This window comes from Odontesthes bonariensis, chromosome 20, assembly GCF_027942865.1.
Source record: "Odontesthes bonariensis isolate fOdoBon6 chromosome 20, fOdoBon6.hap1, whole genome shotgun sequence".
In the NCBI taxonomy this organism is placed as follows: domain Eukaryota; kingdom Metazoa; phylum Chordata; class Actinopteri; order Atheriniformes; family Atherinopsidae; genus Odontesthes; species Odontesthes bonariensis.
The window spans coordinates 34,272,430-34,520,213 of NC_134525.1; the positions used below are offsets into that span (position 1 = coordinate 34,272,430).

A 247,784-nucleotide genomic window follows, 5' to 3' on the forward strand; every position below is an offset into this window, starting at 1 on the left:
GTAACCATCTGTCTGTTTAAGATATCTGAGGCTTGACAGGGATTCTTTGTTGAAACATAAAACACTGTGTCGTTGGCATACATCTGACATTCAGTGTCTGTGCAGATAGCAGGTAAATCGTTTATGTATAGGCAGAAAAGAATGGGGCCTAAAACTGATCCCTGTGGCAGACCAGTCTTACTGTTCAGAGGAGATGTTTTCACATTCTGTAAACAAACACTGTTGTCGATATTTCAAATATGAGCTAAGCCAACTAACAGCAAGAGCAGAAAATTTAAATTCATGTCTTAGTTTACTGATAAGTATCTCATGACTTACAGTGTCAAAGGCTTTCTTCAAGTCCAAAAACACTGCTCCAACCACATTCCCGTTGTCAAGGGAACATTTTATTCTCTCTGTGAAATGGCACAGTGCCATCTCGGTTGAACATTTTTTACGAAATCCAAACTGTTTAGAATGGTAAAACTGATTGTTTTCAAGATAGTTCATTAATTGATTAGCGATAACCTTCTCAAGTACTTTTGACATTGCTGGGAGAATTGATATTGGTCTATAATTACCGGCATCAGTTAATGCACCTGATTTATAAATTGGGGTAATAATAGCCTTTTTAAAACATTGTGGAAATTTCCCTTCTTTAATGGACAAGTTTATCAAATGGAGTAATGGATTTATCAAGATGGCACTATGTTTTTTCAAAAATAAAACATCGATCCCAAATGTATCTTTTGCCTTTGAGTTGTTTAATTGCATTATAATTTTTTTAATTTTGGTGCGGTCAGTTTCTTCAATGTTAAAGCAGGAAGCCCGACCATTAGCAACGTTGTTTAAGTTTTGTAATTGTTGAAAATTTAAATTAAGTTCATCTGTGTTGAGAGTTTTTTGGAAATTCGATGTAAATTCATCTACAGATTGTATGAAGTATGTATTTAATTCATTAGCTATTTCCTTGATGTTAGTGGAAATCGTTCCTTTAATACTAAGTTCCTTTATGTCTCTATGATGCTTTGGTTTATTATTTAGGAGTGTATTAATATGTCTCCAAAGATATGAGCTATTCCCACCCGAGTCATTTATTAATTGCATGAAATAATTTGTTTTTGCCTTTCTTAATTCAGTAACAACCCGGTTTCGTAACCCCTTATAGATAAGGGTATCTGTATCTAATTTTGTAGATAGTGATATTTTTAGTGCATGATCCCGCTTCTTCATCAACTGGAAGATGTCATTATTTATCCATGGCAGAGTTGGTTTATGCTTCAACTTAAGAGGGCAGGTGAACTTTTGGATTACATCTGCCTCAATATTTGTAAGAATATCGCAGCATATGTCTGTGTCACTAGTTTGCAAGACATTATCCCAGTTTAGATGTTTTAATTCATGTTCAAATTGATTGACTTTTTGTTTAGGAATTCCTGTTGGCACATAATTACGATTCTGTTTGAAGGAAAGTCTCTGTAGGCGTTTTTTTGTAAGTTTCTTAATTATCAGAATCATATTATGATCTGATAGACCTGTTAACAAATTATATGTTTTTGACATTCTGTCAGGTTTGTTTGTAAAGATGAGGTCTATAAGAGTTTTACTAGTTTTGGAGATTCTGGTTGGCTCTTTAATAATTTGGTGTAGTTTATGTTTGGACGTAACTGTTTTAAGTTTTTGCTTACAGTTTTTGTCCGCCCAGTTTATGTTAAAATCTCCAAGTACCATGTTTTCTGATCTATGGTTTAGTGCTTTAAGCAAATCATCAAAATTTTGATAGAATGTTACGTTGTGTTTCAGTGGATTGTACAATACAATTATATCAAAGTTCATTTTAGGTGACAAAACCACATTTAAAATTAAACATTCTAATCCATAAGTATCCAGGTTGACTTGAGTGCATTTAAAACTGTCCTTCATGTAAATTAACACTTCGCCTCCTTTTCCTGACAGTCTGTCTTTGCGGAAGCAGGTGTATCCAGGCACATCAATCATAGTTGTTGGGGTGTGACTCTGCAGCCAGGTTTCAGTCAAGGCCAAAAAATCCAAGTTGGAGTCTATTAACAGATGTTGAATTTCATCTCTCTTTGGTATAATACTTCGTATGTTCAAAAGACCACCTGTAAAGCCCTTTGGTTTTTTCTTTGAGTCCCAAATCACCTTTGCGTGGTTTACTGTTTGAAAATATTTCACACCTTTTTGCTGGAAAGCTGCTCTGCTGTAGGCCATTTTTTCTTTGAATCTGTCCTGCTGCGGGGAGAGGTATGATGGTACAGGTGCTTGAGTCTTGAGCAAAGGGGTTGGGCTTGAGTCCTTCCGTGGGGAGGAGCTCCTGCTCTGCTTGATTTCTTGGGGATAATCAAGTTCCCTGCAGTAATTGAGTCCAGCTGAGGAACTAGGTTGAAGCAGTCACTTGTACCTGCTGAGATCAGTGAAGGTTCCAGTGATCTAGCACTCATTGTGTTGAGCTGAGTGTCCACACCTTGGCAAGTGACAGTTCCTGTTGTTACTGTGTGGCCAATGTTGTTAATTGATGGGCCAGGGTTCAGCTGGATGTCGCCACTTAGTAACAGCATGAATAATAAAAAATACAAAATGTATCTCTTATTTTTCCCTTTGGTATGTTGTTGTTTGACCTTGCTTACTCCAAAAAGATAGTGATCTTTCTGCCAAAATAAGGATAGCCAAAAGTCCTATGGGGAGTTTCCATAGGGAATTTTAAAAACGCATGAGCATACCTTGGCAAATAATGGTCTACAGTACTCATATTTCATGCTATATTGATCTACTTTTGCACCCAGATTCACAAGACCTGGTGCTAGGGCTCAGTTGTGTTTCTAGGTCACTTGGTATGACTTAGAGGACTGATATGTGGTCAGATCAGGGATGCTTGCAATCCGCCAGGAGGCTATATTCTAGCCTCTGTAGCCCTGTGTCAGTAGATCACACAGTTATTCTGATTGTCTCTACTGAAGCTACTGAGTCTTAGCTTTCCAAAGAGGTCAAGCATTTCATTATAGGTCAAACTAGGTGGGAACAGTGGCCTCTAAAGCAGGCGCTGTGCAATTTTAGGCAAACCTTAAATTTGTATACTCCGAATGAACTGGCTAACCTTTAGAGGTGACGACTTTGGCTTAACTGCAAGTGGATGTTGCGTCTTCTTGACAGCTGGCGACTGTACAAGATGCTTTGCTTTCGCAAAAGCCTCAGCTGCAGCTGAAATGAATACATATTTATTTGAGCAACTGTGCCAAATTCAAGCAACACAACATCTCTCTCATATCATTGTGAATACACATAATATGGAGCTTGCTTACTCAAATAATCCTTGCTAGAACTGGAACCAGAGTCACTCCCTTCACTCTGCCCTACAATAGAAATGGCGATGGTATAACACAAGGCACACATAAGTACTCAGTGAAATCAAAGAATTACTCAAATCAAATTTCATATGCAATCTTCAAATGTTGGCTATTATATATGACATACTATGAACATCTGATGTTAATACTGAAAATATGCAGCAATACTGAAGCCTAGCCTACCAGTTTCCTTTGCCACAAGAAGCTGCCACAAGAAGATCTCCTAGAAAATAAATGTCAAAATATTTGCAAAACATTTGCAAAACATTAACAATTTGTCTGCCTTTCTAGGGGGATGGGTAAAAGTGACTGCGAACCAACACCAGACCTGCGTTGGTGGAATAGGGGTAGATAGATAGATAGACAGACAGGTAGACAGAGAGATACTTTATTGATCCACAAGGGGAAATTCAAGGTCCCAGCAGCTTAAGACACCACACACAACATAGACTACAATGTAAACAGGATGATACAAAGCAAATCAACATGACTAAAAAGAACAGTAAAATACACTAAAGATAAAGATGCGCATGAATGTGCTGAGGATTGGTACTGTGATCCAGTATGAGGGGTATGATATAGGCAATTGGGGGACCGGCCTTTATTTATCTGAATCAACAATGTAACTGAAAATGACACCCTAAAACTTACCATTTTCAAGTTGTTGATTCAAGTTATCGTACTCTCTAACTCTGTCCATTGTCTTAGGGTCACAGAGAATATAGGTGAACTAGAAAATTTCTGAAGAAATTTAGAAGGGGCCTGCCAAAGTGTGCGTATCGCTCAACCAATCACGGCTGCTCAGGAATGGTTCGCAAGGCCTAAAGAAGAAGCATTCAAGCCTAAACGGCATCAAAGCTGTTTAAATTTAAAAATTTAAAGCGGCGAACTGTCCCTTTAAAGCGGTTAATTGTGCTGTTGAAACTTCAAAGGACTGGCTGGGCCACTAATAGTCTTGTTTCTATGGTAATTAATCTCCCTCATTTAACTGACAGTTAAGCTGCCCCAGCTGCTGCTACACTAATTATATGAGACTCAGGCTTCTCAGAGCCAAAAAACCTCTACGAACAGATGCTTCCCATTCGGAAACCGTAAGAGCTACGGAAAAAATTCTTGCAGAATGAGCGAGGGACGCCTTTGGACTTCAATATTCGCACGTTTCAGATCTGTAACACATTCACAGTGAAAGCACGGATGAGAGAAAGAAGGGCTGCAGGAGCTGCTGAGATTCTGAGAATTGGATGAATTAAAATGGGGATTTGAGGTCTTTGAGCCCCGACATCACTTTGCTCTGAGGGGCTCTGAGAGCAAACGGTCAGCCCTAGATGAAATATGAAAACATTTTATGAATCCCAACATGCGTGCCTATATTATGACAGTACATAATGGCATTGGAGCGATATTTGTAGGCGTGAGGGTGATTCGAAAATGAATCTGAGGTCAGAACTCTTGCTCTTCCCACACTAATGAAATGGCAGTTGTGCTCTAAAAATTCAAATTTTGCAGATTTTGGCCAAAACTTTGGGTCGCTTGGAGGCATGCTGTGGGAAATCCGTAGCAGGTATATCGACATGGTGTCTTCACTTCTGAACACAGCACGGACGTATCTACAAACTGACATTTGGCGTTTCTAGGTTAATGCATGATGACACAGTAACTGCTCAAAATTTAGGGTTTTTTAGGATTTTTCCAGGTCATCCCCCTGTTTATTCCTAGGGGGGCTTTGGGGGGCTGTTTTTTGCTTATTACGTCGCCATGGTAACTCCAATCTTCAATAAAAGTAATAGCCTGCGAAAACTCACGGAGCCGGTCGTTTTGATATATATATTGATGGGATGTGCGGGCCCGCAGGGCGCGCATTAATGTGGACGGAAGAATAAATATAGCCTACCTATAAATAAATAAAGAGACACGTTTTCAATGTTAAATCCCATAGACTTTTGCCAACGGAATAGTAATAGGTGCCTTGCCATGCATTTGCATGGAGGCACTGCATAGCATTGCTCTCCTATGCAATGCTATGGCAGGCCCCAATTAAAGAAAACTCTAAATTAATTGGGGCCTGCCATAGCATTGCTCTCCTATGCAATGCTATGGCAGGCCCCAATTAAAGAAAACTCTAAATTAATTGGGGCCTGCCATAGCATTGCAAATGCATGGCATGGCACCTATTACTATTCCGTTGGCAAAAGTCTTAACATTGAAAACGTGTCTCTTTATTTATAGATTCCCAACAATATATATATCAAAACAACCGGCTCGATGAGTTTTCGCGGGCTATTACTTTTATTGAAGATTGGAGTTACCATGGCGACGTAATAAGCAAAAAACAGCCCCCCAAAGCCCCCCTAGGATTAAACGGGGATGACCTGGAAAAATCATAAAAACCCCTAAATTTTGAGCAGTTACTGTGTCATCATGCATTAACCTAGAAACGCCATTCAAATGTCAGTTTGTAGATACGTCCGTGCTGTGTTCAGAAGTGAAGACGCCATGTCAATACCTGCTACGGATTTCCCACAGCATGCCTCCAAGCGACCCAAAGTTTTGGCCAAAATCTGCAAAATTTGAATTTTTAGAGCACAACTGCCATTTCATTAGAGTGTGGGAAGAGGAAGAGTTCTGACCTCAGATTCATTTTCGAATCGCCCTCACACCTACAAATATCGCTCCAATGCCATTATGTACTGTCATAATATAGGCACGCATGTTGGGATTCATAAAATGTTTTCATATTTCATCAAGGGCTGACCGTTTGCTCTCAGAGCCCCTCAGAGCAAAGTGATGTCGGGGCTCAAAGACCTCAAATCCCCATTTTAATTCATCCAATTCTCAGAATCTCAGCAGCTCCTGCAGCCCTTCTTTCTCTCATCCGTGCTTTCACTGTGAATGTGTTACAGATCTGAAACGCGGGAATATTGAAGTCCAAAGGCGTCCCTCGCTCATTCTGTGAGAATTTTTTCCGTAGCTCTTACGGTTTCCGAATGGGAAGCATCCGTTTGTAGAGGTTTTTTGGCTCTGAGAAGCCTGAGTCTCATATAATTAGTGTAACGGCAGCTTAACTGTCAGTTAAATGAGGGAGATTAATTACCATAGAAACAAGGCTATTAGTGGCCCAGCCAGTCCTTTGCCGATTTAAAGGGACAGTTCGCCTCTTTAAAGGGACAGTTCGCCGCTTTTAAGGGACAGTTCGCCGCTTTTAAGGGACAGTTCGCCGCTTTAAAGGGACAGTTCGCCTCTTTAAAGGGCCAGTTCGCCGCTTTAAAGGGACAGTTCGCCTCTTTAAAGGGACAGTTCGCCGCTTTAAAGGGAAAGTTCGCCTCTTTAAAGGGACAGTTCGCCTCTTTAAAAGGGACAGTTCGCCGCTTTAAAGGGCCAGTTCGCCGCTTTAAAGGGCCAGTTCGCCTCTTTAAAGGGACAGTTCGACGCTTTAAAGAAACAGTTCGCCTCTTTAAAGGGACAGTTCGACGCTTTAAAGAAACAGTTCGCCTCTTTAAAGGGACAGTTCGCCGCTTTAAAGGGACAGTTCGCCTCTTTAAAGGGACAGTTCGCCTCTTTAAAAGGGACAGTTCGCCGTTTTAAAGGGCCAGTTCGCCTCTTTAAAGGGACAGTTCGCCGCTTTAAAGGGACAGTTCGCCTCTTTAAAAGGGACAGTTCGCCGCTTTAAAGGGACAGTTCGCTGCTTTTAAATTTTAAATTTAAACGGCTTTGATGCCGTTTAGGCTTGAATGCTTCTTATTTAGGCCTTGCGAACCATTCCTGAGCAGCCGTGATTGGTTGAGCGATACGCACACTTTGGCAGGCCCCTTCTAAATTTCTTCAGAAATTTTCTAGTTTACATTTATTATTCATTGCTCTAGCTAACATTACCAGTTGTCATTGTCATTGCACAACAATAATAAACAGACATAAATATAGACAGGTACTTGAAATGTAAACCCCAGGGGACAATAACTACAGCGTTGTTGAATTAATTTGATGAGATCTGTTATCTTAACTTATTTAGAGAAATGTGCCGTTACATGTTGTAACTACCTGCTATTTCATTAAATGGTATTATTATAATGGTATTATGGTATTACATCATGGCATAGCACATTTGTGTTATGGGTTGTGGGAATAATGGTAATATTCCCAGTGATGACTGCAGGTTTCTTACTGGTAGATAAGTGTACAACTGGGAAACTGATAGTAAAAGTAAGAAATCATGTTCCAGGTGACGTTCAGGACTTATGCGGTGCAAAAATGTTTTAACCACTTTTCCCTAGCTCCTTGAACGCTCTAGCCTATGAACGCACCATAGTCCAACGAAAAACGAATTATTTTACTGTATATAGCACCTAGCACACTATATGCCTTACAGTTGCTAATGTTACTTAGCGATGTGAAGTTAGCCAAGTTACATACATCGATTGTCTAAAATGTGTATAACATTGGATCATTTTCTACCTTTAGTTATAATTTCTACATCTAACCAAGTGCCAAATATAACATGCCACTGACAGAATAAACGTATTAAGCATAATATTAAACTCACCGTTCTGTATCACCGTCTTTCCCCCGCGCTCAGGCTACGTTGTGCAGCGGTCGCATTTTGATGACGCATGATATTGTTCAGTTTCTGATAACTTTTCATCTGAGACTTTTTTGTCCGACTCAATTTGTTCTGACACCTGAGTCCTTTTCATCTGATGTCTGAGAAATGAATGCGGAATTCCGTAAACTTGACATTAGTTTTCCTGAGACCTGATGCCTTTTCGTCTGATGTCTGACATCTGAGGATGTCCTAAAATGGACATCGTACCTCTGGGAAAGGAAGGGGTTGAGGATTCCAGATGGGTTCTTGGGTTCTCAGGTGGCAGCAGATCGTTCCTTCCAGGATCACGGAGGAGAGCAGACAGGGTTCGACCAGGCAGTGAGGCGGAAGCTTTGAGTTGAGATCCTGGCTTGGTCTGGACTGAAACTCTGGAGCTGAAGACGACTCTAGCAAACAGGCTTGGCACTTAAGGAGCTCAGGATACCTTGAAGAACAACAGCAAAGACACACACACCCCCACGTATTATAACTTCGTAAAATTAAGGACATTAACCTAGATAATTTATCTTCTTTTATCAATAGTCTTCCCAGTGTTGAATGGTCGTCCACTACAGATGAATTGCTAGCACACTACAACAAACATTTGCAGAACCTTCTAAATAATCTTGCTCCACTTAAAACCAAATCTGTTTCATTTACTCATACAGCACCTTGGTTTACTCTCACCCTCAGACAGTTAAAAAGCAAAAGGACGTCAACTTGAAAGACTCTACAGGAAAACTGGTCTAACTGTACACAAAGACATGTACTCAAACCACATTCTTCACTATAAGGATTCCATTTCTGCAGCCAAATCCATATATTTTTCCAGTTTAATTAGTTCAAATGAGGGTAATTCCAAGGCCCTCTTCTCTCTGCTTACAAATATCACAAAACCAGTAAATTCACTTCCTCCTTATTTATATTCCTCTGATTTTTGTAATACTTTGGTATCTTTTTTTTCTCCTCAAAAATATCACATATTCATCAACAACTGTTACCCTCTGCGGCTTTAATGTCATCAGTTCCAGTTGCCGTTACTAATTCACTTTCAGTCTTCACTCTGTTGCACATATTAATATTAATAGCCTCAGATATAAATTGTGTGAGATTGGAAATGTACTAGCTAAAAATCTTCATATTCTTGCCATTACTGAAACACATTTGGATGACACATTTGAGGACAGTGAGTTTTGTATACAGGGGTATAATATATACAGAAAAGACTGCAACAAATATGGTGGAGGTGTAGCCTTTTATGTACAAGACATCTTGCCTGTAAAGATCAGAACTGACCTGATGATGTCTGACATCGAGGCTTTATGGCTACAATTACAAATGCCTTATTCAAAACCTCTGTTTGTATGTTGCTATAGACCACCAAGTGCAGACAGTGCTTATCTTGACAAAATTTGTGACTTGTTTGATAAAAGCAGTATTTCTGGTTATGAAATTTATTTTCTCTGTGACATGAACATAGACTGGCTTCATGTAAATTGTCCTCTAAGAAAGAAACTTAATGATAAAGCGAGTAACTGTGGGCTGACACAGGTCATAAATAAGCCAACTCGCACTGTTTTAAAAGCAGATGGAAAACTGTCCTCTACTTGTATTGATCATATTTTTACAAATGTGCCTGAACTCTGCTCTGTTACACTATCTTTATCTGTTGAATGTAGTGATCATAATTTAATTATGATCAACAGAAAATTGAAAATGAAAAAAGCTGGTCCTAAAATAATTCAAAAAAGGTCATATAGGTTTTTCAAAAAACAGGATTTTATTAATGAAGTTAAGAATTGCAAATGGACTAATGGGTTTTCTAAAACTGACCCAAATGAAGCATTGCATGAATTTAATAATATATTTATAAAATTGGTTGACCAGCACGCACCACTGAAAAAGATTGTTGTCAGAGCAACAAGTACACCATGGCTGGATAAAGAAATTAAAGATCTGATGAAAAAAAGAAACGATGCCAAAGCAACTGCAAATATTACTAATAATCAGTCAGATTGGAAAATCTATAGACAACTAAGAAATTGTGTAACAAAGTTGAACAGAGAAAAAAGAAAATCATACTTTGAAAAGCAAATTGGTAACATGAATGATAATAAAAAAATATGGAAGACAATAAATGGCCTTTTAGGGAAAAACAGAAAAACTACTCCATCATTTTTAGATGTAGGTAATCATTTTCTAACGAAAGCAAAGGATATTGCTGATTATCTAAATAACTATTTTGTTAACAAAGTAGAAAATCTAAGACAAATATTCCAAAATAATATGATACAACTCGAGACATCACATCACTAGTGACCTAGAATGCGCTGCTGAGGGTGGCAGCACGTTGGAGTAGCTCTGTACCTCACATTGAGATTTTCTTTTTTTTCTAAATTTCATTCCTGTTTTTTCTTGGAAGAAATTGCATTTTTTGGACAACTGTTCCTTCCTGCCTTGGATGCTGTGCAGCTGGATTGATTTTTCCCAATACTTTTGTATATTTTGCTCTTTTGTTATGATGCATAACCATAGCAACAAGGTGGTTTACAACAGGGAGCAGCTGATTAACATTGGAAAAGCAGAAATAATTCGACAACTGAAGCCAGAAATCCCACTGGAATTGAAAAGGAGGCGTCATGGATGCAGAGCAGGAGCAAATAGGAGAGAAAGAAAGAAGAAGTGTAAACCATCTCTGCCATCCGTCATCATGGGAAATGTAAGATCGTTAGCTAACAAGTTGGATGAACTTCTAGCCTTGACAAGGACTCAGCAAGAATATCGGGAATGTAGCATAATGTGTTTTACTGAGACATGGCTGCAGGATCATATCCCCGACTCCAGCGTCTCTCTGCCGGGCTTCCTGACTGTACGAGCAGATCGAGATTTAAAGAGTAGCAGGAAAAGGAAAGGTGGTGGATTGGCAGTGCTTGTCAACAACAGATGGTGTCACCCAGGACATGTTACTGTGAAGAGTCGTCTCTGCAGTCCTGACATTGACCTATTGGCAGTAGGTTTTCATCCATATTATTTGCCAAGACAGTTCACCAGTGTTGTTTTGGTGGCTGTTTACATTCCACCCTCAGCTGTTGCCGACACTGCATGGGATGTCATCAGTTCCGTTGTTGCTAAGATACAGACACAACACCCCAATTCTTTTGTGGCAATATCTGGTGATTTTAATCATGCCTCACTCTCTGCTACACTGCCAACTTTTCAACAGTTTGTCAGCTGCTCTACCAGAGAAAACAAGACACTGGATTTGTTTTACACAAATGTCAAGGATTCATACATTTCCAAATCAAGACCTCCCCTGGGTAAATCCGATCACAACCTTGTTTTTCTCTGTTCAGCATATAAACCCCTTGTCCAGAGACTACCTGTCACAAAAAGGACTGTTAGAAAGTGGTCACAGGAAGCTGAAGAAGCCTTACAGGGTTGTTTTGATGCAACCGATTGGATTTCTCTTTGTAAGCCACATGGAGAGGACATTAATGCCATGACTGAGTGTGTGACTGACTATATAAACTTCTGTGTGGACAACACCATCCCCACCAGAACAGTGAGATGCTTCCCTAATAACAAACCCTGGATCACCAGTGAGCTAAAGGAACTATTGAACAAGAAAAAAAGAGCCTTTAGGGAGCGAGACAGGGAGTTACTGAGGAGTATACAGAAGCAGCTCAAAGTCAAGATCAGAGAGAGCAAGGAGGTGTATAGAAAGAAGCTTGAGCGTAAACTGCAGAGGAACAATATCAGAGATGTGTGGTCAGGAATGAAGAAGATCACAGGCCTCAAGCAGAGGGAGGATCGGATGGATGGAAGTCTGGACAGAGCAAATGAGCTGAACACATTCTTCAACAGGTTCAGTTCAGGAACAAGCTCACCATCCTCCCCTCCTGTTCCCAGCCAAAGAGACATCCCACCCTCCTCTGACCCACAGCTTTCCTGTAACATCTCCACCTCCACCTCAGTCATGGATTCTTCTGCTTCCACTAGTTTGTCTTCAACCAAATCAGGAGATGCTGCTGTCCCCTTTGCCTCCCCCTCCCACTTTTCTGTTTCTAGAAGTCAAGTGAAGAGGCAGTTGGAGAGACTGAACTGGAACAAGGCTGCAGGTCCAGATGGTGTCAGCCCCCGAGTCCTGAAGGCCTGTGCAGAGCAGCTCTGTGGGATTCTGCAACACCTTTTCAACCTTAGCTTGACCCAAGAGAAGGTACCACTGTTGTGGAAGACATCCTGTCTGGTTCCGGTACCAAAGAAAACTCACCCTTCAGTCATCAATGACTACAGACCTGTTGCCCTGACATCCCACATCATGAAGGTCCTGGAGAGACTCCTGTTGACCCACCTGTGTAAGCAAACCAGCACATATCAGGACCCCCTGCAGTTTGCTTATCGCCATGGAGTTGGAGTTGAAGACGCTATCATACACCTGCTTCAACAAACCCACTGTCATCTGGACAAAGCAGGCAGCACTGTGAGGATCATGTTCTTTGATTTCTCCAGTGCATTTAACACAATTCAGCCTGATCTGCTTCGTCTTAAACTCCAGAAGACTCAGGTGGAGGCCTCAACAATCACCTGGATTAATGACTACCTGACAAACAGACCACAGTTTGTCAGACTGAAGAATTGTGTGTCTAACCAGGTGATCAGCAGCACAGGAGCACCACAGGGAACTGTACTCTCACCATTCCTTTTCACTCTGTACACTTCAGACTTCCAGTACAAGTCAGACTCCTGTCATCTACAGAAATATTCAGATGACTCTGCAGTTGTTGGGTGTATCAGAGATGGACAAGAAGCTGAGTACAGAGAGCTGGTGGACCGCTTTGTGGCATGGTGTGGGAACAATCATCTCATCTTGAATGTTAACAAAACAAAGGAGATGATTGTAGATTTCAGGAGAAACAGGGTCAGATCAAACCCTGTTTCCATCATGGGAGAAGAAATGGAGGTGGTTGAGGAATATAAATACCTTGGTGTTCATCTGGACAACAGACTGGACTGGAGACACAACAGTGAAGCCATCTACAAGAAAGGAGAGCAGACTGTACTTCTTGAGGAAGCTAAGGTCCTTCAAGGTTTGCAGCAAGATGTTGCAGATATTCTACAAGTCTGTTGTTGAGAGCGTCATTTCCTCTTGCGTCATCTGTTGGGGCAGCAGCATCAGAACCAGGGACCTAAAAAGACTCAACAACCTGATAAGGAAGGCTGATTCTGTTCTGGGGATGACTGTGGAACCTCTGGAGACAATAATGCAAAGAAGGATTTTGCATAAAATCAAGAGAATTATGGACAACCCTGAACATCCTCTCCATGAGACTGTTATCGGAAAACAGAGTCTCTTCAGTCAAAGGCTTCTTCAGTTTGGATGCAAAACGGACCGCTACAGGAAATCTTTCCTGCCCACAGCCATCAGCATCTATAATAACTCCTTGATTTAATTGAGTTACATCAACATTTAATTTCCCTCTGGGATAAATAAAGTATTTTTGAATTTGAATTGAATTGAATTGAATTGAATTGAATTGAATTGAATTATCAAGAATAGAATTATAAAGGATAAAAATTGCACTTTCAAATTTCAAAAAGTAGAGCTAAGTGATGTGATAAATATTTTGAATGCACAGAAAGTTAAACCTGCTGGTGTTGATGACAATCTTCTGAAATTGGTAGCCGATGATATTGGACCGGTGATTTGTCATATTTTAAATCTAAGTTTATCTTGCTGCACCTTCCCCATTGAATGGAAAAAAGCCAAGATTATACCAATTCCTAAGAATAAAGCCTTACAATTTTCTCCAAATAATAGTCGCCCAATTAGTCTTTTACCATTACTTAGTAAATTAATGGAAAAGGTAGTTTCTGATCAAATTAAAAAATATTTTGTCTCAAATGGTCTACTGACTGACTCTCAAGCATGCTTACAGACAGGGTCACTCCACTGCCACAGCAATGACACAGATGACGGATGACTGGCACAGAAAAATAGACCAAAAAGTAATTGTTGGAGCAGTATTGTTGGATTTCTCTGCTGCTTTTGATATAATAAATCATCAAATTTTATTGGATAAACAAATATTATGGATTTGAAATGTCATCAAGACAATGGGTGCAGAGTTATTTAACAAACAGAACTCAATCAGTCTTTTTTAATGGTTGTCATTCTGATGTAGCAGAAGTGTGTTGTGGAGTGCCCCAGGGCAGTTGCCTGGGTCCGTTATTGTACAGTATTTTTACTAATGATCTGCCTTTTGTACTTGAAAAATCTACAGCTGTTTTATATGCTGATGACACAACTGTGTACACTGCTGCATCATCAGTTGAAGAGCTGAACACTGTGTTGAACAAGGAGCTCAAATCTGTGGTAAACTGGGTGCAACAGAATCAGTTGGTGTTGAATGTGGCAAAGACTAATTGTATTTTAATTGGTTCAAGACATTCTTTAAGTAAAAATCCTGAGTTAAATCTAATGATAAATGATGAGCATATTAAACAGCTGCAGGAGACCAAACTGCTGGGCATCACAATAGATAACAGACTGACATGGAAGCAACATATTAATAAGATCTGCCGCAAAATGGCTGGTGTGTTATCCTATGTAAATAGATGTGCTTATTTTTTTAACCAAAACTCACATAAAACGATCACTCAAGCACTGCTGTTATCTAACTGGGATTACTGTTCCACAGTTTGGTCAAATGCAAATGCAGATCTGATAGAAAAACTTCAGAAAATACAAAATAGAGCAGCACGTTTAGTCCTGAGACGAGGCTACAGAGCAAATGTTAAATAAATGCATTCAAACTTAAACTGGTTATTTGTGAAGGACCGACTGTTGTGTTCGTTACTAAATTTTATTAGACATGTTTCGGTAACACAGAGTCCACTCATGTTATACAAACATCTGGAATTTAGTAACAGCAAGCACATGTGTGACACTAGACATGCAGTGGTAAAGTATTTTACATTACCTAAAGTGAGGTCAAATGCTTTAAAAAGAACAGTGATTTATAGGGGCATGCAGGAATGGAATCAGCTTCCAAAACCCATTTCACAAATTTATGGTAAATCTTTGTTTAAAAAGACCTTAAAAAAGTACCTGTGTAATGGTAAGGGCCTTGTGGACTGATTTAGTATGTAAGGAACTATCATGACTGGATTAGATGGAAGGAAACAGAACATAAATGTTCTGGATTTCATGTAATTTGTAATGGAATTGTGAATTTTGATTAATGCATTATATAATGTACTCAATGCCATGAAATAATTTTTTGTAAAGTACTTTATTTGTAATGTATTTTGATGAGGTCCCCAGGAAGAATAGAGGCAGCTTGCTGCAGCTAATGGGGCTCCTAATAAATAAATAAACAAATAAACTCTCCCCTCAATTACTGACGTCTCCAAATTAATTCAACAATCAAAATCTTCAACTTGTCAACTAGATCCTCTTCCAGCTATTCTTGTCAAGGCTTCTCTTCCCTCCTTGTCCCCTTTGATTACAGACATTATACACTCCTGTCTCATCACTGGTGTTGTCCCTCTTACTCTCAAAACTGCTGCTTTAACCCCAATACTAAAAAAAACCTGGTTTAGATCCCAATAATCTCAATCATTTTCGTCCCATTTCAAATCTTCCATTCATTTCCAAAATACTTGAAAAAATTGTTTCTGCTCAACTTCATGCTCAGCTATCCTGCAATAATCTATATGAACAATTTCAATCTGGTTTTCGTCCACTCCATAGTACTGAAACAGCACTCCTAAAAATCACTAATGACCTTGCTGCTGATTCTGGTTCATTTTCCATACTTCTTCTGCTTGATCTGACGGCAGCGTTTGATACAATCTCACATAACATCCTTCTCGACAGACTTTCCTCTTTTGGCATTGTAAATATACCTCTCAATTGGTTTCATTCATACCTCTCAGGTCGCACTCAGTTTGTTCAGTTAAAATCATTCACATCACATTCTGTTTCCGTTACTTCAGGTGTTCCTCAGGGCTCTGTCCTGGGTCCCCTGTTGTTTATTGTCTACCTTCTCCCTCTTGGTTACATTTTTCACAAATATCATATTCAGTTTCATTGCTACGCGGATGACACCCAGCTCTACCTCTCAGCTAAGCCTAATTCTACACTTCCACCTTCGTCCCTTACTGATTGTCTCATTGAAATTAAACACTGGTTCACTTTGAACTTTCTTTAAATTAAACAGTAGTAAAACGGAACTTCTTCTAACTGGCACCAAATCAATGCTAACTAAACATAATAATAATTATATCTCATTTGATAACTCCACCATCTTTCCTTCCCCTCAGGTCAAGAGTCTGGGTGTCATCCTCGATAGCAGCCTTTCTTTCAATTCTCATGTCAATAATATTACTCGGTCTTTTTATTTCCATCTTCATAATATCCACCGTCTCCATCCTTTTCTCACTCACCACTCAACTGCTGTTCTAGTCCACAGTTTGGTCACCTCTCGTTTAGATTATTGTAATTCTCTTCTGTTTGGCCAACCTCAGAAAACTTAACATAAATTACAGTTGGTTCAAAACTCGGCTGCCCACATCATCACGTGGACCCCTTCAATCCATCACATCACACCTGTTTTGCAACAGCTTCATTGGCTTCCTATCCCATATTGTATTAACTACAAAATACTTCTTCTTACCTTTAAAGCTATTCACAGTCTTGCTCCTCCGTATCTTTCAGACCTTCTTCACATTACTATACCTGCTCGTACCCTCAGATCCTGATCCTCTATTCATCTCACTTTCCCCCCGTCCGTCTTGTTACTATGGGGAGTAGAGCATTTAGTCCATCTGCTCCCCAGCTCTGGAACTCTCTTCCACCTGATCTCCGTAACACACAAATATTGCCACATTTCAAATCCAAACTTAAAACTCACCTGTTTAAATAGCCTATGCATTGTGATTACTATTGCACTGTTTTAATTAACTTTATTTTTTATCTATTTGTCATGTATTTTAAATTGTGTTTGTTTTTAGGTAAGGTGACCTTGAGTGCCTATGAAAGGCGCCTATAAATAAAATTCAATTCAATTCAATTCAATTCAATTCATTTTTATTTATATAGCACCAAATACAACAAATGTCATCTCAAGGCACTTACTGTAAATAATAAAGTCCAATTCAAGCCAATTGGAATTCAATTCATTGTAATCATAATTATTTATAAAATAATCCAATTCATTCATATATAGCCAATTCAAAAACAATTTCCTAGCTAAGGAAACCAACAGATTGCACTGAAACTTGTCTTCAGTCCAATCTCCCGTCCTGAGCGTGCCTGAGGCGACTGTGGCCGAACCAGGGTTTGAATCCCATTCCCGCTTATCTTACCTCTTTTATTTCTCCCCCTACCCGAACCAGGGTTTGCATCCCCACCCCGGTGTGACTGGTGTGCAGTTGGTGAGAGGCTGAGGTACCTTGTGGCTGTAAAAAGATGGTTGTTGCGGTGTGAGGAGCAGATCTATATAGGGAGTATAGGGAATTACTTACTGAGTCTGGTCCTTTATTTATTTATTTATTTATTTTTTCCGTTAGCACAAGTTTCTTGTGTTTACCTTGAATAGGGATGGCTCAGGTAATCCTGAAACATCCCATAGTTAAGCTGCTATAGGCCTAGACTGCTGGGGGGCCTCATCTGTCACACCTTTCCTCACTTTACTCTCTTTATGTATATGTGATATTATTGTGGTCATTAACTCGTGTTTCCCTGTTCCAACAGATATCCTTTGAATGGTGTTACAGTGCCGCCGCCGCTGCGGCCCTCCCCCCTCCCCCCCTTTCTGTCTTCTCAAACCCCAGCTGGTGGAGGCACGCTCAGGACGGGAGATTGGACCGAAAAACAAAAAGTTTTCAGTGCAATCTGTTGGTTTCCTTAGCTAGGAAATTGTTTTTGAATTGGCTCTATATGAACGAATTGGATTATTTTATGAATTATGATTATTATTAATTAATTGAATTCCAATTGGCTTGAATTGGACTTACTATCTAAGTGCCTTGAGATGACATTTGTTGTATTTGGCGCTATATAAATAAAAATGAATTGAATTGAATTGAATTGTGGAGAGAAACGACTCCCTTTGAACAGGAAGAAACCTCTGGCAGAACCAGGAAGGGTGGCCATCCGTCTCCACCAGCTGGGGTTTGAGAAGACAGAACCCCATAATAAATGTATTATTATTATAATTATTATTATTATTATTATTATTTTTCTCATCAAACTCTTAACTTTAGAGTTAAAACATCCACTCCCTACACCCTAAATCTAAACCATAAAGTTGTCAGACACGGTATTGGGTCTGCCTTTGTGAGTAAAATCTTTGGAACCCTGCCAGAAAAAGGAGAAGAAATTGCAAGAAAATGAAGATTTAAGAATTTAAGAAGGTTTTTTTGTCTTGTTTTCGGCACTGTCTTTTGTTTCTCCTGTTATTTCTTTAGTTATCTGTCTTACCTACGCCACTGCAATTGATATCACCTAATAGATAAAATAAACTTGTTACATAGCACGTAATATTTCCTTCAAACAGGCGGTGCAGTATATTCAAATTAATTAGGTTTTCTTTATAAGTAAAGTTTGTTATTTGAAGAGGGGTTAACCTCGTAGTTGGGTTATTCGTCTAAACCAACAAACTTCAACACAAACCCCTAGGTGAACGCATCTCCAGTTTTATTTTCTTTATATTGACGCAACATTTTGTCAACATGCATCACCTGATTGTTGCATCCTTGCCCGCAACATGTGAAAGGAAGAACTCAGACAACTTGCAAGACGCACTGAGGGCCCCATGCCGCTAATTTAAAGGGGATAGAGAATCAAAATCGTCTTTTTCACGTTTTTGGTGTTAGTTCTGAGTCTCCCCGCTGTGGGGAGTACACACGAAGTGCCAGCAAGTGTCAGAACCTCTGTTTCAAGTCCTCCCCCTTTTTTGAATATCCCCCAGAAAAAGTGCCAATCCGTTTTTGTGAAAAAGGGATGTCACTTTTTCAGCAATCGCCCCCCCCACACCCAAATCCACAGCCACCCTGTTTCAGACACGCCCCTTCGGCGAGAAACAGGAACTGGTGCGCCTTCCAAGCGGACTACGATCGTTACATATTCTTCCCCCGGAAAGCAATGTTCGCGATCAATGGCTTTTATTTATTTTTAACAGCATCCCCAGTACATACAACCGCCGACTTTTCCTTTGCTCTGCGCATTTCACGGAGTACAGTTTCACAAACCTTGCACGATTCTGAGCAGGCTTCAGTCGGAATTTAATGCTCAGTAGAGGGTCAGTGCCGACAGGGACAGACACAGACTGCAGCGAGCTGTGCGCTCCGCTGAGAAGCTGATCGGCTGCAGCCTCCCATCTATCCATGACCTGCACGTCTCCAGGACTATGGGGCGAGCAGGTCGGATCACAGCTGACCCTTCTCTATTTGCACCACTCCCCTGGGCAGGAGGCTTCGGTCCATTCGGACCAGAACCTTCCGTCACAAAAACATTTTTTTCCCCCTTGCAGTTGGACTTATGAACACTTCATAATCACCTCATAACCTGCCCCAGTCACTTTACCATCATTAAAATTGCACTAATGAAGCTGCACTGTTGTTGCTCTGTATATTGGATACTGTGTATTGTTGTACACACCTTGTACATTTTATATTCATATATTTTTATTCTTTATTTTTTATTATTATATCCTATGTTACATGTTTGCACCTTACGCCGCAGCAAATTCCTAGTTAGTGAACACTGTTCACTAACAATGGCAATAAAACGGATTCTGATTCTGATGAGCTTTCTTTTCAGTCAGTGTATTACTCTATAGCTCTGTTTTCAGTGAGAGCAAGGGCAGCCAATCAAGCAACGGCAGCCGAATAGCGCCAACACCTACCTGCATTTCATAATGAGGTTGCCAGATAAGCTCTGAAACGACGCCAATAAGGGCAAATGACGCATTCTAAACCCAGCATAGTAACAGCTGTTTCAGAGAGCCTTTTAGGGAGGTTCTGAGCCATTACAGACCCAACCAATTTTTTTTGGGCAAAATATCACATCACAGAACAAGGATTAATGCCCCATTCAACCATTCTCTATCACCTTTAATAGTATGAACGTTACATTGCTTGTCCTGTGTTCAACTTCCACCAAGCTTTACACTTTTTCTATTAGAGCTGAAATGATCACGCCAGTCTGTCTGTCCTATGATATAACTGACTACCTATCTAACAAATCATCTGAAATAGAAAAATTCCCACTGTTTTTTAATAACGACATTGTAAACCTTATCTCTCAGTCTTTGCATCACCCATCTATCACTATAACTGGTCTTGCTGTCTTTACTCAGTTTGAGCCTGTGCTCTCATGTCAACTAAAGACACACATTATCCCTTCTTGTTTTCTGAAAGACACCATTGATGTTGTTGGCACTAATATTCAGTTGATTTTTAAGACAAGCCTTGCCTCAGGTGCTGTGCCATATGATTGTAAATATTCAGTAGTTATATCTTTGCTCAGAAAGCCTAACCTTGATTTGAATTCAAACCTTTCAAATTTTAGTTCCTCATAGCACTGACACTTAAAAGGTTTTAATGATCTCTTATTGACCATGGACACAGGAAGACATTCTTATGCTCTTAGATGTCACAGCAGCATTTGATACAGTTGACCACAACATCATTTTGCCTCACCTTGAACACTATTGTCATTAAAGGTTTTGCACTGGAATGGTTTAAGTCTCATTTGTCTGACATTGCCTGGGTGACTCTTGATCTTCTTCTGCCCCTCTTGTACAAATCCACAGGGTTTTATACTTGGGCCATTGTTATTTTCTTTCTAAATGTGACCCCTCAGCTTGATCCTTGGAAAACATGATATGTCATTCCATAGTTATGCTGATGACAATCAGATTTAGCTCGCTTTGAAATATGACAGATTCAATTCATTATAATGTGCAAAAAAATTCAAATTAGTCTATTTCATACAAAACCAAGAATAAATTTGTTTTAAAAAGGCACCAAACTATCAAAACCAATGGAGAGCATGAAAAGTATGAAAAGCATGGAAAGAAACGACTCCCTTTAAACAGGAAGAAACCTCCATCAGAACCAGAACCAGGAAGGGCGGCCATCGACCTCGACCAGCTGGGGGCTGAGAGGACAGGAAAGAGGGGACAACAAACACTGTAACACCAGGCCAGGGACACCTGCTGAGAGAGAGAAACACAAGTTAGTGACAACAATGATGTCACATGTACATGTAGAGGAAAGAGAGCAGAGGGAGGAGAGGTGCATCATGGGAGGTCCCCCAGCAGCCTAGGCCTATAGCAGCATACATAACATTTTTATGACATCTTACAACCATATTTGCTTATTAGATCACTTGGATCTACTGATCCTTTGCTTTTGATTGAGGTTTACTCTATGACTTTTAATTCTGTATGTGTCAGAGTTGTAGACAGTCCGTGTGTTTCAGGCGGGCGGGGCAGGTAATAGGAAGTATCAGATATCAGGTGGAGTCTGTGAAGCTCCTGCAGCACACCTGTTTCTCATCTGCCATCATCAGTTACAGGCTGGAGCCACAGATGACGTCAGGTTCTCTCACTACTTTCATGGCAAAGCAGGTCAACTTTAAGTCCTCGTGTCTAAAGTGTTTGTTACTACTCACATTTTGCCTTCTGTCACAGTTGAGATCCTCGTTCTTGGAACCCTGTTGGATCACTACACCATTAGTCGATTCACTATATTCAAAAACCGGTCCTGCTACCAGCTGCTTTCACATACCTGCCCGCCCTGCCTACGTCTCGGAACAGCTTCACAGTCGTCTACAACTTCTGGTACCGCTCCTTTGCCAAACCCCTCCTGGAAAACAGTAAGCCTCGGTCTAAACCACATTACGGATTCTCCTTGGACTCAACTGACAATAAACCTCATGCTAGTGACCCACCAGACCAGAATCTCCTGGGATCCTTCTTAAACTCATCATTATAAATAAACTATTCTCCGTCTTACCCTGTCTCTGTCTGCTCTTGGGTTCGACCTTGTGTTTGTGTGTGTGTGTGTGTGCATGTGCATGTGTGTGTGTGTGTGTGTACCAGTAGACATGACAGTATGAGAGTTTAATTTAATTACATTTTTTATTTCATTTATTTATTTATCAATTTCTTGTTAAAGCTGCAGTCGGCAGGTTTTCAAAATTGCGAGTCTAAAGTCGGAAAATTCGAACTGATACAACTTTCAGGTCCCTCCCCCAACCTCTAACAAGCTCCGAATCGCCCCCCAAACCCCTCCCCCTCTGTGGACGAGGTTGTGCACGTGAGTTCACACCAGTGTGAGCGCACACAAGCTGGGGCAGACTCACGCTCAGCAGCGTGTGCACAAGCTGTGATTGACAGGTAGGATTCCTCCACCCTAACGTGATTGGTTAAAAACAGCCGGGAGCGCTCGGTTTTTGCAAGCATGATTACAGGCTTCAGAGGGAGCTATAGATTTCGTTATTTTTCCTAAACAGTGTAGTGCTCTCAACACTGACGGCATAATTCACTTTCTTATATGTGTTCTGTTATCTGTTATGTTGTTGGTTCATCGTCTTTAATGTTATGATGCATTTAATAGTTGCGGTCTCTTTAAGAGATCCGGTGACGTTTCATGATAACAGCTGTTCTGTTGATGCGCGAGCTGTCAGTTGGAACTGTCAGTTTTTGTCAGTTGGAACTGTCAGTTTTTGTCAGTTGGAACTGTCAGTTTTTGTCAGTTGGAACTGTCAGTTTTTGTCAGTTAATAAACGCGACTCACAGAGTCTTAATGTGAGAAGTTTTCGGCTCATCTTTTCGCCTAAAGGTAACTTCCACACTGGTGACCCCGACGTTTGTTTACTGGACGTATCCAGATCGCCATGACCGCAAACGCTGTGTCTCTCAAGCTCCCCGAATTCTGGGAATCGTCTTCTTCTGCCTGGTTCGCTCAGACTGAGGCACAGTTTGCCTTGCGTCAGATAACGGCCGACGAAACGAAATACTACTATGTGGTATCTGCTCTCGGAAGTTCTACGGCATCGAGAGTAGTGAGCCTTCTTAAACGTCCTCCTCTGACGAGAAAGTATGAAACTCTGAAAGAATACTTACTGAAAACATTCGAACTATCTGACACAGAGAGGGCTAGCAAGCTTTTCTCTCTTCAAGGGCTCGGTGACAGCAAGCCCTCAGAGCTAATGGACCGAATGCTCGATCTGCTCGGTGACAACAAGCCAGATTTCCTTTTCCTCCACCTTTTCCTGCGCCAACTGCCTGCTCATGTGAGAGCTGCTTTGGCCAACACTGCCAGCACTGATTGTAGAGAACTGGCTGCTGAGGCTGACAAGTGTTTCCTGGCTAGTCAACAGCCCTGCGCAGCTGCCCTTCTTCCTGCTGGTGCTGTTGCTGTATCAGAAATATCCGATGATCACATGCTCATCGCAGCAGCAGCCCCGCGTCGGCAGCAGTCTTCAGGTGTGTGTTACTACCATGCCAGGTTTGGCCCCAAGGCCAAACGATGCCGCTCTCCATGCAGCTTCAGTGGAGCGGGAAACGCCAAGGCCGGCGCTCACTAGTGGCCGTGAGCGTCGGCCATGCCGGCGGGCTGCTCTTCATCCACGACTCCATCTCCAGCCGGCGATTCCTCTGCGACACAGGGGCACAGCGGAGTCTACTTCCTGCTTCACAGGTGGACGTGGTGGCTGACACCCACGGCCCCCCCATGGAAGCCGCCAATGGAAGCCCTATCCGTACATACGGCACAAGGCATGTTGAACTGTGTTTTGATGGCCAATGCTTCGGCTGGGACTTTGTGACTGCCAAAGTCGCTGTTCCCCTCTTAGGATCAGATTTTTTGTGTGCATTTGGACTGTTAGTGGACGTTAAAAATCAGCGCTTGATCGACGCCGTCACTTTCTGTTCTTATGCCTGCGCGCTCAGCGACTCTGGTGCAGAACACCTCTCCAGCCTGCTCTCTGTCACGGACAGTTTCCAACGGCTGCTCGCCGAGTTTCCAGCACTCACCCAGCCCACTTTCTCCTCTTCTACAGCCAAGCACGGTGTAGAGCACCACATCGACACCACTGGCCCACCTGTGTACGCCCGCGCTCGACGCCTCGAGCCGAACAAGCTTGCCGTAGCCAAGACAGAGTTCGAGTCCATGGAGCGCCTGGGGATTGTTCGACGCTCCAACAGTCCTTGGGCCTCTCCCCTACACCTCGTCCCCAAACCAGGGGGGGGCTGGCGTCCTTGCGGGGACTACCGACGGCTCAACGACGCGACAACGCCTGACCGCTACCCAGTGCCGCACATCCAGGATTTTTCAGCGCACCTGGCTGGTAAGGTCATGTTTTCGAAGGTGGACCTGATCAGAGGATACCATCAAGTGCCCGTACACCCTCGCGACATTCCAAAAACAGCTGTAATCACACCGTTTGGTTTGTTTGAGTTCCTGTGCACACCATTTGGGCTCAAAAATGCTGCTCAAACATTCCAGCGGCTCATGGACTCTGTGTTACGGGATCTGCCTTTTCTGTTTGTGTACCTTGACGACATCCTCGTGGCCAGTTCATCACCTCCAGAGCACCTTTCGCACCTTCGCACTCTGTTCGAGCGACTTACCGAGCACGGGCTCATCATCAATCCAGCCAAGTGCGAGTTCGGTCGGTCCACCATAGACTTTCTGGGGCACAGAGTCACGAAGGACGGGGTTGTTCCCCTTCCGTCAAAAGTGGAGGCCATCACCACTTTTCCACGCCCAGTCACTGTCAGAGCCTTACAGGAGTTCCTTGGCATGGTTAACTTTTACCACCGTTTTCTCCCCAGGGCTGCCCAAACCATGCATCCCCTGTACGAGGCTCTGAAAGGTGCCAAGCCTAAGCAGACTGTGGACTGGAACCCGGAAAGAGACAAGGCTTTTGTGGACGCTAAGACAGCCCTGGCTAAGGCTGCCATGTTGGCCCATCCCGCCTCCTCTGCCCCAATCGCACTTACCACGGACGCCTCGGACTACGCGGTCGGTGCGGTTTACGAGCAGTGGGTGGGTAATGCTTGGCAGCCTCTCGCCTTTTTCAGCAGGCAGTTACGTCCCAGTGAACGGAAGTATAGCACTTTCGACCGGGAGCTACTTGGAGTGTACCTCGCCATCCGACACTTTCGTTCACTGCTGGAAGGACGCCAGTTCACCGTTTTTGTGGACCACAAGCCTCTGACCTTCGCCATGTCCAAAGTCACTCAGCCATGGTCCGGCAGGCAACAGCGGCAGCTGACTTACATCTCAGAGTTCACGACGGACATTGCACACCTTTCTGGGAAGCACAACCAGGTTGCAGACTGCCTCTCCCGTGCTGTTGCGGGGGCGGTCCACCTCGGTTTGGACTACGGCAGCATGGCAACGGAGCAGGCCACAGACCCGGACGTGCAGGCTTGCCGTTCATCCGCTACTGGGCTGCAGCTTCAGGATGTGGCATTCGACGACGCTGGCACCACTCTGCTTTGCGACATCTCTATGGGCTCCCCTAGGCCTGTTGTGCCTGCGAAGTGGAGGCGGCCTGTTTTCGACGCCATCCATAGCCTCTCACACCCCGGAACCAAGGCCTCACAACGGCTGGTGGCAGCAAAGTTTGTGTGGCACGGACTTAAAAAGGACGTGAGGGACTGGGCGAACACCTGTGTAGAGTGCCAACGTGCCAAAGTACACCGCCACACCAAAGCGCCACTGGAACAATTTCAAGTGCCTGAACGACGTTTCGACCACGTCAACATCGACCTAGTTGGCCCACTTCCACCCTCGCAGGGTTACACTCATGTACTCACTATGGTCGACAGGACCACACGGTGGGCAGAGGCTGTTCCACTGTCATCCATAACATCAGCGGACGTGGCACGGGCATTTATTGGCACCTGGGTGTCCTGTTTTGGCGCCCCTTCAGACATCTCCTCAGACCGTGGCGCTCAGTTTACCTCCGAGCTTTGGAACGCTGTCGCAGGGAGCTTGGGAGTTAAACTCCACCGCACCACGGCCTACCACCCCCAGAGCAATGGCCTCTGTGAACGATTTCACAGGTCCATGAAAGCCTCCCTGCGTGCCAGCCTGAAGGACAGTTCCTGGGCTGACAAGCTCCCATGGGTCATGCTGGGCATCAGGACAGCGCCGAAGGAAGACCTCCAGGCCTCCTCCGCAGAGCTGGTCTACGGTCAGCCACTGCGGGTCCCCGGGGATTTCGTCCCCAGCACCACGACCCCTTGGTCAGCCACACTCCAGCGCTCCAGCCTGTTAGACAATGCCAAGCTGTTTGCTCCACTTGCTACCTCCTGCCATGGTCTACCAAACTCTCACGTCCCCAGTGGCCTACAGTCTGCTGGGTATGTTTTCATTCGTGTGGATGGGCACCGCGGACCTCTCCGTCCGCCTTACGAGGGCCCTTTCCGTGTTGTGGAAACTGGGGACAAGCACTTTGTGGTGGACATTGGGGGCAAACCGGAGTGTATTTCTGTGGACCGCCTTAAACCAGCTCACCTTGATCTGGCCAGGCCAGTTGAGTTGGTGCAGCCCCCAAAACGGGGACGGCCTCTGACTAGGCCCCCCCTTTCCGTTCCTCCTGCCCCTCGACCATGCCGCAGGGGAGCCCCACAGACAGCCACTGAGGGGGCGGTTCCGCACTCAAATTCGGCGGAGCCGCACTGGACGTTTGATTCGCCCCCCACGCCGTTGATATTTTTTTTATCAGGTTTTCTGTTAGAGTGAATTCTGGGGGGGCATGTGTAGTGCTCTCAACACTGACGGCATAATTCACTTTCTTATATGTGTTCTGTTATCTGTTATGTTGTTGGTTCATCGTCTTTAATGTTATGATGCATTTAATAGTTGCGGTCTCTTTAAGAGATCCGGTGACGTTTCATGATAACAGCTGTTCTGTTGATGCGCGAGCTGTCAGTTGGAACTGTCAGTTTTTGTCAGTTGGAACTGTCAGTTTTTGTCAGTTGGAACTGTCAGTTTTTGTCAGTTAATAAACGCGACTCACAGAGTCTTAATGTGAGAAGTTTTCGGCTCATCTTTTCGCCTAAAGGTAACTTCCACAACAGCCTATTTGATATTCTACTTCCAGAATCCCATGACAGTTGAAGCTAATATGACTAAAAAAAAGTTGCCGGCCGCAGCTTTAATGCTCCTGTTGTCACACCGCGGTGAGGTCAATTTGGGTTTTTGTCTCGTTTCATGTATTGTTTCGTCATTTCCTGTTTTATTTTGAAAGATTAACTTCCCTCTCATTTCAGGTCACTTGCCCTTCCTCCCGTGCTCCAGTCTGATTGTCGTATGAATGATTCCACCTGTTTCCCATTACCCCGGTGTGCTTAAGAGTTTGCGTCTCCCCCTGTCTTGTGCCAGTGTGTTGTGTATCTGTCCGACTGACGTACCTCACTCTTGCCTTTGTACCAAGCCTGATCTTTAGCCACGTTTTCCCAAGTTTACCAGTTGGTATTATCCTCTTAAGAGAGTTTTTTGTTTTCCTGTTAAAGTTTGATAAATTACTCCTGTAAGAGTTACAGAGATAGTTTTTGTTTATAGCCTTCTTGTTTTTTCCTCCCGGTTGGAGTGATTTTGATTTGTAAAATTCTTATAGATAGTTCCTCCGTTTTTAGGAGAGGTGTTTTGGTTTTTCCTCCGTTAGAGGAGTGATTTTGAGTTTGATAATTTATATAGATAGAATCTCTACCCTGCTTCTGAAGAGTGCAGACGTGTCTCTGCTTCCTCCTGCTGCTTATTGCTTCATTTGCTTTTAAACAATTTTATTTATTTCCACAAGTCTTGGATATAATTTTATTCTTTTTCTTTTAAGTGAACCAAGACTTTTTTAATCATTTTTTTTTTTTTTTTTTACATATATATCTTTATTAGGTTGTCAATATACAATCCAAGATCAATCTGAAAGGATACATTTCACCTATTTTTCCCCTTTTAGAACTCCCCCAACGTAGAGTCACATTTACTTGACTTAGTCACATAACAATGGGTAATAATGCTACTAAGCAAACACAACTCTATCCCTACCCCAAAGGAAAAAAAAAATAAATAAATAATAATAATAAAAAAAAATAATAATAATAATAAAAAAAGGGAACATTCAGAGGAGTACAAACAGCACAAATACACTATTACCACCACTACATTGAATCATAGACACACTGGCTTCTTACAGAACTCCGACAGGGTACACACCAATATCTTAATTAGCACCAACCATCCTAAACATTAATCATCTAGAGATGGAATGGAATCAGTCAAAGAAAGAACGGGATTCCAAGTTTTACAGAATTTGTCAGAGCACCCCCTAATACTGTACTTGATTTTTTCTAAGTATAGGAATGACATTAAGTCCTTTAGCCAAGAGTTAGGGGAGGGAGGATTCTTATCCTTCCAATGAAGTAAAATACGTCTACGAGCTACCAAAGATGTAAAAGCGATACAATTATTTTCCCTATTGGTGAAGAGTGTGAAATCTTCAGGCACACCAAAGATGGAGGTTAAAGGGCTCGAAAGCACTGGCTTGTTTAGAGCTTTTGAGAGAGTACTGTAAAAGGAGGACCAATAAGAGCTCAATCTCGGGCAAGAAAAAAACATATGTGTATGACTAGCTGGTGACAGAGAGCATCTGTCACATGTGTCACTTGTGTTGAAAATTTTTTTAAGCTTAGCTTTAGAAAAATGTATCCTATGTAAGACCTTAAACTGGATCAATGTCAGACTGGCACAAGAAGAGGTGGAGTTAACCCTGTCAAGGGCACTTTGCCACCATTCGTCTGACAAAGTACCACCTAGCTCCTTTTCCCATGAGTTCCTAGTCGCCAGAGGGGCTGATAGTGAAGACAAAATTAATTTTACCACGATTGCAATGAATCCACGAACTGCAGGAAGAGACAAAATTGTATCAAGGAGAGTACTAGGTGGTTTTTGCGGAAAGTTAGGAAAATTACAGCGAACAAAATCTCTGGTTTGAAAGTATCTAAATAAATGAGCTTTTGGAAGGGCAAATTTAGTTTGTAGGACAGCAAAGGAGAAAAAAAAGTCTTTATCAAAGAGTTGATCAAAATTCACCAGTCCTTTCTCTTTCCACAGAGTGTATGTTGAGTCAAGTGACGGGGGTGTAAATAAATGGTTTTCACAGATGGGCATTAATGTAGAGAGGGAGGTGATTTTGAAGTGCTGTTTAAACTGTTTCAGGATTCTAATAGTAGACAAAACAATTGGGTTGGAGGTGACTTTAGTTGGATGTACATTACTAGGAGCACATATTAAGGCTGATAAAGAGATGGAGTTGCATGAGTAAGCTTCCATCTGACACCAATCTGTACTGGGGGAGTTATACCAGGTATGAATATTTTGCAAATTGGCTGCCCAATAGTATGTCCTAAAATCCGGTAGGGCAAGGCCCCCCTCATCCTTGGTTCTTTGCAAAATTGAGTATCTTGCCCTTGGATTCTTTCCTGCCCAGATGAAATGTGAAATAATCTTATCCAATTCTTTGAAAAATGCTTTAGGCAGGAATATAGGTAAACACTGAAAAAGAAATAGGAATTTTGGTAGGACATTCATTTTAACAGAATTAATTCTACCTATGAGCGACAATGGGAGGACATTCCAGCGTTGAAAATCCGATTTAACCTTTTTAACCAGTTCCGTAATGTTATGTTCATACAACAAAGGGAGACTATCCAAGATATTAATACCTAAGTATTGAAAGCTAGTAGAGGCTAAGCGGAATGGTAGTGCTTGAGCCGCGATCTGTTTTGCTGCATTATTGAGAGGGAAGCATTCACTTTTATTAATATTCAATTTATAACCGGAGAAGGAGCCAAACGTGCGTAGAATGTCCAAGATCTTTCCGGTGCAGCCAGTGGGATTTGAGACATAGAATAAAAGGTCATCAGCATAAAGTGATACTCTGTGCTCAGTCCCATTCCTAAAGACACCGGTAAAAAGCGGTGAACTCCTAAGGGCAATGGAAAGCGGTTCAATCGCAATAGCAAACAACAATGGTGATAGCGGACATCCTTGACGGCAGCCGCGTGTTAAAGGAAAGAAGTTGGATTGTGATGAATTAGTTCTTACACTAGCAACTGGAGCACTATATAGCAGTTTAATCCACGTGATAAAATTTTGACCGAAACCGAACCGATATAAAACTGAGAATAAATAATGCCATTCTACTCTGTCGAAAGCCTTTTCCGCATCCATAGAAATTACCATTTCAGGGACTTGCAATTCAGGTTTTGACAGTATTATATTGAGCAGACGGCGTATGTTTGAGGATAGCTGCCTACCCCTTATAAAACCAGTCTGGTCTTTTGAAATGATGCTTAGTAGGCAGGGGTCAAGGCGGCTGGCGAGGGTCTTAGCCAACAGTTTGATGTCACTGTTAAGCAAACTGACAGGACGCCAGCTGCTACAATCTTCGAGGTCCTTATTTTTCTTTGGGATAAGTGATATCAATGCTTGAGTCAATGATGAGGGAAGGATGCCAAGTTCAAAGGAATTATTAAACATATCCAATAGCAGGGGAGCAAGTTGATCAGAAAACTTTTGGTAAAATTCGGGTGGAAAGCCGTCCGGGCCTGGTGCCCTGCCACTTTGCATTAATTTAAGATTGGCTTTCACCTCCTCCAAGCGAAGGGGAGCATCTAAAGTATTCTTGGAATTAATATCAACTGAAGGGAAAACCAAGTTGTCTAAAAATTTGTTCATTGAGGTAGTGTCTGATGAGGATTCTGATTTGTATAAATCAGAATAATATGATGCGAAAACATTATTTATCTCGGTTGGGTCTGTAATTAAAGTTTGGGAGTTTCTACGAATTTGTGTGATGAACTGGGAGGAAGATTGGTGTTTTAGTTGCCTCGCCAGTAACCGACTAGCCTTATTACCATGTTCATAGTAAGTGCCCTTTGTGCGTCTTAAGAGAAACTCTGCTTTGTTTGTGGAAATAAGGTCAAATTCAGTTTGTAATTTAAGTCTCTCCATCTGGAGAGTGGGATTGGCTAAAGTGGAGAGTTGTCTGTCAATTTGAAGAATTGCCTCCATCAGTTCAAGCTGTCTTTGTTTTTCCCTCCTTCGTACCCTGGCGCTATATGAAATAATTTCCCCACGTATTACTACCTTGAAGGTTTCCCACAGGAGGGAAGGTGATGTGGAATCAGATTTGTTAAACTCGAGAAATTGTGAAATCTTTTCAGAAATGAATTTGCAAAATTTTTCAGATGACAATAGTCCTACATTAAGTCTCCAGGTCGAATAGCTTTTAGTTTTAGGGACTAGTTCCAGGTCTAATAAGAGGGGGGCATGATCTGAAATAACTATCGATGAGTATACACATTGCTTCACTGAGGGTAGTAAAATCTTATCAAGGAAAAAATAATCAATTCGGGAGTAAGTTTGATGAACCTGGGAATAAAATGAAAACTCCTTTGCTGTTGGGTGATAAAAACGCCACACATCCACACTACCAATTTGCTCAGACAACACAGACAAACATTTAGCTGCTTTGGATTGAGTTAATTTTCTTGAACCCGATCTGTCAAGTACGGGATTGATGGATAAATTAAGATCTCCTCCAAAGATGAGGTGATGAGTATCTAGACATGGGATAGATGAGAATATGGAAGTCATAAAATTAGGACAGTCCCAGTTGGGGGCATAAACACAAGCCATAATAACAGGAGTTTGGAACAGCACACCAACAACAATAGTATAACGACCATTGGGGTCAGATATGACTTGTTCTAATGAGAACTGAACTCGCTTGTGCAATAGAATAGCTGTGCCTCTTGAGCGGCTGTTGAAGCTAGAGTGAAAAACTTGTCCAACCCAGGGTTTTCGTAGTCTGGTGTGGTCACATAGACGAAGGTGGGTTTCTTGGAGAAACGCAATGTCTGTTTTCAAACTCTTCAGGTGTGAAAGTACTTTTGTCCTTTTAATAGGTCCACCAAGTCCTCTGACATTCCAACTTATGAGTCTGATGGACCGTGACATGTCCCTTCCACTTAAGTCAGCCATGGAGTCAGTGAAAAAAACATCACTGTTAAGGCTCTGATGAGAGGGTGCCTTAACCGTGTTAACTTAGCATCAAAATGCAGGGTGGCAACAACATATACAGCGCTATGATGAAAGTCCAAGGAAAAAAAGAATACTCCTCTACCAAATACAAACGAAATAAAATAAAAATAAATCCCAAACACAACAAATGCGGATGTCCTTGACGACACCCGCTGACACACTCGTCCTAACCTCATCCTTAACATCGATGAGTATGCAGGAACTACTGCTATCTTACACAACCGATTGACTGATTAACTAAGCTTGCTTCTTTTTCAATTGTGAAAAAGTGTACACCTCTGAAATTTCCGATTTGGCAACACGGACACCTTGGTGTATCAATCTTTTAAGAAAAGTAAAACAAAATACCAACAACAATAATAATAGCAATAACAAAAATAATAATAATGATAATATCTAACAAGCTAGGAGCTTTGTTTAAAGTTTCAAATCTCAGCAGGGAAAGTCTGCCTATGCAATTTTAATAACCATTTGAATTCACAGACATCTCCTCAGCAACAACAACAATCAGTCTCGATCTCAACAGAGGTAAATTACAGTGAGATGCCTTTTTTAATCATTTTTATCAAAAAGTCATCTGGAAACTGTCGTGTGGAAATTCCGTTGCAGCTTCCTGCTTTTGGAGGAGCTCAGCTAACTGAAGCTAATTAGCAGCAAGATGCCTCCCTTTTCCACTGACGATTACCACAAGCTACTCCAGAAGATAGCAATACTGGAAACAAAAATGTATCGGCTTGAAGTGAACGTGGAGATAAATGGACAATATGGGAATGAAACTACTCTGCCAGTATCCCAAAACACTGAAAGGGAGCAGGCTAACAGGAAGCTAACTGGCACCACCGAGACACGGCAGGAGCCTGATGTAAATGGAAAATATTTAACCAGTCCTCCCTGGAACTCCCTTGGTGCTAAGCCAAAACACTACAAATCGCCTCTCTCAGATGTGGGAAGACGGTTATCAGGCAGAACCCAACACCTGGAGACCCACAATGACTCCGAGTGGCCTGCACTATCACACAGGAATGTCTCTACCCCGATACCAAAGAAAAAGCAACGATGGGCCGAGACCACCACCAAAACCAGGAGTAAATTGCCACAAGACACAGGAATTCTGCTAGAGAACACATTTGCTCCACTTTCTCAAAATCCTGACTCTCCAAAAGAACGCTCATCTCCCAAGACCGGAGAAAGGTATGAGGCTAAATTATATGCTAAAAGGCCACAGAAAGAGCTAACCACTGGGCCTCAAACTCTGATAGTGGGTGACGGAGCTGTGAATGAGATAAAACGTTTTTCAATTCAATTCAAATTCAAAAATACTTTATTTATCCCAGAGGGAAATTAAATGTTGATGTAGCTCAATTAAATCAAGGAGTTATTATAGATGCTGATGGCTGTGGGCAGGACAGATTTCCTGTAGCGGTCCGTTTTGCATCCAAACTGAAGAAGCCTTTGACTGAAGAGACTCTGTTTTCCGATAACAGTCTCATTGAGAGGATGTTCAGGGTTGTCCATAATTCTCTTGATTTTATGCAAAATCCTTCTTTGCATTATTGTCTCCAGAGGTTCCACAGCCGTCCCCAGAACAGAACCAGCCTTCTTTATCAGGTTGTTGAGTCTTTTTAGGTCCCTGGTTCTGATGCTGCTGCCCCAACAGATGACGCAAGAGGAAATGACGCTCTCAACAACAGACTTGTAGAATATCTGCAACATCTTGTTGCAAACCTTGAAGGACCTTAGCTTCCTCAAGAAGTACAGTCTGCTCTGTCCTTTCTTGTAGATGGCTTCACTGTTGTGTCTCCAGTCCAGTCTGTTGTCCAGATGAACACCAAGGTATTTATATTCCTCAACCACCTCCACTTCTTCTCCCATGATGGAAACAGGGTTTGATCTGACCCTGTTTCTCCTGAAATCTACAATCATCTCCTTTGTTTTGTTAACATTCAAGATGAGATGATTGTTCCCACACCATGCCACAAAGCGGTCCACCAGCTCTCTGTACTCAGCTTCTTGTCCATCTCTGATACACCCGACAACTGCAGAGTCATCTGAATATTTCTGTAGATGACAGGAGTCTGACTTGTACTGGAAGTCTGAAGTGTACAGAGTGAAAAGGAATGGTGAGAGTACAGTCCCCTGTGGTGCTCCTGTGCTGCTGATCACCTGGTTAGACACACAATTCTTCAGTCTGACAAACTGTGGTCTGTTTGTCAGGTAGTCATTAATCCAGGTGATTGTTGAGGCCTCCACCTGAGTCTTCTGGAGTTTCAGACGAAGCAGATCAGGCTGGATTGTGTTAAATGCACTGGAGAAATCAAAGAACATGATCCTCACAGTGCTGCCTGCTTTGTCCAGATGACAGTGGGTTTGTTGAAGCAGGTGTATGATAGCAACTCCAACTCCATGGCGATAAGCAAACTGCAGGGGGTCCTGATATGTGCTGGTTTGCTTACACAGGTGGGTCAACAGGAGTCTCTCCAGGACCTTCATGATGTGGGATGTCAGGGCAACAGGTCTGTAGTCATTGATGTCTGAAGGGTGAGTTTTCTTTGGTACCGGAACCAGACAGGATGTCTTCCACAACAGTGGTACCTTCTCTTGGGTCAAGCTAAGGTTGAAAAGGTGTTGCAGAATCCCACAGAGCTGCTCTGCACAGGCCTTCAGGACTCGGGGGCTGACACCATCTGGACCTGCAGCCTTGTTCCGGTTCAGTCTCTCCAACTGCCTCTTCACCTGACTTCTAGAAACAGAAAAGTGGGAGGGGGAGGCAAAGGGGACAGCAGCATCTCCTGATTGGGTTGAAGACAAACTAGTGGAAGCAGAAGAATCCATGACTGAGGTGGAGGTGGAGATGTTACAGGAAAGCTGTGGGTCAGAGGAGGGTGGGATGTCTCTTTGGCTGGGAACAGGAGGGGAGGATGGTGAGCTTGTTCCTGAACTGAACCTGTTGAAGAATGTGTTCAGCTCATTTGCTCTGTCCAGACTTCCATCCATCCGATCCTCCCTCTGCTTGAGGCCTGTGATCTTCTTCATTCCTGACCACACATCTCTGATATTGTTGCTCTGCAGTTTACTCTCAAGCTTCTTTCTATACACCTCCTTGCTCTCTCTGATCTTGACTTTGAGCTGCTTCTGTATACTCCTCAGTAACTCCCTGTCTCGCTCCCTAAAGGCTCTTTTTTTCTTGTTCAATAGTTCCTTTAGCTCACTGGTGATCCAGGGTTTGTTATTAGGGAAGCATCTCACTGTTCTGGTGGGGATGGTGTTGTCCACACAGAAGTTTATATAGTCAGTCACACACTCAGTCATGGCATTAATGTCCTCTCCATGTGGCTTACAAAGAGAAATCCAATCGGTTGCATCAAAACAACCCTGTAAGGCTTCTTCAGCATCATGTGACCACTTTCTAACAGTCCTTTTTGTGACAGGTAGTCTCTGGACAAGGGGTTTATATGCTGAACAGAGAAAAACAAGGTTGTGATCGGATTTACCCAGGGGAGGTCTTGATTTGGAAATGTATGAATCCTTGACATTTGTGTAAAACAAATCCAATGTCTTGTTTTCTCTGGTAGAGCAGCTGACAAACTGTTGAAAAGTTGGCAGTGTAGCAGAGAGTGAGGCATGATTAAAATCACCAGATATTGCCACAAAAGAATTGGGGTGTTGTGTCTGTATCTTAGCAACAACGGAACTGATGACATCACATGCAGTGTCGGACACAGCTGAGGGTGGAATGTAAACAGCCACCAAAACAACACTGGTGAACTCTCTTGGCAAATAATATGGACGAAAACCTACTGCCAATAGTTCAATGTCAGGACTGCAGAGACGACTCTTCACAGTTACATGTCCTGGGTGACACCATCTGTTGTTGACAAGCACTGCCAATCCACCCCCTTTCCTTTTCCTGCTACTCTTTAAATCTCGATCTGCTCGTACAGTCAGGAAGCCCGGCAGAGAGACGCTGGAGTCGGGGATATGATCCTGCAGCCATGTCTCAGTAAAACACATAATGCTACATTCCCGATATTCTTGCTGAGTCCTTGTCAATGCTAGAAGTTCATCCAACTTGTTAGCTAACGATCTTACATTTCCCATGATGACGGATGGCAGAGATGGTTTGAACTTCTTCTTTCTTTCTCTCCTCTTTGCTCCTGCTCTGCATCCACGACGCCTCCTTTTCAATTCCAGTGGGATTTCTGGCTTCAGTTGTCGAATTATTTCTGCTTTTCCAATGTTAATCAGCTGCTCCCTGTTGTAAACCACCTTGTTGCTATGGTTATGCATCATGACAAAAGAGTAAAATATACAAAAGTATTGGGAAAAATTAATCCAGCTGCACAGCATCCAAGGCAGGAAGGAACAGTTGTCCAAAAAATGCAATTTCTTCCAAGAAATAACAGGAATGAAATTTTGAAAAAAGAAAAATCTCAATGTGAGGTTCAGAGCTACTCCAACGTGCTGCCACCCTCAGCAGCGCATTCTTGCAGCAAGAAAAAGACCAAAATACTCTGTTTTAGTAACGACATGGTGTCTGATATCTCAAAGAAGATCCTGGACATTGTTGCTGAGCAACCGACACTGAAATCTCTCATCATACACACAGGAGCCCTTGATGTTGTGAAGCAACAATCGGAGGTATTAAAACAAGACTTTATGGACCTGGTAAACAAAGTTCGATGCACAAGTACAGAGGTACCCTCTAGACTCAAATCCAGCTGTAATCTCATTGCGTGGTTTGAATTCAAGAGGAATCCCTCTCGGCTGCCCTATTGCATCCAAGTAAACGTGCTTATCTCGTTTACCTTGTCATACACTAACACAACTGATCTCTTCCTCCTCACCAGTGCCCAAAGACCTATCCACCTGTTGGGTCACACATTTAACAAAACATCATCTCCACACATCCAGTAACTCTCAGCTACCGGGTGTGTCTGATCCCCAAAAAGATATAGAGTTAAAATGATAATTTCTATATTTTCACATTTTGATCCAAATAAATAAATTCTAATAAATATTGGTTTCATATTTGCGTGTGGAAACCAAGATAAAACCCATGCGACATTGCATTTAACAGTAGTATTACCTACGTGAGTTCCAAAAGCATTCAAACTCACCATCGTAATCTGCTCTATAATCAGTCGGAGGCCCATCCTGTGATGTATAATGATTAAATTCAGTACAAGAAGACTCCAATTTGTGGCCCTCCCTTATTCTGAAAACAATTATGTAACTTATTTGGCCCAAACATCAATCTGCACTTAATACCACACATAGGAAACAATAACCATTTATCCTCTTCCGATGTGAACCTACCTTCTCTGCATTCCCGTTGCTGGACCACTGCACAGTCCCTGAAGGTGTGTGGCTCTGGAACAACAACAGGCAATGCTCCTGGAGCGTCTGCACATACGAGACACTCCGTCGCTGTCAGTTCTCTCGTAGTGTACCATGCCCATCTATACCACATATCCTGTGCTGCCTTAACCCATCTTCCACAGTTACACTGTTTTCCTGACTCCACCTGTGCATGTACACTCCGTCTGTTCTTGGATTAACACAATTATTCTGTCCTGTAGTGCTAATGGTATCAAATCCCCCTAGACTTCCACGAGAAATCTTTCTATTCTTACAACCATTGTGAACAACTTCTTCTGACCCGATCTGACATGATCTTACCAGATAGCCCCTTTGTCGTGGCGTCCGGAGGCTGTGTCTTTAGTCCGAACCTTAGTGCAGTGATTCAAATGGTACCATGTGTTGCAGAAACTGAAGGAAATCCAAGGCACTCTCCTTTGGAGAAAGTTAAAAAGCCTTTATTGTGATGGCTTGGTCATACTAGACATTAAAAAGACCCCAACGCGTTTCGGCAGTCATGCCTTCTTCAGGGAGTCAAACAGTGGTCATTCTGAAACAGATGCTTTTAAAATAATAAACAACCAATAAGAAGCTCACACATCGCAAAGTTCCGGTGACAAGCTGTCATTACATTAAGTGTCCAGCAGGTGTCCTTATCCCATACTAAGACAACAAGACATGAGGAGTCAATTTCTCAGAGAAAACAATGGAATGTCAGAACATACCAGCACTTGCATAAAGTATCAACATTATAGTATTCATTTCTAGATTATAAATCCTAAAAAAGCAATAAGGTAAACAAAGTGGGTCAAAGAGAGCTTGAATCTTCTGCCAATAGTAGAGTAACAGACAGAAAAAACAAAAAAACAAACAAAACCAAGGATCAATCAAAGGAATACTCTGAAATCCATGTCCTCATTCAGACCTGGATATTTTGTAGCTTGCAATTTGTATATCCAAAACGTTTCTCTTTGATTTAGTTGCCTCTGTCGATCACCTTTTCTTAATGAGAGTGGGATGTGATCTATTCCACAGGCCTGTAGCGTGGATGGGTCATTATTATGGCACTCTGTGTAGTGTCTCGCCATTGGGTAATTGATGTTACCTGTGCGGATGGCATATTTGTGTTCGGCAAGTCTGTCTTGCAGGCGTCGTTTGGTTCTGCCCACATAGAACACTTTGCACACAGGACACTCCAATCTGTAGATGATGAAGGTGCTTTTACAATTGATGAAGTGGTTAATTGTGAAATGTCTTTGTTGGATCACATCTTGGAAAGTCTTAGTTTGCACTACATTGGTACAGTGGTTACAGTGATGACACTTGTAGCAACCTTTGGTCCTGTTGTTCAACCATGTTTGCTTGGTGTCTGGTTCGAGATAGCTATGCACCAATTTGTCTTGCAGCGTTGGGCATCTTCTGAAACTCACCAGGGGGGGCTCAGGGAAAATCTGGCTTAATTGATCATCACTTTCTATAATGCCCCAGTTCTTCTGAATGATTTTTTTAATTTGCTCAGCCTCTGTGCTGTACCTCGTGACAAAAACTGGTCTGTCTTTGGTCTCTTTATCAGTATTTCTTTTTAGCAGTGAGGTTCTGTCTGTGTGTCTTGCTCTACTGTATGCCTTTTGGAGGGTAGAGTCATTGTAACCTCGTTCTACAAATCTTGTACGCATTTCATCAGATTTGTTTTCAAAATCCTGGTCTTGATCACAGATCCTTCTAATCCGTTGGAACTGTTCATAAGGTACATTGTCTTTCAGCCAATTAGGATGAAAACTTCTGCCATGTAGAATGGTGTTTCTGTCGGTTGGCTTCCGGTACACTGAGGTGTGTAATGCACCTTCCTCATCTTTGGTGATGGTAAGGTCTAGAAAATTAATCGACTCATTACTGTACTCCAAAGATAACTTAATATTAGAGTTGATGTTGTTTAAAAATGCATGAAATTCTTTCAACTCATTCTCTGACCCTGACCAAAATAAACACAAATCATCGATATAACGCCCATACCAGACTATATACTTATGAAACATGTTAAAAATCCCCATTTAACACAAAGTCATCTTCCCATTTACCCAAGAACAACCCTGCATAGGAGGGACTGTAACATGCCCCCATGGCACACCCTTTTGTCTGTTTAAAAATCTTGTCCTGAAAGATGAAAATATTGTTGGTTAAAGTCCATTCTGTTAGTTTAAGTAAAAAGTCCGTGGGTGGCAAATCTGATGCTGGTCGTACTCTTAAGTAATGTGACAGAGCTGTAAGACCCTGTTGATGATCAATATTTGTGTATAATGCTTCCACATCCATTGTGACCAGGAATGTGTCAGGCCCAATATTCTGTAGTTCTTTGATTTTGTTTAAAACATCTGTAGTATCTTGTACATATGCTGGAAGTGAAGGTAAAAATGGTTTGATGAAATAGTCAATATACTTAGATTTGGATTCAGTGAGGCTTTCATTACCTGAGATCACCGGTCTTCCTGGGGGATTATCAACACATTTATGAATCTTGGGAAGCATGTAGAATGATGCCATTCTGGGATTTTCATTGAAAAGAAATTTAAATTCAGATTCAGAGATCCAGCCATTATCTTTTGCTTCAGAAAGTAAGTTTCTCAATTCCACTTTAAGTAATTCCGTAGGGTTGAAGGGAACCACACATAGGAAACAATAACCATTTATCCTCTTCCGATGTGAACCTACCTTCTCTGCATTCCCGTTGCTGGACCACTGCACAGTCCCTGAAGGTGTGTGGCTCTGGAACAACAACAGGCAATGCTCCTGGAGCGTCTGCACAGACGAGACACTCCGTCGCTGTCAGTTCTCTCGTAGTGTACCATGCCCATCTATACCACATATCCTGTGCTGCCTTAACCCATCTTCCACAGTTACACTATTTTCCTGACTCCACCTGTGCATGTACACTCCGTCTGTTCTTGGATTAACACAATTATTCTGTCCTGTAGTGCTAATGGTATCAAATCCCCCTAGACTTCCACGAGAAATCTTTCTATTCTTACAACCATTGTGAACAACTACTTCTGACCCGATCTGACATGATCTTACCAGATAGCCCCTTTGTCGTGGCGTCCGGAGGCTGTGTCTTTAGTCCGAACCTTAGTGCAGTGATTCAAATGGTACCATGTGTTGCTACCTTCCATTCGAACTGCTCTTGACGTTGCTCGCACCATTGTGTACGGTCCTTTCCGTCTTGGCTCAAGCCACTTCCTTCGGAACACTTCGATGTGCACCTGGACGCCTGGCACCACTGGCCTCTCAACCAACTGTTCGAGACCTGAGTCTCTGGTCTCCTCCTGTAGATAGATTGTTCTGTGGATTGCAGTTAATTGCTTCATGTAAGCTGTCCACTCTGTTTGCACCTGCTCAAGTGGGGGCCCTTTAAAGGGACCTCTCAACTGAGGTGCCGGCATGGGTCGACCCGTTAGCATTTTATGCGGTGTTAGTGCGTGACTCTATAAGTCTGCATACGATAGTTCATTAGTGCAAGCGGCAAAGCATCTGGTTTAGTTTAGTTGAAGCACAGATTCAATTCAATTTCACTTTCCAGGTTCCATTGATCCTCTCAACCATCCCTTGACTCTGTGGATGATAAACGGCCCCACAGCGCTGCTTGATTCGCAGCTGCTGCAGAATGCCTCTTGCACTTTTATAAACAAACACTTAACCATTATTTGAGTTAATCTCTGATGGACTGACAGACAGATGAATCAATTACCTTACCAAAAAAATTTTACGACTATTTATCCAATATGTATGACCAATATCCTTGTGGTGGCGTGACCTCTGGCTCCAGTGACACCATAGGTGCCAAAACAGCAAGCTGGCACTTTGATGCTACTTTTGCTGCTTCATCAGCCGTGTTATTACCTTTACCGACCACTTCGTTACCTTTACGATTATTTGACACTTTATCACTGCCAATTTTCAATTTTCATGACTGCAATCAGGTCCTTCATTTGGACCTCATGTCGCACTGGACTTCCGTCTGTCCTCCTGAACCCTCTCTGCTTCAAAACTGCTTCAAACAAATAGCAAATATCATGAGCATATGCAGAATCTGTGTACACATTCGTAACCTTACCTTTCACCAGTCGACATGCTTCCGTTAATGCCCTCAGTTCAGCCAACTGTGCCGAACATGGCCGTTCACACTTCTCAGCTTCCACCGTCACAAAGTTTTCCACCTTCCTGTTTCACAACTGCAAAACCTCATGATTACCCAAATGATCTCACAACATGATCCATACACAACATAAGTGACGCCAGCCTGCACAAGTGGAGTTGCTTCTAAGTCATGTCTCAGTTTAATGTATCTTCTGCCACACGCTCATGTGGTTCTCCTTCAAACTCACGTGGAATGCCATCTGCAGGATCCGATGTAGTACATTTCTGTATTCTCACATCTGGACGTGTCAAAAGATGCACAACCTGCAAACATCCTGTCCGAGTCACAACATACCTACTCTGATTTATTAGTTCTGAAATCTTATGGTTTTTATTGGAGACATATAAGAAAAATGGCTTCTCATAGTTTAGTGTTTCCTGTTTTGGATGACTTTTGCTAATTTTGTTTCAAACTTTCAAAGGCTAACTTAGCCTCGGTTGTCCTCTCCAGTTGTGCTTTCAACCTTTGATCTTTGGATTTTTCATGTTCCTTCCAGAGGAAGCAAATTTTATTGCAAAATCTTCCCAAGAAAAAATCATACTTGTTTTATTTTAATTTTATTAATTAATACATTTATTTATTTTGGACATGGTGCTTTATTTACTCCCTCCACATGGGATGGAGAGATATCAGTATTTCCCTATGGGCTAAATAGATACTCTAACTTAGGCTATTAATGCCAAAATTTAAATTCGAAACTTTGTTTTGTTTAAGTTTTAGAAATATTGTAATAGTGGCACATTTAAATTTTAAATTTAGAAAATTTGTTTTGTTTTGTTATAGTAATAGTGACATATTTGAATTGAAGTTTTAGAAACTTAGTAATAGTGACACATTTAACTTAAAAACTTTGTTTTGTTCTGTGATAATGACACGCCTGAGGGCGGTTTTTAAACCCTTGAGTACGTCTGATGTAAGTGTACTTCTTACCTCTATATGTCAATGCAAAGAAATACTGGGATTCCTCTGCCAGAGGAACGCCATGGACCTGCCGAGCCACTAGAGATACGCGGATGACGTATTTTCCCATCCGCAACCGCTGCAAAAAATATATATCCGCCCGCAATCCATTTGCACAAACATTTTTTCACCGATTTTCAAAACCGAACCCGCCCGCCATCCGCCGATAGGTATCTATTGAAGGTGCCTTGGCTATTTGTATCGGCTTTTTCAAACAGCGTAGTTCATTATATCTTGCCAATAAGTCCGCCTACTACGCATTCACAAGTTTTGCAAATCACATACTGGTGTCATCCGAATTGATCACCTCATGGAATTTTTCCCAAACGGCACGTTTCTTCTTTAGGTTTCGTTTTAAGATCACCCGTCTTAAGCCTCTCTCGCACTAACTTTGCTGCCGCTGCCATCTTTGATCTTTGTCATAATGTATGTTTTCGTTCGTTACCTTTGGAAAATTATGTGGTTTTTTTTTTTGGTTTTTTCAGTGCTTCAACCGCAACCCGCCCGAATTTAATTAAAATACGATTTTTCGGCGTGTCATCCGCCCGATCCGCGGTTAATCCGCGGGCTCCGCGGATTCAACCGCCAACCGCGCATCTCTACGAGCCACTTGCTCCGCCCCGCAGGGACTGGCCACGGTCCTACCGAACACTCGGGTTTCTCGGTGCACTCGGACAGCTGTAAACAAAGTGTCCCCTCTCGCCACAGGCCCAACATGCTCCCGAGGACCTTCTTGACCTTTGACAGGGTCGACGATGGACTTGCCCCTGTGATGGCTCTTCAGCGGCCCCCGCTGTCATGGCCTCATTTCGTACTTCTTGCTTCGCTTGCAGTTCTTCTAACTGCAATCGTGCAAGTTCCCTTTGCATATCCTCCTCCTGCTCCTTCCGTTTCAGTTCTTTTCTGTATTTGTTTACTGCATGCACCACGTGGTCTCGGAATTGCCCATGTGACATTGAATTCAACCCCACCACATCCTTCAGCCTCCCCTGAGCTGGGGCAGGCAGAGCCTCTTTGATGGAAACTCTGAACAATGTCACCCAAGCTGGGCTCTTCTCAAATTCTCCCTCAGACTCTTGTCTCCATTTCTTCAATTGTTGTGCAATGTACACAACCGGACTCTCTGTTCCTGACAGTGGCTCCCCCTTTAATGCTTCGAGGTCCACTCTTACTGGAAACTCAGCTCGCAACGCTCTCCAGAGTGCAGCTCGATATGCATTAAAACCAGTTCCATCAGCTCGGTGGCTTAACATCCAGTCATTCTCACTGTGTCTCAAAATGCCCTCCATGGTAGAAGTTCCAAAACACAGTGCCCACACTGCTTCAATGTGTCCCACAGACAACAGTTTATGCACAGTCTCTTGTTCAAAAGCTCTTATCCATTTGCTTGCACCTGTGTGAATGTCCGGCAATCGAGCAACCAGCCCCCCTAGGTCGAGCATCTGCCACGGCACATACTGTCCCTGCGTCATTTCTACCAAACTCGGTGCTGATGCTGTTGGACTCTTATGTTCTTCAGAAGATGCCTTTTGAACTGGAGGTGCCAGTTCTGGTGATTTTTGATATTGTGGGAGCTGTCCCCTTGCTTGATCTGAATTACAGACGGCATCTGGCTCAGGAGCTCCATGACTGCTTGATGTCGCTATTTGTGGTTCTGGACGTTCATGAGATATTTTGTTAGCCTGGGCGAAAGCCGACTGTTGACTCTGTCAAACAGTCTGGAAAAACCCAAGAGGAATCCGTTTCCATGGAGGGTGGGACCTTACCCAGCAACTTAAATTCATTGGAGTAACGGAGTTCCCTTAACCAATCATAATGTTTAGAAATGACGTTGGTTATGCGCCGAGGTTCATGCTTACTCTCGCGAGGCTCTAGCTCGCGAATCACGCTTCCCACATCCGCTTTCATTATACCGGTACCATTTGATAAATCAAACTTTTCCCAAAGCCAGTTGGAAGGAGAGCTTCGACATCCTTGCCACTAACAATATTGAAGAGGCATTCCTCTTGCTCTTGTTTTAATTGTGTAATAATGCTCTCCAGAGTTGAGACAACTTCATGGATAGCTTCTAGCGTTCTTCCGTCGCCATGTTTATTTCCGCTGCGGTTGAACTACAATTATATGGACTACAATGGACTCCGCGCGTGAGTTCTGCGTCACCACTCGCAACTGTTTGCTGATTGGCAAAACACTGAGCGAACCGAGGTAGGGGGATTTGACCAGACTATGTGCGGAGCCAAAATCTTTGGGCGGAAGTACGTAGGATGGCGTCGCCAGGCTAATATTTTGTGATCTTTTATTTCAGAATCTCCTTGTATGTTTACTGCTCCTGGCAGTGTTGGATATAGCTCTGCATTTTCAAAGAAATGTAAAACTTTTAATTCAAGCTCTCTCTTTTCCTGTCTCTTTTTGCTTTTGTCCTTTGGTTTGTAAGCTTTAATCCTTTGTTCCATAATCTTACAGGCAGCTCCATTGAAAGTGCCACCTTTTGGCCAGGGTGAGAAATTATTTTTTGCTCGTTTTTCCCATTTTTGAGATATCTTTTTAATATCTTTGGAATGTTCAGGATACTTGGCACTGATGGTTATTGTTGGTGTTACATCCATTGTTTCACCTATTTAGTTCCCTTCTTTTGACTTTCTATTTACTTATTTATTTTTCCCTAATTTTATTTTAATCTTATTATTATTACCCCCCCCTTTTTTTTTTTTTAAACAATTTTTGAAAGTCAATTTAAATTAAACTAACTCTACTCAATGCTAATTTAATGCTCGGCTAAATTTAGCTTAGATGCAGCTAATTATTGGATTGGATATTGTCAATGCTACTGTTAAGGTTAGCCCATGTTAGCTTTGAAAGCTTATGCTCTAGGTTGTTTTTTTAAAATTAAACCAATGTTAATTCAATGTTAGGCTAATTTAGCTTTTTGACTTCTAGTTTGGAGTTAGGTTACTATTATTGCTAATGTTAATGTTTGCTAACCAATGCCAATTGATGTTAGCTTCCTAGCTGTTGCTAATAAATGCTAACCTATTGCTAATTAAGATTTAAACCAATATTTGCCTTATTGCTATTGCTAATCAATGCTAATTGTATTTCTGATCAATGCTAATTATGGCTAACAAAATGCTAACAAATGCTAATAATGCTAACCAATGCTAACTATTGCTCATCAATGCTACTTATTGCTAATCAATACTAGCTTCCTTGTTGACCAATGCTAATTATGCTATTCAATGCTAATTATCGCTAATCAATGCTAGTGATTGCTAACCAATCCTAATCAATGCTAAACAATGCTAGTTATTGCTAATCAATACTAATTATTGCTAATCAATACTAGCTGTATTACTAATGCTACCCAATGTTAATTTATTGCTAATCAAAAGCTCAGTTAATGCTTACTCTGTTTGAAGTGACTCTAAAGGCGTTGCCCCCCCTGTTGCTCATATCCGGATGCTCAGATCCATACACAATGTCTCTCCACCAATCCAGATGATACAATGCACGTCACAGCTACGTCAATTCTGACCAATGACAAAAAAATTTTGACCAATGAAATCTGAACACACCTCTTAATCTACCTCCAATGAAACACGTCTGGGACACGTAACTTCTAACCAATAAAATATGAACACACCTCTAAGCCCGCCTCCAATGAACCACGTGAATTCTAACCAATCAAATAGGAACACACCACTAAGCCCGCTTCCCAGGCTGTTATTAACTCCTCCCAAACATAACAATTGAACCACACCCCAACTCAAAATGGCGCTTGTCACACTTTTGTAACAAGTTAAGAAAGAAGAAGAAATACAATCTGTCCAGCCGTGGACAGGGAGAAATACAAACCAAACAATACAGAAATAACAATTGCACTATTCTTCACCTCAAAATGGCGTTTGTTAAGAAAGAGACAGAAATACAATTTAACACGCTATGGACGGACCAAGTACAGACCAAAAGATACAGAAACAATGCATAAGCGAAAAACTTTCTTTATCAGGAATGTCACATTCACGTTGAACGACGTGATGAATCAATGGCCTAGGGACAGAACCTCTTCCCTAGAATTGCGAAACCAACTTTTACTCGACTGATACAACTCTGCAATTAGCACATTATCTAAAGAAAACTAATAATTATTACAGTTCAACCATAAAGTGTCCTGGAAGACACAAGGAAAGAAAATGTGATCACACACGAACATTTGCAGCAGTAGAAAAAATGCCAAGGACAAGCAGCGCGCCTCCACACAAGCAGCGTGAACGCGCAGCACTTCGCTCTCCCCCTGAAACCCAAACACCTCCACTAGCCTGTTGAAAATAGAACTTTAGAAACTTAACACCAATCACAGCAGTATTCAATAATTCAATAATAACAAGATGCACTCAACCAAAATACACAATATTAAAGAAATCAGCACACAGCGTTTAAAAATCACAGCTCATCACTGTAACAACACCTTATTCCAACAAACTATCAACGCGGCAACTATAACAATGAAGCAAATTATAACCATGAAGCAAATCTGAGTGTTTCTGCACTCATTTAATTTTCTATTTAGCCTAAGATTATAAGTAAGACGTTGTGTTAACTCTATGTGTTAACTCAAAATGACTAAAAATACTCAAAAGTCAAGGGATGAGATGAGTTAGGTTAGAACCTTGATTTATCACACAAAATAACTTTTTCTTTTCTTCTTTTTTAGATTCACATAAAACAGCAGGATTTCACACACATTGACAGACAAAGACCGGTCACACTCACACCAAGTCAGTCGATCAAAGTTTTGTGTCAGTCACCGTTCAAATCTTCACAGTTTTAAATGATCAATTTCTTTCATTTAGACTTTTAATTTTCAGGAGATATTGGTGTAGGCAATATATAGAATACAAAATGTGTTTTCTCTACAAGCCTTGTGATATGGTCTATGACCAAAGCAACAGACGCTGACGTGTACTTCATCAGCCTCGCTGTGACCTCTTATAATAATCTCCTGTGGCCAATTCCTGAACGAATTTGAATTTTCTTCTCAAAATGTCTTTATACTGAGGTCTCGGATAACTCCAAAGAGTTCTAAGCAGATATAAAATGATATAAACATATATATTTAAAATGTGCCCCTTCTAGAACTGGATTTTTTCATTTCAGAGTTTTCAAGAAAGTCTTATTGATCCAACCGTCAAACTAGTCAATCAATTATCAGTATTCGTCTACTCCTTGACTAGTGAAAATGATTTTCACATATATTTAATGAGTCAAATGTACCCCGTACTCCCGTCAGTATTCCTCCTCCCAATGCATTGAAGGATGGCTGATAGACGCAAGAAGTACCATTGGCGATTGCTCAACAACCTACCCGCTTCTTTAAAGCTTATTCAGTAATCCAGTTTGAATTCACCCGATTCATTACCTGCTGGAGCGCAGCAACTAGCCCTTCTTAATTACCACAAAAAAAATACAACAAAACAAACCAGACCAACTGCTCACAGCTGTCTGCTTTACAACTCACATAAGCTGCTGTTTACCCAATTTTATCTCAATTCAAACATTCGGCACCCCTTGGCCCACAATTTCCAAACAAATTTCAGCAGCCCCCTATGCGCAGAGGAAAACAATAAAATGCTTACCGAAGCAGACTCGTCCTCTCTCCTGTGCTCTTTTGATTTGGGGAAGCCGGACAAAGCCGTCAGCTGCGCTCCACTAACAGAAATCAGCTGCGTAATGGTAGGAAAAAGATCCAACCTGCCGGCTTTTTACAGCTGATGTCCGTTGTCGGGGCACAAAGGACACGCTCCGCCGGGATCCAGATGCAAAATCTCACGAATTCGGGGTCACCATATAATAATCACACCATTATGTTGTGGAGAAAATGAGTCGAATCACGCGTCGGTCAGCCGTCCATTGGGGAGTTTATTGAACAAACCGTCACAGCAAATATGCATACAGAATGTTCACAAAATGTCCGCAGAGTTCACTTCACGAACACCTTCTTATACCGTCTTATCATAACAAGCGTACGTGGCCCTCTGGAGGCGCCTAGCTTTCGCCGTAACCATAAACAATCTCATTCTAACTATCAACAATATTCATATGAACCAGTCAACAAGGCACACGATGTAATTAGGCCAGATGTCATGACATTTCTCTCCCACAAATTCAATACAGTTGACCAAAAAACCATAGAAGAAACAGTCCAGCATCTTAAACCATCGACATCCTGTCTTGACACAATGCCATCTGACTTCTTTAAAACTATTGTAAGCTCTGTCCAAACAGATTTGCAGCAAATAATAAACTGCTCACTTCAATCAGGCACGTTTCCTAAACCCTTAAAAGTAGCTGCCATCAAGCCACTCCTAAAAAAGACAACATTGGATGCTTCCATTTTAACCAACTACAGACCCATCTCAAATCTTCCTTTTATAACCAAGATTGTTGAGAAAGTGGTTTTTAATCAACTCAGTAACTTCTTGAACTCCAGTGGACTCCTTGACAAATTTCAGTCAGGCTTCCGACCTCACCACAGTACAGAAACGGCTCTTATTAAAGTGTTAAATGACATAAGGTTGAACACTGACTCAGGCAAGGTGTCAGTTCTGGTATTGTTGGATCTCAGTGCTGCATTTGACACTGTGGATCACAGTATACTGCTGAACAGGTTGGAAACCTGGGCAGGACTCAGCAGGACTGTCCTAGAATGGTTCAGGTCCTACTTGGAGGAGCGGAGTTATTTTGTGACTATTGGAAGTAATCAATCTGATCGAGTGGCTATGACATGTGGAGTTCCTCAGGGGTCAGTTCTTGGACCCCTTCTGTTCACTCTATACATGCTGCCTCTGGGTCAAATTCTGAAGAACTCTAAAGTCAACTACCACAGCTATGCAGATGACACACAGATATATCTCGCACTGTCTCCAGATGACTGCAGTCCTATAGAGTTATTGTGCGACTGCTTAGAGCAAGTCAAAAAGTGGATGAACCTAAATTTCCTTCAGTTAAATCAAGAAAAAAACTGAGGTCATTGTGTTTGGCAACAAAGAGAAGAGGTTTGCTGTCAGTAAACATCTTGAGTCACTGTCTCTAGAAACTAAACAACAAGTCCGGAACCTCGGCGTGCTGATAGACTCAGACCTGACCTTCAACAATCATATCAAATCAGTCACCAAATCAGCCTTTTATCAGCTTAAGAACAAATCCAGAATTAAGGGTTTCATGTCCCAAACAGATCAGGAGAAGCTGATTCATGCTTTCATCTCCAGCAGACTGGACTACTGTAACGGTCTTCTGACTGGACTCCCCCAAAAGAGTCTCAAACAGCTGCAGCCCGAGTTTTAACCAGAACAAAGAGATCACATCACATCACCCCAGTTCTCAAGTCTTTACATTGGCTCCCGGTCAGATACAGAATAGATTTTAAAGTTCTGCTGCTCGTCTACAAATCACGGAATGGTTTAGGTCCAGAATACATGAATGACATGCTAGCAGAGTATAAACCCAGCAGAGCTCTGAGATCTACTGACTCAGGTCAGATAGTGGAGCCCAGAGTTCAAACTAGACACGGTGAAGCAGCTTTTAGCTGTTATGCTGCACACAACTGGAACAAACTACCAGCAGAACTGAAATCAGCCCCAACTGTGAGCACTTTTAAATCCAGGTTAAAAACATTTCTCTTTCCGTGTGCTTATGGTTGAGTTTATATCTTACTTTTCCCCCTCTTCTTTGATTGCTTTAATTTTTATTCTATTTTTTTTTCTCTTTAAATTGCTTGTTTTTATGCTGCTTTATGCTGTTCTTTTAAATGCCTTGTCTTTATGTAAAGCACATTGAGTTGCCTGTGGTATGAAATGCGCTATATAAATAAAGATGCCTTGCCTTGCCTTGTCTAGATATACTTTTCCATTTTGGAAAAGTATATTATTAGAATAACATTTCATAGCCTGTTTAGTTTCTCTGAAGAGGAACTTGGTGTATCTGCTGCCCTCCATAATAAAGCTCTTGGAATTACATCTCCTGCATCTGCGTCCTCCGTTCTCTAAGTGTGACACCTGTCTTTTATTCTTTATTTAACTGTCTTAATTACTTTTTCAATTAACAGCTCTTTGGTTGACAGAAGTTACTGTTGATATTTGCATTACATATGCATTTACATAAGATTTTAAAATATAAATAAAAATGATCTACTTCTAATTGCACCATGGCACACACATCTCTATAGGATACCCTATGGGATCTGTTCTGATGTGCTGCTGATGACTCGCCACCACTTTCTGTTGTGCCACTGGAAGAACAATCACACAACAGTAGGAGACCCATGATAGGTTAAAAGCTTCTTTTCATGCAACGCTGACCCACATACATTCCAGGCATGCATTGTTGGCTCCAGCAGAGCTGGTAAGCAGCTGAGATTGGTGCCATCGAAGAAACTGCAAAGACTTGGTGTAACACCCGCTTTGGGAAAAAAAAAAAGAATTAGTTAAGGACATTTACAGAACTCGCAGCAACATTCTAAGTTTATACGAGACATTAATTTAGAAAAATGGATTTAGTGATACTGTGTCAATCAAGGGCTACATGAGGGCACAGACTAACAAATAAAACAAGGGAAATACACACTGGTAGATGAGATGTTTTTTTTCATTCTGCATCACAAGGCAGGAGCATTCATTAGAACACGTAACCATGTCAATCTTGATATTTTACATCTTTCTGAAAACAAACACCTATAAAGACCAATAATTACACTGAGGCATCCTGACAACAACAACTTTGTTCAGTTACTTCCCATTTGATAATCTTTGTGACAGAGAGGGATGAGAGCATACTGTAAATTCCTGATCCATATTTATAATTAGACTGTTCAAGTCATCAGCTGCACTGACCTGCTCTTGACTGGCACTCTGTCATTTAGCCACAAATAAAAAATAAAGCCTAAAATTATCCTAAATTTATCTTCTAAATTGAAATACTTGTATCACAAAGACAATTTTCTACCTGAAAAGACAGCACTGAGTCAAAACACACATCATTGTTGGATCGGACCGTTGTTTACTTTGTCACTATTGCTCCACATCAATGAAGGCATTAGTGTGTCCTGTGGCTGATCAGCTGGGACTTACACTTCCATCCATTATCTCCTATGTCGGGTAAGCAGGGGGAACAGGTCCAGGAGGGAAACCTAGAATTACAGTTCTGCTGCTCTAATCTCAAAACAACATCTAGGAGACAGCAGAAAAGAGTTATTTCATTGGAAAAATGGGCTTTGCCAAACTTATCAATATACTATCATCTTTAAAACTACTTTAGCCCTTGGCATATTCATGCTATGTAAGAGCATGATATATGAACCCTAATCACTACAGATCAAGTCTTGAATTCTCTATAAAAATGACTTAATGTTACAGAATTTATCAGCATGTTTATGACAGTCACAAAGACAGAAGCTTAGTTTCTGCAAAAGAGGGTGTCCAGTGTTTATTCAGCGAGTGGCAGGTGGCTTAAAAATTACATCTGACATTTTTTCCCTTTGAACCCTTACTGCTGTGATTGTGCATCTGTTCTCATTCCAGTTTATAAATGTAATCTGCACTTCATTCAGTCGGCCTATAAATCATTCGGTTCTGAGGTGATGGGTTTAGCTGCGGATGAGTGAAATAACACGGACATGGAAGATTACAAATGACCATATCAGCCCCCTTCTATTGTCTCTCACCCTGTGAGTGCTGCATACATCCTGCTCTATCCACTCTACAAAATCCCTTTCTGCTCATACATTCTAACATTTTATTTGCAAACTAAACTGACTTAAACAACTTGTATAAAGTCAACACAACCACTTCCCATCTTACCACTCCACCCCAACTCAAATGACCAGCCATTGCACATCCAACTGTTCTGCCAGCTGTCTATTTTAGTCCACATTACAGCCTTTGAGCAATTACTGTATGAGTGATCTCTGGAGTTCATCCAGAATATTCTCTTCTGAAGAGTTTTGAATAACGGAGAAGTAAATGACAGACTATCAGGCATGTTTTATGACTTCCTTTAATTAATAAAAGCTGCTTGATTGCTTTGTTTTTGTTTGTAGTGGTCATGAATCTCAAAAGTTTGTTTGTTGTTTCTATGTATTTTACCATAATTTTATGTCAGTTTATGGTTATTTTGTCTTCCTTTGGAGTGTTTTTTTTTAAACTATGTTTGGTTGTTTTAGATCAATTTCCCTTTACATATATGATTGGAATATTGAATGCATCTGTTGTCCAATGCGTTGATTTTCCTACAGGACATGTTACCAGTCACTTTATATCACAGTCGAGTTTCTCATGCCATTTCTGACATAAGTGTCATATCTTAAAGCCTTATTGGAAGGTTCTGCAGCCTAACAACATTTCATTGTGTCAACACATACCTTATTGAATAATCTGCTGATTTATCTCACTCTTCAAAACATCTTGAGTTTTTCTCTCAAAAGCATAAAACCATTTAACTTTCCATGGTACCATATCTTAGGCTGTATTACAGTAAGACAGTGACAAAAGGTCTTCAGCCTGACTTCATGACCAGAAATGTATGTTTCACAAACTATTTTTATAGTTTCTACCAAAGCTAGTGAAGATATCATCTCTATGACAGGTATATACATACATGTATATGAACCTCCAAAGAATTTGGTGAACAGATGGATCCCTTGCCCCCCCCTGTAAGTAAAAAAATGAGGGTTGGTGATTTAGGATAGTTTCTTTGATTTTTTTAATCAGAGACCTCTTTCAGCAGAGATAAGCCTCCAGGCTCGAAGTGGATATTACAGTCGAAAAAAAGAATAGAAAAATAAAAGTATATTGTCATTTATATATGTTATTATTTCTCATTTTGAATGTTTGGGACAAAGCCCCCTACATTCAAGTGTGTAAGACATTTTGTCCCAGAGAATTTTTAGATTTGCGCCTGGAGACTATGTGTTAAAACTGCCTGGAAATATGAGAGGTCATTCTATCCTGAGGCATTGGCAACCCATTTATTCTATGCGGGAACATACCAGAGTTATTAAGGTGGGGTGGGAGCAAATGACTAAAGCATAATAACTTTTAAAATTAGAATGATCTATTGAGATTCTGTGACAGGCCTTTTGATTGCAGAGGATATACAGAGTCAGTGTTAATGAGCCTACACAACCATTTGAGATCATTAAGGAAAGTTGTAATGAGTTCAGTGTGACATGCCAGTACATGTGTTCCACCGTGCAAAGATCTGTCTCACATGTTCTATTTTAAGGAGTCATTTGTTCAGCTGCATAGTTCTGCAACTTAGCTTTCCACAGTATTATAGAAAAACTTCGGATATGTAAATGTAAATATTGCTAGAACTCTGTTACAGTTTAAAAATGTTACTTTTTATGTTGGCTTGTTTTTAATATTACTGGCTAATGTTTGCATGTAAAAGCAGAGAAGTTAACCAGAAGAAAAAGGTAAAGTTCTAGCGAATATTTGAACTTGCTCATTTTTAATTAACACATTTAAACAACTCCGATTTGCTCGTGATGGCGATTGACAGCGCTCGTGCGCCCTTTCAACCAAGGAGCTGAAAGGGTGGGCGGGCCCTACTCAACTGTAATCAATCCTCTGATAAGCGCGTGAGCGTGCGTCTGCTACGCTGTCCTGTGCTTGTCCTTGGTCGTTCGGTTCGTTGGCCCGCGACCGTAAGTGCGACAAGCAGGAGAAGTGACATGGGTGAAAGGTTTGTGGTGGTCCCGGTTGACGGAAGAGGAGGGGAGCGCTCGGACACGGTGGTAGCAGACCCGGCACCGGACACCGGCGGGAGCAGCAGCAGCGCCGGTACAGGGGAGGAAAAAGAGGCGTTGGAGGACTCTGTGTTCGAAGCACAGGACTCCGACGCTGTGGTGCCGATCCTGGAGTACGACAGGGAGCCCAATAAGTACGGTAAGACGGCTGCCCCAGACAGACACCGTGTCCCACTTCTTATCTCGCCTGGGTCTCACCTCTCTGTCACCTTCGAGCGGATTAAACGTCTCCGTTCTCTCGCTGTATTCAGGGGGGCTGTAGTGGGGGGCCGGTACCCCAAAGTTGGAGCAGCGACAAGTAGACGAGCTACAAGTGGCAAAAAGCTGCGTTTAAAAAAAAAAAAATGTTTTAAACTTTTATAATAAGTTAGGACTTCGTTGGTTTGAAAGTAACTTGAGTTGTTATCAAATGTTCTCCCTTGAGAACATTACTACTTCCTTTTAACGATTTACACAGCGAGTCAAACCATTGATTCCGAAATATGAATTAGTATTGAATAAAAAGTTAGTAAAACTTCCTGTGGTCTTTGCTCAACGTCCTGTACATTTCTTCTCTTCTGACAGTTTTCTTGTGAAACATGAAAGTAGTGGTGTACGCGTTTGTTTTGTACCAGAAGTAAGAAGTAGTAGCGTTCCACGGTATGATCAGATGTATGCATCTTTGATTAATGGAAAAATTAACAATTTCTGCTGTCTATCTTAAACAATAGAGAGGTCTAAATAATCAAAAGGAACGTGACTTAGGATAACCAATCTTATTTGACCATTATCCTGTATTAAAAGTTGTTTTTAAACGATAATTCTGCAGATAAGTGAGGTGCTCCAGTGGTTCCTAATGGTGTCAGTAGTTGATGTATAAGCCACAATTTAATTGAGTAGACATGACATTTCTGTGGCTAGTTTTTCTGGTTTATCTTACACAGGGCCTTCAACTCTGAACTATAACTTGCCCGTAGTGTTTATGTTCAGGCCTAGTTTGATGGCTTACTGGCAAACAAAGTGCTTCCATAGCAACCGGTTGGTAGATAGGTGCACAAATAATTGCCAGGCACTCTGGTCATTCACGCATGCATGATGAATGTATGCAGATGACTTAATGTCTGCGTGGACAATCTGGCATGTGTGTTTATTGACGTGATCAGTTTAGCACATACAGGTCAACCCAACAAGTTTGAAGTTTGATGCTCCTGAGCTATTTCATAAGGAATATAGAAACAAAATTGTTAGGAAAACACCTTGCATGAATCAAATTGACTTCTTGATTTGCAAAAAGGGAAGTGGGGCAAATAAAAAAACATGGTAGTTATTGTTGGTGGTCATGAATCTTGGTGACAGAGCAGTGTTGCTACTCACACAGCATGTCAGTGTGTTATGTTTGCCCCCCTTAAAAATTGTGCCTCTATCCAGCCAAGTTAGTTTATGACCCCACTAAAGCCTCTGATAATTCTATAAACTTCTGAAAAATATTAGCATATATGAAGATCACTGTTCTGGGGCTTTTTATGCCATTAATGGACAGGATAATTGAAGAGAGAGACAGGAAGCAGGGGGCAGAGAGAGGGGGGATAACATGCAGTAAAGTAAACAGCTTTCAGTAGCTTGATGTGTTGAGTTCTTCTGATTGTATTAAGGGATGTGTTGATTTCTGACCTTTGTGGTTGACGATTATAGATTAACTCCCAAAGACAGAATTACACTTAAACTTAAAGCTATGGTAGGTAATCCTAGAGAGCTAGCAAGAGAGCTAGCAAGATTCGAAAGTGTCCCCTCCTCTAAGCTCCACCCCCCCCTCCCCATTCCGTCAGTGCTTCATCCAAAGCAGAACCGCATGCCCACATGGAGCAGGGAGCCGGCAGAGGGGGGCGTAGGCAGAAAGCAGAGGCATCTGATTGGTTTTTTGTAGGCGACCAATCCGAGATCAGCGTCCCGCTGATCTCGGATTGGTCAGCTTTTTCTCAGTCCTGCAGCTGCCACAGAGGTCTGATTATTTTCGTCCCTTTTTCTAAATACATCTTGTATAGATTTCTCTCAGGATAGATGGACCATTTGACCCAGTATTACAAAATGTGTTTCTGAACAGGATTACCAACCATGTCTTTAATGGAGAAATAGATAAATCAATCAATCTTTATTTCTAAAGCACTTTTCATACAAAAAAAAGATGCAACACAAAGTGCTTTACATAGAAAACAATGCCACTTTACCCATCCAGTTCACCAAACCATAAGTCCCACATAGACACACACACATGCACATAATAATAGACAGAATTATGTTCTCTAAAAGCGCTGCCTTAACCCTCATTAACAGTTGGGGAAACATGAACACTGGAAGTTTGAATAAAAAAAGAGTAAAAATGGATGAAAAACACTTTAAGAATGGAATGGAAAAGAGTGTTTAAACGACATTGGTTAAATATTCAAACAAATTCATTAATGGTACAGAAATATAAATGTTAGATAAGTAATTAATAGATAAATTGGTAAAACACAAACAGAAAATGATAAAACTAGTTTTAACATAAGAGACTAAGAAGGAAATTAATGTAAGTAAAATATCTTTTATATTGGGGCGGTCGGTGGCGTGGTGGGTTGAGCAGCCGCCCCATGTGCAGAGGCTTAAGGCTCTAGCATGGTTGCCGCGTCTGCTCGCGCGAGCGGTGTTGATGACGTCACGAGTTCGTGCCCGCCATAGGACCCTATATAGTGGCGCAAGTCGTTGCGCGCCAGTAGTTGCAATTTTCTCCGTCACAGAGGCGGCGCTGCTACGTGAATGTTACCTCTACTCTACAAGCACGAAAGTGGAGAAGAAAACAATGTCGCTGTCAAGAGCAAGAATACTGTAATTAATGATACTGCTGCAGTTTTCGGATCATTTTAATTTTTTAATTCAGTTAAAAGAGGTGAAGGTTTGAAGCCCCCGGCATCAACAGAGTCTCTGCCCTCTTCTTTGCCTTCACGTATCTGTCCCGTAGCTTCTTCCACACATTCTTACAGAACTCTCCCTCTTTCCCCAAAGTTCTGCCCATCTCTGTGCACCAGTTTGGGGAGTTTACGTGCTCCCTGTGCTGTTTCACTGCAGTTTCGTACAGCTGCCTGTACAAACGCACCTCCTCACTGAGCCTGGTCTCACATCGGTCCATCCGGTTCGTTGTGCTCGGCGCCGCCAAGTTACAAAAATCGACTGGTGCACGACAACGCGCTGCGCCGTCTGTTCAAGGGAAGCGCCAGGCCTGAAACGTCATTTTGACGTCACGGTCCACCACCGCCGTGACAGACGCGGCAACCATGCTACCGCCTTAAGTCCTCGATGCGGCGGGCCCCGGTTCGACTCCTGCACCGGGTAGCCCTTTGCTGCGTGTCTTCCCCATCTCTCTGCCCCCTGCTTCCTGTTTCTCTCACACTGTCCTGTCATTAAAGGCATAAAAAGCCCCCCCCCCCCCCCCCCCCCCCCCCAAAAAAAAATCTTTTATTAATACTAATAAAAAATATTTAGATCAAAGCTTTACTAAAAAGGTAGGTCTTAAGCTTTGATGTAGCTAACAAAGCCCTGTGAACAGAGCAGCAGAACCATGCAAATGTTTTCCACATGATATCCTCTTCTATAACTATTACAAGAAGTCTGGACCTGTCCATTCCATTTCAATGCATATGTTGAATTTCTTTCTAAATCAAATTGAGCTGCTAGGGAGACGGCTGTACACGCACATCTGCACTTGGAATGACGTGTGTTCAGTTGGCACCATAAATGTCTCAGTTAGGCAGTGCCAGTGACAGGAGATATTGTGTGTGGGCTTTCATCAGCAGACATGTGAATCTGAGTGTTTGTGATGATGGTTTCTCCTCTGTGGAAGTCGGCAGTTGAGTGATCAGAGAATGTGGTTGGCTGTCAGGTGATTACACTTCTGGCTCTTCTACCACATGTGTTTGTTTAGAGTTGAAATGTATATCCTTCCTATGAGGTGCCTCCAAGTTTTATTCTCTTATCACGACTTTACCAGTGGTGTAGTCTACGTTGAACGCAGGTATACGGCGTATACCCACCTCTTTTTTTGGTGGATTTCCGTATACCCACCTAAAATGCTCAGTATACCCACCTAAAATTCGTTTTTCAATATTTAGAATAGCACAGCCACGTTTCATCAACTACCACTTCTCATGGAAGCCTTGTTATAATTTAACAATACAACGACAACACTTCAGAATAGCATTCATTCGGAAATTGCGGCAGTCAGTCAATCTCCCAGCGATTCACTATCAGTTGTTTGACAATAACGTCCCATAGAAACTCTTCTTCTTTGTATTAGTTGAAAGCGGTGATTCTCTAACGCACAACAGCGCCCCCTATAGGAGTGGAAGGTGGAAAACTAAAATGGATGTGTGTGTATATATATTTTTTTATGTATATTACATATATAAACGAATGTAATACAAATATATATATATATTACAATTAATTAATTCTGACAGCCCTTGTGTGTATATATATATATATATATATATATATATATATATTCAATTCAATTAATTTTTATTTATATAGCGCCAAATACAACAAATGCCATCTCAAGGCACTTAGATAGTAAGTCCAATTCAAGCCAATTGGAATTCAATTAATTAATAATAAACATAATTCATAAAATAATCCAATTCGTTCATATAGAGACAATTCAAAAACAATTTCCTAGCTAAGAAAACCAACAGATTGCACTGAAAACTTTTTGTTTTTCGGTCCAATCTCCCGGCCTGAGCGTGCCTGAGGCGACTGTGGAGAGAAACGACTCCCTTTTAACAGGAAGAAACCTCTGGCAGAACCAGACTCAGGAAGGGTGGCCATCCGCCTCGACCAGCTGGGGTTTGAGAAGACATAAAGGGGGGGGGGGGCGCATATATAAAACAACCTGTCTCAAGATGTGATGGTGTTCTGCTGCTTTAAAACAATCACTCTGTTAGGCCTCGCTCTATGAGGGATGAGTACAAAGATTAAGTGTCACAGGGAGTCCCATTGGCACTGAGATACACAGCACACAGTCCACACAATCAAAGTGAGTTTATGCTGTCCCTCATGCATGCAAGGGGCAGGTAAGTGCAAAGCTGCGACCCCACAAACATGTTTGTCCCTTAACACGTTAAGACAGCATTATAAATGTGCTGTTACCAGAATGGCAATGACCAAGTCGTAGTGCATTATTAAAAGCCCTATGTTATGTCATAGTATTGTAGTACTATGGTACTTAACTTTTCAATGACTATTACAGCGCGCCACTGGAGGTACGGCGTGCATTAAGGGGCTACTATTGGTCCCGAGGGGTACCGAGTCCCGACCCCTAGTTTGGTACCACGGGCCTATGACTGGCCAACTATACAGTATACCCACCTCAAAAAGGTAGACTACACCACTGGACTTTACTCTTTGATTTGTTAATTTTTTTTACAAACATTTTTTTTATTAACAAAACAAAGACCCACACATTCTAAATGTATCTTCTTAATATTTGGAGGCTTTAGGGGACTTTACTACATTTAAATATTTATTAGCCACATGCAGTTATCCTATAATTTGATGGCATTTGAATTATTTTAACATGTTAAAGTGTTGGCTGGAAAGAGCAACATTCCCTGATATGGCAGGTGTGGTATGTAAAAACAAGGGAGTTTGTCACTTGCGAATGAAAATTGAATACCAGGAGTCATCCACAAATAAAGTATTTTATTATTGAATATTGCTTCTTGTTATTCTAATTTGTCTTGATTTTACTTTCCTCATCTAACGCTCCTTTATCTATGAAATTCACTGCATGCAATGAGTATGCGTTTGGTCAGAGAGGAAACCAGCTTGTTTTGCTGTATTCCATCAACAGATCTGCAGGTGCTTCAGATGAATTCAATTCTTGGATGATGAACTTGATAACCAGAGAAGATAATGAGTTTAGATAATGTTAGTGGGATGTATAGGCAGGCATTTTCCATTACAGTAAGACTTTTTTTTATTTTTGTAACAGAAAGTAGCTTGTACATACCAGTGAGCTCTTTAGAAAGGTTCTTCTTTCTTTTTTTTTTACTGTCGCAGAGAATGCATGGACGAATGCATTCGCAGATGGTTGTTCCAAGTTGTCTAAAAACGATGGAAAAACATTTCTTTACTAAATTTCTCAGTGCATGGAGGACGTAATTATCTAAATGTTTTCTTCTCGGTGTCCCGATTGATGATGTGGTGGAAAAGCTGTTCTTATTGCTAACCACCCCAAACTGTGTGAGTTTGCAGTCATTTAATAAAGGGTGCTTTATCGGGCCTTTAAAAAACTGTGTTACATGATCAGAGACATTAGAATGTAATGAAGTAAATGTTGAGCTGGAAAATCGTTTTCTTCCGCTCAAGGTTTCAAAACAGATGTTTAAAGAACAATTAAGGGACATGTATTGTAAAGAGGAAGAAATGGCAATGCTCATGGCGTTTTTGTGAATGGTGGCTGTTATACTAGCATGCCCTTTTCTTAAAGCCCTCAGGTGGTGTGAATACCTACTTTTTGTTTGATCTTTTGACAGTGTGAGGAAAAGCCAATCTGTAAATAAAGGTAATATACAAACATGATGATTCTAAGCAGTCATGCATTTTGTGTATTTTAATATTTAGAAAATGTATTGTATACTTTATGTAAAGCTCTGTAGACATTTAGGCTCTGTGTCTTAGGCAGAGATGCAATTAATGTTTAGATGATTGTTAATAAACTGACACAAAGCAGTTTTAGCATGCAAGATGATGCATCCCTTTGCTTGCCTTAAATGCAGAGGATGACTAAAATTCCATTTGGATTAATGAGAGCTTTGGCAGGCAGTGAAATATAAACACGGTTCTATGGGCAAAAGGGCCTGCAAAAAGTGTTGAATGAACAGCTAAACAACTAAGCAACACAGTGAAAAGGAAAATCTTAAAGGCAGATTTACAAGTGTCTTGAGTTGGGGCATGACAGATAACTAGAGGTAGAGAGTTCCAGAGGGTGGGGCCATGTTTACAAATGATCTGACTCAAGAGGAGCATGTAGAAAAGTAGGGGGGCCGAGCACGGAATACCTTGTTTGACTGTGGCAGGAGATGAAGAGGAACCAGTTATGCTGACAAACTGTGCTTGGTTTGAGAGGTAGGACTGAAACCAACAGAGGACTAGAGCAGTGATGCCAAGATGGTTGGATAGGCGTTTTAGTAGGATAGATTTGGAAACTGCGTCAAAAGCTGCAGAAAGGAGGATGAGTACGCTGACGTAACCGGAGTTTGCAACCATAAGGAGGTCATTGGTGGTCTTGATAAGAGCGGTCTCTATACTGTGATGTCCTCTGTAGACGGACTGTCGGGGTTCGTAGGTAGAGCTCATGGTGGGACAGATATTGATGGAGCTGAATGGACACTGCTCTTTCCAGGAGCTTGCTAATGAAAGGGTGTTTGGAAATCGGTCTAGGGTTGATTAGAAGGGTCCAAACCAGGCTTCTTGAGGATGGGAATGATGGGGGCAATTTTGAAGCTGGGGGGAACTGTACCAGATGCAAGGGAGGAGCTAATTATGTTTGTGATAAATGAAGGCCGCAACTGGCCTTCATAGTATGGAGCTCAGTGCTGAACCAGGGGTTAGGGTGGGTGAAAAAGACAGGCTGGGAGGTTCCCACCTGCCAACAACAAAGTGACACACTCATGTATTAAACTTTTTTTTCCCCATCTCTCTGTGACACCCTCCAACCAGTAAACTAAACTTGGTAACGAGCGCAGTGCATGTTGTGTTCAGAAGATCAAAGCATGTAGACCTATTGTTTTGCATCCCCTGAAATAACATTACTGAACTTGTAATGAATGAATGAAGTTGTATGTGCTCTGTAAATTTTTAACACCAGTACCAGTAAAAGTACTTACAGTAGTTGAAGTTTAGAATTTGTTGAATTCAATCAAAAGGAAAGGTATGTTTGCCCCTGAAGTTAGTGCATATTCTTTGTAAAGAATCTGAAAATGTGATTAATCCTACGTATCCTACATTTTTCTTGACCTGCTGTGGCCAATTGTGTTTTTGGACACTTTTAAGTGACGCTGTCAGTCAGACACTCGGGGTGTCAAACACATTTTAGGTAAAGGGCCACATACAACCATTTGTGATCTCAAGAGGCCTGGACCACTGTAATCATAATTACCCATAAATAAAAACTCCTGACAAATATACCATGTTCGTATTTATTGAACATTTATAGTATTGTGGAACTGAAAATCTCTGGTATTTTTACACATCTAAATTGAACAAGTAGACAGAGTTATTGTCATTTCCAGCTGGAGGTCCACAGGCAGATCAGATACCTTGACTGTGAATTGGGAGCTAACAATAGTCAATACTGTCTCAATTTCATCTAAAACTGAGACATGAAAGTATTGGGATGGTACTGAAACTCCTGCAGCAAGCCTGTAGTTTTGTCTGTAGCGATTCATGGCACCTGCCAGTTCCGTCACACATAGATCTCATAAACAGGGAAAATGAGCAGGATCGCCATTGGACAGCAGCATCTTCCACAAAGTCAGCTTCAGATGGAAAGCACATAAGCTGTCATAAAACTGTGTGACAACTTTGTTTCGGCCTTGCGTGGTTTTGTTCAGATATTTCAAGTGGTCTGTAATATCCACCATAACGCAAGGTCCTGCAGCCATTCTGCATTGTTAAATTCTGCAACCGTTTCCCCCCATTGCTTCATAGCATGTTCAATTTCCTCCCGCAAATGAACCCATTTAGGCCTAAAACGCCTGGAAAAGAATGCCTGTAAAACCTATGGGCGATTTCAGAAAGACCCCCTAAAACTTGAAGTTTTTCTGGAAATTCAGAAATTGTGTCAACGCCTACTAAATGATTGATTTCTCAGCCTTTGTAGCAGATAGAAACAAAATTCAAAAAGTATTTGAGAGCTTACACCTGTGGCTTTCTTTGGAAATTGAGTTTATTTACATACACCTTCACGAAAATAGAAAATGTAAAAAGTAAAGTGCAGGACAGCGCTATTTTCAATTAGAAAACAGTAATAAAATGAAATTTAATTTTATATTTATTTATCTATTTATTTTATCGCCAGTCTCTTCGTACTGGCAGCACAGGCAGTCCCATGCCCATACACATTCCAATAAACGTTTTCATCTCCGGCACAGTTACGTGTGACCACCTTGCCATCTTTGCTCGAGCTGGAGTCTGAAGTACCTGCTCACTGTATCTATTCTTCTCGGAAACGAGATGCGCCCAAAGCTCCTCAGTAAAACTATGATTAAATGCCTGCAACGGTGTGGCATCTGCAGGTAAATCGACTTTCACCGCTGGTGTGCGGTTGAAATCTCTCTGTCGATTACGGTGGTAATTGTCAGTCTTCCACTCACATTCAAACCCTTCAAAATCATCCTCGCCGTTATCGTCATCTTCAAACATATGTGCTAGCCATAAATCTCGATCAATTGGGTCAGCACGTTCATCAGCATCATCAAAGCCAAGAAACTCCTCACAATCGCTCCCGTCTGAAAAAGACGTGTATGCTTTCCCGGCCTTAAAGGTAGAATAACGCAACAGCGCCCCCGGCTTTAAAGGTAGAAATGCGGCAATGCTTTCCCGGCCTCAATGAGTTAAAGAAACGCATCAGCACAGCTATCATTAAAGAGGCTGTCAAACTGATGTTGATTCAGTCCTCTGGCTCTGAAGTTACCAGTCTTTAACTGAGTAGGTTATTATTCTCATGACGTTATCCATCCATAATGACTCTTCACAATACTTCCTGCTGCAGTATACAATGACAAATCCATAAACTATACCCTCCATTTGCACCATGAACTTTTTCTTTAAATTTGGCTGCGACACCTGCCCTTTTCCCGATCACGAATGGTGCATCATCGGTAACCAAGCTGATAGCACAGGCCAAGTCGACCTCGACCCTGACAAGCACAGTGAAAGTGTCTTTGGTTGCGGTGGTGTTTGTCATAGGCACTCCAGAAACTCCTCGGGGACAGTGACATTTTTATCAACACCACAAATTAATATGGCCAGTTGAGCAACATCTGTAATGTCTGTACTCTCATCAACTGCAACTGAAAATGCAACAAATGATTTGATTCTTTGTCTTATTTGACTGTCAAAATTTCCAGCAGGATATAAAATACTATCTGCCACAGAGTTTCTGGATAAGTTGATATCGGGGCACACGATCTCTGCAGGTCTTCACAAACTCACACTCAGAATACGTATTTTAGGTTGATGCTATTTCATTATCAATGAGGTAGCTAGCCTTACTCCTTACTCCTTGAGCACCAAAATATGCAGCAAACACACCAAGCACATCAGTTTCCCATTCACTTCTGTAAACGAATAGGAATCAGATCATTTTTCTTGGAAAACAAGACACTCTGTCTTTGTCAAAAGGAGAAAAGTGTACAATCTTCACTGCAGTCCAATTTTTATTCCTAGTTATCACTAATTGCTGATATGCAATTTAATTGTCATACTTTTCCAAGTTATTAAGTGGCCCAAATTGAAGACAGTGGCAGACTAGTTGTGGTCCTGGGTCCTTAACATCGACATACTTGGTCTATACAGATTCAGATTCAGAACACGTTATTAGAAGGATAATTCATTTAGAGCTTACCCACAGACACAAAAATATGTTTTCATATACTCATTCATACAGGCTATGCAGTTTTTTTTTTCCGTCACACACATTTATACACCATTGGATGCATAGGAATCATGAAAATTGAATTCAGTGTCATTTTCAGAACACTTTGACACGTTTTCCACACAAGTCGGGGATCGAACCACTGACCTTAAGATTGGCAGATAAACTTTATGATGCCATGAAGGTTATTTTACCCATATAATTTACATTTGTTTTAAAAAGGTGCCTTCCAAACAGAAAAAAATATTGACATCTCAAACACAGCGTGTAGCTTTGTGTATTATATTTCCACTACATTATATATGAAGAATTAACAAACATATTTGAAAATGTCATGCGTTGATAACTATTGGCAGGTACCATGTGCTTAACATTGCTCTTTTGTAGGGGCAACAGCCACTCTTGCTCATTAATTATTTGAATCTGTTTGTTTTTCTTCTTTTGAAATGCCTTTTTTTTTAATATTCACTGCTAAAAGGACACGCTTCCCTTGAGTCTGACCGTACTTTTGAAAAAGTTTTGAAAGTACGTTTCTTGCAAGTTGCCTAATTTTAGCGAAGTATACCATTGTGTCAGGTTCATGTGTTGTTAGACGCTTTGATAACAGTCTGCTCGGCAAACAAAAGCTCTTTTACAGATAGAGTTACACAGCGAGCAGGCAGTTACAGCTGAGTTTCTCCGCTCCATGAGGGTGGACATTGATAGGTGCCTCAGTATTGTGAGGATCACCATCCCTACAGGAAAATAACTACAGCTGAGAATATACTCACTTTTTAGTCACACATTCCCGTAAGCAAATTGCTTTGTCATGGGCATAATTGTTCACCTACTTGCCTGTGTACTACACCCTAACCCTAACACCACTGTACTGTCTCCACACCATTTCTCCAACATTTTCCTCTGTGCTGGGAAGTTTCCAAAATGGTACTGATCCCTCACTAGCAACTTTCTCAAGCATATTTGTCACTGCGCAGTGGAAAAGACTCATAGTAAAAATGCGGGTAATTACTGACTTTCTATACAAGCTTGTGTTTAAAACCTTCCTACATTTTTACCACTACCGTTTCTTTTACCACCCTATGACTCTACTTGGCCCTGCAGTGCCTTTACTGTTCACTGTGTGTTGCACAGAAAACAATGTGGTCCTTAACCTGGTCCTCCTGATTATTTACTACATGAGGGGAAAAAAAGACATTTAGGGAATGAGTTGGGACAGAGCAATTGTGGAGTTTTGTTTGTATCTGTGAAAGCTTCTCTCAAATTTATCCAGTTTTAAACCATTTCTTTTAAGTGATGGGTTCAAATCCTAATTATTATTATTTATTTTTAAATATTTTTTGGGGCTTTTTATGCCTTTTTTAATGGATAGAGCAGTTAGAGAGAGACAGGAAGCAGGGGGCAGAGAGAGGGGGAAGACATGCAGCAAAGGGCCGTCCGGTGCGGGACCGGGGCCAGCTGCAGCGAGGACTGTAGCCGCTTAACCCACTACGCCACCGACCGCCCCAAAGTCCTAATTATTTTGACTGATTTTAATAGAGAGAAAGATTAGACTTTGTCAGACACTTGGACTGACAGTTTAAGTCTCTCCGGTGCATAGAACCAGTACTAGCCACTGACCTACTGACCAGAAGATGACTGTCTATTTTACCTCATCATTTTAACTGAAATATATGTATATCTTTAAACTTTATGAATTTCTATAACATTTTTGAACAATGCCAATCAGGCTTCCGGACCAATTACAGTATTTATTGACCGCGTGGAGGGTCTCAAGCCTGGAGCACCAACACCAATGCACAGCAGAGACAGCAAAAGTCAAGATTGTGAATGGCCTCGGGCAGAATATGGACATAAATAAATCTTCTTTCCTGGCATTACTTGACTCAAGTTCAGCCCTTGACACAGTTGACCTCTCTATTCTTCTTGAGAGACTTCATATGTTGATTGGTATCTCCACTTGAAAATAAATCTTATCTCACAGATTGAAAGTTTTTGTTAGAAAAGCTCACCATTAATCTAAAAGCTATGGAATAAACTATGGAGTTCCACAAGACTCCACTGCCATATATTGTTATCAGGAAGCATAAATTTCCACAGCTATACTGATGACAAACAGCTATATATTTCCGCGGCTCTTAATGACCCAGGACCAGTTGATATCCTTTTAAACTGTGTTACCAGGTCTGTCTGGCAGCCCCACCAGGCAGGTACCTGGTACCTGGTACCAGGCCACTGATCTAATGCTCGAACATCGTGTTTGTAATGGACAATCCATTGCTAGCAGAGAAGTCCAAAAACAAGACACAGCTCGGATTCGCCACTTGGATTCGCCACTTGGATACGCCACTCGGATACGCCACTCGGATACGCCACTACGCCACTACATCACTCGGATACGCCACTCGGATACGCCACTACATCCCTACACCACTCGGATACGCCACTCGGATACGCCACTACATCCCTACACCACTCGGATACGCCACTCGGATACGCCACTACGCCACTACATCACTCGGATACGCCACTCGGATACGCCACTCGGATACGCCACTCGGATATGCCACTACATCCCTACACCACTCGGATACGCCACTACATCCCTACACCACTCGGATACGCCACTACATCCCTACACCTCTCGGATACGCCACTCGGATACGGCGATACGCCACTCGGATTCGCCACTCGGATACGCCACTACACCACTACACCACTCGGATACGCCACTCGGATTCGCCACTCGGATACGCCACTACACCACTACACCACTCGGATACGCCACTCGGATTCGCCACTCGATTACGACACTCGAATACGCCACTCGGATACGCCACTTCATCACTCGGATACGCCACTACACCACTCGGATTCGCCACTCGGATACGCCACTTCATCACTCGGATACACCACTACGCCACTCGGATACGCCACTCGGATACGCCACTATGCCACTACATCACTCGGATACGCCACTCGGATACGCCACTACATCACTCGGATACGCCACTACACCACTCGGATTCGCCACTCGGATACGCCACTTCATCACTCGGATACACCACTACGCCACTCGGATACGCCACTCGGATACGCCACTACGCCACTACATCACTCGGATACGCCACTCGGATACGCCACTACATCACTCGGATACGCCACTCGGATACGCCACTCGGATACGCCACTACATCCCTACACCACTCGGATACGCCACTCGGATACGCCACTACATCCCTACACCACTCGGATACGCCACTTGGATACGCCACTACGCCACTACATCACTCGGATACGCCACTCGGATACGCCACTACATCCCTACACCACTCGAATACGCCACTACATCCCTACACCACTCGGATACGCCACTACATCCCTACACCTCTCGGATACGCCACTCGGATACGGCGATACGCCACTCGGATTCGCCACTCGGATACGCCACTACACCACTACACCACTCGGATACGCCACTCGGATTCGCCACTCGGATACGCCACTACACCACTACGCCACTCGGATTCGCCACTCGATTACGACACTCGAATACGCCACTCGGATACGCCACTTCATCACTCGGATACGCCACAACGCCACTCGGATACGCCACTCGGATACGCCACTCGGATACGCCACTTCATCACTCGGATACGCCACTTCATCACTCGGATACGCCACTACGCCACTCGGATACGCCACTCGGATACGCCACTTCATCACTCGGATACGCCACTACACCACTCGGATACGCCACTCGGATACGCCACTCGGATACGCCACTACACCACTCGGATATGCCACTCGGATACGCCACTTCATCACTCGGATACGCCACTACACCACTCGGATACGCCACTACACCACTACATCACTCGGATACGCCACTACACCACTACACCACTCGGATACGCCACTACACCACTACACCACTCGGATACGCCACTACACCACTCGGATACGCCACTCGGATACACCACTACACCACTCGGATACGCCACTCGGATACGCCACTCGGATTCGCCACTCGGATACACCACTACACCACTCGGATACGCCACTACACCACTACATCACTCTGATACGCCACTCGGATACGCCACTACACCACTCGGATACGCCACTCGGATTCGCCACTCGGATACGCCACTACATCACTACACCACTCGGATACGCCACTAAACGATCGGATACGGCACTACATCACTACACCTCTCGGATACGCCACTCGGATACGGCGATACGCCACTCGGATTCGCCACTCGGATACGCCACTACACCACTCGGATACGCCACTACACCACTACACCACTCGGATACGCCACTACACCACTACATCACTCTGATACGCCACTCGGATACGCCACTACACCACTCGGATACGCCACTCGGATTCGCCACTCGGATACGCCACTACATCACTACACCACTCGGATACGCCACTAAACGATCGGATACGGCACTACATCACTACACCACTCGGATACGCCACTCGGATACGCCACTACACCACTCGGATACGCCACTCGGATACGCCACTCGGATACGCCACTCGGATACGCCACTACACCACTCGGATTCGCCACTCAGATACGCCACTCGGATATGCCACTTTATCACTCGGATACGCCACTCGGATACGCTACTACACCACTACACCACTCGGATACGCCACTACACCACTCGGATACGCCACTACACCACTCGAATACGCCACTGGGATTCGCCACTCGGACACGCCACTACATCACTACACCACTCGGATAAGCCACTCGGATACGCCACTCGAATACGCCACTCGGATACGCCACTTCATCACTTGGATACGCCACTCGGATACGCCACTACACCACTCGGATTCGCCACTCGGATACGCCACTACACCACTCGGATACGCCACTACACCACTCGGATACGCCACTACACCACTACACCACTCGGATACGCCACTCGGATACGCCACTACACCACTCGGATACGCCTCTACACCGCTACATCACTCGGATACGCCACTACACCACTCGGATACCTCTCTACACCGCTACATCACTCGGATACGCCACTACACCACTCGGATACCTCTCTACACCGCTACATCACTCGGATTCGCCACTCAGATTTTTTTTATCTGCCTCTAGCCTTTTTCTCACTTAAATTTCTGTTTTTTTTTTTTTTTTTTTTTTTTTTTTTTGTTTGTTAAGTAGCAAAATGTTTCCTCAAGTCTCCATCCCTTATATTTAGTGTTGGTCAGAATACAATCCCTTAGTGCATTATAGCTGGGCTTGTATGTGTTGCTCTTAATACTTGGTTTTAAAGTTTTTATTGCATTTTCTCTCTGTAAAGCACTTTGTGCCACATAAATTTTTATACGAAAGAACTATAGAAATAAAGTCTGATTGATTTATTGACTGTATGGAGATGGTCTCAGACCTGGGGCACCAACACTATTGCTCTCATTAAGAAGGAACAGCAGAGACTGTATTTCCTACTCAAGAAGAACCATCTCACCCAAAAAACTGCTTATATCCTTTTAGCATTGCTTCATGAATGTATGAAACAATGCAGTATGTTGACATACTGGTTATGTATGGTTTGCCAGCTGTACAACTGCTGAGAGGAAGGCTGTCCAGAGGATCGTCAGCACTGCACAGATGATAATCGGTTGCTCTTTCCCTCTCTAGTAGATCTATATGATGCCTGCTGCCTCAAAAGAGCCCATGAAATATTAAAAGATTCATCTCATTCTGGACTTTTCCTGTTTCAGCTGCTGCTCTCAGGCAACAATGTTTTTTTGTTTGTTTTTTTACAAAAGGACTTTAAGATATAAAAACTGCTTTTAACTCAAAGCAATAACGGCACTGAATTCTGCCAAAAACTGATTTCTAATTGCAGTCCTTCAAATTGTGCAGTATTCTTCTAATAAATTATTTTAATTCAAAGAAATAAATATATTTATTTGAGAAGTTCCTATGTTTTTATAATGGGCACTCATAAGTTTGCATTTCAATTTGTTGTACAATGACAGTAAAGTTATTCTATTCTATGTGTGCATTTGCATTCATGGTTAAAAAAAGACATGCGCCTTGGGTATCATGTGCTGCCCTCAGCTTTTTTTGGAGCAAATTAGTCAGCGCATGGACACCAACTCGGCCCTGCTCTCCACTATATCTTACTCCTGTGTCAGTCCTGTGGTACATTTTTGTTGCAGTTGTTCCTAGTTTAAATGCAGCACTGGTTTACAGAGAACAGAGTTTTCACTACAGTGTAACCCTGATATGGGTTGAAACTGGAAAAGGAAGCCACATAACATGAAAACAATTTCATCAGGCTTGCTCAGTCATTTTTGTCACTGATTTTGTTTCACATCAGTTTTCACAATGTTCTCTTATTTACAGGTGTTATAATTTACCACCACTGTCTTTCGTGTGTAATGGTTGTAGAAAGACATTTCTAATGAGACTTTAGAAAGAGAAGGAAAAAAAAATCTAGAGATGGTTCTGATCAGCACTGGCCTCATGTACAAAGCGTGCGTACGCACAAAATAGTGTATCAAGAGCGAAAAGACCGTGGAAATGTGCGGCGCCTCATGCCAACTTCAGGGCTGGCGTACGCACTTTTCTACAGCTGTTGATTCTTTGGCGACACCTAAGGTGATGTTGGGAAACTGTTATAACAAATAAATGTGAAAACAATTAGTCCTCAGACAGTGATGTGCACATTTGAGATAGATGAACAATTAACGCACCCATGTGTCTGCAATTACACGAGTGGATATAAAAGCATGCGCAAAGTGGTGCAATGCATACCATTAAAAACAATGGCTGCTTTAGCAGTATTAGAAGACTTTGCAAATGGTGCAATTAAAAAAGAGAGCGTGTGTTCAGAGACAGAGAGGATTTGCTGGCATACGATGGCGACTGACTCATTAGCCGTTTTGTGGGAAATCCTCCTGGAACTGTGCGCAGAGCTGCGGCCGGCGTTGGAGCGCAACACAGCGAGGAGCCATGCGCTTCCTGTGCTCACAGGTGATGTGCACACTGGGGTTCCTATAGCAACCGGGGCATTCCAGAGGGAGCTGGCCAACTGATTGGGACTGTGCCAGTCTACCCTGAGCCGAGCCATGCCAGCCGTGTGGGAAAGAATTATCCGCATCTCAGCCACGTATATCAAATTCCCACAATGCAGTTGAACAGGCCAACATTAAAGCTCAATTTGAAGCAAGAGCCGGTTTTGTAATCGGAGCTATCGAATGCACACACATTGCTATAAGAGCGCAATCACATGATGAATTTGTATGTTAACAGGAAACATTTTCATTCGATCGATGTACAGATCATATGTGATGCGTAAATGCAATTAACCAGCATTGTGGCGAGGTGGCCTGGTTCAACGCACGATTCATACATTCTGAGTAACAGTATTGTTGGGAACAGACTACAAGGTGGTACTGTGCGCGATGGTTGGCTTCTTGGTGAGTTACTTTATTGTATAATTGTCCTAATATTATTCCCCGTGTCGTGCATTGAGTATGTGCGCCCCCAATTTCTATCCTGTCTTCACAGCATCATAGTCGGTGGTTAAAGTTAGTTTCTTGCTGTTTTTTGCTGGTTAAACTTCAGCTTAAGATGTTTCTAACAAGCCCCTGATCGTGGGCAAATGTTAATAACCCTGTGCCTAAAGTGTGAAATGTCTTAATCAGCCTCACCTTTTCCCCGGCGCACTTCTGCACGTTACTGTATGAACACGTTGTTGTGAGTTACACAAAAACATGGGTATTTACCTTGGGGGTAATCAGAGTCACCCACATGTGCTCCCACCACCCCAGAGAGAGCAGTGTCACCCATAGTTGCCCCGACTCTCTGTTCAAACAGAGTCGGTCACCCCCCCACCCGCCTGTTTTGGCCACACTGCAGCGGTGGGCAGCCAGTCTCCGCTTCACATCCACCTTAATGTGGGACCACTTCTTCTTCACATCCACCTTAATGTGGGACCACTTCTTCTTCACATCCACCTTAATGTGGGACCACTTCTTCTTCACATCTACCTTAATGTGGGACCACTTCTTCTTCACATCCACCTTAATGTGGGACCACTTCTTCTTCACCTCCACCTTAATGTGGGACCACTTCTTCTTCACATCTACCTTAATGTGGGATCACTTCTTCTTCACATCCACCTTAATGTGGGACCACTTCTTCTTCACCTCCACCTTAATGTGGGACCACTTCTTCTTCACATCTACCTTAATGTGGGATCACTTCTTCTTCACATCTACCTTAATGTGGGACCACTTCTTCTTCACATCCACCTTAATGTGGGACCACTTCTTCTTCACCTCCACCTTAATGTGGGACCACTTCTTCTTCACCTCCACCTTAATGTGGGACCACTTCTTCACATCCACCTTAATGTGGGACCACTTCTTCACCTCCACCTTAATGTGGGACCACTTCTTCACATCCACCTTAATGTGGGACCACTTCTTCACATCTACCTTAATGTGGGACCACTTCTTCTTCACTTCCACCTTAATGTGGGACCACTTCTTCTTCACATCCACCTTAATGTGGGACCACTTCTTCTTCACTTCCACCTTAATGTGGGACCACTTCTTCTTCACATCCACCTTAATGTGGGACCACTTCTTCTTCACATCCACCTTAATGTGGGACCACTTCTTCTTCACCTCCACCTTAATGTGGGACCACTTCTTCTTCACATCTACCTTAATGTGGGACCACTTCTTCTTCACCTCCACCTTAATGTGGGACCACTTCTTCTTCACCTCCACCTTACTGTGGGACCACTTCTTCTTCACCTCCACCTTAATGTTGGACCACTTCTTCTTCACCTCCACCTTAATGTTGGACCACTTCTTCTTCACCTCCACCTTAATGTGGGACCACTTCTTCACATCCACCTTAATATGGGACCACTTCTTCTTCATATCCACCTTAATGTGGGACCACTTCTTCTTCACATCCACCTTAATGTGGGACCACTTCTTCTTCACTTCCACCTTAATGTGGGACCACTTCTTCTTCACCTCCACCTTAATGTGGGACCACTTCTTCTTCACCTCCACCTTAATGTGGGACCACTTCTTCTTCACCTCCACCTTAATGTGGAACCACTTCTTCTTCACATCTACCTTAATGTGGGACCACTTCTTCTTCACTTCCACCTTAATGTTGGACCACTTCTTCTTCACATCCACCTTAATGTGGGACCACTTCTTCTTCACATCCACCTTAATGTGGGACCACTTCTTCTTCACATCCACCTTAATGTGGGACCACTTCTTCTTCACATCCACCTTAATGTGGGACCACTTCTTCTTCACATCCACCTTAATGTGGGACCACTTCTTCTTCATCTCCACCTTAATGTGGGACCACTTCTTCTTCACTTCCACCTTAATGTTGGACCACTTCTTCTTCACATCCACCTTAATGTGGGACCACTTCTTCTTCACCTCTGCTTGTGAGGCTTCTCAGACCCCCCAGCATTGACAGCCTCAGGCTCTCCCACCCACTCCTCTTAGTTTGCTGCTCATGCTGGAGGACAGCGTGCCAAAGAACACATTTTTGCAGGCCTCCACTTCTGAAAGTAGCACCGACATCTCGCTTTCCGTAAAGCTATTTTTTCCCGTCTTATTCATTATTTTTTCTTTATTTTCTAATCGTACAGAGAGGGGAATCGCAGGTGCAGGGCTCATTTAAATATAGCAAGCATACTGTAAGCATTTATTGACGCGCAATGTCATACTACATAAATAGGCAAAGAAGATGGAATGATGAGGCGATTCGCAGTAGTAATTACTTGCAACACACAGACATATAGAAAAATGGTGACGCGCACTTTCAATAGAAACATAGGTGAAAGCGCACCACATCAACATCCAAAACTCAAGTTTCAGAAGCCGAAATTAAGCTTCAAACTAGAAACAACAGGCTCCGGGCATCAAACTTGCCTGCACGCACACAAAGACAGACAGACACGCACACACACACACACACACACACACACACACACACAATCGTCCACTTGTTTTTGATGTCCACTTCGCTCCTGCACCCTGTGTTTATATGCAAAAGTCCCTTCTTTAGATCGCTGTCCACTCAAGAGACCCAGCTAATACTTCATGACAAGACAGTTATGGTAGTCCAACTTCTATGCTAACCAGTCCAGAGCTAAATACAAAGCAACATGGAGATACTGTAAAATTGTCAGCAAGACAAGCCGTCAAATCGAGAACCCATTACCAAGTCATGAAGTTAGGAATAGGAATAAGAACAACTACAACAGCCCTGCCATAGATTACCAGGCAGTTACCACAAGCTAAACAGGTTTACACATCGTCAAAAGTGTGCCTTGTATTACTCTTTAGGTTAGCCAGACTAGCCACAGACTAGCTTATGACCGTAGGCTACACACTGATTTAGAAAAGTGAGTGACAATACAGACAGACCCTACGTGAAGGAGATGAGATGAAATGTAAAAAAAAATGATTAGTGGAAATCCTTCGGCCCCTACCTTGTCTTGGCCGGCTAAAATAGTTGATCTTCTCTTCTGTAAAACTCACATGTGTTATGCTCTCCTCTCTTGCAGCATCAGTCTCCATCTCAGTCTCCAAAGCTTCCCCATCCTCTTTAGGCCTATGCTCATTTTGTTCCTCCTCGGTGTCCTCTTGCTCATTGTATCCGTCCTCATCCTCGCAAGTGTCGGCAACATCAATGCTAGCGCAGCAGGTTGCAGCAGATGAAAAAAAAAACATCCAATTTAGCGCATTTCTCGCCCCCCGAAAGCAGTGCTCTTTTCAATTTGTCCCTCTTTTTCTCCGCTCCCCCCTTCTGTCGTTTAATACCTCCTCCTGGTCCTCGATTCATTTTTTTAAAAATTGTTGTAAGTAATCCATCCGCGACATCTACCGTCCCCGTTTATCTCTTACTTTGACCAACAAGCTACTGAATGTTAAATCTTCTACGTTCTTACGTTCCATACCAGTCAGTCTGCATTGATGGAGGGGAGATAGAGACTGTTCAGAGCTGCAGATACCTGGGGGTGGTGCTGGATAATAAACTGGAGTGGTCTGCCAACATAGACGCAGTGTACAGGAGGGGCCAGAGCCGTCTCTTCTTCCTGAGACGGCTCAGGTCCTTCAATGTCTGCAGTGATATGATGTGCATGTTTTATCACACTATCACTGAGAGTGCACTGTTCTATGCTGCTGTCTGCTGGGGGAGTTGCACTACAGACACAAACTGTAGGCGCCTGGACAAACTGGTGAAAAAGGCTGGTTCTGTTGTATGCAGAAGGCTGGACCCTCTCGGTGCTGTGGTGGAGCAACGGATGAGGAGGAAGTTAGATTCAGTGATGGAGAATAATAAACATCCTCTCCACAGCATCCTGCAGGACAGAGGAGCAGCTGCAGGACTGAGAGGTTCAGGAGGTCCTTTGTTCCCACAGCCATAAGGCTTTATAGCAGTGACTGCTGCGTTCTTCTCAAATTGATTGATTGATTTTTATTTATTTTGTCATTTATTATTATTTAGTTAGTAGTAGTATTATTATTGTTGTTTTATTGTTGTTAATTCAATCATTGTAAATATTTAAAAAAAAATGTTGAGCTACTTGACAAATTTGAATTTCCCCCATTGGGGGATAAATAAAGTATTTTTCTATTCTATTTTTTTTTTGGCGGGAGCCGGGTAAATTAAATTCCCACAAGGCAGTGCTTTACTCCAGTTGTCTCAAACACATGCAAAATATAGATAGATATACATTTCTTTTATTTTAAACATTTTTACATCGTACGAAGATATATTCAGATAAAATAATGTAATGTAAATTAACCATAATAAAACACATCATCAAGGTCCCACTGTCAGTGTGTAATGTATAGCGATTTCAGTGGTATAAATAGCGAAAAGGTGCCATTGAAAGGTCACTAAGAAGGAACTTTTTAGGTTGACGAGGGAGCGTGATGACCAACCGTGACTGCGGGACCGCGATGGGTATTGTCGGGGCCGCGATGAGCATTGTCAGGGCCGCGGCCCTTTGGGCATGTGCCCGAATGCCAGACCGCTCAGTCCGTGCCTGAAAACAATCTAAGAATTTAAAAAAGCTGTTTAAAAATATATATTTTATATTTTAAGGTAGGAATAAGCAAGTGGGCAACTTGCTAGTTTTCAAATGCAACATGGTAACAAAATAAGGCTGATTTATAGGAAACAACAAAGTTACAATTAAACATGGAAAAAAAAAGGTGTGTTGTGCTTCACATGAGCAACTCAGCATATGCATGCCGATCAGCCATAGCATTATGATCACCCACCTAATACAGAGTGTGCTCTCCTCTTCCTGCCAAAAGAGCTCTGACCTGTCAAGGTGTGGTCAAAGAACATCTGAAGATGTCCTGGCACGTCTTGTACCAGGACCTTAGCAAAGGATCCTTCGGGCCCTGTGGGTTGTGGGGAGGGTCTTCGTGTATTGGGCTCGCTTCCCATGGATGCTATAAGATCCCATCAGATTGGTATCTGGAAAGTTTAGAGGTCAGGGGAACACCTCGGGCTCTCTGACATGCTTTTTAGCCCTTCCTGAGCTGTTTTTGCCAGGCTTATTGCTGTCCCTCCGCAGAAAGTTGCTCGTTAGGGTTGTGGTGTTGCTATACTGTATGGCTGTGGGGGGTAGAGATGGGGACTCGAGTCACTGTGACTTGGACTCGAGTCAACTTGAGTCGCTGTTTTGATGACTTGTGACTTGACTTGACAAAAAATAAAAGACTTTAGACTTGACTCGGACTTGGAAGTTAAAGACTCGGGACTTTACTTGACTTGAGACACGATGACTTGAGTGTTATTCAGTTCATGTTTTCAGTTTGAATATTAAATTAATAAAAAAAATAATATTGATTACCCGGTAGAAGCGCCAGGCTGAGAATGGCGTCATGATTGGATCGCTATCCTGTCAATCAGTCATGCCCTCTCTACATACCTTACGTGTTTATTGGAGAGACCCACCCTCTCATATCAAATATGCATCAACATGTCAGCGGGAGGGGTATCGAGAGTCATTGTCTTCGGTTTTCGTAATTACCATTTTGACGGCAAAAGATGAACAGCACAGTGCAAGACATGCAGCATCAACATCTCGGACAGCCAGACAACTTTGAACTTTGTTCGTCATTTGAAAATCCATTCTGACCAGTAAGCGCTTGTCAAATTAGCTAATATTATCCTGTTATCCTAGTCGGTAGCTTGTCTGTCCTTTTGGGATGCAAATAGGGGTATCCTCCCTGCACTTTTTCCTGTTGCATCAAGAGCTCTTTCAGCGCCAGCCTCAAGTGCCCCAGTTGAAAGGGTCTTCAGCCACGGTGGGATCATCATGAGGCCACATCGTGCTCGGCTTGCAGACAGGACCCTCTCAAATCTTGTATTTTGCAAGTGCAATACTTTGTAAAAAGGGAATGACTTATTGATATACTCTGCAGACAGACATGTGAAATGTAACAAAGTTTAAAGGAACATTCCACCAGTGGAGACATGAATATGTATTGAAAGTGGGCCATATATGTAGTAGAATAGTAGCATAAATTTTTAATTTGGTGCCTTCTTGACCGAGAAAAGGCAGAAAATGACTTTTTTGTGCTTGTGGATTAAAGACAACAATCCCCATAGTGCATTGCAAAGCTCAAGATCCGCAGGCCACTCCCCCGAGAGTGTACGAGCTCCACCCGACTCTACGCTACCTGGAAATCATGTCACTGCCTTACCTGTTTGCACTTCCATCGAGCACCTTACTGTATACTCAATCACAGGGTCAATACCTCTTTTTTTATAGTGTGGATAATGTTGTTTGCGTGTCTTTATGTTCATGACAATTCTTATTTTGTGAATTAAAAAACAAAATGTCACTCCTTCTCTCCTGTCTGCCTTCAACAAAGTTTAGAATAGCATCATAAACTTGGAAGGAGGTAACTGATTTGCAACAAACTTATAATGCAATGTATACTTGTAATGCTTCATAATTTATAGTAATTATAGGTAGGCTATGATCACAATTCTGTCGTTTTGTCATCTGAGGTAACAGTAGCTAGGTAGTTCCCGTTCTGAAATGTTGGTCGTTCAATAACTCGAATACACTTGGAGCAACATTACTAAGAAAGAACCACAACAACGTACATTTTAACCATTTAATTAAATAACTATACAAACAATACAACTGTTGAATGAATATAAAACAAGGAAACTATAGCTCCTCCTGAGGTGCCCGCAGTACTGGCCGTCTGGAGCTGGGTAGTTCTGGCGGATAGCCTGCACGACAGACGCCCTCTGCCCAATCTCTCTCCTTGCAGGACCCACTCAAGAAAGTGCCGGTAGGCTGTTAGACGAAATTGTCTAGACAAAACATTGATCACAAAGTGAGTGATGGCATTTGAGCCTAGCGTGCCACAGTAGCTTGCATAACTGCAAGCTATTTGTGCAATGAACATGCCACGTTAGCGTGTTAGCAAGAGTACTCCTTGACATGGTAACAAAGAAAACAAACTTACTTTACAGAAAGACGTCCATTTGGCCCTGTAGGCTTTGACTGTCGTTTCCAGTTGTCTTTAGGTATTCTAAAGTAGGTCTCCAGGACGCCACCAATTCGCCCCAGCTCGATATCTTCTTCAAAATCCCAGTCCAGTCCTCCGTGTTAGCTGCAGCTCTCTCTCTCTCTATTTCGTTTTTTTTATTGGCGGTTGGCAAACAACTTAAAGCAGCATTACTGCCACCAACTGGTAAGGAGTGTGGATCTCATGACAATTTTATATTTTTATATATATATATAGAGAGAGAGAGTTAGCTGCAGCTCTCTGCCAGTCTAAAGCACTGGCACTGATCTGTGATAGGTCTGTTAGCGCATTAGGTCCAACCCCCCTATGGGCGGTGTTGAAGGGTGGGAACTAGCGCTTGTAGTCTCAACAGAAATCCACCCCTCTTACACTTCCTCCTACAATGACGCAAAATGACGATTTTTGCGTCATTGTAGGAGGAAGTGTAAAGAGGTGAATACGGATTTCTCCCGTCTCAGGAGGAAATGTGAGAGTGTTGCATGACCATTCAAAAGTATGACTGGGTTTCTAACAATGCAAAGCCTAATGCAAATGGGTGGAGTGTCCCTTTAATGTTGTATCGTCGCTGTGAGGGAATCTTTTTCTAAGAACAATAAGCTGTCATCTGTTTTTTCTATGGACTGAATGTTGAAAATTGAACTGCTTAGAGCTCTGGGCCCTCATTTATCATTAGTGCGTAGAATCCCTTCTAAATCCTGTCGTATGAGTGAAATTTAGAATGTGCCCTAGTACAAAAAAATCGGCATTCATCAAACGTTCTTACACAGGTCGTACGCACACAGATAGGTAATCTGCAATGATAAATACCACACCTGCCAGTTCACCTTGCGCGGGCACGATCAGACTAATTTGCATCATGGAACGCCCCCAATTAACCATATATGGCACCAACATTCCCTTTAAAAGCCACCGGAACTTGCTTGCTTGCGCTTGACATTTCTTTTCTCACGTGTCTATGCATGAAATATCTTTTAACTTATCTAGACTGTTGCCTGTTTTTAAATTCATTTAAATGATTTTATTTGTTTCTCTTTATATTCTTTTACGTATTTTTAATGCTTCTTGCACTCCCTGCTGCAATGCTTTTATTTTATGTAAAGCACTTTGAACTGTTTGTACATGAAATGTGCTATACAAATAAATTTGATTTGATTTGATTGACTCAGAGCGCGGATCTCGAAAACACATGAGAAGCAATACAGAATCATACGCGGCGGACAGCACAGCTTTATGCCAATTACGCACACAGGCTCCACACCTCCACACACGCATCGCGTCTGCAATCATAACTCATTAGGGGAAATCACATTTTGCCAATATTTTAGAGACCCCCCAACATTTCCCAAATCATGCTTTCGGGGGCTACTCACTACTTTCTGCCAATAAATCTGCACGCTCCCTAAACACGCGCTCCCTCCGTAGCGCACGGTTTTCCAGATCCTCAATCAATGCAAGATGGGCCATGTTGCGTTCTGAATGGCATGTCCTACGTGTGCCTTTTATACCCATATCAATTAAACTAGGCTGATTATTGTCAGGTCTTCTGGTGAAACAATTATTGTTACACTCTGAATGAAATGCAATGAACGCCAGGTAGGTCTAATGCACCGTGCTTTGGAATTGCAGAGGCTACACGGACCCAAATGCCGTCAGACATACTGTAATGCAACAATTGAATGAACATTGTAATATTCCCCTGTGCAGCGATCAACACCATTTGCAGTTTCGTAATTCTACCACTAGGCAATGTGCGTAAGCATGGTCAAAGCTGTGCGTAGATTTAGGCACATTTCTAAGTTCAAGTACATGTTCATAAATCCCACACTTTGCTCAGGAATGATCGCACGCACGCTTTACGCACAGATCTGTTCCTAAGAACGCTTGAGAAATGAGGGCCCTGGTGTCTCAAGATGATACAGAAACATACAGATTTTTCTGATGCTCTATACTGTAGTATGTTCTTTCAGATGATTTTTATATGTTTGCCTTTTTTCTTGTTAATTGCAAGGCAACTAAAATACTAAACACTATTGGCAGAAGTGAGGCAGAAGTGACCTTGTGTAGATTGAAAGTCATCAGTCATCAGTTTCAGTGCAATCTGTTGGTTTCCTTAGCTAGGAAATTGTTTTTGAATTTGCTCTATATGAACGAATTGGATTATTTTATGAATAATTATGATTACAATTAATTGAATTCTAATTGGCTTGAATAGGACTTTATCATCTGAGTGCCTTGAGATGACATTTGTTGTATTTGGTGCTATATAAATAAAAATGAATTGAATTGAATCAATAAATCATTTTATGAAGTCATTTCTGTTTTGTTTGATTCCATGATGTATTTTACTGATTTTCAGTAATTACAATGCAAATCCAAATTCTTGTCATATTTTTCAAACAGGTTGGACACATTGGCCAATGATGTTTACTGACAGTTACTTACATCTCGTCTTTTTTAAGATCAGATTCTGCGGGTAAAATTGTAATAATAAGGTGACTTGGTTTTGACTTGACTTGCCCAAGAAAAAAATACTTGAGACTTGCACATGTGTGACTTGGTCCCATCTCTGGTGGGAGGGTCTTTGAAAATGTTTAAGTAGGTGTCAAAGTGAAATCCATGCGAGTCCCAGGATGCAGGTTTTCCAAGCAGAACATTGACTTCTCAAGATGAGAAGTGTTGCTCACTTTACCTGTCAGTGATGGTCAATGTTATGGCTGATCGGTGTGTCATGGGTTCTGGATTTTTGTGGACTTTGGTGTGGGTTTTCTTGTTTTAGTTTTTTCATGTTTTTTTTTTTTTTTTTTTAATTTTTTTATCTAGTTCTTGTCAGTGATTTAGTCATTTGTTTTTATTGAGATTTTTGCTGTTGTTCTCTAGTCGTGATTTGTTCATGGTTTCTCCTTGGTGGTTCTCTGGTCTTGTTCTTGGTTGTTGAATTGTTTTTAGGTTTCTTCAGTTTGTAGTATCATTTGGTTGCTGGTTTATAGTTACACTCTTATTTTGTCTTTTTAGTTTTTACTGTAATCAGTTAGTCCGGTCTTACCTTAGTTCCATTTTGTTCTTATTTCACACTCTCACCCATAGCTTCCTCAGTGTACCTCCTATCTGGTTATCAGCTCCACTGCTTTCACCGGTGTTCATTATCCTCAGCTGTACTCATTCAATAATCACTCTCCCCAAAGTATATAGTCCCCTCGAAGTTCCTCAGTCATTGTCAGATCCTTGTCGTTATTATCTCTTGGTTTTCCTTGTGCTCCAGTCCATTTCCAGTTTTTCTGTTCTTAGTTTTCTCTGTTTGGTTTTGTATAGCCTTCCACCTCTGCCGCACTTTCTGTTTTATTTGTCATATGAATCAATACATGTCCCTTTCTACCTCAGGTCGTCTCCAGTGTTTGCATTTTGGTCCTCCACATCATAACCACAACTGTGACAATATGTCTTTATATGGAGGGAGTGGAGCCTGATGTTTGTCTTTATGGGTTGTTCATGTAATGAATGAACATTTCCCATATTGAGTTATGTTTGTTCCATCTTGCCCCTGATGTTGGAGGAGGAACTGCTCGTATCCTGCCACTCAATCTCAGAAATGATACCAGTCGGTGACTAGGCTAACTCTTCTTGAATAAACAGTGTGTAAACGTCCTTGCTCTCACATGGTGCTGGGCAGTCCAGTTGGAATAAGTGAACTCATTTTAAAGACACCTACTGTGCAAGCTCAGTCAGTGTCCCTGAACAAGGTTGAGTGGGTGGGTTCGATGTGACGCAGATCATCGGTGACTGTCATAAGTTGTCCGTAAATGAACTGTAGATATTTGCCCATACTCAAATGGCACCAATCATTGATCGTTGACTGAATTCCTGAAAGGCTGCCGTTTCTTTAATAAAAGAATGGGCCAGACTTGTATATGCCAACTTCTCTGCATCTAAGAGAGGAGGAGTTTGTGTTTTCTAAGGAGGAGAGATGAACTAATAAAATGAGTTGGGGAAAAAAAAGGAAACTTCTTAACCAATTATTCTTTTAATGGAGTTGTGACAGGCTGCCCTTTACTTTGGGTCAGTACCTTAGGGCACGAGTTGATGGTTTTATTATTTCCTTTTTATCCCCACTGACGGTCTTCAATGTTTGTGTTGATAATCGTGAGGTTTTTCCAGCTCTTATGTCTTAATAATATACAAAGGTGTTTGCTGTGTGTCATTTCAACCTTGTTGTGTTAGATTGCAGTAAATATAGTTGGAAAAAGTAAAGCCGAATGAGGCCTGAGAGCAAAACCTACTTTTGATTTTATATTAGGAACTGGCAAAAGAAAAATGACGTATACTCAGTTAAGCTTGTATAATAAAGGAAAGGCAAGACATATGATGGTACAAAAGATTTTGGCTTTTAGTATTATACTCTAGCTGTACATAATACTTGGTAGAAATTGTCTAAATGGTATGCTCATTACTGTAAAAGAAAAATGTCCATAAATCAACAAAGAGTTCCTCCAGCGTCTCAACAAAAAGTTGTTGATGTTGATATGTTACAAGTGGTGAGGTGTTCACATTGTTTTGTCTACCTTAGGGATGCGCAACCATAAATAAAAACTCTCTAAATATACTCTGTGTTGGTGGTGGGTATCAGATATCAAAAATGTGTAGAGGCATATTGTGTGGGTATCATGTTCTGCCATTCTCAGTATAAAGAGCCTGAAGAGAACATCTTTAACCCCGCCCATGTCACATGCAGCCTTAGTGACTACAGTCCTGTAAAGAAGCAAAGATATAACTGACACAGTGGAGGCCTTAGTCATTTCTAGTCTGAGCTGTTTGGCAAAAAAGGAAGTGACTTACAAAACACTTGAGTCAACTTCTGTTTTCTAAACTTACTCATGTCTGATATTAATGTCCAGCTGCATGGCACATAGACTGAGAGAAAATCTTTAATGAGACAACAGATTATTTTTATTTTCTAGTTATATTTTGTAAACGCCTACGAATTTACATAATGTCACTTACTTTATGAAGGTAGTAATAATAGTTTGACAATCATGTTTACATGCAGGGAAACAGCTCAAGAAGGCAGTGCAACACACTGACACCTCTAAAGCCAAGTTCACACTATACCAATTTCTGTTGTGTTGTTCACATAACACAACAAGTTTCTGTCATTCTTGAAACTTTTGAAGTCCCAGGGTGTTCACACTACAAAAGTGTGTCACACCCTACAACATTGTTCTCCAGCCTGGACCCCTGACTGATCTGATCTGACTGATCTCCTTCCAGCAGTTCCAGCTGTCATTCAGACAAGTCTATCCCTGGTCATGAATGTGGTCAGTGGGGTTACATGGCACTGATTATTGCCTAATTACAATCAGACTGAGTTATTAAGTTCATGTAGACACCTTAATCTGACAAGAAATTGGATCGAATCGGGTTCCTCGCGATCGGATTAAGACCCCCAGATAACTGGGTTGAAAGTCACTCTAAACCTGCTTGTAGACGCTGAAGCACGTGGTGAATCAGACTTTGCGTTCTGAGCATGCTCCAGATGTTTTCCCGGGGTCGTGACCCGGAAGTCAAAGGAGACGATATTCCTGTTGTTGTCGCCGTCAGAAAGAAACAAACAACGCGATGGAGAATGCTCCGTTGGGCATCGAGTTTGTGCAAAATGTACCAAATGTAGAGGGACGTAGCTTCATCTGGCTCTGCGTTCTCCATCTTTCTCCAATGCCCGAGTGTGGTTCGATTCATTCACCGCCAAATATCCAAGGATAATTACCCTTGCTCAACTCATTCTTATTGTAATTTAGCCATTTATCCGATCCTTTCAGTGCCATGTGACCCCACTGAGTGATACAAGTAGCTGCTGGTGGATCATTCTGCTGAGCTGGTTGTTAAACAGAAACTGGCAGTCTTTTTGAGCAGCTTCTGTTTCAAGTTTTTAAAAAATATATTTTTTTTATGTTTTCTTATTTTCCTTTCCCCATGGGTGTCTGTCATGTCCCATGATTTCATCGGCTTTAGTTGCTCACTCACCAACTCCTTCCTTACTCAATGCTTCAGAGTATCACACATTCTAAATATTGTATTTTTTTGTTGAAGACTGGAATGTGTCCGCAAGCCTCACAAGTCTTTGAAAAGCTTGCATAGTGATTTATGACCAGCAGAAGGAATTTCAGATTTGACTCAAATGTAAGCCATATGTGGGTGACCTCCAACATGTGTCTGTAAGGTTAAAACTGTGTTGAAACTTTTTTTATTTTGAGTCAGTGTTGTGGGCTGCATGGTGGGGTGGTGGTTAGCACTATCACCTCACAGCAAGGGGGTTCTAGTTCTAATTCCCAGATGGGGCCTTTCTGTGTGGAGTTTGCATGTTCCCTCTGTGTATGCGTGGGTTCTCTCCAGGTACCCCCCCCCCCCAACCCTACAGTTGGATTAAGCGTGTATAGAAAATGGATGGATGGGTCTTTCAATAACTGACTGTCACTACCTTTTTCCATCATCACTTTAATTGAGTTCTGCCTCTCCCCCCTCTACAGTAAGCAAATAGGTCATGGACATGTTCTATAACGGAAACCAAGTGGTCCGGTCACACATTTTAGAGTCAGACTTCAGGAAAGTGTGACTCAATATGCTGTCTGGCATTCATGACACAGTGTTGGGGGGAAAAAAAAACTAGAAATAAATACTGAGCAAGGAGAACTAACTGTTCATACTGCCTGATGTCTTTGCTTGATATTGTAGATGTTTACAACTGACAACATTGAGTTTTTCCATATGTTGATGGGAATTTAGCTGGTGTAATTCCACATTTGATCAGTGGGGGGAAGCATTGTGTCATTATTCCACTTTCTGCTTCGTATACTGAGAGTAAACAAGACCAAATTCAAACAGAACACCAGAAGGCAACAGGAATTACAACAATGCAGGATAATGTTTTTTATGTCAAATGAAAGAAAAAAGTTCCTCCCGTGTGGAGTTTTTGTTTTACAGACACTTCATGCCTGTAACAGTGCATTTGCTCAAGAGCCAGACCAATGAATGTCGGCACCCATTGAAGGGGAGAGAGGGAAAAACAACTTTTCATTGAGGATCTTCTAAATGATCCTTTGAAAGCCAGTAAAACACTATAAAGATTTAAAGAAAACTGTTGGCTAACAGGCAAGGACATCAGCTTTTAATCTTTCTCATCCTGTCTTCTTTTGGCCCCTCTGCTCCTGTTTTGAAAACAGGGTCAGGAAACAGAAATGGAGTGAGGGAAAATGACGTGACATGATCTGAACTTGTATGACATGATGACATGTTCCTCTTCTTGTTGCCATGATTAACTCTGGACTGTGGTATCACAGGAGGCTCTGAATGCTTGTTTCTTTGAAAATTGAACCGAATCAGTTTGAATGGTTCCTACTGTGTTGTTATGACAGGCTGCTGTTAACTCTCCAGTCTGTCACACAAGACAACTGCACACACGCAGATTCACTAGCAGAATTAAAAACCAAGTTAACTTTCTGCCATGAACAGCAGCAGCTCTGGCTGTGCTGAATGTGGGGGGAAGGTCTGTCAGTGGGGTTACATGGCACTGTAATAATCGGATTAAGGGCTAAATCACAATAAGACTGAGTTATTAAATTCATGTAAACACCATAATCTGACAAGAAATTGGATGGGGTCGGATTACTCACGATCGGATTAAGACCCCGAGATAACTCGGTTGAAAGTCACACTTAAGGCGAGCGGTGTTGATGACGTCACGATTTCGTGCCGGCTATATACGGTGGCGCCAGTCGATGCGGCAGTAGTTGCAATCTTCTCCGTCACAGAGGTGGCGCTGCTACGTGAAGGTTACCGCTACTCTACAACCACGAAAGTGGAGAAGAAAACAATGTTCACTGTCCAGAGCAGGAATACTGTTATTAATGATACTGCTGCAGTATTCGGATCGTTTAAATTTTTTAATTCAGTTAAAAGAGGTTAAGGTCTGAAGCCCCCGGCATCACCACTTGGAGTCTCTGCCGTCTTCTTTGCCTTCAGGCATCTGTCCCGTATCTTCTTCCACACATTCTTACAGAACTCTCCCTCTTTCCCCAAAGTTCTGCCAATCTCTGTGCACCAGTTTTGGGAGTTTACGTGCTCCCTGTGCTGTTTCCCTGCAGTTTCGTACAGCTGCTGTACAAACGCACCTCCTGACTGAGCCTGGTCTCACATCGGTCCATCCGGTTCGTCGTTCGCGGTGCAGCCAAGTTACAAAAATCGACTGCACGACAACGTGCTGCGGCATTTGTTCAAGGCAAGCGCCATGCCTGAAACGCCATTTTGACGTCGCGGTCCACCACTGCCGTGAGCGACGCGGCAACTGTAAATCCGGCTTAAGCCTGCTTGTAGACGTTGAAGCACGTGGTGAATCAGACTTTGCGTTCTGCGCATGCTCCAGATGTTTTCCCGGGGTCGTGACCCGGAAGTCAAAGGAGACGATATTCCTGTTGTTGTCGCCGTCAGAAAGAAAGAAACAACGCGATGGAGAATGCTCCGTTGGGCATCGAGTTTGTGCAACAAGCAGCTCATCACAGACCAAATGTAGAGGGACGTAGCTTCATCTGGCTCTGCGTTCTCCATCTTTCTCCAATGCCTGAGTTTGTTGTTGTTGTTGGTGAAGAGGTCAACAGGAAGTGGCTCTATTAGCAACAGCTGGAATGGGTACAGCGCCACCTATCGTACCGGGGTAAGACACGCTTTGTGCCTCTGATCCCATTCATTCACCACCATATAGCCAAGGAGAATTACCCTGGCTCAGATAGGGAGCAGAACCCAACTATAGCTGTAATGGAATTGATCTCACCATGTGGACCCACTGAGTGCTGCTGACAGCAGTTACTGTAGAAGAAGTTGTCTGTTCGTGGAGGTGGTGAAGAAGTCAAAACTAATGATGATATTCTTGCAAATTAATCTTTAGATATTAAATCTTAATATCAATTGATATCAATCTTTTTTATTTTTTCACATGACTACATGATTGTACTTTGTCTCCTCAATACCTGATGAAATGCATACAAACAGACAAACATCTTGAATTTTCAGCTGGGACAAACATTAACATGAAATATTGTAATTCTGCAGTATGTAGGCACAAATATATGTTCTGAAGGGTTGCTTATGCAGTATTTAAGACAGATGTTTACAGTTCTTATACCCTCTCAAATTCTTGGTTGCATTCACTCAATTCTACTCTTACATTTTTACTACAGTTGGCTCAATGCTACAAATTTACAACCTTTACAACCAGACTTTATGTGACCATACCATACCATACCAACTTTATTTATAAAGCACTTTATACACCCACAGGACCAAAGTGCTATACACAATCATAAAATACAATACAATCATAAAATAGAAGGGTCAAGTATAAAAGCAGTACTGAAGTAATTAAAATATAAACACAATAAAACAAAGTCAAACATCTCAGATTGTGCCAAAGGCCAAAGAAAAAAGATGGGTCTTAAGAAGGGATTTAAAAACAGCAAGTGAAGAGGCCTGTCTTATGTCCAAAGGAAGGTCATTCCATAGCTTAGGAGCTGCCACAGAAAAAGCACGGCCATTAAGAGCTTTAAAGGCAAATAAAAGGATTTTAAAATTAATCCTAAAATATACTGGCAACCAGTGTAAAGAAGCTAAAACAGGGGAAATATGGTCAAATTTTCGTGTACCTGTTAAAAGTCGTGCAGCAGCATTTTTAACCCTCTGAAGCTGGGAAATGCATGAATCACTGACACCTACATCCATCTTGACCCCTAAATTTGAAATAACCGGCTTGACATACTGAGCCAAGGAGCAAGCATCGGACAGAGAGTCTTCATTGGAACTGCCAAAAATCACTACCTCTGTCTTATCTTGACTTTGAATTTGTTTATATGAATGTGTCACTAGTCTCTACAACTACTAATTTTAGCATTCCAGGTGCTTATTCATGGTCTTCTAAGGAAGGTTTTTTGATTTGCCTTACAACCAGAAAATGCTTTAATTGTTGTAATTTTTAGAGTGCAAGGCAGCAGATTGTTGGAACAAGGTTGGACAAGTCATAATATTCATAAAGATTAAAGAATCACTTGTCCATTGCAGACAGTTATGTTAGTAGTAGTAACAGTAAAAGTATTAGTAGAATTGGTAGTAAAGTGTTATATGTATATATATATGTATATATCGTACTGTTAAAAAGTGCTTTACAAGAAGAGATTGGGGTGAGTTACCCTCGGATGGATGTTGAGAAATACATAATGATAAAATGTGTGATAAATGTATCAGACATAGCCAAAGACTTTCTTAAAGAGTAAACTTTTAAGGAGGGATTTGAAGATGGCTACAGATTCAGTCTGTCTCACTTCAGAGACCAAAGAGTTCCATAAGACGGGGGCACTAATGGAAAAGGCCTGATCTCCCTTTGCACAAACTGTGATCTGGCAACAGTTAGCAGGACAGTATGTGTGGATCTTAGTGGTCAGGATTTAACTGGATCACCAAGATGCATTATGGGCCATTTGAGGCTTTGAAAGTGAGCAGGAAGTAAGTAAGTTTAAATCAATACTAAATCTAAAAAGGCAACCTAGAGAGGCAAGCAAAGGAGTGATATAGTCATGCCTTTGGACCCAGTAATGATTCTAACTGCAGCATTTGGACTCGGCTGGTGACAGCAGAGGAGCCCTGTATGATACCTGAGTATAATGAATTATAGCAGTCATGGTAAGAAGAGACAAAAGTTGCATATCGCTAGAGCAATATGAGAGTGATGAGCTAAGAGCTGAATCCTTCATTTCAGCCCAGTACTCTAAATCATCAAGCATGATGTTGTGATCAACAATATCACAGCGTTTAGCGGTACCAAATTTGGAAAACTATTTTTACTCAACGCAAATCCAAATGATACTGAAATGGATGCATAAAAAACAGGAGTGTAAGTGGATTAATATAGAAAAAGAAGTTTCAGCCTTATCCCAAGGGACAATACCATTTTTAAAAAGTATACAGGACATAGTTTTTGTATTTTTAACACCATAAGGAACTGGGAAAGATTCTGTAAAAAAACAAAAATAAGAGCTAATAATGTATACCTAAGAGAAATGGCACATGACCCAGACTTCCAACCGAATAAAATGGATCAAATCTTGGATTACTGGGCTGCTAAGGGTCTCATAACATATGCACAACTTTTGAATAACCACATTGTTGAATCATATGAAAACCTTATACTTAAGTTTGAGTTGGATAAGAAATATTTCTTTAAGTATTTACAAGTAAGAAGCTATATTAAGGAACACCCACCAGAAGAAACAGAAAATGAATTAATCCAATATTTAGGGGATAACAGATTCACAGGCAGGGCTGGACTGGGACCAAAACATGGCCCGGGCATTTTTTGGCCATGGCGGCCCACCATGAATATTTATACGATTACACAAGTAATCTCATCACTTTCTGTGAAAAATGCAATTAAATTGAAAATGACAGAGGCAGGAATATTAATTTCGTATTTCTCCGGTTACCTACCAATCCATTTCAGCAAAGAAATGTTTCACTAATATTATATGGGCAACTGTAACCTGTAACACCTGCAAACAATATAGTTATAACAAGCTAAAATAACACTGAACACTTTGGTGTCTACATGAGAGTGTCATAAACATTAATGACACACTTGATATCTATGACTGATGTCATTGGGTATTTGCAATATCTGCACACCAGTCAACTTTACATAAGCCTACAAAATGGAATGGCACTAGATACGTTATAGCCTTGCCTACATTAATGATGGTTTAAGTACTGTAATGCTAATGACAGGCGCATGTCACTTTTACACCTTCAAATAAAGTAAATCTACTCAATTCAATTCAAATTCAATTCAAAAAATACTCATAGTATTAGTTGAAAATAAAAACTCTGAATGATCTCTGTGACAGAAACGCGCAGACAGACAGACAGACAGACAGACAGACAGACAGACACACACACACACACACACACACACACACACACACACACACACACACCACAGTCGGTGACCACCTCCTAACCAACAAGGTTGTGCAAAAAACAGGCTAGGCTTTTTATTCGTGTTCCAGCCTGACTGGATAAAATAAGAAATCATTTCAGCATGATCAATTCCCCCCATACTGATGTAGTGAAGATGAAGCCTACCAGTCGTTTATCTATAAATACCTCATTTAAGTGTCCACGCACACGGAGAGCCCTCCCATTATAAAAACATGTCGTCATTCTGCTAACATTTTGCCTAACATTAGCCTACGTCTTACCGGGCCGGCTATTCTGACCTCCTCAATCTGTCCTTGGGTCACGTCTGTCTCCTCCTCCACCTCTGAATCCACCTCGATAGCTTCTTCCTCTGTGTTTGGCCTACACTGTTCTACGGAGACACTCGTGCACTGGGGGCTGCTGATGATGTTGACGGCCCTGGCCCTGCACTTGATGGCCTGCACCCGGTGCTGTGGTCGTGGTGGAAGCACTTGCAAACATGTCAGTAAGCTTCGCACATTTTGCTGCTTGTAGGCTTTTTAGCCTTTTATTTCGCAGCTTCTGTGCACCACCCTTTCGTTTCTGTTGTTTATCCATTTGGGTTTTTGACTGTTCTCTCCTAGTCCGTTCAGCTCAAATGGTAGGATTGATGACCTGTGTCAACGGTGAGGGGAGGGGCGGGCCAAAGAGGTGCTGAGAGATTTCATTGGACTAGCCCCGTCAACATGAAATCGTGGGCCGCCCGCCGGTCACTTTTTTTTTTTTTTTTTTTTTTTTTTTAACATTAATAAAAAAAAAACTAAAAAAAACATCATCACCGGCCCTCGAGGGGCGTCGGCCCACCGGGAAAATGCCCGGTATGCCCGACTGTCAGTCCAGCCCTGTTCACAGGCAACGGTAAGCTTTCAAAAATATATAAAATATTACAAAAACTTACCAGTGTTAAAATGGAAGTAAAACAAAAATGGGAAGAGGAATTAAATATTGACATCACAATGGAAAACTGGTCAGATTCACTAAAAGGAAATATAAAAATTACACAATCAAGATATTGGAATGAATTTGCATGGAAAATACAACAGAGATTTTTCATTACACCGGAGAAATGTAGCCGAATGCAAACAGGGACAAATTGCTGGAGGAACTGTGGAGAACAAAGAGCAAACTACAGTCACATATTTTTTGTATGTCCAGTATTAAACACATTCTGGGAAGGATTTGAAAAAGCTGTGAAATACATCTTGGGTATAAAACAATCCCTGACTGTAGAGAACCTATTAGGCATTAACATCTCAAGTAAAATTAAACCAACAAATCAAAAGTTATTCCATATATTGCGTATTTCTGCAATAAAACAAATAACAAAAGCGTGGAAACAACCAATACCACCAAACCTTGATAATTGGTATAATCTAATAGAAAATATTTTGAATATGGAGAAACTTACTTTACGCTTCAGAAATCAATTACATAAATGGTATAAACTATATCCAAATAGCATAACACTTAAAATAACAAGCCATTTTTACAGAACAGATTGAAATAAATATAATTAAAACAGAGCATTCACCTACCCACCCATACCCCCACACATACACGCACATGAACGCGCACACACACAGGCACACACATTTATGATCCACCTATCTACTAAAATATTGGGCTCTTTCCTCTTTCTTTTTTTCCTCTCTCCTTTTATTTATTTATTTATTTTATTTTTTCTTTCTCCTCCCCCTTATTGGCCTTGCGGTATGAACAATATATGTAAGCCGTTGGATTTTATTTCTCCTTTTATTTTTCCCCGGCACTTATCAGTTTACTTCACTTGTTACCATTCTTTATGGACAAAAAAAAAAAATAAAAAATGTTTGCAAGATGGAACTGCAATCAAAAGAAATGTTTCTATGACCTTGTGAAACTTGCAATAAAGTATTAAAAAAAAATCACAGGAATGACTTAAATCTAAAATAACTCGGTCTGAAGCGGTCCTCTGTCTGAAACCCAGACTGGATGTTGTTAAAAACACTGTTATCATTCATGAATTATATCAACGGTGCAGAGAGGACTGTTTTCTTTAGAACCTTAGAAAAAAAGCAAAGCTTGGAATTTGGTCTGCAGTTACTTTAAAATTGGTCGCCCAAGTTAAGCTTCTTTAGCAGCAGCTGAATGACAGCTTGTTTAGAACTGTATGTCAAGTGAGCTCGTAAAGATCAGAGATGTTGAGAAAAGTTGAAAGGAATTCATTTGTTCTGAGTCCATGTGGTTTACCCAGTTGGGATTCTGCAGATGGACTCACAATCCTATACATACTTCCTTTTGAGCACAACTGACCTAAAAGGTACTATGTCCTGTACTTGAAGCTTCATTAAGCAGAGCTGGCATTGCAGAACTTGGCACTTTGATCAACATGACGTTGGCTTGATGTGTGGAGATAGACGGTTGATATGGGGCTCTATCTGGAATGTATGAATTACCAAAGAGGAACAGAACAGCAGCAGGTCAACAAGAACCAAAAAGCCACTGCTGATATGCAAGAAGGGTCTTTGACTGGGGTTATAAATGTGAATGGTTCTCAAATGGAAAAAGTCGTATAAGTCACAAGTGTTTGTGTGTGAAGAGTGATGTATACAAATGTACAGATATTTCACAGTTTCATGAAGATGTTTTGCGATTTTAGGCTCAGATTATGGGGGAAAACATTCAAGAGTACTCTTGAATACTGCCAGAGGAGGATTTTCTCCCACTAATTTAGTCAAGGTTTGAGATTTGCATGAAGAGTAATGCTAAAAGAGGCAATGCTTCCTGTGGACTGGCCATACTACATGCAAATCTGTTTCTTTGACTCTCTTACCTTGTGTTCCACCTCCTCCCTTCCTGTTTCCTGCAGCACCCACCCTTACTTTGACTGTATTGATCTGGCACGTTGTCACATTGGAGTAATAAATGTTGGGGTCCAAACCTTTTCAGGGTGGGTCTCCCTGTGTTTGGAATTGTCAAGCTGAACTCTGGTTCTCCAAAACTGTTCCATGTGTTTATTTCTTGAGCTTTTTTATTAAGCTGGATCTCTGAGCGGGTGGACAAGTGTAGGTTGCTTGGTATAAGAGGTAGTCATGGTAATTGCTTTTAGTGCACATTAAGAAGTGACTTGTTTGTTTTTAGTGAACGGGTCAGCTGATGGTAATGTTATCTTTTTTCTTCCCTCTCTTGTGATTGTTATGGCATTTAAAGAAATGAATGGATGAGGTACATCTCTTTTTTTCTCCACCTGTCACATGCTCTCAATTTTCTAAAACTTAGAAAAGTGATGCGAGCTATAGGAATGTAAATGGAATGTTCATGTAAAGAATTTCAACATGTGTGCTAACACTCTGTAGGAGTGTGTGTTCAGATTCCAGTTATGCTGCCTTCCTCCCAACATACACACAGGATCAAATAACACTGCAAATGTTTTTGTTTTTTTAACTATGTGAAAATGTTCCTCAGTGGAGCAGCCCTGGACTTCCTCCTCTCTTTAAACAGAACAGACATTTATACTTCTGTTGTTTGTGAGAGAGCAGCATTCCAGTATGGAGGATTCTCCCTGAAGTAAAGAGAACCATTTCCATGCGCTCACACACTGATGAGCACAAATGCATGTCATGTTTTTCTGTGAGTGTGTTTGTGTGTACTTCCCCCCATTGGGCGGGGCAGTCCTTCTCTCCTTTATTTGGTTAGTTGGTCCGGGGGGGTTGGGGTCACATGGGTGGACGGCAGAATTCTAGCGATTGGAACAAAAACTCAGAAATAAGACTCCTCGTCTACTCAGCAGAGTTAAGTACACTGGGACAGCAAGTCGGAAGTAAAAAGCATACAACTGAGAGCAAGAGCAAGAAAGAAGAGTGACGGTTGTTGGACACGGGAGGAGAAAGAGAAGAAGCAGAACAGGAGGGAGGAGAAAGGAGACGCAGACAAGAGTGTGATAAACAGGAGACATTGAGAGGAAGCACATGGTGTAAAAATGCCCACCAACTTCACTGTGGTCCCGGTAAAGGACAATGCCAGAAAGGCAAAACAGGGGAATGGGGAGGAGGATGTGGATGACAATAATGTCCCGAAAGAGGAAGAAGACAACACAGGTGAGATCAAATGTTGTTCCCACTTGTTCCTTAGAAAGAAAAATAAGTTTAGGAATGTCTATGCTTAAGTGAGGCTCAAAAGCTGGAAACCATCTTTACTTTTCTGTTGAAACTGTAGATAAAGCTTCTTGAAAGTTCCAGTCTTTGCTTACAGAATCCAGTGCAAGTAGATCATATGACTGTAATGCAAAGGCTACTGATGTTTTTATACTTAGAAAAATAAAGAAAAGCATGTTTGTGGGTGGATAACGTAGGAGGAAAACTGGACTTGAAGGAAGGATTGTTCATTCTCCAGCTGCTTTGCGCAATGAGTTTCCTTCACACGCATCTGACGCTCAGCAACGTTTGACATGTGCCTTGTTTCATTGTTTCCTCTTTGGCCGCTTCATCTTATCTCTACAAATGGCAGTTTGAAGGGGGGTGTAATGTTTGTTGACAGGGTTTTGCCAGGCCTCTCTTGGCAACCAATTTGTTTTTCTGTTATGCTTGCTTTTGCTATCTGATGCCATGTTTCCTTATATTTGAAGTAATAACTTCAAGACCAGCACAGATACTCTAATAGAACGCCCATTCTTTGACATCTACTAACATGTCTCTGTGTTGATTACCATTGACATGTAGACTCTACCATATTTCACTCTCTGAGGTGCTTGCAGTGAACCTCATCACTTTTATACAATGCCCTGGCACAGGCATGAAACACATTTCCTTGTCTACCCTGCTACACCAAGACAGAGTATTAACATGAAATGACAGATATGATCATCAGACATGATAGGCAGCAAATGTGTGTTATTTACAAACTGTAGCTGTAAAATGTAATGCCTGCAGTTATTTAGCTGATAGATGGAGAGAGACGAATGTTGTTGACTTTAAAGCAGTTGGCTTAACTTTGACATGCTAATCAGAAGACATGTTTTCTGACACCCAGACTCCATCTTGGAACTGGACAGATCAATATAGCTGTAACAACTAGCTGCTGCAACAAAATGCTCCTCCTTCTCCCTGATTTAAATTTACCTGAAGAACAATTGAATAGCTAGTACAATTCCTCTCTTTTTTAGAACAGTCAGTCTATAGAGGTCATGGGGTGCATATTTAACAAACTCCTCTGTTAAAACACTCCATGTTTTTCCTAACTGTTTGTAGCTAAGTTTCCCCTTTTACAGCACTTTGCACAGCGCTGAGTGAGTCAGTTAACAGGGCATCATTTCTGCTGTGGAGCTGTAACTATGGCTGCATGTTGGGTAGGATTTTACAGACTGTGGGAGAGAAAATGGCAATTTATTATTATAGTTATACAGGATCTCATACTGCTTTGGTTTCCCTCCCGCTAGTTGTGCACATGCAAACAATTAGTCACTGACGAAGGGTGTACTGACAGCAACAGTGGGGAGCAAGGGATGCCATGTCACACAGGCTACATACTTAATCTGAAGTCATAAATTTATCGGTTTTAACAAGTGTTGTAAAGCTAAAAGGACCACACAATTGTTTAGTCTGAGCTGATGCTGTTTTAAGGAAGCCTTTTCAATTGTCAATTCAAATCATCAGGTCCTCCACTAGAGATGTAAGTGTGTAATGTTGTAATGTATGCAAACTGGATATCGGTGCAACTTTATCCAAGCTATTTGATTTAGTGAGAGCTTTGGGACTACAGTATAATCATGATAAAACAACAAACTGGAGGGTGAGTCACTTTAAAGGTGGTATTTTCTGTAGAATGTTAGAAAGGGCCATTGATAAATTCAATGCTGTTGTCTTGTGTGCATGTGTCAGGAGGACTAAGTCGAACAGGAGTCACTGTTATTGATTATCCTGCTGGCTTGCTTCCTGTTGGCTGAGTGGGGGAGGTGAGACCCCACCCCCATCCTGTAATGTAATAGACTCCATTTTTTTCCTCATTGACTCATGAATTTTCTCTTTGTCCTCCTCTCCCTTGCTAATGATTTGAAAAAGAAGCAGACCATCTAGAAATGCTAAGGTTTTTACATATTAGAACATAATTTAAAAAAGAAAATTGTGTCCTTACCGGGTCTTCTAGTGAGGTAAATCCAACTTCAGATTGACAAGAACACACATGACACTGTGTCATTAATTATTTCACAAAAACTGAGCCAAAACAAAAAATCAGTGGGTGAAAAATGAATCATGATCCTTAATGCTTGCATAAGAATTAAGAGGGTAAGTAGCCGCTGTTAATCAAATGCATTTGATTAATTGATCATCAGTGAGTGTGAGCACCTCTATAAAAGGAGACAGTTTGCTGGTCTGTACAAGAGCCCCTGGCGCCTATCCCAGCTGTCATTTGGCGAGAGGCAGGGTACACCCTGGACAGGTCATCAGTCTATCACAGGGTCACACTCACTCCTAGGGACAATTTAGACCTAACATGCATGTTTTTGGATGGTGGGAGGAAGCCAGAGTACCCAGAGAGAACCCACGCATACATGGGGAGAACATGCAAACTGGGAATTGAACCTGGAACCCTCATGTGTAGCCCTAAATCAGCAACAGTATTATAAAAAAACACTTACAAGAGTGAATTTGCATGAACTTTTTCTAAATCTAAAATCACTTGTTGAACACAAGACCATGTCAAGTAGCCACATTTTTTTTCCATTAGAGGCTGATTCTTACTCGGCGCAACCTCGCTCATACTAGCTGGTCGCAAATGGCGCAAACGGTCACGTGTCCCAAAATTCCGCCACGCCCCCCTTCGCAAGCTAGAAAATCCTCGCGCGGCGCAAGGCCGCGCACACAACTTTTTTTCTGACTTCACACGCGCTCAACCGGAAACAGCTGACCAAGAAAAAGAAAAAATGAACACTGCAGAGACCACGGTGACCGAGAGGATGCGCCTCTACAAACATCTGTACGACACGTCTATGAAGTTACACTGGGACAACGCTTGACAACGTTCGTCTTGTTGCAAAGGACGAACATTCCACCTTCTCTTCTGTTTTTGCCGCAGCCGCTTAGCTCTGAGATACATATACAGTTCTACACCCAGAGTAAATTCATTCCGCATCAGATGTGCCAGCCTCTGCTGACGGGACACCACAGGTGGCATTGTGTATGCTTTCTTCGTATGCTTTTCAGCTTGTTTCCTCAACAGTGACGCTCGCTGGTCTGGAGAGAACTGCAAATGTGACGCATTCTCGGCGCAAACTGCGCTTATGAGCTGAAGGAACTGAAGGGGCTGGCGCTTTCGATGACGTCATTAATGGTTCTCGAGTCAGAACAGTTGCGCGGTTGCGCCGAGTATGAATCAGCCTTAAGACCTACCACTCCTTCTATAATTACCTTAGTTTTCATACAGAGCGACGCACATAGAGACACATTGCATGGCATGCTTTTGTTTCTGGGGCTGGATCAAGTTGGTGCTGCTACCTTTAGTTCCAACAGATTCTTAAAAAACTACTCGTTTTTTTGTTAAACTACACCTAATGGGTTTCTTGGCACAGTATGCCAAACCCATAGTTAATGATCTGGGGGTAAGTAGACACGGATCTGAAGTTCGACTGCCAGATTAAAGCTGTGGTGAAACCAAGTTTCTTCCAGTTAAGGCAGTTGGCAAAAATAAAACCTTTTCTCCAGAGACAGCACCTTGAAGCAGTAATTCACCTTTGTGACCACACGGCTAGGTTACTGCAATGCACTATATATGGGGGTCAGTGGGTCCTCCATCGCACGTCTCCAACTTGTACAAAACGCAGCTGCACGTCTTTTAACTGGCACAAGAAAGTTTGAGCACATTTCACCGATTTTAGCCTCACCCAACTGGCTATCTGTCCATTTTAGAATTTATTTTAAAATTCTTTTATTTGCTTTTAAATCCCTAAATGGTCTTGCCCCAGTGTACCTCTCTGAACTTGTGCACCCCTACACACCCAGCCCATCGATCAGGTCAGCTGACCAGCTGCTCCTGAGGGTTCCCAGAACTAGGCTGAAGCTCAGAGGGGGCCGAGCATTTTCGGTTGCAGCTCCCAAATTATGGAATGAAATGCCGCTGCACATTAGACAGGCCTCCTCACTGTCTAATTTTAAAGCGCTTCTTAAAACGCACCTCTTTTCCTTGGCTTTTAATGCCATGTAGGCTGTTGAGTTTATGTACACAGATATTGTATTTGGGGTGGGGTGGACAGTCTATTTATTTATCATGTTTTATTGTATTTATTTTATTGTACAGCACTTTGGAAACCTTTGTGTTTATTTAAACTGTGCTTTATAGACAGTGGATTGGATTGTCTCTTTTCTTTGTGGTGTGATATACTGAAGGAGAAATGGATGCAGAAAGAGCAAATATTGGAAGTAAAGCAATGAGACATAACAGGATATTGTTTGAAGTCCCGTAGATCATTTTGTTGATCAATACTAGCTCTGAAAAACTGTCATTTGTCTGCTTTCTTGTTGAGCCTCATTCAGTTGCTGGTAACTGAATAAGCTAAGATGCAAACTTCGCTGAAATTTTCCCAGATATGTTGAGGTCTGTACAACCAAATCTTGTAGCTCTGCTTTGACCTCTTTGAGCACTCCTTTATATCTCCAGTTCAGTGATCTCATCCTCACCAGTTGCCTGCTCTAAATATGGTGCTTCTGATAAGCTCTTAACTCATAAGCATGCATACATCTCAATGGCTATCTATTTTCCCATTATCTATTCTTTCACTGTCAGCAGCAGTTGTGAGGCCCTGGGGATAAACATGCCTTTCAACATGCCTTCTGAGTTCAGAGACAATACAAACAATCTTCAGTTGCTTATCCTTTGACCATGGACACAAGATAACAATTCCCAGGTCTTTCACAGTCCAGCAAACAAGAATCCTCTTTTGATATCTTTACACTGTGCTGAAGACCATTGTTGACAGCCTTTTTAGCCTCTTTTACTCACTGAGCACTTGAGCTTTGGGGATTGTTCACTGGGAATTTATCTTCATTCAGTTTGATTTCTGAACATTGTTGATTTAGGTCAGCAGACATGCTGTGACTTTGCTATTCCAGTCATAAACAGACCATTATTCATTAAATAGCTAAGATCTGGTTAGAACCAAGCTGGACTTTATTAGCCAAAAAAAACATTTCCATGTGGTCACTGGCCATGACTATTAAGTATATAAATATTGGGCCAGTGTTATTGATTTACTTATGTTTTATTGTCATATGTCTGCCCCACCATTTTAAACAATTTAGGTTTTGGACAATAAACACCTAGGGATGTCCAAATCTACTCTCAAGTACTGGATGGGAGTCACGATTGTGGTATTTTTTGATTGATTGCTATTTTGTCACTGAGTAACCCTCAACTCCTGATTTTTGTTGTTTTAAGTCAGTCATCACCTACATTCAGTGTAAGGTAGTAAACACGTGTATAACTAGCATATCAAAACAGATGTGTATTACCTGAGCCTGAGGCGACTGTGGAGAGAAACGACTCCCTTTTAACAGGAAGAAACCTCTGGCAGAACCAGGAAGGGTGGCCATCTTCCTCCACCAGCTGGGGTTTGAGAGGACAGAAAAGAGGGGACAACAAACACCATAACACCATTCAAAGGATACCTGTTGGAACAGGGAAACACAAGTTAATGACAACTAACAAATAATGCCAAATATACGTAATGTCATATGAGAAATTAAGTCTGGGCCTATAGCAGCTTAACTATGGGATGTTTCAGGATCACCTGATTCTCATCCCTAACTATAAGCTTTATCAAAAAGGAAAGTTTTAAGCCTGGTCTTAAAAGTAGAGAGGGTGTCTGCTTCCTGAAGCCAAACTGGCAGCTGGTTCCACAGAGAGGGGCCTGATAACTGAAGGCTCTGCCTCCCAAACTGGCAGCTGGTTCTAAAGAGAGGGGCCTGATAACTGAAGGCTCTGCCTCCCAAACTGGCAGCTGGTTCTACAGAGAGGGGCCTGATAACTGAAGGCTCTGCCTCCCAAACTGGCAGCTGGTTCCACAGAGAGGGGCCTGATAACTGAAGGCTCTGCCTCCCAAACTGGCAGCTGGTTCTACAGAGAGGGGCCTGATAACTGAAGGCTCTGCCTCCCAAACTGGCAGCTGGTTCCACAGAGAGGGGCCTGATAACTGAAGGCTCTGCCTCCCAAACTGGCAGCTGGTTCCACAGAGAGGGGCCTGATAACTGAAGGCTCTGCCTCCCAAACTGGCAGCTGGTTCTACAGAGAGGGGCCTGATAACTGAAGGCTCTGCCTCCCAAACTGGCAGCTGGTTCTAAAGAGAGGGGCCTGATAACTGAAGGCTCTGCTTCCCAAACTGGCAGCTGGTTCCACAGAGAGGGGCCTGATAACTGAAGGCTCTGCCTCCCAAACTGGCAGCTGGTTCTACAGAGAGGGGCCTGATAACTGAAGGCTCTGCCTCCCAAACTGGCAGCTGGTTCCACAGAGAGGGGCCTGATAACTGAAGGCTCTGCCTCCCAAACTGACAGCTGGTTCTAAAGAGAGGGGCCTGATAACTGAAGGCTCTGCCTCCCAAACTGGCAGCTGGTTCTACAGAGAGGGGCCTGATAACTGAAGGCTCTGCCTCCCAAACTGGCAGCTGGTTCCACAGAGAGGGGCCCGATAACTGAAGGCTCTGCCTCCCAAACTGGCAGCTTATTCCACAGAGAGGGGCCTGATAACTGAAGGCTCTGCCTCCCAAACTGGCAGCTGGTTCCACAGAGAGGGGCCTGATAACTGAAGGCTCTGCCTCCCAAACTGGCAGCTGGTTCCACAGAGAGGGGCCTGATAACTGAAGGCTCTGCCTCCCAAACTGGCAGCTGGTTCTAAAGAGAGGGGCCTGATAACTGAAGGCTCTGCTTCCCAAACTGGCAGCTGGTTCCACAGAGAGGGGCCTGATAACTGAAGGCTCTGCCTCCCAAACTGGCAGCTGGTTCCACAGAGAGGGGCCCGATAACTGAAGGCTCTGCCTCCCAAACTGGCAGCTTATTCCACAGAGAGGGGCCTGATAACTGAAGGCTCTGCCTCCCAAACTGGCAGCTTATTCCACAGAGAGGGGCCTGATAACTGAAGGCTCTGCCTCCCAAACTGGCAGCTGGTTCCACAGAGAGGGGCCTGATAACTGAAGGCTCTGCCTCCCAAACTGGCAGCTGGTTCCACAGAGAGGGGCCTGATAACTGAAGGCTCTGCCTCCCAAACTGGCAGCTGGTTCCACAGAGAGGGGCCTGATAACTGAAGGCTCTGCCTCCCAAACTGGCAGCTTATTCCACAATAGAGGGGCCTGATAACTGAAGGCTCTGCCTCCCATTCTACTTTTAGAAACTCTGGGAACCTCAAGTAAACCTGCAGTTTGGGAACGAAGTGCTCTGTTAGGAAAATATCTTACAATGAGATCTTTAAGATATGATGGAGCTCGGTCATTAAGAGCTTTATATGTAAGGAGAAGAATCTTAAATTCTATTCTGAATTTAACAGGGAGCCAATGAAGAGAAGCTAAAACTGGAGAAATATGATCTCTGCTGTTAGTTCTCATCAGAACTCTGGCTGCAGCATTTTGGATCAGCTGGAGGCTTTTCAGAGAATATGTAGGACAGCCCAATAATAAAGAATTACAGCAGTCCAATCCTGAAGTAACAAATGCATGGAGCAGTTTTTCTGCATCACTCTGAGACAAGATGTTCCTGATTTTAACAATATTACGAAGATGAAAGAAGGCAGTCCTAGAAACCTGTTTTATATGCGAGTCAAATGATAAGTTCTGGTCAAAAATAACTCCAAGGTTCCTCACTGTAGAACTAGAAGCCAAGGAAATACCATCTAGAGTAACTATATAGCTAGACAATTTCTCCCTGAAGCGCTCAGGTCCAAAGATAACGACGGCAGACAGTTCTGAATCATCCAGGTCTTCATGTCTTTCATAGAAGAGTCCATGACTTACTCTGGTGTGTGAGGAAGATTCTTCATTTAAGTATTCAGTAGTGACTGTAATGGCGTTTTAAAAGTCAGACCAATGAACCATTTTTTTTGGTTGTTGTTTTTCCTCCTGTCAGCCCTCCAATGAGTGCTGCCATTAAAGATTCAGATATCAGTGTTACTAAGTAACATTGATCTCAACGGTCTTGGCTGACCTCCATACTCTCCCTCTTTCACTCTGTTGGTTTTATCTGTGACACATTCCCTGACTTTGAAAGCCATGTCGAGACACCTAGCCTAGTATATTCATGAACTGTTTAATCAAATCTTCTTTGAATATAAAAAGTGGCAGTTTCTATCTTGGAAAAATTGATCTGCTCTACAGACCATTTGCAAAGCCAACTGAAAATTCAGAAATTGTATTTAAATCAATATTTTCAGTTGTTGTTTCTTTTTATTTAAAAAAAACCCCCACACTGTACATTCACTACAGATAAATACATGGTATGTACACTAAAGCATCTTTCTCCGCATTAATAAAAGTGTTTTCTATCAGGGCATGTTGGGAAGGATCCTTCTTTTCACATTATGCTCAGTTGGAAGGGAACATTGTGGTGGATGACAAGAACAGGATAAATAAGTTGATGAAGAAGGTTGGCTGCATGATTGGCTTCCCTCTTGATTCCCTTGAGATCATCATCAAAAAGCCCAAAAAGGGCTAAACTAAAGATTGTTCTGTATCTTGAAGGTCACCTTCTTCATGATGTTTTTGATGGATTTAGTAGCTCTACATCACAGACTTGTGGTACTTCAGTGCTTTGTGGCAGCTGTTGTAGCAAAAGTACAATTTTATAAGGAACAATTTTAGCTTCTGGATTTTTTTAGACTCATCATGACTGGAGTTGTAGCTTAATGTTATGTTACTATATTCATTTGTTGTAATGCTTGTTTTCTTTGTTTTGTATATACGTTTGTGCTAATTGTCTTCTCTGGACTGGTGGCAAATGTATTTGCAAGTGCACTCTACACAAAGATCTGTTCTTCACACACAGGCTCTTTCAGAAAGATCTTTCCTCTGCATCGAAAATAGGAATATTGCATTATAGACTGATGTTAAAAAAAACCAGTTACATTTCCACAGCTCTAATAAACAAGAAGTCAAGTATTTTCTTACAAGCACGGGGGAAAAGGAATGATGGAATCACTACTTTTCTTTTGTAGAAGAAAAAAATGGCAGATGATTCAACTTTATTAAAGGAGACATAATTTACCTATTTAAACAAGTTAGAATTGGTCTATGGTCTATACAAAACATGTTCATGAATTTCTTTGCACAAAATCACTCTCACATAAAGAGATTTCACCAGCTCTATTCTTGCCATTTGCAGTCTCTCCCAAATTGAGCCGTTTAAAGGGCTCTGTCACTTTTATGCAAATAAGCTGTTGCTGGCCACGCCCTGCTCATGAGAAGCCTCTGGCTGCGTGTACTGTTTACCCTTTTGTTTTGAGGGTCCAAAAGGTACATATATGTACCTTTTTTTTCTACATGCTGGGGTACAAAAGACAGTCTGTGTTAGGCTACTTCAGTATAAGGGTACAAAACTATACCTTCAGAGGGTACTGCCCCAGTGACAAGCCATCATACCCCTAAAGGTACAATTCTGTACTTTATTTTCTGAGAGTGTATTTTTAAACTGTTTTTTTAAATTCTTAGATTGTTTATAATTGTATAAACATTTGTATTGGTTTATTATGTCTTGCTACTGGATGCTTTAATTTCCTTCGGGATCGATAAAGTATCTATCTAGCTATCTATTCCCTATGAATTAAGGGTTCATTTGTTTTCAGTGCAGAGCTTCTGCAGTCTCCAGCCTGACTCACCTGTGGTGCGTTTCTGGAGACTGCAGGTGTCCAGCAGCAGCAGCTCCAGTCTCTGCTGGTGATACCTCACAGCTCACACAGGTCAGCCTGTGTGAGCTGCTCCTCCGCGCCGCGGCGACAGCAGCGCGAGGTCCCGCTGTTGAGAAAACATGTGGAAGCCTGCCGGGGGACCGAGGCTCGCCTTCAGCTCAGCGGGACCTCGTGCTGCTGTCGCCGCGGTCACCTGTCTGCTGGTGCGGCCCGGCGCGGAGGAGCGCTCCCCCCTCGGCCCCGGTGGAGCAGCTCACACAGGCTGACCTGTTCGTGGCTGTGAAAACCACCGGGAGGCATCACCGGCAGAGACTGGAGCTGCTACTGGACACCTGGGTCTCCAGAAACGCACCACAGGTGCAGCCAACAACACAACACTTCATGTGTGATTTTCCTTTTGTAGCCATGTATGCTCGATGCTCGATACACGATGGCGGATCTTCAACTAATGTAGAGGGTGGGGAGTGGGTGGGGACTCGACAGGTAAATGCAAATTCCCTTATTGCGACGTCACAATAAGGGAGCCATCCAAATGGCTCACAGCAGCATTTTTTTCTTGACACCAAAGTCTTTCTACTGACCTACAGAAAATGGATGGATGGGTTTTTTTCGCGCTTGGAGTGTTTAAAGGAACAGTAGAGGCCCAAATATGAACACAAAGACCTGCAAAAAGTGAGTTTTGCATAATATGTCCCCTTTAAGAATTGGATGCATATGAATAAAACTTAGAATTCATTCATTAAATTTTTTTTATATGCACTTAATCCAATTCAGGATCATGGGGAGCTGGAGCCTATTCCAGCTACCATTAGGCAGAGGTAGATAGAGAGAGAGAGAGAGAGAGAGAGAGAGAGAGAGAGAGAGAGACCTGGACATGTCACCAGTCCATCACAGTTGAATGGAATAGATATGACACCAATTTTTTTTACAAACTTTCTAGATTTTGAAAAAAATATACCTAAATAAATCCCTTTTTTAATTTCAGAAAAAGTTGATGGTATCATGAATGGAAAAAGTACTAAGTTTCATTTCCTCTGTCTTTTTGACAGTTTGAATTCTTTGAGGACTTAACTGGTGACAAAAAATGTTCTTCATCAGTCAGGTTCAATCTTTCTTGTACAGCAGCTGAAAGATCAGCTCTGCATGATGGATCCTTGTCATGAAGCATTGTTTTCAGTTTCCAAAATGAATCTGAACTCTGAGATCTGGAGTGTTTGCAGGCCATGTCATTGAGCTGATATGTTTTTAACCCTCTTTGGTCTGTGAAAAATGAGCTCAGCATCACCAAACCTCATTTTGATTGTTGGAATGATAAGAGTCCAAAATTTCCACCTGTACATTTCCTGTAGAGGTATGGCTGCCATCTCCCCTGAGCCTTAACCTGACATCAGCCCCATATCATCAATGATGGTGGAAATCTGCTGGTTTTCTTCAGCCAGTCCTCTTTCTGTGTTTAACTGGACCAAACTAAAGTTCCAGCATCATTTCCTCGTCCAAAGCATATTGGTGATTCATCTCTGAATCTCACTTAATCCAACCATCCTCAGTCCATTACTGCGTGTCTTCAGCCCGCTGGAACCTTCTTTTCTTCTCTTTAGGTGTTGCTGATGACGTCTGTGGGACTTCTTCCTTGATCTACCTGTATGTTTAATTTTACAACCTCCCCTTTAGTTTTCACTTGCTCCACATTTTGGACACAGCTAACTGGGAGCAGCCAACCTCCTTTGCGAAAATGACCTTCTTGAAGAGTTTTTTCTTGAAGAGATTCTTGAAGAGAATCCTTTCCACTGTTTCCACTGACAGCTCTTTTGTTGGGGCCATGTTTCCTGTCTATCAACAGCTGCAACAGCTTGTTAAGCTCTGCAGAAAGTGTTTAAACTGCTGACTCATTTGCATATTTGTCCAACTATTTGTTGTAGAAATTCAAATTACAAATTGAATTTATAATCTTTCCTGTGCAGGTTCAGACAAACAGGTTTTATTGACCTGTTTATGCTTTATAAAGCCATAATGTACAGCTGTTAGATAAGCTAGTTTTGTTCCATATCTGTGATTTTTTTTTTACAAATTAAAACAGCTGAATGAATATCCTCAAAGAGTGCTGACTTAATTATTTTTGCCAGCTGTTGTAATTTTTTGTTTGCACCATTAATTTTGCATTTCATTATTTTTCCTTTCCACCAGTCTTAGAAAATAGTTTTGGGGTCTCTTTATTTCTAGGTTTCAGTGCCATTGATCCTTATTCATTCTTGCTCTTATACACACCGCCCATGTTTCCTCTGTAACTATCTCCATTAACACCTCAGACGGGTGTCAGCAGCAGATTCAAACTGTGTGCCATCTCTGTACTTGGAGCCAATGCACAACACGGCTGCATCAGTCCCAGCCTGACGGTGACGTGTGAAGAGGCCTAATGTGAAAACAATTAAGTCTTCACTATTGCAGCTGGTAATAACTATCACAGCCTCCATGTGACATCAAGCCAAGAGGAACTTGATACAACTAAAATCCTTCTTATAGTGTGATTTCACAGACCCTCTTTAAACTGTGACTTGACACATCTGTCAGTCTGGCAGCAGATGTTCATTTGGTCCTCACATGGGCTGATTAAAAGCTGGATGGAAATTGCTTGAGACATGTTTTTTGACTGGAGTCATGTGCTTGTCTCCTAGAATTATCCTTCATAACCATCTCCTTTGGGAAGAAAAAAAAAAGTCAGTTTGATTTTTTTTTTCCTTATGGTTCAGGCTGATGAGTCTACATGTGTTTCCCTTAATGACCAACATGTCTTAGGGTTGTAAAAGATATTCTTCTGACAAAGCAAAAGACGGGAACTGAGCTTCACTTTGTGTGCTGACTTTGAAGTCATATCTTCTCCAACTCCTGAGCCTTGGTGTTGCATCATGTTTTATAAAAAGTTCAGGATTAGCCTAATCTGATTAAGTGATTAGTTCCCACTTCGCATGCTCTTCGACAAACAGATTAAATGGCTGCCAAAAAGGAAGACAGCTCACCAAGGTAACGACGGGGGCAGAGCTTTACCATCCATGGTCTATCCAGGATGTAGGACTGTGTAAAGCTTTATCATCAATCGTAACTGTGGAAAACTGACAATCAGAATAGAATATTTCTTTCTTATCTTTTGTCAAAGTTACCAGCTGTATTGTTCTGTATTGTCTCTGTGGTGTGCTGACTGATCGGTTGTTTCTTCCTATGATACCTGGGAGGTCAGATAGAAAGGGAAACTGCTTGTTCAGCAGCTTCTGCACTCTAAACCAGGAAACTCTTAATGGTTCTAAACTACATACTACATAACTTTTACTTGAAATGTTGTCACTGCTCTGTTAGCAGCTCTACTGTGATGAGAACTCTTCTGTTTCTGTGTGCATTCACTAATCCATCCCTCTCCCTGCAGCTGCACTCACCTGAATATTTTTTACTACTGTTTTCTGCTTCCTCTGATGTCTTTGCTCCTCCCCTTTGTGTCTGTTAACTCTTGCACATGGAAGTGTGGCAGTGCTTTGGAGCTCAGGGAGGCTGTAGGAGAGGAGCTATATATATATATGTGTGTGTGTGTGTGTGTGTGTGTGTGTGTGTCGGTGTGCAGGTCTGGGGGTGGGAGGGTAGGGCACCTTGTGATGTATGGCTGATGTCGCCGGCATCAGCGTCACAGGCCACTTCTCTCTCTCACAGACACACACATACCAGCACACAGTCACAGAAATAGCTTATCCTCACATTATCCACACAGCACAGGCAGCATTCCTGACTTTAGCACGTCACTAGCAGTATCTCTGTGCTTTGGACCTCCATTACTGGAGTTCCCCCGGGACCACTGCTAGGACCCCCTCCCCTCCACTCCCCTTTTCACCTGAAGTCCTCAGAATGGAGCAAAGGGGAGGCTCTCGCCAGAAGGGTAAGTTCTCCTCAGTTGCAGTACTTCTTGAGTTGCCCTTTGCCAGCACTATGATATTCTATTAATAAACTGTGAGTACATTGCAGACATTTAGTGTAGTTCCTATATATTTAGCTGAATATTTTTCTTTTTTAATATGGTAAACTTACAAGTTTGTTTTGTTTTGAGTGTCCTAGAAAAATAGTCCAAAGACAAATGAAACCTTACAGGCATTTTATTATCCAGCATCAGATTTCATGTGAATCATGACAGTGGTTAGAAGCAGTGGTCTTAGCTGTGATTCTGTCTTTGGGACTCAGTAAATCTAAAGTCATGACGTGTGAATGAATAAATAAGTGACTGGAGCAGCACTCTGCTCTAGCTCTGCCAAACAGAGATTTAAAATGTAACTACTGCTAATTGCACGTGTGAACTGGAGAATTTCGATTTGCTTTGAAGTCAACTTGGGATATTTCCTGTCCCTGTTTTTTCACATCAATTTCATTTCATCTTACAATGAGCTGTGGGCTAACATCGGCAGCGTTAGGCAGCTTACTGCGTCGTCACAGTGTGCAGCTTAACTGTTATAAATAGTATGCGTGGTCATTTATTGCCACAGAGAGGATGAGCCTGCCCATTAGCACAACCTTAATGTACCTGGTAGTACATTTGTCTCTAAGTAAAGCGCTGATGATGTCTGATTTAAATCTGGCTTCTGAATAGCATCTGTTGCCAGGGAAATGTTGTTATCATAAATGCTCTTTCATTCCAGATAATTATGACCATAAAAGTAAATACTAATTGTTTACTCACATTGTGGACCAGAATGAACTGTAATAGTCAATAGATGGGTCTCTATATAATTTTTGTGTTCTGTAGAAGTTTTATATACACTGTAGAAGATTCTGTTAAAGCTTAAACGATATGAGTGCGCTCCTTAAAGGTCTGTCATGTACTGAAAGCAAGCATCCTGCTTTTGAACACTGAGTTCACGATAGGATTTTTTTATCATTTTAAGTCATTAGAAATTGACCTAGCTGCAGAGCGTTCAGGCAGTTGTTCAAGGTTATAAATACCAATAGTATCTGATGATTCAGTTTAATTTTTGTTTTCTTCTATCTTTTCAAATACCACGCTGCACAGTGGCGTGGTGATTAGCTTTGTCGCCTCACAGCAAGAGGGTTCCTGGTTCTATTCTGACCTGGGTTCTCTCTGTGTACAGTTTGCATGTTCTCCCCGTGTATGCTTGGGTTCTCTCCAGGTACTCCAGCTTGATCCCACAGTCTAAAACATGCATGTTAGGTTAACTGGTGATTCTAAATTGACCCTATGAGTGAGTGTGCATGGTTGTTTGTCTCCATGTGGCCCTGTGATGGAATAGTGACCTGTCCAGGTGTGCCCTGCCTCTCGCCTGATGGTAGCTGGCTTGGATAGGCTGCAGCCCCTGTAACCCTGAAATGGATTTAGTTGATATGGAAAATAGGTGGATGGCTGTTTAAATACCCAGAACATCCTGAGCTAATTTCTATTTCATTCTCTTTGGTGTCTAAAAAAAAGCTGAGCTGTTCATAGATTAAAAAGTTACATTTCTTTGGTTTGTGCCACTTCTATCCATCCATTTTCTATACCTGCTTAATCAAACTGTAGGGTCGCAGGGGGGCTGGACATGCAAACTCCACACAGATAGGCCCCAGCTGGGAGTTGAACCAGGAACCCTCTTGCTGGCAACGGTGCTCACCACCACACCACCGTGCTGCCCGGTTTGTGCCACTTGTTAAATATCAACTTTCTGTTCCAAGAACCAAAGTATTTGCAAGTTAAATGAACAAAATCTCAAAGAAATAAATTATTACAGAAATTCTTTCATTTCAATATTCAAAATTTGCTAACAAATGTTAACATATTCTTACACTGTACTGTCTCAAAGTAAGCTGAAAAGTTTTCATGGCATTTCACATTGTTTGCAGAAAATCATTGCCAACTACATGCCATATGCCTATATCCAGTTTCTAAATAAGAGGACATGTTTGCTGCTACTCATCTGTAGTGGATCACAAGCCATGGTGTATTGTTGAGGGATTGTTCTTTTGTATGAGTTTATGTCTCATGATGAGGTCCGTCCCGAGTCCCTCAAGGCTCTGGATGCTGTAGGGCTGTGTTGGTTGACACGCACGATGTGGTTCTGTTAACGTTCTGTTAGGGCCGTGACCTTCAGCTCTCACTGGAGCGGTTCGCAGCCGAGTGTGAAGCGGCTGGGATGAGAATCAGCACCTCCAAATCCGAGACCATGGTCCTCGGCCGGAAAAGGCTGGAATGCCTCCTCCAGGTTGGGAATGAGATCCTTCCCCAAGTGGAGGAGTTCAAGTATCTCGGGGTCTTGTTCACGAGTGAGGGACGAATGGAGCAGGAGATTGACAGGCGGATCGGTGCGGCGTCTGCAGTGATGCGGGCTCTGCACCGGCCCGTCGTGGTGAAGAAGGAGCTGAGCCAGAAGGCGAAGCTCTCAATTTACCGGTCAGTCTACGTTCCTACCCTCACCTATGGTCACGAGCTGTGGGTAGTGACCGAGAGAACGAGATCGCGAATACAAGCGGCAGAAATGAGTTTCCTCCGCAGGGTGTCTGGGCTCTCCCTTAGAGATAGGGTGAGAAGCTCGGTCATCCGGGAGGGGCTCGGAGTAGAACCGCTGCTCCTCCGCATCCAGAGGAGTCAGATGAGGTGGCTCGGGCATCTGGTTAGGATGCCTCCTGGGGCATCTGGTTAGGATGCCTCCTGGGGCATCTGGTTAGGATGCCTCCTGGGGCATCTGGTTAGGATGCCTCCTGGGGCATCTGGTTAGGATGCCTCCTGGACGCCTCCCCGGTGAGGTGTTCCGGGCCCGTCCCACTGGGAGGAGGCCCCGGGGAAGACCCAGGACACGTTGGAGAGACTATGTCTCTCGGCTGGCCTGGGAACGCCTCGGGGTCCCCCCAGAAGAGCTGGAGGAAGTGGCCGGGGACAGGGACGTCTGGGTCTCTTTGCTCAAGCTGCTGCCCCCGCGACCCGACCCCCGGACCAGCGGAAGATAATGGATGGATGGATGGATTATGTCTTGTGTTTAAGTAAATGCTGCCCATTGTGCTCTACTCCTGTTGTGTCAAACAGTCAAGGTTACATTATGATGTAGATGCAGAATGTGTTTACTCTGGAAAGTCTTACAGAAATATACCGCCTCATTGGACTTCATTGTTTAAGTGTTAAACATTGTTGGCTTTGCTTGTTTGTAGCAGTGTTTACAAAGTCCAAAATTCATGTAATTGAAAAATAATACGGTAAGAGTTGTGAAGGGTGATTGAAGGAGAGAAGAAGACTGTAACCCTGTGTGTCCTTAATAGGTTTCAACTTCTGCAGTTGTTTGAGTCATTCGATAATACTGAACCATTTTTTTCTGTTGAAATAAGAAGTCTGATGGAAAGGTCACTGCAGCTGAACAACCTTCTGTTAAAGAGCAGGCTGCTATCTTTGCAGGAAGCACCTGGTCCGTGTACTCGCTATAGCTTATGCCTCATAAATAAATTTAGGCCTCATCAGAGGGTTAGCTCGTTGTTATGGTGATCCAGCCCAGATGGTCTATCTCTCTCAGGTATTTGATGGTGATGTTATGATATTGCACAAAACAGGACTGAAACTGGACAAAAGCAAACAGTTACAAGATGCAAAGTGTTTTAGTTAAAGATAAGTGAGTACATGCATCATGTGAACAGATGTCAACATCTGTTAACTTAGCAAGTGTCATATCACTGCCACTGTATACAAAATTAGACCATGTCCATGAGGGCGGTTTGATACAGTACATTAAAGCACACTCACACCAAATGTTGACATCTCCACTCCAACACCACAGTTTATATGTAAAACAGTCGCAGACATAGATCACACCCATCTTCCACTGGATTTCCCTCTATTTATTCTCCTTTATGCAGCTCAACGAACACATAATATTCTGCATCAGTAACTGCAGTGTTTTACATCCACACTGGCAGATTGGTCTTTTTCCTTGTTTTGAATGGTGATGTGCAAGTGTAATTTAAGGTCACTGGAGTATGTAATGACATGGCGTGAGACAAATTTGTTGCAACTTGTGAACCACTTTAAAGCTGCGGTCGGCAACTTTTTTTTCGTCATATTAGCTTGAACTGTCATGGGATTCTGGAAGTAGAATATTAAATAGGCTGTTTAGGAAAAATAACGAAATCTATAGCTCCCTCTGAAGCCTGTAATCATGCTTGCAAAAACCGAGCGCTCCCGGCTGTTTTTAACCAATCAAGTTAGGGTGGAGGAATCCTACCTGTCAATCACAGCTTGTGCACACGCTGCTGAGCGTGAGTCTGCCCCAGCTTGTGTGCGCTCACACTGGTGTGAACTCACGTGCACAACCTCGTCCACAGAGGGGGAGGGGTTTGGGGGGCGAATCGGAGCTTGTTAGAGGTTGGGGGAGGGACCTGAGAGTTGTATCAGTTCGAATTTTCCGACTTTAGACTCGCAATTTTGAAAACCTGCCGACTGCAGCTTTAAAGTATTTTTAGCTTATTTTAGCTAAGATCACCACTTTCATCATCTAAAGTTTTTCATAGGATTTTCACAGGGTGATAAAGAGCCTGAGATTGATATAATGCTAAATTAACTTCTAGATGTCATTTATATAATTACAGGTCTCAATTTGATGCTGTTTTTGCAACAAAGAAACTGCTGATGTTTTCTATGGCTCATAGCGATCCCCTGACAAAAATCTTTCTTGGTTGACCAGCAGTCACAATTGTCAGCAAATAGTCAACTATTTGTTAGACTTCTGTAAAAGATTTATTCAGGATTTTCCACTCAAATCTTTTTAGCCCCCCCCCAACCATTTTTATGTCATTCACACTAACGTTACATCAGCCCCTTCTTTCTGACAAATCAATAATACATGAACATACACGAAGGAATGCTTGTTAAATCACACTCACCAACTAGATACACCGACTTTGAGACATCACTTTGAAGGAAGTTTCTTTGCTTCAAACATAGCGGAGGACTTTGCAGCGGTACATTACATAATGTTCATGCAGGCAAGTTGTTGTTGATTCAATTAATAAGAAGCCACATGACAGCTGACAACCCCTTGTCAACCCTATGAATGTAAGTGAGAGAAAGGGAAATTAAGGTATTCTGTTGCTTTAATTAAAAATAAAACTGGCAATTGCAATACGTTCATGACAAAGTAATGACACCTCCCCACCCCACAATTTACCAACCAATGAAAATTTGGATGGGTAAGATTTCTACTGTTAGCTAAAGCTTAGTAAACTTTTAGGGGGCAGACCTGATTATTTGATGATGATCATTTATTTCTAGATTAGTCTCGTTGGTTTTTCATTACAGCAGCTCCATTTGTAACAAAAAGACAATCAATATTTGATAGAAATACATAAAAGAAAAAGTATGTTACAACCAGATAAGCTTTAACTTTAACTAGCCTATGTATTACTCTAAATATAGCAACTTTTTTTTTTCATCGACAAGACAGAAATCTGTAGGGTATACCACAAAACATTTTTCATGCTTTTCATTGTGGCTTATATTTGAACTTACTCTGTATGCATGTAAAGATTCTAAAGTGCTGCTGAAAGATCGTGTCTTAACCATACCATGACACAGTGTTACCAGAGGCCTGAATGACTTGAGAAATGGGTGAGTGATACTCACCTCATCACTTCCTGATTGACTTCTAAACCACCTTTCATATGGACATGCCCTAAAAACAGAAAGCATACCTGATTTGGAGACAGTCTGACAGAGGATTTAGTCAGTGACATTTGAGAAAATGATTACCTGTGGTGAATGACATCTAACTGAGCTAAGCGATAACTGTCAGGCTGATTCACTATTTGCAGCATCCCTTCTACCCAGTGGATATCATTTAAAAGTCATATCCTTTATCCATGCTTATTGAAAACTGTGTCTTCACCTAATATGGTCTTCTATCCCGCTCAGGCTGTGTTTAAAGAGCCCCACAGTACAAGGACATAATGACTTTCTCTATGATTACCAGCAGGCTAAGCCATGCTGCAAGCCTCTTATTCCCCCAGCAGCTGGATCAAGCAGTAAAAGTTACTCATGAAATCCCTCGGCAGCCAGAGTTCAACAAAGGCAGCTCCACTGACGAATCATGAGGCCCAGCACAAATCGAACAAGTCATCAGTGCATGAGGGTAGATGGTGAACAAAAAGGTTCTGGATTATACATTGTAAAATTACAATTACATTGTCGTGAGAAACATTTATTAGGACTACATGAAATATTATTTCAACATCAATGCTGTGATGTGTTCAACAGTAGCATTAAAGCAAATGCAATACCGATTAGGGCTGAACGATATATCGTTATCGTATCTATATCGAGATATGAACATTCAAGAAAGTAATTTCGAAAAAGCAACGATATAAACGATATATTTCCCCGCGCTCGCCCTGCTTATACAGCTCCGGCAGTCACCATAAACATTACTTTTAAGATTGCGCTTGAACGCACCCCACCGCCAGCCAACCACAAAGCTTATTTCATGCTTGCTGTGGATCGACAGCTGAAGCCAACCAATGACAAACATAGGAGGGTGGGAGTGAGGGAGTAGACTGAGACGCACACAGCCACACACATTCACGGGGAATTCACGGCGAAATCAAAACGAAAGAAACGAAAGAAAAGTGACATGAGCGCGGAAGATAATTCAGCCGGTGGCAGTGCAGAATCTAATTTTGTGCCAAAACATAAATCATCCTCCATTATTTGGAGGTATTTTGGATTTAGAAAGGATGATGTCGACCAGAGCGAGGTGTTGTTGCACTTCAATGCACTTTCAATGTTTCACCTTACACCAGCTGCTGCATAGGTTATTTATTGTCAAAGCAGAGCTACAGTAAAATGTTAGATTTTTTTAATTTATTAATTATTGAGTGACTTTATGTTAATGTTGATGACAGTGAGTTCTAATCAATAAAACTGCACTCTTTTGTTTTATGATGTTTTTATTTTTCTGAAAAATGCTTGGTTTTCACCGAACCCGTAGTCATATCGTATCGATATCGAGATATCTGGCATGAATATCGAGATATGAAATTTTGTCCATATCGTTCAGCCCTAATACCGATTTATTTTCTGTGACCAACTACAAGTTTCATATCTGCTTGACTGACATATTTTTCTCAGTCTTTTTTATGGATCTTGTATCCTCTTAGATTTGAAAAAGATATATTTTTTTTAAATCAATACAGATTATATAACATGGATCCTGCACAGTGAAATTAAAGACATAATTTTCATACATGGACCGGCCACCACAGAGTTTGGACTTTAACCCCACTGCGACCTTTGGGATGTATTGGAGAAGTGTGTGGCCTGGGACTGAGCCAGATATCCAGCTGCTGGATGTATTTTTTTACTGTCTGCGAAACCAAGATTAACGTTTGAAATGCTCATTTCAAAAGAGAGACACATCTGCTCAATTTAACAGACTGTTTCAACTCGTTACATGTGAAAAGCAAAAAATTTGGCACCACAACAATAGGAACCTTTTGGCTCATTGCTACTTGCCTTTATCTTTAGTTTTTTTCAACATGCTTCGTAATCTTTGAAATCTTTACATTATAGTAAATGGTATATTAGGACCATTGTTTTTAGGTGTTGTCATCTCAACCTCTGGCTTTTTTTTCTGTTTGTTAGAAGTATTAATTTTGTGAACTGACCCATAAAATTTGGACTGGATATGGCCCAGACATTTTGGATCTTTAGTTTTTTCTTTATTAGTGATAACACAGTACATACTACTATGGAATAACCAAAGAAAAACTTTGAATAAGTACTCAATAACTTCAGTTGTTTACACTGTGTACTTAAAAAACGTTTTTGAAAATCAATTTAGTTTTTACAAGTTACCAACCATATTCTACTTTGATCACACGACACGTTAAAACCCCACAACATGTTTTTTTTTCCAGGTGATGGCGTCCTAAAGGAAAACAGTCCTTTCATCAACAACACAGACCATGACAAAGGCAACAGCTATGATGGCACCAACATGGCGCTTTTTGAGGTAATTCTTGCACTATTCTTATTTTTATTTTTTTACATGAACATCACCTTGTTGTAGTCAGTGTACACAGAGCAGGGTCAACTCTTACCACATAAAGAAATGTCACAGTGTATTTAGACCACGACGAGCAAATCTTAAACTAAAAAGCGGTAAGCATTCCCTGCCGAAACTATATGTACAGTTTAACAACACACCCATGAAGCTCAAACCGCTTCTTAATGCACAGAAAGCTAAAGCTCTACAGGCTCAGCAGTGGTGCACTGAATATATAGAATACACAGGTTAAAGTACCAGTCTTCTCTCAGCTCAACAGTGTGTCAGTCAGAGCAATAGAAACTGCTCTGTTCCCTCCAGTTCATTCGGCTGAACTTTTTCCATCTGCATTCCTCTGCCATTTGGCTGACTTGCTCTTCTGTGGTCACTGGTCCTTGTATAGAATCAGCTCGACACTGTGGCATTAGTTTTCTCCACACTGTATGAAGTTGATCCAGCGGTACCATTCCAACATGGTTTGAACAGTGGTACATGGTACCTCCCGAGAGAGTTCATCACTCAACCTGCAAATGGTAACCAAAAAAGAAGTACCGCTCTAAAGTTTCATTTTGAATGGGAAGGTGTGTCTGGTGTTTGTTTAACTGCCTCTGTAAATACATAGTTTTGTTAATAAGGAAGAAAAGAAAAAGTGAAGAACAAATCATATTGCTGTAAAACTTGTTAACAAATATTTCCTCAATTGCAGGAGGAAATGGACAGCAACCCCATGGTGTCATCACTTCTCAATAAACTGGCCAACTATACTAATTTGACCCAGGGAGCCCAGGAGCACGAGGATGCTGAGGATGAGGGGCCAAAGAAGAAAGCTGTGAAGGTAAAGCAGAAGGCCTCTTGTAATACAGCGTCCATACCAGTGCTGTCAGGTAGTGTTTACATATGTTTCATACGGTATAGGGTGGTGTATAGTTGCATATTAGCAGCCATTCTTTAAAACAAGTATTACATAACAGTCTTTGACCCATGAATCCCTGCTGTTTGTTTTATCCTCAAATCTTTCACTGGTTATGAACCTCATTGTAATCTTGACAGCCCTTTCTGCTGTTGTTCACCTTTTTGTGAAATTTGGTGCTACTCTCTAATGGGAAATAAGGAAATTTGTAAAGACCAAGTTACTGTGGACTCGTTAAAATACCAGCATGTAATTGTAAAAGCCTTTAGAGAGTGTTTAGTCACCTGGTAAATGTCACAGAGAGATATATTCAGTTTGCAAGACGATGAGAAATCAAGTCAGATAGTTTGATGGAAGATGAAAAGGGAAAAGAAAATGTACTTTATTTACTATTTAGCAGAAGCCCTTTTTTTGTTTTAGCCCTTGTCCCACAATTCGTCTCCGTAAGTATCCTTGAATGCTCATGTTTTTTTTTAAAGGAAACATTTCCAAAGTCTTGTCATGCAGCACATGAATATTTTTCTAACCGCAGCTCCAGTCCCATGTCAGTTGCCCCATTCTGTCCCCTGCATGGAAATAGGCCTTGGGCAACTCCCACTGGCTTGCAGGCACATCTTGAAATGAGTGGATGAAGTAGATGAGCAGATGAAGCAAACGCAATTGTTGTTCCTTTTTGTCTGGAGTAGCAGGACCTGTGCTGTACATTTGGAAATAGTTGTAGCCGGTCATTAATTTGAGGTGAATTCTACATGGTTTTGTGCTTTGGCCTTTCTGCATGTTGTTGCTAAACTAGTTTGTAATACAGACTACTGTTTAGTTTAAATGGAAGCATTTAAGGATTATATATGTTGTAGATGTATCTAAAAATGACAGAGTTGTGTATGTACACGGTGCCTTTGTCTTTTGAGATACCGTTCTGTTTGCTAGAGTAATATTCATCTTCAGAAGCCCATTCTTCACATTACTATTGGAGGCAGCTTTTGTCATGCACACGGTGGATCTTCCCTGTTTGTGCCGTTGTCACAATAAAGAGGTTATTAGAGCACTTCTTTTAACAACTGATAAGTCTTCAACTGATTTGTCTGAACAAAACTGTCAGAAAATGAATTGCACATGATTACTGCATGTATTCATGGTTTGATGCAGTATTTGACTGCTTGTAATGTTTTTATTCACAGTCTGAGTTGACAAATGAAATATTTTACAAAGGAGGCAGTTTTTTGTTTCTCTTTCATTTCCACTATTTTCCAGATCATCTTCTTCCTGGCCCTCGTCCGGGTTTGTTCTCTTCATTCTTGTTTATAACTGCCATCACTGTTGTGATTTTCATCTCCTAGTTCTTTCTTTTCCCTCTTCTTCCAGCTTCTCTCTATTTTCACCCTGTTCAACATAAACAGATTTGTAATCTTTTTTCTCTCCTATCCCCCCCACCCTCTCTACCCTGTCTACAGAGCCCTCAGATGGGGACCTTCATGGGTGTGTATCTCCCATGCCTTCAGAACATTCTGGGGGTCATATTGTTTCTGCGCCTTACCTGGATTGTTGGCACTGCTGGCATTTTGGAGTCCCTGGCTATTGTTGGCTTGTGCTGCTCATGTGTAAGTATTCCATGACTGTGATTGATGTGAGTCTGCAGTGTTTCCCGCAGGAAATTGCTTAGTCAAGGTGGTGAGTCGTTGGCCGGGGGGGGGGGGGGGGCTGTTAGAGCAATAACGAAGCTGTTTAAGAGCTGTAACACTTTTTTATTTACATTATTAACTATTTACATTAACAACCAGTAGGTGTTGCAATTCAATGTTATCAATGCTGTCTTTTAATGTCTGAGCCTGGCAAAGCATTATTACTTCGGTTCAAAAAAAATAAAATAAAAAATGAAAAATTTTGCGAACGTTGGCAAGGCGGCAGTGCGAGTGTGCTAAGGCGGCCGCCTTGACTATAATGCGCTGCGGGAGACACTGGTCTGGTTTCACTGTTGACATCTAGACACATATATGTTATTTGAAAATGTTTCCTTTCAAAGAAAAACTATGCATGTATGCATAATTTATTCTTTATCAAGGGATTAAGTACAGAAGTCATTGGTGCAATAATGTTTAAGATGATGGAAAAATAAACTCAGTGTACATGCCCTGCTTTTTAATGCTTCATGAATATGATAAGAGCATAATTTATCATTTCTCAGATGTGTACTCCTCTGTTTCTAATGGTATCGGCTTGACATGTAATCCATCCATCTGTAAAATGTCAAAAACACAGCTACATGCACACCCACACACTCGCTAAACCTGCCACTCCCACTGCAGACGATGGATTATTTCAGATTAATCATGGAGAGTACAAACCTGAAGCCTGGAGTATAATCTTAGTGGAGTGCTTTTAAACTCATAATAAACAATTGGCAAAATGATCAATGATTAAAAGTTGCAATGAAACTATTCATAAAGAAGCAAATCTGCCATATTCATACTCCCTTATGAATAATGCCTAATGGCTTTCATTGCTTTTTAGATTAAGAACAATTCCAATGTAATCTATTACATCAGTAATTTTGTGGATTTACATCAGATTTCATAATAATGGGAACTCCATTTGCCTAATTAAAATCTATTCTGAGTGTGTGAGTGGGGTTAACCCTCCCTTACACCTCTGCTGTTACATAAGAGAGACGAGCTTGCTCAGACGGATTAATGTTCATTTTCACTGCTTAGAGCACGTCTGACCTCAGATTGATGGTACCATATCAGCCGCCTGCTCATAAGTCACATCTGGGGACATTATTACACAAGAAGTGTTCTTTAGATCTAACTAGATCCAACATCATACATTGACAGAAGTGATCTTTTTACCCTGATTCTTCACTGAGTGAATCCTTTTCTTCCTTTCACAAATTACTAAACGACAGCTGTTGCAGCAGAGACGAATGAAAAAATACTGCTGCCCCAGATACAGACATTAGGCTTCACATACAGTGCTCAGAGTTCAGAATATTTTTCCCAGCTGGTCGAGACCAATGGCCACCCTTCCTGGTTCTGGTTCCGGTTCTGGTTCTGATGGAGGTTTCTTATTGTTAAAAGGGGGGAGTTTCTCTCCACAGTCGCCTCAAGAAAGGAGATCGGATCAAAGAGAAGTTTCGGTTCAATCTGTTGATTTCCTTAGCTAGGCTACTTTTTTTTATATGGCTTTGTATGAATGAATTGGACTAATTTGGAATTTGATTATGTGTGGGATGGGATTTGATTGTATTATGATTGTATTATAATGAGTTGGATGCTTATTGGGTTGAATTGGATTGTATCTTTGAAGTGCTTTGAAATTACATTTGTTGTAATTTGGCACAATATAAATAAAATTGAGTTGATTTGAACATTTTCCATAGTCCCATCTCTGTCCTCTGGTCTGCACCTGGTTTAATCGCATAAACAAAGAGACATTGCATTTTTAGCTCACCGCAGGCATTTCTGAAGCGCTTACTAATCACCACCATTAACTGTATTGAAATTAGTAATGCTATGGTTTGTTTTGGGATTCTTGAACGCGAGTGAACTCAGATTAGGCTCTTAATTAGTACTGCCTGCCTTTTTCTAGGCAAGAACTGGATTATTGTTTGTTGTGTTGTTTTCCCCAGATTTGCATTGTCAGCATTAGAACCAAAGACAGTTGTTTATTCCAACTGCTATCTTTTAATTCTGCTCTAACCCTAACCCATTCTTGTTTTCTGTCATGTTCATTTACTTTTAAGCTCATGGCTCTTTGTGAAATTAGAAAAGAGTCTACATGAGATCTTAGTGAAGGGGAGATTAGTCTTAAAAGTGGGGTCTGTGATGTTTTCTGGAGCATTTTTTTTATCATATTGTCTGAAAACCTCCTCACGACCCCATTGCACCCACTAAAATAGAATGTTTGGAAAAAAAACTAAATCTTTAAGTCCATTGTAGAGGGTGTAGCAAGAGGAAATGTCTGACCAATAGAAGTAATGATGAGAGTTACTTCTATTGGATTCTGACACGCCAATCAACCGTCAGCCCCCCCCACCCCTCCCCCCTGCGCGTTCACAGACTTGTGACTCGTTCATGTGTTTTGAAGGCGTGGTTTCGAGGGGTGGGCTGAAGGGAGAGGCAAGGTTGTGTATTTTCAAAAATATAGCTTGCAGGAACTGTTTTTCCAAGATCTCAGACCCCACCTTTAAAGGCCATATTATTTTTGAGTGATAGGTTTTTTTGGACAACAAAAGTTTGGACATATATACATATTAACTTTGAATGTCTGCAAACTTCAAACTAGTTGTAAGCACAAATGTAATATGCACAGATTTTCACTTGGTATTTAGATTTTCAAACATTTAGATTTTTGTCAGTTTTCCTTCCGGTCCATTAAAGAGGTTATTTGTATTTTGGTTATAACTTAGATTGTCTGTGAAACATTTAACCTTGAAGTTCAAAAAGCTCAGCTTTTTGAGCATCTAAAGACAAATGTTATGTACTACCACTGATTAATTTGTAGGAGGGGACACATTACTGTGCAGTAGGAAATTGTTTGTGAAGAGAATTGTAAGGTTACTTTCTGGTTGCAATAGTGAGGACGTGGATTCCAGGTCTGAAAGTTGCTTGGAGTTCTGTCATTCGTTTGTGGTCAAATCCAAGCTGCTGTGTAGCTGCTTAGGATTTCAGTGGAAATAGTGAGCTAATTGGTTTTACTCCAACTTGTCTGTCTCTTTAAATAAGACATCCAGTAAAGAGCTAGATTTATCTTTGTCATGTCCTTGTCCTTTCTCTCTCCTCCCCTCGTCTATCCTCTCTTTCCTCTGTTCTATACCCTTGATGCTTTCCACCCTACTTTCACCAGCCTCAGAAAGTTTCACTTGAACATCTTTTCTTTTTTTGTCTTTGTACCCGTTTTATTATCTCACTCTGCCCTTCTCTTTGTCCTGATCTTCCTGTCATTCGGACTGCACGGTTGGGTAACAGACTAATATAGATATCCTCAACAACAATTACTGATTTTACAGAAAAGCTTGTATCCATAACCAATCCAAAAGATTTAGAACATAAGCTCCTAAGAAGCTTGAATGCTTCTTAGGAAGCTTGAATGCTTCTTAGGAAGCATTCAACAGACTAAATGCTAGATTAACCCACCAAGGATCCCATTGTTAGGAAAAAATGGAAAAGTTGTTTAAATATAAAAAACTAGTGTGCAAGAATGTTTGCATTATTGGTCATTGAAACTGTATTTCACTGTACATACTAGCTGTTTAATAACTTTTTATGGACAACAGAGATAGGAAAGCCGCCTTCTTTAAGAGTTTTATCCTGAAGCTTTTTTTTCCATCCTCTCATTTCTCCACAGACCATGCTGACAGCCATATCCATGAGTGCAATTGCTACTAATGGTGTTGTGCCTGGTAGGATGCATTGTTTCTTCATCAGTATAGAATGAATAAGAAAACAAAGTTGTATGATGTTGATTTAGATTCCTGCTGTCTTTGCTCTCCAGCTGGAGGTTCGTACTATATGATTTCCAGGTCTCTGGGTCCAGAGTTTGGTGGAGCAGTGGGTCTGTGTTTCTACCTAGGAACAACCTTCGCTGGCTCCATGTACATCCTGGGTACCATTGAGATTTTACTGGTGAATGAAGCATCTTTGCACTTCTTTTACCTCTATTAAGTATTTATCTATCCCCACCCTAGTTCATGTTATTTATTGTTTTATATATCATGAGTTATTATTATTTTTTCTTTTTTAAAACTAAATAAGCTCAAATGCTGCTAAATGTTCTAGTTTTTTATATTCAATGCCACTATGTTTGCTTTAGATGCTGGGATAAAACTTTACTACACATTAGGATAACCAAAAAAGTAACTTACATGTATTATTACAAAGGTGACTTGTGTATCTTGTTTTGATTGATCCTGCCCACTTAGACTTACATCGTGCCTAAAGCAGCCATCTTTGTGGCAGAGAGAAAGGAGGATGAGGTTAATGCCCTGCTCAACAACATGCGTGTCTACGGGACATGCTGTCTTGCACTGATGGCAGTAGTTGTCTTTGTTGGGGTCAAATATGTCAACAAGCTAGCACTGGTCTTCCTGGCATGTGTAATTCTCTCGATCTTTGCTATCTACGCTGGGGTAATCAAGACCATCTTTGAGCCACCGGATTTTCCGTGAGTCCATTTTGAATAAGCAACCAATTTTACTATTCTACCATGCTGTAATGATCTATATAGTACAAAACTAACATCAAACTGGATTTATCATGCATTTAAATTTTTCTACAGTATGATCATTTTAAATTATACATCTTCTACTTATCCTCTCTTCCTCCACCTAGCGTTTGCATGTTGGGGAATCGCACTCTGAAGAACAACAATTTCGACAAGTGTTTGAAGACTGATTTTATAGATAATCTGACAGTCACTACCAAACTGTGGAGGCTGTTCTGTGATGGGTCTGAGCTCAATGCCACCTGCAACGAATATTTTCTGAACAACAATGTGACTGAAGTGCAAGGCATCCCCGGACTGACCAGCAGTGTCATTTCAGGTAGGACCAGCATGTGGCAGAATTGAAAACAGTCTCTGACCGATTCTCAACACAATATCAGGATTACTTTAAACTTTTACCAGACATGATTATTTTGAAAATTAACCTAAACAAAAACTGTATTGTATTATACTAGCCAAAAGCTGATTTCAGCCTTAATCACATGGGACTGCAGAGACAAAAAGTTATATTTTAGTAGCATTAGTGCCACTCAAAAGAGAAGACCACTGTAGGAAACTCAAAAGCCCAATAGTTAAAGGATAACTGCGGTATTTTCAACATTAAGCCTCTTTTCTGAGTCGTCTGCAATGTTTTAGAACCCCCCTCACCGCTTTTTTTATGTTTACTGCTGTCTCCGGTATTTGCCTAATTTTGATTCATCTCAACCTGCTTCAGTATGGCAAGTCATGTGCATGTCCAAAAAGGTCCGTAAAATTACCATAAACGTCCGTTTTCAAAGTCATCAACTCACCGGAGTGGTTACTGGTGTGCACTGGTAATCCATATCAAATTTTGTTATGAAAAGTTGCTTCTAGACACATGAGAAAAGAAATGTAGTCGGCCTAATTACCACAAGAGTTGTGAGACAATCTGGCAAAGACTTGTTGCTCCTGCAGCTCCTAAAAGAGTATGCTGATGTGGCCAGATGAGGAACAGGTGTGGAACGGTCTGGAAGATAGAGGTTTGATTAATAACACATGAAAGGTGAGATGGATGCGCATGGAGGCTGGGAGCTTGAGGTGGACAGTGGAAGGGTTGATGATGGTGTCAATATCAAAGGGGCCGATTTATTTAGGTGCCAGTTTCTTAAAGGTGGATCTCATCGGAATGTCTTTGGTGGCTGACCAGGGGTGTACTGCGTAGCCGATCCGCTAAACGGCGGTTGCATTCGACCTTGCAGAGCTTAACGGGTCTGGGTCCATACACGCTGAAGGTGGTGTTGAACAGAGGGAACCTGCAAATCCCTCTCCTCCTCAGGCAACAGCAGTGGTTGGTAGCCCAATGAGGCCTCAAAAGGAGATTATCCCGTGGCAGAGGATATAAGGGTGTTGTGGGCATACTCTATCCAGGGCAGGTGTCGGATCCAGGAAGAAGGATCATTAGCGGTAACACAGTGGAGGGCAGCCTTGAGGTCTTGATTTAGCCGCACAGTCTGTCCGTTGGACTGGGGATGGTAACCAGAACTTAACGAAACCTTAGCCCCCAGAGATGCACAAAAGGTTCGGCATACCTGTTAGATGAACTGGGGCCCCTGGTCGGACACCACTTCAGAGGAAATGCCATGGAGACGGAAAACACGATTCAACAGGAGGTCTGCGGTTTCAGAGGATGAGGGTAGTTTGTCCAGGGGGACGAAATAAGCAGGCCTATAAAAACAGTCAATGATGGTAAGAATAGTGGTTTTACCTTGTGAGGGAGGTAATCCAGCAACAAAATCCAGGGAGATGTGAGACCAGGGCCAACCGGAAGCTGCAGAAGTCCAGACGGCAGGTGGTTGGTACTTTTACTCCTGGCACAAATAGTTCAAGCAGTCACATACTCTCTAGTGTCAGTCTCGAGTGCACGGGTCCAAGGCCAACCCCTGACGAATCTGGTTGTCGACCTGCCAAGAAATGTCTCGCACCAGGCAGGTCAAGGGAAGAATCCGGGCTGGTTCTGTAGATTCTTCTTCCGGGGCAAACTGTCTGGATAGGGCGTCAGTACCTGGACGATAAGAGATTGAAAAAGTGAATTGGTCAAAAAATAAGGACCTACAGGCTTGGTGGGAGTTAAGTCTCTTAGCACATTGTATGGAGGAGAGGTTTTTATGATCAGTCCAAACTATAAAGGGTTGTTTTGCGCCCTCCAACCAATGCCTACATTCTTCTAAGACTAGTTTGATGACTAGGAGCTCCCGATTGCCCACGTCATAATTCTGCTCAGCAGCCGTCAGGAGAAAAAGGCTCAAGGGTGAAGCTTCCCCTCAGAGTCAGACCCCTGGGACAGAATGGCACCCATCCCTGAGTCAGAAGCATCCACTTCCCGAATTAATTGCAGATTGCAGGTCGGGGTTAGGCTGAGTGAGGATGGGTGATGAGGTGAACCTGTCTTTGAGCCGTTGGAAAACCAGATCAGCTTCAGGGGTCCTGAGAAAGGTGGTTTTGACAGAGGTTAGTTTGGTTACGGGTGAAGCAATGATACTGTAATTACGAATTAAGTTGTTTATGGTTGGTGGGTGTGGGCCACTGCCACAGCCTTGATCTTCTCCGGATCCGTGTTCACCTGCCCGCTCTGCAAGATGTAGCCGAGAAAGGAGACACATGGTACATCAAACTCGCATTTCTAAGTCTTGAGAAAGAAGTGGTCCTCCAAAAAGCCTTTGAAGAACCCTACAGACATGTTGTTTGTGCTCTGCAGGAAACTTAGAGAAAATCAAAATATCATCATGATACACAAACACAAACTGATATGAATAGTCTCTCAAGACATCATTTATAAGGAAATGAAACATTGCGGGAGCATTAGTGAGGCCAAAGGATATGACTAGGTATTGAAAGTGGCCTAAGGGTGTATTAAGGCATTTTTCCACTCATCCCCTTAACGAATCCGGACCAGGTGATGAGCGTTGCTGAGATCGAGTTTGGAGAAGATGGTTGTACGCTGAATGGGTTCAAAGGTAGAGGAAATAAGCACCAAAGGATATTTATTCCAAATAGTAATCTGATTTAACCCCCGATAATCGATGCAAGGTCGCAGGGTCTTATACTAAAGGTGATAGGTGTGGTTTTGTGTGTGATGGTCATAAGTACACCTCCATCTAGCGCTGATACTTATTTCTCTGAGGTTAAATAAGTTCTCATCACCATTCAGTTTTATAAAAAACAAGGCAGCCAGTCAGTGGCTGAATTCATTATAGAATTCCGCATCTTGGCAGCTGAAACGGGGTGGCTGGCTAACCCTTTCCAGAGAGTTCCTCTGAATGCACTCAACGAACAGATAAAGGACCAGTTCGCCTCATGAGAGGAGGCGTCCTCTTTCAATTCAATTCAATTCATTTTTATTTATATAGCGCCAAATACAACAAATGTCATCTCAAGGCACTTAGATAATAAAGTCCAATTCAAGCCAATTGGAATTCAATTCATCGTAATCATAATTATTCATAAAATAATCCAATTCGTCCATATAGAGCCAATTCAAAAACAATTTCCTAGCTAAGGAAACCAACAGATTGCACTGAAAACTTTTTCTTTTTCGGTCCAATCTCCCGTCCTGAGCGTGCCTGAGGCGACTGTGGAGAGAAACGACTCCCTTTGAACAGGAAGAAACCTCTGGCAGAACCAGACTCAGGAAGGGTGGCCATCCGCCTTTCGAGGACTTAGTCACTCTAGTGATTCGAAATGACAACTGGCTAGCCGAGCGAAGGAGGGATGGGACCTCTCGCCCCAACAACCACCACCTCTGCGGCCATCTCTCAATTCTTCGCTGAGTCTGGATTCGAATTGGTGCATCCTGATTGTCGTTTTCCGCGCGTGCCAAGATACAAATTATGACTGGTGCACGACTACGCGGCAACCAAAAAACAGACGGAGGGAAAAGTTCGGGGGGCTCGCCTCCTTCAGCCATCACACAGCCTGCAGAGCTGCCTGCTTGTCACTCACAGCAAGCGGAGGTGCGTGGGGGGAGGGGCACTACGTTGCTGCTGCACACGGCGTGAGGGACCTCCACTTTCTCTCTGACGAGACGTCACTAAACAAAAATTAAAAATTAAAAAAAAACGCTCATACCGCAGGGACGGTATGGTAGAAAATTTTAGTGGTTTTAAACCTTGACTTTTTAATACCGTGGTATACCTTGAAACCGGTAACTGGCCCATGCCTACTCAAGATACTTTCTTCATCTTATTATGAAGAAAGTATTAAGAAGAAATAAGGACCCCTTTTATTAATAAGTGGGAAGGATCTACCCATCTTGGTATCAAATTTACCTCAGAAATCAAAATGGTTGTGCCAGCAAATTATGACCCATTAGCTGATCAAGTGAAAGAAAAACTTGACCGATGGATGACAATGCCCAGATCAAAAATCGGTCACATAAATATGATCAAAATGTGCATATTGCTGTCAGAACGGTGTGGCGTAGTGATGAAGAGAGGACCCGGATGTAGATATACAATATAATAACTTGATTTATTCCAAACAAAACTAACAAAAAGTGCGGCTGAGCTGGCATACAAAAAACCTAAACTCTGACTATGAAAAAACTGACAAAACAAAACCTGACAATGACTATGAAAACCTGACACAGACAACATGGACAAACCTGATAACCAACTTGACTTTAACCTGAGTGACAGTGAGGATCTGACAAGGAACATGAACAAATCTGAAGACTAAATACAGAGGAGGGTGATTAGTGAGTGAAGGCAGCTGAGGGAAGAAACGGGTGAAGTGAGTGAAGCTGATGGCAGGGCAGAAGAGGCTGAGGAAAACATGGCAAAACTAAAGATTAGACAGAAACCTAAAACATGACCAAAACAAAATGCAAAACATAAGACTCCAAACATGATGGACATGACAATTACCTAAATTCCTTTACCTTTTTTAGGCAAGGCAAGGCAATTTTATTTATAGAGCGCAATTCATACACAAGGTAATTCAAAGTGCTTTACAGCTACATAAAATCACAAGAAGGCAATAAAATCATTAAAAAGAAATAAAAAATAAAAAACCCATTAAAAATAATCATTAATTAATTTAAAAGTAAAGAGTGCAGATAAAACACTTTCAGGTGTCATATGCACAGCTAATCAGAACTGTTTTCAGCCTGGATTTAAACATTGTCAGAGTTGAGGCCTGTCTCCCATCTTCTGGAAGACTGTTCCAGATTTTAGGAGTATAAAACTGAAATGCAGCCTCACCTTGTTTAGTCCTGACTCTGGGCACCAGCTGGAGACCCCTCCCTGAGGTTCTCAAAGTTCCAGTTGGTTCATATGGCTCTAACATGTCAGAGATGTACTTTGGTGCTTGACCATGAAGAGACTTGTACACAAGCAGAGCAGTTTTAAAGTCTATTCTCTGAGCGACAGGAAGCCAGTGCAGAGACCTGAGCACTGGACTAATATGGTGGTATTTCCTGGTTCTAGTCAGGACTTGAGCAGCAGCATTCTGGATGTACTACAGCCCGTTTAGAGCCCAGTGAGCAGGCCGTTACAGCAGTCTAACCTGCTGGAGACAAACGCATGGATTACTCTTTCTAAGTCTGGTTTAGACACTATTCCTTTGATTCTGGCAATGTTTTTTAGATGGTAAAAAGCTGCTGATGTTACTGATTTAATATGGCTGTTAAAGTTCAGGTCTGAGTCCAATATTACCCCGAGATTTCTAACTTGATTATTAGGTTTTAGAGAGAGAGTCTCAAGGTGACTGATAACACTTTCTCTTTGTTTCTGTGGGCCACAGACAATGATTTCAGTTTTGTCTGAGTTTAGCTGGAGAAAATAGTTTTGCATCCACACACTGATCTGTTCGATGCAGCAACACAATGTATCTACAGGCCCGTGTTCTCCTGCCGTCAGTGACACGTAGATCTGAGTGTCATCTGCATAGTTGTGGTAGGACACATTATAGCTGCGTATTAGCTGGCGTAGTGGAAGCATGTACAGATTGAACAATACGGGTCCCAGGATTGACCCCTGGGGAACTCCACAGGTCATAGCCATTTGGTCTGAGACACAGTTGCCAATTTCAACAAAATATTTCCTGTCCTCCAGATAGGACTTGAACCAGTTTAAAGCACGACCAGAGATTCCAACCCAGTCTTCCAACCTCTGTAATAAGATCGCATGGTCAACTGTGTCAAAGGCAGCACTCAGGTCCAGCAGAACTAAGACTGAGACTTTACTTGCATCTGTGTTCAGGCGGATGTCATTTGTCACCTTGATCAGAGCAGTCTCAGTGCTGTGGTGGGGCCTGTTAGACAGGAGAAAGTCACTAAGCTAGTCAATACCTCTTATACTAGCCAAATCATTCTTTGGAAACCTTAATAATATTTTCAGTAAATTTATTTGGAATAATGATAACAAAAATAGAGATTAAGAGGCTGCTATACCAGCCTTATGAAAGAAGAGGGCTACAGCTCCCAAATCTAAAATGGTATTATTGGTCTGCCCAGCTACACACCGTTAGCTTTGATTTCTCAGTAGAAAGTCCTTCAGCTTGGATGAATATTGAGCAGGCATCAGTAAATCTCCCAATCAAAATGTGTATTTATATTCTGCAAACATTAAAACCTTAAAGAGATGTTACGTCCACCAAGGGCACAACATATTTGGAGGACACGAGACAAGATTAAGGGTTCAAAAAATATATTTTATTCTTAAACTCCCTGGAACTTCGGTTCTTGGTTCAGCTGCGTTTGATTTTCTGTGAATAAAAAAAAAAAAGAGTTAACTTCCCTCAGTTTCCCGTGTCCCAAAAAAAACGAAAAAAAAAACCCAGAAACCCCAAAAGTATTAACAGAAAGTTGGACCTGGTGAGCAGATCAAACAGAACAAAACGGTACAGCAGGGGGCCAACCCTATACAGGGCCGTCGAAGCCCCTACTAGTACCGGACTAAAGCAAAAAAGAACCTAATGCAAAAGAAAGATCGAAACCAGAACAACCGGTCCCACCAGGCCAAAATCACAACAAAAAAACGAACAAACAAAGACTAACCAAAAATACCGCATGGCAGGTTGGAGACGTCAGCTGCGGCCTACAGCGACTGGACGAGCGCGCACCGAGTCAAGACGCGTTCCCGGTGGTGGTGGAGCGATCGGAAGGGCGGATCCCTAACATGTCGAAACCCAACCTATTTATAGGCGGACCAACAGCGCCACAAATTAACGTAATCAAATTAATTACCAAAAATAAGAAATTATCCAAAGTCCAAAATATATTAAAAGGTCATTCAACTAAAGTCTATAAAAAAAACTGTCAAGGAAAAAATACACAAAAATAATTACTAATGTGCCCAAAGCACATAACACCCCCACCCAAAGACTTTGAATGGGGATTGATGTAACCCGTAAAAAAAAAAAAAAAAAAACATTCAGAGAAAAAAAAAACAAGACTAGAGTCGTGAGAGTGCGTCGGCCACTATGTTGTCTTTACCACGAACATGTTGGATAGAGATGTTAAAAGACTGGAGTCGCAGAGCCCAGTTCATCAAGCGGCGGTTTTTATTGCACATGCGATCCAGAAAAACTAACGGATTATGGTCCGTAAAAACAACCACAGATCCGATAGAACCGTCTACATACACTTCAAAATGTTCTATAGCCAGGACCAACGCTAATGCCTCCTTTTCGATGGTGGAATTCCATCTCTGATACTTGTCAAGTTTTTTTGAGAAATAAGAAACCGGATGTTCCACCCCATCAGTACCATCCTGGAGAAGGACAGCTCCGACGCCAGAATCACATGCGTCCACAGCCAACTTAAATGGTACATCAAAATGAGGGGCAGACAACACAGGAGCGTTAACTAGCAAATGTTTAGTTTGGTCAAAAGCAGATTGACACCGTTCAGACCAAATAAAAGCTACTTTAGGGTTAAGTAGGTCTGTTAAAGGAGCAGCTACAGAGGAAAAGTTTTTACAGAACCCCCTGTAGTAACCAACCATTGCTAGATAGCGGCGTAGCTCAGTACGAGTGGTAGGTACCGGAACAGACAAAATAGCCTCTACTTTAGCCTCAACGGGGCGCACTTGACCTCCCCCCACCCTTTTTCCAAGATAGGTCACTGTCACTTGGCTGAATTGGCATTTAGAAAGATTAACTGTCAAATTAGCCTCACTCAGACGCGCAAAAACAGTTCTTAAATGGTCAACGTGCTCAGCCCATGTAGCAGAACAAATCACCAAATCATCCAAATAAGCCTCACAGAATGATAAACCGGACAAAACCACATTCATTAACCGCTGAAACGTCGCTGGGGCGTTACGCATCCCAAAAGCCATCACCGTATATTGAAGGAAATCATTGGGTGTGACAAAAGCGGAAATTTCCTGGGCTCGTGCTGTTAAGGGTACCTGCCAGTATCCCTTCAGCAAATCCAGCTTAGTCACAAACTGGGCAGCCCCCACATGGTCCACACAATCCTCCATACGAGGCAGTGGATAACAATCCGGCCTAGTCACCCCATTTACCTTCCTGAAGTCCGTACAGAAACGGTCCTCTCCACTGGCTTTAATAGCCAGGAGGCATGGCGAACTCCACATACTACTGCTTGCAACAGCAAGTCCATGTTTCACCATGTACTCCACCTGCGTCTTCAAACGGCGTCGCTTGTCCGGGTTCACTCTGTAAGGATGTTGTTTAATAGGCTTGGAAACACCAACATCAATATCATGGCTGAGCACACGAGTCTGAGTGGGAATGTCTGCAAACAGCGACCTATAAGACTGGATCAAATTAATGACATCAGCCTGTTTAGAAAAATCAAGGTGAGACAACAAGAGAGGTAAGTTTTCCAACATCTCTGAATTTGGAAACCTTCCTTCAGTGACAGCCGGGGAAAAAACGTCACCTTCAGGTTCAGCACTGGAAAGCTCCTCCCGTGCCTCCGCACCTGCCCCGACGCATGCGTCAACTCGTTCACTGGAAACACAACTGACAGATTTATTCAAAGAGGGCACACGCTCGATATAAAGCTTCAGCATATTAATATGACATAGGCGTGATGTCCGCTTCCTATCAGGAGTAGAAACCAGATAATCTCGATCTCCGACCTTCCTCTTGATCGTTTAAGGGCCACTGTAGCGCGCTTGTAAGCTGGAACCAGGAACCGGAAGTAACGCTAACACTTTCTCCCCAGGCTGAAAAACTCTCATAGTCGCATTTCTGTCAAATAAAGAATTAATTTTAGCCTGTGCAGTTTTAAGATTTTCTTTAGCTATCTCGCACGCACAGCTCAGCTTCAGTCGAAAGTTACTGACGTAGTCCAACAAATTTTGGTCAGATTTTTCACACAACCACTTCTCTTTCAATAACTTTAAAGGATCGCGAACAGTGTGAGCAAAAACCAAGTCCGACGGGCTAAACCCCAGAGACTCCTGAACCACTTCCCGTATAGCAAACAGTTGTAAATGTACACCTTCATCCCAGTCTTTTTCGAACTCCAAACAGTAGGTGCGAAGCATTGTTTTTAACGTTTGATGGAAACGCTCGAGTGCGCCCTGACTTTCCGGGTGATAAGCGCTGGAATGACAGTGCTTTATGTCAAGTTGACGTAAAACCTGCGCAAATACTTTAGACATAAAGTTAGACAGTCTGCACAACCTGAGGTAAACCAAACAATGAAAAAAACTTCGTTAATGCTTTCACCACTACCGGCGTAGATATTTTACGCACCAGAAAAACCTCTGGAAAACGAGTAGAGGTGCACATCACCGTTACCAGGAACTTATTCCCCACTTTGGTCCGAGGTAACGGACCCACACAGTCAACTAATACTCGTTCAAATGGTTCAGAGATGGCTGGAATGGGATACAAAGTAGCAGAAGGAATCGTCTGATTTGGCTTGCCAGATACCTGACAGAAATGACACGAATTACAGTAGCGCACGACATTGCTCTTTAAACCCGGCAAAAAGATATGACGCAAAATGCGATCATAGGTTTTTCTTATGCCAAGATGACCGGCTAATGGATTATCATGTGCTAACCGCAAAATTTCTGAACGATATGGAGATGGAACAACAATCTGTTTCACCACACACCACTCTTCAACATGAGAGACATTTAAAGGCATCCATTTACGCATCAAAAGCCCATCATGTAAGAAATAGCCAGTAGAAATGGACTCAGACTTATCAGTTAAAGCATCGTTAAACAAAGGTGCTAAACTTTTATCAGTGTTTTGAAGTTTCATCAACTGCTGTCTAGACAATGACAGTGCATTCGCATCCAACATGTCCTCCTCCACACTTTTCTTTAATGGGACATGTTCGGATTCAGTGTTGAACAGAAAACTTTCACTCAAGTCAACGTCATCTTTATTTTCCTCTTGTTGACGCTTAAGTACTGCACGCGTAACTGCGCACGACGTGAACACATCTGGGAATGTACGAGCAAGCTCATCTGGACAGGTGTGCAACACCGGGACGGGTGTAACGTCTGGAGTAACTAACACTCGACCCCCAGCCAAGTCATTGCCCATGGTCATGGAGACGCCCGCTATTGGGAAACTAGGACGCACCCCAACCACAGCGTCACCAGACCACAGCTCAGACTGGATCACGACTTTGTGCAGAGGAACACTAATGTCTTGCATGCCAAAACCACAAACTGGCACCTCAGAACCAATCGCAGTGTTTCTACTTAACGGCAAGATCCCCTCCAAAATAAAAGACTGAGAGGCAGCAGTGTCCCGCAATATTTTTACAGGGATTTTCTCACTATTAAGAGACACAGAAACAAACCCATCCATAAAGAAAGGCTTAAAATCAGCATACTCGCAAGGCTTTGTTGTTGAAAGTGACTGAGTAACGTGATTTACAGTTTTAATTAGAGCGACCGGCTTAGTGTTCTTTTCCTTTAAAACCGGGCAATTGGCCACAATGTGTCCTCTCTTTTTACAATAAAAACACGTTACATTAGTTCTTAAATCCAACACATGATCTGACTTGCTTTCAACGTCATCAAGCACAGCAGGTATATCTGATTCAACGAGTGAAACAGATTTTGCACACCCCTTCCAATTATTTTCAGATTTGTCAAATTTATTAAAGACATGTGAGCACTCAAAATTACCTTTGTGCGTTAACATATACTCATCAACGAGCACTGCAGCTTTTGACACATTTGACTCTTTATTTTCATTCAAGTAGGTGGTAACTTTCTCTGGCAAGCTGTTTTTAAAGTCTTCCATTAAAATGAGCTGCTTAAGTTGTGCAAAGTCGGCAACCTTTTTAGCAGCGCACCAACGATCAAAGAAAATTTCATTATCTCTGACAAAATTCACATAAGTTTGATTATAGTTTTTTCTCAATTTGCGAAATTTTTGACGATAAGCTTCAGGTACTAGTTCATACGCCCTCAAAATGGCACTTTTAACTTTCTCAAAATCAAGGCTATCCGCCACAGATAGAGACGCATATGCCTCTTGCGCTTTGCCACTTAACGCACACTGCAACAACAAAGTCCACATATTTTTAGGCCATTTAAGTGTGAGTGCCACCCTTTCAAACAACGTGAAATATTTATCAACATCCCGCTCATTAACTCATTGGCTGCCATTGACGTCTATAGACGTCAATTTTAAAAAAAACGTTGACTGCCAAAGACGTCTATAGACGTCAATTGCGTTTTTTAACGGAGCGGGCTGGGGGACAATCTAGCGGAGTTTGTCACTAAATCTTAGGCTTGTAAACACTAAACAGAGAATATACTGGCAAAATTACCCGCAAGGTGGCAGCAGTGCCACTTTGCACACAAAAAAAAAGCTTGTTTTCTCTGTTTTTTTTGGTCAAACAGCTGTTTTTGGTGAAACCAACCTATATTCTACTGTCTATTACTAAAGGACTGAAAATGATAGAAACAAACTTTTTTTCCTGATGAAAGAAGAGAGTCTACTCTTTCGTTTGGTAATTTCGTTGTGTACATAGTCATAAGACACAGTTTTCTGTGGGTCTTGGAAAATCAGTCAAAATACTGCAAAACACTTGGCAGTATGGGTCTCTCTGCACTGAAATGGCTGGCAGCCAATGAGTTAAATGGAGGAACCAAGCGAACATTTTTACTAACATCAAAGTCAGTCGATCGGGATTTCGAAGACTCAGCACCAAGCTCGAGTTCTTTCAAACGCAGTTCAGCTTGTATCTCCAGTCTTCGTTGTTTAAGATACAGCTCCTTCTCTTTCAAAGCAAGCCGTCCTAATTCAACTTCAAGTTATTTCAAACGAACCGGTTCATCTGGCAACGAAGCCCTCGATGGAGACCCAACAGGACTTTTTGGTAAAATTGTAGCAGGAAAAATTCCAACCTGAACCAATGCTGCTAACAACTCCGTTTCAACTGTTCCTCTTTTAGCACGTTTATTTACGGTAACCTTGAAATGCTCGGCAACTAACAGCAACTGATCCTTTGTGCATTTACCCAAGGCATCCAATGTGGGCTTTTCAACAAACTCATCCAGGTCAAACTCCATGTCTACACCATGGAATCAAGCCACACTTAATCACAAAAGCCCATGCACAAACAAAGCTACAACAACACCACGCTCAATTATCCTAATTAAGCAGCGCAACGCGCGCCAGCTGTGCCAAAATGCACAAAAAAAACAGCATAATCGCCAAAACCAACAAACAACCTCAGGACACGACAAGTTGCTAAAGGTAAACTTTGTTTAAACGAGCCCCCATAAATATGTTACGGCCACCAAGGACACAACATATTTGGAGGACACGAGACAAGATTGAGGGTTCAAAAATATATATTTTATTCTTAAACTCCCTGGAATTTCGGTTCTTGGTTCAGCTGCTTTTGATTTTCTGTGAAGAAAAAGAGAGTTAACTTCCCTCAGTTTCCCGTGTCCCAAAAAAAAGAAGAAAAAAAAAAACAGAAACCCCAAAAGTATTAACAGAAAGTTGGACCTGGTGAGCAGATCAAACAGAACAAAACGGTACAGCAGGGGGCCAACCCTATACAGGGCCGTCGAAGCCCCTACTAGTACCGGACTGAAGCAAAAAAGAACCTAATGCAAAAGAAAGATCGAAACCAGAACAACCGGTCCCACCAGGCCAAAATCACAACAAAAAAACTAACAAACAAAGACTAACCAAAAATACCGCATGGCAGGCTGGAGATGTCAGCTGCGGCCTACAGCGACTGGACGAGCGCGCACCGAGTCAAGACGCGTTCCCGGTGGTGGTGGAGCGAGCGGAAGCGAGAGGAAGGGCGGATCCCTAACATGTCGAAACCCAGCCTATTTATAGGCGGACCAACAGCGCCACAAATTAACGTAATGGCCCTGTCACACTGTTCCGTATGAGAGAAGCGTATGAGTTGCGTATGAAAATTAATAATATAATTTTCATACGCACGAAAAGTCCTTGAAAATAAAGAATTGTGCATATACTTACCGTATTGAACCTATGAGTAGCTTATGGTCAGCATATTGACAGCGTATGGACAGCGAATGTTAGCAAATGTCAGTGTATGGCCAGCGTATGTCAGCGTATGAACAACGTATAACCAGCGTACTCTGCGTATGACTAACGTATGAGTAGCATATGAACTGCGCATGCCCAGCGTACGTTTCAACGCGCCTATATCAGCAGCCTTTCCACATTGCTCCATTATTGCAGTAGACGACGCGCTATCAACATGTCTCGAGACATTCAATTCAATTCAAATTCAATTCAAAAATACTTTATTTATCCCAGAGGGAAATTAAATGTTGATGTAACTCAATTAAATCAAGGAGTTATTATAGATGCTGATGGCTGTGGGCAGGAATGATTTCCTGTAGCGGTCCGTTTTGCATCCAAACTGAAGAAGCCTTTGACTGAAGAGACTCTGTTTTCCGATAACAGTCTCATGGAGACTGCTGCTGCCCCAACAGATGACACAAGAGGAAATAACGCTCTCAACAACAGACTTGTAGAATATCTGCAACATCTTGTTGCAAACCTTGAAGGACCTTAGCTTCCTCAAGAAGTACAGTCTGCTCTGTCCTTTCTTGTAGATGGCTTCACTGTTGTGTCTCCAGTCCAGTCTGTTGTCCACATGAACACCGAGGTATTTATATTCCTCAACCACCTCCACTTCTTCTCCCATGATGGAAACAGGGTTTGATCTGACCCTGTTTCTCCTGAAATCTACAATCATCTCCTTTGTTTTGTTAACATTCAAGATGAGATGATTGTTCCCACACCATGCCACAAAGCGGTCCACCAGCTCTCTGTACTCAGCTTCCTGTCCATCTCTGATACACCCGACAACTGCAGAGTCATCTGAATATTTCTGTAGATGACAGGAGTCTGACTTGTACTGGAAGTCTGAAGTGTACAGAGTGAAAAGGAATGGTGAGAGTAGAGTCCCCTGTGGTGCTCCGGTGCTGCTGATCACCTGGTTAGACACACAATTCTTTAGTCTGACAAACTGTGGTCTGTTTGTCAGGTAGTCATTAATCCAGGTGATTGTTGAGGCCTCCACCTGAGTCTTCTGGAGTTTCAGACGAAGCAGATCAGGCTGAATTGTGTTAAATGCACTGGAGAAATCAAAGAACATGATCCTCACAGTGCTGCCTGCTTTGTCCAGATGACAGTGGGTTTGTTGAAGCAGGTGTATGATAGCGTCTTCAACTCCAACTCCATGGCGATAAGCAAACTGCAGGGGGTCCTGATATGTGCTGGTTTGCTTACACAGGTGGGTCAACGGGAGTCTCTCCAGGACCTTCATGATGTGGGATGTCAGGGCAACAGGTCTGTAGTCATTGATGACTGAAGGGTGAGTTTTCTTTGGTACCGGAACCAGACAGGATGTCTTCCACAACAGTGGTACTTCTCTTGGGTCAAGCTAAGGTTGAAAAGGTGTTGCAGAATCCCACAGAGCTGCTCTGCACAGGCCTTCAGGACTCGGGGGCTGACACCATCTGGACCTGCAGCCTTGTTCCGGTTCAGTCTCTCCAACTGCCTCTTCACCTGACTTCTAGAAACAAAAAAGTGGGAGGGGGAGGCAAAGGGGACAGCAGCATCTCCTGATTTGGTTGAAGAGAAACTAGTGGAAGCAGAAAAATCCATGACTGAGGTGGAGGTGGAGATGTTACAGGAAAGCTGTGGGTCAGAGGAGGGTGGGATGTCTCTTTGGCTGGGAACAGGAGGGGAGGATGGTGAGCTTGTTACTGAACTGAACCTGTTGAAGAATGTGTTCAGCTCATTTGCTCTGTCCAGACTTCCATCCATCCGATCCTCCCTCTGCTTGAGGCCTGTGATCTTCTTCATTCCTGACCACACATCTCTGATATTGTTCCGCTGCAGTTTACTCTCAATTTTCTTTCTATACACGTCCTTGCTCTCTCTGATCTTGACTTTGAGCTGCTTCTGTATACTCCTCAGTAACTCCCTGTCTCGCTCCCTAAAGGCTCTTTTTTTCTTGTTCAATAGTTCCTTTAGCTCACTGGTGATCCAGGGTTTGTTATTAGGGAAGCATCTCACTGTTCTGGTGGGGATGGTGTTGTCCACACAGAAGTTTATATAGTCAGTCACACACTCAGTCATGGCATTAATGTCCTCTCCATGAGGCTTACAAAGAGAAATCCAATCGGTTGCATCAAAACAACCCTGTAAGGCTTCTTCAGCTTCCTGTGACCACTTTCTAACAGTCCTTTTTGTGACAGGTAGTCTCTGGACAAGGGGTTTATATGCTGAACAGAGAAAAACAAGGTTGTGATCTGATTTACCCAGGGGAGGTCTTGATTTGGAAATGTATGAATCCTTGACATTTGTGTAAAACAAATCCAATGTCTTGTTTTCTCTGGTAGAGCAGCTGACAAACTGTTGAAAAGTTGGCAGTGTAGCAGAGAGTGAGACATGATTAAATTCACCATATTGCCACAAAAGAATTGGGGTGTTGTGTCTGTATCTAAGCAACAACGGAACTGATGACATCACATGCAGTGTCGGCAACAGCTGAGGGTGGAATGTAAACAGCCACCAAAACAACACTGGTGAACTCTCTTGGCAAATAATATGGACGAAAACCTACTGCCAATAGTTCAATGTCAGGACTGCAGAGACGACTCTTCACAGTAACATGTCCTGGGTGACACAATCTGTTGTTGACAAGCACTACCAATCCACCCCCTTTCCTTTTCCTGCTACTCTTTAAATCTCGATCTGCTCGTACAGTCAGGAAGCCCGGCAGAGAGACGCTGGAGTCGGGGATATGATCCTGCAGCCATGTCTCAGTAAAACACATTATGCTACATTCCCGATATTCTTGCTGAGTCCTTGTCAAGGCTAGAAGTTCATCCAACTTGTTAGCTAACGATCTTACATTGCCCATGATGACGGATGGCAGAGATGGTTTGAACTTCTTCTTTCTTTCTCTCCTCTTTGCTCCTGTTCTGCATCCACGACGCCTCCTTTTCAATTCCAGTGGGATTTCTGGCTTCAGTTGTCGAATTATTTCTGCTTTTCCAATGTTAATCAGCTGCTCCCTGTTGTAAACCACCTTGTTGCTAAGGTTATGCATGTTAACAAAAGAGTAAAATATACAAAAGTATTGGGAAAAATCAATCCAGCTGCACAGCATCCAAGGCAGGAAGGAACAGTTGTCCAAAAAATGCAATTTCTTCCAAGAAATAACAGGAATGAAATTTAGAAAAAAGAAAAATCTCAATGTGAGGTACAGAGCTACTCCAACATGCTGCCACCCTCAGCAGCGCATTCTAGAACATAGAACATTCTAGAACATTCATCTTGATCATGCCTCCCAAGAAGCAATCGTCGTTTGCCCGGGCCCTGGGCCGAGGTCGAGGAAAAGGCAAAAAAACACAAGAATCATTCTCACCCAAACCTGCTGAAATGCCTGATGCACCTGCGGCTGATGAGTTACATGCTTCTAAGCGATCAAGATCCCCAACTCCTCCTCCTGACCGCTCCTGTGAATCGTCGGTTGCCTCAGATATGTCAGTTGCCGCCTCCATCTCCTAGCTGTACGGTACACCTTCATGCCAATGTATGGCAACTTATGTCCAGCGTTCTCGACCTATCAGTAACGTACCTATATCGTACCTCTAGCGCAGGGGTTCTCAACCTTTTGCAAGCGGGGCCCCCCCTAAGACGGTTCATTGCAGTTGGGGCCCCCCCCTCCTCCCGACCCCCCCCACCCTTCACGGCCCCACCCCCACGACACCACCTTAGATAGATAGATAGATAGATAGATAGATAGATGGTTAGGCTATTATTTTTAGGCCCACATTATTATTATTATTATTATCATTATTATTATTATTATTTTTATTATTATTATCAGTAGGGGTAGGTAGGCCTATCATTATTACTAGGCTATTGTTATAACTGGCAGTAGCACCAGACTTCTAATGTGAGCTTGCAGGCATTATTATTATCATTATTGTTGTTGTTGTTGTTATTATTATTATTATGGTTATTGTTATTATTATCATTATTATTATTATTATTATCAGTAGTAGTAGTAGTAGTAGGCCTATTATCATTACTAGGCTATAGCTATATGATATGAGGTTACATGCTCTTATTATTATTATTATTATTATTATCAGTAGTAGTAGTAGGCCTATTATCATTACTAGGCTATAGCTATATGATATGAGGTTACATGCTCTTATTATTATTATTATTATTATTATTATCATCATCAGTAGGCCTATTAACATTACTAGGCTATTGCTATAACTGGGAATTGGCACTAGAACTCTGATATGAATTTATTCTTAATTATTATTATTACTAGGCCTAATAATAGGCATATCATCTGCATGTTTTACAGAAGCTTTAATGTGAGACCTGAGCCTGCTTTGCCTTGCAAAGATCCTCAATTCTTGGTGCAATGTTTGACAAACACAGCCTCAAATCATCCTCGATTTGTGCACGATTGCGGTATTTCGTCTTGAGTGCAGTCATTTTTGAGAATCCTGCCTCACACAAATATGTGGACGCGAAAGGGAGGAGAATCTTTAAGGCGACGTCACAGAGTTGAGGGTATTCCTGCATCAATGATGCCCAGAATGACGACAGAGGGCAGGAGGTAAAAAGTTCCCTCAGCCTACTGTCACTCTTCAGCTCAATAAGCTGTTCCTGCATATCAACTGGCAGTTCCTTTGCTGTGCACACAAATGGATCTCGAACCCACGCAAAAGAGCGATAATCCTCTTTAAAATGCGTTGCAAATTCTTTCCTCATTGCAGACAGGTGCTCCGACGCTGACTGAAACAGAGACGAGAAATTGTGTGACGTGCCTGCATCAGTGATGAAGTCTGCAAGGCTGGGGAACATGTCGCAGTTCCCTCGACTGATGCGGCCATGCCAGAGCTCAATTTTTTGTTTGAAGGCGTCCACTCTGTCTGCAAGGAGCAAAATATGAGTTTCGCGGCCTTGCAAAGACAGGTTGAGGCCATTCAAACGATCAAATATATCGACCAAATAGGACAGAGACGCAAGCCACATAGTGTCATCCAGATGCTTCGCCAGATCTGATTTGATATCTGTCAAAAAACACTTCACCTCCTCTCGCAACTCATACAACCGCTGTAACACCCGCCCCCTAGAGAGCCAGCGAACTTCAGTGTGCAGAAGCAGCTGTTCGTACCCTGAGCCCATCTCCTGGCAGAGGATCCCAAACAACCGAGAGTTTAGCGGCCGTGATTTAATAAGATTTATCATTTTCACGGCTTGGTTTAGCACGGACTCAAAGAGAACAGGCATTTTTTTGGCAGCTAATGCTTCGCGATGGACCATACAATGTGTCCATTTCACAAGAGGTGCTACTTGCTGAACGCGAGCAGCTAGGCCACGCTCGCGGCCCGTCATTGCCCGTGCACCATCCGTGCATAGGCCAACGCATCGGTCCCAAGTCAAACCATTTTCACGGATAAAAATATCAAGAACATTGAAGATGGCTTCTCCTGTAGTGCGCGACTGAAGAGGCCGGCAAAACAGGACATCCTCCTCAATCGCCTTGTCCCGCAGATACCTGACATAGGTGAGGAGCTGTGCCTGCCCAGCAATGTCAGTGGATTCGTCCAGCTGCAGCGCGTAGTAGGGACTCTGTTTTACTAACTCTATGAGTTGCTCTCTGATGTCATTAGACATGTCTGAAATCCTCCTAGCTACTGTGTCATTGGACAGTGGTACTGCACCGAGTTTGGCAGCTGCACTATCTCCTATCATTATTCTGCACATGTCTTGCGCGGCCGGCAAAATGAGAGTCTCGGCAATTGTATGCGGTTTACCCAGTTTAGCTATTCTTTTTGCCACTACATACGATGCCTCCAAACACTGTTTAGACACAGTGCTCTGCACTGAAATGGTTGCCTGTTGCTGATGGAGGCCATCAAGCTTTCTTTTAAAATATTCTGCCGGTTTATCTTTAATGGCAGCATGTTTTGTTTCGAGGTGCCTTTTAAGTTTGCAAGGTTTCATGCTGTCGTTTGCCAGCACTTCGGCACACACGACACACTGAGGTCTCAGATCAGCCGTGACTGTAAATCCAAACTGCAAGTAAGCTTCGTCATACCTTCGAAGCTTTTTTGCAGCTGGTGGCGCGTCTGCCTTGTTGGCCCTCACTAGAAATCTCTCCATTTTTGTTAGGCTAATTTGGAAGTGTGGATATGTTGAGAATCTGGGACTACTCAGACGGAACTTTTGTACGTTCCTTAATGCAAGTGTTTAACAATTTTGCAGGCAATAAAGATTTTATTTTAAGATATAAGATTGTAGTGAGTGAGTGAGTGTATGAGTGTCTTTTGTCGCGTGTCATGTGTTGCAACACGGTTAAAAAGCCAGAGGGTATGGCTACCCTATTAGCTAAGTGCACGCCTAGCAGTTAAAAAAAATAGCTAGGGCTGCGATTTGGATCATTTTTACAAAGGCTATTTGTGGTATTAGTCTTTAAAAAGACTGTTTATGTTTAGTAAAGTATATCGCTATCAAGACTGATAACAGATAGACTAGCGAGAGCTGGCACAAGTGAACTTGGCAAGAGACTAGACTAGAGTAGAGTGAAGCTTGACGTTTGTGTGCGGATGCTTATATAGGTTACGTTACGTTGCGTGACGTCGCAGGCTCAAAATACTACCCCCTGGTAAATTTGAAATGAAACTAGTCAAACAATAGTCCAACTTCTTGCATTTTCGAGGAGGGAATTTTCGTGATTTTTTATTTTTTTTTTCAGATTTTTTTTATTTTTATTTTTTTCAGATTTTTTTTTTTTGCCCTCATCCTGTAGTCTACTCGCGCCCCCCCGGGAGAGTGTCCGCGCCCCCCCAGGGGGGCGGGCCCCACCAGTTGAGAACCACTGCTCTAGCGTATTCAGCGTATGCCTAGCGTATGCTTAGCGTATTAACGACGAAAAAATACACAAAAATAATTACTAATGTGCCCAAAGCACATAACAGAGAATAACATGGAACTTGTTCCTGAAAAATACCATTGATATTTGGATATGGGGTTGCAGATTTTTCTGTGCAGGAAGAGTAGATGGTGGTGTTAAAATCTGGATAGAAAAGGGTTTAAAGAAAATCTCTCTTTATGTCAATTTTTGTTAACTTGTGTCTGACATACCATGTTAAAAAAAAAAACATATTTTGAATACTTCGAGCTAAAACATTTTATGCTATCCAAAAAAATATTGGAACCACCATGATCATATATAAAAATCTTACACTTCTAGGCCTAAATGGGAAGAGACAGATTTCTTTGTTTTACAAAGCCCTGACAACATGACAATGACCATGACAATTAATTGGCCCTTGACGAAATTGAGAAATTGCAAAATGAATATAAGTCAAAACATACGTGAGGCTGATTGAAAATAGTCAGTTTCAAAGTCCAGAAACGAACAGTTAATACAGGTAGCTGGGCAGACCAATAATACAGAACTTATATTACACCAGTCAGAATAAATGGCTGGTCCCCTGATGTTTCAGACAAAAGGAAGAGGACAGTTGTTGAAGTTATATCAAGTTTGGTTTGCCCTGTCACCCTAAATTATGTATACTTGGCATATATACAGAAGATATTTTCCCAGTTCAAAACAGTCTACTGTAATAGACTTTGGACTCCTGTAGGCCAGGAGGATGATTGCCCTGTCATGGAGACAAACAGACCTATCTTAAATAAAAATATGGTGAAAGCGAAAATAAAAGTGAAATGGCATCTTGCGTTGTGATGGAAAAACTTGATATATAACTAGAGGAGAGGCAGAGGAATTTGAAGAAATTTGGAAACCTCTGGTGGACTTTCTGAGGTGTCAGTCAGCACAGGGACCGCCATGAAACTGCTGTTTATGTTTGTTTGTTTGTTGTTTTTCTTTTCTTTGAAATATTTTACTTGGTTTTACACGTTTCATACATGTATTTCTGTATTGTTGATTATTATTTGGCAAAAGTTAATGAAAATGTTGTTGGAAAAAACAAACTTCCCTTCGACCCAGTCCCCCGTACTGTGTGTACACGAGGCGACTGTGGAGAGAAAACTTCCTTTAACAGGAAGAAACCTCCATCAGAACCAGAACCAGGCAGGGCGGCCATCTGCCTCGACAAGCTGGGGGCTGAGAGGACAGGAAAGAGGGGACAAGAAACACTGTAACACCAGGCCAGGGATACCTGCTGAGAGAGAGAAACACAAGTTAATGACAACAATGATGTCACATGTACATGGAGGGGTGCATCATGGGAGCTCCCCCAGCAGTCTGGGCCTATAGCAGCTTAACTATGGGATGTTTCAGGGTCACCTGAGCCATCCCTAACTATAAGCTTTATCAGAAAGGAAAGTTTTAAGCCTGGTCTTAAAAGTGGAAAGGGTGTCTGCTTCACGGACATTTACTGGCAGCTTATTCCACAGAGAGGGGCCTGATAACTGAAGGCTCTGCCTCCCAAACTGGCAGCTGCTTCCACAGAGAGGGGCCTGATAACTGAAGGCTCTGCCTCCCAAACTGGTAGCTGGTTCCACAAGAGAGGGGCCTGATAACTGAAGGCTCTGCCTCCCAAACTGGCAGCTGGTTCCACAAGAGAGGGGCCTGATAACTGAAGGCTCTGCCTCCCACTCAGCTGGCAGCTGGTTCCACAAGAGAGGGGCCTGATAACTGAAGGCTCTGCCTCCCATTCTACTTTTAGAAACTCTGGGAACCTCAAGTAAACCTGCAGTCTGAGAGCAAAGTGCTCTGTTAGGAAAATATCTTATAATGAGATCTTTAAGATAAGATGGAGCTCGGTCATTAAGAGCTTCATAGTGATGTTCAGTTTTATTAGGAATGTACACAGTCATAATCCAAAAGGGTTATTATATACAGATTTCCTGTGCAAACTCATTGTGGTCTTCCCCACTCAGCTGGCAGATCCCTTTTGTTCCGGTATTATGGGAATATAATTGATGTATTGTGACTTACATTATCTTAAACTTAGTCTGATTTTATTTCAACCACTCACATGTTTAAAAAGTAGTTATTTATTTGTAGGTGTCTATTGGTAATTTGTTCCACTTCAGTTTGGTTTGTTCAGCCAGTGAGCCGATGGGACCATGTGGCAGACCTGTATTTAAGGCTCAAAATTATATTTACCACCAACTGTGGGTGTTTCAAAACACAGTCTGCTTTTGCTCTGAAACAAATTAATACATTCGTATACGTGTGTACATTTTGTTTTGTCTTTTTAAAAAAAAAAATTATTTCACAAATAAAATACGTTCATTCACTGCCAGAAAGGCACAAGACTTATTTATCTTTATCTCTTTGATGTCACTCTATAAATTATTGTTTTATGGATATATTTTCTTATCTGTCTTCCTCTCTTAAGTAACATGTTTAAGTGTTTGGTTGGTTAAATAGCACAATGTGTTACAGCTTTCTACAATACCAGAAACAAGATACAAAAAACTGTGTTGTATGACTAGGACTGTGTACACACACGAGGACAGAAAAGTGCAATTGCATTCTTTAAACCAGATTTGTAAAGCTATGTGTACTTGTGATACTCCTTTATAAATCCTAATCATCATTCAACTACACACAACCTTACCCTAGCCATGAAAGCATGGAGACACATTATTATTAATTTTCAATTAAAAACATGGGTCACACCCCTATTTAATAGACTAAATAATGTAAACAGTAAAGAAGCGCAATTTTACCAAATATGACATTGTGACATTCATCAGTGAAGCATGGTTTGTGTGTGTATGAAATGTTTATGTATCTGGATTTGCTGTTGTCTTGAGTACTGATTTCTGTCTTTCCTGTAGAAAACATGTGGTCAAAATACGGTCCTCTTGACATGTTGGTAGAAGACAAGAAGCTTACATCCTTTGGGGGAAGTGACCCTACCAAGGACATTTACTTGCCCTATGTCATCAATGATATCACCACTTTCTTCACATTGCTCGTCGGCATCTACTTCCCCTCTGTCACTGGTGAAATGCTGATTAAACAACGCACTCACAGACACACACACACACACAATACATATCTGCCTAGTTATTTGTGTTAACGTGCAGTAGTTTTTAATATGCGGTCTGGTATGGTTTCACAAGGTTTGAGATTTGATTTTCTGCTGTGATGCCTTTCAGGTATCATGGCTGGTTCTAACCGGTCCGGTGACCTGAGGGATGCCCAGAAGTCCATTCCCGTTGGGACCATCCTGGCTATTGCTACCACCTCTTTCATCTGTATCCTTATACTGTAACATGGATACATAAAAAAGGGCACAGATGGACAATTAACAAAAATAGTTCTTTCAAAGTGGTTAGATTAGAGTTTGTAGTGATTGTGCTGATGTTGTTTTCTTTTGCTAGCAGAGTTGTATGTTATAGAGTTAGGTTATAGGTTACTTACTTCACTGGTCACTTTATATTTTTAAACTGTTTTTTAAATTCTTAGATTGTTTTTAAAGTGTTTATAATTGTATAAACATTTTTATTGCTTTATTATGTCTGCTACTGGATGCTTGAATTTCCTTCGGGATCAATAAAGTATCTTATCTATCTATCTATCTATCTAGGTTAGGAATACTTAGGTTGATGGACAGGAATTAAGCCATGGTAAAAGACAACCTCCAGTTACCACATGTGTCATCCCTGTAATCTATCTGAAGCTTTGAATTTAGATTCATTTTATTACCTTTAGCAGTTCTTCTCAGATGTCACCAGTGTGGTTCTGTTTGGTGCATGTATTGAGGGAGTCCTGCTTCGAGACAAGTAAGAGTTAAACATAAATACAAATTATTCATGTTAAAAGTTATATATATTAAGATATAATGTTGTGTATAGTTTGTGTAATTTGGCATTTGCTCTTCCAATCAGTTTTAGAACACCTCTCCAAAGCAAATGGAAGAAAATATTAAAATGATCAATAGATGAATACTTTTAATTAGATGTAAAGTTGGTTTAAGCTGATCAGCCATAACATTATGACCAGTCACTGAATATACAGTAAGTCCTCCTCATGCCACCAAAACAGTTTTGACCAGTCAGGGGGTGGACAAAAAACATCTGAGAGTGTCCAGTACCGGGATGTTGGCCAAAGATTGTTTTGACCCTGTGGGTTGTGGGGTGAGATCTTTGTGGCTTAGGATTGCTTCTCACAGATCCGTCAGACTGATATCTGTGGAGTTTGGAGGCACCTGAACACCTCAGACTCTTTGCTGTGTTCTTTGAGTCCTTCCTGAGCAGAATTTGTGGACCCACTACTGTCCTGCTGTGGGAGAGTGTCATGACCACATTGGGTTATGGGTGGGGGGTAAGGGAGGGCACGTCTGCAGCGAATGTTTAGATGCATGTGAATGCTAGCATGCATTTTTCCTAGCAGAACACTATAATGTATCAAGAGGAGCAATATTACTCACTTTACTTTTAATAATATTTACATTTCAAATTTGTATATGCCTTATATTGAAGTATTTTTTTAACTTAACTTACATTATTGATAGATTCAAAACCTGCATATTTCTTACTTTCTGTTAGAACATTTTTTTTTCAGATATCTTTCAAAAATTCGCCATGATAGACTTTCTACTGTATATATAGAGGCTAAACAACATCTGAATACAGCTGTGCACTGTAGTTTGTCACTCAGATGAGAGAGGGAGGAGGAGATGTGCATTTGTTGGAGACAAATTTTCAGAAGCAAGTTAAGTCACAAAAAATGCTGCATTGTGGGAGTGAAAATAAATTACAACTTGTGTTTTCATTGTAGTAAAGAAGGCCTTTGTCAGTTAGGGTTAGGATCAGTTAAGTGATAAGGGAAAGATTAAATATATTTTCTTGGGTTCAAAGCCACTGCATCCCACAACACACTTGTCGACAGTATTGCCATGTATAGCTACACAAAGGCTCTGATCAGGCAAACCAACAATCACAACATTTCACAAAGACATTACTCTGATACTTTTTAAATTGGCTCTATGTGAACGAATTGATTATTTTGAAATGAATTATGATTACAATGAAGTGAACTCCAATTGGCTTGAATTACATTATTTTAATTAAATTATATTATTTAAGTGCCTTGAGATGAGATGTTGTAATTTGGCGCTATATAGATAAAACTGAATTGAATTGAATTGATAGGAACCAGATGGTTGACCATTGGATTTTGATTTGTTCGACATGGGGGATGACGAGAGCGGTTGTCTGAGACTGCCACAGCAAATGGAAGTTCAATTCAGTTCAACAGTTCAACATTCATGGTGCAGACATGTGTCTTCACATGGGAAGGATTACACCATCTGTCGTTAAAGGAAAAGTTTTTTTTTTTTTTTTGTAAACCTGGACCTTATTTCTTGCATAAAATATGTTCATCTACTCACCGATAGCAGTTTGGTGAAAGTCGGCGTCCTTCGGACGCTATTTAGAACCGCGTATATCCATATAACGGTTCTAAATATATATATAGATATATATAGATATATATCTATCTATCTATCTATCTATCTATCTATCTATCTATATGTATGTGAGTAGATGAACATATTTTATGCAAGAAATAAGGTCCAGGTTTAAAAAAAAAAAAAAACCTTTTCCTTTAACAAGCACTATAGTTCCTCTTCCTTTTCTGTTACCTTTCTGTCTTCAGTCTCTGTCTGTCTGTGTAGTATTTTATCTGCCAGTGATCTCACATTTGCATTGGCGAATCAGTAGCAAAATCCCTTAACTTCCTATCTCCTTTCTTTCCAATTTGTTCCAGCTCTGCAACAGGAGTAAAATTGTATAGTTCTGGGCCATATGCCTTCCCAATAAATTTGTCATAGAAAAGAGCAAAGGTTTTCAACATAAGTATGTAATATTCTTTGTTCTGATTTACAGTCTGCTTGATGCTTGTTTTTGTGTTGCAGATATGGTGACTCAGTGAAAGGGAATCTTGTTATTGGCACGCTATCCTGGCCCTCACCCTGGGTTATTGTGATTGGCTCATTCTTCTCCTGCTGTGGGGCAGGACTGCAGAGTTTGACTGGAGCCCCTCGACTGTTGCAGGCTATCGCACGAGATGGCATTGTCCCTTTCTTACAGGTTAGACATGAACATTCAACACATTGTAGTCAGGGAAGACTTCATCCTGAAGTGCTTCAACTTTGCCACTTGACTATGTGTATTCACTCAAAGGTGTTTGGTCATGGGAAAGCTAATGGAGAACCTACCTGGGCTCTGCTGCTGACTGCTGGGATCTGTGAAATTGGCATCCTCATTGCCTCCCTGGACGCTGTAGCTCCCATCCTCTCTATGTCAGTAACTACATGAACAGTAATATTACACATGATTTTTCCATGAAAGCAGACTATCAGGTGAAGTCTGTGATCCTTCAAGTGTTCCACTTCTTAAAGCCACTTATAGTGTGTCATAAAGTAGAGATTTGGATGATAAGAGAGAAGTGTTTTGGCTTGTTTTTTCCCCTCCCAACAGGTTTTTCCTTATGTGCTACCTGTTTGTCAACCTGGCCTGCGCTGTTCAGACCCTGCTGCGAACGCCTAACTGGAGACCACGCTTCAAGTACTACCACTGGTGGGTGTGGGACTACATGTCATTGCAGAAAGGCATTAAATAAAATGTGGTTTGTATTATTATGGTTCTAATTGAAATGCACTCCATAGCACAGACTGAGAACAAATGTTCAGAGAACACCATTGTTAGTTATGGGTTTTAATAATTTCCACCTAGTCCTAAGCCTCTCAGCTTTTCATTTTGAATAACTTTAATTGAACAGATATACCTCAGTAAAGGTGCAGAAAAGGTAATCCTTTGTATGAATGGGTGAACATTAAATGAATTAAATGAATTAAAGTTTAAAGTTTAATATTTTTTTCTCCACCAGGGCTCTGTCCTTCTTGGGAATGAGTTTGTGTCTTGCTCTCATGTTCATCTGCTCTTGGTATTATGCTATGGTTGCCATGGCCATTGCTGGTTGCATCTACAAATACATTGAATACCGAGGGTAAGGCTGACTTTGTTTGCAAATATTTCTTTGGTTTAAAGGTGATCTCAGGTATGTGCATTAGATCCTTGATACGGAACTGTTCCTATTTGTTGGGAGAAAAACTGAGTTGACACAATGAGAACTGAACCAGAGGAGTAAAGGACCACACATAAATGCATAATACAAATATGTGGACCTGTACATTTTTTTACATCCACTGATACATTGCCACAGTGCAGTGTTACTCATGCTCACTCATGGTGACTCACAGAAATTGTTTTTGTATCTACCCAAAACTGAACTGAACTATAGCAGTGAGTGTACCACAGCTAATTTTTATTCCATTCTGTTATTGTTTTTTATCAATGATATATTTTGGAATTTTTCAATGATTCTCTATGATATTCAATTGTTTTCCTCAATAGGGCAGAGAAGGAGTGGGGTGATGGCATCCGCGGGCTCTCCCTTAATGCAGCCCGCTACGCCCTCATTCGCCTTGAGGATGCTGCACCACACACCAAGAACTGGAGGTAAAGGATATTTTGTGTGTGTGACTGTGTTCCTCATGGATGTAGTTAGAGTTAACGTAGTACCACTCGTCACTGCTTGGATAGACAATTAGGAGAAAGAAATAGACACAAGGTGCATTTTAAAAACACACAGGCTAACATTGTGAGCTGACTCGTGAAAGACCAAACCGGTTTCATTAACTTTCTTGGCTTGCTAAGTATGCATGCAGTATTTAGCTGTTTGCTCTTTTCAGTCATAAAGGTGATAATGAGAGCTTCTGTTTTTTTTTTTTACCCTGTTCGTGTTATCCTTGTGCCGAATATCCCCACAAAGATTCCTGTATCGTTGAGTGAAAACCAATGAAAGTGTAAAATTGTTGCGACAGGCAGAAATAATCTGCTTTACAAAGAGCTGTTCATTTACTTGGCTGGTATATCAAAGACTGGGTACATTAATCTTGTTCGGTACACATGATAATCATGCTTTTCTGTTGCACATATATATATTTGTTGCTTTCTAACCCTAACCCCTAACCCATTTGATAAAAAAAAAAGAAAAGAAAGAAAGATGTCTGATGTTGTCTCCATTGTCTGTTTTGCTCTTTCTATACCCAGGCCTCAGTTGTTGGTGCTGCTGAACCTGGACTCTGACCATGGAGTCAAACACCCTCGTCTGCTGTCCTTCACTACTCAGCTGAAGGCAGGGAAAGGCCTGACGATAGTGGGGAATGTTTTAGAGGGAACCTACCTCACTAAAGAGACAGAGGCAAAGAAGGCTGAGCAGGTATGGTGGACACGTACACACAGGTGGGACAGAAACAAACTAAAAGCAGCTGCCAAAAGTACCAGTCAAAAATTTGGGCACACATGCTCATTCAAAATTAATTGTTGTGCTGGTACTGTTAAGTGTTTCTATTCAATTTGTTTTAGCCTCATACAGAACTCTGTTTTCCCAAAATTGAGATGTGTTTTATACCACCTGCTTCGATATCCGTTTATTGGTGTCTATGTATGCTGTGAATATTTAATATTGAGGAGTATTAAAAAGTCACCTCTAGATCCATCCATCCATCCATTATCTTCCGCTGGTCCGGGGATCGGGTCGCGGGGGCAGCAGCTTGAGCAAAGAGACCCAGACGTCCCTGTCCCCGGCCACTTCCTCCAGCTCTTCTGGGGGGACCCCGAGGCGTTCCCAGGCCAGCCGAGAGACATAGTCTCTCCAACGTGTCCTGGGTCTTCCCCGGGGCCTCCTCCCAGTGGGACGGGCCCGGAACACCTCACCGGGGAGGCGTCCAGGAGGCATTCTCACTAGATGCCCGAGCCACCTCATCTGACTCCTCTCGATGCGGAGGAGCAGCGGTTCTACTCCGAGCCCCTCCCGGATGACCGAGCTTCTCACCCTAGACACCCTGCGGAGGAAACTCATTTCGGCCGCTTGTATTCGCGATCTCGTTTTTTCGGTCACTACCCACAGCTCGTGACCATAGGTGAGGGTAGGAACATAGATTGACCGGTAAATTGAGAGCTTCGCCTTCTGGCTCAGCTCCTTCTTCACCACGACGGGCCGGTGCAGAGCCCGCATCACTGCAGACGCCGCACCGATCCGCCTGTCAATCTCCTGTTCCATTCGTCCCTCACTCATGAACAAGACCCCGAGATACTTGAACTCCTCCACTTGGGGAAGGATCTCGTTCCCGACCCGGAGAGAGCATTCCACCTCTAGATCCAACAGCAAATCTCCCTTGTCATCAGGATTTACAGAGTAAGATTAGGCCTTACGTGTAAACACTGACATCTGTTGGCCAAACTGCGCAAGTAACTTGGCTCTTCCAACTAGATTTGACTTGTGTCCTCAAAGGCCATTTTAATTTGTGGATCATTTCTTTCTGTCAAGTAGAAGCTTCCTGCTTCTGAAGAGTGCAGACGTGTCTCTGCTTCCTCCTGCTGCTTATCCCTTTATTTGCTTTTAAATCATTTTACTTCTTTCCACAAGTCTTGGATATAATTTTATTATTTTTCTTTTAAGTGAACCAAGACTTTTTTTTTTTAAATCATTTTTATTCTTTTTACAACTTATCTGATGAGCCAGCGACTACAATCCTTTCAACATGCCCTGTGAAAGCTGTCGGATATATCAACAAGAAATTTGTGCGCTACAAGAAAGGATGTTTGCCTTAGAAACTGAAATGGGACGTCATGAAACGCTCCCAATGGAATCCAGTGGTAAGAAGTCCACATTTACTTCCAAAGGAAAGGGTGAAAAAACTGCTACCTTCAACTTAAAGCCAAATGATATCAACAGAGGATATGTAACATCACCCGGAATAAATTTAACAAACAGATTTTTACCACTGTCAGAGCCAAATGTGACTGAGTGTAACAGACAGAGAGACGGTACAAAGCAGCAGATGGACAGAGAAACTGTGCCGAGTGTCAAGGTCAAAGATACTCTTGTGCTTGGATACGGAGCCATATCTAATATAAACATAAACAGAATGGTTACATGCAGCTATCCAAGTGCAGCTGTCTCTGACATCACAAGATTTCTACCTGAGGTACTGGCAAAACATCAAGGGGTGAAACAGCTGATTGTGCACGTGGGTGCAGTGGACATCAGAGAGAATCAGTCTGAAATCTTAAAAAAAGACTTTGAGAAACTATTTGAGAGTCTTGATAAAGTGGCGATACCAACATTCATAAGTGGACCTCTCCCAAACATCGACAGGAGGATCAACAAATTCAGCCGGCTGCTTCAGTTGAACACATGGCTGTCCAAAGTCTGTGAGTCAAGAGGACTGCATTTCATTGAGAACTTTAATCTTTTCTGGCAAAGAGATGATCTGTTTCGAAGAAAAGGCCCACACCTGAACAGAGGTGGAGTGAGACGACTGACAGATAATCTCCTCCACGCTCTGAGGCATCAGAATGGGCCAGGGCCAGAACCGGGGCCAGGGCAGGGCCAGGGCCACGACCAGGGACAGGACCAGGACCGGGTCCTGTGCTGCCGCCGAGAGAGAAGAGGAGTGAGAGAAGAGCTCCTGCCTCTCCACCCAAGGACCCAGCAAAGGATTCAGCCACAGCAGCCACAGCAGCACATCCAGCATCCCAAACACAGGATTCAGCAGCTCCTCCATCGTCTCCATCACCTGCTGCATCTACACCCTCCAGAGATGTTTCACCATCGTTCTCTTCTCCACCGTCAGCCATGAGACTTCCTGATCACCTTGAAAGCTTGGTGAAATCGGGGATTAAAATGGTTCCTCTCACGCCAAACATGGCAAGATCAAGAATTCTATCCTCGCATCGAGCCCCCTCCCTCCTCAGCCTACTCCATCGACCAAAGCCCCCCCAGCTTGGCCCCCACCACCGGTGCCCACAGCTGTCATTTCCAACAGCGTCAATACTGTTGTCTATGACGCTAAGGACCTTTGTGTTGGTAAACACCATCTCAACCAGAGGTCCAAGGATGGAGTGAAGAGAGGGACAATCAGACTGTCCAATCAGAGAAATCTTATCCATATCCCTTGCAAGAACACAGCGTCCAGTTCAACTCTAACTAATCTCAAACACGCAGCTCTTTTAAAAAAAAAAAATTTGGGGGGGCTTTTTATGCCTTTATTGTATAGGACAGTGGAGATAGACAGGAAGCAGGGGGCAGAGAGAGGGGGAATAACACGCAGCAAAGGGCCGTCTGATGCGGGATTCGAACCGGGGCCAGCAGCAGCGAGGACTATAGCCTCTTGTTCATGGGGCATCTGCTGTACCCACTACGCCACAGACCGCCCCCAATGTCAGATCTTTAAGTAACAAATCATTCTTGATAAATAGTTTTATTTCCTCTCACAATCTTGATTTTATGTTTTTAACTGAGACATGGCTCGAAAAAACACAGCACATGTAGTCCTGATTGAGTCTAGTCCACCTCACTTTAATTTGGTGTCTGAAACACGAGAAAACCAGAGGGGTGGGGGTGTTTGTGCCATGTTCAGGGACAATATACCCACCCACAAGTTGTCATTTAGGGTTTTTTCATCATTTGAGTATGTGTCATTCTAAATGGAGATAAAACAATCTTCCATACTTTATATCACCATTTACAAACCACCACAGAATTGTTTTATTGATGATTTTACTAAACTACTTTCAATTGTGTGCACTGCTTTTGACTGTTCAGTCATAACAGGGGACTTGAATGTGCACGTGGATGTAGCGCATAACAAGCAAGCTAAATAGCTCACTGCTGTCCTTGAAATGTTTGGTCTAACTCAGCATGTGACTGAGCCCACCCACAGCAGGGGGCACACTCTAGATGTGCTCATTTCAAGGGGTGTTGTTATTTCAAACGTGGATGTCGTCGATGTTGCTTTATCTGCTCATTTCTGTGTTTTCTTCGACCTGTCTGTTATACCCAAACCAGCAGCTGGGTCTGCAGTTGTTCGGGGAAGACTCATAAATGACAGCACAGGGACACAGTTTATGGAAATGATTAGGTTGGAGAACACCCTGTGTTCTGATGTTGATGATCTGTTGAACTCTTACACATCAAGTCTCACATCAATGTTTTGGATACCATTGCTCCTGTCAAGGTTAGAATGGTTAAAGGTAGGCAAAGGGCGCCATGGAGGAAAGAAGAGTCGGTCAGGGCACAGAAAAGGGAGTGCCGGAGAGCCGAGTCAAAGCTCCAGGTTCATTATGAGACTTACAAAGAAAAGCTGTGTGTGTTCAACCAGACTTTGCGTAGAACAAGGGAGAGTTATTTTTCTGAAATCATCAAAAACTGCAGTAACAACTCTCGTGTCCTGTTTGCTACAGTAAACAGATTAACAAACCCTCCAGTTTCACTGCCTTTAGAACTCATTTCTACATCCAAGTGTAATGAATTTGCAATATTCTTTAAAGACAACGTTCAAGGCATTAAAAATGCAATAATTTCCACAACACAAATAACTACTCTGCAGCCAGCTAGACATTTAGAGCTGACACATTTCACACCTGTTACTGACAAAACAATCGAAGAGATCATCTGCAGTCTGAGTTCATCAACGTGCTGCCTTGATGAGTTGCCCACTAGATTCCTAAAGTCTGTGCTGAGCAGTTTGTTACCACAACTCGCTCATCTAGTTAACATCTCACTCCAGACTGGAACATTTCCAAAGGCCTTAAAAACTGCTGTCATTAAGCCTCTTCTAAAGAAGAGCAATCTTGATGCCACAGTATTGAACAACTACAGGCCCATATCACACCTGCCATTCTTAGGCAAAGTCCTAGAAAAAGTTGTATACAGCTTAACAGCATAACAGCTTAGTGACTTTCTCCTGTCTAACAATGCTTTTGATATTTTCCAATCAGGCTTTAGGCCCCACCACAGCACTGAGACTGCTCTGATCAAGGTGACAAATGACATCCGCCTAAACACAGATGCAAGTAAAGTCACAGTCTTAGTTCTGCTGGACCTGAGTGCTGCCTTTGACACAGTTGACCATGCAATCTTATTACAGAGGTTAGAAGACTGGGTGGGAATCTCTGGTAGTGCTTTAAACCGAATGGTAATTTGGTAACTGTGTCTCAGACCAAATGGCTATGACCTGTGGGGTTCCCCAGGGGTAAATCCTGGGACCCCTATTGTTCAATCTGTACATGCTTCCACTACGCCAGCTAATACGCAGCTATAATGTGTCCTACCACAACTATGCAGATGACACTCAGATCTACGTGTCACTGACGGCAGGAGAACACGGGCCTGTAGATACATTGTGTCACTGGATGGAACAAATCAGTGTGTGGATGCAAAACTATTTTCTCCAGCTAAACTCAGACAAAACTGAAATCATTGTCTGTGGCCCACAGAAACAAAGAGAAAGTGTTATCAGTCACCTTGAGACTCTCTCTCTAAAACCTAATAATCAAGTTAGAAATCTCGGGGTAATATTGGACTCAGACCTGAACTTTAACAGCCACATTAAATCAGTAACATCAGCAGCTTTTTACCATCTAAAAAACATTGCCAGAATCAAAGGAATAGTGTCTAAACCAGACTTAGAAAGAGTAATCCATGCGTTTGTCTCCAGCAGGTTAGACTGCTGTAACGGCCTGCTCACTGGGCTCTTAACGGGCTGTAAGACAGCTGCAGTACATCCAGAATGCTGCTGCTCGAGTCCTGACTAGAACCAGGAAATACCACCATATTAGTCCAGTGCTCAGGTCTCTGCACTGGCTTCCTGTCGCTCAGAGAATAGACTTTAACACAGCTCTGCTTGTGTACAAGTCTCTTCATGGTCAAGCACCAAGGTACATCTCTGCCATGTTAGAGCCATATGAACCAACTCGGGCTCTGAGAACCTCAGGGAGGGGTCTCCTGCTGGGGCCCAGAGTCAGGACTAAACAAGGTGAGGCTGCGTTTCAGTTTTATGCTCCTAACATCTGGAACAGTCTTCCAGAAGATGGGAGACAGGCCTTAACTCTGACAATGTTTAAATCCAGGCTGAAAATAGTTCTGTTTAGCTGTGCATATGACACCTGAAAGTGTTTTATCTGCACTCCATCCATCCATCCATCCATCCATCCATTATCTTCCGCTGGTCCGGGGATCGGGTCGCGGGGGCAGCAGCTTGAGCAAAGAGACCCAGACGTCCCTGTCCCCGGCCACTTCCTCCAGCTCTTCTGGGGGGACCCCGAGGTGTTCCCAGGCCAGCCGAGAGACATAGTCTCTCCAACGTGTCCTGGGTCTTCCCCGGGGCCTCCTCCCAGTGGGACGGGCCCGGAACACCTCACCGGGGAGGCGTCCAGGAGGCATTCTCACCAGATGCCCGAGCCACCTCATCTGACTCCTCTCGATGCGGAGGAGCAGCGGTTCTACTCCGAGCCCCTCCCGGATGACCGAGCTTCTCACCCTATTTCTAAGGGAGAGCCCAGACACCCTGCGGAGGAAACTCATTTCGGCCGCTTGTATTCGCGATCTCGTTCTTTCGGTCACTACCCACAGCTCGTGACCATAGGTGAGGGTAGGAACGTAGATCCATCCATCCATCCATTATCTTCCGCTGGTCCGGGGATCGGGTCGCGGGGGCAGCAGCTTGAGCAAAGAGACCCAGACGTCCCTGTCCCCGGCCACTTCCTCCAGCTCTTCTGGGGGGACCCCGAGGCGTTCCCAGGCCAGCCGAGAGACATAGTCTCTCCAACGTGTCCTGGGTCTTCCCCGGGGCCTCCTCCCAGTGGGACGGGCCCGGAACACCTCACCGGGGAGGCGTCCAGGAGGCATTCTCACCAGATGCCCGAGCCACCTCATCTGACTCCTCTCGATGCGGAGGAGCAGCGGTTCTACTCCGAGCCCCTCCCGGATGACCGAGCTTCTCACCCTATCTCTAAGGGAGAGCCCAGCCACCCTGCGGAGGAAACTCATTTCGGCCGCTTGTATTCGCGATCTCGTTCTTTCGGTCACTACCCACAGCTCGTGACCATAGGTGAGGGTAGGAACATAGATTGACCGGTAAATCGAGAGCTTCGCCTTCTGGCTCAGCTCCTTCTTCACCACGACGGGCCGATGCAGAGCCCGCATCACTGCAGACGCCGCACCGATCCGTCTGTCAATCTCCTGTTCCATTCGTCCCTCACTCGTGAACAAGACCCCGAGATACTTGAACTCCTCCACTTGGGGAAGGATCTCATTCCCGACCCGGAGAGAGCATTCCACCCTTTTCCGGCCGAAGACCATGGTCTCAGATTTGGAGGTGCTGATGGTCATCCCAGCCGCTTCACACTCGGCTGCGAACCGCTCCAGTGAGAGCTGAAGGTCACGGCCTGACGACGCCAACAGAACCAAATCGTCCGCAAAAAGCAGAGACCCGACTCTGAGGTCGCCAAACCGGACCCCCTCAACGCCCTGGCTGCGCCTAGAAATTCTGTCCATAAAAATTATGAACAGAATCGGTGACAAAGGGCAGCCCTGACGGAGTCCAACCCTCACAGGAAACATGTCCGACTTACTGCCGGCAATGCGGACCAAACTCTGACACCGGTCATACAGGGACCGAACAGCCCATATCAAGGAGTCCGGCACTCCATACTCCCGGAGCACCCCCCACAAGAGTCCCCGAGGGACACGGTCGAACGCCTTCTCCAAGTCCACAAAACACATGTAGACCGGTTGGGCGAACTCCCATGCACCCTCCAGGATCCTGCGGAGGGTATAGAGCTGGTCCACTGTTCCACGGCCAGGACGAAAACCACACTGCACCTCCTGGATCCGAGATTCGACTATCCGGCGGATCCTCCTCTCCAGTACCCCCGAAAAGACCTTACCAGGGAGGCTGAGGAGTGTGATCCCCCTATAGTTGGAACACACCCTCCGGTCCCCCTTTTTAAAGAGGGGGACCACCACCCCGATCTGCCAGTCCAGAGGCACTGCCCCCGATGTCCACGCGATGCTGCAGAGACGTGTCAACCAAGACAGCCCCACAACATCCAGAGCCCTGAGGAACTCAGGACGGACCTCATCCACTCCCGGGGCCTTGCCACCGAGGAGTTTTTTGACCACCTCGGCAACCTCAGCCCCAGAAATGGGAGGTCCCACGTCCGAGCTCCCCAACTCTGCTTCCTCATCGGAAGGCGTGTCGGTAGGATTGAGGAGGCCCTTGAAGTATTCCCCCCACCGACTCACGACGTCCCTAGTTGAAGTCAGCAGAGCCCCGCCCTCACCATACACGGTGTTGACGGTGCACCGCTTCCCCCCCCTGAGCCGCCGGATGGTGGACCAGAATCTCCTCGAGGCCGTCCGGAAATCGTTCTCCATGGCCTCCCCGAACTCCTCCCAAGCCCGAGTTTTTGCCTCAGCAACCGCCGAGGCTGCGTTCCGCTTGGCCTGTCGGTACCCATCAGCTGCTTCCAGAGTCCCACTGGCCAAAAAGGCCCGATAGGACTCCTTCTTCAGCTTGACGGCCTCCCTCACCACTGGGGTCCACCAGCGGGTTCGGGGATTGCCGCCACGACAGGCACCGACCACCTTGCGGCCACAGCTCCGGTCGGCCGCCTCAACAATGGAGGCACGGAACATGGCCCATTCGGGCTCAATGTCCCCCACCTCCCCCGGGACATGGTTGAAGCTCTGCCGGAGGTGGGAGTTGAAACTCCTCCTTACAGGGGATTCCGCCAGCCGTTCCCAGCAGACCCTCACAATACGTTTGGGCCTGCCAGGTCTGACCGGCTTCTTCACCCACCAGCGGAGCCAACTCACCACCAGGTGGTGATCAGTTGACAGCTCCGCCCCTCTCTTCACCCGAGTGTCCAGGACATACGGCCGCAAGTCCGACGATACGACTACAAAGTCGATCATCGAGCTGCGGCCTAGGGTGTCCTGGTGCCAAGTGCACATATGGACACCCTTATGCCTGAACATGGTGTTCGTTATGGACAATCCGTGACGAGCACAGAAGTCCAACAACAAAACACCACTCTGATTCAGATCGGGGGGGCCGTTCCTCCCAATCACGCCCCTCCAGGTCTCACTGTCATTGCCCACGTGAGCATTGAAGTCCCCCAGCAGGACGAGGGAGTCTCCCGGAGGAGCACTCTCCAGTGCCTCCTCCAGGGACTCCAAAAAGGGTGGGTACTCTGAACTGCCGTTCGGTGCATAAGCACAAACAACAGTCAGGACCCGTCCCCCCACCCTAAGGCGGAGGGAGGCTACCCTCTCGTCTACCGGGGTGAACCCCAATGTACAGGCGCACAGCCGGGGGGCAATAAGTATGCCCACACCTGCTCTACGCCTCTCACCGCGGGCAACTCCAGAGTGGAAGAGAGTCCAACCCCTCTCGAGGAGGCTGGTTCCGGAGCCCAAGCCATGCGTCGAGGTGAGTCCGACTATATCTAGCCGGAACCGCTCAGCCTCGCGCACCAGCTCAGGCTCCTTCCCCAGCAGAGAGGTGACGTTCCACGTCCCAAGAGCCAGCTTCAGTAGCCGAGGATCAGACCGCCAAGGTCCCTGCCTTCGGCTGCCGCCCAGCTCACACTGCACCCGACCCCCATGGCCCCTCCCACGGGTGGTGAGCCCGTAGGAAGGGGGACCCGTGTCGTTTCTTCGGGCTGTGCCCGACCGAGCCCCACGGGCACAGACCCGGCCACCAGGCGCTCGCCGGCGGGCCCCACCCCTGGGCCTGGCTCCAGGGGGAGGCCCCGGTGACCCGCGTCCGGGCAAGGGAACACGGCGTCCAAAAGTATCACTCATCATAAGGGTTCTTGTGAGCTGTTCTTTGTACGTACGTACAAACGTAGATTGACCGGTAAATCGAGAGCTTCGCCTTCTGGCTCAGCTCCTTCTTCACCACGACGGGCCGGTGCAGAGCCCGCATCACTGCAGATGCCGCACCAATCCGTCTGTCAATCTCCTGTTCCATTCGTCCCTCACTCGTGAACAAGACCCCGAGATACTTGAACTCCTCCACTTGGGGAAGGATCTCATTCCCGACCCGAAGAGAGCATTCCACCCTTTTCCGGCCGAAGACCATGGTCTCAGATTTATCTGCACTCTTCACGTTTAAATTAATTAATGATTATTTTTTATGTTTTTATGGAATGATTTTATTGCCTTCTTGTGATTTTATGTAGCTGTAAAGCACTTTAAATTACCTTGTGTAAGAATTGTGCTCTACAAATAAAATGGCCTTGCCTTGCCTAATCTTGTACACATCTCAGATTGTACAGACTTCTAACTGCTGAATTAATTAGTATGAATAGTCTGTCAGGATACCAGGGAGATACCAGTGCTTGAACTATTTGAGCAATGATGGTATCTTTTCCAGTAAGATATATTCTATCAACATCAGCAAGTTGCACAGCTGTAGCACTCCAGTTGCAGGCTTATCATAACTATCAGTACATACATATGTGAACATATATGTTCAATGACACTGTTAAAATTGACTTTGTTAAATGCTGTACTTTGCCACGATGGACACGATATATGACCTTAAGTGATCCAGGAATAGGGAGACAAAACAATTAGCCTGGGAAAGCAGGTGCAAGATTCACACACACATTATTTGGCTTATTCAGAGAATATTACGAAGCATGTTGAACCTACTCATGTCCAATCATACTCGGTCGAGTCTGAGTCCAACCTATGTGAAATAATGAGGCATATAAATACAAAATGTTACCGGAAATCGGGGCTCGGTCTGACAGATTTCCTGCGAGAGGTCTGTCGTACTGGGTCCAGCGCTGATATACTTAATTTGTTTCCACCAATAAAGACTTTATTTAACTTGAGATTACTCTGGTTTGTTCTTGAGCTTCCAATGAAAGAATCGAGCTAACAGTTTGGTGGGGAGTCCAGTGAGCAGGGCATTGCAATAGTCAATGCGGGATGTGACAAATGAATGAACCAGGATTTCAGTGCTGGATTGGGTCAGTGATGGGCGGAGTCTGGAGATGTTGTGGAAGGTGGAAGGATGCGGTCCGGGTGGTATTTTGAATGTGGGGTGCAAATGAAAGGGTGCGGTCCAAAATAAGGCTCTTGACTTGGGGTGAAAAGGGTACAGGAAATCCGTCGATGATGATGGTTGGAACTGGGTTGTGATGTGATTTGGTGAGGATGGATTTGGAGCAGATGAGCAGGGCCTCGGTTTTATTGCGGTTTAGTTTTAGGAAGTTCCTGCTCATCCAGCTCCATCCGGAGCTCCCAGATCATCTTCAAGTGCAGATGATGAGGGAGGTGGGAGGGATGGCGGCGGTGGGTTTGGAGGAGATGTAGACCTGTGTGTCGTCAGCGTAGCAGTGAAAATGGACCCCATGGTGACGGAGGAGTGTGCCCAGGGGGAGAAGGTAGATGATGAACAGAAGTGGACCCAAGACTGACCCCTGGGGGACACCCAGTGAAACACCGGAACACCCAGACTTGTGGTTCCTTAGTTGCACGAATTGTTGGCGGTGAGTGAGGTATAATGTGAACCAGGAGAGTGCAGCACCAGTGATCCCAATGCCAGCCAGGCGGTCCAGGAGCAGAGGGTGGGAGATGGTGTCGAACGCTGCACTGAGGTCGAGGAGGATGAGAATGGTGAGTGGTCCGGAGTCAGCTGCACGGAGGAGGTCGTTGGTGATTTTGACCAGGGATGTTTCAGTGCTGTGTTCTGGACGGAAGCCAGATTGGAAGGGTTCGTGGAGGTTGTTTGTGTCGAGGTGGGACTGTAGTTGTGCTGCAACCACCCTTTCGAGTGTCTTGGAGATTAAGGGGAGGTTGGAGATGGGCCGGTAGTGGTTAAGGACAGCTGGGTCAGCACTGGGTTTTTTTCAGGATGGGTGTGATGGCAGCCAGTTTGAGAGTGGGGAGTACAATACCAGTGGTGAGGGAGGACTTAATTATTGGTGATCATGGGGGAAATGGACGGCAGACGGGCTTTGACAAGCGAGGTGGGAAGAGGATCAAGCTGACAGGTGGTGGTTTTGGCTTTATTGATGTATTCCGAGATGGTGTGTTCTGATGCTGGGGTGAAGTCAGAGAGGGAGCTGATGAGAGGTTGTCCAGTGGTGATCATCCAGGGTGGATCTTTTGGGGAGGTGCAGGATGAGGCCAGTTGTTGGTGAATAGTGTTGATTTTGGAGCTGAAGAAGTCCAAGAAGGCCGTACACTGATCGGTGGAGATGTCAGGAGGGAGGGTTTTAGGCGGTTGGAGCCAGCGTCTGACAGTTGAGAAGAGGACTCTGTTGTTACCTGTACCAGTGTTGATGAGGTTGGAGTAGTATGAAGATTTGGCAGTGGTGAGGGCATCCTTGTAGTGAGAGGTGGTCTGAGTACATCTGGCTGTGTGTAGTGAGTCCAGTCCTTTTGTAGAGTCGCTCCAATCGACGGCCGGTGGCTTTGAGCTGGCGAAGCTCAGGGGTGAACCAGGGAGCAGTGTGGGTAAATGAGACTGAGCGTTTTTTCAGGGGGGCCAGGGTGGTGAGAGAAAAGGAGAGGCAGTTGTTATAGTGAGTCACCAGGTCAGCCGGGGAGGATTCTGGGTGAGGGCTGGGGTAAGAGCTGATGAGGGTGGAGAGATCTGTGGTGTCGATGTGTTTGATGTTTCTGAAGAAGATGGTCCGTTGTTCTTTGGCTTTGTGTAGTTGGGTGTGAATGCTAAAAAGTACAGCTTAGTGGTCGGAAATGGGGAAATCGGTGGCATTAAGGTTAGTGGGAGTGATGTCAGTACAGCAGATTAAGTCCAGTATATGACCTTTGTTATGGGTTGGGAGGTTGACATGTTGTGTAATAGCAAGACAGTCCAGGAGTGATGGGAAGTCTTTAGCAAAGATACTAGATGGGTTGTCAATGTGGATATTGAAATCGCCGAGGAGGATAACAGTGGGGGACATTGCACATACAGATGTTAATAGTAATGAGAATTCAGTGAGGAAGACAGCAGAGGGTTTTGGTGGTCTGTAGATAGTCACAATGATAGTGGGTTTGGGGCCTTTGAGTTTTATAGCTAAACATTCAAAAGAGGAGTTATGGGGGATTGTGACAGCAGTGACTTTGATGTTATCGCGGTGAAGGAGAGCAAGACTACCCCCCCTTCTAGTAGCACGGGCTTTACTAATAAAAGAAAAACCAGACGGGACAGTGGCGTTGAGATGGGAGAAGTCATGTGGTTTTTGCCAGGTCTCAGTGAGGCATAGAATGTCTAGGTTGTGGTCAACAATAAAGTCGGTGATCAACAGAGCCTTGCTACTGAGGGATCTGATATTCAACAGACAGAATTTCAGACAGGTGAGTAGTATGTAATTGGTTGCTTTGAGCAGCGGGGACAGTACACGGTGATTTTGGCGGAGGGCAGGGCTACTCAACGTGTACTCTGTGGCCGCCATGGCAACGCGTACAGTGCGTGGAAGGGGGTGGAGCCTAGTGGACCAGAAGGAGCGAATGTTTGTATTGCTGTTGTGTTGAGTGTAGTGAAAGTTCCGTCCAGAGCCTCGGTGGATGTATCTTGGTCATTTGAGAATGTAGTGATGGGATACAAGCTGGGGTGGGGGGGTCCTTGAGAAGGTCCAGAGATGTAACATCTCCGCTGCCGAGTAACGGAGCGGCGTCTTCAATGCAGTCAGATTAACCTCTGCTTTTCACCAGTTCCTCACAAGTTTCTCACTCACTCCAAACTTTCTTTCTGCTGCTCGATTACCGTTTTCGGCTGCATATTTTACTACCTGCAGTTTGTAATCTGCAGAATAGGATTTTCTTTCTCAGTTGTCTTCAAGTTACTGTTTCAGTGGTACAGTAGAGTAGAGTGTACTTTATTGTCCCCAGGGGGAAATTTGTCTTGGGCTTCCAACAATCACTGCATAACATACAGCACTCACACACTCAGTATACAACATAAACATAGAAAAACATTAAAAACATAGAACATAAGACTGTGCAGCGCATGTCTATCTATCATTGAGCATTCTTATGGCAGACGGGATAAAGGAGTTCTTATATTTGTTGAGTCTGCAGTTCAATGTCCTAAAACGTCTACCTGAGGGTAGCAGAGTGAATTCATTGTGCAGAATGTGTGTGGGGTCCTCTAGAATCTTCAGTGCCTCCCTGAGTACTGACTTTTCATAGATGGACTGCATATATCCCTGATCTTGGTGACCAACAATCTTCAGTGCAGTTTTAACCAGACGCCCCAACTTGGTTTTTAACTGAACAGTCAGATTACCATACCACGTTTGCACACCATACTGTATCACACTTTCTAAGATCATTTGAAAAAATAAAAACAGAAGCCTATTATTAACACCATACAGCCTTAGTCGTCTTAAAAAGTACATCCTCTGTTGGAGCTTGGTACAGAGGCTCTCAATATGGACTTGCCATGTTAGTGAACTGTCCATGAAGACACCCAGGTATTTATATGAGGGGACCTGACATATGGGGATGTTATGGATGTGTACTGCATTTGTGTTGGAAACTACTCTTGGGTCAAATATCATTTCCTGAGTTTTTTTCACATTGACAACAAGATGATGGGCATCACACCAGTCAACAAACTGTTCTATCTCCGAATGGTATGGTGCTGTTTCCTGATCCTTATGTAGTAGCCCCAGGATTGCAGTGTCATCTGAGAACTTGACAATGTAGTTGTGTGGGTGAGTACTCACACACTCATTTGTGTAGATAGTGAAGAGGACGGGAGAACTCACACAACCTTGAGGAGCCCCTGTGCTTATGCACTTAGTTTGTGAGGCTGCATTGTGGACTCTGACATACTGCGTCCTATTTGTTAAAAAGGAATAGTACCACTTTATGATAAAAGAGCTAACACCCATGTTCTTTAGTGTCTCTAGTAGTAAAAATGGCTGAATTGTATTAAAAGCTGAGCTAAAATCGATAAAAAGTAAACGAGCGTAGGCCTTTGGGTTCTCCAGATGTTTCAGTACAAGATGGGTGATGCTGCTTACAGCATCATTTGTACTACGCTGATGCTTATAGGAAAACTGCCATGGGTCTAGTTTTGGGTTGACCTCGGTTTTTAAAAGGGAAACCATATATTTTTCAAAGCATTTCATGACTATAGACGTCAATGCAATTGGTCTAAAATCATTGTTTTCTGTGGGGCAGGGCTTTTTGGGGACCGGTGTAATAGCTGCCTTTTTCCAAAGCGCTGGTACAGTGTGGGAGTCAATAGACCGCTGAAAAATCGGACACCAGGCTGGAGTGAGCTCCTCTGCACAGGATTTTAGGAGGCGGGCGGATATCCCATCTGGCCCCATGGCCTTTCTAGTGCACACCTTCTTAAATAAGGACTGTATTTTTGGACAGTCTACCTCGTGGACATTAGTCTCATTATTTAAAGAACTTAAAACAAGCATACATTCATTATTAAAATCATGAGTTTCAAATCTGAGATAAAAATTGTTCAATTCGTCTGCCTTGCTGTGGTCGTCAGATGTGCTTATGTCAACTTTACTTGGGCGCATGTTTACAGTACTTTTCATTGCATCCCAAAGTTTCCTGGAGTTCATGTTTACAAATTGGGTTTCTATTATGTCCCTTTGACGGTTCCTGGCTTGCCTTAGTAGTTGATTGAGTTCCCTTTGTATAATTTTCAGTTCCAACTTGTCTTTCTTCCTGAAAGCTGCAGTTTTTAATGTCTTTAGTTATGTAGGGCTTATTGTTTGGGTAGACCACAACTTGTTTTTTATGAAGAACGCTGTCCACACAATAGTTAATATAGTCAGTGATTGTATCTGTGGTCACATTTATATCTGTGTCGTGGAAGACTTCCCAGTCTGTGCATAAAAAGCAGCCTTTGAGGGATTCTATCCCTTCCTCTGTCCACAGGGTTACAGTTTTCACCTGAGGCTTGCTTCGTTTTAACATAGTTTTATATGTTGGAATTAAATGAACGACATTGTGATCCGAGTTTGCCAGGGGAGGTTTAGGCTTGGCGATGTAAGCATTGTTGATGTTACCGTAGCACTTATCGAGAGTTCTATTTTCGCGTGTGCTACACTTGACATACTGCTCAAACCCAGGGAGCATAAGCTCTAATTTGCAATGGTTAAAGTCTCCCATAATAAATACAGGAGCGCCTGGAGAACGTTGTAGTTCGTTGTGTACACAATCCGCGATGTGAGTAGCAGCTCGTGCTGCGTTTCCACTTGGGGGTACATAGACAACGCACACAGACACACTGCCAAACTCCCTTGGTAGATGGAAAGGCCTGAAGTGCAAGTGCAAAAGTTCCACGTCAGGAGAGCAAGACGATTGCCTAACTGTGTATTGTTTGCACCAGCTGTTACTCACATACATCGCCATGCCACCTCCTCTGCGTTTCCCGGATTCTTCTGTCCTGTCTGCCCGTATTAGCGAAAATCCTTCAATGTCAACCAAAGAGTTTTGTATGTCTCGGTGGAGCCAAGTCTCCGTGATGGCCAGCAGGCTCGCGGTGCGGTACTCAAAGCATGTCTTGGTGTTAACCCGAAGCTCGTCCATCTTGGCCCGGAGAGATCTCGCTTTGCAGAGAATCATAGAAGGCAGGGGAGGCCGATTGCCTCTCCTCAGCAGGCGCTGCCGCACTCCACCGCGCCTGCCCCGCTTCCTGGGCCGCGCTCGCGTTGGCTGTAGTCTCACGCACTCCGGTAGATCCACCACGGGGGGGAGTCCAGCTGATCGCAGCGCCAGCAGTGCGTCTCTGGTGTAGGAGATAGGTGGTTGGGCCTCCTTGGCCCCGACGTGAGTTTGGCAGGGAGTCCAAAGTCCAGCGATAATTAGGACGAGGTACAAATAGTGGATTATTTTTGCCATGTCTCACGTTCTGCAGCACACACTCACCAATCGCGCACATAAAAAATAAACGCAAACGCACGTACAAAGACAGACTAAATGACGAAAGACGGTGCAGTGAAGGCAAGCCCGGGTCGCAAGCAGAGCAGCGCCACCGTGATAGTGTACAGGAGCAGCAGATAGTTGTCACAAGCCTACAGTGTTCTCTCGCGGCTGTAGATAGCAATGTTTACTCCTTGGTTCATGTCAGTCAGTATGAATTAACATTTAAAAACATGTTAAATTATTTATATTTTGATATAAATTTATAAATTTGACCTGACTATAAGTCGCAGGACCAGCCAAACTATGAAAAAAAGTGCGACTTATAGTCCAGAAAATACGTTATGTTGATTTGTTGTGTTTTACATTAAGATCTGTGTTGATTGAGATTGTTTTTCTTTCGTCTATTTATTATCATTATTGGGTTGTTTTTCTTCTTGTCATCGACTATATGTTGTTTATTTTTTAAAGTCTTGCTTATTTGTCTGTTTTTGTCTTTAAATTGAAGGTACATGGAATTTACATTAGTCGTCAGTCCTTCAAAACTCCAACAAATGGTCTGTCTTCTGTTGCTTTTCTGTCTTTTTTTCCTTAGAACATCAAGTCTTCCATGTCTGCCGAGCGCACCAAAGGTTTCTGTCATGTTGTGGTGTCTTCAAACCTCAGAGATGGAATCTCCCACCTCATCCAGTCTGCAGGTTTAGGGGGTATGAAGCACAACTCAGTCCTGATGGCCTGGCCGGGAACTTGGAAACAATCCAATGACCCGCAGTCATGGAGAAGCTTTATAGGTAAAGTGTAGGATGAGTATCTATGGATGAGTGCATTTCATTTGCCAGTTCATTAGGTACATTTTGGTAGCATTAAATATTATATTAATATAATTGTACTATGTGCTACCTACCTAATATGTTCTAAATTCTAATTTGTAGAATCGGGATACACCCCCTCAGTATGACTTCACCTTTGAAACTTATATGATTAAAAACTGAACATATTCTTCCTGAAAGGATGTTGCATTGCATTTTTGAATTTCCCCGACTGGGGGATGAATAAAGTATTTTTTTTATTCTATTCTATTTCTATTGTTGGTCTGTTCTACTGTTGTATGCTGCTTTAGTTTCGGACATGTTGCATTGATTTAACAAGTGCACTCACAGAAGTACAAAATCATAGCTTATTGTTATAAAATAAGCTGTGACCCAGTTCAAAAGGTGGTACAAAAACATGGTTTTCACAGGATACAGGGAGGATAAAGGGCTTTGACCATCACCAGTGTTTTCACAGATCATTTCTTTACTTGTTTATTTACATTGATTTTCTTGATCTTTATATGTACATATGTATATTCATGACGTGCTGGTACGTACACATACACATAAACAACTGATGATTGTTAATTATTGAGAAAGGAGAAGGACAATGATTAAATAAGCATATGCTTCTTCCTACTACCTTTCTGAAATGTTATGTTAACAATTTATTTTTTTTGTCGTTTTGACTTTTGATTTGTTCTTTTTTTTCCTTTTTTTGGTTGTTTTTCTCATGTTTGAAATAATGCCTTCATTCATTCATTTATTCATTCATTCAAAATATATCAGAAGTCATCTAAATGTAGTTGAAGTAATTATCAGATGTAGTGTGCATATTTTTAATGTTATGGGACATGGCAGCTCGGTGATTTTTCCAGAGCCCTGTTTCTCATATGTACTCTGTTCTTCTGTCCATCCAGAGACAATTCGTGAAACAACCGCAGCCCATCTGGCCTTACTTGTGGCTAAGAATATAGACAGTTTCCCCACCAACCAGGACCGGCTTGGGGAGGGAACTATTGATGTGTGGTGGGTGGTTCACGATGGAGGCCTGTTGATGCTGCTGCCTTTCCTGCTGCGACAGCACAAGGTTGGTTGATGTATTTGGATCAATCACTGCCAATCTCTGAAACCTTCTTAAGCTCTTGCATAACAGGATTCATGGTTGAATTGAAGGAAGGATGAACAGGACCCAAATGCAGGACTACCAGGATGACGTGGTGAAGACGGGCAGATAAGATGAACAAAGGATTTATTTACCTAACTTAAAGCGCTGCTGGAGCAGATAAGCGAAACTATAAACTGAAGGTTACAAGAACTAAACAAAAGAGAAAGAAACAAACTGACTGAAAGACCGACAGGCTGACTTAACTGACCAACACAGTAACCACAAGCAAGGCAAGAGAACCACAGGATCACAGTGACAATACAAGACCATGACCTCACAAATAACTGAAGTGACTGAAGAGCACTTAATAGGAGACAGGTGTGAACTGAGATCAAGGGATAAGACCAAGATAACGGAGGGGAACTTGCATCTAGGGTAAATCACAAGAACAGGGGAAGTTCAACTAAACCAAAGACTGAATTAACTAGAAACTAAATTAAAGATATGTGGAACACAAATTCAAGAGGAAGGTGAACATGAACACATGATGATACTAAGGACTTGGTAAAAAGCTAGAAACTAAACAAGACACAAACAGAATGCAAACCCTAAAGACAAAGAACCAGAATACAACAGAATCTTATGTTGAATAATGAAGACTAACAAAATACAGAACAGGAATTGAACCAAAACGGTAAATAGAGACTAAACCAAGGCACTACAAATATCTAAACCAAAGAATAGAAGAACTAAGGTACCAAACTACAGAGAAAACCAAAACACAAAAACCCACAGATCATGGCAGTGCTTTTGCATTACTTTCTTCACATACAAGCTCAGAATCCTTTTAAATCCTTGTTTTTTGCTTTAACTCACTCATCCATATGTTTATTTCACAATAACCAGGTCCTTTCTTGCTTCCTACAGGTGTGGAGGAAATGTAAGATGCGTATCTTCACTGTTGCCCAGATGGATGACAACAGCATCCAAATGAAAAAAGATCTCCAGATGTTCCTTTATCATCTGCGACTGGATGCTGAGGTGGAAGTAGTGGAGATGGTGAGATTTTGATTGATAGATTTAGCACCACATTGCAATATGTACATGTCGCAACACAAGCCTAAAAATCTTCCAAATATTGTACGTTTCAGGGAGAATAATCATCTCAGAACTCGCTGCAGACATCCTGTGGATGTCTGTTGAGTCACAAAAGGCACACAGATACCTCTGTATTTTTGGCAAATTATCTTTGTGCAGTAAGAGCTGGATTAAATCTTAAAGAGTGAGGAGCTCAGTGATTACATATTGATGATTATGGGAAGCAGAAAACCAACAAATGTTTGTGAAAGCTTTAACGTTTTACTGGTAGGAAGTTGGTTTTGTCAAATGTTGTAAGTTACAGTTTGTGTTTCCTCTTTTTTGTAGCATGATAATGACATCTCAGCCTTCACCTATGAGAAGACCCTGGTTATGGAGCAGAGGTCTCAAATGCTGAAACAGATGCAACTTTCCAGGACTGAGAGGGAGAGAGAGGTAAAACACTTAGTCTGACTGTGACACTGCACTCTGATACTCCTCTTAATGAAGCCATACAAACACCAAGATGGTTTAAAAGGCACTGAATGCATTTTAATATCTTGATAGTGCCATTATGCATGAAGACTGGGTACTGGTAGGCATATCACCACCATACATTTCACATCAGGTTTTTATGACATACATATATGTTTAAGGGAAATACAAGTATGGGTGATAAATGAATAATTAACAGCTGACATAGTTTAATGACAATGTAATTTAAAAATTTTAAGGTCATATACTGAGCTATATGACAACTGGCCCCTTTCCCTGTTCATCCAACACATGCCACATTGCTCAGATTCAGAGTATCACTGATGAATCGCGTAGCTCAATCCGGAGGAAGAACCAGGGCGCTACAGAGAGCTCGAACCTCAGCCGGCAGTCCTCACCGATGGAGGACACTCAGGAGGACGAGGTAGCTGGTTTTGTCTACCCACTGTCCCTCACTATTAGATTCTCAGGGCCGTCTTCACAAAGCTCCATCTTTGGCTACAGTTGTCACGTTCTTTATCAACCTCGTGGTTTTGAATCTCTAATAGGAAAATTTACCTTACTTCTATATTTACCAAATGCCAAAAATATATGCAAGTGGACAGTGATCAGTTATCCTTAAATATGGACAGGTTACGATGCTTTGACTAATTATTATAAAACACTGATTGGGAAAGGGCGTTGTAGGAGTGACTATACTGGTGTGTACTATAATTAGAAATATTTTAGGTTGTCGTAGAGTTATAGAGACATTGATCTTTGTAATGAAATAAACTTTAAATGCTGCTTTGATATGATCAACAGAACCAGAGGGTAACTGTGCTGATCAAGTGTTGCTTTATGAACATGTTGGAAAAGGCTTTGTTGTTGTTTGCTGTTATTTTAAAAGTTCTCCATAGATGTCTCAAGAAATAGTTGAAAGTCTAATATTTTCTCAATTGCTGAAGACCTGATGTTGCAAAAAGGTTTATATTTTAGCACTCCATATGATGCCTTTGTTAAAACAGAACTCCAAACAGTGTTTCTGGTGTCACATCAAGGGTCACACCTCCTGTAAAGAGAAGAAAAACAATTCCATGAATAATCCATTGAGCTTTGTAACCTGCTTAGTGTTGGTTTATCCATGTCCATGTGATGTACTAGCTCTATTCAAAGGTACTAAGATAATGTGTTACCATGTTTACAAAGCCTTTGCTGCTCTTGTTCAGCTCTATCTAGTCTCAACCAGGTGTTCAACCACAGAGTACACCAGTATGAAGCCTTAGTTAGCCCAGAACTACAGACCAGTTACAGACTGCAAGCTAGTTAACATTGGGAAGTATAAAAAGTGCCCAGGGAAGTAACCGTATAAATATCCCTGGTGCATCAGTCCAGATGGCATCCATATTGAACATCTGACAGAAAATCCACAAGTCCAGATTGGCCAAAGAGTAGTGCTTCTTACTATATGGTCATTGACAGTGTGCTTTGTGAACACCAGCCCGCTGCATCCTGAAACTGCTGCCCAGTCTCCCATGACCTCCATCACCCCCTACCCCCACTACCTTAAAATTGTGAGAGGAGAGAGTAGACGGTATTGTCACAGAACCCTGACAAAAGTGCATGTACCTTGTATTACCTGGGCTTGTCATAAATCTGGTCCTGTAGGTCAATGTAAGTAGGTAAAAAACATTTTTCAGTTTGTTTACAACGTGGCCTTCTTGTGGTGCCACTCCTTTCGGAGTAATTTTTGCCCAGATGTGCTTAAAGGGGAAGTTCGTTTTTTTTTTTTTTAAACCTGGACCTTATTTCTGGCATAAAATACGTTCATCTACTCACCGATAAGTTTGGTAAAAATTGGCGTGACTGAACGCGTACTATTGCACTGTTAACTCAGAGTTTTCATTCAGTCATTCATTGGTCTTAAAGTATTGGTGAAATAAAGACAGATAATGCCTTGTTTAGAGGCTGTATTGTCAATGCCCTGTTCACTCCCGTTATATGGATATACGTGGATCTCGAGAGATCGGACGCCGATTTTTACCAAACTTATCGGTGAGTCGATGAAGGTATTTTATGCCAGAAATAAGGTCCAGGTTTAAAAAAAAAAAAAAAAACGAACTTCCCCTTTAATTCTGTTACTTGTGTCAGGAAGATACTGTCTTCTCTCTCTTTTTGTTTACCCCTGCCCTGTCGCCCTGAAATCGTTCTGTTCAGTCACAGTTTTTAGTGACACTAACAGCTCTTCTTCAGAATGACTTCTTGTTTATGGCATAGACTCACATCCATACGTTAGATCACAAGACACTTTAGATGTATCCCAACAGGTGCTTGTCAGTACAATATTTATTCTCATCATTTGTTCTTGACTGGAGTTATGTAACCAAAGACATTGTACAGTGTGTGCACAATTATTCGGCAAGTGTGTATTTTGACCATGACATCATTTTCATACATATTTTCTAACTCCAAGCTGTATAAACTTGAATGCTTATTTGATTTAACCATAGCAGGTGATGTGTCTAAGGAGATCAACACCCTATTTCAAGGTGTGCATAATTATTAGGCAGCTTCTTTTCCTCAGGCAAAATTGGCCCAAAAAAGAGATTTAACTGACCCTGAAAAGTCCAAATGTGTTAAGTCTCTCAGAGGGATGCAGCACTCTTGAAACTGCTAAGACATTGGGGTGTTATCACAGAACCATGAAATGTTTTGTTGCAAATCATCAACAGTGTTGTAAAAAAAAAACATGTTGAGGAAAAAAAAGACTCAAACTAACTGCCAAAGATTTAAGAAGAATCAAACATGAAGCTACCAGGAGCCCATTGTCCTCCAGTACTGTCATATTCCAGATCTGCAACCTACCTGGAGTACCCAGAAGTACAAGCTGTGTTCAGTGCTCAGAGACATGGCCAAGGTAAGGAAGGCTAAAACCCGACCCTGTTGAACAAGACACATGAGTTGAAATATTAAGACTTGGCCAAGAAATATCTGAAGACAGAGGTTTTATGGACTGATGAGATGAGAGTAACTCTTGACAGACCAGATGGATGGGCCCGTGGTTGGATCAATAACGGGCACAGAGCTCCACTTCAAATCAGATGCCATCACGGTGGAGGGGGGTACTGGTATGGGCTGGTATTACTAAAGATGAGCCAGTTGGACCTTTTTGGGTTGAAGTGGTCTCAAAATCAACTCCTAGACCTACTGGCAGTTTTACGAAAACACTTACTTCAAGCACTGGCACAGAAAAAAGTCTGCATCTTTCAAAATGACCATGAATTTTATAAAGGACAATGCTCCATTGCATGCATCAAAGTACTCCACTGCGTGGCTAGCCAGTAAAGGCCTCAAAGATTGAAGAATAATGACATGGCCCCCTTCCTCACCAGTCCTAAACCCTATTGAGGACTTATGGGCCCTTCTTAAACTGGAGATGTACAGTGAAGGAAAACAGTACACCTCTCTGAACAGTGTCCGGGAGGCTGCAAACTAGCACAGTTTTTAATTATGGGTCTATTACTATTGTGTTGGACTATTATTATTCTCACGTTTCCGTCACGAATTTCGGCGCTACTAGTCCTGCACGGTTGGTCCAACCGGGATAAAAAGCAAATCCCTGCGTGTCCAGCGATCAGGAATAGTGTAATTATATTTTTCTCTCTCATTACTCGAGCGGAGTCCTGGAAAATTGGGAAAATTTTGGCCCTATGTAAATGCATTGAAATATGTATAATGGGACAAAAACAGCCCCATTTGGAGGCCTCATAACTCAGCCATACGGCATCACAGAGACGACATTCCAAGTTTAAACGGGGCAGGAAAGACTCTTTAACTGAACTAAGTTTTAGGAAAAATCAGGACTCCTCTCACTCTCCTGTCCTGGGGTCTCACACTCTATTTTGACTTGCTTGAAATTAATACCAAAATCACTCAAACAAACGCCTCTCACGTCCAAAATGTCTGCTTTGCCTAGACAAATTGTACTGAAAAATGTAGGTATTTTTGTCCTCTTTCACCCAAAGTCAGCATCATTGGGCTTGGCCTCACGGTTTTCTCTCAAATCACCACTCGGGCTCCATTGCCATAAACTGCCATAAAAAAATACCGTACATAGGAGCAGAATAAAAATGACACCAGTGGCATCTCCCGTCCCTTCTGGCGCTCACGGTTAAAAAGAATGTTCAGATATGAGTTATACTTTTCCAACAGCGACCGTTTGTTCGAGGCATACATATCAGTATTGAACACCAAGGTCGTCTGTCAGTTGGTCCATAGTGAGGGCGCTCCTGTCCTCTGACCTTACACAGCTGTCTCTATAGCAACTAATCACACAGCTCATACTGCTTATGAGGGCAGAGCCAAGATGGCTGACCTGTTAGAACAGGTTTATGCCAGCCACTGTGTTATGTCAGCTCCCAATACAGGAGCGGGCACAATATGGGTCCAAGTGACTGGGAGACCTTGGTCACAATACAATAAAACTTTAATGGGACAGCCTCTTTCTTTCAGCGGGCAGTAGCTCCATTGGCAACCATCAAAATTTCCTCAGAAATGTTCTAGTTTTTTTTGTTTTTTTTACATCCATTGTCTCCAGCCAATCAGTTTCTATCTGTAGCTTGTATTCACATCTATTTTTGATTCCACTCACCTGGTTCCTTCCTGACTATGTCTATGACTACCATTGGAAACGATGAATTATTAATATAAATTATACCACTGGAAAAATCACACCGTCCATCCATCCATCCATCATCTTCCGCTGGTCCGGGGATCGGGTCGCGGGGGCAGCAGCTTGAGCAAAGAGACCCAGACGTCCCTGTCCCCGGCCACTTCCTCCAGCTCTTCTGGGGGGACCCCGAGGCGTTCCCAGGCCAGCCGAGAGACATAGTCTCTCCAACGTGTCCTGGGTCTTCCCCGGGGCCTCCTCCCAGTGGGACGGGCCCGGAACACCTCACCGGGGAGGCGTCCAGGAGGCATTCTCACTAGATGCCCGAGCCACCTCATCTGACTCCTCTCGATGCGGAGGAGCAGCGGTTCTACTCCGAGCCCCTCCCGGATGACCGAGCTTCTCACCCTATCTCTAAGGGAGAGCCCAGACACCCTGAGGAGGAAACTCATTTCGGCCGCTTGTATTCGCGATCTCGTTCTTTCGGTCACTACCCACAGCTCGTGACCATAGGTGAGGATAGGAACATAGATTGACCGGTAAATCGAGAGCTTCGCCTTCTGGCTCAGCTCCTTCTTCACCACGACGGGCCGGTGCAGAGCCCGCATCACTGCAGACGCCGCACCGATCCGTCTGTCAATCTCCTGCTCCATTCGTCCCTCACTCGTGAACAAGACCCCGAGATACTTGAACTCCTCCACTTGGGGAAGGATCTCATTCCCGACCCGGAGAGGGCATTCCACCCTTTTCCGGCCGAGGACCATGGTCTCGGATTTGGAGGTGCTGATTCTCATCCCAGCCGCTTCACACTCGGCTGCGAACCGCTCCAGTGAGCGCTGAAGGTCACGGCCTGAGGACGCCAACCGAACCAAATCGTCCACAAAAAGCAGAGACCCGATTCTGAGGTCGCCAAACCGGACCCCCTCAACGCCCTGGCTGCGCCTAGAAATTCTGTCCATAAAAATTATGAACAGAATCGGTGACAAAGGGCAGCCCTGACGGAGTCCAACCCTCACAGGAAACATGTCCGACTTACTGCCGGCAATGCGGACCAAACTCTGACACCGGTCATACAGGGACCAAACAGCCTGTATCAAAGAGTCCGGCACTCCACACTCCCGGAGCACCCCCCACAAGAGTCCCCGAGGGACACGGTCGAACGCCTTCTCCAAGTCCACAAAACACATGTAGACCGGTTGGGCGAACTCCCATGCACCCTCCAGGATCCTGCGGAGGGTATAGAGCTGGTCCACTGTTCCACGGCCAGGACGAAAACCACACTGCACCTCCTGGATCCGAGATTCGACTATCCGGCGGATCCTCCTCTCCAGTACCCCCGAATAGACCTTACCAGGGAGGCTGAGGAGTGTGATCCCCCTATAGTTGGAACACACCCTCCGGTCCCCCTTTTTAAAGAGGGGGACCACCACCCCAATCTGCCAGTCCAGAGACACTGCCCCCGATGTCCACGCGATGCTGCAGAGGCGTGTCAACCAAGACAGCCCCACAACATCCAGAGCCTTGAGGAACTCAGGACGGACCTCATCCACCCCCGGGGCCTTGCCACCGAGGAGTTTTTTGACCACCTCGGCGACCTCAGCCCCAGAGATGGGAGGTCCCACGTCGGAGCTCCCCAACTCTGCTTCCTCATCGGAAGGCGTGTCGGTAGGATTGAGGAGGCCCTCGAAGTATTCCCCCCACCGACTCACGACGTCCCTAGTAGAAGTCAGCAGAGCCCCGCCCTCACCATACACGGTGTTGACGGTGCACCGCTTCCCCCCCCTGAGCCGCCGGATGGCGGACCAGAATCTCCTCGAGGCCGTCCGGAAGTCGTTCTCCATGGCCTCCCCGAACTCCTCCCAAGCCCGAGTTTTTGCCTCAGCAACCGCCGAGGCTGCGTTCCGCTTGGCCTGTCGGTACCCATCAGCTGCTTCCAGAGTCCCACTGGCCAAAAAGGCCCGATAGGACTCCTTCTTCAGCTTGACGGCTTCCCTCACCACTGGTATCCACCAGCGGGTTCGGGGATTGCCGCCACGACAGGACCCGTCCCCCCACCTTAAGGCGGAGGGAGGCTACCCTCTCGTCTACCGGGGTGAACCCCAATGTACAGGCGCACAGCCGGGGGGCAATAAGTATGCCCACACCTGCTCTACGCCTCTCACCGCGGGCAACTCCAGAGTGGAAGAGAGTCCACCCCCTCTCGAGGAGGCTGGTTCCGGAGCCCAAGCCATGTGTCGAGGCGAGTCCGACTATATCTAGCCGGAACCGCTCAGCCTCGCGCACCAGCTCAGGCTCCTTCCCCAGCAGAGAGGTGACGTTCCACGTCCCAAGAGCCAGCTTCAGTAGCCGAGGATCAGACCGCCAAGGTCCCCGCCTTCGGCTGCCGCCCAGCTCACACTGCACCCGACCCCCATGGCCCCTCCCACGGGTGGTGAGCCCGTAGGAAGGGGGACCCGTGCCGTTTCTTCGGGCTGTGCCCGACCGAGCCCCACGGGCACAGACCCGGCCACCAGGCGCCCGCCGGCGGGCCCCACCCCTGGGCCTGGCTCCAGGGGGGGGCCCCGGTGACCCGCGTCCGGGCGAAGGAACACGGTATCCAAAAATATTACTCATCATAGGGGTTTTGTGAGCTGTTCTTTGTCTGGTCCCTCATCTAGGATCTGTTTGCCATGGGTGACCCTACCAGGGGCTTAAAGCCCCAGACAACATAGCTCCCAGACTCATTGGGGCACGCAAACCCCCCCACCACGGTAAGGTGACAGCTCACGGGGAGGAAAAAAAAATCACACAATTCTCTGAATCCCTCAGCATCTCTGATTCTTTTTAACTATTTAGACACATGATTTCTGAATAGTGCCAGGAGGATTAAATCAAGACAATGTTCAGGAATCCCCTTTCACACGTGGCAAAAAATACGAGATTATTAGTATTAGTATTAGATTAATAGAAAAGAATAGAAAAATACTAATAATCTTTAGCACAATTAGCTTTTTCTGATTTACATTTTTGAAGGATCTGAATGTAGTGTATGGGGCTTCATGTGTGAGTCAGAGAAGATAAGGATGAGGTTAGAACTTGTTTCAGTCTGTGATGAATAACATAACAGGGATGAACACGCTGAGCACTAAAGTAAATGTCTGCAGAATATAAACACGTTTCATTAGTTTTATTACAGGAATCCAGCACAGTTCCAGTCTCCTCTGATTTACACAGAGCAGAGGGAGAAAGGATCACCATCGGATTCTTTTCATGAATTTAAACCTGAATGTCAGCAACTTCCCCAACAGAACCAGAGAGCTGCTCAGTTACTACTGACTGAGCAACAATGAAGCTTACTCTGCATCTGTCTGTTTCTCTGAGTAGTAAAATCTAATCTGATCTCTGTTCTTGGCCCTCCTCGTACACTTTCTCACTTTCTCCCACTTCCTCCTGTAGCATTGTCTGGTCTTCTCACTACATCTGCCATAAAGATTTTCTTTTCTTCTTGCAACTTTACTAATTATAGCGAGTGTGTTTGTTCTAGTTGCTGGTGCGTTAGGTGGTAGCATATTGGAAAATTGGAAAGCAAAGTTGTGAAGTGCAGTATCTCTGAGCCCGGACACTCGCTGGGTAGTTTCAGGCACACACACTTTTGTCAGTTCTCAAATGAGACACTTAGGTTGTCTTCTTTCTGATATGTGAGTCTTCTTCTTAAACCCTTGTTTTTCACATTTTGTGTCAGTCACTTGATAAAAGCATCATCAGGATGCACTTCACATAGCTGTAAATTCTCTGGACCGCTGACATTCCCAGCACTTTGCTGTCCAACTCATGCACATTTCCACATACATCTCATCTGGATGATATCAGGGGGCTGCCGTGTGTGTGTGAGAACTGCTTTTCTCCCTATTCATATTCTCTTGTCTTTCATCCAGGTTTTTAATCTAACTACATCTCTCCTTCCCCCTGAACCGTCTCAAGGTAATATTCATATCCACATAACCGTTCTTGTGTTCTTCATCTTTTCTCTGCCTTCTTTCCAGGCCCAGCTCATCCACGACAGGAACACAGCTTCTCATGCCGCGATTAATGACAAGGCTGACACTGGGCCCGAGCGGGTGCACATGACCTGGACCAAGGACAAGCTTCTCACCGAGCGAAACCGAAACCGCGAGTGCAACACCAATGTGGCTGTACGTGACCTGTTCAACATGAAGCCGTAAGTATGTCTGTTGGAAGACCCGCCAACCAAATACGCCTGTACACCTAATACAGGTGTAATAAAGAATAAAGTATGCATTTTAGATAGCAATACATCTTGCAGTCATGTGACATGGTGTTGCTTTATGTGCCTGGTGAGAGACATTAGCACCATTCTGAACTGACAAGCGCCAAAGCGTGTGCACAGTAGTGAAGTCCCTTCAGGATGGTGCCAAAGCCTCAGTGCAGGAAGGCAGCATGTTCAGCTGAGCTGCTTCTGAGCTGCTTCTGAGCTGCTTCTGAGCTGCTTCTGAGCTGCTTCTGAGCTGCTTCTGAGCTGCTTCTGAGCTGCTTCTGAGCTGCTTCTGAGCTGCTTCTGAGCTGCTTCTGAGCTGCTTCTGAGCTGCTTCTGAGCTGCTTCTGAGCTGCTTCTGAGCTGCTTCTGAGCTGCTTCTGAGCTGCTTCTGAGCTGCTTCTGAGCTGACGGGATGAAATCTGTGCGCATGACGTGTTCAGTCAGCCTGTTTTTAACGTGTGCGCACTTTCAGTCGTTTCAGTTCTAGTGCATGGCCAGATCAAGTACACACCTGTACACTAACACCCGCTCAGTCAATGCTGTCCATAATGTGTGGACCTTGTCACATGTGAGGAAGTCCCACACCCACACCTGTCCCATTATGGTCACACTGACTTACAAAGTTTGTAAATTCAACACAATCTGCGGGAAGTCTCTCAGGACCAGGAAAACCCGCGGCCACAGTTGTAAAAAGCTCAGCATTCACATCAAACAGCTCCATGTCACTTTCTGTGGTAAAGTTGAGTCACTTTTAGGTGTCTCAGTGAGTCTTGGGGACAGTTGGAAGCATGCAGTGTGTTGGACAGAGCTGATGTAGAAGCATCTAAGCCTGTTTCTGTTGTTCTGTCCCATTTTCTTCTTTCTAGAGAGTGGGAGAGTCTGTAAGTTGCATTATCTTTGCTCTGAGCCCTCCATGTGTTCTGCTGCTGTGGTGACTAGCTTCTTTCAGTATCCTGCAGCTCCTGTGCTCATACCTCTGTGTTTTCTGTGGTGTCTTTGTTTGCATGGACTGCATCATCCAGCTTCTTACAGCATGTTGGCCAGAAAAACCTCCTCTGATAAAAACTGCATGAACAAGATCTAACATTGTTGGTTAACTTTGTATGACCTTAAAGCATTTGATTTGGCTTCTGACAGTTACTGCCATGTGCTTTATTGCCTTGTAGGCTGTCATTATGATGATAAAGAGCAACATTTAAGGAGGCAGGACATGCCTTTTGACACTGCTACCTATTAGGGAACCCTTGAAAAACTGTAAAAAAAACTGTCCCTAGATGAAGGGGTGACATCAGGTTCGGAGTGTGAACATTCATGTTCCTATGTCTTTTCAATGTTGCCTCTTGATTTGAAATTGAAAATGCTTCAGTCTTCTAGCTGAACCTGTTTCTTCTCTTCTGTGTTTAAAGCTAACAGACAACACGCTTCAACTAAACCAATGTTTTCCTCAATAAAATAATCCTACATTTCTGTAATTGTGTGCGATGGCGTTTGATCTAAAAGTATGCTGTTGTGTTAGTTAGTTGTGTTTTGAAAATGTGTTAAATTAAAATTTAAACTTTGTGATGATGAATGTTTTCTCCATTGCCAGTTTTTCACTGTGAACATGTCGTCAAACTAGGAACCAGTCAAATGTCCGGCGCATGCACACCGCTGTGAAGCTGAATGAGATGGTAGTCAACAAGTCCCAAGGAGCCCACCTGGTTCTGCTCAACATGCCCGGACCACCAAGCAACAGAGGAGGAGATGAAAACTGTATCCTTAAACCTGCCACAATTCCAGTAGAATAGATTTTCTCCAACAGTGGACCTGTGTGAAGGCAGAGTGGGCATGTGAAAGGGTCCTGGTGTGGCTTTCAGTTCAGACTTGAGCTGATCAGCTGCAGCCTTATTGCTCTGGTTCTCTCTCACAGCTCACATAGCAGAGTTTCTGGCTGCATTAGGCAAAAAGCCAGCGTGTAGCACCTGCTCAGCAGCACACAAAGAACAGTTAGTGCAACAGTTTTCATCACAGCCATGTGGAGTTCAAACTGGCTTCCATTCAGCACGGGGTCAGAAGGACCGCCCTAATGAAATGATGTTGGAGGTGTGAATTAGGACATTAGGCTCTCAGCTGTGAAAAATATGTCATTGTTTCTGCTGCCCTCAAGTGGTGAGAAGCAGCCACTGCAGAAATGTTGTGTTGCAGTGTGCTCTGTGATGGTGCTTCTGCAGCCGGTGGGAGGGTGTGGGGGGAAAGCTGTGACGTGTCCTTTTAGAAGACCCCGTGAGAAGGTTCACACCTTGACTACTGACCACTCAGACATGGAGTTCCTGGAGGTCCTCTTGGAGGGTCTAAACCGTGTCCTCCTTGTGAGAGGTGGTGGCCGGGAAGTCATTACCATTTATTCCTAAAACACAAACCTCGCATGCCCTACACTGCACACATGGCCATGTTTCCATGGATACTGGTCACCGGGCATTTTTGAGGGAAGACGGGGCCAATGGTGACTGACAGGTGGTCTGAAAGGGGTCGACACTTAATCAGTCACTGGCTCAACGTGTGAGCACAGGGATGATAGAGCATAGAGACACTTTATATCTTTATTTAACCTGAAAATCCTCTTCTGTTATATTCCGTCTTCATATTCTTTTCCTCGTGTGTTGATGTTGTCAAGTTACTGGCTCTCACTGTGTAAGGATGAGCAAAGAAGAAGTGAATGTGTGTTGTTGCTATGAACCTCATAGTGTGTCATGTTGTTTGCTGCATTTGAGTTTTGGACCTAAGAAAAAACATCCACAGAGATGAATGCTAGAGAATGGATTTGAGTAAGGAAGTGTGTAGTAGAAAATGACCTTTAGGCTGCATTTCAAAACTCTACAGCAGAAAGGTCATAAGACGTGTGAGTTTCTAATATCAGTTCTGCTTTGGTGACATGAACAAATCTGTTTTCATGTTTCTGTGGCGCGATGAGTTGATAATGTGTTCACACACACAACAAGGGAAGGTGGTGTGTACATGTAGTGTCCTGTGGTTGTCATCATTTCTTTGAATTAGTAAAGGACCAGCCAGGAGGATGCAGAATGTGTACCTTTCACATTTCCACTAGAGCTATTTAAATTGTATTCCTTAAAAACACAGATTTCACAGGAGAAATAGCCATAAGTTTGAATTTCAATGTACATATGTTTATGGTGTCTGAGGGACTTGCTTTGGGAGGAATAAATAGACATTTCTTTCTTTTTCATTTTTTATCCAGTAGCTGTTTGACAGCACACATCAGCTTAGTGAATGAATAGATCAGCTAGAAGGTTTGCACATAAAACTAGTTTTCACCTTAGAATTGTTGACATTTAACAAAGTATACTTTAGAAATGTCCAAAATCAACTTGAGACGTATGAATTTGTGTAATTCTATTCATACTGTTGTGGTTACATCACCGTTGACTTTGCACAACCAATCTTTCAGCACTTAATTCCATGTGGACATAAATTTGATTCTTGGCCCATATTATCCATATCCATGATTCAGTATTGTTTTTATATGTTACTCAACAAATATCCTAGGCTTTAGTCGCAGACTCTGTCGGGGAATTCTTAAGTCGGAGAAAAAGTGCCAAAATTACCATAAAAGAAACCATGGAAGTATTATCAACGCAGCTTAGTTTAAAAAAAATTAAAAAAGCATAATGGTTTTTACAGTGACAACCTTTAACCTTTAGAAACTTTGATTTTACTTGAGTAAAACATTTTTAATTACACAGCTCGTAATATCTGCCATAATTCTTTAAAAAAATGTCTGAGTGAAAAAAGGCAACTTTAATGGTGAAGATTTCAATGATATTTAAGCTCTTCTAATTTGTGCTGCAAAGACAGTCGCTTGTTTTTGAAGTGGAAGACACCCCCCCCCCCCCCTTGTGTACCTCCAAAGTTTCTTTTCACAGTTGAACTTCTGACTGTCAGTTACTGTTAAACTCGTATGTTATTGTTGTGTTCAGATGTTGATGTATGCCTCTGTAACTATAGTTAGAATCTCTGCAGTGTTTGTTACATTAGAACTGAGTTTCTGTTACTTTTTAGTGTTAATTTTCAGCATGGATTTTACAGAAAGAGGACGAGGGTCCGTGTGAAGGCGACAGTTTGTCAAACAATTTTTTATTTGTTTGTTTGTGTTTGTTCCAACCCACTAAAAACACAACATGCACAGCACACAGAGGCATCTTGGACTGAAAGTGTTTGAAATATGGGTGAAAATGAATAGGTGGATTCTGTAACTAATAACATGAAGTATATTGTTACTGTTTACTATTTTAGCTACCAAAGATAAAACCCAAGAGTAAAAAAGAGACCTGAAATTGTTTTTGAATCAAAGTTTAAAAGTTGTAAAAGTTTTAAAAATATTAAAGAGGGTTTTTGTTGTTGTTTTTAATGTTACTGAGCTGAGTAGCAGTAGCTGTGTATCAAATACAAAAGTAAAAAAAAGTTTGTGGAGGTAAATAGGAAGGTCGACAGTGTGTCCCACAACGCAAATGTTTGAGGTGTTTGGAGAATGATATCTACCTCAAGGCATCACTGAGGCTCAGCTGAAGCGAGCAGAACTTCTTCATTCACATCATTCCATCAGAAACATAAGTGTGGTGTTATGACAGGAAACCTTAGTTGAGAGGACCAGCAGAATGTCGTGCATGTGTCTGTGAGTGTGTGTTCCTGTGTAAACCATGATTCTGCAGTTGTTCGGCTCAGCTGGTGGGCCTCATGAGGTCACTTGTGGGTGCGAGTATAGACGAAAGTGTAATTGTGCCTCTCTTAGTACATAATAAAAGTGCTGAAACAAACCCTAACTTCTGTGTATTTATTCTTGTCATACAGCAGTTGGTTGAGATTATTGGTCAATTTTTTAAAATGTATATACTGTATATATATTTTGATTTTCAGGTCAAGGGAAGGCTGCCAGGAGCTGCTTGGAAAATGCTGCATTGTATTCTTGCTATTTTGTTGGTTTGCAGGGTTAAACTACTGTCAAAATCATAAATAGGATGAAGTTGGTATTGATAACGGATGAATAAGTCCGTAGTGTCGTTGTCTCCTTGGAGTAACCCTAATTTTCCACTAGAGGGTATCGTTCCCTCTCCCTCTGTTAGCCTGCTGCAGTTTGAGGGCAGATGATAAAGAGATACGGTTGTATCTCAGACAAAACAAGCATGGTTACCTTTTTCTTTAGTGGGACTCCCAGATAACGCAGTCAACATCTTGTCATCCAATTGAGCCTCTGCACCTCCCCTCAATCTGAATGGACAATCAGCTTTCCATCAGGAACATGCCTGACACTGAGTGGTAACACAAACTGTTGAAAATAATGAAGCCGTCCTATTATCTCAGAGAGTCTTGATCGTCATAAACTGTGACCCAACACAACCTGCAGGATGCAGAATAATGCCATTTCTTCAAGTAGTAGTTACAGGCTTAATAATGAGGATGCGAGTGATCCTGCAGGGACTATGAACTAGAAAAATCGTTTCAAAAGTTGCAGTAGACTTATTTGTGTTGGTAACTAATGACAAAATGTTTGCTATTTCCAACTGTACGAAATGCCAATGGAAAAATTGCCAATTGATCTATGTTCATTATATGACAGCAAAGCAAGATATCAGGGTAAATGGATATGATGTAGCTGAAGCAGGTGGTATGACTGAGTGCGGCCATGACATCTTCACCAATGGCAACGGGTTATTCATCTGTTTGCATCAAAACAACTTTTATTCCAAAAGTCATAAATTCAGAGCTCTTTACATGTATATACACAGATTTAAACATCCAACAAAAAAACGTTGTGGCAAAATTATAAGTGAGGCTCCGGTGTGATATCTGCCCTATGAGTAGAGGCAAAGTAGAGTGGGAATGCAGCTGCAATCAGATTTAGATTATTTTTTATTTCAAAAGTTGCTAATCCCAGCGGAGGAAAGCAAAGTAGCTTAACACCATCATACCTGAAAGCAGCTGATTAATGTCTTCAGGGCTGTCAGCCACTGGGTCACTGCACATATATATGCATATGAAGCATAAATGGTGAAACCATGCACTTATTTCCATGACAGAATCATGGCTGTCTTTTATGCAGTGCTGCCTCAGGGCCTGAGGATCACAGACATCCGGGACGGATTTCCTTTTTTTTCAGGAGACATTGCTCCACAGTTTGTAGACACATTGCTAAAAACTGTTTGATAGCTAAAAACCTCCGTCCACCTTTACTTCTGAGAGACTCTGCCTCTTTGAGGTGCTCTTTTCATACCCAGTCATGTATCAACTCTTCCAGGAAGTGAGAGTCAGGGAGAGCCGTCCGGGCGGAATTGGACCGCACTCTCCACCGCCGGATCAGGCTGTCACTGTCACGGAGATGAGAGAGGGTGGGATCAGCTTTTTCATAGAGATGTTTAGGAAACTTTTACAGGTAAAGTGTAGGTTTTACAGGTAAGTGTATTGAGGTTTAGGTTTTATGAGTTGATTAATTCATTTATTTTTTCGAGGGATGTCTCGGGAAACCTTGACGAGGACAATGCTGTCCCTTTCCCAACTTTTTTGAGAAATGTTTCTGCCATCAAATTCAAGACAAGCTAATAATTTTCATGAAATAGTGAGATACATACGGGGGCCAGCAGCCCCCCAGCCACCACAGACCCCGAACTAGCAGGACAACTCCTCCTCCCGGCCCCTCCCAGCCCCTCCCGCCCCAGGCAGCAACCAGGCAACGGGTGTGGGAGGACCCCTCCCCTCGCCCCTCTGGTTCTTTGATATTTCCTAATAGTGAGCATTTAAAATTGAGGGGCAGGCAACCTTGTGGAACTGGGAGCGTGGCCCTCCGGGCAGCCTACATACCCAAAGAGCTCCACCCACCAGATACCACTCAGTGCTACCACCCCCCAGGTTTCACAGGTAAAGTGTAGGTTTTACAGTGTAGGTTTTAGAGGTAAAGTGTAGGTTTTACAGTGTAGGTTTTACAGGTAAGTGTATGTTTTACAGGTAAAGTGTAGGTTTTACAGTGTAGGTTTTACAGGTAAAGTGTAGGTTTTACAGTGTAGCTTTTACAGGTAAGTGTAGCTTTTACAGTGTAGCTTTTACAGGTAAGTGTAGGTTTTACAGGTAAAGTGTAGGTTTCACAGGTAAAGTGTAGGTTTTACAGGTAAGTGTAGGTTTTACAGGTAAAGTGTAGGTTTCACAGGTTTTTTGGTTTGGTTTATTTATGGATATAGGAAGACAATGGGTATCCAAGGGATTACATGTAAAAGCGTAAAACACTTATTTCCAACATGGTCCCTGATGGGAAGTGACAAGACATACAACACATGCAACAGATATCACATATACTCGTATACAATCACATTCCTAAGTCACCTAATTCTCTACTTTATTCCACAAAAAACCTCTAACTCTTTGTTTAAAAACCCTTTTTGTTTCTGACTCTTTAATATTTAGTGGAAGGCTATTCCATAGCATAATCCCTGTATAAAAGAAAGAGTTACGTGCTGCGCTCTTTGCAGATGGTACCTTACAGGAGCGGACACTGGCTCTTGTTTCATGGGCATGTTGAGTATGCACCATTACAATTTGGGATCCCAAATACTTAGGGGCTAACCCATTGATGATGTTGAACATATGATTCAATTTTAGCTGTTCCACCCTTAGCTTTACCGGCAGAAAGTCCACTTTCTTAAAATCATCAAAAGTGACATGATACCTAGATGGTTTTCCTAATATAAAACGGATCATGTTGTTCTGCATAACTTGCATTTTATTTTTAATTTTCACTGTCAGTCCACTGTACCATGCTGAACAGGCATAGTCAAAATGGCACTGCACAAGCGCTGACACAAGAAGTTTTTTTTACTTTAAAATCTAATTGCCTCGTGCTACGGTACAAAAATTTCAATTTGGAAGCACTTTTATTTAATAGCTTCTCCGCAACTGTCTGACCTGTCAAAGTCTGGTCCAGTGTTAAACCTAAGTATGTAACTGTTGTCTTTGTCTGAATTTTATTACCATTACATGTGACTTCTAACTCAGGAGCCTTTTTTAGCTTGAGTTTGGTACCAAATAAAATGCATTCAGATTTCCCCACATGTAGTGACAGTCTATTGTCTAGCAGCCACTGTCTTACATTACTCAACTCATCAGTTAGGGTGTCTTGAATCTGAGAGATGTTTCTACCAGATACGAGTAGTGAGGAATCATCAGCGTAGAGAATGACTTTACATTTAACAGCTGCTGGCATATCATTTACATAAATAAGAAATAACAAAGGGCCTAAAATTGAACCTTGGGGCACCCCACAAGATATTGGCAAAGGTTCTGACAATACTCCATCATAATCACAGATTTGATTTCTATTTGATAGATATGATTTGAACCACTGTAATGAAGCCTGGCCAAACCCCATGCATTGCAACTTAGATAAAAGAATTGAATGGTCCACTGTGTCAAATAAAACCATACCAGTATAATTTCCTTTTTCACCTTCATGTCTGATGTAATCACATAGGTGAGTGAGGCATGTGTCAGTGGAGTATGCAGATCTAAAACCAGATTGGAGGTCATATAACAAGTTGTTTTGGGTTAAGTACCTCTCCATCTGATCAAAGACCACTCTTTCCAAAATTTTAGACAACGTTGGTAAAATTGACACTGGTCGATAGTTTTTAACATCTGTCCTACTATTTTTCTTGAATAGAGGCAGTACCCTGGCCCATTTCATTTTAGTTGGAACTTTACCAAGTTGTATAGACAGAGTAACTATGTGTGCAATGACTCCCCCTGTCATATTAGCACTGTCCTTAATGAATCTGGCTGGTATTTGATCCATGCCAGTGGCCTTGTTGGTGGATAATGATGCCAACATCTCCCCTATCTTTTTATTTGATACTGAGCAAAGTTCAAATGAATCGGGTGATACATCTACATCTACATACAGGTAAAGTGTAGGTCTTACAGTGTAGGTTTTACAGGTAAGTGTAGGTTTTACAGTGTAGGTTTTACAGGTAAACGTGTAGGTTTTACAGTGTAGGTTTTACAGGTAAGTGTAGGTTTTACAGGTAAAGTGTAGGTTTTACAGGTAAAGTGTAGGTTTTACAGGTACAGTGTAGGTTTTACAGGTAAGTGTAGGTTTTACAGGTAAATGTAGGTTTTACAGGTAAAGTGTAGGTTTTACAGGTACAGTGTAGGTTTTACAGGTAAGTGTAGGTTTTACAGGTAAATGTAGGTTTTACAGGTAAGTGTAGGTTTTACAGTGTAGGTTTTACAGGTAAGTGTAGGTTTTACAGTGTAGGTTTTACAGGTAAAGTGTAGGTTTTACAGGTACAGCGTAGGTTTTACAGGTAAAGTGTAGGTTTTACAGGTACAGTGTTGGTTTAACAGGTAAAGTGTAGGTTTTACATTGTATGTTTTACAGGTAAAGTGTAGGTTTTACAGGTACAGTGTAGGTCTTACAGTGTAGGTTTTACAGGTCAAGGTAGGTTTTACAGGTAAGTGTAGGTTTTACAGGTCAGTGTAGGTTTTACAGGTAAAGTGTAGGTTTTACAGGTACAGTGTAGGTTTTACAGGTAAGTGTAGGTTTTACAGGTAAATGTAGGTTTTACAGGTAAGTGTAGGTTTTACAGGTAAAGTGTAGGTTTTACAGGTACAGTGTAGGTTTTACAGGTAAAGTGTAGGTTTTACAGGTAAGTGTAGGTTTTACAGGTAAAGTGTAGGTTTCACAGGTAAAGTGTTGGTTTTACAGGTAAAGTGTAGGTTTTACAGGTAAGTGTAGGTTTTACAATATAGGTTTTACAGGTAAAGTGTAGGTTTTACAGGTACAGTGTAGGTCTTACAGTGTAGGTTTTACAGGTAAGTGTAGGTTTTACAGGTAAGTGTAGGTCTTACAGTGTAGGTTTTACAGGTACAGTGTAGGTTTTACAGTGTAGGTTTTACAGGTAAAGTGTAGGTTTTACAGGTAAGTGTAGGTTTTACAGTGTAGGTTTTACAGGTAAAGTGTAGGTTTTACAGTGTAGGTTTTACAGGTAAAGTGTAGGTTTTACAGTGTAGGTTTTACAGGTAAAGTGTAGGTTTTACAGTGTAGGTTTTACAGGTAAAGTGTAGGTTTTACAGTGTAGGTTTTACAGGTAAAGTGTAGGTTTTACAGGTAAGTGTATTGAGGTTTAGGTGTTATGAGTTGATTCATTCATTTATTTTTTCGAGGGATGTCTCGGGAAACCTTGACGAGGACAATGCTGTCCCTTTCCCAACTTTTTTAAGAAATGTTTCTGCCATCAAATTCAAGACAAGCTAATAATTTTCATGAAATAGTAAGATGTCTCACTTTCAATATAGTTTCTATGTGCTGTAGTGAATAAGATAATTGGCAAATCTTTCCGTTTTGTTTCCATTGAAATATTTCACACAGCGTTGGAACTTTGAGGGATTGTGGCTGCACTTCTCTGCTGTTTTTGGGACTTCTCTTTTGAGCCCAACAGAGCCTATAACCTGTGGTTTTATTTTGAAATCAGACGGTGTGCACAGCTTCCGGTGCGGAGCTGCAGCGTGAACAGCGCAGGTCCGTGTCAGCAGCAGCCGTCAGCACAAAGCTGTCGCTGCGGTCACATCCTTCTGGGAGTGGGCAGGAGGTGGCGGCGGTCTCTCTGTTCGCCTGCCGCCGCATGCAGCTCGTTCTCGGCCTCGGTGGTTCCTTCCGCGGCGCTTGATCTGCAGCTCCGGCTGGAGGAGGACTCCCAGTGAAATGTCCTTCGCTGCTTCCTGCAGTTCTTCAGCTGATCGCTGACAGGCATGAACGAGCTGAAACCCGGAATGGTGCTTTTAAAATGATCTGTTTAATACCAAGGAAGCCTGACCCAGTCTCCTAGCCGTGTTGAGACCAATTTTGGGAGGAATAGCAGTAAAGCCCGATTGGAGCGGCGGGAGAACGCGGCGCAGCGGGTGTTTGACTGCAGGTGGATGGCCAAGCTGACGGTGTCCGCCGCCGCTGCTGCAGCTCTGCCTTCAGGCGGGGTAGGAACAAGAAACCAGAGAGAAACCGAACCAGTTGGATAAACCCGAGCCATGCTTCCCGGGGTCGGTGTGTTCGGCACCAGCCTGACAGCCAGGGTGATCATCCCGCTACTGAAGAACGAAGGCTTCGCCGTCAAAGCGCTGTGGGGCCGCACGCAGGAGGAGGCGGAGGAGCTGGCCAAGGAGATGAACGTGCCGTTCTACACCAACCGGATAGACGACGTGCTGCTGCATCAGGACGTGGATCTGGTCTGCATCAACCTGCCGCCGCCTCTTACGCGGCAGATCGCAGTCAAAACGCTGGGTGAGTCCTGCCGCTGCCGCCGCTGGGCGGATGGATGCTGCGGCCCTGCGCGCTGCCAGGCCAGTGATACCCTCTCATGGTCGGGTTGACAGAGTGAAGCTTAGTAAGCAGGTGTGGTGGTGGATGAGGCTGCAGTTGGATGTTTTCATGAGGGATGCAGGTTCCATCTAAATCTGCCTCCTGATGCACAGTGCAAAACAGAGGTAATGGCTGTTGGTGAAAGTGTCCCACACAGACAGGCCTGAATGCAGGAACAGAGGTGCACACACAGGGAGGCTGTTCCGGTTGAAATCTGGAGCAGTGCAGCTTATTTTCAGATCCTATTCAGGAGCTTTGGGGCTGCTGTGAAAGAGTGAAATGAGCCCTGAGCAGTGCTGCAGAGGCTTTATTTCCCCTGCAGTTTGGCATAGCTCGCCTGGTTCTAACAGGTCAGCCTTGTGACTGAAAACAAGGGTCCAAAGATGTAGAACATTCAGGAAGGAAATGAGTTCTATCTGGATGCACATGTTACATCACAGCTATAAAGCAGGTGGAACACAGCAGCAAGGTGAGACATTCAAGGACTTCAACCAGCTGAATGCAGTGAAGGTTTGATCCCATCATGTGATTAGCAGATGTGATGCGATGATCAAAAGCTCGGGAAAAGCTACCTAACAGAACAGAAGGTGCCATCTTATATCATTACACGAGTCAGACACGCAATGAGCCAAATGACTGGGAATGCTTTGCGTGTCTCAGTGGTAGCCTCGTGTTGTCATGGTGACCCTCAGTGGAAAGCTGTGCCTCTACATCCCAGCATGAAGATACGGCTGCATTCATTCTGCTGGTTTTTGTGCAGTTTGTGAGCTAACAACAAGGTCCAGTTTGATCGCACTCATCTCAGTACGTGATGTCACAGGTTACATCAGCGCATCCACGTGGAGTTAGCCTTCCATGTGGGGTCAGCCTTCCACCCGGAGTTAGCCTTCCACCCGGAGTTAGCCTTCCACCCGGGGTTAGCCTTCCACGTGGCGTTAGCCTTCCACGTGGCGTTAGCCTTCCACGTGGCGTTAGCCTTCCACGTGGAGTTAGCCTTCCACGTGGGGTTAGCCTTCCATCCGGCGTTAGCCTTACACGTGGCGTTAGCCTTCCACGTGGCGTTAGCCTTCCACGTGGGGTTAGCCTTCCACGTGGAGTTAGCCTTCCACGTGGGGTTAGCCTTCCATCCGGGGTTAGCCTTCCACGTGGCGTTAGCCTTCCACGTGGAGTTAGCCTTCCACGTGGGGTTAGCCTTCCATCCGGCGTTAGCCTTACACGTGGCGTTAGCCTTCCACGTGGCGTTAGCCTTCCACGTGGGGTTAGCCTTCCACGTGGAGTTAGCCTTCCACGTGGGGTTAGCCTTCCATCCGGGGTTAGCCTTCCATCCGGGGTTAGCCTTCCACGTGGCGTTAGCCTTCCACGTGGAGTTAGCCTTCCACGTGGGGTTAGCCTTCCATCCGGCGTTAGCCTTACACGTGGCGTTAGCCTTCCACGTGGCGTTAGCCTTCCACGTGAAGTTAGCTTTTCACGTGAAGTTAGCCTTCCACGTGAAGTTAGCCTTCCACGTGAAGTTAGCCTTCCACGTGAAGTTAGCTTTTCACGTGAAGTTAGCTTTTCACGTGAAGTTAGCCTTCCACGTGGAGTTAGCCTTCCACGTGAAGTTAGCCTTCCACGTGGAGTTAGCCTTCCATCCGGGGTTAGCCTTCCATCCGGGGTTAGCCTTCCATCCGGGGTTAGCCTTCCACGTGGCGTTAGCCTTCCACGTGAAGTTAGCCTTCCACGTGAAGTTAGCTTTTCACGTGAAGTTAGCCTTCCACGTGAAGTTAGCCTTCCACGTGAAGTTAGCCTGTCAGAGCCACGCCAGCAGTGATTGGTCAATGACTGCACAATGATTTCCTCCCTGAGGGGGTGGAAGCAGCCAGAGGCTCACACCTGGGGTCTTTGGCTGTGGGACATGTAGGCCCTACTTTGCTTGTATAACTTTGTCATGTAGATCATGTTAGTTTTAATCTGTGGCTTCTAACTACCAGGGAAATGTGTGCCACCAACAACCCACAGCTCTTTATTCAAAATGGATGCATCATAGAGAAGATCCAGCGGAACAGAGGCTGCTGTTAAGAGACAAAAGAAGTAGTTCACAAAAGTACACGATTTCCCTCTCACTGGGACTCAGTGGAAAACAGCAGCATGTACAGGTTGTTCAGGTTTGACCTGATACAAGCCAGATCTCATCACAACAAACTGGTCAGTCTTGTTGAGCAGCATCTCTTCTTCTACAGGGATTTCTTTCCCTTCCTTACCATGGTAGCATTCCTGAGGGATCTGATGTCACTCTGCAGGACTGAGGACTTCACACCTACAAACAGCTGCCTTCTGACACGCGTCTTTTTCAACCTGAAGCAACTATCGGCTGCTGGTTCTCATGGTTATTTGTTCAAAACGCTCAAAATGAAGTTTCTAAAGGCTGAGTTATACTTCTTTTAACTGCCCTTGCGCTTGCGTCTTGCGCGTATGTTAATGGCTCGAGACGTTTATACTTCATTTTGCTTTGTCGGCGGTTGCGTGTACTGCGTGGCGATTCACCGCCAGGACAGTAGGTGGAGTAGCGGGTTTTTTCAATGACAAGCCTACTATGATGAAAGCAAATTCACCGCCAGGACCTCTTCGAGTGGATTCATGCTTCTACTTCTTGTAAACAGCCGGTATTTTGTCAGATTTTCAACACCTTGGGGGTCTAAACGACTACTTTCTCGCCTGAAAATGTTTCAAATGTTGCTAAAGTTATATATTTACAGAGTTTATAGCTTAAGGGAAATCAGCTTTTCAGGCTGGCTGATTTGGGCTCGGGCGGGAGTGAAGTGCACTGTGTGTAAACGCTCTGCATACTGTCAGATCGATGAGTGCCGTTTTCAAGTAGTAGGCGGTTTCGAACACAGCCAGTGGCTTGCGCTTGCGTCTTGCGTGAAGTTTAGAAAATTGAGGTGACACACGCAAGCACGCAAGGGGGGGCTTGCAACCGCGCAAGGGCTTGCGTTGCGTCTTGTGTCTTGCGTTACCGACTATAAACCAGGCTTTAGGGTCATTGCTTGTTTGAGGGTTCACGGCTTGTGATTTTCTTTAAATGTAGGGTTGGAATTGTGCAGCTTTATTAAGGTGAGTTTCCTCCTCCTGTCTGAGGTTCGGAGAGGTTTCCTGGTGTTGGGACAGCAGGCTTTAGGGTTGCTGTGCAGGGAATGTAACACGCTGCACACTTTCAGGTGCACGGCGTCTCTTTGTGCACGTTTGCTTTGACAGTGGGAGAAGGAAGTGGTGGGAGAGGAGCCTCTCAGCTCAGCTCTGCACACCACAAAGAGCAGAAAGAGTGGAAGCACAGCATGACATCTGGGTAAAATCCCCTTTATGCTGCTGTTCAAGCATTTAATTTGTTGTGAAGTGCAACAAATTCTGTTTTCCCATAAAAATACAGCTGAGGGGTGGTCCGTGGTGTAGTGGGGTGAGCAGGCGCCCCGTGTACAGAGGCTACAGTCCTCCCTGCAGCTGGCCCCGGTTCCAGTCCCGCATCGGATGCCCTTTACTGCATGTCTTTCCCCTCTTTCTGCCCCCTGCTTCCTGTCTCTCTTCTACTGTCCATTAAAGGCATAAAAGCCCCCCCAAAATAAAAATTTTTAGCACTGACTCCTGAATAGGAAGCTGCCTTCCTTCAGTGTTCTGAATCCCGACTCATGATGGTTAGTCATGGATCCATCTGGCTGCGTCTCCCACAGACGGCTTCTTTAAAGTCCCTCCAACATTAATCTGATGTGTATATTAATCTGTATGTGATGATAGATCAGGGGTCTTTCAGTGTGTGCTGTTGCAGACCCTTGCTTCTTCCTTTGGTCTGGACCAGACTGCATCCTCTCAGAATAGTGTGCTCTGTAGTCTGGGCAACAAGCCATGTCTTTCTACGAGTAGTGGCTCAGATGGTGTGTGTGATGTGACAAACTCTCTGCAGCTCTGCCTGCTGAATGCTGTCTTTTTAGTTCATTGTTTCAGACTTACTGTCTCAGCTTTACTGAGTGTTTGAATAGTCAAATAAACATTTATATTTTATATCTGTAGACACTTTTGAATTCACCATTCACCACAGAAGTAATTCTTTGCATACCCTTGAATATGACCCATTGTGGTGTCTGCAGGAGGGAAATATGAGGACAGTGTCCATTTACTTGTAATTTATTAAGGTATATTAATCAAGTACGGTCCTACCTGCTATTTGTATTGTTATTGACATGTGCAGAGTTGTAGCAGTGGTTCATTAGGACTCAGATTAACTATCAGACACCTGCTCTGAAGCCCCCCCCCCCTCAAAGCCAAAAAGCTATTTTTAACCTGGCTGCAAAGGGCAAGCAGGCGTCATCATAAATATATGTTCCAGTGGTGCAACTGCACTTCAGAGCAGTGAGGAGCCCACTGAACTTTTTCATGTGCGAGTAGACCCAGATTGTAGGACATTAACCCCTGTTAGCGATCAGAAACATATTGTGGCTCACTGTTTTTGACACAAATTCCACTTCCAGTAAGAAAAATGTAACTTAATACTAACAACATTAAATTGTCTTTCAGTTTTGAAGTTTGATGAAGTTTTAAAATGCATAAAAAAACTCATAAGTTGATATTTTTTTTTACCTTTTAAGCTATTTGAAAACAATTTGTCATGTATTATTAGCTGTTTTAGACTGGCTAGTCCTACATAAATAAATAAATACATGTCATAAGCAAGTCTACCTCTGTGCAATATCACCTAGCTAAAGTTGGAATATTTTGAAGTATTTTTTCAAGTATTCTTTCTACCTAAAACCTATTTCAGACAGACTGAAAACTCAGGCCCCACAGTAGCAGCCTCCTTCAGTGAAAGTGAGTACACTTATGATACATACAGGAAAGTAGAAAACTTTTCATCATTAAAACAAAATTGAGAACACCTGTATTTTTGCTCTTAGTCTACTTCCATGAGCAGGTTGTAAAATGACTTGTGAGCATTAGAACTTTCTCAGATTTGGACCTTTGAGCTGTGTCTGTTAGAACTTTTGCATTATGACTCCTCATGGAAAATGTTATTATTGAAGTTATTGAAATATCTGAAAGTGAGATTTCATGAAAATGGAAAAGGATAGCGAAAGTCAGTGGAAACTAGGGATGTCACGATACCAGACATTTAGTAGTACCCAATACCAGTGAAATTCCACAATTCTCGATACCCAATTCGATACCACAATAAAAAGACAAAATAATAAATTCCATGTACTTCAACATACTAATTTATTAAAAACATTTGAACAAAAAAAACACAACAGTGGCACTGGCATGTAGCACTATTAACATTTAATCCATTTCAATTGGGATCAGGCAATATCAGAACCATGATAGTGGGTTATCCTATGACTTAGTCATTTGAAAAAATATCTGCTTAGTGCGCGCATGTGTACTGTAGCTTTAGCTTACCGGCCCACAGGTGATCTGCGCACGTCCTTTGAACACAACTTTAGTCTTTGCAATGTAAGCAGATACATTATTTGATCTATTTCAAAACCGGATAACTTGCGTTGTCACTCAGTGGGTCCACATGGTGAGATTAATTCCATTACAGCTATAGTTGGGTTCTGCTCCCTATCTGAGCCAGGGTAATTCTCCTTGGATATATGGTGGTGAATGAATGGGATCAGAGACACAAAGTGTGTCATACCCCGGTACGATAGGTGGCGCTGTACCCATTCCAGCTGTTGCTAATAGAGCCACTTCCTGTTGACCTCTTCACCACCAACAACAACAACAACAACAAACTCAGGCATTGGAGAAAGATGGAGAACGCAGAGCCAGATGAAGCTACGTCCCTCTACATTTGGTCTGTGATGAGCTGCTTGTTGCACAAACTCGATGCCCAACGGAGCATTCTCCATCGCGTTGTTTCTTTCTTTCTGACGGCGACAACAACAGGAATATCGTCTCCTTTGACTTCCGGGTCATGACCCCGGGAAAACATCTGGAGCATGCTCAGAACGCAAAGTCTGATTCACCACGTGCTTCAGCGTCTACAAGCAGGTTTAGAGTGACTTTCAACCCAGTTATCTCGGGGTCTTAATCTGATCCGATCCAATTTCTTGTCAGATATACTTCCTGAAAGGGTGCGTTCTGGTGTTTGTTCTGATATCCGGGGCATTGTGTAGTGACGGGGACGTCACAACTTATTCAGCCGTACTTTGCAAAGACAAAGACTTTGTTCTTTTTGTTGTCTTCATAACGTGATTATTTCGGTATGTACAGATGCTCTTTTAAAGCTCTGTTTCCGCTGTTTCTTGTGATATGCGTTTCATATCTATGCGATGGGGAGTTGGTTCAGCGGAGAGCAATGAGTGTTAATTCTCCCGCAAAGTGAGCGCACGTCTATTATTAATCTTGATCATCCGCCTCAAACGCAAAGTACTTCCAGACACAACTTTTACTATTTTCCTTTTCAACAAATTGAGTTGAAGCGGAGCTGTCGCTGCAGCTGCCATCTTCCGTGTTCCTTTGGCATTTAATGGCACATGACAACACTTGTAGGTGTATATGGTGCCCACGTTACCTCCGGAGGAATTTAATCCCCCGTACCCACGGTACTGTAGAAAAACGAGTAGCCTCAAATTTTCAGAATTGTTTTTAGAATTCCCCCGTGGAAACACAGTTGAAGTTGTAAACATGAGGTATGGAACGAACTATAATAGCACAAATTACAACCACAGTGGTGTCTTCTTAGAGTGCTGCATAGGCAGTGTAGTACTTGCACTAACAAGCTCTGAAAACCTGGATCATTGAAAATGAGAGTTTCTACAAGACCTCAGTTAGTGTGAAGAACAATACAAAACAGCATCTGCGGATTAACCAAAAAGCTTTAGCTTTTCTGTCTACGTGAGAAGATGCCTAAGCACATTACTTGGTCAGATGACACTCAGATAAACTTGTTTGGCCCATATAGGTCCCAGCGTATTTGACATGAACCTGGCCAGGACTAACAGAGCAAATGTTTAGTCCTATAACTGTGAATCACAATGGTAACAAGACACAGGAGGGATATTCCAGAATGACAATCCAGAGGATACTGCCAAAGTCACAGAAGAAAATGTGAAACTTATCTGGTTAGATGTATCACCTGACTTTAATGTTATAGAACACCCTTGGAATAAAAAATAAAAAAAAAAGGCAGCACAGCTCTAGAAAAACCGTCTATTGCATTCTGCGTGACCACAGTGTTTGTTGTGCTCTGGAAGTCATTCTTAGGTACATCATGACACTACAGGGGCCTGTGAGTTGCCATTGTTTAACACCGTTTAGGTCCAGGGAAATCAACAACCACTTCAGACTACGGAGTCAGCCAGGAAAATGTTTTGGATAGTGTGGTATGCTACCAGTTCCATGCCTTCTCTTTCACTGTTTGCTTGTGTTTTCCCAACATGTTTCCCACTGCTCCATGTCCATGCTCTCCCAGCTGTCCATTAACATGCTAATGACAGCCTGGGAGCATGCATGTGAACGAGCCTGTGAAAGAGAGTGGAAGGGATGGATGTATGATAAGGAGCAGGGAGGAAGAATGGCAGAGAGAAAGCTGTGAAATTCCCTTTGTGTTTCAGATGAATGGCTGGATGGGGGAGGCCCTTTCAGCCATCCGCTATACTGTGCTGACAAGTGAGCATTCCTGAAGAAAACAGCAAATTAGAAAATCTCTCTGGCCCTGCCCCTTCTTTAAACTAAGGCTACGGCTACACGAAAACGAAACGAGGGTTTTTTTGAAAACGGGTACGAAAATTATTTCGACCACACGGGAAAGCTGCTGTAAAGACTCAGGTCCAGATGGTAACGATGAAAACGATGCAGTACACACGAAACACCTCTAGGTACGCTGTAAGCCACCCCCACCGGTTACACCAGAACAATAGAAGAAGCAATGCGCATGCGTGTACGCCCCTACTTCTACCAGCACGAAGCTCACGTTGTTCCTTCAACAACGCCGCTGTAGTTAGCAGTGTCTACAGCAGTGCTGCTATCAATGTTGTGGGGTCCATGATGTCTTCTTCTTCCGGATTTTGAATGGAAGCCGCTTTTTGTTCTGATCACTGACGTATGTGTATACGTCACTGCGTTAGCCATGTGGCTGTGACGCAGATGTAAACGAATCCGTTTTGGCTGTAACAATGGAAACGAAACGACGCCGTTCTCAGATCTTCCCACTCTGGAACCCGTTCTCAAAAACTATCGTTTTGGGGTAGTGGGAACGCCGGTTCCGTGTGGCCGCAACAGCCAAACGATAAGCAAAAGTATCGTTTACAGTGAAAAACGTTTTCGTGTAGCCGTAGCCTAAATCCCATCTTTCTTTTGCATGGACGCAAAGGAAACTATTGTGTGGGGGTGTACCTGCCATGCAGAAACCACACTCTGTTATTGAATCTAAGGGCAGGAGACAAGGTAAGCTTTTGATACAGGATATGATTAAAGGCAGGCTTTCATTGCGGAATAATTCTGCATTATTGCAGTCCTTAAGGGGATATTTTTCCCTGTTATTGAATTTAAAGGCAGTACCCAGAGAGAACCCACACATACATGGGAAGAACATGCAAACTCCACACAGAAAGAACCAGCAGGGAATCGAACCTGAAAAAAAGTTTTAATGTAAGGCAACAGTGCTCAGCACCATATCACCATGCAGCCCTATTATTTTGTATGCATAGGGAAAATTTTTCCACAATTTGCATTCCTTATCACAGATGTAACTAGCTGCTGTCCATTGGCTTTGGTTTCTGTCGTTTTTTGAGGTTTCACATTTGAAAAGCTGGATGGAATTTGCAAAAATTGAAGGAAAAAAAAATAATAATTAGGTTTGCAAATAAAAGCACATACTCACTTGAAGTGTTTTTTTCCTATTTAAAAAATGAGTTAATTCTCATCAGGGAAGATGGAAATGCCAACTCTGACTAAGTTCCAACCCAACAAACCTGTTAGTTACAACAGCTCACATGACTGATCAGCTGTTTTCTCATACTTGTGTGAGAACTTGACACTCACTACTGGACCCACAATGCTTTGGGAGAAGATGCATCTGGGCCTAAAAACTTTCTCGTCACTGTGCTGTTCGGACCAATCTGCCATTGTGATTACACAGCTCTGGACTCAATTTAGTTCAATTTAAGTCACTTCAGTTTCTGTTTATGTGTTTATGCATTTAGCAGACACTTTTGTCCAAAGCAACTTACAAATGAGGATATAACATTACAGCTAACATCAAAGCTAACAATCAGTTCAATTATACTTTATTAACCTCCATAGGGAATTTATTGTGCCGCAGTATAAATTCTTTGGGAAAAATAACCAATTTAAATGACAAAATAAAATTAGCTTAAAATTCAATTCGGTTGACAAAGTTGTAGCAGTGTTAGAAATCTTCAGTGTGTTGGGGTGTTGTTTTTGTAGCCTGGCGACAACTTATCTGATGATGTCACACACAGCGTCAGCAGGTAACTCAGGTGAACTCTCTCAGTAGACAACATGGACAGAAGCTCCCAGCCAGCAGTTCAACATCTGGGGTGCAGAGACTCAGTGACAGGTCCAGGATTACAGCATCTGTTGTTAACCAGCTCTGTGATCCTCCTCCATTCCTGTTAGTGCTCTGTCTGCAGTCTCTGTCTGCCCGGATAGTCTTAAAGCTGAGCAGAGAGCTGTTAGAGCTGTTCCTGCAGCCAGGTCCAGGATTACAGCATCTGTTGTTAACCAGCTCTGTGATCCTCCTCCTTTCCTGTTACCGCTCTGTCTGCAGTCTCTGTCTGCCCGGATAGTCTTAAAGCTGAGCAGAGAGCTGTTAGAGCTGTTCCTGCAGCCAGGTCCAGGATTACAGCATCTGTTGTTAACCTGCTCTGTGATCCTCCTCCTTTACTGTTACCGCTCTGTCTGCCTGTAGAATATTTCCCATGATGATTAAGTGAAGAAATGGCTTGAACCTCTTCTTCCTTTCTCTCCTTTTTGTTGCCACCCTTCATCCGAGACGTCTCCTCTTCAACTCATCTGGATGTGGGTTCTTATTCCAGGCATTACTTGGGTTTTGGAAAGCTCAGTCGGCTCCTTCAACATATAAACAACTTTCCCATTGGCCTGTCGTTGGTTACACATCATAACAGATGTAAAACAAAAGAAAGTACCTGAACAGAATGCATTTCATTTGTACATCCAAACCAGTGTAGAAAAAAATCTTCAAAATCAGGATTTTCACAGAAAAAACTCTCGAAGCTCTAATCTTGAAGAGATGCAACAAAATACATAATATGTCCAGAGCTGCTGACAAAGGCAGCCACTAGTTTCCACTTAAAATTAGACCCTCCAGAAAAACGCGGGCATAAATCCTTGATCTTTCGGGCTAAAATCCTGGATTTTGCGATTGAATATGCAGGTTTTTTTTAATGATTTTATGAAATTGCGAGAAGTTGCGGAAATTTTCGAATTATGCAAAAAGTTGTGAATTATGCAAAGTTGCAAAATATGCTTCTACTGAATGAAAAATAGTCATTTTAAAGACATCCTATGATAAACAAGCATACTGGAACCAAGTTACTTCACAGAAGGTTTTTTTTATTTTAACAACTTGAGCAGTTTCACAATACATACACACGCGCGCGCACACACCTTTCCGCAGCTGCAGAAAGCATTTTCAAATGTTTCGCGCTGGTAAAGTGGCACGTCACCGACGATTTTCTTTTTATGCTCCAACACACAGTTGCACGGGGTGCAGAATAGTTTCCCCCCGCTTTCGTGCAAGACATCGGGGTACTGGTTTGCCCGGTCTTTGGCAGTAATGTGCGTCGGTAGGTGAGATCGATTAGCTTTTTTCATTTTGTCTCTCGTAAATTTTCGACATTTTTTTCTCTTCCCAACTTAATGCAGAAAAGTGCGGAGATTGTGAAATCAAGCGAATCCTGCATATTTAGCATATTTTGCGCAGAAAATGTGATTATTGCGGTGAATATGCGGCTTTTTTGAAAAATATTGACCCCCGCATAATCAGCGGTATTTTGCTGATTTTGCAATAAAATCAGCGATCGCAAAATCGCGTTTTTCTGGAGGGCCTATAAAATTTAAACTAGTGCGTATAAAACTTCTTCAATCTTATCAGATCAGAGCAATTTGACAGGGATTAGAATGTTTTGATGAGTCAAAACTGTGAACATGAAAGGCTGAAAATAATTCCTGGAGACCCCTCTCCATTTTCTTCTTGTAAATGGCTAAGTGGATGGTTTTGTAACAATGTCAGAGCTCATTATCATAAAATTCCACGTCTGTGGAACATTACCAAAAAGATGTATATCATTTGGTGATCTTTATGTTGAAATCAAATGGCACTAAATTAACGTGACAGACATGGGACATAGGGAAAAAACAAAATGTCCGATGAGCTAGTTTTATTCCATGTAGTGGGTCATAGGTCCTCAGTCCTTTTCGCTCATGGCATAAATACTAATGGTGGCTTTTGTCTCCAGTTTTTGCCTCTCTACTTTGGCTCCCTGTAACGTTTAGAATAGAATTTAAAATCCCTCTCATTACATACAAAGTGCTTAATGGCCATCTGACCAATCTGAAAGACCCAATTGCTCCCTTTCACCCCCCAAGAACACTTAGTATTCTCATTATTGTTGCATACGTGTTGTTCCCAGATTTTCTTGGACTGGAATGGGTTGCATTGCCTTCAGTTTTCTGGCTCCTCTCCTGCGTTACCAGCTCCCTGCTTGGATATCAAACAACTTTTAAAATGAAGAGCCTGTTTCCAATTGATTAATGTAAAAGTGAGCTTATTTTTCTTTATTTACCCTTTTTATTTGTCTTTCGCTTTTATGAGTGGTCTTAATATTTTTTCATTTTGATGTTTGCCCTGGCTGTTGCTCTGTAAAGCACTTTGGGTTTCGCAATTTGAAACGGTACTACATGAAGGTTTGCCATCAAACCTATCGCCTCAGAATGATCATTTTCTTTGTTATAGCGGTTGTTAGGCAAAAGCATCTTTAATGAGTATATTACTTTCTGAGTATGCATATCCTGGATGGACAGAGAGGCACAGTGGTTCACTGAGAGAAAGCAAAAAGAGTTAAAAAAAAAAACCACCTGGGTTGAAGGTTGACTTATTTAAACACTGACAAAATGCTGAGACTGCATTGATCCATGTGACTATGTTCATTTAGACTTTTTTATGTTTAAAATGAATCTTGAGTGTTAGGACAGTGATGATGATCTGTCAAATTTCCCCCAGATAAACAAGAGAGGTTGCTTCTTTACCTCTCACCTTTTTCTTTCAGTAATTGTTGGTGGTCCTCCACCAGCATACATCAAACCATGACGGTTCAGTTCCAACCATTTAAGTTCAAATTTCAACCATTCAAATTGGTTCCGGTCAAGCTGGTGTAATATAGGACCTTTAATCATGTGATTATGTCACAACATAAAACAAAACCAGATGAGGAACAAGAATGACCGGTTACTTGTGTTGTAACTGTGGTGTAGTTTTAGTATTCTAACATTATGACATGCAATTGCATAAACTTAGTTACTTAATCCGTTTCCACCCTGAAATACCTTAGAGATGAGCCTGCTCATACACTCCCACCTAGTAACTAAGCTAACGTTGGCATGCCAAAACAAAGTAACCTGTGTAATCCATTGCAGTGTTGGGAAATCACTTGAGTGATATTTTCCTGCGCCCTCTGCCACTCTCTGACAACTGTCTGTCAGTTTCTGATGGAGGGGCCTCTTTCTTCTTCTGGGACTGACTGTCAGTCTTTTAAGCTTATTTTTCATTTGTTTTTAGCATAGTCCAACCTGCTTTTTTAAATCCGACAATAAGAGACAAAATATGGAAGGTGAGCATTAACCAAAAAAAGTAAAGTAACGCGTCATGTAGTTCTAATGTCAAACAGTTGCAACAGGAAGTGAGAATGGTACACCACAATGAAGCATTTCTTACTTCCTGTTGGTCTTTTTGGTGTGTTTGTGACACTGAACATTCTATTATATCACTTCCTACTTCTGAGAGGCAAAGATGTAATGCTTCAGCCTGTGTTCTGACATGCAGGACTCGTTGAACGCAGAATGATCTAATCCAATCCAATCCAATCCAATCCAATTTTATTTATAAAGCACTTTACAACAACATCAGTTGACCAAAGTGCTGTACAAAAAGAGATAAAAATAAAAACAAAGTAATTTAAAAGAATAAAATACAAGAATAAATTAAAAGGCACAAAACAGCAATATAATTTAAAACAATAATACTAAAAATAGCAATTTCACATTTCAACATCTCACATCGTGTCAAAAGCCAGGGAGAAGAGATACGTTTTAAGATTTAAAAACAGACAGAGAGGAAGCCTGTCTGACGTGGAGAGGCAGATTGTTCCACAGGTTAGGAGCCGCCACAGCAAAGGCACGGTCACCTCTGAGCTTGCGCTTGGTTTTTGGTAGACTCAGGAGCAGCTGATCAGCTGACCTGAGAGAGCGGGAGGCTTTATAGGGCTGTAGCAGCTCAGAGAGGTACATTCAAAGCAGCCAGGAGACCTAAAAGGCCAAATCTCTGTTCAGCTTGTCTCAAAAAGAAGTAACATGTTAGGGGTTGATGGAGGTCATCTCGGTTGATTTATGTAACATGCTTGTTGATGTCAGTCTCATGTTAGTGATGTCCTGGACTGTAAGCCCTTCAGACACTCAGTCACATGGAAACTGGTTGCTATTTCCAGCAAATATTGATTATGAAAATAGAAAACTGTGGTTCCCCTTAGCAATGATATCAGTGAGTCCATATAATAAATTTGACCTGTTATGTTGTATGTTCATTAGGATGATCTTCTATGCCTAAAAAAATGCAGCCGAATCATGACTTCATTCTTTAGCGTAGTCAGAATTCACACATTACCAGCACACTTTCCATACTGAATGACCTGATGTTTGTTTGAATCATAGTAAATCTATCTGACCTGATACCTCATTGCACTGACAATGTTTGACTAAATGACTCGTCAGTAAATAGTGTCAGATTAGAATCCTTAAATATTTCCCAGCTCTGTGCTAATAATAATAAAATTAGTAATAATAATGATGATATAAAGATATGTATTTTTAGTGCATGGGAACTTCACTATACTTTCTTAGTGTCATGATTTTGTTCAAGCTTCTGACCCACATACAGAGAACACTCAGAAGATACAGGATTTGGTAAAGCGAGTTTATTGTAAGCGTTAGGAGGGGGATGTCCGGAACGGTGAGGCGGCTCAGGGCTAGATCCACTGCAACACAGGACACAGGGTTAGATAAGCGGGAAGAGGAGGAATTTAACGTGGCTTGCAGTCGACTTACTCAGGGGCGTGTCTCCTCCGCCAGGGAGAGGTGGGTGAGATTCAGAGATGCTGTTTGGGAATGGGTTTGTAGATTCCTTCCAGGTAGAAAGTGAAGAGGGCCATATCGGAGTAACAATCCGGCGGTGTGTTGCTGGTGTCCAGCTCCTTATATACATCCCGGTGATGAGGCTGATGATCTACAGGTGTGGGAGCGGAGCACCTGCTGCAGACGACCAGCCTAAGCAGCCCATCCTAAAACGCCCTCTGGAGGAAGGAAGAGGCTAAAAACCCACTCAAGTCCTATTCCCTGACACTTAGGACTGAAGTTTTAAAGTTTGGATGATGGTGAACTGGTCTGCATTACTTTAGTGTCCCTAATATTTTGCCCCCCTAATGGGCTAGACCTCAATAATAAAGATAAAGAAGAAGAATTTCTTATATATAAAAAAATATTTGACCATATAATGGGCTGCACGGTGGTGTGCTGGGTGGCACCGTCTCCTCACAGCAGAGGGTTCCTGGTTTGAATCCCAGTCTGCATGTTCTCCCCGTGTATGCGTGGGTTCTCTTGGGGGGCTCCGGCCTCCTCCCACCGTCCAGAAACATGCATGTTGGTTCACTGGTGTCTCTGAATTGTCCCTCGGAGTGAGTGTGAGCGTGCATGGTTGTTTGTGATGGACTGGCGGCGTGTCCAGGGTGTTCCCTGCCTCTCGCCCAATGACAGCTGGGATAGGCTCCAGCCCCCCCGCGACCCTAAATTGGATTAAGGGGTATAGAACATGGATGGATGGATGGACGGATGGATGATCAGATAATGACACCTGAAGTACTGCTTTTCATCATCAACCACTCCTTCACCAAATGGGATCTGTCCTGCAGTTTTCTCTGTGCCTTCACTTGCTCCTCTCCTCTCCAGTGACAATAAAGCGATTTTATTCGATTTTATTCTTGATCAGACTGACCTGTGCATGCGTCTGTTCTCTTTCTCTCCAACATCTTCTCCTTTCACTCGGTTATAGAGGGACATATATGCCACCACTTCTCCTGACCCTAACTTGCAGCTTATTGGCAGGAAGGTCTTTATTCTGTGGGAAAGATGTGTCCATTCATTACTTTGTTCCTGCGGCTAACATTAGTGGTTATTGATCAGCATCCGCTGATTTTTATTTAATGTCAGCTTATGTCCATCGGATTTCTTTCATTCTTGTAAGGATTTCCTTTAAAATGGGAATTTCCTGGTTTGAAATGGTTCATTTATTGAGTGAGACTCTTTCCCTTTCTGCAGTCCAGTGTTGAGTCAACCTGTTAACAACTGTGTGCAGTGAGTCATGTGCTTCATAGAAGAGGAGTCGTGTACACAACTGTGTTTATGGAAAATGGGAATTACTTTAAAGTGATAACTATGAGCTTGCTGCTGCTCATTAGTATTCTGAGCTCCCTGCCATCACCTCCTTCATTTTCTTCTCAGCAGCTTCATCTGACACAAAGATGCCATTCATTGCCTGGACAGAAGCTCCCAGAAAGAAGCAGTTATTTTGATCAGCACAGACAGCATCCTTGTTTTCAGTATCGCTCTTGTATTCAGATCCAGATGAAATGATATGAAGATGCAGATGGGATGCTTTAGAAGTGGGCTCAGTGTCATCTGAATGGATTTAACAAGTAGATGTTCCACTTCTTCCTGTAAAAATTGCAATTTGTAAGACTTGATTGGTGCTGTATGTGAAAAGATGCCATCCACAGTCAATGAGATTTTTTTTCTGATTGGCCTAACAAAGAACGTTTTCTTATCATTTGGAACATGATCAAGTAATCTCAGTCATATATGATGTGGTAACAAACTAAAACTACAGAGTATTGCAGTATTCGCATGAACATTATTTCAGTGAATATTGCAGACAATTAAAAGGTTCATAGGTGAATGGCTGATGTGTCCGGCTGTACTCTGCCTCTCACCCGATGGCAGCTGGAATTAGGAGCACAGAATCCATATTTGGAGGATTACATCACAAGACTTCAGCCTGGAGGCCAGAATTCAAGTTCCCACTTAGTCACGTTTAGGAAAACATTATACAATTGAACCTTTTAAGAAATAAGATAAAACTATCATTTGCACCACAAATAAAAACATGACAATGAAGGCAAGAGTAAGTGAGCAGCGTGTTTTTTTTTCTGGATGTTATTCTGAGATCTGTAATCGGAATCAGAACAAAAACTGCTTAAATGAAAAATCACCTTTTCTCTTTTTATGGCCCTAAAAGGTAAAAAAAGAAATGTAACAATAAGAAAAGATAAAAAGCCTATTATCCTGAGCAATCTCTGTCTGTTTTGTTTCCCAGTAAATCATTTTCCAGAGGTGAGGAATGCACATTTTCACCATCACCTCTAGTTTATAAGCAGGAAAATGTGTACACATAATTTTTGTCTTTTTGCATTGTTTCTGCATCTGGGTGTCCTTATGTGAACGGTGAGACGTGAGATCAGTTGATTTTTAAAAATATTCTGTTTGTTATATTATCAGACGAATCAAATGTGTGAAAAGATTAAAAAACTTGTTATTTAACATCCATGAGACAAGCCTTTGGACCATTGTTCCCTCTAATTTATCATGTTTTTTGGGAAACACACAAGCCCCCTGAGCACACTGAGGACTACTGTGAGCAGCATCAGATGTGCACGCTGGCCACACACCAGTATCACACCTGTTCAAAACCTTGGATCATAGCAAGTTACATGGCTTATTAAAAGAATCAAATCACAGCAGCAATTTTCATTAGTTTACTTTTCATATAATCGATTTGGCCCACTTAAAATGAAAAAGACAAAAATCTTGTTGTTCATGAGATGAGTAGTATGTTATCTGTTATATATGAGAGTCATGCTTGCAGCCTGCATGTTTTGCAGAGTAGACCTTTGTCACTTGAAAAAGAAAAAATCTCCCCCAGTTTCACCGCTTGTTCTTCTATTTGCACATACTCAGACAGCCATTCCATCCTAAAAGATGGAATCATCGTGTATTTCTTTTTTACTTTGGCTTGGTGAAGGCCATGATAAGGGGCGTCTCTTAGCTCCTAACTCTGCCGCACTGTTGTTAGCTAGCTAACCTGCACGGCATATATGGGCAGGGCGCGTATGGGCAGGGCACGTATGAAAGCACTATCATTGCTCTGATTGGCTGCATAGCGTAAGTAAACCGTATCGTATCATTGGCTGAACACCTGTCACTCACTGCGTTACATTGAAAAATGGTACAGAAAAACACATTATTGGTCTAATTAATTAGATTAGATTAGGTCTAGTATTAGATATTAATGAACACGTTTATGGTGAATTTTATTTGATGCGCTGCATAGATTTCCTTGTGTGCTGAGAATGTGCGAGCAGCTTAGAGGGAACATTGCTTTGGACACGTTTTCTTGTCAACTAACAAATTTGTAAATGGTAAAAAAGGTTTGCTTCAGCTGAACACAGAAAGACCCACGTTGGGTTGAAAGATTGTATATGCTAACACCGTTTATAGTCTGTAAAATGAAGGTTTACCAACATGTTATCTCCCTCTTGTTTCAATCTCATCTTGTTTTTACTCCATTAGTTGTAGAGCTTCAATATGCGGGTACAATAGACAAAATCCAAAACTCAGTATCAATAGGTCTACATTGATCTTTGGTTATCCATTCTTTACAACCTTCCTGCTTTTGATGTAAGTGGTTGTGGTCAAACTAGCTAATCCTTATATTTCTGTGGGCCAAAGAGTCAATCAACCTATAAATTATTGATGACAGCTTTCAGTCTCAGTAGGTCTGCTTAGATATGTGTGCAGTCTTGTTCATTTTGTTCTTGTCAAAGCAGCTTGAAATGATCTGACAGTCATCCACCTGTGACTAATGAGTTGATATGATGCACAAAATGAAGGAAGGACAGCTAGAACAGCTGCTCTTTGAATCATTTTGATTTGGCATTTACTCAAGCAAAAACATGAGGTGTGTCTGGTGTGTTTTCTGCTTGGATGACAACCAAAAAGTATTTAGCTGCTCTGATAATTAAACAAAATGGCACAGGGAGGGTCTGGGATGGTTATTTGTGAGGCCGAAGACAGATCCATCATTGGCAGCCATCTGTCTCAGTTGTGGGTGTTACCATATGGGGTGTGTGTGTGTGTATATGGAGGAGAGGAGGCAGCTCAGTCCAGCAGTTAATTAAACCCCAGAGGATGCAGGAGAAGGCCTGTTCTCTCTCTCACACACACACACACACACACATTTTCCTTTACATGAAGTGTGTTTTAACTGCAGCAGCAAGTCAGGAGAAAGTTGTTGCCGTAGTCCTCGTTCTGTAAGTTAGAAATAAATTATTACAAATCATCTGTTACCATGTGTTTTTATTCTAACAAAAAGAAATCACTGCATTCTGGTGCCATGTAGCCAAGATATCTACATTTGTTGCTATTCTATTTTCATTTGATCTCTTTTATTTATTTTATAGATCTTGGAAATCATTAAATGTTGGTAATTCTCTATGGATAATTTCCATTGCATGAAATCTATTCTAATCTAAGTTTGGTAAGATATTGATATTTTGACTAGTGTGACTGTGCCTATATAGAAAAGTGCTTTTAGTGTAAAAGCTGCTCTTAAGGTTACTTTTCACAGTGGGCAGCAAACCACTGTGGTGCAGCGGTTAATGATAGCACTCAGACGCATGTGATGATGCTAAACTCTTTGGATATCAAAGAGGGCTAAAGCTGGCTGAGTGAGACTAATGCCAGTCATCATTCACAGTTCGGCTGCGCACTAATGGACCCGGAGCTGCATTGTAGACAGTACAACCACAGATACAGCCTGCTGTTGTCTTATCATGACCATCACTGCTTTCCTATTGTCCCAGACCCTAACGACTGCCATGCACCATCCATTCTAGATTTGAACAGTAGAAACGCACAAGGACTAAACTCTTCCTAAATGTCTCCAGGTTATTACAGAGGTAGGCAGAGTTCCTGAAATAGAATTATTCCATTCATTTTTAGGTCAACCCAGCATTTGCCTAAAAGTTTCATCCAAAAATTGTGCATCACTGTTTACCATCTATTTACATCACGAGAATGCTATTGGCTGCTAGCTGCTTATCTATAACTAATGTCCTGCTTTTCTTTTAGTATCAATGAAAACCATCTTTGATGGAGATACTGGTGTCCAGAAAACACCTCAACAAGATCATATGAAGTAATTTTCATTGTACACATAGGTACTCACCAGAGACTGTTGATCCTTCAAATGATCGAGCTTAAAACGCTGTTTTAGTTAGAATCAACAAGTCCTCCAGAGAAAATGATGAGAAAGGTTGTTGTTGCATACCCTTAATTATTGCTCATAACAACATCCTGTAAAGTAGCTCCTTTACAAGCTACAGAAGGGTAAAACGACTCGTGAGCCTTTCTACTTCAGACAAATCTTTCTAGAGAAGGGGGGGATTGGATGGAGCAGCGACACAGCACTTTCAATCATTTGCATGTGATAACATCTGAAGTGCATTGAGTCAGTTATACAACAACACCTTAAAACAATTTGATCATTTTCTGGTTGGGTTTAGCTAAAAATCTGATTTGGTTAGGGTTAGAAAAGGAAGAAAAGGCATTTATTTTTACAACATGACTGTCACTTTCATGGACACCATTTTGCTGGTTGCTTTGATAAAATGTGAAGGCAACATGTTATGACCTAACTATGTCACTTGTCTTGGTTAGAGTAAGAAGGAATACTTGGTTTGCGTCAGAAAAGGAACATGGTTTGTTCTAAAAGGAATTATTTTCACAACGTGACCTTCACCTTCATGCACACAATTCTAGCATTTCACATGCAGTTGCTCTCATCAACATTCAAGGTCACGTATTATTTTGATATAATTATGAATAGTTTGATGTACAAATGACCCATGGGTGTTGTATTTGGGAGGAGGACAGTCTCATTACGATCCAATGACCCACCAATCTCTCAGTTTCCCAGTTTGTTGTTTATTCTCCACTGTCACAAAATAGTTTTTTTCATAAAACAGACTGACCGTCCACCTTCTGACTTTATTGAAACAAAAAAAACATCAAATCCTGTTCAAACTTTATGTCAAACTTCAGTCTTAGACACTGACTGTGCACTCCCACATTACTGCAGGGGTTTGTTCTGCTGTTTGGCTTCAGCTGTTGGAGATCATATAGTACCCTGGCTGCCCAGGGTACTATATGCATGCTAATTAGGAACGCAGTCACACAATAGGCATCAACAGAAATGAGAACATATAGCTTTCAATGTCCATCTCTTTTTATTGTCTTCTTGTCATTGCTTCAAGTCACATTTGATTTAGGATAATTGGCAGAAAGTCAAAGCTGACCTCTCTCTTTGAGTGTCTACTTCTATGTTTTACTGATGCAAGTGCAAACAAGGCTTCTGCATTTCTACCGCTAAGGTGTTCAAAACATCATAAACTCCCCGAGATACGGTCAGTAGGGAGAACAAAAACCTTCTTTTGGATGTATTTTTGGTCAGGTTTTGAAAGGGGAAGGCCCACCATTGGATGATCAGTGATCAGTTGAGGTGGTCTTTGGCAGCCCATACTGCGTCTTTTTGTTTCAGCCACAACCAGTGACTTCTTCGTTCAGCCAGAGCAGAGAGTTCTTGGATTCATTTCCACATTTTTTCCTGTGATTTCTGTTACTTGCTTGCTTTCTGAACCTTTGGAATGGCTTCACCTGTTTACACCTATGTGTGTGGCTGTTATTTTCCGAGCCTTAGCTAAGAGAAAGAGAATGCTAATTCCTTCACCAGCGGTTCAGTGGTGCCGGACGCTTTCTGATCTTTCAGGACCACTGTTTTCACTGTGTCTGTACAAAGAACTGCCTCACACAGTATCACACACATCTAATACACATACCCATCAGAGAATCACAGGCTATTTTCAAAGCAGGCGTCCAGCAGTTAAGACTTTTTAATCCCACATTAACTATTTGAACAGATTTGCTGTAAATGAGCATTATTCTACAGTAAGTACGAAAGCTCATTGCACGAGCACCTGAGGTACACAAGTACATCATGTAGGGAGAAAACATTATGTCACAACACATGTTGTGTTACATTTAGTGTAAACTATTCAGAGCTTTTTGTTGGTACCACTAATATTCAAAAGTATCTTTTAAGAAATTCTTACAGTAGTAAAAGGCAGCTCATGTAAAGGGAAAGGACATTTATTCTGCTTCCACTCAGGACTTTGAATCAATCCAACTTAATAAAGGGTGATACCATGAAGTACTGCTCAAGATTTTCATCAGTATGTGGGGACCTTAAAGTTTCTTCTTCTGATCCTCAACCTGCAGAGACACGGCCCAGCGTGGCCAATCATTATCGCTTTCTTTAGCTCACCTGGTTCTGGCTCTCTGTGGTATAGGCTGTAAGTATTGTATGTTATCCACACAGTTTTCCAGCTCTTGCCACTGGAACACATTAGACAAGGATTGCAATGCATAGTCTTGCATGCAGCTATTAAGTGAATTTGTTTCCTGAAGGGAAATGGAGCAAGAGAAGAGGTTTTTTTTCTGCGTTAACTAAGCTAAGCTAAGTCAGCTTGGTTTCTCAGAGGTTTATTGTATTGTTTTCATGGTACATTTCCATTCTGACACAATAGAATGTTCAACAAATAAACAATAATTAAATACTACCAGAAGTTTTTGTTATGGTCACAAAGTAGTTAATCAACCTCTTAATTAAACCCACTCTGAGCTTCCCATACAGCCACCACTCCCAGCCTTTCCTTCCTCAGCACGGCCACTGCTGTGCACAGCCAGGTAAGCTGGGAATCTCATGGATCCAAGTCGTGCCCTTTGACATCACCCTGCTCCCTCCCTGCCATGCCCGTGTGTGTGTGTTCAGCAGGATACGCTATGACCCTGGCAGTGGGGTCCACATGACAGCCAACTGAAAGGAGCGGGGGGGCTTTCACTTCTAATAATCAGCTGCTCCATCCTGCTCTCTCTGTTTCTGTGCATGCTCATTGTCTTTGCTGCTGTCCAACCAAAAGTAAAGTACAAATCCTGCAATACATTAGACATTCATTATTCTGTTTGCAAATATTAGTAGTCACCCGCTTTAATCAGAGTCTCTCAGTGCAGCTTTTTGATATATCAATGTAAAAATGTTGTCAGTAACAGATGAAACAGCAAGACGAAGCCAGCCAGTCATCTGTGTTCCAGCTTATCATTCATTCAGGGGCTGTGGATTTATCATTGGGGAGGTTGGAAACAAAAAAAAAATCATGGTTGAATGTAAGAAAATATGATCACATTTTGGTAGATAAAGCTCTTTAAAAAAAATCTGTTTGAATTCCAGCCTTCCAACAAAGGTGACCTCATAACATCTTAACACTGCCACTTATAGAGAGGAGGCTGCTCCCACTGTTCCAGGTTCTAAGATGAAGTTTGAGCCTGTGGGATGATGGAACTGCAAAGCAAGGCTTCTGAGGACACCTGGTGGCTGCCACCTTTCCCTCCCTCTGAGGGGGCACCTCCTCCAAAGTTAGAAAGTGAAAGGGTCATATTAGAGTCTGGTACCTCCTGCTCTGAGGACTGAAACTCAGAAACGATTCACATTCACTGCACAATATTCCTGTCTTAATACTTGAGGTTTGCAAAACCTACAATGACCTCATTTTGATTGATGGTAGTATCAGCATCACTTTGGTCAGCTCTGGTTTAGTTGTACTGTTTGTCCTATTCACCTCTTCTGCTCTGCATCTTTGTCTGTCTGTGGAGTTCTGGGTGATCTCTTGTCCTGTTTATGAATTATTAAGGTTTTTTCTGCTCCATTACTGCCCCCTGTCTGAGCATGGAGCTTTCCCTGTGCGTTGAGTTCTGTTTCACTCTGCCATAGCCATGCCCCAGAGTCAGCTTCTCTAAGTAAGACTACCACATGTGTAGTAAGCAGGGCTCCGAACCGGTTCAAGGAACGAAAACGAAAACCGAAAACGAACGGAATTTTACGAGGAACGGAAACGGAAACGAAAACGAAATGGTCTTCAACTGTTCCAGAACAGAAACGTTATTCTGAAATCCACAAAACCGGTTAATAACGGTTTTTTTCGTTCTCTATATATTTTATAAAATTTCACAAAAGCGTAGCCTTTGTCAGGGGGAAAAAAAGACTACTTCCGGTTGTGCGTTCACTTCGCTGCCCGCTAGGCTCAATGCAGGCAGCTGTCACGAATCACTTCCTTTATCCACTACTTAGTCTAGTTATCCACTAGTTATAGTGATGGTTCGGAGTAGATTCACCCTGGGGTCATTTGAACCGTGACATCCAGCCAAGTAGCCCACCCGAAGTTTTTCCGATCTTGGCCGAACTTTAGCCGAGTTACTGAGTTATCCCGAATAGCTTAGTACAAGCGCTAACGGACCCTGGCAGTATCTCCAAAATTACCACACTAAAATCACATGCCATGACACCAAACTTCTACAGTAGTACAAATATGGTCTGTACTCACAAAACGATGCATTTGGAAGTTTGTACATAGCAAGGCTGCTCAATTTCTCCTTTGATAAAATAAATTCACAACTCTACAACATAAAAATTCATAAAAATTCATGTAGAATATAGCATATACTTTGTTGTCTACAGTAGTAGATCAACCCTCATCTTACATTGAAGCTCCCAGATCAAGGAAGTGACGTCGACGCAGCTTTAGCCCATCTGAATGTTTTTGGATGCTGCCGGTGATTTATTATTTTTGGGCATAGAGCTACGGTGTAAATCAAGGGCAAATACTAATGAGTACGTCTATTCTAAGGTAAAGTCCACACACGTAGACTTGATAGGCCCACCAAACACTGCCGGAACGATAAGAACGAACGATATATTACGTTCCGAACCGGTTCAGGAAAGAACGAAAACGTTAAACATGCCTGAACCATTCGGAACGGAACGATTGAAAAATAATTTCGTTTTCAAGCCCTGGTAGTAAGACTTTTCAAACTAACATGAGTACTACTAACTATGTGCCATCTGCGGGAAAAGTTGTCATATGCCTTGTTTAAAGAAGAGAACGGGGCCTTTCTGTGTGGAGTGTGCATCTTCTCCCCGTGTATGTGTGCATTAACATGCATGTCAGATTAACTGACTCTAAACTGTCCTCAGGAGTGAGTGAGTGTGCATGGTTGTGTGTCTACATAGATAATTGGCAATCTTTCTGGAGAAAACCTGGTCTGATGAGGAGAGACGGCATCCATCCCACTTTGGAAGGAGCTGCTCTCATTTCTAGAAATATGGATGAATTTATTTGTCACCCTAAAACATGACAACCCAGGGCTCAGACCAGAATGCAGAGTTGTAGTCTTACACACTTCTCTGCAGCTTCCCACCTGCTGCTACCCACCCAATCAATTAACACAAAAGGAGCAAATCCTCTTGTGCAAAAAAAATTAAAACAAAAACTTTAACTGAACAAAAACATCAAACTATTAAATGTGGTTTGCTGAATATCAGATCGCTCCTTTCCAAGTCTCTGTTAGTGAATGAGTTGATTTGTGATCATCATATTGATATATTTTGTCTTACAGAAACCTGGCTGCAGCAGGAGGATCATGTTAGCATCATGTTAGCATCATGTTAGCATTAATGAATCAACTCCCTCTGACTGTTTAAATGTTCACGTTCCTCGAACCACAGGCAGAGGAGGAGGAGTGGCAGCTATTTTCAGATCAGGGTTACTCATCAGTCCCAGACCCAAGATTAGTTTTAGCTCTTTTGAATCTGTGATTCTCAGTTTTTCCCACGCAAAGTGGAAATCCCAGAAACCTCTTGTGTTTGTTGTTGTGTATCGTCCACCTGGCCCTTATTCTGAGTTTCTGTCTGAATTCTCAGAGTTTTTATCCCAGTTAGTGCTGAGTACAGATAAAGTCATTGTAGTGGGTGACTTTAATATTCATGTAGATGTTGAAAATGACAGCCTGAATATGAACTTTAATTCTATATTAGACTCTGTTGGATTTTCTCAGAGTGTTCACAGACCGACTCACTGCCTTAATCACACCCTTGATCTTGTGCTGACTTATGGCATTGAGAGTGAACAGTTAACAGTGTTCCCTCATAACTCTGTCTTATCTGACCATTTTCTGATAACCTTTGAGTTTACATTACTTGACTAAACAGTTTCTGAGAAGAAATTTAAGTATAGAAGGTGTCTATCAGAGGAGGCTGTAACCAGATTTAAAGAATTAATTCCATCATCCTTTTCTGCACTGCCATGTGCAGATATGACAGAGGACGACTACCTAAACTTTACTCCAGCAGCACTTGACTCTCTTGTTGACAGCACTATAGTTTCAATGCGTACAGCACTGGACAATGTTGCCCCTCTGAAAAGGAAGGTAATCAGTCGGAAGAGGTTGGCTCCTTGGTATAATTCATAGCTGCTTTAAAGCAGACTGCAAGAAAGCTGGAGAGACAGTGGCGTTCCTCTAATTTAGAAGAGTCTCAATTAGTCTGGAAAGATAGTTTAATAACGTATAAGAAAGCCCTTCGTAAAGCTAGAACTGCTTATTATTCATGATTGATAGAAGAGAATAAGAACAATCCCAGGTTTCTTTTCAGCGCTGTAGCCAGTCTGACAAAGAGTCCGAGCTCTGCTGAGCCAGGTATTCCTTTAACTCTCAGCAGTGATGATTTCATGAGCTTCTTTATCAATAAAATTGTTTCTATTAGAGAGAAGATTGATGGAGTCCTTCCCACTATTATCAGTGATGTATCATCAAGTACAGCAGCTTTAGAAGTATCTTTAGAACCTGATTTGTGTTTAGACGGCTTCTGCCCAGTTGATCTCTCTGATCTAACGACAGCAATAGTCTCTTCTAAACCATCAACTTGTGTTTTAGACCCAATCCCAACCAGACTGTTCAAGGAGGTTTTCCCATTAATTGACACTTCCATATTGGATTTGATCAATCTGCCTTTGTTGACAGGATATGTACCTCAGCCTTTTAAGGTTGCTGTAATTAAACCTTTACTTAAAAAACCTACTCTTGATTCAGAAGTGTTGGCTCATTATAGACCTATATCCAATCTCCCTTTTATGTCTAAAGCTCTTGAAAAAATAGTTGAAGCTCAGCTTTGTGATCATTTACACAGAAATAATCTGTTTGAAGAGTTTCAGTCAGGATTCAGAGTGCATCATAGCACAGAAACTGCACTGCTGAAAGTTACCAATGATCTCCTCTTAGCCTCTGATAGCGGACTTGTGTCTGTGCTTGTCCTGTTGGATCTGAAAGTTACCAATGATCTCCTCTTAGCCTCTGATAGCGGACTTGTGTCTGTGCTTGTCCTGTTGGATCTCAGTGCTGCATTTCATACGGTCGATCACAGTATCTTATTACAGAGACTTGAACATGTTATTGGGATTAAAGGAACTGCATTAGGCTGGTTTAAGTCATATTTATCTGATAGATTTCAGTTTGTTCTTGTAAATGAAGAATCTTCCTCACACACCAGAGTAAGTCATGGAGTTCCTCAGGGTTCTGTGCTTGGACCGATTCTTTTCACTTTATACATGCTTCCATTAGGTAACATTATTAGACAGCATGGCATAAATTTCCATTGCTATGCTGATGATACCCAGTTGTACTTATCTATGAAACCAGATGAACCCAATAGGTTGGTCAGACTACAAGCATGTCTTAAAGACATAAAGACCTGGATGACTCAGAACTGTCTGCTTCTAAATTCAGACAAACTGAAGTCGTTATCTTTGGACCTGAGCGTTTCAGGGAGAAATTGTCTAGCTATATAGTTACTCTAGATGGTATTTCCTTGGCTTCTAGTTCTACAGTGAGGAACCTCTGAGTTATTTTTGACCAGAATTTATCATTTGACTCGCATATAAAACAGGTTTCTAGGACTGCCTTCTTTCATCTTCGTAATATTGTTAAAATCAGGAACATCTTGTCTCAGAGTGATGCAGAAAAACTGCTCCATGCATTTGTTACTTTAAGATTGGACTACTGTAATTCTTTATTATTGGGCTGTCCAACATATTCTCTGAAAAACCTTCAGTTGATCCAAAATGCTGCAGCCAGAGTTCTGATGAGAACTAACAGGAGAGATTATATTTCTCCAGTTTTAGCTTCTCTTCATTGGCTCCCTGTTAAATTCAGAATAGAATTTAAGATTCTTCTCCTCACATATAAAGCTCTTAATGACCGAGCTCCATCATATCTTAAAGATCTCATTGTAAGATATTTTCCCAACGGAGCACTTCGTTCCCAAACTGCAGGTTTACTTGAGGTTCCCAGAGTTTCTAAAAGTAGAATGGGAGGCAGAGCCTTCAGTTATCAGGCCCCTCTCTTGTGGAATAAGCTGCCAGTAAATGTCCGGGAAGCAGACACCCTTTCCACTTTTAAGACCAGGCTTAAAACTTTCCCCTCCCCTCCTTTCTGTCATTTCAATCCCCAGCTGGTCGAGGCGGATGGCCACCCTTCCTGAGTCTGGTTCTGCCAGAGGTTTCTTCCTGTTAAAAGGGAGTCGTTTCTCTCTACAGTCGCCTCAGGCACGCTCAGAATGGGAGATTGGACTGAAAAAGAAAAATGTTTCAGTGCAATCTGTTGGTTTCATTAGCTAGGAAATTGTTTTTGAATTGGCTCTATATGAACGAATTGGATTATTTTATGAATAATTATGATTACAATTAATTGAATTCCAATTGGCTTGAATTTGACTTTATTATCTAAGTGCCTTGAGATGACATTTGTTGTATTTTTGGCGCCATATAAATAAAAATGAATTGAATTGAATTGTCTCTGTGTGGCCCTGTGATGGACTGGTGACCCGGCCAGGGTGTACCCGGCCTCTCGCCCAATGGCAGCTGGGATAGGCTCCAGCTGGCTCTGATTTAGAAATATGATTTGGAAAATATCCTAGTTATTTATAGATGAACTAGTTTCACATGAAGACAAAGATTGTATGAAGAAAGATCAGATCCTGCATGATTTCCATGCTGTTCAAACCGTCTGTTGGAGTGAACTGATGCTTGGAAAAGGAAGCTTAGTTCCTCTGCTCATGGTGACTGGGAGGTTTTCAGACACATTTTTTGGCTCCTCCTTTCGATACCAGTTGAGGACATGGTCCACATTACTGCTGCTGATACACTAATCCACTTGAAGATTAGGCCTTTTATTCTGCTTTAGTCTTGGAAATCCTGACTCATGGTTACAGAGGTTCTGAGATCTCTCTTCCACTTTCTTTAAGCATTTGTAGTCCAACATCCTTTCATTTATGTTGGTTCACTGCACCAGCTGTTCTGATTGTACCTTGTGTCCAGGTGCATCCATAATCTCTTGGACACACACACACACACACACACACACACACACAGAGTGTCTTGAGGCAGGCTGTGGCAGCAGTGCTGACTCAACAGGCTGACTCATCTAAGCCTCAACCTTCCAAAGTGTTGCACATGAGGAACAAAAGGTCGTTGCTGATGTGACACAGCGCTGCTTCTATCTCGGGAAAGGTCCCACTCAGAGCCTGAGATGACATGTCATTACAGCCATGAGTTGGAGTTATACTGCACATGGGTTTTTTTCAATTCACTTCACTTTATTTATATACCGCCAAATTACAACAAATGTCATCTCAAGACACTTCAATGATACAATCTAGTTCAAGCCAATTAGAGTCCAATTCATTGTAATCCAATCAAATACAATTTATTCAGTCCACATTAGTCCAATGAATACAGAGCCAGTTCAAAGAAAGGAGCCCAGCTAAGGAAACCAACAGATTGCCCCGAAGCTTCTCTTCCATCCAGTCTCCCATCCTGAGCGTGCAAGGCACTGTGCTTGCTCTCTCTAAGCCGGTGTTCCTTAAAACTTTAGCCTCAATCAAAATGCCACAAAAAACAGTTTGAATTAATAACATTAGGCATGATCCCAGAGGGGCCTTAACCAAGAGTCTATCTTTCCTGTGTGTCTACTTCTAATGAGAAGGTATTCTCATACGACATACAAACGGACTTTACTCCCGACTGACTGGGGTGAACCGTGATCATGTTGAGGTTAAGCAGAGCAGTATTTTTATTATTCAGTTGAGTGTTTTTACACATAAAGCTTAGTAAATGAAGTAAGAGTAGCATATTCTTCATCTTACAGATAAAAAGTGGAATCCAGCTCTCTCCCAGTTTGTCTGTGATGTATGTAGCTTATCATAGCAAAGTCTAATAATTACAGAGTGGAATGCTCTTTTGGTAAATATCTAAAAGAATAAAAAATACATCAACAAAATGAAAAAATATGCTAATGAAATCAATTCTTAGACTAATATAGATTTATCTAGATCATTCCTAGATCCATCTAAGTATTCTCTAAAATAGCTAAAGGGACAACGTTTATCAAACTCCTCTGAAATGAGAACATTTACATTTATGAAATAAAGATCCAGAAATAAATCCTGACAGTTTTATCTTTTAAAACATGTTTTTTCTTTAAAAAATCTTTACATCCAATCCATAAATTTAATTACATTATTTCAGGATTTATTCCATTCCATTTATCTGATAATGACTGTAATGGCTAGGAAGTGTCTGCATGGTGCTTGGGGAGGTAAATCTGTCCAAATTTGTTTTGTTTGCTTTTGTTTTACCAGAGAAAATATCTTCAGGACAAGCCCAAACTGGGTAGTTAAGAAAATGCACTATTAAAGTTATCCACCTTCAATGAAGAAACTTTGATGATTTCCAGTAATCTCCAGGGAGTGTGCACCCCCATAGAGGGTAACAACTCAGCAAATGAGGTTGTTGATACTTGTCTACTGGTGTTGAAATGATTTAGCTCATGTGAGTTGATGCAGTGTTGTCAGGAGATAATCCATGCCAGGAGTGTGCTCCTGGTGTGTAACTGTGGATGAAGGAAATAGGCTTGTTTTATTAATGTGTATTCATAGACAACCCTGCATTTTGGTTGTTATTTTCAGTTGTAATTCGCTCACAGTTTATTATTTTTCTGTTGAAAGACTGTATCCAGCAGAAACCTTTGTAATCATCCATTTGTTGCTCCTGTATTTTTCCTTCCAGTCATCAGAAAAACTGTGTCCGTGTCTCTGTTCCATCAGTCCTCCTGTGACACCGCCTAAAACTCCCTGAGCTCTGCACTCTTAGCAGACCTTATATTTCTTAGTGCAACATCTTGTAAGCCTTTGAATGTTACCATTCCTCTAAATTTCATTCAAGGATTCAAATTGAGAACACCATCTTTCTGTGTCCATGGAAAGAATATGTACAGAGTGCATGAAGTTTGTCTGTCTTTTACACTTCCTGTGACTCCGAGCACCTACTATGGACGTTGACTGGATAACTTTACTCTGGGGGGAAGAGATCTTCTCATACTCAAGAGGATATGATCTTGTAATGCTGCTTAAACTTCTCACAGTACTGTTCTTCACTCCTTCAGCTCTTACTCCTTTAGTTTTAGTCTTTATATTGACATTAATTACAAAGACAAAAACACAGTCAAAACTAGAAATAAATACACAAATAGATAAATGAATAAATGCAGACACGAGTCACTCCTAATTGTTTCTCTGCTCTTTTATAAGGTATTGGCAAGAATGTCATCTGTGACAGGACCGCCACTCCTCTGGATGCCTTTCGAATGATGTCTGCTGCCCAGTACTACCCGAAGTTGCTGAGCATCATGGGAAATGTGCTGCGTTTCTTACCAGCTTTTGTTCGAATGAAGGAGCTGTTAGAGGAAGGCTACATCGGAGAACTTCTAGTCTGTGAGGCCCAGGTATGACAAAAACACAAATGTGGGGCGGTCGGTGGCGTAATGGGTTGAGCAGGCTTCCCATGTACAGAGGCTACAGTTCGAGTCCCGCATTGGACGACCCTTTGCTGCATGTCATTCCCCCTCTCTCTGCCCCCTGCTTCCTGTCTCTCTTCAACTTTCCTGTCCATTAAAGGCATAAAAAGCCCCAAAACATTTTTTTTTTTAAAACAAACACAAATGCTTGTCATGACAAAGACATGTTATTCTCATTAGTGTACTCTTAATGAGAATGAAAAACATGCTTGTCACATGTTCTCTTCTTTGACCCAAAGGTCCACAGCGGCAGTCTCCTGGGGAAGAAGTACAACTGGAGCTGTGATGACCTGATGGGAGGTGGTGGCCTGCATTCGGTGGGAAGCTACATCATCGACCTGCTTACATTTCTGACCGGCCAGCGTGCTGTAAAAGTTCACGGCTTCCTCAAGACTTTCGTCAAACAGACGGACCATATTCGGGGCATCCGTCAGATCACCAGTGATGACTTCTGCACATTTCAGATGGTACTGGAAGGAGGTGCCTGCTGCACTGTCACGCTCAACTTCAATGTCCCCGGGGACTTTCGGCAGGAAGTGATAGTTGTGGGGACTGTTGGAAGGTTAACTGTCTCTGGAATAGACCTGTATGGACAGAAGAACATTGGTGGTGGACCTGAACTCCTGCTCAAAGACACCACTCCTCTTGAAAAGGCCTCCTTGCCGGAAAAGGCTTTCAGCGACATTCCATCCCCGTACCTTACAGGGACGATCCGCATGATCCAGGCTGTGCGGCAGGCCTTTCAGGACCAAGACGACCGGCGAACTTGGGATGGGAGGCCCCTAACAATGGCCGCCACTTTTGAGGATTGTCTTTATGCACTTTGCGTGGTGGACACAATCAAGAAATCCAACCAGTGTGGAGAGTGGCAGAACATTGTGGTGATGACAGAGGAACCGGAGGTGAGTCCGGCCTACCTGATCAGTGAAGCCATGCGACGCAGTAGGATGTCACTCTACTGTTAGTGTCCAGATCCTGTCCTGCTGTTTAAGGGGGCATTGGTGTTATTTGAAGTTCTTTCACCAAGTTTCTGGATTCAGTACATCTTATCAACAGTTTGATAACCTGACTTGTTACTGTTACAGAGCGGTTACACTACTGTGATGTAGAGAGTTGGATTTTTCCTGATTTGGCAATAAAGGAAAAGCAACGTTATAAATAATCAAACTTTTATGTATTTTTTCTTTTTTCTTGGCTATTTTGAGAGAGGATGTGAGCCCTCCAGTGAGATGTACTATTACATGAGAGTGACTGATGCAACAGAAAGAGCGACTGAAGCTCTATCAGGGACTGAAACTACTTGCTGGTCAGTTGGTTGCAGTAGCAGATCTACAGGAATCTGCTTCCAATAAACCCGTTTTACAACCTGACACTTGAGTAATTGGAGACGTTTTCCATCACCCTACTAGCTTTTTGATCAAACAGATGTTGCAGCTCCTTTTCCTGCTTCTCCTCTATGACTGAGTCTGAAAACAACGCCTTACACTGTTGGTCCAATCAAGGACAGCCAAGGAAGAACGGTAGTTCTCTGAGATAGTGTTGCTCTGTTGTTGCTTGTTGCTTTAATTTGAAACATGTGTTGGTTTTACCCAGTCAATGTTTAAATAGTCAGTGCACTTAATAGTCTGTCTCTGTTTGCTCTGTATTCTTCTTCTGTGTTCAACAAAAAGAAATCAGTAGTTTGGCTGGCGGCTTTTACCTTCCAGTTCATGTATGCAATACAAAGTGCAGCAGAGACGCTTTTCTCTCTCAGCCTGAGATGAAGGTGTGACGCACACTAAAGTATGCCTTTATGCAGTTCCAGGAGGCTGTGCATTAGCTCCACAGTCCTGCATGAGTGACCAGTAATCCTTTAATGTTGTCCTGATTCATTCCATGCTTGTTCTGTCATCATGAAGCATAGCCATGAGGTTTTTCATGTTCTTGTATCAGTGCTGAGGACATCCTTATACCGAGGCTCTGTCCACACCTTATAAAACACAGGATTTTTGCTATACTTACATCCAGCAATTGCACACAGGGGGTCAGTCATATTTCTGTTTTTTCTGTCTGTTTTATGACCAGAACTCCTATTTACACTGACACGGGCATGTCCCATGTATGTGAATGGAACAAAGATTTATATCAAAATGGTGCCAAAGCACTCATCTGGGCAGAGTTTTTGTAATGTGGACGTAGCCTTGGTTTGAGGGGAATTCTAAACTAACCCTGATACAAGCTAATATCAGCCTGTTTAAAACGCTTCCAGGCTATTAACATTGTAGCACAATGATGTCGACCATGGATGTGATTAGCAATTGTTTCAATTTCTAGATGGTAAGTTTGGAGTTGCTCGTTTTTTTCCCTTTATTTCAGCAAGTCCCATGTAACCATCAAAAGCAACAGTGTTAATCTGTCTCTCAATATTTTTTGACTGTCCCGTTGTGTGCCGTGACCATCACTGAAAATTGAAAGAGCGTTGGGTTGGATCTCCAAAGATACAAGAGGAAACCTGACACCTTCATTTACCTCTATTCCAGCTCTTTGCTTTGCTCTCTCATCTCCCATTAACCTGCACCACACAGCTGTTGCTTTGACAAAGAATATATAACAGCAAGCTGATTAATATAGTGGAGTATTAAGCAGGGGAAAAAACACACAGTTGGTGAAAGTAGCTAAAAAGAAATTTCAAGTGTGATCTTTCAACTTTTCTCAGTAGACAGAAATGTCCACTTCAGTAACTTGGCTCGCTCATTAGGTCTGTAAACTGGTAGCACATAAAAGTTGAGTGATAGCAACAGAAGTTTGACTTTGTTCACTTATTGTCTTCATTGACTTGGATCTATCAAAAAAAACAAAAGTTCATAGAATATTGTCAGAGTAAAGAGAACCAAAGATGGAGAACAAGGGCAAGGGGAGAAAAAAAGAGAACAGACAAAACCATCTGTTAAAGCAATTCTGCATTTCCTGCATCACACCAGAGTTTGTACAGATGCTCCTATGATGCCTAAAACAAATGATCACAAAGTGAACTGAAGGTCTGACAGAGTGACTGACCTACAGGCCAAAAGATTTTTCCTTTTTTTTTCTGCTTCTGCGTTCTTAAACTGTGCTGAAATGCTAACCATGTCACAACTACTGAAAATGGACATATGAAAATGTTCTAAAACAATATGTATTTGTCTAAAGAATTAAATTAATGCTGTATGTGTTTTACTCACAAAACCAAAGGAACTGGAACATGTTTTGATGAGTGTTAAGGTTATTCAGTGATTTTGATATTGAAGTTTAATAGTGACCTGCAGTGTGTTTGTGAGATTACCAACAGACTGAGGCCTTCGAAACATTTAGCTTCTTAGGAAAACTAATCTTTTAAACTCTCTCTTGGGAAAAGTTTTATGCTTGGTCTTTAGAGGCAGAATGCATGAGAGCCAGAACCCAGCATCACTGCTGTAAACTGTCAACTACAGTGCAAATGCAGAATCTGCCTGCTGACACCATGCTTTGCCGAGGTAAATCCCCAGCTGTGACCAAACTTTTAAAACTGCTTTTGATTCAGTTCTTTTGGGAAAAAAACACCTCATGTCAAAAGGTCTGCCTGGAAAAAAAAACTCTGAGTTCAACGCTGATAAGCTATCTGTCCTTAAGCAACATAAAGGTAAATCATTGCCCCTTGGTACCAAATGCCTTATCAAATCTACTAGACTTTCCCCCTCTGTCAGATAAGAGATGTATGGTAAACCTGTAAAAACTCTTGTTAGAATGTGGACTTTTTGGCTCTAATTTAAATCTGTCATTAAGACACTGAGCAACCACATGATACACAGGTTCCAGATAAGTCAAAGAAAATCAGTAGATGGGTCTCAGTGTTGTTTTCTTTCCTTAATCATGCCAGCAAACCTGCTTTCCTACTGTGTGACTGATGGGACTCTGTGACTGGCTCAGTTCTGGAGGAGTTATGCTTGTATCAGGGAATCAGTGAGGGAGCACTCCAACACATCAGAGGTTTGGCTTCAAAATGTTAAAGTTACTTCTTTCATTTCATAATGGCTGCCAGTGCCAAAGTTATTGGTTAAACTATATTTACAGCTCTGTTGAGTCCTAATCGATTTTCTGTAAGTTCAGCTATATTGCAGAAAAGGTGCAGGTAGAGTTTTAGAGTATTACCTCTGAAGGGTCATGCTTCTGTGTAGAATTTGCTCCATTTAAAAGCTCCAGTAAAATGGAAACAGTTGACTTTATTAGGGACACATTCAGATAACCTATTAATTCATCTCTCGATGAATCTAAACTAAGATTAGATCGAAACTTTATGATTACAGATGAAAAGGTTTCACATCTGGAATGCATGTTTTCCACCATCACTCTTCCTTCAAATTTGGAATTAAACAGACATTTTTAAACTGATGACTTCTTGTTAACATAAGTGCTAAATATTATCAGGAACTTGTGGACATACTTGTGCTTTTTTATGTACGTGCTACAACATTGCTCCACAAAGAGTCATTTAAAAACCTCCGCAGGGGATCTCAGAGGATCCAGTGATGATCATGTTGAATTAAACTGCGGAACACCATCCACCTGCAAAGACACTGCTAGCTCAACAGAGAAGTTTAGGGAAACCACAATTAATTCCAAATGTATTGATCTTCCAACTGTTGTCTGTTTATAAAGGTTCACTCTTATCAGATCCAGTATGTTTCCATCAGCTGGATCTCGTATTGAGTTGAAATCAGCTGGATTTAGCGCCCCAGGATGAGAAGATGTCTAGGAACCAGCAGCAAACTTATTAGTTTGACTCAACTAGACCTTCTTGAGATCTTTGAAGTGTTTAAAGTTGGGATTTGTCTCCGTTTGTGTTATAATGGCCAGTGAATGTATGCATGCCTCCCCTCAGCCGTGCTCCTCCACAGCTGAGCAGACACCCAACACCAGAGGGCTTTCATTTACAGAAGCAAAGTGCTGAATCAGAAAAAGTCATTCATCAGATTCTTGAGAAGTCATTCTAATACACAATCTGTGTATTAACCAGTTTAGAAAATGTATGGGGATCTGGGTTGCCTTGGGTGGGTTTGTGTAGGTCCTGGTATCCTTGCTCTGGGGCCTCTGATGTAACCGCAGGCTTTCTTTTTTTTTTTTTTAGGGGGTTGTGGCACGTGTTGGGGTGTGGGTGGGTGTGGAGGTGCTCTTCCCCTGTTGGGGTCTGTTTGGGCAGGCCCAGGTGATGATGGGTCTCAGACTCAGGCCACTGCATGGGTTTTATCCTCAAAGGATGAACACCTCACAGGCTTTTTACCATCAGTGTTGAGAAAGGTAACAGTTTTTTCATTTTCTTTTCATTAATCTGTTCTTTTCTGTCTCTTACTTTCTCTGGGTCAAACTTGAGCTTCTTTTTTTCCTCCCCTTCTCTATCGGGAGTCAGGTTGAAGCCTGGAGGATGAGATCGATGGTATTTTAGCAGACCTTTACCAAAATGATATCCTGTTGTTTTTAGGAGTAACCGAGAACACCTCCTTTAACTTCCAAGAGATAGGTAGAGGCTGGGATTTCCTGTCCTCAGCTGGTTTACGGATGCTGACTTGCTGTTTATTACTTGCTAACCCTCCACTTGGAAAAAAAGAAATAAATCCATTTTGAAGCTGTATTGTGACTATATCCAATATTTATTGTCATGTATGTATATTGTGGAAGCATGGACCTCTGTACATACCTAGCTGGAGCTCTTAAACATATATTTATGGGTCTTACTTCAGAGAATGTATACTGTGGAAATAATTTATATTTTGTATCCATTAAGGATGATGATTGTGATTATTGTGAACTTCTGTTAAATGACGTATTTAGTTTTTTTGATTGACTCCTGTTTTGTTTTACTGTCTCATCTACCCGCACCATTGTTCAACATCAGCTGAGTGTGTAAGGATTACAGTGTATCCGTCTGTAAGCGTGTGTGTGTCTTGGAACTTGGTTTTTGTGGTATCAGGATTTGTTTAATGCTGCAGTTGAAAATAAAAAAACATGTACAAAATCAACTAATCGAATGACCTTTCTTTAAAATGTATCCTATATCTGGTGGTGAAAGGTTATTGATGATAGACTGGATGCAACGTTTCCTAAATTTCAGCTTAAATATGACTAAAAAACATAATCAGAAGTCCCAAAAAAAGATCAAGAAAACCCAGTTGAACTAAAATACATGTGTTTCTAAGAGATGATCCAATGTTGCATACTGTGATTGTGAGTGTCACAACTGTATGTGCAGCGTTTGTGGAGCAATAACTATAACTAAACATTTCAGAAAACTATTGCAACAACTTGAAAGGGTTTTTGTCTATAAAATTCTGTTGAATTAAGATCAGGACTTTGACTTAGCTATTCCAAAACACAAACTTTATTTCTTTTAGCTATTCTTTGATAGAACAACTTGTGCATTTAGAGTTGCTGTTTTGTTTCATTGCCTACTGTTCATGGACATTCCTGGTATAATTCAGAACTGATTGTTCCATCAGGAACCACTCTGCCCTACATGTAGCAAAACAGGCATAGACTACATACTACACCTCACTTATGGAATCAAGTTTTCTTTTCCTTCTTTTAAAACTTCTGTGACAATTTTTACAGCCATATTTATGCAGAATTATAAAACACTCACAAACTCTTGTTCAGTTGTATTCATGTGTGTTGTGGTACAATGCTACAGTGATTGTAAAGCCACTGTTGCCCTCTGCTGGCTACTATAGGTGCTACACTTATGTCTTCATGTGAAGTGCAAAAGTTGCCAAGAAGCAGTCTTTGGGACTTCACACCTTTTTACCAACGAGTAAGTAAAGACTATTATTATAAACTTAATACATGTATCAATCTATTGTTCTTGTTACTGTAAAACTAAAGAATTTTCTGAATCTTTCATTAAGTAGTTACTATTTCTGGACAGAAAAGAGGGGAAACAAACACCATACCACCATTAAAAGAATACCTGTTGGAACAGGAAAACACAAGTTAATGACCACAATTATGCCAGATGTACATAATGTCATGAGAAATTAAATGGGGGAAGAAAAAAAGAGAGCAAGGTCAAGTCAAATCAAATTTATTTATATAGCACATTTCATGTACAAAACAATTCAAAGTGCTTTACATAAAATAAAAGCATTGCAGCAGGGAGAGGAAGAAGCATTAAAAATACATAAAAGAATATAAAGAGAAACAAATAAAATCATTTAAATGAATTTAAAAACAAGCAACAGTCCAGATAAGTTCAAAGATATCGTGCAGATTTCATGCATAGACACATGAGAACAGAAATGTTTTTAACCTGGATTTAAAAATGTCTCCATTTGGTGAAAGTTTAATCTCCACTGGCAGTTTGTTCCACTTGTTTGCAGCATAACAGCTAAATGCTGCTTCTCCATGTTTAGTCTGGACTCTGGACTGGACCAGCTGACCTGAGTCCTTGGATCTAAGAGCTCTGCTGGCTTTATATTCTCTGAACATATCACAGATGTATTTTGGGCCTAAACCGTTCTGGGATTTGTAAACCATCAGCAGGCTTTTAAAATCTATTCTGTGACTGACTGGAAGCCAGAGTAAAGATTTTAAAACTGCTGTGATGTGTTCAGATCTCTTAGTCCGGGTTAAAACTCCACCAGCAGCGTTCTGGATGAGATTAAAGGTTTCCTCTCCCAAAAAGACCAGGAGAAACTCATCCATGCATTCATCTCCAGTAGACTCCATTACTGTAATGCTCTTTGAACTGGACTTCCCAAAAAGAGCATTAAACATCTGCAGCTGATCCAAAATGCTGCAGCCAGAGTTCTGATGAGAACTAACAGCAGAGATCATATTTCTCCAGTTTTAGCTTCTCTTCGTTGGCTCCCTGATAAATTCAGAATAGAATTTAAGATTCTTCTCCTTACATATAAAGCTCTTAATGACCGAGCTCCATCATATCTTAAAGATCTCATTGTAAGATATTTTCCTAACAGAGCACTTCGTTCCCAAACTGCAGGTTTACTTGAGGTTCCCAGAGTTTCTAAAAGTAGAATGGGAGGCAGAGCCTTCAGTTATCAGGCCCCTCTCTGTGGAAGCAGCTGCCAGTTTGGGAGGCAGAGCCTTCAGTTATCAGGCCCCTCTCTGTGGAATAAACTGCCAGTAAATGTCCGCGAAGCAGACACCCTTTCCACTTTTGAGACCAGGCTTAAAACTTTCCTTTTTGATAAATCCGAGGATTTAGGAAGGGGTCATTTTTTCCTGAGGACACTGAGGCGACACCACCTGTCTTCCGATGTCCTCAGAAACTTTTACAGCTGTGTGATAGAGAGCATCCTGACCAACTGTGTTACTGTGTGGTATGGTAACTGCTCTGTCATAGACAGGAAGTCACTACAACGGGTGGTGAAAACTGCCCAGCGCATCACCAGGTCCCCGCTCCCTGCTATTGAGGACATCCAGAGGAAACGCTGCCTGCGTCATGCTTGCAGCATCCTCAAGGACTCCTCCCACCCTGCGCACAGACTGTTTATCCCCCTGCCCTCCGGTAGACGCCTTCGAAGCCTCCGGAGCAGAACCAGCAGAATGAAGAACAGCTTTTTCCCCAGAGCTGTCTGCCTTTTGAACTCTGCTCCCAAATCTCTCAATATAAATGTATATAGATGTATATATTACCACTGCACTTTAATCCATATATATATTTGTATTTCATTGCACAGTAATTACTAATCTGTAAAAATGCACTATATTATTGCTTTCACTTGCACATTACTTAATTTATTTATTGCTATTTGCACTTCTGGTGAGATGCCAAAAACTACTTTTTGTTATGCTATACTTGTATATGTGAAATGACAAAGTTGAATCTCATCTCAAGAACAAGCGGAAACGGAAAAGCCGCTAAAAGAGCTTAACAGTGCAAAAATGAGTCGAATCTGCAGTAGAATACATTCAGCTCATCAGCCAGTTGATGGTTCACTGCAGTGCTGTGGGGGTGGTCTCCTGTAGTTGGTGATGTTCTGCAGGCCTCTCGACACTGACGCTAGGTCATTGGCTGAAAGGCTGTTTTTGATCTTTTCAGCAGAGCTCCTCTTAGCTGCTTTCACCTCAGTCGTCAGTGTTTCTGGCCTGGTTGTACAGGACTCTGCACTTTAACAAATTATTCTGTGGTCATGTAGATTTGATTTAATGTATTTGGTAAAATATATTCAATACAATTGTGTTTTTGATTTTGTGGCAAATATTTAATTAAATTTCAAATAAAAATGTTTGGAATAAAATCCAGCCACTGTAGTTAAGTAAAACATAAGCATTACATTTATTCCAAATAGAAAGAATATTGAGTGAATTCAAATTAATGTAGTCAGGCAAATATTAATTGAAAAGTACTTCCTGTCAAAGTGCACGTTTTCCAAAGGCTGAAGTATAGTTGCCACGCGGGGCGCGTCGCACTCTGGTCGCACCCAAACGTGACGTCAAAATGACTTCATTTCTTTCAACTTGCTCGCTCGCTGTGTAATTAATGCAGCAGGCTATCATCTAGCCACAAGACATTTGAAGAGAGTACAGACAGCGAATGTTCATCTTCTTCCACATTGCTCATCTTGCAAAATACAACTGGTTGACTAAGGTAAGAAAACTTATTTTGTTATCACTGGGCTAGTAAGAAGAACGCATGTAGTGGTAAATTACAATACAAAATGAGCTATCACAGAAAAAGAGACTCAGCAGCAACAGAAAGTTGGCTTCTGTCGGCAAGGCTATATGTTAATGTACTAGTTTGATGTTGTTGCGCTTTCATGAAATTGCGTAAATAAATACATTGGGTTTTATCTTAAGGTTAGACACCTTTCCATAAAGAGAAATATTGGGGGTAATCGCTGGAAGAGCATCTTATATTTTGAAGTGCACTTGCCGCACTTCCGCTGGCTTTACTTCCTGTGAGTGCAGCTTGTATTCCCGGGCAGGTAACGTAACGCCTCTCTGTTGTTTCGCTGTTCTGTTGCAACTTGCAAATGTGACGGTAACTATCCTAAACACACGTGAAGCCAGTCTATTAACAGTGTTACGTTTTTAGAGCTGCAATTTTTTTTCTTTTCATGCACAAATCTGTTCATTTTAGTGTGGTAATGTCCGGTCCACGACAGTTAGCAGCACGTAACGTTAGCAGGAGGGGGGAGGGGGAGGAGGCTTAACACAGCACACACTTTCTCCTTTTACAGCTAAACAGTACACTAAATACGTTTCTGATAACATTTAAGAAACGGAATACTGTTTCATATCTGATTAGCGGTGTTTAGTTTGATAGTTCGGAGTTTCTTGAGCCGACCGCCGAACTCTATTGGAAAAAACGGCGGGTTTCAGTGAATTTGATGCTTAATCTTTATTTTTTTAATTTTCTTATCACTAGGCCACCTGACATGGATTCAGCAATGCTCAGGCTGATCTTTGGTCACAGAATCGAGAAACTCATTCTTCCATCCGGAATACCAGAGACTATGGAGTAGCTGAACTTGGCCGTCAAGCAGACATTAAGTATCCTCGACGACTTCAGCCTGCAGTAGTTAGATCCAGAATTTGAGGACTTTTTTACTGTCAACTCCACTGCTGAAATTACACACAAGGCCACAATTAAGGTTGTGACTATCGAACCAGTTGTTCTCAATTTTTATCCAGTACCACATAATGAAAGCTGCAATGAAAGTTTCACCTCAGAACAATCCCAGGATCCTGCCTCCAAAAGAAACCATGGCCAACTGAATTCATTGTTCCAAGATTCTCTTTTGAAACCGAAATGATTCTTGAAAGAGCCAATGAAGATTACAGAAAAGACGGAAAACTGCTGACTACCCCAAACATCAAGTCATACATACTTGAAAAGCTAGCTCAGTCCATTTATACATACACTCCCCATCCATCACTCCAGAATCGTCTTTCTGTTGCTGAAGCACTTATCAAGGCACACCCATGTCTGAAGGATCCGGGGAGCTCTTCCGGCATCATTGGATGGGAGAATAGCATTAAATACAAGATGGCTAACTACAGAACAAAGCTAAGAGTCCTTGGTATTCCAGAGGTTGCATGCAATGCTCTGAAACATAAATGCCCTGCTGACAGGAAGTCTGCCAAAAATGTTAAAAAGGCTAAAAGATCAGAGGTCAATTATCTACCACCCTACCCAGCTGGTGAAAATGAGCTGGTCACCGAGTCAAAAAATTTATTTACCTTTATTTAACCAGGCAAGCAATTAAGAACAAAAATTCTTATTTTCAATAGCAGCCTGAACGAGCAGAGGCTCGATAAAGGGAAGGGGGAGGAGGAGCTAACAGTTAAAAGAATAGGGTTATATAAAATACACAACAAAAGAAATCAATAAAAATAATAAAATAAATAAATACAGTACAAAACAAAATACAGACAAACAGTAAACAGTATGGCAGGAGGGCATATTAACAAGTGCAGGAATCAACTGTGGCTTGGAGCAGGTTTGTTTTGAAGACAGAGATTGGGGTGAACAACGAAGAACAACGAAAAGATAGTCAAAGACAAAATGAGTAATACATTTGCCCTCAGACAAGATGAAATCATCAATCAGTGTCCAAGTGTTCGAGCCATAAAGGACCGCTGGCCTGCCCTGTTTGACCCTTCTCAAGTAAGTGATTGCTTCCAAATAATTTTGTCAAGTTGACTTAAAAATATTTTTAGATGTATAAAAATACTCTCACTTTGAATAATTATTTTTCTAACATGGGTTTTCCACAAAAAGTTTCAATTGTGTCCAGCATGTATAAATATGCAAATATTGTGGAGGGGGACTTCAAGTACTCTGACAGTGGCAAAAAGTATTGAATGTTAAACAATTTATATGAAAGAGGTTTAAGAGGCTAAGAACTGATGTGATACCCTTGTCTCTTTTGTTGTATTTGTGTTTCAGATCAATGCAGAATTTCAAAGAACAACTACTGTACATCTGGAGCCGAAATTTATGTCTGCGTTAGACTGTCACACTCCCAAGCTACTGACACTATTTCGTGCCAAAAGTGGAGCACTTGGAAGAAGACTGGAGATCATAATGGAACCGCTGGACGTCCAATACTTTTTAAGATTAGAAGTATTGGGGGGGGGGGGGTCGCGGCGGCACTGTAACACCATTCAAAGGATATCTGTTGGAACAGGGAAACACAAGTTAATGACCACAATAATATCACATATACATAAAGAGAGTAAAGTGAGGAAAGGTGTGACAGATGAGGCCCCCCAGCAGTCTAGGCCTATAGCAGCTTAAGTATGGGATGTTTCAGGATTACCTGAGCCATCCCTATTCAAGGTAAACACAAGAAACTTGTGCTAACGAAAATATAAATAAATAAAGGACCAGACTCAGTGAGTAATTCCCTATACTCCCTATATAGATCTGCTCCTCACACCACAACAACCATCTTTTTACAGCCACAAGCTACCTCAGCCTCTCACCAACTGCACACCAGTCACAGCGGGGTGGGGATGCAAACCCTGGTTCGGGTAGGGGGAGAAATAAAAGAGGTAAGATAGGCGGGAATGGGATTCAAACCCTGGTTCGGGTAGGGGGTAATGAAAGTATAGAGGGTGCCAGAGGTGGAGGCAGAACAAGACACACTAGCAGACACACTATCAGATTCAACAGACCTAACTATAAGCTTTATAAAAAAGGAAAGTTTTAAGCCTGGTCTTAAAAGTGGAAAGGGTGTCTGCTTCCCGGACATTTACTGGCAGCTTATTCCACAATAGAGGGGCCTGATAACTGAAGGCTCTGCCTCCCATTCTACTTTTAGAAACTCTGGGAACCTCAAGTAAACCTGCAGTTTGGGAACGAAGTGCTCTGTTAGGAAAATATCTTACAATGAGATCTTTAAGATATGATGGAGCTCGGTCATTAAGAGCTTTATATGTAAGGAGAAGAATCTTAAATTCTATTCTGAATTTAACAGGGAGCCAATGAAGAGAAGCTAAAACTGGAGAAATATGATCTCTCCTGTTAGTTCTCATCAGAACTCTGGCTGCAGCATTTTGGATCAGCTGGAGGCTTTTCAGAGAATATGTGGGACAGCCCAATAATAAAGAATTACAGTAATCCAATCTTGAAGTAACAAATGCATGGAGCAGTTTTTCTGCATCACTCTGAGACAAGATGTTCCTGATTTTAACAATATTACGAAGATGAAAGAAGGCAGTCCTAGAAACCTGTTTTATATGCGAGTCAAATGATAAGTTCTGGTCAAAAATAACTCCAAGGTTCCTCACTGTAGAACTAGAAGCCAAGGAAATACCATCTAGAGTAACTATATAGCTAGACAATTTCTCCCTGAAACGCTCAGGTCCAAAGATAACGACTTCAGTTTGTCTGAATTTAGAAGCAGACAGTTCTGAGTCATCCAGGTCTTTATGTCTTTAAGACATGCTTGTAGTCTGACCAACCTATTGGGTTCATCTGGTTTTATAGATAAGTACAGCTGAGTATAATCAGCATAGCAATGGAAATTTATGCCATGCTGTCTAATAATGTTACCTAATGGAAGCATGTATAAAGTGAAAAGAATCGGTCCAAGCACAGAACCCTGGGGAACTCCATGACTTACTCTGGTGTGTGAGGAAGATTCTTCATTTACAAGAACAAACTGAAATCTATCAGATAAATATGACTTAAACCAGCCTAATGCAGTTTCTTTAATCCCAATAACATGTTCAAGTCTCTGTAATAAGATACTGTGATCGACCGTATCAAATGCAGCACTGACATCCAACAGGACAAGCACAGACACAAGTCCGCTATCAGAGGCTAAGAGGAGATCATTGGTAACTTTCAGCAGTGCAGTTTCTGTGCTATGATGCACTCTGAATCCTGACTGAAACTCTTCAAACAGATTATTTCTGTGTAAGTGATCACAAAGCTGAGCTGCAACTATTTTTCAAGAACTTTAGACATAAAAGGGAGATTGGATATAGGTCTATAATGAGCCAACACTTCTGAATCAAGAGTAGGTTTTTTAAGTAAAGGTTTAATTACAGCAACCTTAAAAGTCTGAGGTACATATCCTGTCAACAAAGAGAGATTGATCAAATCCAATATGGAAGTGTCAATTAATGGGAAAACCTCCTTGAACAGTCTGGTTGGGATTGGGTCTAAAACACAAGTTGATGGTTTAGAAGAGACTATTGCTGTTGTTAGTTCAGAGAGATCAACTGGACAGAAGCCGTCTAAATACAAATCAGATTCTAAAGATACTTCTAAAGCTGCTGTACTTGATGATACATCACTGATAATAGTGGGAAGGACTCCATCAATCTTCTCTCTGATAGAAACAATTTTATTAATAAAGAAGCTCATGAAATCATCACTGCTGAGAGTTAAAGGAATACCTGGCTCAGCAGAGCTCGGACTCTTAGTCAGACTGGCTACAGTGCTGAAAAGAAACCTGGGATTATTCTTATTCTCTTCTATCAATGATGAATAATAAGCAGCTCTAGCTTTACGAAGGGCTTTCTTATACGTTATTAAACTATCTTTCCAGACTAACTGAGACTCTTTTAAATTAGAGGAACGCCACTGTCTCTCCAGCTTTCTTGCAGTCTGCTTTAAAGCACGCAGCTGTGAATTATACCAAGGAGCCAACCTCTTCTGACTGATTACCTTCCTTTTCAGAGGGGCAACATTGTCCAGTGCTGTACGCATTGAAACTATAGTGCTGTCAACAAGAGAGTCAAGTGCTGCTGGAGTAAAGTTTAGGTAGTCGTCCTCTGTCATATCTGCACATGGCAGTGAAGAAAAGGATGATTGAATTAATTCTTTAAATCTGGTTACAGCATCCTCTGATAGACACCTTCTATACGTAAATTTCTTCTCAGAAACTGTATAGTCAAGTAATGTAAACTCAAAGGTTATCAGAAAATGGTCAGATAAGACAGGGTTATGAGGGAACACTGTTAACTGTTCACTCTCAATGCCATAAGTCAGCACAAGATCAAGGGTGTGATTAAGGCAGTGAGTCGGTCCGTGAACACTCTGAGAAAATCCAATAGAGTCCAATATATTTTCATTTTCAACATCTACATGAATATTAAAGTCACCCACTACAATGACTTTATCTGTACTCAGCACTAACTGGGATAAAAACTCTGAGAATTCAGACAGAAACTCAGAATAAGGGCCAGTTGGATGATACACAACAACAAACACAAGAGGTTTCTGTGATTTCCACTTTGTGTGGGAAAAACTGAGAATCAGAGATTCAAAAGAGCTCAAACTAATCTTGGGTCTGGGACTGATTAGTAACCCTGATCTGAAAATAGCTGCAACTCCTCCTCCTCTGCCTGTGGTTCGAGGAACGTGAACATTTAAACAGTCACAGGGAGTTGATTCATTAATGCTAACATGATCCTCCTGCTGCAGCCAGGTTTCTGTAAGACAAAATATATCAATATGATGATCACAAATCAACTCATTCACTAACAGAGACTTGGAAAGGAGAGATCTGATATTCAGCAAACCACATTTAATAGTTTGATGTTTTTGTTCAGTTAAAGTTTTTGTTTTAATAATTTCTTTTTGCACAAGAGGATTTGCTCCTTTTGTGTTAATCGATTGGGGGGGTAGCAGCAGGTGGGAAGCTGCAGAGAAGTGTGTAAGACTACAACTCTGCATCCTGGTCTGAGCCCTGGGTTGTCATGTTTTAGGGTGGCAAATAAATTCATCCATATTTCTATAAATGAGAGCTGCTCCTTCCAAAGTGTGATGGATGCCGTCTCTCCTCATCAGACCAGGTTTTCTCCAGAAAGATTGCCAATTATCTATGTAGCCCACGTTGTTTGCTGGACACCATCTAGACAACCAGCGATTGTAGGACGACATGCGGCTAAACATGTCATCACTGGTCAGATTTGGCAGGGGTCCAGAGAAAACTACCGACATTGTTTTTGCAAAATTACACACCGATGCAACATTAATTTTAGTGACCTCCGATTGGTGTAACCGGGTGTCATTAACGCCGACGTGAATAACTATTTTACCATATTTACGTCTATCCTTAGCCAGCAGTTTTAAATAGGATTCTATGTCGCCCGCTCTGGCCCCTGGAATGCATTTGACTATGGCCGCTGGTGTCTCTAATGCCACGTTTCTGACTATAGAGCTGCCAATTACCAGGGTTTTATCCTCAGCGGGTGTGTCGCTGAGTGGGGAAAATCTGTTTGAAGCGTGGACAGGTCGATGGTGAACAACGAGCTTGACTTTAGAGCTATGCCTCTTCCTGACAGTCACCCAGCCACGTTGTAATCCTGGCTGCTCAGGTTCTGCTAGGGGGAGGCTAATTGAGCTAGCTACGCTAGGTGGCTCCACACTGGCAAAAGGGACCTGGCTCGCTATCGGTTGATTTTCAACAGTGCAGAGCCAAGCTTCCAATTCAGATAACCTCGCCTCCAAAACTACAAAAAAGACTACATTTGTTACATGTACCATTATCGCTAAAGGAGGCAGAGGAGTAACTAAACATCTGACACACGGAGCAGGTGAAAGCAGGAGAAGGAGGAAGAGAACCGGTAGCCATGCTACGCTAGAGAACCAGACACACCGCTAAAAAGTGAGAATAAAGATCTGTAGGAGTGTGTTAGAACAGAACGGTAAGCTATAGAGTTTAACTATGCAAAATTGTGTAAGTTATAGATCGAAATAAAGTGATTATCAGTACTCCAAGCGGAGCAAGAAATTCCACAGTGCACAAGCAAGGTAACAGGAAGTGATGCAACACGTCTTACCGCAAAGCGTCACAGCCAAGAAAAAGCATCTATTTTCATAGTGTTGTGTTGCCAGCTCACAGTTGAGCAAGCCACAAGGAGTTTTCACATATGAACTTCTGACAATGTGAGGAGAATGAGGTCTGGACGTAGTCTTGAGTTGTCCTTTCACACATGTAGCACACATCAGGAGATTGTCTGTGTCAGATGCGTTCACACCAACTGAAAATACTCCATAATGGTGGTGCCTGGGTAGAGCGTACAGGAGGTAGGACATGATACAAAAAGTACTCTGATTAAACTTTTAACCACAAATAAAGCAGCTTTTGATTTGATGAGAAAATGCAGGAAGTCCTCTCCCATTAGCGCTAGCTTCAGAGCATTCAGTTCTAGTCAAAACAATGCAGCTTAGCTGCTCTGCTGTGTTTTTCTTTTCCATTATCGCTCGATGCGAATCCTCTAGAGAATTCACTGTTGTATTCACACATGGGGTCATTCAGACATGTTGTGTTGGTTGTTCAGCAGAATCAGACATTAAACCACACAGGAGTATACGGAACAGAGAGCTTCTTTACTTCCTCACTTACATTTTCATTATGCCTTTTGATACAGAGCATCCCACTAGCGCCCCCCAGTGTCCTGGATTCCTAACAACGCATCACATTGAATATCAAATCAAATCAAATTTATTTGTATAGCACATTTCATGTACAAACAGTTCAAAGTGCTTTACATAAAATAAAAGCATTGCAGCAGGGAGTGCAAGAAGCATTAAAAATACATAAAAGAATATAAAGAGAAACAAATAAAATCATTTAAATGAATTTAAAATCAGGCAACAGTCTAGATAAGTTAAAAGATATTTCATGCATAGACACATGAGAAAAGAAATGTTTTTAACCTGGATTTAAAAATGTCTACATTTGGTGAAAGTTTAATCTCCAGTGGCAGTTTGTTCCACTTATTTGCAGCATAACAGCTAAATGCTGCTTCTCCATGTTTAGTTTGGACTCTGGACTGGACCAGCTGGCCTGAGTCCTTGGATCTAAGTGCTCTGCTGGGTTTATATTCTCTGAACATATCACAGATGTATTTTGGGCCTAAACCATTCTGGGATTTGTAAACCATCAGCAGGCTTTTAAAATCTATTCTGTGACTGACTGGAAGCCAGTGTAAAGATTTTAACACTGGTGTGATGTGTTCAGATCTCTTAGTCCGGGTTAAAACTCTAGCAGCAGCGTTCTGGATGAGCTGCAGATGTTTAATGCTCTTTTTGGGAAGTCCAGTTAAAAGAGCATTACAGTAATGGAGTCTACTGGAGATGAATGCATGAATGAGTTTCTCCTGGTCTTTTTGGGAGAGGAAACCTTTAATTCTGTTGATATTTCTGAGGTGGTAAAAAGCTGCCTTGGTGACAGCTTTGATGTGGCTGCTGAAAGTCAGATCTGAGTCTATCAACACTCCGAGGTTACCAACTTGGTCAGTGATTATAAGGTCCCGAGTCTCAAGATATTTACCAACGCTGACCCTCTTCTCTTTGCTACCAAACAGAATGATCTCAGTTTTGTCTTCATTTAATTGTAGAAAATTCTCTCTCATCCAGGTGTTTACTTCCTCCAGACACTGACACAGTACGTCTGCTGGGCTGCAGTCGTCCGGTGACAGAGACACATAAAGTTGTGTATCGTCTGCATAACTGTGATAATTGATGTTAAAATTCTGCAATATCTGACCCAAAGGGAGCATATACAAGTTAAACAGAAGAGGTCCAAGAATTGAACACACACACGCGCACGAAAGACGCTTAAGAGAACTGCGAGTTGCTTGGAAATTGGAAGAGGAGATGCAAAACTGCCAACAAACGTGTGAAAATAAACCACATGCACACATTCGTTGGACAATAGGCCTAATTATTAATAATAATTCGTTATTTAGAAGCCCGTTTGCGAGATGGGACGTGGTTGATACACGTGAACACAAATTCACTAAATATTTTTTTATTTTACAGTTATTCGTAGGCCTATATATTCTGCTTAAATTGTATTTTATTTGTTGTTTAGGTTGAGTACAAGGGCAATTGCCCTAAGATGGGACGTGGCCTTTGTTTTTTTTTTATGCCCCTACCTGCTCTGCATCCAACAGGCTAATTCGATAAAGTGAATATAAAAGGAATATGAAAGGAAAACAGCACCATATCAATCAAAATCAACACTTTATTTATCCCAAGTAAGGAAAGAAAAGGCACAAAGTGTAGGGAGCCCTAGGCTGCACAGGCACAGGCACACACACACACAAACACACACAGCAAAAGTGCAAAAGTACAAATTGTTTACATCGCCTTTAAGTTAATAAATGTTTCCAGTGCAAAATACAGACCAAACAGGTCTATCAAAGTGGCTAAGTCAAAGTAAAAAATGACCTTATTTACAACATATCTACATGACACAGTTATGACACAGCGGGCTCTGGGGCGACGCCGTTACAGCAACGCAGAAGTCCGTCAGCACTCAGTTCCCCCTTTTCAAACCTCGTCCACGCATCGAACAGCCTCTCTTGCAAAAGTCTGTTGCCCAAGCGCTGGGTGCGGGAGAGTTTCTTTTCCTTGACCAGCTTGATGTTCAGGTGCACAAGCAATGCCTCCTCCTGCAGGAGAGGCACCAGGATGTAAAATGGAAGGTTGCTCTTGCCGGAAGCCCTCCTGTTCAAGGCGGCGTGCCACCCCTCCACGTCATTGTTGGTGCACACCGTCTTCTTAAAGACACTCCAGGTGGTGGGTGGGTGGGTGGATGGTGGAGTTCAACCACGTGTTGTCCATGTACCAGGTGAAGCTCTGCAGACCGGGTGTGCTGACCCTGGGCTTCAGTCTGTCCCAGACGGCGGGAATGTGTTCCGCAGGCAGCAACGGCAGGAACGGCAGGGACATGAGATCCCGCAGGAACTCGTGGGCTCCGGCTCTCTGCATGTAAGTGGTTTGCAGGCCAAGTTCTTGAATCTTGCGGAACACCGCCTGTGACCAGTGGAACATGCAGCCAGTCATCTGAACTTGGGGAAACACACGTAACATTGCCGACCACAGGGCCTTTTCGAAGTCCTGCATTGCACGTGTCACCTTTGGAGGCGTTGGCAAAATGTCCACAATTTTCCGTAACACCGCCTTGTAGTCCTTCTTCTGACGCCTAGACATCAGCACGAAGACCAGAGGGACACACTTGATGCAGTCGTCCTTCCTGACGAAGGCGCTGATGGCAAACAGCTGCGTGAAGGGCGGCCGATACAGCTTGAAAGTACCGTCTAGGTACCACGTCTTCGCTTTGGCCAGGTGGGTCAGTTGTGTGTCTGTTGCAAAGATGAGGTGTCGGAGTCCGTTGTCATCACTCACTCTGACGTCACCCCTTTATTTAATGCCTGCCCTAGGGTTAGGGTTAGGCATGGTTAGGGTTAGGGTTAGGGTTAGGTGTAAGTAATCTATCTCGATAGTTCCCCCCGTGGCATCCGACGATAACCACGGTTTGGTGTAGAGAACTAAAGGCAAGGCACGGGCCGGCGCTTGTCAACTAGACAACCTCTCCACGCTTAGCATTACTATTTTGGGTCGAAACAGTTATCCGATTTGTTACATTAATACGGAACTAAGACTAACGCATACGTCTTGTAAGAATAATAATACTAATGTTTTGTTGAGACTGCCTGAAAACTTGGAAAGCAACAGAGTTCAACTCTTCGCGGTAGCCAAGCTAACCACGGCTGGATATTCCATGGTGTTTCAGGGGTCGAGCTAAGATGCCTAGATGGTGTATGTCGAGACTACCTGAAAACCTGGAAAGCAACAGAGTTCAACTCTTCGCGGTAGCCGAGCTAACCACGGCTGGATATTCCATGGTGTCTCAGGGGTCGAGCTAAGACGCCTAGATGGTGTATGTCGAGACTACCTGAAAACCTGGAAAGCAACAGAGCTCAACCCTTCGCGGTAGCCGAGCTAACCACGGCTGGATATTCCATGGTGTTTCAGGGGTCGAGCTAAGACGCCTAGACGGTGCATGTTGAGACGAGAATTTTATAAAAAAATTAGAGTCGACCATATAGGTTAAGGTCGATGTCAGTCTGGTGTCAGAGAGTTTTTCTCAAATTGGAGACAGGTCAGCAGATCTGTTGTCCAACTTGAGATCCTAGTCAGTTAGCTAAATTTGAGACACATCATCAGTGGTGGACCTCAGGGTCATCAGGTGTTTCGGCCATTACCACCAGACACCCTCGCCCGAGGGGGGCCCAGACGGGAGTGATCATGTCCCGCTGTGTGTCCCTCGCCCAATTAGGTCAATCCCTATTGGAAGTCAGTTGAAGAGCGGTAAGTGGTCGGTAGTCGGAAATTGTGTGCAAAGTGGAAAAGAAATACGACGGTGCGAGTCGAAAAACGAAGACCGAGGTAAGTCAAGTTAAATAGTTCCATTAAACTAGGCATTAAGCGACCCAAGACAACCAAAGTGTCCCAGAGGCCAGATAAGGCGTGTGTGGTGCGGCATGTGCTGCTGCGTGGGCGGGGCTAATCCCCATAGAAAACTGAGCCACGATTAAGGTCATGCCGCTCAAGACCACCACACCCTGCGTGCTGTTCCTAGAGTCGGAACCCAGGGGGGCCGCATACTTACCCCCCAACCCGCATGGACCATTTGTTAACACCGCATGGTTGCCCTGGTCCAGCCGATTGGGGCTGAAGAGCCGAGGTCCTCTCCCCACCCAACCCCAGGGGAAGGGGGAACCCAGGTAAGCCACGCTAAGCATAGCCCCCCGGAACTCCCCAGATCCCCGTGCTGAGTCAAAGGCATCCCCACCAGGGAGAGACAGGACCAGCCCCGACAGAGCGTTGCCTTCCTGACCTCCCCAAGGGGTCAGAGGGAAGCCCGGGGCCAGCCGCGACAGAGCGCTGCCTCCCCAGGGCCCCCAGGACACCTCGACCAGTATGTGCTAAAGAGAGTCCCCCCCAGGCATGACCAGGACCAGCCACGACTATGCGTTGCCTTCCCAGTCACCCCAGGAGAAGGAAGGAACCAGGCCAGCCATGCAAGCATTGCCTCCTGGAACCCCCAAGACTCCCGTCCCAACCCAAAAAGCAATATCCTGTGCCCCATACGCCGCACGACTACAGGAAATGCTGCTAAAAAGAATCCATTTCCTGTGCCCCATACACCGCACGACCCCAGGAAATGTTGGATCTTATTTGGGAATGCTGACCGGCCGTCAAGATCCGACGAGCAACGGTTCAGCATCAGAACCTAATGTTCGGAGATCGTGATCTTAGTCACGGTTCCGAGTGCTCAAACTAATCCCTCGATTCTACAAGTTATCGAGCTCCATATTCAGGATCGTGGCGTTCGTCCGATCGTTTTAAGTGGCTATATGTGTCGATGCGATCAAAATTGACCGAGAAAAATGGAAATTAACATTTCCATATATTATGCAAAGCATTACTGGTCCGTTTTAACCGAACCCGGAAGTAATTTGCATTGCATCATGGTCCCGTTTTCTCTTTTTAGATTTTGAATTGTTCAGAACGTGATTTCTTCTGAACAAAGTAGAGATTCATAAACTAGAGCGTCCGACGATCGAAGCATGATATCACATGTGTAATTTTAACACACTTTGTGAAAATTTATCATGCACCATGATAGAACTTAACCGCTGTGACGCATAAGATCTCCCAGCCGCATTGTTAAGCATGCTGTGATTTCGGATCATATTAAGGATCCGATTGATCCCTGAGTGGGTCCGACTCTCCGAGGAGAGTCCCCGCCCCTGGCAAACAGGTCAGGGGTGGACCCCGACGGGATCACCACTCCCCTCTAACTGGTGAGGGGTGGAGTTGTAAAAGAAAAACGATCTATATTAATGAGGGGGTTGGTCTGTGGTTAGGGTTAGGGTGAGGTTAGGGTTGGGGTTGGGGTTAGGCTCAATGGTCCCCTCCTACGTGATGTCCCAGTTCGGACTCCTGTTCAACCACCATGGAGTTTGGTATAGGTGCCAAGGGAGGTGCACTGTCGCTCAGGACCTAACTGATGGTTGCTGCGTGTGCTGGGATGGTCTTGGAGTAACTCAGGAGGCCGTGGGAAACTCCGTGCATTTCTGGATCTATATTTT

The 247,784-nt window shown here is 42.6% G+C and overlaps 2 protein-coding genes across 6 annotated transcripts; both read left to right on the forward strand.

The window, feature by feature from the left end:
- Nucleotides 1–54,199: 54,199 nt before the first annotated feature.
- slc12a7b (solute carrier family 12 member 7b) lies at nucleotides 54,200–187,149 on the forward strand. 5 transcript variants are annotated; one of them, XM_075452122.1, is made up of 26 exons: nucleotides 54,200–54,507; nucleotides 117,455–117,549; nucleotides 118,289–118,417; nucleotides 119,944–120,090; nucleotides 123,836–123,890; nucleotides 123,983–124,113; nucleotides 124,410–124,651; nucleotides 124,819–125,030; nucleotides 147,995–148,162; nucleotides 148,319–148,417; nucleotides 148,888–148,945; nucleotides 151,081–151,255; nucleotides 151,349–151,467; nucleotides 151,646–151,744; nucleotides 152,055–152,174; nucleotides 152,582–152,686; nucleotides 153,281–153,449; nucleotides 170,539–170,734; nucleotides 171,676–171,845; nucleotides 172,791–172,922; nucleotides 173,289–173,396; nucleotides 173,743–173,859; nucleotides 182,106–182,281; nucleotides 183,205–183,219; nucleotides 183,957–184,090; nucleotides 184,637–187,149. In XM_075452122.1, the coding sequence occupies exons 1-26, from the start codon at nucleotides 54,294–54,296 to the stop codon at nucleotides 184,726–184,728; spliced, it is 3,477 nt and encodes a 1,158-aa protein (XP_075308237.1). In that variant the 5' UTR covers nucleotides 54,200–54,293; the 3' UTR covers nucleotides 184,729–187,149. The 5 variants fall into 5 exon arrangements, with proteins under 5 accessions (XP_075308237.1, XP_075308238.1, XP_075308240.1 ...); XM_075452124.1 differs by lacking the exon at nucleotides 54,200–54,507 and adding an exon at nucleotides 95,360–95,772; XM_075452123.1 differs by lacking the exon at nucleotides 183,205–183,219.
- A 5,729-nt stretch (nucleotides 187,150–192,878) lies between these two features.
- On the forward strand, nucleotides 192,879–230,929 carry gfod1 (glucose-fructose oxidoreductase domain containing 1). Its single transcript, XM_075452375.1, has 3 exons — nucleotides 192,879–193,649; nucleotides 224,653–224,846; nucleotides 225,158–230,929. Exons 1-3 carry the CDS (start codon nucleotides 193,397–193,399, stop codon nucleotides 225,881–225,883), a joined length of 1,173 nt encoding a protein of 390 aa, XP_075308490.1. The 5' UTR covers nucleotides 192,879–193,396; the 3' UTR covers nucleotides 225,884–230,929.
- Nucleotides 230,930–247,784: the final 16,855 nt, after the last annotated feature.

Excerpts from the sequence above, each read along its gene's own strand:
- gfod1 (XM_075452375.1), top strand. The coding sequence starts at position 193,397 with ATGCTTCCCGGGGTCGGTGTGTTCGGCACCAGCCTGACAGCCAGGGTG. Across the intron at positions 193,650-224,652 it reads GATCGCAGTCAAAACGCTGG|GTATTGGCAAGAATGTCATC; the intron begins GTGAGTCCTGCC and ends CTCTTTTATAAG. Across the intron at positions 224,847-225,157 it reads TTCTAGTCTGTGAGGCCCAG|GTCCACAGCGGCAGTCTCCT; the intron begins GTATGACAAAAA and ends TTTGACCCAAAG.
- slc12a7b (XM_075452122.1), top strand. The coding sequence starts at position 54,294 with ATGGGTGAAAGGTTTGTGGTGGTCCCGGTTGACGGAAGAGGAGGGGAG. Across the intron at positions 152,687-153,280 it reads CCACACACCAAGAACTGGAG|GCCTCAGTTGTTGGTGCTGC; the intron begins GTAAAGGATATT and ends TTCTATACCCAG. Across the intron at positions 170,735-171,675 it reads GTCATGGAGAAGCTTTATAG|AGACAATTCGTGAAACAACC; the intron begins GTAAAGTGTAGG and ends CTGTCCATCCAG.